This window comes from Drosophila willistoni, chromosome 3R (assembly GCF_018902025.1).
Source record: "Drosophila willistoni isolate 14030-0811.24 chromosome 3R, UCI_dwil_1.1, whole genome shotgun sequence".
In the NCBI taxonomy this organism is placed as follows: Eukaryota; Metazoa; Arthropoda; class Insecta; order Diptera; family Drosophilidae; genus Drosophila; species Drosophila willistoni.
In genome coordinates, this window is record NC_061086.1 from 1,143,139 (window position 1) to 1,381,303 (window position 238,165).

The 238,165-nt window shown below is 37.8% G+C and overlaps 18 protein-coding genes and 2 long non-coding RNA genes across 35 annotated transcripts; 11 read left to right on the top strand and 9 right to left on the bottom strand.

The window, feature by feature from the left end:
• Nucleotides 1-17,319: 17,319 nt before the first annotated feature.
• Nucleotides 17,320-37,470, bottom strand: LOC6651169 (ankyrin-3). Of its 2 annotated transcripts, none has more exons than XM_002072540.4 (15): nucleotides 37,423-37,470; nucleotides 36,804-36,985; nucleotides 34,492-34,599; nucleotides 33,672-34,427; nucleotides 32,703-32,985; nucleotides 32,486-32,560; nucleotides 31,306-31,409; nucleotides 30,298-31,242; nucleotides 20,737-21,067; nucleotides 20,564-20,657; nucleotides 20,283-20,507; nucleotides 19,691-20,151; nucleotides 18,264-19,634; nucleotides 18,062-18,208; nucleotides 17,320-17,825 (listed from the first exon to the last, which is right to left on the bottom strand). In XM_002072540.4, exons 2-15 carry the CDS (start codon nucleotides 36,966-36,968, stop codon nucleotides 17,605-17,607), a joined length of 5,286 nt encoding a protein of 1,761 aa, XP_002072576.1. In that variant the 5' UTR covers nucleotides 36,969-36,985; nucleotides 37,423-37,470; the 3' UTR covers nucleotides 17,320-17,604. The 2 variants fall into 2 exon arrangements, with proteins under 2 accessions (XP_002072576.1, XP_023036260.1); XM_023180492.2 differs by lacking the exon at nucleotides 37,423-37,470 and adding an exon at nucleotides 37,082-37,130.
• A 1,120-nt stretch (nucleotides 37,471-38,590) lies between these two features.
• Nucleotides 38,591-39,798, top strand: LOC6651170 (probable H/ACA ribonucleoprotein complex subunit 1). Its single transcript, XM_002072541.4, has 4 exons — nucleotides 38,591-39,197; nucleotides 39,258-39,302; nucleotides 39,363-39,401; nucleotides 39,460-39,798. The coding sequence occupies exons 1-4, from the start codon at nucleotides 38,702-38,704 to the stop codon at nucleotides 39,564-39,566; spliced, it is 687 nt and encodes a 228-aa protein (XP_002072577.1). The 5' UTR covers nucleotides 38,591-38,701; the 3' UTR covers nucleotides 39,567-39,798.
• Nucleotides 39,799-40,735: 937 nt separating this feature from the next.
• LOC6650791 (protein yellow) lies at nucleotides 40,736-42,555 on the top strand. The gene is made up of 3 exons (XM_002072542.3): nucleotides 40,736-41,071; nucleotides 41,311-41,977; nucleotides 42,031-42,555. Exons 1-3 carry the CDS (start codon nucleotides 40,830-40,832, stop codon nucleotides 42,526-42,528), a joined length of 1,407 nt encoding a protein of 468 aa, XP_002072578.1. The 5' UTR covers nucleotides 40,736-40,829; the 3' UTR covers nucleotides 42,529-42,555.
• Nucleotides 42,556-45,105: 2,550 nt separating this feature from the next.
• On the top strand, nucleotides 45,106-48,928 carry LOC6650792 (fibulin-2). Its single transcript, XM_015176879.3, is given in 15 exon segments — nucleotides 45,106-45,260; nucleotides 45,371-45,810; nucleotides 45,884-45,910; nucleotides 45,913-46,294; nucleotides 46,348-46,653; nucleotides 46,706-46,788; nucleotides 46,850-46,907; nucleotides 46,968-47,222; nucleotides 47,284-47,421; nucleotides 47,480-47,683; nucleotides 47,740-47,995; nucleotides 48,060-48,192; nucleotides 48,264-48,352; nucleotides 48,424-48,654; nucleotides 48,716-48,928. Coding segments are annotated over 15 exon segments (2,862 nt in total). The 5' UTR covers nucleotides 45,106-45,166; the 3' UTR covers nucleotides 48,882-48,928.
• Nucleotides 48,929-50,539: 1,611 nt separating this feature from the next.
• On the bottom strand, nucleotides 50,540-54,272 carry LOC6650793 (adapter molecule Crk). The gene is made up of 6 exons (XM_002072544.4): nucleotides 54,015-54,272; nucleotides 53,430-53,552; nucleotides 53,168-53,372; nucleotides 52,977-53,105; nucleotides 51,004-51,162; nucleotides 50,540-50,941 (listed from the first exon to the last, which is right to left on the bottom strand). Exons 1-6 carry the CDS (start codon nucleotides 54,044-54,046, stop codon nucleotides 50,681-50,683), a joined length of 909 nt encoding a protein of 302 aa, XP_002072580.2. The 5' UTR covers nucleotides 54,047-54,272; the 3' UTR covers nucleotides 50,540-50,680.
• A 2,424-nt stretch (nucleotides 54,273-56,696) lies between these two features.
• Nucleotides 56,697-65,055, bottom strand: LOC6650794 (ATP-binding cassette sub-family D member). Its single transcript, XM_023180074.2, has 10 exons — nucleotides 64,930-65,055; nucleotides 58,983-59,648; nucleotides 58,807-58,905; nucleotides 58,524-58,663; nucleotides 58,288-58,460; nucleotides 57,509-58,233; nucleotides 57,310-57,447; nucleotides 57,157-57,246; nucleotides 56,969-57,094; nucleotides 56,697-56,905 (listed from the first exon to the last, which is right to left on the bottom strand). Exons 2-10 carry the CDS (start codon nucleotides 59,582-59,584, stop codon nucleotides 56,806-56,808), a joined length of 2,193 nt encoding a protein of 730 aa, XP_023035842.1. The 5' UTR covers nucleotides 59,585-59,648; nucleotides 64,930-65,055; the 3' UTR covers nucleotides 56,697-56,805.
• A 726-nt stretch (nucleotides 65,056-65,781) lies between these two features.
• Nucleotides 65,782-69,520, top strand: LOC6650795 (tetratricopeptide repeat protein 39B). 3 transcript variants are annotated; one of them, XM_023180075.2, is made up of 8 exons: nucleotides 65,782-65,926; nucleotides 66,476-66,594; nucleotides 66,667-66,993; nucleotides 67,052-67,209; nucleotides 67,270-67,453; nucleotides 67,522-68,351; nucleotides 68,404-68,541; nucleotides 69,047-69,520. In XM_023180075.2, the coding sequence occupies exons 2-8, from the start codon at nucleotides 66,541-66,543 to the stop codon at nucleotides 69,141-69,143; spliced, it is 1,788 nt and encodes a 595-aa protein (XP_023035843.1). In that variant the 5' UTR covers nucleotides 65,782-65,926; nucleotides 66,476-66,540; the 3' UTR covers nucleotides 69,144-69,520. The 3 variants fall into 3 exon arrangements, with proteins under 3 accessions (XP_023035843.1, XP_046869483.1, XP_023035844.1); XM_047013527.1 differs by lacking the exons at nucleotides 65,782-65,926; nucleotides 68,404-68,541; nucleotides 69,047-69,520 and having other exon boundaries at nucleotides 67,522-67,699; nucleotides 68,251-68,341; XM_023180076.2 differs by lacking the exons at nucleotides 65,782-65,926; nucleotides 68,404-68,541; nucleotides 69,047-69,520 and having other exon boundaries at nucleotides 67,550-67,668.
• Nucleotides 69,521-70,421: 901 nt separating this feature from the next.
• On the bottom strand, nucleotides 70,422-81,595 carry LOC6650796. Its single transcript, XM_002072547.4, has 4 exons — nucleotides 81,219-81,595; nucleotides 75,540-76,165; nucleotides 75,205-75,437; nucleotides 70,422-75,136 (listed from the first exon to the last, which is right to left on the bottom strand). Exons 2-4 carry the CDS (start codon nucleotides 75,878-75,880, stop codon nucleotides 71,277-71,279), a joined length of 4,434 nt encoding a protein of 1,477 aa, XP_002072583.1. The 5' UTR covers nucleotides 75,881-76,165; nucleotides 81,219-81,595; the 3' UTR covers nucleotides 70,422-71,276.
• Nucleotides 81,596-82,329: 734 nt separating this feature from the next.
• Nucleotides 82,330-84,615, top strand: LOC6650797 (ADP-ribosylation factor-like protein 4C). Of its 2 annotated transcripts, XM_002072548.4 has the most exons (4): nucleotides 82,330-82,588; nucleotides 82,884-82,981; nucleotides 83,044-83,146; nucleotides 83,500-84,615. In XM_002072548.4, exons 1-4 carry the CDS (start codon nucleotides 82,412-82,414, stop codon nucleotides 84,049-84,051), a joined length of 930 nt encoding a protein of 309 aa, XP_002072584.1. In that variant the 5' UTR covers nucleotides 82,330-82,411; the 3' UTR covers nucleotides 84,052-84,615. The 2 variants fall into 2 exon arrangements, with proteins under 2 accessions (XP_002072584.1, XP_046869485.1); XM_047013529.1 differs by lacking the exons at nucleotides 82,330-82,588; nucleotides 82,884-82,981; nucleotides 83,044-83,146 and adding an exon at nucleotides 83,186-83,243.
• Nucleotides 84,616-85,344: 729 nt separating this feature from the next.
• LOC6650798 (neurofilament heavy polypeptide) lies at nucleotides 85,345-94,842 on the top strand. 7 transcript variants are annotated; one of them, XM_023180756.2, is made up of 14 exons: nucleotides 85,347-85,422; nucleotides 86,555-86,615; nucleotides 86,887-87,423; nucleotides 87,934-88,047; nucleotides 88,126-88,206; nucleotides 88,384-88,623; nucleotides 89,929-90,013; nucleotides 90,311-90,499; nucleotides 91,514-91,744; nucleotides 92,127-92,356; nucleotides 92,417-92,566; nucleotides 92,629-92,725; nucleotides 93,267-93,797; nucleotides 93,958-94,842. In XM_023180756.2, the coding sequence occupies exons 2-14, from the start codon at nucleotides 86,592-86,594 to the stop codon at nucleotides 94,704-94,706; spliced, it is 3,258 nt and encodes a 1,085-aa protein (XP_023036524.1). In that variant the 5' UTR covers nucleotides 85,347-85,422; nucleotides 86,555-86,591; the 3' UTR covers nucleotides 94,707-94,842. The 7 variants fall into 7 exon arrangements, with proteins under 7 accessions (XP_023036526.1, XP_023036525.1, XP_023036524.1 ...); XM_023180755.2 differs by having other exon boundaries at nucleotides 92,127-92,566; XM_023180757.2 differs by lacking the exon at nucleotides 91,514-91,744 and having other exon boundaries at nucleotides 85,346-85,422; nucleotides 92,220-92,566.
• A 1,100-nt stretch (nucleotides 94,843-95,942) lies between these two features.
• On the bottom strand, nucleotides 95,943-96,361 carry LOC124462115. The gene is made up of 2 exons (XR_006955388.1): nucleotides 96,280-96,361; nucleotides 95,943-96,214 (listed from the first exon to the last, which is right to left on the bottom strand). It is a non-coding gene; the product is annotated as an uncharacterized LOC124462115 (long non-coding RNA).
• A 170-nt stretch (nucleotides 96,362-96,531) lies between these two features.
• LOC26529488 (zwei Ig domain protein zig-8) lies at nucleotides 96,532-101,086 on the top strand. Its single transcript, XM_015176975.3, has 9 exons — nucleotides 96,532-96,813; nucleotides 97,182-97,352; nucleotides 97,418-97,533; nucleotides 99,898-100,108; nucleotides 100,177-100,230; nucleotides 100,319-100,421; nucleotides 100,483-100,670; nucleotides 100,728-100,938; nucleotides 101,011-101,086. The coding sequence occupies exons 2-8, from the start codon at nucleotides 97,220-97,222 to the stop codon at nucleotides 100,892-100,894; spliced, it is 972 nt and encodes a 323-aa protein (XP_015032461.1). The 5' UTR covers nucleotides 96,532-96,813; nucleotides 97,182-97,219; the 3' UTR covers nucleotides 100,895-100,938; nucleotides 101,011-101,086.
• Nucleotides 101,087-102,385: 1,299 nt separating this feature from the next.
• LOC6651330 lies at nucleotides 102,386-110,408 on the top strand. The gene is made up of 12 exons (XM_023180025.2): nucleotides 102,386-104,602; nucleotides 104,836-105,002; nucleotides 105,066-105,210; nucleotides 105,276-105,374; nucleotides 105,436-105,593; nucleotides 108,516-108,815; nucleotides 108,873-109,023; nucleotides 109,099-109,384; nucleotides 109,444-109,578; nucleotides 109,640-109,732; nucleotides 109,794-109,987; nucleotides 110,059-110,408. The coding sequence occupies exons 1-12, from the start codon at nucleotides 102,403-102,405 to the stop codon at nucleotides 110,271-110,273; spliced, it is 4,143 nt and encodes a 1,380-aa protein (XP_023035793.1). The 5' UTR covers nucleotides 102,386-102,402; the 3' UTR covers nucleotides 110,274-110,408.
• Nucleotides 110,409-110,446: 38 nt separating this feature from the next.
• LOC6651332 (nuclear factor 1 X-type) lies at nucleotides 110,447-121,466 on the bottom strand. Of its 2 annotated transcripts, XM_023180026.2 has the most exons (9): nucleotides 121,395-121,466; nucleotides 120,747-120,898; nucleotides 118,525-118,680; nucleotides 117,852-118,458; nucleotides 117,585-117,788; nucleotides 117,301-117,528; nucleotides 116,413-117,236; nucleotides 115,182-115,389; nucleotides 110,447-112,881 (listed from the first exon to the last, which is right to left on the bottom strand). In XM_023180026.2, exons 2-9 carry the CDS (start codon nucleotides 120,825-120,827, stop codon nucleotides 112,826-112,828), a joined length of 2,364 nt encoding a protein of 787 aa, XP_023035794.1. In that variant the 5' UTR covers nucleotides 120,828-120,898; nucleotides 121,395-121,466; the 3' UTR covers nucleotides 110,447-112,825. The 2 variants fall into 2 exon arrangements, with proteins under 2 accessions (XP_023035794.1, XP_023035795.1); XM_023180027.2 differs by lacking the exons at nucleotides 120,747-120,898; nucleotides 121,395-121,466 and adding an exon at nucleotides 120,449-120,467.
• Nucleotides 114,359-131,481, top strand: LOC6651333 (fatty acyl-CoA reductase wat). Of its 2 annotated transcripts, none has more exons than XM_047013551.1 (10): nucleotides 114,359-114,402; nucleotides 129,233-129,353; nucleotides 129,420-129,535; nucleotides 129,592-129,650; nucleotides 129,712-130,044; nucleotides 130,101-130,296; nucleotides 130,361-130,470; nucleotides 130,695-130,955; nucleotides 131,024-131,281; nucleotides 131,342-131,481. In XM_047013551.1, the coding sequence occupies exons 2-10, from the start codon at nucleotides 129,254-129,256 to the stop codon at nucleotides 131,415-131,417; spliced, it is 1,509 nt and encodes a 502-aa protein (XP_046869507.1). In that variant the 5' UTR covers nucleotides 114,359-114,402; nucleotides 129,233-129,253; the 3' UTR covers nucleotides 131,418-131,481. The 2 variants fall into 2 exon arrangements, with proteins under 2 accessions (XP_046869507.1, XP_023036336.1); XM_023180568.2 differs by having other exon boundaries at nucleotides 114,369-114,402; nucleotides 129,244-129,353.
• Nucleotides 131,482-135,100: 3,619 nt separating this feature from the next.
• LOC6651334 (synaptotagmin-7) lies at nucleotides 135,101-139,271 on the top strand. 2 transcript variants are annotated; one of them, XM_023180205.2, is made up of 8 exons: nucleotides 135,101-135,653; nucleotides 135,730-135,873; nucleotides 135,940-136,018; nucleotides 136,114-136,416; nucleotides 136,977-137,057; nucleotides 137,130-137,298; nucleotides 137,362-137,574; nucleotides 137,639-139,271. In XM_023180205.2, the coding sequence occupies exons 1-8, from the start codon at nucleotides 135,493-135,495 to the stop codon at nucleotides 137,737-137,739; spliced, it is 1,251 nt and encodes a 416-aa protein (XP_023035973.1). In that variant the 5' UTR covers nucleotides 135,101-135,492; the 3' UTR covers nucleotides 137,740-139,271. The 2 variants fall into 2 exon arrangements, with proteins under 2 accessions (XP_023035973.1, XP_002072590.2); XM_002072554.4 differs by having other exon boundaries at nucleotides 135,103-135,653; nucleotides 135,943-136,018.
• Nucleotides 139,272-166,123: 26,852 nt separating this feature from the next.
• Nucleotides 166,124-174,289, bottom strand: LOC6651335. 2 transcript variants are annotated; one of them, XM_047013555.1, is made up of 4 exons: nucleotides 174,234-174,289; nucleotides 174,023-174,134; nucleotides 171,632-173,641; nucleotides 166,124-166,530 (listed from the first exon to the last, which is right to left on the bottom strand). In XM_047013555.1, the coding sequence occupies exons 2-4, from the start codon at nucleotides 174,119-174,121 to the stop codon at nucleotides 166,156-166,158; spliced, it is 2,484 nt and encodes an 827-aa protein (XP_046869511.1). In that variant the 5' UTR covers nucleotides 174,122-174,134; nucleotides 174,234-174,289; the 3' UTR covers nucleotides 166,124-166,155. The 2 variants fall into 2 exon arrangements, with proteins under 2 accessions (XP_046869511.1, XP_046869510.1); XM_047013554.1 differs by having other exon boundaries at nucleotides 174,200-174,280.
• A 38,018-nt stretch (nucleotides 174,290-212,307) lies between these two features.
• On the bottom strand, nucleotides 212,308-213,178 carry LOC124462118 (serine/threonine-protein kinase ATM-like). 2 transcript variants are annotated; one of them, XM_047013557.1, is made up of 3 exons: nucleotides 213,104-213,178; nucleotides 212,881-213,050; nucleotides 212,308-212,824 (listed from the first exon to the last, which is right to left on the bottom strand). In XM_047013557.1, exons 2-3 carry the CDS (start codon nucleotides 212,917-212,919, stop codon nucleotides 212,474-212,476), a joined length of 390 nt encoding a protein of 129 aa, XP_046869513.1. In that variant the 5' UTR covers nucleotides 212,920-213,050; nucleotides 213,104-213,178; the 3' UTR covers nucleotides 212,308-212,473. The 2 variants fall into 2 exon arrangements, with proteins under 2 accessions (XP_046869513.1, XP_046869518.1); XM_047013562.1 differs by having other exon boundaries at nucleotides 212,881-213,178.
• A 14,982-nt stretch (nucleotides 213,179-228,160) lies between these two features.
• Nucleotides 228,161-229,369, top strand: LOC111519476. The gene is made up of 2 exons (XM_023180569.2): nucleotides 228,161-228,294; nucleotides 229,063-229,369. The coding sequence occupies exons 1-2, from the start codon at nucleotides 228,268-228,270 to the stop codon at nucleotides 229,363-229,365; spliced, it is 330 nt and encodes a 109-aa protein (XP_023036337.2). The 5' UTR covers nucleotides 228,161-228,267; the 3' UTR covers nucleotides 229,366-229,369.
• A 2,268-nt stretch (nucleotides 229,370-231,637) lies between these two features.
• On the bottom strand, nucleotides 231,638-233,150 carry LOC111519492. Its single transcript, XR_006953760.1, has 3 exons — nucleotides 232,587-233,150; nucleotides 232,249-232,455; nucleotides 231,638-231,851 (listed from the first exon to the last, which is right to left on the bottom strand). It is a non-coding gene; the product is annotated as an uncharacterized LOC111519492 (long non-coding RNA).
• Between the last annotated feature and the right edge of the window lie 5,015 nt (nucleotides 233,151-238,165).

The window sequence follows — 238,165 nt, forward strand, 5'->3', positions numbered from 1 at the left end:
TCTGCCCTTATGGATCGAGTAGCAAAATACGTTCATACGTATATTTTGTATGTTTCTAGTCCGATTTCAATCAAATTTGGTAGTTTGATAGAAATAGATAAGATTTATTAGTCTGCCAAATTTGATCGCGATGGTCAAAAAATTGCAAGAGCTAATCGGTTTTTTCTAAATTATGGAGGCGGAAGTGGGCGTGACAACATATTAAAATATATGTATTCTGCGCGCATACTAAGCCAATATACATACTAAATTTGGTGAGTTTAGCTTTGTTAGTTTTCGAGAAAATCAGTTTTGTTTAATTTTCGGGGGCGGAAATGGGCGTGGCAAAATTTTTAAATAGTCAATATCTGCGCGTCTATTAGGCTAACTTACATACCAAATTTAATGTCGGTAGCTTTCATAGTTTTTAAGAAAATCAGAGTTATGTAAATTCCGGGGGCGGAAGGGGGCGTGGCAAAAAGTTGGAACAATTATTTTCTGCGCGCTAACTAAACGAGTATATAAATCAAATTTGATGTTTCTATCTGCTATACTTTTTAAGAAAAACAGTTTTATGTAAATTCCGGGGGCGGAAGGGGGCGTGGCAAAAAGTTGGAACAATTATTTTCTGCGCGCTAACTAAACGAGTATATAAACCAAATTTGATGTTTCTATCTGCTATACTTTTTAAGAAAAACAGTTTTATGTAAATTCCGGGGGCGGAAGGGGGCGTGGCAAAAAGTTGGAACAATTATTTTTTGCGCGCTAACTAAACGAGTATATAAACCAAATTTGATGTTTCTATCTGCTATACTTTTTAAGAAAAACAGTTTTATGTAAATTCTGGGGGCGGAAGGGGGCGTGGCAAAAATTTGAAACAAACTCGATAAGCGTACATACTACACGAGACTACATACCAAATTTGGTGGCTCTAGCTCTTATAGTCTCCGAGATCTAGGTGTTCATACGGACGGACGGACGGACGGACGGACGGACGGACGGACAGACGGACATGGCTAGATCGACTCAGTTTTTGATCCTGATCAAGAATATATATACTTTGTGGGGTCGGAGATGCTTCCTTCTGCCTGTTACATACATTTTGGCGACTTTAATATACCATTTCACCCTATGGGTGTATGGTATAATGAAGTAAGTAAGTCGTCTCGCCGACTTAGGTATACCATACACCAGTAAAGCAAATATTTCAACTTTATTAAACAAATGCATTTGCACATGCTTCTTACAAGCATATCTTAGTATCTCGCTCACTCAATCATACGAGCACCCTAGCGCCCCCACCAGCCAACGGCCAACTCCGGCCTTATGGATAAACGTTTATATGCATAACTCGACTGTTTTTTGTCCGATTTTGATCAAATTTGGTATTTTGCTAGATATTAGTATTAAATTTAAGTTTGCCAAATTTGATTGCATAAGGTAAAAACATACGGGAGATAATCAAGTTTTTCAAATTAAGGGGCGGAAAAGGGCGTGGCAAAATTTGTATACATACAAAATGTGTGCATTTACTAAGCGAATATACATACCAAATATGGTGTCTCTAGCTGGAATAGTTTTTAAGATAAACGCTTTTATTAAATTGCGGGGGCGGAAAGGGGCGTGGCAAAAATTTGAAATAAACTTGATCACTCTACATACTACACGAGTCTACATACCAAATTTGGTGGCTCTAGCTCTTACAGTCTCCGAGATCTAGGTGTTCATACGGACAGACGGACGGACGGATAGACGGACGGACATGGCTAGATCGACTCGGTTGTTGATCCTGATCAAGAATATATATACTTTGTGGGGTCGGAGATGCTTCCTTCTGCCTGTTACATACATTTTGGCGACTTTAATATACCATTTCACCCTATGGGTGTATGGTATAATTAAGCGAAAGCCTCTTTTTAAACCCTAGAAGACGGTATTATAAAACTGGTCAGATGTTTGTAACGCTCAGAAGGAGACGTTTCCGAACCCATATATTCTTGATCAGCATGGGAAGCTGAGTAGATATAGCCATGTCCGTCTGTCCGTCGGTGCGTATGCATTTTACTCAGCCATCTTAAGAGCTATTTGGATAAAACTTGAGATTGTAGCTACTTATAACCCGGCTAAGAGAAAGTATGAAAATCAATAGGATCGGACCACTATATCACATAGCTCTAGAAGAAACATTTTCATAAAAATTGGAGTATCCCCATGAAATTTACCAATATGATATATAAAACCTCAGATCCCAAGATTTTAATCGATCGGATAAATAGAACACAAGTTACATTCAATATAAATTGGTTCAACCGCTGCCGGCAGCGCTGCTTGCATCAAATCAACAGAGCACATGCATACACACACAGACACAAGGCTACATAACCTGTATATGTATGCGTGCCGTGTTTTGCTTAGGGAATGATGGAAGAAGAAAAAATTGTAGTAAAAAGAGATATAATGTTTTGTTTGTGCATTGATGAGGGAAACAAATTTCAAAATGTAAAAAAAATATTGCCAAAGACTGCAAGAGTATAAAAACTTCGGCATTGCCGAAGTTAGCTTCTTTGATATCTTTGGATTAAGAGTGGGCCTAATGATATGTTTAAATAATTTTGAAAATATAACGAAATAGTCCCTTTGACTTCGACTATTTCAATTTCATAGGATTAAAATATTTATATTAAATTCCTTTTTTATGCCATTAATGGGTTACATCTACAATGTTTAAACTTTGAAAGAAAAGTTTGTTATTGAATTTTTTCTCGTAATGTATTTACGTAAATACTGTAACTATTTTAAAATCAATCCGTCTTTTAATCTTAAACTGTGTTTTGAAAATCGATGAGATTTCTCGGAAACGCGTGAACCGATTGACCTGAAGCTTTTACACAGGCTCCTGAACTAGATTTTTTAAAAACGTAATTTTCTAGAAAAATATAACTTTGTTTTATTCAATTTAAGGCCGAAATAGGCCTTCTTCCATGGATGGCTCAAGCAATAAGCGATACATTGTAGTTTCACGACTTAACTTATATCCATTATATGTACATACTTGATAATAATTATGGTTCACTTTAGTAAAGAATCAAAAAATTGCAACATCCAATTGTTTATCTTTATTGTGATCTAATTAATAATTATTATTCCTCTTAATAGCTTTATTTTTATTCATTTTTATGGCCTTGCAAAACGGTAAAAGTATATTTATACTTGTCTGGATCAACGCAAACTTCTTCTAGACCGTAAGAGCTGAAATGTGATCTTGCGGTTTGCATATACTGCACGAGTTGTATATCTGGGAGGAAGTTACGAATTGTGACTTTTCCAACAGCTCGCTATTTTCTAATTTTTCATCATAAAAATTATGACTTTCTAAGCTATTGTCCTAAAAATAATAGTTCTTAGTTTTGTATACCTATTAATGACATTGCCAAATTGTAACAAGATCGGGTTACTATATCAAATAGCTCCCATAGAAACGAAAGCAGTGACTTTTATCAGTAACTTCGTTAATTTTAACGCAATTGTCATAAAAATTCATAAAATTTGTCAGTTTAATATACCTATTAATGACTGTGCCAAAATTTTATCAAAATCGTATGACTATATTATAGACCTGTAATATACATACATACACGATGAAATGCGCCGCATTGCTCCAGCCCAAGTAAGTAAGCTGTTTTTTAGATGAAGCATTGTTTCACTTTGACGCCAGTAGGTAAGCGGAGAGTAACAGATAAATTTGCAAGGGTATACAAACTTGGGCAGGCCAGCTAGATAATTTTTTTATCTAAAAAACAATTTTGTGTGCTTGAATGTTATTAATTACCTCAAACATTTGAAAATAAAAATTTAAGGATTCATTTGATTTACGCTATTAATAAATATATACCTTTTTTATACCCTTACAGAGGGTATTAAATAATTGGTCTGATGTTTGTAACGCACAGAAGGACCCGATTCCGACCCCACAAAGTATATATATTCTTGATCAGCATGAGAAGCTAAGTCGACCCACAAAAAGGAGTAAAAAAACAATGTTTCTTTGAGTTTATGGATTCCTAATTTTTTAAGAAGAGGAAAAATCATCAAAAATATTATCGATATTTTCGTTTTGAGTTTTTGAAAAAATGCAAAAAGCTTCAACCACAGTTCCAGTAATTTAGACATCTTATAGTATTCTAAGCGATAAGCCAGGATAAATGAAGTAAGTAAGTCGTCTCGCCTACTTACCATACACCAGTAAAACAAATATTTCAAATTTAAAACAACAAATGCTTTTACGTTTTTAAAAAATTCTGTTCACATGCTTTTTCAAGCATATCTTATTGATAGTATCTCGCTCGATTGAGCTTGAGTAAGCATACGAGCACCCTAGCGCCCCCACCAGCCAACGGCCAACTCCGGCCTTATGGAAAAACGTTTATACGCATAACTTGGCTATTTTTAGTCCAATTTTGATCAAATTTAGTATTTTGCTAAATGTTAGTAACAAATTTAAGTATACCGAAATTGATTGCACAAGGTAGAAAATTACGGAAGATAATCGGTTTTTTTTCAATTTACGGGGGCGAAACGGAACGTGGCCAAATCTTTACACATACAGAATGTGCGCATTTACTAAGCAAATAGACGTACCAAATTTGGTGTCTCTAGTTAGTATAGTGTTTGAGAAAATCGATTTTATTTAATTTGCGGGGGCGGAAAAAATTTGAAACAAAGAAACAAATTTGATCAAGAATATATATACTTTATGGGGTCAGAAAAGCTTCCTCCTGCCTATTACATACATTTTGGCGACTTTAATATATACGGTTCATAAAGAACGTTTCTTGCTCCAATCAACCGTGATTTTGTTATATCCTTGCAAAAAGGGAATATTAATTTTGGTCAGAAGTGTGCAACGCATAGAAGGAGGCATCTCCGACCATATAAAGTATATATATTCTTGATCAGCACGACGAGACGAGTTCAAATAGCCATGTCCGTCCGTCTGTCCGTCCGTCTGGATCAACGCAAACTCCTCCTAGACCGTAAAAGCTACAGAGCTGAAATTTTGCATGTAGTCTTGTATATACTGCAGGCGTTGTATATCTCGGATTCAGCCGGATCGGACCACTATATCATATAGTGGCCCATACAAACCGCAAAGTCACGAACAGTGACTTTTCTTAATAACTTCGTTATTTTCTGAGCTGTTGTCATGAAATTTGGTGAGTTTAATTTTGGTGAGTTAATTACACATATAAACGACTGTGCCAAATTTGATCAAGATCGAGTGACTATTTCATATAGCTCCCATAGGAACGATCTTTCGAAAACAGTGACTTTTGTCAATAACTTCGTTACTTTTGACGCGATTGCTTTCAAATTAAACATTTGTTAGTTTAATATATTTGTTAATGACCGTGCCAAGGAACGAGTTACCAAAAAAGTTGCAAGGGTATTCAAACTTTGACGCGGTCGAAGTTAGCCCCGGCCCTCTGGTTTATTGTTAGTTGTATTGTTCTTCAGCGATGACCAAAAATTTGTAAAAAAGTTTCACAGAGTTATCCAAATACATTAATTTTTAGAAGTTAATGTTGAGTTTTGCGAACGAAATAAGTAAATGGGACAGATTGCTTTGCTGTCATTTGTGGTTAGATACGCACATGAAATTAGTACTTTGAATAACAAATTTTTATACCCTTGCAAAAAGGGTATATTAATTTTGGTCAAAAGTGTGCAACGCATAGAAGGAAGCATCTCCGACCATATAAAGTATATATATTCTTGATCAGCACGACGAGACGAGTTCAAATAGCCATGTCCGTCCGTCCGTCCGTCCGTCCGTCCGTCTGTCCGTCCGTCTGGATCAACGCAAACTCCTCCTAGACCGTAAGAGCTACAGAGCTGAAATTTTGCATGTAGGCTTGTATATACTGCAGGCGTTGTATATCTCGGATTCAGCCGGATCGGACCACTATATCATATAGCTCCCATACAAATGACAAAGTCACGAACAGTGACTTTTCTTAATAACTTTGTTATTTTCTGAGCTATTGTCATGAAATTTAATATTGGTGAGTGAATTATAAATATAAACGACTGTGGCAAATTTTATTAAGATCGGGTGACTATATCATATAGCTCCCATAGGAACGATCTTTCGAAAACAGTGACTTTTGTCAATAACTTCGTTACTTTTGTCGCGATTGCTTTCAAATTAAACATTTGTTAGTTTAATATATCTGTTAATGACTGTGCCGAATTTGATAAAGATCGGTTCACTATATCATATAGCTCCCATAGGAACGATCGGTGGAAAACAGTGACTTTGATCAATATCTTAGTTTTTTCCTATGCTAAGATTGTAGGCCGTTCTTTCGGAAACATTAGCCCTTTTAGCTTGAACGTTTTTCCGCTTTGATGGCTATAGGTAAGGAAAGAGTTACCAAAAAAGTTGCAAGGGTATACAAACTTTGACGCGGTCGAAGTTAGCCCCGGCCCTCTGGTTTTTAAATCTTTTAAAATTAACAAAAAAAAAGTGATTTTCAGGTTTTATTATATTTGTTGCTATTCGTAACTGTTTTTATACCATACACCCATAGGGTGAAATGGTATATTAAAGTCGCCAAAATGTATGTAACAGGCAGAAGGAAGCATCTCCGACCCCACAAAGTATATATATTCTTGATCAGGATCAAAAACTGAGTCGATATAGCCATGTCCGTCTGTCCGTCCGTCCGTCCGTCCGTCCGTCCGTCCGTCCGTCCGTCCGTCCGTCCGTCCGTCCGTATGAACACCTAGATCTCGGAGACTATAAGAGCTAGAGCCACCAAATTTGGTATGCAGTCTCATGTAGTATGTACGCTTATCGAGTTTGTTTCAAATTTTTGCCACGCCCCCTTCCGCCCCCAGAATTTACATAAAACTGTTTTTCTTAAAAAGTATGGCAGATAGAGACATCAAATTTGGGTTATATACTTGTTTAGTTAGCGCGCAGAAAATAATTGTTCCAACTTTTTGCCACGCCCCCTTCCGCCCCCGGAATTCACATAACTCTGATTTTCTTAAAAACTATGAAAGCTACCGACATTAAATTTGGTATGTAAGCTAGCTTAATAGACGCGCAGATATTGACTATTTAAAAATTTTGCCACGCCCATTTCCGCCTCCGAAAATTAAACAAAACTGATTTTCTCGAAAACTAACAAAGCTAAAGTCACCAAATTTAGTATGTATATTGGCTTAGTATGCGCGCAGAATACATATATTTTAATATGTTGCCACACCCACTTCCGCCTCCATAATTTAGAAAAAACCGATTGGCTCTTGCAATTTTTTGACCATTGCGATCAAATTTGGCAGACTAATAAATCTTATCTATTTCTATCAAACTACCAAATTTGATTGAAATCGGACAAGAAACATACAAAATATAAGTATAAACGTATTTTGCTACGCGATCCATAAGGGCAGAATTGGTCGTTGGCTAGTGGCGGCGCTAGAGTGCTCGTGTGTTTGTAGAGCGAGATAGCACATGGTATGAGGCATGTTAAATCAATTTAATAGACATACATTTGGTTTTCGAAATTTTAAATATTTGTTTCACCTGGTGTATACCCAAGTCGGCGAGACGACTTACTTACTTCATTTTTAATGAAAAAACGCCAAGTTTTGCACTCTTATCCGATGAAGAGCGTGGAAGATTTATGGCACTGTGTGATATGGAGATCTCAATTAGCAAAATTGCAGAACATGTTGGCGAAAATAAAAACAGTGAAAAATTACTTAAAGACCGGGAAAATTATGAAAGAAATGCCCCTTCTGATTGAGTGACAACTGAATATGAAATCTAGCGATCAAATAAAATATTAGCGCATCCCAAATAGGAAGTAATTTTTTTCTATCGATATCCAAGAGATGCGTGCATAAATCCTGCCGTGATCATATAATGCTTTATATAGAAAAAAATTATGAAACCGGAGCTACTGCCTGGGCATAAAGCTGTTCGTTCACAGTTTGCCAACAAATACAAAGTTTGAACTGTGTCGAAAAATATTGTTTTTAGTAACCAAAAATGTTGAATTTAGATAAACCCCAGGGGTAGCGCTATTAAATTCGCGATTTGCGCGCCCCAAAACAAATCCATGTGTCCAGAAATTTGTATATGATTATATGGACGGAGTTCCCGTTTATTGAAAGGACTCTAAAGTGTTTTATAACGCATAAAATAAATGCACAAAACTATGTTGAGTTGTCCGAGATCGTTTTTGTACAATTTGGACAGGGTACATACATTTTCTAGCGTGATCATAATAACAATCATAAATCATAAATCAAAACTCACAAAAGCTTATTGTTTGGGAATTAAACACATTAAATAGTTTAAGTCAATATTCATGTACTTGAACCACTGTATATTTTCTACAAATTTTCTGGTCCTTCGAGACGGATAGGGATCGGATCGGGATTAAAGATAACGGATTTCTGAATTTAATAGTTCGATCAGCCTAATTACAGTGTAATTAAAATAGTTGTGAAACCATCACTGTCAAACGATGAATCGCATTTCTAATCAACGTGCGTTTGCTATTACGCAACTCACACGTGCGTGCAACAACGCATATCAGTCAGTTGATTCAGGGGAATCAGTCGACGCATTGTACCATCGCTTACTAAGACTCAAAAACACGTTCGATCATTTGATGGATCTTAGCGAGGATTATTGCCGATTTCAAGGGGTAGAAAACTACGTCGACCCTAGTGAGGAGCTTAAAGAGTGCGAAGAGAACTACTACAAGGCATATGATGTACTCTCAGAAGCTACCAGCGTGCTACGGAAACCAGACAATTCAACTGATGAGCTTACTTCTCAATCACTTCATACACTTAACGAAAGTGGCATCAAATCGGAATTACAGTGTGAAAGAATCAGGATTCCAACGTTTTCGGGAAACTATGAGGATTGGCCGCAGTTCAGTGATTTATTTAAAGGCTCAATAAATCGAAAACAAAATCTCAGTAAGTGCCAAAAATTCCATTACCTAAAATCATACTTGGAAGGTGATGCATTGAGACTTGTGAAACACATAACGGTTACCAATGATAACTATGACAAACCATGGGAGAAGTTAGAGCAAAGGTACAACAAGAAACCGCTAATCGTTCGTTCTTTTATCACGAAATTCTTAAATTTGCCGCCTACTACTGAACTTGCTGTAAACAATTTGCGAAGCCTCGTGGATGGTGCTGATGAAGTTGTACAGGGGCTAAACGCTCTTGGTTGTGATTCTCGTGATTCATGGCTTATACATATTTTGCTGATAAAGTTAGCAAACACACGTCAAGTCTGGGCGGAACATAGCAACTCAAATCGTGACAAGGTGACCATTGATGATTTTTTGGAATTTCTTACAAGTCGCTGCGACGCGTTGGAGACGTGTCAGCCTACCATTTCACCCAGTGTTCAAAATCGACGGCAAACGATCGTGCATCATACCACTGTGCAAAGAACAGTTACTCCATATTGTTCATACTGCAATGAGTCTCATTTTATTTCAAATTGCATGAAATTTAAAGAACTTGATTTAAATTCCCGTCGCATGTTTTCATATAAAACCAGATTATGTTACAACTGCCTTAGTAAAGATCATCAAGTCAAGAAATGTACATAAGTCAACCTTTAATTGTCGCCTATGTAAATTGAGGCACCACACATTGATACATGTAGAGCAATCAGACGCCTCTAATGTACAAGGAGAGTCAACACAGCGGGCAAATCGTAACCCAGAGTCACATAACTCTGGATTGGCGCATTCCGGTCCGGCTGTTGCTCATCAATTCAACTATATTCGCGGACCAATTTAAACTGTATTGAAGTCACTACGCTAATCATGAGTGTACTAACGTCATCGATACCACCGCAAGCGATCAATACGAGCTCATCCCACTGGAGACAGATTCGTCAGTTGAAGCTGGCTGATCCCTCATTTCACATTTACCTAATGCTATCGACGTGATCCTGGGTTCGGATCAACTATGGAATCTCTACTTAGGAGAGATCAAAACTTTTGGTAAAAACAATCCTATTGCTTTTAATACAAACTTCGGTTGGGTCATTGCAGGTTCATATAGCGCTGCAGGTGACACCGTAATGCCAGTATTTTCCTACCATGCTCATGAAGACCTCGACACACTGGTTCGGACTTTTTTGGAGATAGACAACGTTCAAGAATCAAAAGCCACAATTGAAGCCACCGATCCAGTAGAGCAACACTTTCGAAGTAAACATACCCGCACACAAGATGGAACGTACATCGTCAACTACCCATTTAAAGATGAAGACCCACCCATTTAACCCATTTTATTTGTCGGATCTGGAAAGGATGAGAAGGGTTTCTCGCTAAATGACCGGCTTCAAATAGGACCATTTGTACAACGAGATTTATTGGGAGTATGTCTACGTTTTCGACAGCATCGCTATGTATTTTGCGCTGATATAGAGAAGATGTTTCGCAGGATTTTAGTGTCATCCAAGCACACTAATTATCAAAGAATTATATGGCGCAAGGAAGAAGACGAACCATTTCAACATTATCGTTTGTTAACAGTTACTTATGGATTAGGCCCATCGCCATTTCTAGCTGTACGAGTTTTAAAGCAACTCGCCGATGATTATCAAGAGAAGTACCCTTTAGCATCAATCGCGTTAGCAAGAGACGCATATGTTGATGATATTCCCACTGGATGCAATTCAGTGAACGAGTTGATCGCACTTAAAGATGACCTTATTTCGTTACTGAACGAAGCGAATTTCAAACTTCACAAATGGAGTTCAAATTGTGACGCACTTCTACAAACAATCCCAAAAGAAATCTGTGAACATCACCCTTCGAACGAAACATTGACAATTGTAAAAATTCTAGGTCTACACTGGAACCCCTGCAAAGATGATTTATCAGCCAATTTCAGTAACCAAAGGGAGGCGCAAGTTCCAAGCAAACGGGCTTTGTTATCTGACATTGCGAAGCTTTATGATCCACTTGGCATTTATGGACCCATTACAGTGAAGCTCAAAATCCTATTTCAAGAAAGTTGGATAACTTCGTTGCCGTGGGATGAACCTTTACCAGAGAAACTATGTGCGCGCTGGCACGTAGTACGAGACGAGCTTTGCCTACTTCAGACCTGTCGGATTTCTCGATACATTGCACTACCAAATACGGATATGGAATTGCATGGGTTTGCAGATGCTTCGGCACAAGCTTATGGAGCTGTGGTGTGCAGTCGAGTGAAATTCGGAGACAGTTACCAGGTTACACTCATTGCCTCTAGAACACTAGTAGCACCACTGAAACCAATATCGATCCCACGACTAGAACTAAATGCTGCGCATCTGCTGAGTAAATTGATGACAATCATAAAACAATCGCTAACAATTTCTATTTCTAGCAGTTCTTGTTGGACAGATTCGGAGATAGTTCTGCATTGGCTATCTGCCTCATTGCGCACCTGGAACACATTTGTTTGCAATAGAACAGCTGAATTCAGAACAAAATCCTGCTGATTGCATCTCTAGAGGAATGCTACCATCAAAACTTGTGGCGCATCAGTTGTGGTGGATAGGACCGAGTTGGCTGTCCAATCCCACATCAACATGGTCAGCAGTCAACCCACAATGTTGGCAATCAACGGACATCAACGTTACACTGGAGAAACGGGCAATCCCACAAGTCACACTACATTCGTTAGAGGAGGACGATTGGTTTCAAAAGCTTGCTAGCAAAATTTTGGATTGGAGTCGAATTTTAAGAATTATCTGCTATTGCTATCGATTTGTTAATCATTTACGTTACATTTCATTTGTATTCATTATTTACTTTTTTTGACAAGGAATATGAAGCTCTTAGCAACGGATGTCAACTTTCGCTTAAATCAAAGCTTATTCGATTAACCCCATTCTTGGATGAAGATGGAGTTATGCGAGTTGGAGGACGCATCGATCATTCATCATTGAGCTACAACGCTAAACATCCCATCTTAATACCAAAATCTACGCCTATAGCTGTTTTACTTGTTCGACATTATCACAAGAAATGTCTTCATGCTGGAATAGATGGTACCTTCAACAGTGTTCGACAACAGTATTGGATTATTGGAGCACGCAACATAGTTCGTAAAGTGGTTTTTCGGTGCAAGATTTGTTTCATGCAAAGACGAGCTACCAGTTCGCAGATTATGGCTAATCTACCGGTACCTAGGGTCCAACCCCTAAGATGTTTTCTTCATACAGGAGTAGATTATGCTGGGCCTATCGCTATCAAGATTTCTACAGGCCGCACACCAAAATTTGGAAAGGCATGGTTTGCAATATTTGTTTGCCTATCTACAAAGGCAATTCATCTTGAGTTGGTGAGTGATCTTACGTCGTCTGCATTCATCGCCGCTTTGGAGCGTTTCTGGGCACATAGAGGACCAATCACAGATATGTATTCTGACAACGGCACCACGTTTCAAGGTGCACAAAAGGAACTCAAAGAGATACGAGAGTTACTACTATTACAAAACCAACCACAGGAGTTAGCGAATTTTGTCGCACAACACGGCATAAACTGGCATTTCATACCTCCATTTTCACCGCATTTTGGTGGACTTTGGGAGTCTTGCGTAAGATCAATCAAGTTACACCTTCGACGAGTCGTTGGTGCTCATGTACTAACCTTTGAAGAATATTCCACAGTTCTAGCCCAAATAGAGGGCATACTCAATTCTAGACCATTGTGTTCAGCTGGTGACACAAGTTTGGATCCCCTCACGCCTTCACACTTTCTGACGGGCGAATCGTATACATCTATACCACAACCTAATCTGCTAGATGTTAACCTCAATCGGTTGCAACGATATAAACAGTTGCAAGCTATGGTCCAAGGATTTTGGAAAAGATGGCACAACGAATATTTATCTACCCTGCAACCCAGGAATAAATGACAACGCGAAAACCTAAATCTGCAACCCGGGACGCTAGTAGTCATTAAAGAGCCGCATTTGCCACCCTCCAAATGGTTGCTGGGCCGCATAACCGAAGTTCATCCTGGACAAGATGAGAAAGTTAGAGTCGTCAGCGTTCAGACAGCGCGAGGAATAATCAAGCGCCCAATTGTAAAGGTGGCCGTTCTACCGTTATTCTGAACGATCGTTCAGGGCGGGCGGTATGTTTGGGAATTAAACGACATTAAATAGTTTAAGTCAATATTCATGTACTTGAACCTTGTATATTTTCTATTGTTCTTTACGCTTACATTTGTTTGTGAACGCAGCGTTGGTACATCCGTTATTCTTAACGACAAACAAAAGAATAACAAACCGCCGCTTAGCATCAAATGCATGCGAACGAAAAACACTTACATTTTGACATTGGTACAGACCAGTCGCGTTCATTGTTAACTACATTTAATTACACTATAACCGAATAAAAATTAATACAGTCCACTCATTTCGAAACACTTATTTAAAAGTCTCTCAAATTCCTATTTAAGACTGGTCAACAAGCAGACTAGACTCAAATTCGATAAAAAATATTTTAGGCATCTTGATTTAACAACTTTATACCCACGGAAAGCAATTTAAAAATATAAAGGGCTTATAAGAAGCCATTTTTCAAAAATCGGACAAATTCAACATCCAAATGCTCCAAAACACGCTTAATTAAATGGCAGCTCGTATGCAATTGGTAAGAAACAGAGGAGAGGGCTATTCAATCGTTTAAAGTTGTATCAGTTGGTTTTTATTTTTCATTTTAAAATTAGTACACAAATTAACAATTTGTCCCAGTTACTTATTTCGTTTGAAAATATTTTGTTTGTTTTTTTTCTAATGTTGACCGAAGCTTTTTTCCATTTTAATGGGAAATATATTTATAAATTTAAGAAGTTTAAAGATAAATTTATTTGAACAAAGAAAACTCCCTTTTTTGGTGGGCAATTATTTAAAACGTTTTTGGTAAAAACTTAAATATTACAGATAGAAGTATAAACTCTTTGAAGAAGTTGTAGATCTACCTACATACATACTTACCTATTAATGACTGTGCCAAATTCAAGAGTCCAAATCCGAATTCAAATCAAGATGACTATATCATGGGAACGATCGGTCGAAAACAATGACTTTTATCAGTAACTTCGTGACTTTTCACACGATTTCCCTAAAGCTTAATATTTTTCAATTAATTGAAGCTGTCACAGTCTGTGCCAAATTTCATCAAGATCGAACGACTATATTATATAGCTACATACGTAATCATATAAACAGACCATAAAATAGCAGGCCATGTGCGCCGCATTGCTCCAGCCTCAGATTGAAGGCCTTCTTTTCGCGAACTTTTGACTTTTTAGATAAAACGTTTTAGCACATTGATGGCTCTAGGCAGGGAAGAGTAAACAAAAAAAAATGAAAGGGTATACAAACTTCAGCGCGGTCAAAGTTAGCCCCGTCCCTCTGGTTTAAAAAGGATGAAAGTATTGGTTTTGGTTTTGTGTGCAGTTACATACACAGTTTAAGTCATTACATGAATATTTGAGCTAAAACTACAATCCAAAATAATAAAGAGATATCTATTTTTATTCACGAATTTACGTAGAGAAAGTCTACCGTTTGAAAACTCTAAAGGTGGTAAATTTTGTATATATTCATGATACATAGAAACTCTTTAACTTTCTTTCTACCCAAAATATCAAATTAATACACTTTTAGTTAATATTTGACACAAAATGTAATGACATTAAGTGAACCTACGATTTGACGACGCACAGTGTGGCCGTTGATCATTTTACATTGCAAAAATCATAGCTTTCAAACCGATAAAGCGATTTGAAAAATTAAACCAGAGGGCCGGGGCTAACTTCGACCGCGTCAAAGTTTGTATACCCTTGCAACTTTTTTGGTAACTCCTTACCTATAGCCATCAAAGTGGAAGAACGTTTTATCTAAAAAGTCTAATGTTTGCGAAAGAACGGCCTACAATCTTAGGATAGGAAATAACGAAGATATTGATCAAAGTCACTGTTTTCCACCGATAGTTCCTATGGGAGCTTTATGATATAGTTACCCGATCTTTATCAAATTCGGCACAGTAATTAACAGATACATATATTAAAGTAAAAATGTTTAGTTTGAAAGCAATCGCGTTAAAAATAACGAAGTTATTGACAAAAGTCACTGTTTTCGAGCGATTGTTCTTATGGGAGTTATATTATATAGTCACCCGATCTTAATCAAATTTGGCATAGTCATTTATATGTGTAATAAGCTCACCAATATTAAATTGACGACAATAGCTCAGAAAATAACGAAGTTTTTGAGAAAAGTCACTGTTCGTGACTTTGCCGTTTGTATGGGAGCTATATGATATGGTGGTCCGCGAATACGAGATATACAGACTGTGCAGTATATACAAGCCTACAGCCCTGTAGCTCTAGGAGGAGTTTGCGCTGATCCAGACGGACGGAAACGGCTATTTCAACTCGTCTCGTCGCCCTGATCAAGAATATATGTACTTTATGAGGTCGGAGATGCTTCCTTCTATGCGTTGCACACTGACCAAAATTAAAATACCCTTTTTGTAAGGGTATAAAAAGCATTTGAAGAAAATTCCTCAATCTTTAAATGTGCAAAGAGGTATATCAAAAATTTCAAGTTTTTTTTAATTTTTAGCGCATAACATCTATAATTACCCGTTATTACCAATTTTCATCAATACGATATCGTTCACCACTGCTAAAAAAGACACTGAAATTTGGGGTAAATATACTACTACTCGAGATTTCAGTGTTGAAAAGTGAAAAATTCGGCTAAAGCTAGATTTCAGTGTTGGCAAATGCAATTTTTTTATTTGGCGCGTTGTTTGACCGCCCTGGCAGCCGAATATTGTATTCTGAACTATATTTGTTCTCTAAAATCAAGAAATAATGTAAACTCAACAATATTTTCGTTTGTTGATAATAGTGCGAACAAAACTTTCAAAAAGCCCGCGTTTCGAGTATTTGAAATTTGGCATCTGGCAATACTATCTCAAAATTTGTCAGCTTCTTTTCGCCGAAAATAGCTACTTTTAGCAATAATCCCGCTAGGAACTTAATTTTTCTTTTCTTTATTACACAAAAACTACTTAATTAATCGCAAAGGCGCACCTGAGGTCGTGATCGTGGAATTTTTCTCTTTCGTTTGATATAAAATTTATGTACTTTAAGAGCGTTTTGGGCCCGAGTAACTTAAGTAAATATTTACCGCGCCGCCACCAGCCAACGGCCATTTCCGGCCTTGTGGATGTATAACTTGGCTATTGTTAATCCGATTTGGATCCAATTCGGTGTTTTGCTAAATATTAATATCAAATTTATGTGTGCCAAATTTAATTGCACAGGGTTAAAAATTACGGAAGATAATCGATTTTTTTTTTCAAATGACGGCGTCGAAAAGGGGCGTGGCAAAAATATAATCTATGTATAAAATTTGGTGACTGTAGCTTTCATAGTGTCCGAAACCTGCGTGTTCATACGAACGGACATGGCTAGATCGACAAGGCTGTTGATCCTGATCAAGACTATGAATATTTTATGTGGTCGGAATAGCTTCCTTCTGCCTGTTACGTACATCTCACCCAATGGGTGTATGGTATAAAAACGTTGCGTAAACATCAAATTACTGATTCGGTAATCTGTTCAACATTTTTTTTTTACAATGTAATGCGAGTTTAATGTTAAAATTGTTTCCTTACCTTAGTTTCTCCGTGATCTATGTGTGTACATATATTATTGTACATTTGAATATATCGAGTTTGTGTGCTCCTAGTTTGTGGAATTACAGTTTCCTCTGAATGTTCAAATTTTTTTAGCTTTCGGGTGCGGGTGAAATTTTTAGCCCATGGGCTGGGTTGGGTTGGATGTAACATTTCGGTCCATGCCCACCTCTAGTACAGATCTACTATGAGAGCGACTACGAAATTGAGAGCAACAGAAAAGGAAATGCTCCGTAGCAGTACCACAAAAATTTATTTTGTTTGCTCCGCTCTCATCACGCTTTTAATGCTTGGGCTATTGCTACAACTACAAATAGCGTATCGAAAATTTTTTGCTCTTGCTATTGCTCTGTGCTCCGATGATGTATGCTTCGGAGCAGAGCAGAAGAGCAACCGTTTTTCGTTTGTGCTCTCTGCTATGCTACGTAGCCCTTCCAAATCAGAGCAGTAGCGGGAGCAAAAAAAAAAAAAAATCCCATGTAGCATAGCATTTTCAATCCCTGGTTTGAATGCTTTGCTTTTTAAAAGGCTTGTGTTTTTTAAATAATCGAAGTCATTTGAAGTATAGTTCAACAATTTATTCGGTTAGCTTGATACACATGTTTTGTTTAAATATTTCGACAGAAATATTCATCAAAGACCCACAAAAGGTTGTATGGTTAATTTTAAACATGTTTGATTTGATACAATTTATACATATAAACATAGACATACATTTTATTGGTTTTGATAAATAATGAATTGCTTGGTATAGACAAACAATGAACGATTACGATTAGGAGTATATTGATAAATAAATAAATAAATATACGATGTCGACGCCTATGCATGACAATACTTCGAAGAATCTACTCAGCTATATTCCTTGACGGGTTGATCTTGTTGCTGTCTATTGCTTCTGTCACACCTGCTGCTGCAGAAGATTCATTGGCGGCGAACACTTTAGAGTGTTCAGAGACATCGGCTGGGACTGACGAAGAATTACGATTATGTATATCTGCCAGTGACTTCATCAACACGTCTTCGACGGCAGTTTGATCTGGTACCACGTTCTGAATGTCTGATAGTGCTGTTTTTGTGTTTGTGATAAAAGTAGCAAATATTATGCGAATGTCTTAATCTTTAGCTTGCATTGCTTGAAGGTTTAATCGATATTCTACTTTCAGTAAGATTACTGGCTTTCCACTAGTTGCTAAAAAACTTTGCAAAAAGTCAGTTTACATTGAAAGCTAGGTCAGAGGTCAAGCATATTTCATAAGAAAAACTCGCAAACCACAAAGCGTACTACTTTTGCAAACAACTTACCCCTTTGCTCAATGGTGTTCTGAGCTTCTTCCAGCAACTGTAAAGTGTGCTCCTTTGCTGTATCGTATACAGTCTCCAAGGTGTCCTCCAATTTTTTGTCTTCTAGAGCTTCTATTGGAGTCGGCGGCGGTGTTGCACAAGAAATACCTTTTTGATAAGGTGTAAGAGCATGGGAAATTTCTTTTCGGATTAATAGGCTTACCTTCGTTGGGCTCAACGTTCGGAACAGCAATTACCAAGGAATCTACAGCCTCCAATTTACCCTGTTGACCGTTTTCAAGATTTTCAACATTTTCGGATATTGATGTGTGATTGGGCTTCTCGTGTGAATCAAGTCTAGCAGTGGCCACATCCAATTCCAAAATGTCGGTTACGGGCTCCAGGTTTACGATGCACTTCCCAACAATGTCCCCACGACCAATTTTATACAGGGCTTGAGCCATGGCATTGCCAGTGGCACGGGAAGAGCCTTCTTGAGCTATCCAGAGCTGTAGCACAACAAGGCCCGGTTGCGTGTCACTAGCATATTCGGCTTTAACCAGGTCAATGTCAGTCTCGGGTACACCCAATTCTTTAGCCAGCTCCGGCCAATCGTTGCCTATTAGACTAGCAATGTCTGATAGTCGAATATCGGCGCGCTGTATGTCATCATTGTGAATAATATCGGAGTGAGAGCCGTTTGCTGAAAATTTTGTTAGATCAGCCGAAAGAACCCGGTTGTCTTTAGCGGCTGCGGAAGCTTTGATCTCTGCATTTATTAGATCCTTGTAATGGAGTCCATGGTTTATTTTATTCACAATTTTAAAAGTTTCAGTATTGTTGTAAATACCGTTTCCATGCTGATGATCACCCGCTTGAAGGTCGTCGTCGGCTAGCGAAACATTTAATGCACAGACCGCTTGTGGAGAATCACCAGGACCGGATTTAAAGCAAACGTGGCCATGTGGTTGATCTTGATCCTTGATATGGACAATGAAGGATAGCCGATTCTCGCGAAAAGCTTTGAATTTTATGCTCAACTGCTCGCCCGATTTCAAAACTGGAACCAAGTTGCCAGCAAAGTCTAGGTGAATATTTTGATCCTGAAGAACTTCAATGTCTCGGCTCTTGGCTACCTCCTTGAAATATTCCTGGTGTTCGAGAGTTTTGTCCTCCTTATCGTCTGTCATACAGAACACGGAGAGCTTTGCCTCGGTAGCTGATATGCGTTTTGCAAATATTACAAACTTTACCATAAAAGGCACCTGTGCCATGTAGGTATACAGCTCGGTTGCCATTCTGCCAGCGTCTGCGATATTACGGCAGTCCATTAGCCAAAAGCGAGCCGAGACTGTTGTTGTAAATGTAACGCTATCTTTAACAAATGCCAACGGTGTGGATCCAGTAACATCTTCCCAAGCAGCGCGTGTCTGTCCACCAGTAATGGAGCACAACAACCTCAGCGTTGGAGCATGCACGTTTGCATTTCCGTTGCCTGACCCTCCACTACCATATGGTGCATTTACCATGCCCTCATTGCATGCTTTAGGTGCTGGAATACTCAACGTAATCGCCTTATGAAACTTCCTTCGACCTTTTGTTAAAAGTAAAAATCAGCACTCAATTCACTATGACATTAAACATACATACGCGGCTCAACAGTGACCACCGGAGATACAGCGACACCCTGGCCAAGCAGCTTGGAGCAATCTATCAAATCAACTGGTTGTGCCTGAAGACCGACACGAATTTTTTTTGTCAAAGCATGAGGAGGAAATATGGCCTGCACTTGAGGCACTGCTGTCGACGAAACAGTGCCGCCATCTGTTCCGATCGCATGAACTTCCTGTCGTATTCGAGATACGACAGCAAAGAAATGAGGCACATTTTGTGTCACAATACGAATGATGCGGTTTGTATGTAGGTCTTCCAGCGGATTTACTTCCGTGTCGTTGCCAGCAGTTGCCTCGTTTAAGGCTTCCAGCATGTACTCTTCGTTTTCGTATAAGCTGTGCTCACGCCAGCTTTCACCATTGTCGGAGCGGAGTATAATGATTTCGCGTTCTTTTTCTCGCAGTGATCCAAAGTGGGGCACTTCCAAGACAATTGGGCTTAAAAATGCATTTAAAATAATTGTGAATATTTTGTGGATGTGGCATCGATGTACTAGTGCTCTTATTGTAGTATCTATTCTGGATCCCAGACTGTACTTAAGTCAGTTCACTCTTTTCTTTTTGCTTACCTTAAAAACTTTCCCTCAACAGGTGACATTTCCAGAATCCGACTTACCAGCGCCTCACCTTCCATTAGTGGGGGAGGATTCACTATCCTTTGTGGCTTAACGTAACGACAAGTGATTCGAGTAGGCTCCGTACAGGCCTTTGGCGGCACGTTAATGCGGACGCCACTGTGACGACATCCGCGCATGGATCCACCACGAGCGTCCACCAGAAACGATACAAGAAATCTAGAGAAATGGATGAGTCAAATCAGTTCGAACTTTTAATTTTAAAGCGGACATACCCCAGATGAACGGGTGGTCTAACTATGACAACATTATCACTCTTTCGTTCCACTGAAGATGTGTTCAAAGTAGTATTGACAGATTTTACGATTTCTAGAATTTCCGATTGTATTATATATATAAGGCATACATATGCAGCAATTTGTGATAGCATTTCATAATGGTGACTTACCCTTTTCATTGCAGCCTCCCAAAGTTCCATCCGCCTGTTCAATACCAGTACTTGTTGTATCGAAATTTTGGTTATCATGGTCATTGCTTGCCTTAAGATCATCGGTTGCCATGTATTTGTATTGATTGTGATCTAAAAGGTCGTCCCCTCCTTCATCTTCCGAGTCGGAGAGTAATGTCTCATGCATAAATTCGGGAGCCACAACCTTGTACTTTTCCTCCACCACACCAGTCGTTGTATTAACCACCGACATTTGAGTTACAACTTTAAGAGTCTCTACAGCAGTTACATATCCCAAATTGTGAGCAATATTTAGAGCGGTTTTACCATTCTAAAAAAATAATTAATATAAAAGTTAACCGAATTGGCTACTAAATATATTAAAAAAATCCGATTGTAAATGATGAAACAACTACCTACATGAACACACAGAAACTACGCCCAAAAATTGAATTTTATTGTGGAGTGCTAACGAATCGCACATACAAACACCATGCACGATCCCATATACACACAAATATATATATACGTAAATACACACATATGTATGTATGAATATACAGAAAGAAAAAAAAAACAATTTCATTATCCATAAGAATAGCATAAGAAAAAAGAGAAACAATCAAGAGAGCACAAGGTGAGTAATAATTTGGTTCCTTTAGTTTTTTAACCACATACGCGCATACTCTCTGACTATGGCCAAATCACTCTATTCCAATTTTGAATTGTGCTCAATACACTGGATTGTAGATTTTGTTTGGCTACCCTATCAATATGTGTGTATAATAAGTGACAGAATGTTTAAAAATAGAATCTGTCGACCAATGTGAAACTGGGGATTTCTCTTTGGAGATTCGTGCGGATATCAATGTTTATGCTCGGTAAATTCGTGGTCGATTGGTTTAGAAATCATCGAACATTTTGCACACATACTCCCTGACTTTCAACATTTTAAAAACTCTTTAGACATTGGGTTGAACTAGTCATGCCATAAAAGGATTTTGAAACATTTGTAGCTAACAAGTTAAAGTCTTTTGAAGTCTACCTGAATATGTGCATAGAATTAGAATATGTCGATTCTAAATTTGGTTGATTGATTTTTGACAACAAATATCATTCTTTTTTTTTTTTAGCTGTGATACGACAAAGATTAATAAGATTTAAACTTTGTCAAATTTCGGTCGGGTCTTCAAACAAATTCGCGAGTGTTTAAACTACTAACACACATATTTGTTGGGCATCATGGGCAAGTCAACTGTCAAAACGTTTGCAGAACGTACAGAAGCCCAATCTCTAATAGGGTTATACACAAATAGATCCACAAACAAAAGAATTTTTAAACCAGGTTGCAAATTCATCTGAAGTGATCGAAATTCATATTCATACATAGCGGTTGTCTTAAGCGGTTGAAATAACATCCTTCCAGCTGGAGATGTCTAAATTGACTGAGCCGTTGATTCTTATCCATGAGAAATATACATAGATACTTTAAGGTTCGGAAAAACTTTTTTCTGTCTGGCGGTTTGGCGACTTGAATTTACCATTTCACCGTTTGGGAGCATCCTATTAATAGCTACGTGTAAAACAGATAGTACAATCTAAAATTAGGTACGAGTATTAGGTGCCTCTGAAGTCTATTGACATCGCACAGTGGATTGACAGCGTGGTGAATGGAGGGGTCATGTCTCAGAGATTTAAAGGAAAGGAGAAATCATTTAAGCACCATTTATGTGTACATATTGAAGCACCGATAGCGAGGATAACTTAACCAGAGCAATTTACAACATCATAAAACTAAGTGGGGAAAAACATTTGACAGTTCTAGAAATTCACGTTTTCAAACGATTTCAATCCAATAAACGAAAAAATACATTCGATGTGAAATATATGTTTAAAATTGTGTAAAAATTAAATTAATTTGCAAGGACTAAAATCAAAGAAGTTTAAAAACAACAAAATAAATGAGACTTGTGTTATTTTTGTCACGAAAACTAATTCATACCTAAATAATTGTAAAGATCGGCATCCCTGTAATCTGATATAGTGGGTGAAATAAAAATATTTCAAAAACGATCAAAATTTCAAGCTGAATTAAGAACAGCAAGTTCGAAAACTATGCTGAACATATGTTTGAAAACGACTCAGAAACGAAGTAAGTTCTTTTTATACTCTTGTAGAGGGTATTATAGAGTTCGTCATATATCTGTAGCTCAGTAAAGGAGGAGTTGCCGACTCCACACACTACAGAAATTCTTGATCAATGTAAGAAGTCGTGTCGATATAGACATGTCTGTCTGTCCGTATAAATTTAACGCTCTCAATTTGAAATTTTCTACACGATATTGACAATTTGTTGGCTAGAAACAAGCTAACCAACGAGCAAAAAGCTTACTATGTCTCACAATCAGTAGAAATGTAGAACTCTTTTTAAAGTAGTCATGATGAGAAATTTTTCATATGTATAAGAAATCTTATAAAATAAATAAACTAATTGAGTAAGGTTAACATCTTAGGTACTTCTATATAAAACGATTCTAAAGGAACTCAACTTGAATTCAAAAATTCAGGATTTTCAAACAAACCACTTCGTAGACTCGTGTAGGCTATCTGGTTTGTTGAAAATAATTACATAGAAATGTCTATAAATTCAGCGATACAAAGACTTGGCGACCGATATTGTTCGAGAATTGAAAACCATTAAAACCACTTTGCTCTCAATCTTCTGGAAAACAGTCAACATCTAAACCGATGTCGCACTTTAAACAAAATGGCCTGAAAGTTATTCACCTGTGAACTTGGTGTACATACTGTAAAACTTGATTGCCAATTTAAATATATACAGCTGTGTTCACGAAAATAGCAGTGCGCCTAAGCTTTGACTTTAAAGTTGATAAATCATATTAAAAAGACCATAAATGCAGCAATCTTTTATAAATTCATAATCTATATTTATATATAATAATATTAGTACTATTTTGGACTGAACAAAGAGTCCCCCATTTTCAGAAACGAGCAAGATTCTGAAGGAAGGTCATTTTGATCTGTTCATTAACAATTGACAATTAAATATTGACAATTATTGGCAATAGCCGGTTGGCACCTGCGCCGCACCGTCCATACATTTTTAATAGGTTACCAATCCGGCGACTGAGCTGGCCCTGGCATTACATTGATTCCTTCGAAATGAAAACAACCTTTTCCAGCTTGCTCCTATGTTCTTGGTCGTTGTACTGGTGATATGTCCACTTTATGGTATATGATATAGGAGAGCTTAACCTTCTTAATGATGTCCACGTATATATTTCGGTTCATATTCCCATGAATCTTATGTATTGGACCATGTCGTTTTTATGAGAAAGAAGCAGAAATCATGCCACATTGCTTATCCGTTTTAACGTGTCTTCTGGGTGGTATTCCGTATATTCTGGGCGACGTACATAAATACTGTTTACAACCTGTACCACTAAACAAGACTACTTTGTGGACGTCTGGCCCAAGAATATTACGCTGCTTTGCAATGGGAAGATTCATATGAAGTTTTGTCAAAATACAACCGTGATTTTACATGCTTCGAAGTCAAGAATGGGACTTTCCTTTGACTTCGCGATATTAGCTCTTGTTCTAGGAGTCTACGCCGACAAGTAACATCCCTTACCGATATGTTTAGATCATGTTTGACTAAATTAGAAGATGCAAACTGATTGAATATGCTGTATATAACAATGTGCCAGTCATCTGAAGCCGTTTGTGCATGTTTTACGCCACGTTTTTCGGTTTTTTTGGTAGTCTAGGGCAGCCGAGAACATCTTTGCAGAACATCCAACTAAAATGTTGAATTTTTTTTTTAAGTTTTACCTTGATTTTAAAGGTTTTGGATCCATTCCGTCTTCTCAGAATAGCAAGGCGTTCTTTTTTCGACTACCATGAAATACCATCCGGTTTTCCTATGCCTATATACCATTTTACAAAACCAAAGTCAAAAAACTGAATGTATAAAAAGGAATATGTGAAAAATTGTTGAATCTTTGTTAGCATCTACTGCATTGCTATTTTCGTGAACACAGCTGTATGTACATCTGTCGGATAGCTAACTCAACAAACTTTTAAAAGCTTAAAAAGAATCTCTTAAGCTATTCTTGTACCTTGTAAAACAACTCACAATTACGCTCCCCTATCTTTAAAACCTTTGTTTTAAGATATTTTATTTTTTGCATTGTAACTTTCGATTTGATATTGTAATAAGTCAGAATAGCTTGCAAATCACTTTTGGACCTTTTTTAAGTATCTTTGTACAGATATTCCGATTACTAGAAGAAGAATTTTATTTTAGTTCAATCAGTTTTTAATGATGATAATATAGTAATCTCATTCGTTTGGTTGCATTAAATCAATAAATTTGTACACCAAGATTTTTATACGATACACCCATAGGGTGAAATGGTATATTAAAGTCGCCAAAATGTATGTAACAGGCAGAAAAAAAGCTTTTCCAACCCCATAAAGTATATATGTACATATATTCTTGATCAGGATCGACAACCGAGTACGTCCGTCTGTATGAACACGCAGATCTCGGAGACTACAAGAGCTAGAGCCACCAAATTTGGTATGTAGACTCGTGTGCTATGATAGAGACATCAAATTTGATTTATATACTCGTTTAGTTAGCGCGCAGAAAATAATTGTTCCAACTTTTTGGATTTTGCCACGCCCATTTCCGCTGATTTTCTCGAAAACTAACAAAGCTAAAGTCACCAGATTTAGTATGTATACCGGCTTAGTATGCGCGCAGAATATATATTTTAATACGTTGCCACGCCCACTTCCGCATCCATAATTTATTTTACTACTAGATTCAGAGGAGCAGGCCACTAGGCCGTTAGTTAGTGGCGGCGTATAAGTGCTCGTGTGTTTGTAGAGTGAACGAGATAGCATATGGTATGAGCATGTTAAAACAATTTAATAGACATACATTTGGTTTTCGAAATTTTAAATATTTGTTTCACCTGGTGTATGGAATACCCTAGTCGGCGAGACGACTTACTTACTTCATTTTATTTTAATAAATTTTTTATTAAAAAAGATGGGTGCAGGAGGTGGAGAGGTCTTACGATTACAATTAATAAAATTATAAAATTGTTTAGGGTCAGAAGAAAACTGAAGCATATACATTTTTCAACTTGGATAACTCTCGAGAGAACCAGGGAGGTTTGTTAAGCCGCTACTGCCTACCAAGAGGTACAGAAATATCAAAGAGTGAATTCAGAGTATCATAAAAGAAGCGAAAGTTGAGTTCATATCATTACAATTGTACAGATAAGTCCAATCGGTAGTAATAATGTTTTCATTTAGGCATGCAAAGTCATGATAGTGAAGGCAGATCAATCTTTAAATTTAATATAGGACGAAATTTGTCTTCGGGAAGAACAAACGGTTCGATCCTGGAAACATCACAAGAATCCAATACAAAAATAAAATCTAACGATTTTCCATTAGAATTTAAGACAGGATTCACTTGGGATAAAGATAAGCCTAGAAGGCCATCAATAAAGTCATGTGACATAGAGGGTAGCAACATGGTAGATTCATCTGTTAGTGACCATGCTAAAGCAGCTAAATTAAAATCACCTAAAACTATGAGCATGTCTTCACTACAAACTAAAGAGGAGGCAAGCTAAATTGCCTCTAAATGATTTAAATAGACCACAATGTCTGACGATGGTGGAATATAGGAACAAATAATAAAAGCATTCAAAGATTTAAAATTTACTTTAACACCGACAAACTCAATCTCATGGGTATTAGAAAACTGAATTATTTCAGATGATAAAGCAGGATCAACAGCTGTCAGAACGCCACCGCCTACGCGAGAAATCTGGTCACGTCTGAATATAGAAAAGTTTGTGGAAAAAACCTATTCATCAGCATTATCAGGAAGTTTAGATTTTAGTCCTCTAACGTTCTGGTTATCCAGGTTAAGGGACAAAACTAGTTTTTTGTCACACCAGCAGATGCTGATGTGGCAGGATATAGTTTTAGTTGTTGTTGTTGGGAGGCGAATCGGTTGCCGATTCGAAAAACTTCTCGACATAACATGTCGAAGATATTGGCAGAAACACTAATTTTAAGGACGAAATGTTCCGAGAATAAAAAAATTTTAACTTTTCCACCGCAATATTCGAGGCATTAACTTTCTTCCGAATAAAGGCTATTACATCATCATATGTGACAACAGGGTCTAGTCTAGAAACAAATATATGTTTCTTTGGTGGTATGCCAACGAGAGGCCGCGGTCCCGAAGCATCAGTCAACTTGTTTTAGAACTCTCGGCAACTTCCACTGGAATGGGTAATTGCCCGGACACATCGAACACTACAATTGGCATCGTTTTTAAGAGATCATTCTCAGGTGATACCGGCCCTTACCAATCGCATTCACCACCGGGCTCTTAAGCGATATAAATTGCTGTACATTGGGATTGGACGGTGCATCAGATCGGTCGGGGACGATAAGTGACGCTGGCAGATATTCAGATAAAGAAACACCCTAAGGACTGGTCCTTTTACGTTTTAGAGACTCATTCGAAAGCGATGAGTTTCTAAACTGAGTCTCCACCCCAGTAAACTCCGCTAAGAGTTTGTTAATACCTGCCCTCAAAGTGTCAAAACTATCTCTAGTCCTCCTCATGAATGGGCGCATCCCATTCTCGACCTCCTGGCAAGCATCACATCCATATTTTAAGAAACAACCTTTAGCAATAGACTCCTTATTTCTGCCTGTGTAAGCTGCATAACAATATTAAGCTGTAAGCTGACAATAATATTTTTACACGTTCAAAATTCCTTTCCTGCAACTTAATTCATCAATTCACATACAAAACTTTATTTCTCTTTTTACTACAAGTTTTTCTTCTTCTTCCCTCATTGCCGAAGCAAACCACGGCACGCATACTCATAGAGCTTACGTTGTGTTGCGTCTGTGTGTATGGTCTGCTGCTTTGTTCAATGACGTAGTAGGAAGCAAACAGCGCTGCCGGCACCGATTTATAATGACTGTAACTTGTGTTCTATTTATGCGATCAGATTAAAATTTTGGGATCTGATGGTTTATTTCCAATACTATCACATTAATAAATTTCATAGCGATAATCCAACTGCTTCACCAACTTTTCGTATACAACTATATGATATAGTGGTCCGATCCTAAAGATTTTCATTCATTAGCATCTCTGACCATATAAAGTATATATATTCTTGATCAGCACGACGAGACGGGTTCGAATATCCATGTCCGTCCGTCTGTCTGGATCAGCGCAAACTCCTCCTAGACCGTTGGAGCTACAGAGCTGAAATTTTGCATGAGGCTTGTATATACTGCAGGGGTTGATTCAGCCGGATCGGACCACTATATCATATACAGTGCTTAACACAATGATAAGACACGTTAAAAATTTGTTTTGTTTTTCTTGCTAAACAGTTATCCAGAAATATGTATGATATTTGCTCGCTTGCAAGTGTATCACAATTATAAGACACATTACAATAAGTGAAGTGAAAGAGATAGGATAGACTTTTTTGTGGTGTTTATTATTGATTTACCTCTAGAATTTTTATTTAAAACAAAATGTGGCGATCTACACTGCTTTGTCCTGAAGAAAAGGGCTCTATTTTAGCATTTTCCAGCAGGTTGGACTGTTGCCCGAATTTCCCGTGAAATTGGCCGTAGTCGAACCGCAATCGCCAATTTTTTAAAAAATCCGGAAAGGGTAAAAGGCGGAGTACAGGTCGAATTCCAATTCTTGGTGACCGTGGAAAACGGCACATTATTAATAAAGCAAGCAACTCGACAATATCATGTGCCCAACTTGCTTCGATTTCCGGCAAGAAAGTGTCGGCTATGACTGTTTGGTCACTTTAAATAAATCAAAAAATATTGTACGAAGTGTGCTTAAGAAGATACCCCATTTGACTTCACGACACCAAGCCGCCAGAATCGATTTCGCGCTTAGAAACTTAGAGACAAACTGGGACTCGGTAAGAAACATGTTTTATCAAAGCTTGCTTGTGAAGTACCGTTCTTTTTTGTATAAAAGGTTATTTTTTCTAATGAGAAAAAATTTAATCTGGAAGGACCGGATGGATATCGTCAATATTGGCGAGATTTACGAAAAGAGCCATTATATTTTTGAAAGCGGAACTTTGGAGGCGGATCGGTAATGGTGTGGGGAGCTTTTACCAAGTTTGGAACTCTAAACTTGCAGTTTACAAGCTCAAGGATGAATAGTTCCGACTACATCCAAGTACTAGAGAGTAGCCTCCTGCCATTTTTAACAGAAAATAGGGAAAACCCCTATATTTTTATGCAGGATAACGCAAGAATCCACACAAGCCGGCAAACAAAGGCGTTTTTGCAAGACTTTTCGGTCGATTTAATGGACTGGCCAGCATGCTCTCCGGATCTAAATCTAATTGAGAACGTTTGGGGTATTTTGGCAAGACGTGTTTATAAAGAAAACCAGGTTTACGGCAACATAACCGACCTTAAGGAAGCAATTATCAGAAAATGGGGTCTTCTAGAGGATCAGTTATTAAAAACTCATTCAGATTCGATGAAAAAACGTATTTTTGAAGTCGGAAGAGCGCAGGGAAATGCAATTAATTATTAATTTAAAAAATATTAAGGAAATTCCTACTTGTTTTTTATTTTTAAGCTTAAATTGAAATATGTCTTATAATTTTGATATGGTAGATAACCCTATTTTTTTTGTTTTCTTAAAAAAAAATATATATATATGAAAAATATTATTGAAAAATGGCATTAATCTTCTTCGCAATTTAATTTTAAATATATTTCTAAAAAAAATTTTGGAAAACTAAAGTGTTATGATAAGCACTGTAGCTCCCATACAAATGGCAAAGACACGAACAGTGACTTGTCTCAATAACTTCGTTATTTTATGTTGTCGTGAAATTTAATATTGGTGAGTTTATTACACCTATAAACGACTATGCCATTTGATCACGGTCGGGTGACTATATCACACTCCCATAGGAACGAACGGTGGAAAACTGTGACTTTGATCAATATCTTCGTTATTTCCTATGCTAAGGTGGTAGGCCGTTTTTTGTAAACATTACCGTTTTTAGATAAAACGTTTTTCCATTATGATGGATATGGGTAAGGAAAGAGTTGCCAAAAAAGTTGCAAGGGTATACAAACTTTGACTCGGCCGAAGTTAGCCCCGGCCCTCTTGTTTTATAGTATAATACTATGTAATATTAAATATCTTTTGAAAAATAGAAAACTCTGTTTCATTCCTATCGGCTTATCGCTTATTAATAAATTACGTACGTTTGACGTTTGCATATGTGTATGTGTGAGACGAAATCGGATTCACTAATAGATCGTCTTCAATTGGGTTTAGTACAATTCAATTCAATATGTCAATGTTAATTTGGGCTTGAGTTGTGATACTTCTTAGAATACACATATGCTTTAATAGTTGCAGGTCTTGACTTCCAAGCAAAGAAGTGCAAGTATGAAGTCTATGTGAAAACTTACATTTGCTACGGCATCGGGATTCGCTTTGTTGCGCAGAAGCAGGTTGATTACCATTGTGTGTCCTTGTTGGGCGGCTTGATGCAGTGGTGTATATCCAATGTTTGTTGTCATTTCTATATTGGCATCGTTTTCTAGTAGAAATTTAATCAGATTGATTTGCCCATAATGAGCGGCAATATGAAGGGGGGTGTAGCCAGACTTTGTTCGCTCTAAAATACATGCTCCGTGATTAAGCAGAACTTGGGCCACGGCAACATGCCCTTCTTGAGAAGCCAAGTGAAGAGGTGTCAGCCCGTTTTTACCGGGTACACTGGTGGAACCGTGTTCCAACAGAAGTTGAACCATATCAAGATGCCCTTCCTGAGCCGCAAGATGCAACGGAGTAAAGCCCGATTTACTCTGAAGGTTGGCATCGGCGCAGTGCTGCAACAAATGCTGAGCTATTTCCAAGTTATTCTTTTTAGCCGCAATGTGTAGAGCGCTGTGTCCATTGCGGGCGCATATTTGGGGTGAAGCTCCTTTATCAAGCAGCAGTGTAGCCACAGTCTGATGATCGTAGTGTGCGGCAATGTGAAGAGCCGTCACTTCGTTTTTACCTTGACAATCTATAGGAGCACCCTTTTCCAGCAGTAGCTTGACTACTTCCGGTTTGCCATATTTACAGGCGAGATGTAACGGTGTGAATCCTTTTTTTGTAACCGCATCCAACTGAGCACCATTCTCCAGCAACACTTGGCATACTTCCTCTTGCCCCTCCTTAGCAGCAATATGCAAAGCAGTATAGTTATCCTTCGTACTGGCCTCCACCTTTGCTCCATGTTGTATCATTAGCATAATTATATCTATGTTGCCAAGTCGAGAGGCTACATGAAGAGGAGTCTGTCCCTCCCGTGCAATAGCGTCCACCTGTGCCCCATTGCGCAATAAAATTCGAATGATATCGGTCTGTACAAACAATACAAACAGTCAATTAATGATTTGCATTGATAGATAGCAGTATTCACCTACCTGATTAGCACGCGCCGCTAAGTGGAGCGGAGTTTCTCCTCGAACTGTGGGCACATCAGGGCTAGCACTATATTGTAACAAAAATATTACAATGTTCATGCATCCTGAAAGCAAGCAGTTAGAATGTGGTACTTGACTAAGTAAGTATTTGTGTATTGTTTATCAGTATGCACATATGTATATAGAAATCAAGTAAGTCGTCGCGCCGACTTAGGTATACCATACACCAGTAAAAGAAATGTTTGAAATTTTTAATAACAAATGCATTTAGGTTTTCTTTTTCAATTCTCTTCACGTGCTTTTTACCAGCATATCTTAGTTTCTCGCTGAATCAAGCACCCTAGCGCCTCCACCAGCACCAGCCAACGGCCAACTCCGGTCTTATGGAAAAACGTTTATATGCATAACTTGCATATTTTTGTCCGATTTTGATCATTTGGTATTTTGCTGGATATTAGTATCTAATTTAAGTGTGCCAAATTTGATTGCACAAGGTAGACAATTACGGGAGATAATCGAGTTGTTTCAAAATGAAAAGGGGGTGAGGTGAAAAGGGGCAAAATCTTTACACATACAAAATGTGCGCATTTACTAAGCAAATATAAAGTTGATGCTGATCAAGAATATATGTATATACTTTATGTGATCGGAAGCTTTCTTCTGCCTGTTACATACTTTAATATACCATTTCACCCTAGCTGCGTATGATATAAAAATGGGGAAAGCTACTGTATTGACCGTATTTGATTTTTCTATCTGAAGCGTAATAAAATTTCTTTTTTATCCTTTTTACTCTTTTTTCAAATGTGAAAAATGTTAATGTGTAAGAATGCGTCTAACCTATTGAACAGCGGTGTAGTGTATGAAGTGTCATCCAATTGCTTTTAATATCGGAAATGTGTCCTTCTCTGCATTACAAACAGCAGACCAATTTTTTGGTATTCCTTGCAAGGGTATAAATAATTTATATTTTGTGCAAAAGGTCGATATTTGTATGGGTATATTTTTATGTCTCGTTATTAGAAGTTCTATTAAAAGTCAGATTAACCAAAAATTGTATGTTTGACATACATACATAAGATTGTTGGTGGCTTTAATCGCACCCAAAAAAATCACACAACGGATATTTCTTGGCCACTTATACAGGGTGAAGGGTATACAAATGTGTTGACTTACTTACCCATAAAACTAGCCACGTGTAATGGCGTAAGACCCGATTCTGTTGTCGCTCCAATGTTCGCTCCGTGTTTGATTACTAAAAATAATATACATAAACATCATAAGTACAATTAGATTTTAGTCCCCCAAGAAATGTATACTTCTTGACAATTATGTCAGTATTTCAAATTGCTGCTACATACATATATTACATGTTTAAATGAAAGTAAAAAACTTACACAATTCGGCCACTTTGATTCGATTCTTTTTGCATGCAATATGAAGAGGGGTAAATCCATTTAAGGCACGCGAGTTTGGATTTGCTCCGTAGTCGAGAAGCAATTTAGCCACACGAACGTGTCCGCAGTGTGCAGCCACATGCAGTGCTGTTAAATAGTCTACTGTCACCTCATCGACAGGAGCCTTATGGTCGAGTAGCAGCCGAGCAGCTTCATCATGCTCGCCCTGAGCAGACATATGGAGCGCTGACAGTCCATTTTTCGTCTTTGACAAAATGGGAGCCTTTGAAAAAGAAATATATTAATATAAAGACCAGAGGGCCGGGGCTAACTTCGACCGTCAAAGTTTGTATACATTTTTTTTGGAAACTCTTTCCTTACCTATAGCCATTAAAGTGGAAAATTTTATCTAAAAAGGCAAATTTTTGCGAAAGAACGGCCTACAATATTAGCATAGCGAATAACGAAGTTATGGATCAAAGTCACTGTTTTCGACCGTCTGTTCCTATCGGAGCTATAGTTGTTTATAGGTATAATATACTCACAAATATTAAATTTAATGACAATAGTTTATTAAATAACGAAGTTATTGAGAAAAGCCACTGTTCGTGACTTTGCGTTTGTATGGGAACTATATGATATAGTGGTCCGAACCGGCTGAATCCGAGATATACAACCTGTGCAGTATATACAAGCCTACATGCAAAGTTCTGTAGCTCTTACGGTCTAGGAGGAGTTTGCGTTGATCCAGACGGACGGACTTTCGGACATGGCTATATGAACTCGTCTTGTCGTGCTAATAAAAATTAATATACCCTTTTTGCAAGGGTATAATGAATGTTCAATTAAAAAGATAGTTTAGTTCATGAAATTATCATGATCATCAGATATAATGTATGCATTATATGGGTTCGCACCCATATGAATTTTGTGAATCGTGAAAATCGTGACATTCCTAATTAATAGTACCTGGTGCCGTAATAGCAGCTCAATAACAGCAACGTGACCGGATCGGGCAGCACAATGCAGAGGCGTTAGCCCATCTCGCGTAGCTGCGTCAATGCGTGCGTTACGTGCCAACAGGAGACTGCAGACCTCCGTCTTACCCCACTTGCAGGCCACATGAAGGGGCGATATATTATGTTTGGCGGTATAATTAGCATCGGCCCCTCGATCGAGCAACAAAGTGGCAATATCCGCATTTCCATAATGCGATGCAATATGAAGGGGTGTGAAGCCCGACTTAGAGACGATATCAGCATTTTGATCATGCTGTAATAGCAGCGTAGCGGCAGTTACATCGTTCTTCTTAGCGGCAATGTGTAGGGCAGGTAGCCTTACTTTTCCACGTACATCACTCTCCAGTAACACCGCCACCACTTTGTCGTGCCCTTGCTGCATGGCTACGGCTAGCGGCGTAAAACCATCTTCTGTGGCCAGTGAGGGATTCGCACCTTTGGCCAGTAGCAAGCGACAACAACCATCGTGGTTCTCTTGTGCCGCCATATATAGCGGAGTGAATCCATTTAGCGACTGAACATTTACATTTGCACTGTGATGAATGAGTTGCTTAATAACCTGTTGCTGGCCAGCCAGCGAAGCTATGTGCAGCGCTGTGTTGCCCTTTTTGGTGGCGTTGTCCACCTTGATGCCTCGTTTCAATAGCTCTGCACAGATTTCCACATATCCATCTTTCGCCGCCAGATGTAAGGCGTTGAGTCCATTCTGAAAAGACAAAAGCTATTTTAGTTCAAGTCAAACTTTTAAGTCTATTCCATTGTTTACTTACTGCATTGCAGGTATTAATGTCTGAAATTTGGCCACTCTCGATAAACTCAAGAACCTTGCGAAGGTCGCCACTGCGAGCAGCGCGCAAAAACGATATTGTCGCGTCGATCTGTGAAGAAATAATTACATATGTTAGTTTTTTAAGGCAAAGCCCTTTACACTAATTCAGATGGCGCCCAAGGGTATGCACATAAAAAAGGTGGAATTTTGCAGTTGAAAGCTTTGCCGTTCTTTTTTCGCTTCATGTAGTTTGAATTGCCAACTACTTTTAGCGCTGAAGATGTGGGATGGCCATTACAACTCTGGATTGTTTAGCAAAGTCTGCTGATAATAGAACTTGGTAGTTCTTGAAATAGCTATACAGAAAACCTACTCATCTTTTGTGCTGGCTGTGCGTTTTACTTTTTTAAATTAAACAAGAAGCTCAAAAGACGAGCTTATTTCGGCCGTGCCAGAGTTTTACTACCTACAGCTTATAAAGTTAGGAAGAACGGTTTATAAACCTAATTTAACCTATCAATCAATTTGAACACAATGCTAGACATCCGAAGGAAGACTTTGCAATCCAATAAGGTTATAAATCTATACAATAAGAAAGGTGTTATTGATTTTACATTCTCTGAAATTGTCTGGCACCGATCATCCCAAAAATGGAGGCACAGTAAATCATGGAGACCCAACTTAAAAAAACATCTTTCAACTTCTATAATTGTATGTCGAACAGAATTAAGAGAATTAAATCAAATTCTCTTAGTTTTATATTCTTGATATTTTGTTGGGACGCTCATCGCTTGTTGCAAAAACAAAACCAATATTTTATAAAATAACTTTGTATTACTGCGTTTTGAAAGTTTATTATTGAAATCTTCGATTTATTTTAAATTGAAGGGTTTTATCGACTGTCTGTGTGTGTACATCTGTTGAATATTTAGTTTTTTTCAGATAATTGTACAAGAAGCAAAAAAGGTTTTCAGGATTGAGGATTTCAGGATAAAATAACTTTGTATTACTGCGTTTTGAAAGTTTATTATTGAAATCTTCGATTTATTTTAAATTGAAGGGTTTTATCGACTGTCTGTGTGTGTACATCTGTTGAATATTTAGTTTTTTTCAGATAATTGTACAAGAAGCAAAAAAGGTTTTCAGGATTGTTTGAATATGCGCTATATCATATAGATACCCGATTTGGAAATCGATTGAATGTAAAAAGTATATTGAGGTAAAACAATTATTTTATAAACTAAGCTGCTGTTGTTGTCGTAGACGTATCTTGGCTAACAAATATTCCCAATCTGCCTGTTGTAATACCCCGTCTTTAGTTTGCAGACAGGGTTTTAGGCAGCAATAAAAGGCGTTTTACTTTGACATACACATATCACATTCCTATTCTTCTATTTTTGTATTTTCTCACGGTTTTGGTGGACGTCAAAAATATACAAATTTTTGGCCTTTAAAAGGTAAATGAACAGAAACAGTCCAAATGTTTCCAACCGAATTCAAAATCAAATATCAAAGAAGCTAACTTCGGCTGTGCCGAAGTTTATGTACCCTTGCAGTCCTTGGCCATAATATTTTTACATGTTCCAAACACTTTTTCTGTATCATCAATTCATCCATGCACAGACAAAACCTTCCAAATATTATTTCCATTTCTTGTTCTTCTTCTTCCCCATGATGCATGCCGCGATTGGCACGCATACACATGTGTGTATGCGTGTGCTCAGTTGCTCTGTGGGTTTCAAGCAATAACGTAGTAGAGCCGATGTATATTGACTGTAACTTGTGTTATATTTATCCGATCTGATTGAAATTTCGGGATCTGATGTCTTATATCCAAAACTATTATATTAGTAAATTTCTCTTAAGATGGCGGCGTGAAGTTGATTAGCACAGATGGACGGACATGGCTATATCGACTCAGCTTCTCAAGCTGATCAAGAGTATATATACTTTATGGGGTCGGAAACGTCTCCTTCTGTGCGTTACAAACATCTGACCAATTTTTATTATAAAATTGGTCAGAGTCAAGGGTATAAAAAGACAATTTTTTAACCAAATGATATCATAACTACGCCTATGACACACACTCTCGTTCTGTTGATCAGCGGCGACATCAGCAAATGACAATATCATAGAACATATTTATGTGTGCATGTTGAATTGTTTATTTGTGTGTGTGTGTGTGTGTAACACAGACAGAGTGATCTCATACCATAGGATGGTAGAATTGCTCTAGATTTCTGTCCAATTAAATTCGTTTCGGAATGTGACACACACACACACACAAACAAAAACAGAAATGTGCCCTTTTACCTGTTTTTCATGCTTGGGATTCCCGTTTCCATTTTCATTCGTTTTATCCATGCTTATGATCATTCCGCTGCTATTCCTTGTTTGGTTTTTATTTTGGACTGGATGCACTGCTTTGGGATGTTGTGCTGGCGTCTCGCTTCCGGTTTGTATCTCTCCTAGTGTCATGCTTGGTCTCCCAATTTCTGAAAGTGTATCACAAAAACAACTTGTAAGCCAAACAAAACTCATACATATGTACATATATTTCATATAGCCGCAAAGCACACACTTGCACGCACTTGCGCTATTGTATTGCATGTCTGAATTTCACTTAGGCAATGCCAATGTAAGCTATGTATTTATGGCCGTCTCTGGATTTCGAATCAACTTTGCATTTTAGATGCACATAATTTCTAATAAAGGACTAACTCTTTTATGTCACTGTTCTATGACTATGACGTCATTCCACTTTACACTTGTATGTGCATTCATACATACATACACGTCAACACGCTAACACGCTAAGAATAACAAAAGTATGTTTTAGTATTAACGTGTTCGTTTTACTAGCAAACAATTTACTTTTATTCTATTTATTTCTTATTTACAATTTAATTAGAATTTATTTATGTACACTTACGGCGGAGAAAGTTGTTGTACCTCGCGATGTCGACGATAACTGGTTTATCGATAACATCTCCGCCCAAACGATGTGTAAGCAGCTCTTAGCAACACTGATGTCATTTCAGCTTTTTTCCAGCCAGATCTGGCTGTTTTGAAAATTAAATTGCGGGAAAAATTTGAAAACAGCGGGCGGCGGGAATTCTTTTTTAGCAAATTGAAATATATATTTTTTAAATTTTACTTTTTCTCAATTTGGTGAGTTGTTTCTATCGCATTTGACGATGGTTTTGAGAAAGAAATCAAAGCATTGAACATAAAATCCTTAGAAGAAAAAAATCTAAGAGAATGCTGCACGGGTTTTGTAGTTGAGCTGGTCAAACAGTTGAAGCAAAGGTAAATATTTAATTATTTTTATTTAATTGTTATAAATACAATTTTGTCAATTTTAGATTGCCGGACAACTTTAATATATTAAAACAGTTTGATGCTTTTTCTGTTGAAAACATCTTGAAAATCAAAAACAAAAGCATCACTCCGATCCTGGAGTATTTTAATACTCCCAATATTGACCAAATTGAACGTAAGTACTATGAAGTTAGGCAAGTACAATGGGAAAATGTCGACGACACGGTTAAGTTCTGGAATGAATGAAATAAAATACCGGGATTCTGGCGGAAACTGCAGATTTCATGAAGTGGCTTTAGTTGCTCTTCAAATATTGTCACTGCCTTGGTCGAATGCCGAAGTGGAAAGGGTTTTTAGCCAAGTGAATTTGGTTAAATCCAAAATCCGAAATAGGATGACCGTTGATACGTTAAAAAGCTTTTTTTCGACTTTTTTTCCCGGAGATTCAGCTTTTTTTAGCTGTTTTCTTGAGTCGATTTAGCTGTTTTGGCCTAACAAAAAATGACATCACTGCTTAGCAATACAATGTAAAGTAAAATTTACACTGCAGACCGTGGTAAAAAATAAATAATGAAAAATTAAAGAGAAGCCGTGACATCAAATACATAATTAACAAAAATTTAAACAAACATAAATTTAATTTCTCGACCCTGTTAATGAAAGAAAATGTTCTGTGTTTTTAAAGAATATACCGTTTCTACGTACGGACCAGATTTCTGCTCCGGGAATACCCTGTACTAAGCCAATGGGTAACCTTGCAACTCTAACAAAGCGGGGAATCAGACCTGGAACTGGTTCCAAAGAACGAATTTCATAGAGGCAATCGCGCACGTGTTTGTGTCTGTTGATTTTAATTTGAATCTAACACGTTTTAAACCTTTTAAATTTCAATGGCATTCGGAAGACCCCGTGGTGGCGGAGGCGGTGGCGGCGGCAGAGGATTTCGTGGCGGTGGTGGTAGGGGCAGCGGCGGTGGAGGAGGCTTTGGAGGTGGCGGCGGAGGAAGAGGTTTTCGTAGTGGCGGTGGACGAGGAGGATTCGATCAAGGCCCGCCGGAGCGGGTCATTCCGATCGGCAACTTTGTTTACACATGCCAGAATGATCTTGTTTGCAAGGTGGACATCGACGATGTACCATACTTCAATGCACCTATATTCTTGGAGAACAAAGAGCAGGTTGGCAAAATCGACGAAATCTTTGGCACTGTTCGGGACTATTCAGTCTCTATAAAGCTGTCAGAAAATGTTTATGCAAACAGTTTTAAGCCCCAACAAAAGCTCTTCATTGATCCGGGCAAGCTGCTGCCGATTTCAAGATTTTTGCCAAAACCTCCGCAGCCCAAGGGCGCCAAGAAAAAGGGTGGCGTAAATAACCGTGGTGGCACAGGTAACTATTAAGTAACTTTCCCTCCTGGGTTAGCAATTAAACATATTTTTCTCTCTTTAGGTGGTGGTCGCGGAGGCGGAGGTGGCTTTAACAGAGGAGGATCGGGTAAAAAATTATTGCATTGAGCTCTGAACATAAAACTTTTTCACAAAACATCTTTTTTAGGCGGCGGTCGTGGAGGCGGCTTCAACCGAGGTGGTTCGGGTAAGAGGTTTCTGCCTTGCATTTGAAATCCGTTTATAAATACATAAACATTTTTTAGGTGGACGTGGTGGCGGCGGAAACTTCCGAGGGGGCGGCGGTCGTGGAGGCGGCAACTTCAACAAAGGTCGTGGCGGAAACGGGGGTGGCGGTCGCGGACGTTGGTAGTTTGATAATAATCTTAGCAGCGTTAATTATTATCCATAGAAATATAAGACAGTATGTACGTTTGTTTGTAAATTAGTGGAGCTCAATTCCAATGAAATATGAATAATTTTAGTTTGCAGTTAACAAAGAGTCGACGTATGTAGATATAACGCAGATGACATTTTGAAATCCTATCCTACGTTTGTAATACAATTTTTGTAAAATAAACCATTAACATCTAAAAACAGAAAAATTATAGCAACCCTTATTAAAACTCCCGGATGCTCTGAAACTATAACACTAAACTATAACTACATATAATATATGTATTAATAATAAAGACAAACAAAAGTGTTGGTTCTCTTTCAGTTTCTGGGTCCTGGTCGAGTGTTCCGTACAAATTACTTTTTTTGCTATTGATTGAATTGATTAAAAAACAAATTCTTCAATTAGGGAAAACGTTGTTTTAGTCACCAATTGCATTAATGTAAAGCCTGCATATTAGTTCGAAATACAAATTTTTTTAACATTGCTTTCGTTAAGGTGCATCCATTATGCAATTAAAGAAGTCCAGTCTAGTACTATCAGCTCTGCATAATGTCAAAGAGAATACGTCGCAAGACTAAAATAATAATCTAATGCGTCCGTCTGGAAGAGAGTCACCATGTGCAACTCATGTAGAAAATGCCCATTCTGTGACATTTCACCCATGTAGAAAATTTAAATTTAACGGACGTAACTATTATATCCACATTCATTTGAACTCTGTTTTATTTGGTTCATGGTATAAATAAGTCGAGAACTTACTTATTTAATTTAAAATAATTTCACAGTGGTACCAATTGTTTAAAAAGTTTTAAGTGATATTTTCTTTTGATAATTCCGATATAGCACTCTATTTGTATTAGTGCTATATCTGAATTATCATAAAAAACATTTTTATGGTTCGGCTAGGAAACATTGTTTCATAAGGTTAAAACATGTTTAAAAAAATCTCACGAATTTGGCTTACAAATGATTATCAAAATTTAAGTTTGGTAACAATATGCGCAAAAACCAAATTATGAATAAAGCTATTGATCTGAACCGTATTTGATTTCGGCACCTTTCATAAAAACTACATTCGATCGTTTTTGGTTTGCAACGATCAACTAGTTTGCAGCTAGCATTCAGTGCGATTTTGTTGTTCAAACTGGGAGGTGGTGTTCATCGATTGGTCGATTTCATTTATCCGCAGACAGTAAACGGGTTCGACGGTTCACTTGAACAATTAATCCAATAATAATGAATCTATTATCTAATACCATTACGACTCTTTGTATCATTGGCCTTGGAATAAGTTTGGTTTGCCTAAGCGATGGCACATTGGTTGAGAAAAACTTAGAGGAAATTTTCCCACATCGTCTAGGATTGACATCCGGCCTCCATCCATCCATCCAGCCTCTTTTCACGGTTGTAAATGAATGGAAATACTTAGATTTTGAGTATCCAACCTTCGTCAAAAGGCAACGTGCAATATCGAATGGGTATATATCGAAAACGTTATAAAATTAAATGCTTTCCTCGTCCAACAAGTTGATATCGGACAAGACTTCAACTTGGCCGTTTGTGTCTCACATGTGTATGTATACAAATATATGTATGTGTGTATATACACACATATGTATGTGTACATTCATGGTGGTAAATGGTACTGGCCTTGTCTTGCTAAAGGCGTGCGTGCTGCTCACATTATAGTTTCATTTCATTCCCATTCAATTTGCAGCGAATTCGTACCGAAAAATAACCTGCCCTTAGGCATTGATGTGCATCGAAATCGACTCTTTATAACGACACCGCGTTGGCGTGATGGTGTTCCTGCCAGTCTGAGCACTGTGCCGTATCCGGCAATAGAGACGTCTCCAAATTTACATCCATACCCTAACTGGGAGGCGCATGGAGATCCCTTTAACCCAGACTGTTCGAAGCTAATCTCCGTCTACCGGACTGCAATAGATTCGTGTCAACGCCTCTGGCTCATCGACTCCGGCATTGTAAATGCCACAATCAGTCTTCGACAAATATGTCCCCCGAAAATAGTTGCCTTTGATTTGACTACTGACCAAATGATTGTTAGCTACACTCTACCTCAATCCCAGATCAAAGAGGAATCCTTGTACTCTAACATCGTGGTAGATGTGCGCGATAGCTGCGACGACACACATGCTTTTGTCACCGATGTTTGGCGGTTTGGCATTGTTGTCTTCAGCTTAAAGAACAACAGAAGTTGGCGTGTAACCAATTTTAACTTTTCACCTAACCCAGTTGCAGCCGACTTTAAAGTCTATGGGCTGAACTTTCAATGGCTAGACGGAGTTTTTGGGATGAGTTTGTCATTCGATCCGATAAGTAGACAACGTGTGCTGTACTTCCACCCTATGGCCAGCTTTAAGGTGGGTGGAGTTCGATATTTTATATATATTTATTACATATATTAGATTTGTAGGAATTCATGGTGTCCACCGATCTTTTGTTGAACGAGTCCTTATGGGTGAATGGCACTCAGGATGTGGCCCAATATTTTTTTCCTATCGGCGATCGTGGTTTCAATGGGCAATCCTCAACATCTGGAATTGCGCGTAATGGCGTAATGTTTTACACACAAGTTCATCGGGACAACATCGGTTGCTGGGACACTGCCAAGCCCTACATACGCTCCAACCTGGGATTACTCCTTGATGCCCAAAACTCTTCAACTGTAATTCAGTTCCCCAATGACTTAAAGGTCGACAACGAGGAAGATCAGGGTGTTTGGATCATGAGCAATCGCCTTCCTATTTACTTATACAGTCAGCTTGATTATGGCGATATTAATTTCCGAATTCTGAGAACTGGAGTCGCCTCACAGGGTGGCCTTCCAGCCATATGCGATCCAAACAACAAGCTCATAAGCAGATCATCAAAAACAGCGATTGTATCGATAGAAGAGGGTCAATGCTATTAGAAAATAAACAAATAAATGTATTCATAAGGCTGAATCTTTAATATTCGGTTCGGGTTCGGATTTATGAATAGGCGTTTACGAAATCTTTACGATCCCAGACAAGATAATTTGTCTACAATTATAGTCATTGATCGAGGCACAGATAAGTCACTTAGCCAGTATTGTTGTGTAGAGTACACAAGCAGGGATTTTATAAATTCAGATGCATTCATACAAGTGATCAAGCAGCTGTTGCTTTTAAAATCTGTAGACAGCCTGAATCCAGGGCTATAATGGCTATGGAACTTACCCTATACTCTCTTTTATAATGAACTTAATTTTAATTACGGAGGCGAGGCTAGAATTAACCTGCGCACACAATGCTAATCTACAAAAAAGCAAGCCATGGCGGATTTTGCAGATCTCTGCAAAGTCTTGCGTTACTCTCTCCCTGCCTATAGGTTTATTGCCGAAAAACGGATTCAAATCTTAACGCAGTTGATATCACGAAGGAAATTGTCGTCCGATTTTGATTAAATTTGTCAATTTGGTATGTCAGGACCCAGGTGGAATAGTCTCTACGGACGGACGGGGTTGAATAGATCGACGCCAATGTTAATGCTTATCAAGAAATATATATTTTTTACGGGGTCGGGGTTATATACATTTTAGATATTTAAACGAACCATTTCATTCTATATGTGCAACTAGAGCAGATACATACATACATATTTACATATCTTGAAACTTTATTTGCTTTATACCCTTGTAGAGGGTATTATAAAATTGCTCACACGTTTGCCAAGTACAGAAGCAGACGTTTTCCCAGCCGATCTAGCCATGTCCGTCTGTGCTTATAAACTTCACGCCCTCAAGTAAAGCTATTGGAATAATACTTGGTATCTATTGAGTTCAAGTGTGACAACTAGTCTGATCGGTCCACTTCCCTAGAGGCCGGCGATCGAAAGGCGCACTTCATTGAGAAATTTCTTAGTGGAAATATAGAAAAATCTTAATGTAAAAATATCAAAGAAGCTAACTTCGGCTGTGCCGATGTTTATATACCCTTGCAGTCCTTGGCCATAATATTTTTACATGTTTCAAACTCTTTTTCTGTATCATCAATTCATCAATGCACAGACAAAACCTTCCATACATCATTTCCATTTCTCTTTCTTCTTCTTCCCCATGCTGCATGCTGCGATTGGCACGCATACACATACAGTTTACGTAGCGTTGCGCCTGTGTGTGTATACGTGTGCTCAACTGCTCTGTGGGTTTCAAGCAATGACCTAGTAGAGCCGATTTACATACATATGTATGTATATTGACTGTAAATTGTGTTATGTTTATCGGATCTGATTGAAATTTCGGGATCTGATGTTTTATATCCAAAACTATCATATTAGTAAATTTCATGGGGATACTCCAATTTTTATGAAAATGTTTCTTCTAGAGCTATATGATATAGTAGTCCGATCTTGATAATTTTTATACTTGATCTGCTCCAGATAATAAAAAGCGCAGAAAATTTCAGCCCGATAGCTCTTAAGATGGCGGCGTGAAGTTGATTTGCACAGACGGACGGACAGACGGACATGGCTATATCGACTCAGCTTCTCATGCTGATCAAGAATATATATACTAATATACAAGGGTATAAAAAAATAGTTTCGAAAACAAAGCTTATTTATGAAAATTTATTGAATGAATTAAACAATGACAAGCACTTCAATGAACTTCGGCGTAGTCAAAGATTGCTTCTCTCTCGATTTTTTTTTAAATTTTTATAAATTATAAACTTTTATAAATTAAGATACATATGTACATACAGTGTTTCCATACAATGTAAGTATGTCACACAAGTTTTTAAGTTACACTAAAAATCAATTTATCCACATCTGAACGTTTGGATCACATGTATGTACACACATCTCGTTCGGGATGTTCCTGTCCGTTTCATAATAAATATACATATGTTTCTTGTGCATACAAATGTATGTCAAACACTTTATGTACTTTTTTGATAAAAGATTATGTGTAATTATTAAGACAGCGACGTAGTTTATCTTGCTTGTTTGCTTACATGCTTGCTAAGAGCTCATAGCATTTATCTTTTTTTTTTTTTTAAATCTTAGGATCCGACTTCAGCCTTGAACCCCATTTACCTTTCGCTTCGCTTACCTTCAGAGGTTTGCGCGTGACGCTCTTATAATCACAAATGTTTATGTAATGTTTGTGATAACATATGCATACATACATATATACACGGGTTACAGATACATACATATCCGAATTTCAATCCATTGGATCGTCGAAAACATAACCGATTTTCCGTAGGGTGTACAGACAAGCCCAAGTCCTAACTCTTCATTGTTTTTGTTCCACAATTTTATCTTTCTGCTTTGCTTAGCAGTCTATGGCCATACATATGTATATACATACATACTCATGTACATACATATGTATGTAAATAAATTTCTACGTATGTATGTATTTGTATGTACATAGTATGTACGAGATATCTGTATCTTTTGACAGTGTCTGCGGATGATTGTAGAAAGGCTGATCACTAAAGAATCATTCATAGTTCTTTCGCTTCACGCTTTTGTAGTGGGCTAAATATTGCGCTCCAGGTTTTACTTCCGTTCGCCGCAAAATGCGATCGTCAACGCAGTGTACCGTAATTCATTTAATATTATTGATCGTCGTTGTCGTCGTCGTTCACAATCCCGGTGAAACCCTGGCAGATGGTGAGTATTAATTAAGACTACAATTGAGAAATAGAATTTTAACTTTCTCAAAAGTAATTAAGAAAGGCAGAGAAATAAATCATTCCAGCGACAAAAATTTTCATTTTTAGAAGAGAGAATTTCCGACTATATACGGAGATGCTGTATTAGTGGTCTTCGACAAGCGCGTACGGCCAATTCCTGTGAAAATGTCTCCGAGGTCAATAGCATTCCAGCTCTTTGGCTTGGATTGTGCCACTCAACTTTTGAGGTATGCTGCTCCCGCGAGGTTGATCACTTGAGCTGTGAATTGGGTCGCTTGGCTGCAATAGAAGGCGCACGTTGTAATAAATTTCCGCCAGCTAATTCAAGCTCAACGACCGGAGCATATGCTGACTGCTGTCGTGCCTGCCAAGTTGGACTGGCTGTCAAGGCTAGTCAACAAAATTGCAGAGACCCGTTATTCTCCTTCCTTTCGGCTATTGAGTCATATCGCCTCTGTTGCGACGACGCTGAGAGCTACTTTCCCAATTACTCCGGGTCCAAGCACAGGCATCAAGATGAGAACATTGTTATTGATGATGACTCTAATAACCCCGACAATGACGACGAAGTGGAAGAGGATCTGGAAATAGAGAAGAAAGCCCCAGGAGGGAGAACTCCCGATACTGAAAGTGGAGAAACAGCAGATGGAACAATAGTTCTCACTGGCGATAATAATGATATTTGTGGTGAAATTCCGAATCTCTGTGCACAAATCTGTGAAAATACGGTTGAAGCCTACGAGTGCAAGTGCCATCCAGGATTTCAACTGGATGAAAACAACGTTACATGTTCGGCTATATCTGAGAAGAAAAATCTTTGTCCCAACGGATATCGCCTGGATGGAATGCAGGGCAAATGCGTTGATATAGACGAGTGTAAGGAGCAGTTGCATGAGTGCAAAACAACACAATATTGTCACAACACAATTGGCGGATATCACTGCCTCAATGTGAAGACGAACGAATGCTCCTCCGGTTACCACTTCGACGAAAAGTCTGAAGAATGTAAAGGTGGGAAATTGTTTTTTTTACCTTAGCGTTTTATTGGTTTATCCCCTTCGTAGATGACAACGAGTGCGAGCAATCGCCGTCGCCATGTGATGCTGATCAGGAATGCACCAACTATCCTGGCGGGTATAAATGCATCAAAAGTTTACTACCCTCTCCGAACACTTTAGACAGCAGCCAGTGTGGAAGTGGCTTTTACTTAAAGGACGACGGGAGCTGTGTTGATATTGACGAATGTGCCCAAAACACGACCAATAACTGTCATATACATTTGCATAAGGAATGCAGAAATACGTTGGGCAGCTTCTTCTGCCATTGCCAGGCTGGCTACAGTCTGGATGTCACCCAAGATCGATGTGTCGGTATGTCTAATCCAATATTCATTGATAGCACTCAATAGTTCGCACCTTGCAGATATTAACGAGTGCTCCATTAACAATCACAACTGTCTGCCAACTCAGAGATGCGATAACACGATCGGATCATACATTTGCACGGTACGAATTGCGTTTAATTAAACGGGTGTTAGTTTTCCTACATGTATCAATTACTTTATAGCGGCTCCAAAGCTGTGGTACGGGCTATACGTTGAATGCTGAAACTGGAATCTGCGACGGTATAATAGTGTTCCTTTAGTTTCTTAACCACTTAAAATTATAATTTTTCTTTCATGCAGATGACGATGAGTGCGCCTTGGGAACCCACAACTGTCCAATCAGCTACGACTGTTACAATACCAAGGGCTCATTTCGATGTCATAGAAAAACAACAACCAGCACTACAACCACGACGACAACCACATCCACCACAATCCGGCCGCCGCTTGTTGAGAAATCACCCAATCTGCGCTACCCATATGGAGGGTTGACCTCCCGCAAGCGACTACCATGTGCAACAGGGTTTAACCGAAACCACCTTGGGGCTTGTGTTGGTAAATATGAAATGGGATCGTTGAATTTTCGATACTACTCTAGCGTGTTGGATTTTCTCAGATATCAATGAGTGCTATGAAGGAGAACCATGTGGCAGCCACGAGCGTTGCATAAATACCAATGGCCACTACAGATGCGAGAGCCTACTGCAGTGCTCCGGGGGCTACAAATCGACTCCCGACGGAACATCCTGTATTGGTGAGTGACATTCGAATATCAGACTAATGCAATTTTAACAATTCTCATTGAAAAATAGACATTGACGAGTGCGAGACGGGAGAGCACAATTGTGGCGACACGCAAAAATGCCTTAATCGCAATGGAGGCTATATCTGCGCTTGTCATACGGGTCATCAGATGTCCCGTCTATCCACCGGTCTCGATACCTGTGTCGACATCAACGAATGTACCTCCGCCCAGCGTGTATGTCCTTCCAATGCAAACTGCTTCAACACTATAGGTGATTTACAATTGAAGACCTGACAAGAAAGCCTAAATAATATTTACAACTCATAGGTTCTTATTACTGCGAATGTAAATCTGGATTCGAGAAGAAGACTGACAATAGTCAGGCTTCTGGGGACTCTACAGCTCAATGCTTCGATGTTGATGAGTGCGAAGCTATTTCTGGCCTTTGCCAACAGAAGTGTGTCAACTTTTGGGGTGGCTATCGGTGCTCGTGCCACATGGGATATCAACTGGGACAAGACAATCGCACGTGCAACGACATAGACGAATGCGAAGTTCACAAGGACTACAAGCTATGCATGGGGTACATCAAAAATCTAAAGGATCGAATTAGTCAATGCTAATCTTTTCACTCGGTGCTATTGCAGCTCTTGTGTCAACACTGCTGGATCTTATCAGTGCTCGTGTCCACGTGGATACACCTTGGCGGCAGACGAAAAAACTTGCCGCGACATTGATGAATGTGAGGGCAGTACCGAAAATCATGTGTGCACCGGTCGGGTAAGTCTTTTAGGTACATATGTATATACACCTAGTACTATGTATGTAAACGGCCTTTTTTATGCTTCAAGCATGATATATGTACAAATATACGAGGGAGCTTTAAATGCACGACCATCAACTGCCCCTATGGATATATGAACGATCCCGAACAGAAGAAGTAAGATTAGCGTAAACTAGTCAACTTTAAACCCAGCAATTCCCCATTTTCTTGCTAATTCATATCCACAGCAGGTGCAGACAAAAGGCCACATACTGTGAAGGAGAAGACTGCTACACAAAGCCTTCTGCGTATACCTATAATTTCATTACATTTGTATCCAAATTAATGGTTCCTCCAGACGGGCGCACTATATTCACTTTGCGTGGGCCAATATGGTACAACAACATTGAATTTGACCTAAAGATTGTGCGAATTCAAGCCGCCCCCAACATTGAAAGGGCAACCGAAAGTCATTTTGAGTAAGTGTCAACTGTTGATTGTCTTCCTCTCAATGCACTTTTTACCCTTGTGTACTTGCAGTACGTTGAAGAGCAATAACCAAGTGAATCTCTTGTTGAAAAGGGCTTTGGACGGTCCCCAGGATATTGAGCTTGAGTTGAGCATGACGGTTTTCACAACGAACGCAATGCCCCGAGGAAAAAGCGTTGCCAAATTGTTTCTCTTTGTATCGCAATACCCTTTCTAAAGGCACTACCTGTGTCTTTAAATAATATTAGAGTCAAGGAACATAAATTCTTTATTGGTTCTTTTCGGAAAGATTGGGCACAAAATGTTTTGTTGAATTTTGTATTCTTAATTTAAAATACGTGATGGATGAATACCTTAAAAGCCTATTCAAGAAAAAATTCAATTTTTGTGTAAATTAATTTTATCACCGAGGAGTGTTTTTTCACATAGGATAAGGCAAAAGGCGGTTATGTTTCAAGATTTCCACCGAGACAAAATAAAACTTTACACGCTTCTTCTTCTTACAATTAGTGCTTTATTTTAGCGAAATCTCTGAATTTTTCACCATCAAATAAATGAGAAGATGTTAGTATATTAAAGAGTTCTACTACATCTCCGCCTGGAGATCCCACATAAGCCTGGTATGGCCAGGTAAGGCAACTCCCGGTTCCATGCGTTTTCTGAATGTGGTGCACATTAATTTTTCGAGGTATTGACCAATCTGGGACGATAGTTTGTGGCTACTCGCATTGTGCCCGATCTTTGCTAAGACAGGTTGTCGAATGGGTGGCCTTCATTGCGGCTTGGCTATCCATAAATATGCTCACATAGAACTTATTCGCAGAGATCGTTTATCAGAGTGGCTTTGAGCCAATGCCATTGCTTGTGATGACGCGGCCCTTCTTTAGCCGGCACCCCATGTTGCTTTCAGTGGACGGTGGATCCTCGATCCTGAGGTTGCTCTGCGCTGGCCTTATGGGACCCTTCTGTGCTCTCATTTATATTGGAACAACCGCTAAAAATTAAAAATATATATAGGCAGCCGCTATCGACATTTCTAAATCTTTTTCCCGAAATAAGCCAACTTAGTCCAAAACTAGGTTAACATTGGGTTATTCTTTTTCCGTAATACATATATACCAGAATTTGTGTGTGCAACGTTTGCTTGTTCATTTCGAGCAACGACATAGAATATAACTCCTTTACTGATTTAGCGCATAGCACAAAACGATATTGTGGTCTGAATCGCATGATTTGTACACAAGTAATAAAAATCTTAAGTACCAAATCTTATTACAAACGGGTTTCAATTTAAAGGTGTGAAGAGCATACGAATGGAAGAGAGCACCGTCGATATGGCTATATCGCCTCAGCTCTACATGCTTAGGAAGAATATATATACTTCATGAGGTCGAAAAGTCGGCTCTACTATGTAAGGAGGTTGTAATCAACGCAGAGAACCCCAAAAGGGTAATACAAGCCAAAGTTAGTAGACTAACTATGCAAGGCATCTAATGTAAGAAAAAGCATTATTAAACTGACAAATATAATAATTCACTGTTTTTGATCGATCGTTCCTATGAAATCTGAACCGACTATACAATATCCGTTATATATAAATCCTACAGTATGCAAAGATTGATCTTTGCTTGTCGTCTTAAATGCCCAGGACTTTGCGTTGATATAGGCGGACGAACATATAAATTAGATTTCTTTTTGCTATTGTTCAGACATCCTATTGTTAGATTGCAAGTTTAAGCCAAAAATCAAGCTGTCAATTTGAATTTTTGGTAAAAAGAGTATGAGTTGAATAGAAATTTCACCTTTTCCATGTTATTTACGGTATGTATTCACTTTAACACACCAGCAAATCGAAGTAAACCAATTTTTGTTAGCTATAATTTTAGTCGAATATATTGGATAGATTAATCAATATGTTTAATATATTAACAATTGGTATGCACCACCTACTAGCAAGTTTTTGATACATTTGAACTTAATGTTAAATACAAATTACCCAGAGAAATGACATGCGTATTATTGTTCCACCCAATCGTTGCTGGAGGCCGTATTTATCCGAATGTCCGAACTGTTATTGCCTAAATCACAATCATCGACAAACTCAACATGGGTAAATGGAAAGTGGCCTTTGCGTCCTTTCAGCTCGCCCTCCCATTGTCCATTGATGTTAGTTTTAGTGACTTTAATAATGTCACCTATTTCCAGCTTCAAAGCAGTCTTGTCGTAGGCATTTGGGACTCTTGACTGTTTCACCCGAGCGTAAGCCGGCAATTTACGCTAATAAAGGAATGGGAAAATTACAAATTTTACCCAAAAACAGGATTATCTGAATTACTTACATTTAAATCTGTTCTTTTCAAAGTACTGGTAGTCGAGCTGGAAGGTACCATGGGCTGTTCGGAGCTGCCGCTAGACAATAAATTACAGCGCGTAATAGTAGAGCTGCTTCCTCCTAGAACTCCATTATCAAAGCCATCTTCTTCAATGGTGTCTTCATACTGTCATGAAAAAAAAGATTTTATTTAATATTATAGCAATTATATTAGACTTCTATTAATAATCATTACCAATTAAAACATAATGCATATTCACTTTACTCATTCTCTGCCAATTTTTCGCTAAATTAATAAGATACCGCAACGAACCCTAGGCAGATATATCTTTTCTTTTAGATTGTAAAACCGACTACTCTGACATTATTTGAACATTTTGTCCTGTTTGATTACTGTGCGATTACAAAAGCAATAGATTATATCAGTTATACAGTGGCGAGCACATGCGGATACATGTTTCGATACTGTGACTTTGAGTGGCTCTAAACCGCAGGAAAATGCAATAATCGAATTAAAATTTTTAACAAAAACGTCCAAAATCGGAAAGGAATGTCTCAAAAATGAAAGTTTTCTGAAAAGAAAATATCGCACTTTCTTATTCTGGATCGAAAATTTTTAAAGCAATGAGGAGGTTAATTTAATGTCACACCAATTATGTAGTTGCGTTGGATTTACAAGACCCAATCCCCTCTCAATATTAAGGAAATCCAAGAAGTTAGTATACACTTGCAAGTTTTTGAAAGGGAAAAAACCTTTTGTCTAAAAAGTCGAATTTCCGTAAAAGAACAGCCTACAATCTTAGGCTTTCACTTTAACATTGTATGTTCAAGTGAAGCCTATATAATAATAGTTGTCCGATCTTGATAAAATTTGGCATAGGCATTAACAGCTTTATTAAACTGGAAAACGATAAATTTTTTGTCAAAAGTATAAAGTTATTGATGAAAGTCACTGTTTTCGACAAATTGTTTTTAAGGAAGCTATATATTATAGTCGCCCGATCAAATTTGCCAGTCAATTCTAGGTATATAAATAACAAAGGAGCTAACTTATGCTATGCCGAAGTTTATATACCCTTGCAGTCCTTGGCAATAATATTTTTACATTTTGAAATTTCTTTCCCTGCAACTTAATTCATCAATACACAAACAAAACATTATTTCTCGTTTTACTACAATTTTTTCTTCTTCTTTCATCATTCCCCAAGCAAACCTATTCTATTTATCCGATAAGATTCAAAATTGGGATCTGAGGTTTTATATTCAATACTATTATATTGGTAAGTTTCATGGGGATACTCCAATTTCTGCAAAAATGTTTATTCTGGAACTATATGAGATAGTAGTTTCAGCTATCGGGCTGAAATTTTTTTTCTGTGCTTTTTATTATCTGGAGCAAATCAAGTATGAAAACCATCAGGATCGGACCACTATATCATTTAGCTGTAGAAGAAACATTTTCAAAAAAATTGAAGTATCGCTATGAAAATTACATATGTGATAATATTGGATATAAAGATCCTTAAATTTGAATGTGATCGGATAAATATAACACAAGTTACAGTCAATATAATAATCGGCTCTGCTCCCAGCTCTGCAGGCAGCGCTGCTTGCTGTCTACAACGTCTTTCGTCATCAACAGAGTACATGCATACACACAGACGCAACGCTACATAAACTGTATGTGTATGTGTATGCGTGCGTTGCTTTGGGAATGAGGGAAGAAGAAGAACAAATTGTAGTATAAAGAGTAAAATTGTTTTGTTTGTATATTGATGAATTGAGTTGCAGAAAACAAATTTTGAACATGTAAAATTATTATTGCCAAGGACTGCAAGGGTATATAAACTTCGGCATAGCCGATGTTAGCTTCTTTGATATTTGGTGCAGTATATACATTAAATTGCATAATATTCAGCTCAGACAATGAAAACGATTCTTGTAATGTACGCAGGCATTTAAAAATTCGTTTAAGCATACCCTTTGTACATAGGGCACCGGTATTTGTCCAACTTGGCCTGAAGAATTACGGGCTGTCCACCACTGATCTTCGTCTTTTCGGATGACAGTAAGAACCTCGCCCCTTTGAAAGGGCAAGTCGTCCTGGTCCTGCAAATAGAAACATTAATAGAAATTGTTTTACTTACAAATGGAAACCATTAGGTGCTTACGCTTCCAACGAAATCAAATTTTCCTATCACTTTTTCCACCTTCTTCTGCGCAGGCCGTCTTAGCGGAGTGGTATCCAAATAATGCAGTGTATAAAACGTCAATAGTCGCGGTAGATTCTCAAAAGATTGATCCCCAATACGATAAACAATTTGGTCCTGCTGCTGCACTTTGTTAATGATATAATTGCTGACCTTGGTGTCTTCCCTGAATATAAAGATACATTAGATGTGCTGGGGATTTTTAAATAACCAGTATACTCACCTAACACACAGAACATAGTCTCCAACTATTGAGTTGCTATCACGGACCAAGAAAACACCACGCTCGCGTTCGTTCATTAACACTTCAGTGGCATCTTGTCGGGACATGGAACCAAAGTACCAGCTAAAATTTAGATTAGACTATTGTTAATATGATCAATATATATATATATCCCTATACATCTACCACAGACGAAATCAAGTGCCGAAAAACACTGAAGCTATCTAAAACTAGCTCTAAATTCTTCACATTTATGTTATAAACGCACGACAGGCGTTGGCCAATCTACTGGATACTCCGTGGGATAGGTAGAAGATACTAACGGGCTACGTTTTAAGGTAAATATTTAGATTTTGCTTTATGATATAAGCTTGTTGACACATGAAACTGTTGCAAAGGGAATTGTGCATACATGAGGTAAATTTTAAATTGGCATATGTACATGCCAGTATCTGTAGGTATGCATGTGCGTACATACATATGCATGTACATATGTATGTATATATCTACATACATATGTACTCAAGACGTTCTTTTGTGTAGGTGTCCAGCTAGCCGGAACGTACCGCCGTTAAGTTGACTCACCTGCTCCTGTCGGACACATCAAAGGTATCCATTTTAAAGTTGGAAGTTGTTTTGAAATGAAGTCCAAATCCAAGCCCAGGTCAGGTCAGCATGACACAAATGCAAGCGGTTGCTCTGAAGCATCAACCCAACTCCTTGCAAAACGGATTTAGTTATAAACGATTCCTTAAATATTTTGTTTTCCGGTCATTCTGCTGCACGCCAATTAAAAATTATTAAATTTTCTTTTCTCTTTTTGTTTACGGATACAAGAATTGTAAAAACAATCGATACTATATCGATAACGTTGCAATCGAGTACTTTCGCTAATTGCCGATTGTTTTGTGTTGTTTCTTATTTTGATCAATTTGTTCAAACACATTCCTTTAAATATTGCGCTACAAAGGACAGTTGCAGCCCACAGCCAGCGCCTATAATGTAAATCAATTTGATATCGAAATTCGAAAATCATGGAGAACAAAGCAAAAAAAAGAGGGAACAAATCACGCCAGCACTAGCGAGAAATCCAGCTTTATTACAAATTGGCGAATTCTTGAACACTTAAATTCTTCTATGCCTGGTTGGAAAAGTCTACTTTTTGAACGTCAAAAGGTCGACTTTATGAATTCAAATTTACCCTTTTTCACCCCCATAGATCCGCTACTGCACTCAATATCCAAACTTTGGATATTGAAGACGGCGAAAATAATTTGGAACAGCATAAATAACTAGAAGAAAAGTAATTTGATTCAATGTACATGTGGGAAAAATGAAAACCTTTAAATATATGTACATATATGATTGTGTCAAACGGGCGATTAAATAATCAGAATCTGTGTTTTGTATTTCGATGTAGATAACTTTTAGTTTGATAAAGCTCAAAGGAAAACGGGAGATTTGGCAGCTCAACTATGCTCTAAGGGAAAGACCACAGTGAGTTAGCTGATTATTGTACACAACATCGTAATTTCAACCTTCTACTACCTTCACCAGTGTAACAATTATTAGTTAAAACAAAATGAAGTAAGAAAGTCTCGCTGACTTCGATGTAACAAGGACCAAGTGAATCAAATGTTTTATATTTGTAAGACCAAAGGGTGTATATAATAATACAAGTCTACATACCGGATGGGCGTACAGACTGACATGGCTAGATCGATTCGATCTGCGTGTGACAGTTGTGACAAGAAACCAAATAGAAATTTTTTTATGTGCACCGAAACACATTAAAAACGCATTTAAACATTCCTTCAGGATTTGCTAAAATCTGCGTTTACAGTGTTCGTTTTTAGGTCTTTAATATATACATATAGCGTGAATTACTTAATTTTTTTGTACAAACAAAAAACAATGGCGGATTGAAGAGACCATGTATTTCAGACCTAGAATTATTCCAACTCTAGCGGCCGATACAGCTCAAGATATTTTAACCACCTAAAGCAATTTAACCAAACACTTCTGGACAACAGTCATTACGTTAGACTACTTTTGGAGTAAATAATAAAATTTATAATAAAGGAAATAATCATAAAATATATCTTTTCCTCTATATAAAAAGTAGTATAGAGCAAAACCTCAAATAAATAGTTTTTGACTCTGGCTTTTCATATTTAATGCACAGAAATTAGTTTTGTATCATTTTATAAGAAATTTTTTTAAATATTGCGATCATAAATAATTATTTTTATCGTTTGGGAATATTGTCATACGCATTAAACACACTGTTATCCCACTCTTCTTTTTGCCTTGAAGATAACAAGTTTTAACACCTAAAACATTAAAAAATATCAAAGAAGCTAACTTCGGCTATGCCGAAGTTTATATACATACGCTTGCAGTCCTTGGCAATAATATTTGTACTTTTTGAAATTTCGTTCCCTGCAACTCAATTCATCAATACACAAACAAAACATTATTACTCTGTTTACTACAATCTTTTCTTCTTCTTCCATCATTCGTTAAGCAAAGCACGGCACGCATACACATACAGTTTATGTAGCGTTGCGTCTGTGTGTGTATCCTTGTGCTCTGTTGATTTGATGATGACGTAGTAGGCAGCGCTTGAACCGATTTATATCGACTGTAACTCGTGTTCTATTTATCCGATCAGCTTCAAATGGGATCTGATGTTTTATACCCAATACTATCACATTAGTGAATTTCATGGGGATACTCCAATTTTTATGGAAATGTTTCTTCTATATGATATAGTGGCCCGATCCTGATAATTTTCATACTGCTCCAGATAATAAAAAGCACACAAGCCCGATAGCTCTTAAGATGATATAGTGGCCCGATCCTGATAATTTTCATACTGCTCCAGATAATAAAAAGCACACAAGCCCGATAGCTCTTAAGATGGCTGAGTAAAACGCATACGCACGGACGGACAGACGGTCAGACGGGCATGGCTATATCGACCCAGCTTCTCATGCTGATCAAGAATATATATACTTTGTGGGGTCGGAAACGTCTCCTTCTGTGCGTTACAAACATCTGACCAATTTAATAATACCATCTGCAAGGGTATAAAAATGTAAAAACTTTCACAACTTTTAAGGCAAATTTTCGAGTAAATAAATTGTTTTTAATTAGGAGCTCTTAGATGAGCTAAAACAGTCCTTTGAATAAATGCTTAAAAAAAAACTTGTTTCTCGCAGTATTCTGTGATTTCAATATCCAGATAACAAAAAATAAATAAACTTATTTATATACACGTATATTTTTAGATTAAACTCTTCTCTCAACTTCGGTCCTCAATCGTTAAAAAACTTGTCTAACATATACACAGCTATAATACTCGAAACGGCTGTTATTGAAGGAACTGTTCTTTTTGTTGCTCATTGGCATCCATTTTCCTAAATCTCCAGCTTCCCATACCGTCGAATTCCAGTATGTGCGTATGATATTTCCTATTAAACAGGATTTTTTAAAATCTTGTACAGTTATTTTCCGGAACATATATATATTCTTACCATAAAGTGGGTCGATGAGTTATTGTCAAAAGCGTGATGCCCATACTTTTGGCTGATTCATAGATCGAACTCTCCACATCTATAGACACGGCGCTGGTGCATTCATCAAGAAGGGCATATTTCGGCCTACAAGAAAAGAGTTTTTTAGTATAAAGAGTTGTCAAGAATATTACTCAGGCGGGGCCTACTTATGGTAAAACAGTCGTGCTACGGCCATCCTTTGTTTTTCACCTCCTGAAAGTATATCCTTCCAATCGCGAACAACATCAAAGCTGTCTCTATATGTAGTAATTAAAAAGAATATGTTAACCAAATATTAAACTTTAGACTTCCCGGCTTACCGTTGAGCAATATGTTCCAGGCTAACCATTTTTAAGATGTCTCTCAATTGATTCTCATCGATGTCCTTTCGCTTCATGTCTTCTCTCGTATCTGGGTAGATAATTTGGTCGCACAGGCTTCCTATGGACATATATGGTCTATAATGTACAAAAAATTAGCATAAGGTCCGAATTCGCATTGGGGAAATTTTAAATTCACCGTTGTGGTATGTAGAACATGCAAGGTTTGTCCTCCACTGGACGCGGTATATGCAGCTCGCCCGCATATATCGGCCAAAGTCCACTTAAAATGCGAAACAGGCTGGATTTGCCGCACCCATTTGGACCTGTTATTAACAGGTGAACCCCGGGCTCAATACAGAGCGTTAAGCTTGGCACAACGATATCACAGTTGGGAGTCACGACTGGTACTGCTTTCAGACTGATTGACATATATCCAGGATCGTCGGTGTAAATGATGCGGCCCTTGGCTATAGGCTTGCCATCTCGGAACTCTATAATGCCATTCATGTCGTCGTTCTCGGCTACAGTGACCTTACTATATATGCCTTGGGCGGTCTCCTCGAAAACGTCCATCATTCCGGCAACCCGGTATGTGTACCCAGCCAACGCTACAACCTCCTTATAAGAGGACATTAAACGCTCTATGGCGTCGGCTGCCGAAATGAGCAGATTCCTTGCAGTTGTCAAGTACTGAGTACGCTCGCTCACGTTAGACTCATTCGTTCCGGATATCGCACTAGGAGTCTCAGCACCAGCAGCTCCAGTTAATATGGGCAATGAAACCATGATCATACCCGTACCGGACCACACATACTTCATGAAAAACTGCTCTAGCATGACAAACCACAGTTTTTGGCTAAATATGTTATTCATTTGGTTAACCAGGCGGTTATAGGCCTGTCTCAACTGTTGCATCTCCACCTGTGGATATAAATTCATGTTAGGGAGTTTAACATCTGCATCGTAATAACTTACCTTATGTCCGCCATAGAAAGCAATCTCTTCCGCATTTGTGATTATACGTGAATGAATATGTCTAAGGTAACCATATCGATTGGCTTCCTCAGACACCAATTGGCCAAATTTAGGTGACACAATCCTTAAAATATGTGCAGTTAGAGCAATGACGCTAACGGATAGAGCAGGACCTATGGAAAATTAAAGAAATTATGTCGTGTAAGCAGGACAATTGTTATAACTTTCCAACTTGCCTGTTAGAATATTTGCTTTCATTTTTCTAGATGACCGCATTAATGCTAGACCTATCAACATTAGATCAAAACAGGGTTTAGTCAAACTGCTGTACAAATGAGCCACGGAGCTGGCGAATACCGATATGTCTTCAGTGAGCCTATATATAATTAATATATGTATATGCAATTAATATTATAATTTATTATAATTATATAATTATAATTATTTATTATATATTTATTATATTATAATGAATATATTATGATACTAAATTTTAGATTTGGCGTTTAAAAAATGTACCTGTGATCCGCATTTTCAATGCGTCCATCCAAATTGGAGACCCTGTAGTAGTTTTGGTTCTTGAAATAAAGCCGATATGAATGACGCACTAAACGAGTTCTGCAAATATTGAGTAAACCCGAGTGTTAAATTAAATGATATAAACTTGAGAGACTATAAATAAAATAGAACCTTACCGGAAGGCTAGGGCCAGTTTGCTCTCTAGAAAGCGTATCATGGAATTCACAAACGTCGCTGGTATTGCGATTCCGAACCATTTTAGTAGGACAAGAGCAAACTGCTTCACATCTTTTCGCACAATGAACTTCACAATTGCACCTTCCAAGGCAGCCACGTAAATGCTAAGAAAGGTTCGAGATATCAGGCAAAATGTGTGCACAGTAAGCAATCCTGTTTCATAGCAAATGGCCTGCGGTATCATAATTTTTCCCAGCATTGTCAGCTGTTTCATGAACTCCTTATTAAGTCCTGGCTCAACCATTTGTTTGTTGGTTTTTTTCTTTTTCAGCTGTTGCTCGACCAACAGCTTCTCGGCCTCCGCCAGTTTCAAATCTTCGTCGGATCCATCGGTCTCCGATGGCGTTAACACGCCCTTGTTGATCTTGGATTTTCCCTTCTGACTTTGGGACGGAGTGTTTGATATATATGGAATGCTGACTTTTATAGTTAATGCTAATATCGCACTAGTCACTAAGGCATAGCTGAAGGCGTGCTTGGAGAGCCCATTCTGCTCGCATTTCTCCGCAATGCGGTCGACGTATTTTGAAAAGACAGTCATTTTAACATAAGTCTTGGTTCGATTTCAGACAAAAATCGGTGATCAATTTCGGATACTGCTGATGCTAGAAAACCAAATGCACAGATAATTGTTATTACTCATTAAGAAATCATCACATTTACTAAATAACGATCCAATTTCAATTTGTTTTTATTTCAATATTTTCTAGAAAACTTATAAGATAAACGAGCTGAGCAATGCAAACCACTCGTTGTGGACTCTGCACTTCATTTGTCTATATGCAAAACACTATTCTCCGAATGTATTGAATAAATAAAAATTTTAAATAAATAATGGTAATATATTTGCCCTCCAATTTGTTGCATTGGTTTATTCATCAGAATTTGTTTGGTACTTTTTTTCAATAATGATGAACAATACCTACATATGTATGTATGTATAGCTGATCGATTTTTATTTGGTTTTCTGTGTAACTTTCACCACTGATCAATTAATCACTTCCGGACTATAATATTTAATTATGATGTTAGAACCAAGCGACGAACTCTTTTAAATGTTAAGGTACTTCGCTTCGTGGTCACGTTACGAGTATATATTTGTAGATATATATGTACATATATCACAAAGAGGTCATTTTAAAAATGAACAATTTAAAATTCAAGGATTGCCGTTACAGTTCAATGCTTCATTCGTGTTCGTCGCGGTTTGAGGCAGAACTAATCTACGTCCAATCCAAGTTGCTTGTTTAAAAACTAACGCACTCGACTAAAAATCGAAAACACGTTCGCTAGTTAACGCGCAGCCAAAATTTTTGATAACGTCCGCTCTGAAAATTCACAATCGCAATAATCTCGGCCATTGTAAGCGATACGTCGAAAATTTAACTCTTAAGTGGGGTGCATTTCTTCGTTTTTTACCATATCAACATCGATTTGTTGAAGTTTTTTATCTGTAGTGAGGGCAAGGGTTCAGTTCCTTAGTTAATCCAAATACATTCAAAAGTGCGAAATTTTCTGAAATCCACACACTTTCACGCCCTAAAAATATTGAGTAATCAGCCCACGCGATAAGAGTTTCGCTAATCTACAAGGTAATGTGATTACGGATAGGGTTGGATTAGATTTTAAGTTCATATTTTTTTATATGGTCTTAATAATAACTAATTTTCTAATTATAATACAATAAGGTTTCTCCAAAAATTTAAGTTATGCACTAAACGTCTACGTTTGTATGTACATACGGCCCTAAAAGCGCTTCTAGATATAATTCAAAATGATCATATTTCCCGAAGACGAACCGAATTGGCTTTAATCTGTAAATAACAGGTGTATGCGTACATGTATATGTGCATATATGTACACATACATACATACATACATATGTGAGTGTGCCGGCTTCATTGCCATTGGTGGCAGTTAAATGGTAACAAAGGTTGCTGAATAATACCCTCCACCAGAGCAAAGTTCATTAATATTGTGTGATGTCAACTTTCCACTCGAACTTCCATATACATTATATTTGTTTACGTATGTATGTATGTACATACATACAATGAACATAGTATAGAGTGAATCAAGTGAGTATTCGGGGTATCAGTCCAGACGACACACGATTTATTAATTTGTATGTACAATGTTCATATGTATATATATGTATGTATGTTTAATATTAAAGTTCGTATGGATTATAATTAATTGCTTATTTGGTATAGATATTTCTACGTCTGTGTTGACAGTAACTGTTATAATCCTATATTACGCTCTGCTAGATATGATTGATTTATGATTCTCTTCTGATTACGCATACGGATATGTAATAGGACCTTCGCCAATTGAAAACAGTACAGTAGAATCCGGTTACAACGACGCTCAAGGGACCGACGATTTTCGTCGTTATATCCTGAAGACTTACTAACCGGAGGCCTTTTCATATAAGTTTGTATTGGGACCAACCAATCACTCATCGAACTTTAGTCGCTATAACCGGACTGACGTTATAAGCGGAGTCGTTATAACCGGATTCTACTGTATCTACGTACATACACGTACACGTGTAGAATAAACTTGGTGCAATCACCTGTTGAGGCGTAAATTGTCTTATATCTGGTGGAAGAATATTACTTTTTTTGAAAAATAAAGGGAGATACACAGTAAAGAAAAAAAGTCAACATACTCCTTCAAGTTTGCTATACTTCGGCTTTTTTTATTATCAAAAAAAATATCAAAGAAGCTAACTTCGGATATGCCGAAGTTTATATACCCTTGCAGTCCTTGGCAATAATACTGTTACATTATGAAATTTCTTTCCCTGCAACTCAATTCATCAATACATAAACAAAACATTATTTTTCTTTTTACTACAATCTTTTCTTCTTCTTCCATCATTCCCTAAGCAAAGCAAGGCACGCATACACATACAGTTCATGTAGCGTTGCGTCTGTGTGTGTATGCATGTGCTCTGTTGATTTGATGATGACGTAGTAGGCAGCAAGCAGCGCTGCCGGCAGCGTTTTGAACCGATTTATATTGACTGTAACTTGTGTTCTATTTATCCGATCGAATTGAATCTGATGTTTTATATCAAATTCTATCACATTAGTAAATTTCAAAGGGATACTCCAATTTTTATAAATTTTCCTGATAAGTTTTATACTTGATCTGCTCCAGAAATTTCAGCCCGATAGCTTTTAAGATGGCTGAGTAAAACCCATAAGCACGGACGGACAGACGGACATGGCTATATCGACTCAGCTTCTCATGCCGATCAAGAATATATATACTTTATGGGGTCGGAAACGTCTCCTTCTGTGCGTTACAAACATCTGACCAATTTTATAATACCCTCTGCAAGGGTATAATAAACTTGTAAGTATGTATCAAAGGACAGAACGTTAACTCTATGTGAAATGAAGTAAGTAAGTCGTCTCGCCGACTTGGGTATACCATACACCAGGTGAAACAAATATTTAAAATTTTGAAAACCAAATGTTTTAACATGCCCTCATACCATATGCTATCTCGCTCACTCTACAAACTCACGAGCACTCTAGCGCCGCCACTAGCCAACGGCCAATTCTGCCCTTATGGATCAAGTAGCAAAATACGTTCATACGTATATTTTGTATGTTTCTAGTCCGATTTCAATCAAATTTGGTAGTTTGATAGAAATAGATAAGATTTATTAGTCTGCCAAATTTGATCGCGATGGTCAAAAAATTGCAAGAGCCAATCGGTTTTTTCTAAATTATGGAGGCGGAAGTGGGCGTGGCAACATATTAAAATATATGTATTCTGCGCGCATACTAAGCCAATATACATACTAAATTTGGTGACTTTAGCTTTGTTAGTTTTCGAGAAAATCTGTTTTGTTTAATTTTCGGGGGCGGAAATGGGCGTGGCAAAATTTTTAAATAGTCAATATCTGCGTGTTTATTAAGCTAGCTTACATACCAAATTTAATGTCGGTCACTTTCATACTTTTTAAGAAAAACATTTTTATGTAAATTCCGGGGGCGGAAGGGGGCGTGGCAAAAATTTGAAACAAACTCGATAAGCGTACATACTACACGAGACTGCATACCAAATTTGGTGGCTCTAGCTCTTATAGTCTCAGTGATCTAGGTGTTCATATGGACGGACGGACAGACGGACATGGCTAGATCGACTCGGTTTTTGATCCAATCAAGAATATATATACTTTGTGGGGTCGGAGATGCTTCCTTCTGCCTGTTACATACATTTTGGCGACTTATTCCATTTCACCCTATGGGTGTATGGTATAAAAACAATTTCAAAAAATTTTAAACAATTAAAGTTATTGACAAAAACCAGAAAAAATTGTGGGAAAGAAGTGTATACCAAAATCTCTCCTCCTTGTAACTTGAAAAACAATGATATATAATCTTTCGACAAGTTGCTCGTTGTAGCTCTTCCTTAGTGCGCTGAGTTTTAAAGAATGAATTTAAACTCTAAAAAAATCGGATAACTTTATGTCTATTTTAGTGTATCCTTACAAGAGTCCTTCACAAAACAAAACAAAAATTCAGAAAAGGACGAAATATGTCCCTGCGGAATCCATGTGTTTTTGTATGTAAAATGCTCTTTAATACTTTAATAAATTAATAAAGAGTATTTGCGCATTCTGAACCCATTTAAAGTAAGGTGATGGGTTTTTCTTGGAATGTTAGTTCTCTATTCCTTAAGAAACATATTGCGATGTGGTTCGTCCTTTTCTGCCTACTTCCTACTTTCCTTGACTGTAAAAATTATTAATATGCATAATAAGCAAGCAACGTTTTATAATTAAAAAGATAGTAGCGAGAAGCAAATATTCAAAGGAAACAGTTTTTTGGCTTTCTAATTAAAAATGGATCGTTTTTTTGCCTCATGTTGTAGCACTACAAATTTTAAGAAAGTGTTAAAAACATCTACACATATTGCTGCAGACCTCCCCAAGTGTCCCACATGCGTGTGCGTAACTGATTAGAAAATTCAGTACAAAACAAACGACTCTTGGGAAAGAATTTTTAATAGATTAACAATGGCGGAAGTCGATAGATTATCGTTTGCAATGAGACTTTGAAACTTATGTAACAACTATGAGAAATGTTGAGTGCTCTGTTATAATTTCAGGTTTAATTTTGTGTTCAGTTTCGTACATACATATATACACACTTACATATATTAATTCAACCATTTCTTAAATGGTTTTTCAAATATAAAGTAAACTATAGTCATTTTCATAATTGTGTTTGTATGTACATATATGGATTTGTATCAATTTGGTAGAAATCTACATGGATCTTGGCTATTATTTGAACACTGTCACGAATCTAGACTTTTAGGTAAAGGTATTACTGCTAAAAATGTTTTATCTGAATTCATGTCATCCGAGAATTACCCACATGCCCACACGTCCATACATATGTACATATCTACTAAATATCTACTAAGTATATTTTTGTTTTGAAATTTCAATTGAAACAATAGCAGTTGCCCCACGATTACAAAATCTATACACGCACACATTCACATGCACATACCCACTCACACCAGCAATCAGACTGCACATTTATGTATTAGTTTTGTTGTTGAAAGCGAAAGCTTAGAGCGCCAAAGGTAGAATTATTAAAAAAAGCTTTGATATGCACACCCACAAATACATACGTAGTATTTAAATATTTTGTTTATAGCAACATTAACAAAGGCATATCCCCTTACAAACAAAGGCACATAACTCTCAAGAAGGCTGGATTTCATCCCGGAAATTGTAGAAGTTTGAATATACTTGAGCTGGAGCCCTTGATTTCGCGATAATTTCTGCGAGCCCCAAATTGTTGGGTACATACAAATACATACGCAATACACTGACAACAAAGAACTTACACCGTCACAGGAAATTAGCGCAGAAACCAATTTTCATCTTTAATAACATAATCAAGATTAATCCTACTTTAGAAATACTTCACACACAACTAATTGTTATTAATTTGAAATTGAAATAAAAAAAAAATTATAAATAAAAAAGGCGACCGAACAACACAAGAGCTTAAAGCTTAATGTACTCACGTATTTCCACTACACAACACTACACAACAAATCACCACTTACATACATATGCGTGTATCGAAAACTAAACATTAAACTAGATTGAGGATTGAAGGACTCACAATTTTAAGAGTAAAAAATAAATTAATTACCCTTGATAAAATCGATAAATATCCGTATAAATACATAAGTATAATATATAAAATATTCTGGATTTCCCGATTAAAATACGTATAATATATAAAATATTCTGGATTTCCCGATTAAAATTGTCTTATTGAAAGTGTCGCTTATAAACAAAGTGAATTTGTGAATGAAATTCTGTAGTGTCGTGTAAATATAACCATTACTACTTATGCACCCACATATACACAGCGTATATATCAGCATATAGGCGGGGAATAATGAGTGTTGTAAGTTTAGACTCCGATTTAAGTATACCCTGCACTTAAATCTAAGTTATGTTCTTCCTATTATAAATTCGCGGAAACATATGGGGGACCAAAAGAAACCACATAACTTTGTATGTAATAAGATTATATTTAAGGACTATATGTACATGTGTATAGCATTATAGTCCTCATACAAATAAATAGGTTTCAAGTTAAGTGGCGACACATGACTTTAAAAAACCCATTCACCCTTTACAGGGTAAAAAAGCTTTATTTGTGATACACGTTGTGGCCATATGTTGTAACGAAAACATTCTCTGACAAACACACAAAACGTTTTCCGGAAAACTCGTATACTTTATTTTGAAATTGTACGATTGATTTCTTATTAACAGATGCCTAAACTATACTGATTGGGGGCAGGTGCGGATATTATCCCTAAGGTACACAATATTCTGGCATGTGTATGTGCAAACTGTTATTTCAGTAGAAATGCAGACTAATCGGACTAATCAATTTAAATATAATTTCGCATCCGCTAAAAACATTTGTGATTGGGACAAGATTTTTATGTTATGTTGACTAGTACGGATATATTGTATTATTATTTGGATCACTTGTTTCCAAACTGCTGCACAAGTTAGAAAGTTAGGATCACTTGTTTCCAAACTGCTGCAAAGTTAGAAGCCCAAACAAGTGACTCTTAAGCTTTTAATGTGAGTTAATAATGCAAAATAAAATGTTGTGTTTTTATTCAAGAGAAATCAATGCAAAACAACGCATTCTACCGCATTTACAACCAGTTGCAAATTAAAGTTAACAATTATTTAGATTATTATTTTTTTTTATTATTATTTTTTGTGCTACTCTGTTGATCATATATCAAGTTATACACTCGTATATATATATAAATATTTATGTATATATATTGGATTGAGCCTTGACCTTGGCCTTAACCTTTTTTTTTATTAATTGCCGGTTTTAACTTAAAGCTTGTTTAAAAGCTATAAAAATTAAAAACGTGAACACAATTTTCAAGTAATTAAATTACACAAACATGGCTGGAATTGAAGCGAGTTTGGATGTAACGGACAACTCAGATTCAGATGAGGTATGTGCAACCATTTGATTGAGCTATTCAGTTTCCTGTCATGATGAAGGACCGATGTTTTTTTTTTTGTAGTTTTATGATGCGTTTTCTGATATAGAAGATCAAGACTTTTCCTGCGATAATGATATGGACTTGAAGACCTCTCTTCAGGATGCCGGGCGAGCCATTGACTATTTCTTCAACAATCAATTTGAGGATGCACGGAATCTGCTGCATCCATTTGCTCATAAAAGTCTTTATCATTCCATGGGTAATGCAGTGTTTGCATTCCTAGAAGCTGTTCTTACCTTTGAGGACATTGAACGGGCTTCAACAGAGTTGAAAAAATGTCTGGAATTGTGTCAAATGCTTCGCAAACGCAGCACCCTAACTGAATCGATTGGCAACACATTCAAAAGGGTGCGCATAATAATGTAAATTCATTGCAAAGTCCTTTGAATGTTTAAGTGCTTCGCAGAAAAACTTCAATCAATTCACTGACCTGGAATGCCATGCGGAGCTGTGTATGGCGGAGGCACTTTTGATGAACGCCCTTCTAACATTCATTGAGGATGAGAATCTGAGTAGCTTGATACGGGGAAGCCTAAAAGTGCGGCAGTGCTACAATAGCTTTAGGTATGTTTTTATACAGTTTTTGGCAACTGCATTTGTGTGGATTGCATTCTTGTTTTCCAGGGTCTGTGAGCAGATAATGAAGCATCGCATTTGGGAATCTCAGAATGATTCAGAATCGACAAATCTGCAAATGCATTTCAATAGCGGAGTACACATGGGCATTGGAACATTCAATCTGATGATATCATTGCTACCCGGACGCATAGTAAAAATATTGCAATTTATAGGATTCACAGCAAATAAGGTGGGCTTTTGATCGTCTCTTTTGTGATCGGTTCTACTCCGTCGTTTACTTATTAATTGCCATTTTAGACTGCTGGGTTAAATATGCTTCTTACAGGACACCGGGAGAATGGATTACGACAAGTTCTCTGCTCACTCACTCTTTTGGGATATCACCTGATGGTGGTATCTATGATCAGCGATCGAAACCGCAATGTCCAACTGTGCGAGGATATACTGGCTACGCAGTTAGCTAAATATCCAAAAGGTTTGTGGTTCCTTTTCTTTAAAGGTCGTCTAGAGCTGATCAAGGGCAATTTAGTGGAATCCGAATTATGGTACCAAAAGTCACTGCACTCTCAGCAAATTTGGCCTCAATTCCATCTTTTAAGCTTTTGGGAACTGCTTTGGTTAAACAGCTTGTTGGGAAAATGGTCGGAGGCCGAACTTTATGCCACATATTTGCTGCAAAAGAGTAAGTGGTCCCGAACGATATATGCATATCAGTTAGCCGCTGTTAAGATAACAGCAGTCAAGGCCAAAAGAAAATCGATCTACGACTCCCATCCAGACGCGTCAGTTGACGCTCTGATGCTTGAGGTACCTACATTTAAGCAGCGTATAGCTGGCAAGTCCCTACCCATGGAAAAATTCATGATTAAACGGGCCGAGCGCTATGGCTGCCAGAATGGCAATCTTGTCCTGCCACTGATTGAACTTATGTACCTATGGAACTTGTTCAAATTTTTTAGTCGAAAGTGTAACATAGCTGATAATATTTTACGTATGATTGACATGGAACTTACTAGCCTCTCGCAGTCCCAATCCGATTCTCATTATAGTGCGGATAATCGTGCGTTATGTTTGCTGTTGCGTGGATCTTGCTATCGTCAAATGTCAATGCCGTCTTTGGCCCTTCAGTAAGTTACAACTACTTATTATGAAGACATTTTTATATTTCGCATATTAAAGGGATCTTGAGGAGTGTATAGCCATTGGTCAAAGCGGACCAGGACTTAAGGAGGACTCATTCCTGATTCCGTATGCCTGCTTCGAAGCTGCTCTTTGCCACGAAAAAAATAAAGCTGTGGCTATGCTTCAAAATGTAAAGTAAGTACCAGTTTTCAGTTTGTTTGTGTTTCTTCCTCAGTACTTTTTACAGCTTCTTACTTAGTTTCCATATTAAGAAAAGGCGGTCAGTTTGAGAAATTTATTCTGGATCGCTTTAGCAAAGTTGTTGTTCGACGAGTTTTATAATTTATAATCAATGTTGTCCTCGTTTTTTTAATCGACCTTTACGAATTTTTAAGTTTTATTGATGACCTTTCCAAACTTTGTACATTGAGGGTAATATTTGGGTGAAACCCCATAACTGGTTTGGAAACTCGGTTTGCTCGGGGGAGAGCTTCACATTTCTGGAAAATTTTATTCGCGTATGGATGGTCCCCAACGATACGTGTATATATATCCGTTACTATAGAAGAAGAAAATTTGTCTCATAGAAATAACATATTTAAATTATTGAGCTCAAAGTATTCATTTGATTGTTGGTACTGCATGTGTTAGTTTAGTTAAATATAATAAGTTTTTCCATCTAATTTACATTTACTTTTAGGAAAAAATTCTCGGGTTTTGCACTGGAGTCTCGGTTACATTTCAGAATACACGCTGCGCTTATGGACATAAGCGAACAAGATTGTGGTAGCCCGTAACATTTTTGGCATGGTAAACAATTTGCTCCTTCTAAAAGCAGAAAGGAAAGCTGACATCAAGTTAATATTTTGTCATTTTATTACTGTGGTAATTGTTGATATACATGTAATCTCATATATATATACATAGTTATATGTATATATATATATATATTCTCATATATATACATATATATGTGTACATATTACGACAAAAGGGAATTAAGCATACAAATACAATCTTATTCAATAAAGGTGTGTTTTTTGTTTTTGTAGTGTTAAGTGCGCATCAATACTATTAATTGAAATATTTCTTCATAGATTTTATAATTAGATTGTTTTCTTAAAAGCATATGTTTATGTTATGTTTATTTTAATAAATTTAATTTAACATTAAAAAATGCAGAAGCCTTATCTAATCAGTACTATGTATTCATCTTTCATCCATTAATTTATGTTTGAAATCATTTTGTATTTTTTTTCTTTTAATGCTATTTTTATTTATGTGGAGCATTTCTGTCGATCCGCTAAGTAAATTGCTCCATTCGAGATGCAAATTTATAGAACATATTACATATATTTGTAACTATGCATAAAGGGCAGACAAATTTGTATATCCGATCCCAAATCTTCTTTTAGTAATGAGTTCATTTCTTGATAGAGCACCTGTGGAACTGCTGATCTCTTTTCTTTTAAAATCTATCCGTTTTTTAAGTAATACCTATTGTACAATGTTTGTTTTGCTTTTTATTATTTTTATGATATAAATATATATTTATTCCTTAATTGGACTAAATCATTAACGGGGCAAATGGTTGAGTCTGCGCGAAAAATTTTTGATGAAAGCGGGTAAATGATGGGATAAATTTTACAACACAGAGAATCGCGATCTGCTATTCCCCTTGATTGCAAGTCCAACCCTAATTTATCCTCTATATACAGTCGAAAATATAAAATAGGGTACCCTATCGAGAGCTAAATAAATGCGAACCAATTTGACAAATTTACATTTATATCTTAAGAAAAATACGAAAATAAAAAAGATAAAAGGCATTTCGGTCTACTCTGTTCCCCAGTTCCAGAGTAGAATGACAGACAATGAGGGAGTCTGAGAAAGCAGAATATGTGGCAGTAATTGTTGAGCAAAATTATTTACACGAATATAATGCATTGGATGAAATTTTGAAAACTTCGACATTGCCGTAGTTTAGATACTCTTACAAATTTTTGATTTGGTACTGAGAACATTGACAACATTGATTTAAATATTTTCTAGCGCAATTTAAAAAAAGTAAAATCTATTTTTTGTTTGGTTTATGAATCAGTGGCAATAAAATATAAAGACAAGCACGTTTGATTGCTTAGCTCTAATTTCCCTACAGATAGTATCTAGTACATTTGTGTATGTATGCGGACCAACTTTGTAATTGTTATTAATATAAAGAGAAGGACAAACTAATAGAAGTCATGTGCTTTATTCCTCTCCAGACCAAAATCAACATTATTTCATTGCAAGAGAACTGTAAATTTAGTTAAACTCTCAATAATCTGAAGATGGGTGAATGGCTAAGTTAATATCAAATGGAAGTGTGTCGGTATTATATGAAATAAATAATTTGAATATGCTATAAATGCACACACATACTGTAGCGTATGTATGCATGTATGTACGTATGATGTGTATGTATATACAATATATGCATACGTTCTAACGAATTCAAGCTTGAATTCGAGTATGCCAGATTACTTTTTCGTATTATTAATTTTGTGTATTCGTTATTACATATATCACAAGTTTGAAGAGAGTAGAAAGTGGCGAATTAACTACTATTGGCATAAATCGGCATCGGATATAGAAATTCGATTTATATCGGGGACGCGTGGTATAACAAATTTTAGTTGCAGTAGATATTTTTATGATTAATGAACCACATTTCAATGGATCTGCTTTACTTGTGAGCTTCATTCGGTACCGGTAGTAGATGCCGAATACCGAAGGCATTAGAAGGACCTGTTCAAAACTTTTTAGTTTCTTCTACCGAAGCTGAAATTTATTTTGGGAGAGATCCCTGAGTTCCCGCGATTCGATTCGATCTCAACTAGCTGTATTAAAATGATCTACTTGAAAATCCCTTTGACTCACACATATTTTTCTTAACAATCGATGCCGTTTATAGTCGCATTGCGACTCTGATGACGCACAGACGACAAGGAGGCAGCCGCACCCGGAATGGTTGGGGTACTGTTGGGGTCCTCTAGTGCACGGAAGCGCAGGAAACCTTGTTCGGTCACCAGCATGCTATCCGAGGCACTGTTGGATGAGACCGATGCCGCCGCAGATGTTGACGAGGATGCAGCAGTATTATTTTGTACATGCAGGTGATGGTGTGTCGAATGAGGATGCGATTGTGATTGTGGATGGGGGCTATGGCCAATTACCGATGCTATCAAAGCATTGCCGTTGCCTTCGTTAGGGATACAGGGACCGTTCTCATTGCTTATCAAATTTGTGCACTCTACATTGCTTCCTGATATCATATCGTCATCTTCGTCGTCATCATCATGATCAGTTCTGGGCTCCTCCTCATCTTCATTTTCAGCATCATGGGTGTATGGTTGTTGCTGATGCTGTTGTTGTTTATGATTGAGTGAAGGTGGCACGCAATTGACCGTTTCTCTGGAGAATAGTGCTAAATCATTGGATCGAACGTTACGGCCTCCAGCACTTCTCTGATAATAGTGAGCTCTATCTCTGTCTGAGATCCCCAAGGTTTGAACTCCATTGCCTACTAACCGCTGTCCTCCAGCAGAGGCTGATATAGGCACTGGTATGGCGCGTCCAGGACCTCCCCCAGCACCAGATCCATTGGCAATGCTATTCAGAGTGCCACTTTTGCGGACTCCGTTGAAGTAGCCACGCTCGCACGTATTGTAACTGGCATATCGTCCTCCTCCGCCACCTCCATTGGAGGAGGAACATGAGTTGGTCGAGTTGGAGCTGCGCCGTTCTGGATTTTCAAATCCAGCTCGCTCTAGTGTACGCGTGTGACTGTTGTTATTGTTGTGCTTCCTGTCACGGCTCTTTGTCAGCTTATGTCTTATGTCTCCAGGCCAGCATTCATCATTAGAAAGGGGGCCTTGATTAAGGGTCTTTTCCTTAAATGTTGGTCGCTCGAAATTGTTGAATTCATAACTTGAATTTTCCTGATGCATGGGCTCAGAGTAGCAGCTATCACTCTGCAATAGAAGCATTTGCTGTTGGGACGTTCCCGATGAACCAGATGCAGATCCTGAACCTGAACCAGAGGCTGAGGCGCCACTGCTTAAAGCGGTAGAGCTGCTGGCCGTATGAAGGTTCTTGTTTAATTTCTGCATAGTTCCAGCACCAGGTCCTGTACCCATTCCAGTTGAGCTAGTACGCAAATCAAAATTGGGATTCTCGTAATGATCGGTGGTGGCGTCTGTCATATAATCGGTGCTCATGTATGCACCCTGCTCGTGTAATCGCATATGATGGGGATGTGGGTATCTTTGTGATTGGGTGGACTGTGAAGAGTAATCAGCTATGTTGTGGTTCACAGCACTTCTAATTGATCCTGATCCCGTATCGTATGGCCGTTGGTACATTGGTTCTTGCAGCTGAAATTCGCTCGGAGTTCCCGCCGTTACTGCTGTAGTCGTTTGACCAAGAGGATTAAGGGCATAGCTATCGTCATATATTAGCTTCCCAGTGCGCATGGTGTAGGTGTGAAGATTTGTGTTGGTGTTACAAATAGCAGGATAGTCTGTCTCGAACTGTTCCTGACTGGAGCTCGAGGTGCAAGGCAAAAAGAAATTATGATGGCCTCCACCTGCCCCAGGTTTTTCTCTAGGTATTCCATTGCCAGAACCTGGCGCGCCACTACCGCCACTTGATTGCCCGTAAGAGCCCATGCCCAAGCGTAGATCGCTACTGGCAGCAGGTCCAACTCCTCCCACATGACCTGAGGCATTGTGGCCAACACTGGTCTTCAGCCCAGTAACCCACGAAATCAGCGTAATGATGGCAATCTCAATTAACCGAAGCGAGAACTGATAGCCCCACTGCAACCAATCGATTTCGACTATAGTGGCCTGGCTAATCAGTGGACGTGCTGATGAAATGCATATTGCCCCGAAGATTTGGAGGGCAGCCATTAAAACAAAGAGCAGTGCCGTGGCAATGGTGATGTGAATGGCATATGACAAATTTTGATATCCATGTATATAGTTTTGCGATTTGCTGCGCAAAATCCTTTTTAAGATGCGGTACAGGTACAGATAGAGAAGCCCCAAAATCAAGCAAATAAATATGTAGATGATCTGACAGATAAGTGTAAGCACTCGTGGCGGAGGTGGTGGTCCCGACACACTCGCTGTCTGCCCGGATTGCTGACTGGGTTGACTTGGCTGACTTGGGCTTTGCTGCTGGCGGCGAAAGTATTGATGCTGGTGTTGCTGCTGGTAGTATAAATGATGATTCTGTAGTGTATACGACTCGACATAATGCAGAGTAATGCAGAGCACGATATGAACACCGCAACCTACGATCACAGTTAGGGGGCGTATCAAAGCGGAATAACGGTTGTTCTTGTGGTTCAGAGACTTCAGGAACAGGTAAAGCATTAGCACGGCAAATGCCACCGTCAAGAACGTGGCTGGCAGATTCAGTAGCAATTCGGCAGCAAAGATGTGGAAAGTGCCGTGAATGTTATAGGCATCGAAGCACAGATAGGAAATGCGCATTATGCATATGACAATGAGGATGAGATGTATGCAAACGAAGTAGGATTGGGCAAACAGATGAGTCAACTTATTGTAAGTGAGCAATTTGTAGAGGGAATAGACCGATAAAATTGTAAAGAGTACCACCGACAAATATATATGCACGTTCCATGCCCAGGTCCATGTGGTGTGAGCTGAAGCTGCGGCAGCTACAGAAGCACCTGATCCCGTGCCGGAAGTTGTTGTCTCTGCCGAACCAGTGGCTGGAACACCCATGCTGGATGTGGGCCTGGCTTGGTTGTGATTAGTGGTTGCATAAGAATACGATGTGGCCGCCACATCCCCTATAGCGGCAGCCGCCGCCGGCGTTGTCACTGAGGACGTAGACTGGTGGTAGTGACTGATATTCTGTCCACCATAGGCAGCGACGGCGTGGTTTAAATCGTCTTGTCCACCAGGCGTGTGTTTGCTTTGATTTATATTGGGACTGGCGGCACTCGATGGTGCTCCTACATCATCGCTCTCTCGCTCTGTTGGAGACGGCCTTCGTTCTGAGCCAGTCGCCGCAGCAGATGTTCCATTCTCGATTAGAACGATGGGGGATGATGGTGGATGGTGATAGTTAGTAAGCGGACGTTGAGTAACCTGCTTTAATAATACTGCTGGGATGTCGCCCTTGCCATTTGAGCCCAGGATGCGGCGTATGTTAGGTAACACTTCCTGTCGTTTCTTCGTATCCTTGCCAGGATCCTTGCCGGAAAGGTGGGTTCGCTGTTGCTCGCTGCTGCTGTTAGCATAGTCATCATTTCCATATGGAGATGATGGGCGGGCAGGTGTATTAAGCGCCTTCTTGCGCTCAAGATCGGAAGCCGAAGCTGCACCCTGAGTGCTGGTGGAGACAATGGGATTCTTGGTATCCCCTCCCACACCATTCACATAACTTACATTTGCCATGACACTTGGATCATTGGCCCCTGCCCCTGCGAGATCTGGCGGTCGATAGGGAATCCTCTCATGACCCGGCATCAGGCTAGGTGGTGGGATTGGCCGTCGGTTAATATAGGTCCCAGTGTTGGCCATGAGGCCGCCTCCGGCGCCCCCCTCGTTATTTGTACCACGCAACGTTGGCTTGTCGGCAAATGGGTTTTGATACTCTGGAGGCAACGGCGGAGTAAAAAATGATCTCGATGGCGGAGAGTATGAAGGAATATCTCCTGGATACATGGGTATTGTCGGCGCCTGACCATTTGTCTTCTTTAGTAAATTTGGAACTGTAAATATGATAATATGAAGAAGAAACTCATAAATTAACATCACAGGGACGGAATTGATAACCTACTTGACGGCATTGGTGTGGAATTGTACTGCATTGGGTGACGGTGACGATCCCTGTCATGCGAGTGATGTCGGTTCGGATTTGGGTATGTAGGATTATTATTACTCTTTAAAATGTCGGCATTGGGCGCCGACGTTGGCAAGGCATGATCTCTTTCCAGGTCTAACTCGTAGTTTCTGTGGCGGCCACCGCTGGCGCTACCGCCGTTGCTCTGTTGCTGATGTGACGACTGGTATCTAAAAAATTTGCAACAAAAAGACAAAAAACCCTCATTAAAATACCAATATATGGAATATATGTATGTTATATTTTCAGCCGTAATCAAATCAATATCTCACCTTTGTGTGGTCAGAAGAGGTGTTGCTACTGTTGTTAGGGCTAACGCATAGCTGCTGTCGGGTATGCTACGTTTGGTCGTGGATGTCGTTCCATAGGCAACCTTTATTAAAACAGCACCCACTCTCATGTCCAGCTTATCCATCGTGCCAATGGAAATGGCATTGCTTCGACTACTCGTAGCGTTAGTGTCCGAATTCCCCTTGGCTGTTGCAGCCACGTCATGGAGCTTTGTTGCCACTACATCGGTTTCCTCGACCAAAAGCGAGTGCGAGAAACGTATTAATTGAGACGCAATGATTAGCAGAAACGCCCAGTGGATATGTCGCGGACGTCTACGCATAATTAGAGCCAAAGAGCTAGGGTTATGCCGTAGAAGAGGCTATTGCAAGTTTTGTTCCCTTTCTCCCGCAACTGTGGCTGGAGAAGGCACAAATTCGAGCGATTGTAGAGTTTCGTAATTGTAACAAAAACTAGCGTTCGATCTAAAAGGATTTAATACTTGTAGGCGATTACGTCTCCGCAGCGTTAAAGTGGATGATGTTTCATTTGGAATTAAATTGATGGCCTTTTGTGCACTTTTAATTATGAAGAAAAACGCTCCTTGGGTTAAAGTTCAAGGAATCAGCTGTGGAGAAATATTCATATTATTTTAATACCGTGTTGATTACAGTTTAATACATATTTATATAAAGACAATAATACAATGAAGAAGGTAAGTCGTCTCGCCGATTTCAGTGTACCATGCACCAAGTGAACAAATATTTTAAATTTCTAAGATCAAAATGTATGTTTAGTAAATTCTTTAACATGCCTCAACATAGAATATGCAATCTCGCTCATTCTTACACACTCACCGGGCACTCCATCCTAACAAACCGCCTAGTAAAATACGTTTATATGTATATTTGGTATGTTTCTAGTCCGAATTTCTAAAAATTTTCTAAGTTGGTAGAAATAAATAAGATGAATTAGCCTGCTGAATTTGATTACTATAGACAAAATGCGGGAGGCAAATGGTTTTTTTTTCGCGCTTATACTAGACATGTCTACATACCAAATTTGGTGACTTTAACTGTGTTGGTTTTTGAGAAAATCAGTTTTATGTATTATACCATTTCACCCTATGCGTACATGATATAAAAATATTAACAGTATTAAAAATATATTATTGTATTCAGTATCAAGCTCTGCGATGTATACGACCTGAAGACGAATACCGAAGAAGAGCCGAAATAAATCGGAGAAATAAAATGATTGAGAGAACCATTTTGTTTTTATTTAGCAATGAAATCTTGATCTATCGACGGCATATCCAACTACATATATTGGTGGCACGGTTGTTTGGAGGTTAATCGTATCAATCCTTCTTTTCGGAGTTAACTCATATTAATGATTCTAAAGTTGCTCACCCAGTAGAGATAGATAAAGCCCAATTGAAATAAAAGCTTTTTATACCCTTGCAAAAAGGGTATATTAATTTTGGTCAGAAGTGTGCAACGCATAGAAGGAAGCATCTCCGACCATATAAGGTATATACATTCTTGATCAGCACGACGAGACGAGTGCACATAGTCATGTCCGTCCGTCAGTCTGGATCGACGCGATCTCCTCCTAGAGCTAAAGAGCTGAAATTTTGCATGTAGGCTTGTATATACTGCACAGTTTGTATATTTCGGATTCATCCGGATCGGATCACTATATCATATAGCTCCCATACAAACGTCAAAGTCACGAACAGTGATTTTTCTCAATTTATATTTGTCAGTTTAGCATACCTAATGACTGTGCCAAATTTGATTAAGATCGGGCGACTATATCATATAGCTCCCATAGGAACAATCGGTGGTGAACAGTGACTTTGATCAATATCTTAGTTATTTCTTAAGCCGTTCTTTCGCAAACATTAGACCTTTTACACAAAAAACTTGCAAGGGTATACAAACTTTGACGCGGTCAAAGTTAGCCTCGGCCCTCTGGTTTAAACATATAATTGTTGAAACTGGACTTAGTTTCGTTTCCGTTTAAATTTTCATCCAACTATGATAATTGGTTGGAGAAATAAGGGTCAGGAATAAAGCAATTGGATAGATTTTTAGCCAGCCACAAGCTTGGCATCTCCACCAGAAGTCGCGGATTTCGCCTATGTAACACTGCAGAGTATAACAGAAGAGAATAACTTACATAGGGCTCTCATCAGCCGAAGTGCTTAGAGCCTTAAGAAGTAGAGATATACATACATACGGTTTGATCGCATTTATTGTGGAATTAAATATTAACCCACAACTAATATTACTTAATTTGGATTCAGAATGGAAGCAAGAATATCTGTGGCCCAATCCTTTCATTATAGAACGCCGGGGGTCCAAGGGATTACCTAAACTACGACTTCCTGCAATGGAGCTCAATTTACTTCATTAAATAAAACGCAAAGCTTTCTACTTATGTGCTGCCACTACTTAAAGCCTTTAGGAAAAGAATCGCTTTCGACTTCCTGAAACTTATAAACTCCAAAATTAGATGTCAAGAGTTTAAACATGTTAGTTGGTTAGAAATGCTATTCACATAGTAATATGTAACCATTGGCGCGGGTTAACTTTATTTCGCTAAAATTATCCTCCAAATTCGGATTGTTTGAAGAAATCAAAGGTATTTAAAAAACAGTAAGCATAGCAAATACATATGCATATACAAATTTGTTCTAATAATAAGAATCAAAATTGAGTCTAACATTTTTGAAAAATACGTTAGTCGTTTTCAAATACCTTAAATACATAAAATTAGGGCCGGGACTAACTTTGACCACGTCGAACTTTTTACACCCTTGCAGGTGTATTTGTTACTCGTCCTACTCTACCTATAGCCGTCAACGGAATAAGTGTGTTGTCTAAAAAGTCTAAAGTTTCCGCAATTCGGCACATGTAACATGCCCTTTCATCATTAGTTTATATGGCAGCTATATAATATAGTATTCTGATTTTGATCAAATTTGGCACAGTCATTTGGACGGGAGCTACATGATATGGTGGTCCGATCCGGCTGGATCCGAAATATACAATATATACAAGCCTACATGGAATTTTGGCACTGTAGAATTTATATCTTTTATATGGTCGGAGATGCTTCCTTCCTTGCTTCCCTTTTGCAAGGGTCTAAAAATACCGCAACCTAAACTTGAGGATTCTCAGCGCGGGCTATGATTTCATTTCAGAGAAATAATTTCTTCGTAAAAATTTGAAAATGAAGAACGATTGTGACTTTTTTTTTGATTCATACAAATTGACCCGCCCTAATAACCATACACACATATCCTATTCAACGGAAACATACATAGTCTAAAACGAATACAAGTGAGCTAAACTCCTTGGTAGCTGGCATATCTAATTTAGGCTGAACCACGACGACGACAACAATATCCGAAATAAAACAACAGCAAGACATCTAAGCTCGATATTCAATAAACTTTGCCAGTCACATTTTCAATTTTTTTCTTATATAGTACAATTTAAATTGATAAGTTTTTTATACTCTTTAAAAAAAGTGAACACATAATTTTGGCCAAAAATGTGCAATATATACTTTATCAGCTCGACGTCCCTAGAGAATCTCATCTATTACATAACCATAAAGCGGAAAAATAAACTTGATAAACCCATTACAATAAAGTGTGCACTTACATATGTATGTATGTACATACACGAAAATAGCAGTGCAGTAGATGCTAACAAAGATTCAAAAATTTTTCACATATTCCTTTTTATACATTTAGTTTTTTGACTTTGGTTTTGTAAAATGGTATATAAGCATAGGAAAACCGAAAAAAATCGTTAATTTTACTAATTTTTTGGTTGTTTTTCACATTTTTGTGCTGTTCACAAAAATAGCAGTGTCTCGTTTAGTTGCGAAAAAAAAACAAATTAAAAGTTTACAAATCTGTCAGTAGTAAGTGTAATTAATTAGATAATTATGGTGTACTATTATTGGCGCCAACTAACGCTACAAATTTCATGATAGTCGGAAAAGGAACGCCTGGCTATGCTGAGAAGACGGAATGGGTCCAAAACTGATTTACAAAAATCAAGGTAAAATTAAAAAAAAATTCAACATTTTAGTTGGATGTTCTGCAAAGATGTTGTCTGTTGCCCTAGACTACCAAAAAAAAAACGTGCACAAATGGCTTCAGATGACTCGCACATTGTTATACTTATGCAGCAGCTAAACATATCGGTAAGTGGTGTCACTTGTCGGCGTAGACTCCTAGACTTCGCTAATATCGCGAAGTCAAAGGAAGGTCCCACTCTTGACTTCGAAGCATGTAAAATCACGGTTGTATTTTGACAAAACTTCATATGAATCTTCCCATTGCAAAGCAGCGTAATTTTCTTGGGCCAGACGTCCACAAAGTAGTCTTGTTTAGTGGTACAGGTTCTAAACAGTATTTATGTACGTCGCCCAGAATATACGGAATACCACCCAAAAGACACGTTAAAACGGATAAGCAATGTGGCATGATTTCTGCTTCTTTCTCTTGGTCGAATTCATAAGATTCATGGGAATATGAATCGAAATATATACTTGGACATCATTAAGAAGGTTAAGCTCTCCTATATCCTATACCATAAAATGGACATACCATCAGTACAACGACCAAGAACATAGTAGCAAGCTCGAAAAGGTTGTTTTTCATTTCGAAAGAATCAATGTAATGCCAGGGCCAGCTCAGTCGCCGGATTGGTAACCTATTAAAAATGTATGGGCAAACATTCAGAGAAGCGTCACAAAGAAAAACCGTCCAATAAAGCTTAACATTGGGAAGTTATCCAAGAAACATGGCAACAGATCCCAGTTCAGCATTGCTGGAGTCGGTTTGGCGCAGGTGCCAACCGGCTATTGCCAATAATTGGTTCAGGACTAAGTATTAAGTCATAAGAACCAAAGGTGACCTGAATTTAAAGTTTCAAAAAATTTGGAATCGACAGATTTTAATTTTTTGTTGTCACTGTTATTTTAATGAACAGCTCAAAATGCCCTTTTTACAGTATCTTGCTCGTTTCTGAAAATGGGGGGCACTTTGTTCAGTCCAAAATGGCAGTAATTTAAATATATATAAATTTTGGTGCATTTATGGTCTTTTGAATATGATTTAACAATTTTGAAGTCAAAGCTTAGGAGCACTGCTATTTTCGTGAACACAGCTGTATGTATGTCTGCATGTTTAGCTAGGCTCCAAGAAGCAAGGCACTATAAGGACGATTGGTCAACCGGCATATGCACGAATACAAAACTTTAATTTTTTTTTTAATTTTCTTGAAAACGGCTTAAAAAAGAATAAACAAAAAATTAAAATAAAATCAAAATAAATCCACAGTTGTGGATATATTATTTTCCTAAAACAAGCAAATACACAAGTATTTTTTAAATAAATATGCGCACGTACATATACATATGTATGCATGTATGTGCATGTGTATATGTATGTATGTGCATACACACACATGTATGAATTCACTTGAAGAAAACAAATATCGATCGATACCTTCGAAAAATGCACACACACTCACACAATGCACACTCAGAAAAACAATTGTGTCTACGTGATGTACATATGTATGTACGTACATCTACATTGAATGTATGCATACATATGTATGTGTATGCATATTATGTACATAAATACATACCACTGAGCTTAATATCAGTTGGTGGACGTTTTTCATATCGAATTGCTATTCCACTCAAAGCCTTTTTTAATGGGTTGAAGCTATATTAAAAGCTGGGCGATTTTAGTGCAATTGTCAAGTTTGGATCCATGATTGTACATCAAACGAGTTATTTGTACTGTATGTACACTATTTAACACACACACACACATGTACACAAAGGTTCGTAGGCAGAGCCAGAGGCAGAGCACCTGGGCGTAGCGTATATGCTCTCATATCATATATTAATTCGCTTTCACTATGTTACTGTCCATAATGCTAATGTCAAATGCCTTATTCACTTATTCCACTGCATTAGTTTTTATTAAAATTTCATTTAAAATATACAAATCAAAAATGTTGATATTTTATGTATGTATACTCGATTTTTTTTCACAGCTACAACATGACTCGTCAGCACTCGACGTAATGCTTTACGTTATTGTATACTATCGATAGCCTTACGTTGTTTTGCACTGGCGCAGTCGATAGGACTCTGGCACTTTTTATTTATACAAACTAATATAATTTCTGATATATACATATGTATTTATATATTTCTATATTTGCAAATATTAATGTCCTAATTACATTTTGGAAATTTAATTTAAGTAAGAATTAAAATTTTTAACTTCTCAGCGCGCTTATCGATTGCACATAAGCATGTTGACGCTAGAACCAACTGAAATCTTAAAAATCATAAAAAAGAAATTATGTGTATGTACTATGATACACTTTCAACATTAAATAAATTTAATTAAATATTTGTACACATTATAAAGCTAAAACACTAGCCGATTAATACATGTTCTGAAATTTAAAAATATTAAATGTGCAATAGTCTTGTAAATACCGAATTATGTATGTATTTTTAAAGGATTTTTGTTGTCTTGCCAAGTGGAATCTGTAAGTCATCAGTTATTTTTTCAAAAAATATAAAAATAGTTAAATGTAAAAAAAAAAAAAAGAATATGAATAATTATTTTTGGATATAAAGCTAAAAATTTGAATTTCAGTGTGTACAGTCATACAGAGGAATTTGTAAAATGTTCGTGTGTAGATAAGAAGAATGTCATAAAAATATCGATGAAATTGTTCATTGACAATGGCCACATCTAGTTCGCGGAATGGGTAGTTTTGATCAATAGAAAAAAAAAACAATAAAATTTAGTACAATGGGGGCAACGATGGTCAAAAATGGCAATTTGTTGGATGCTCTTCCGTCGCAGGTCGGCACGTTGCACGTCGTGATGCTGGGATTAGACTCCGCTGGAAAAACCACGGCCCTCTACAGACTTAAGTTTGACCAGTATCTGAACACAGTGCCCACGATTGGATTCAATTGTGAAAAGGTAGAAAAAAGGGGACGGAAATGGGATCAGCAACAACTAGATCGAAGAAAATGTTGTAAAAAGTCAAATGGATATTAAAAAAATCGAATGTATAATTCTTTAGATTTCAAATATATAGTAATATGTAATATATGCTGAGTCAATATAGAAATGTCGAGCACGACATATGTAGATATATACTAGACCTTATTTTGGGTCACAATATTATTGTAACATGGTCTTTCAATCAGTCTTTTCAGATTGTCTAAGCTCATTTTACTTTGGATTTTCTCATAAACGTTTTATTTCTTCATAGGTACAAGGAACTCTCGGAAAAGCAAAGGGTGTACATTTCCTAGTCTGGGATGTCGGAGGACAAGAGAAATTAAGGCCATTGTGGCGAAGTTATACAAGGTAAAATTGTCAGGTCAAATACAACTGTTTCTAAACTTGTACTTTTCTTTCAACCTTTCCAGATGCACTGACGGCATATTATTTGTTGTAGACTCTGTAGATACGGAGCGTATGGAGGAAGCAAAAATGGAACTAATGCGCACAGCGAAATGTCCAGATAACCAGGTGCGTGCACCTGGAAATTCTGATTAATGTCTCTCATTTATACAAAAATTTGCACAGATGTGTCTATTGATGTGTGAATGTAGAATATGTATGGATGGTAGTTATAATTGTATATCAAATATGGCCGTTGCATTGGTTGTTAATAAGTCACAAAGGCCTATTTTCAAAAGAAACTATTGAAAACTCGCTAGTTTAGAACTAAAAGTGTCTTAGCATTAAAATTGTCACAATTGCAAATGATATTATGTTTTTGAAGGTATACAGGATAGAATGTTTTGTGCTGTTAACTAAATAGTCTCTCGGTCTTATCCTACTTTCAGGCTAATTTCTAAAATGAATTATTCTCTTTACAGGGAGTGCCAGTGCTTATTTTGGCGAATAAACAAGATCTTCCAAATGCTTGTGGCCCAAAAGATCTTGAAAAGCTCTTGGGACTGCATGAGCTGCATATTTCACACATGCAAAGTCTTCCTCTCGTGAGCTCGGGCTCATCATCGACAGGGAACTTAATGGGCTATAATGCACCAAACCAAAGTTATATGGAGAATGAAAAGGATCCCAGCCAAAATTCATCACACATGTCACCAGCTCCCGACGAGGGAAGAACCGTATCATCACATTCATTACATTCCTGCCATGACGTCGATGGCAAAGACAAACCTCTACATAGTACACAGACATCGACATCGTCATCGGTGCCGCCGCTGACAACGACAAATAGCGGCTCCCATTTTACAGTGAAGGCTCATAGTATAATAGAATCGAAGTCTGTGCAGCTAAAGGGATGGTATATACAACCAGCGTGCGCTATAACTGGAGAAGGATTGCAGGAGGGATTAGATGCATTATATGACATGATTTTAAGGCGACGAAAATTGAATAAAACTCATAAGAAAAAGCGGTAGTAAAAATATCAGATAGTGCCTGTCTAAAAGCGTGTACCAATTAAGGATAATTTAGCACAGTTTAATAAACGCATGCACAAATATCGTATGTTCATACACTTAAATACATGTATGTACATACATGTCAATGTTTAAAATGAGAGTGTCTCTGAACTGGGGAACTATTTGCGCGAGTGTCTATTCCTGGCTAATTAGTTTGGATTAATTTATCCTAATCAAATATCAAAATTATGAACATACGCATAAATTTATCGAAATGTGGATATGTCGTGCAGTAAGTTACAACATATCTAATATGTAAACAGTTCATTTACTGATTTTTGGCAACATTTTCTTATAATCAGATAATAATTTAAATTCATTCATGAATGAGGGAATGCTAAAACGGATAGGCAGACGTCTGCTAGCCGTTGATAATAACAGTCTCTACTGTTATTTAGATGTCATTACATAAATTGTTTCTGTACGGTAAAAGGGGATTCGTTTTTGTCAAGTATTTTAAGATACTGTCTTGCCTAGTTGATCGAATTTGACACTCGCAATAAAATGATTTGTTGAATAAAATGATTATTATTATTTTTTTAATTTAATTATTCTAGTGAACAGGCAACAAGTAGATAAAATTATTTCCGATATTAAATTGGTTACATGTATGTATATATTTATTAGTATTAAAAGTTACATATAAGATCTTATTCAAAATTTTATAAATATATTCTAAAACTTAATTTAGTATATTATAATACAAATTAATTGGCAACTTATTTTTTGCGTTTGAAATTGTTCACAATAAGATGTTATTCTTTTAAACTTTACTCTTTAAAAAGGAAATGTTAGCATTCATTTATTAATGCTATATTGCAAAGGACCTTTAAGCGTGGGTCTACTTCGCAATGAATGTATCCTCAGTCCCCTATATAATTTCTTGGTCAGTAGTCGCTTTTTTTCAGCACTGTATGGGAATCACGTCATCGCCATCTCTTGCAACAAAAAGAAATTGGAAACAAAACAGAAACGGAACCACTCTAATTTATATGGTTGGGGTTTTGTGCGAGTATGTACATATATGCGAGTTTTAAATAAAAGTATATGTATCGAAAAAGCTTTTTCGAACGAGAGCGTAGACCTAGACCACGACCATATAGTGTATGTGTAGTAAATAGAGAAAATGTAGACTATGGCGGCAGTGTGGAAGCTATCTTTGATGTGCACTCATATTCTTGAGATCGAACGGCATATATATGTTCTTCTTCATTCGAGGTCATTTTAGTCCGGATAGCATTTTAATTTTATTGTCTTACAATAGATCGGTTGTACTAGATACGTTGTACGAGCTTCAAATTTAAAATCGCACAAATACTTTGCAAATTGGTAAGTGTGTAAAATTAATTGATAATTTTATTGTGGCCGTGTCTTATATAAATTATTTATATATTTACTGCAAATGTGAATATATCGAAAGTGGAATACCAATATTAAGGCGGCGAACTCATATATGTATACTTTTATCATATTCGTGTGTATTGATTTTTCTTATAAAATCATAAATAAATAAAAAACCTCATATACGAATCTGTGTAATTAAAAAAATTTCAACCCGGTTAGTTATGTAATGACGCTGATCGAGTCTGAGAAAGAGTATTGAATTCAAATTATACATATGAATGAATGTATGCAAAAGTGGATATGCGTATCTCGGTGTTTATGTACATACATACAATTGTACGTACATATGCATGATGTCAAAAACGAATTGAATTTTCGCACCTGTTGATCGTGTTTATTATTAACACAAACAAGCCTACATACATACACATATAAATAAATTGGTTTAATACTCTTATATTCTGTAAAAACATCTAGATCAAGACCCTCTGTAATGGATACAAAAAAAAAGACAAAAAGTAGAATTGGAATATCTTTTGATGCCCTTGCAAGAATTTATTAATCCTAATTGATTCGAATGACAATGGAATCCAATTATTTTTTTGTGGCAAATATTAAAATTTTTTGCGTACAATATCTAAACAATTATTGACTAAATAGAGAATCGATAAGTCAGTCAACATTTTTTTCCATTTGCTGAAGGCTACGCATGTTAAGGTCTTTAAACAGCCCAATAAAATATATATTTACATTCAAGTATGGAGTTTATTTATCAAAAGGTATTGAAAGAAGCTTCTCAGAAAATTCTTGGACAGGACCAGTTCATATAGCCATGTCTGTCCGTCCGACATGATTAACGCACGCTCCTCCTAGACCATTCAGCTTCAATATACTGCAGGTAATTCAATTCGGACTATTGTATCATATAGCTCCCAAAGCGATCGATAATATTTATTGATCTCAAAATGGTTAGAGCATTTTATGGGGTACAGTGATCTAGGTGAAGTCAACTTTACATTAGTTAAATCTATTGGAGCGATTTAGTGACTTTGGCGTTGTCTGTCTATAATTTACTAACTATGTACGTAACTATAATTACATTTTCTTCTATTATCAGAACATTTCTAAAAACCGGAGTTGGAACACATAAGAAAATGGATTCGAATTCCGAAGTCGTGGTGAGTAAAAACTGCATAAGATTTCGGCAAGATATATACATATGTATCTATAAACATTCACATACGATTTGTAAATTCACTAGACCAGGTTTTTAATATATTAAAATTGAATTGTAAATATTTGATATATGTATATATCAATGTAATTTGTTAATCATTTGAGACATTGCAGAATAATTGTATTTTCCTATTTAAAAAAACCGAATAGGATCTAATGTTCCAACACTATATTATATACCATAATTTAATTTAATTCTTTCCCAACGAAAAGACAACGGTTCCTGAAGTTGAGCCAGCACAGTCGGCCAACACTATGGAAGAGAACAAGGAAAGCCAAGCACCAAAGACAGTTGAGACTGTGACCATTACGACAAAGGAAAATGTCGAAAAGGACGAAGATGATGCTGAAACAAAAACCACAACGACTACAACGGTTAAACTTGCCAAAAAAGAAAACGGCGAAGAGACAACAACGACTACAACGACCACGACAGTGTCGGTGGAAGCTCCAAGTCCGGACGATGCAGTTACCGTTACTGCCGAATCTCAGGAAGTAGAAGTCGAACCAAAAACAGAAACAAAAGTAGAAACTGTTACGGAAACATCTACGACGAAAGCCCCTGAACCCGAAGATTCAGATGCTCAAGTTGAAAAAGAATCCAACACTGTTGCGGAGGCTAGCGTTGAGCCCAAAGATGAGGACAATGTTAGTGTAAAGGAGGACACGCAAGTTGAAAGTGAAGAAATCGAAGAAGTGGAAGAAACGGAATCAGAGGCAGAAGAAGACGATGCTGAAGATGAAGAAGAAGTATTTTGTATCGTTCAAAGTATAAATATTTATCCTAAATATATCCGAATATTGCGAATTTGCAAGCTGCTTAATTGCCCCCCATGCTTATGCAGCAGTAGGAGGATGATCTAATAACAGGAACAAAAAAAAACATAAATGCTTCGAATCTTATTAGCTTCTGCGACACGATGATGAGAAACAGAGATTATTATGTCTGGTGACATTTTTGTTCTTTTTGGTATCCATTTTCAAATTATGCTATTTCAGAGGATTACTTTTAATTTTTATTTACATATATGTATGTATGTATTTCCATACGTACATATGTATGTATGTAGTGCTGTTGGCTCGGCTTGGCTCTTTACTAATTCTTCGAACATAAGTATATTCATCTTTAGAACTATAACCATACTATATACATATACTACATACATACTTACCTAAAACAAATTTTTAAAACGCATACTTTTTTTATCGAGTTGTATGTAAATATTATATATTTTTCTTATATGTATTTTTATCACTTAGGAAGCTGAAGAAAAGTCGAATATTTTAATCGATCAACCATCAAAGGAACCGGTTGAGGTCAAACCGGAGAACCAGGAATCCGTATCTGTGACTTTGAAAGCTCCTAGCACAAAGGTAAAGGGGATTTTTCGGTTATGTTTAATTATTCTGAACTATGTATTAATGAACCTTCGTTTTATTGAATTTGCTTAGACCACTGATGCTGAGGCAAAGATACCTGATTCAGTTGACCAAGCAGATGCACCAACGGATATCAAGAGTTTGACTATTAAAGTAAGTGAGTATGTAAATGTCAGACAAGTACATTTTACAGGCATCTCCATTTTGCCTGTGATTTGTGACTTATTGCTTTACCTGGGCAATATCACCTAACAGTTTGACGGCGGCTTGGATTAAATTTTTTCTTCTTTCTATTACATATTCTCCTTTTCTTCGGTACTGCATAAACAGAGAGATTTCAACGATCAAATCCAAGATATCATTTCTGATATTGATGTTAATATAAAGGCTCAAGAAAAAATTAGTAAACTGAAGGAGCAGGAGCTGCAGCTTATTCAAAAGCAGCAAGAATTGGCGAATCAAATTAGGCAACAACAGATTTTGGCTCAACAGTTAATTGCTCAAAACGAATTAAAGCAACAGCAGTTAAATGCCCAGCAGCAATCGGTGTCCCAGGCATACGAAGTCAAAGTACGTACAAAAAATGTAACCTTTTATTTCAGTCACGGACTTACAGATTGTATACATTACACCCATATTAATGAATACTTTCGAATGGAAACTATGAGTTTAAAAAAGTCTAGCATTCCAAAAGCAATATCCTAGAATATTAACAAGGGAAATGTTTAAGACTGGGTAATACTAATCATATTCTTTTGCCTAGTTGACGATTTCTTGTCTTAAACTTGATCACTCTCAGATGTATTTAGAAAAATAATGTTAAAAAGTCGTTGCCCCGAAAGGGGTTTATCCTGCTCAGGATATGAACCACCTCTAAATAATATAAATAATTCGTGGACCCAGAGAATTATCCATCTGTCTCTTGCATGTTTGTTAATCCGAATTTTAGTAGGGTACTTTTAGCAGACATTGTTTTGATTCTGAAAGTGTTATAGTGATTCAGTTTATCTAAATGCAGAAAGGTACATATTACCATTTACTTGTTCCCCTAGTATGGATATTGATATTGTTGACTTGCATTCATAGTCATAAATCCAAAAGAAATTTTGAGTAAATCATGAGCATTCATTCTGTACAGCAGATATTTAATGTACATATATCGCACTCTGATACTTTGTACATACACATTCCTATATACTTGCAAAATGTTTGCTAAGATAACGACTAATGTGCTTTGATTAGTCCACATTCTCTTTCTCTTTAATGGCATCTATAATTAGCAATAGAGAGAGCTCCGAATGCGATACATAAATACATGTACATAGACATATATATGTATATATATGTACACATAAATATGTATAGTGGGGAGATCTATATACAGACACACACACATACAAATATTTTGGGGCTAATGTGTGTATCTTCGTTAGAAGAAAATTTTATTGCTTGGCCGTCTTCTAGTATCGGCCATAATGCATTACGTTTACACGTACAAATCCTCGGACTTTTAGTAAATACGTAAAAGCAATTGTATATTGGATATTTCTGACGATTTTTAATATTGAGAGCCCCAAGAATGAATTGTATAGTGGAAAGGAAGCGCGGCTTTCGGCCAAGCGATCTTTGCGATCCGAGTAAACGAAACATATTACTACATCTGAGTACACAAATGTGGCAAAGAAGAAAAGTATGTAAATTGAGAACGCAAAATCGAAAGAATACAAAATTCGTATGCCATGAGATTTCGTCAATATTATTAGTCGCGTACTGATCCTCAGCTTTGTAAACAGCTTTGACTTGTTAATACCACAAACAAATCGTCCTTATTGAAGCTTAGTTAGATTGTTTTCCAATGTAATTAAATCCAAATAGGAATCCACAAATGTATCGAAGGCAGTTGATTTGCGCAAAATATTCACACCAGCCACCGATGCACCTGAAATATTGCCGAAGAACCGTAAGTATCTCGTCCTGAATATGAATAAATAAAAGGTGATACGTAAAGACGTATTAATCTGCAATATATCCAGACTACCCAATAAACCAACACGTATAATTCATTCGTTCATTCATTCTATCATTCATTTTGCCCTTGTAAAATTTCATTCCAAAAGATTGAAGTGCGGCTGCATTAACCACGACTAAAACGATAACAACTGTGGACCAATTACGTATCGCCTTTTAAATAGCAATATTTATTCACAATCTTTAATTAAAACTTATGGAACTGACTTTCAATTTGTTCACTTGATAGGAAAGCTATATGCCTCATCGGCATTTTATTCCCCGTCACTGCATCCTACTGTGGAAGATCAGGTCGAACTGGCCCGCCGAATATCGCATTCGTTGAGCGATATAAGTAACCAAAAGTCAAAGGGCCAATCTATGTTTGTCAATCGAAAAAAACGCTCAGTCAAATGGGTTCACGAAGGTTGTGCTCAAGGTAACAGTTGTGGTCAATTGATGCATGCTAATGGTCATTGTGTGTTCAAGCGCAGTTACGGGTTGAGTCGGTATAATTTAATCGTGATTTGGTAGTGCAATTTGTTTTGGAGACAGTACCACCCCGCTACAGGTGACCATTTTCGATACTAGTGTGTGTGCAAGGTGTATTCAGTTGTATATCGGCTCACATTTTTTACAATGTTTACTGTGCAACTTTCAGTGGCTATTATTAAATGGGGATTATCTAATCTAGAAGCAGTCTACTATACACATTTTGATCAGTTGTTAAAAAAATTAAACTTAAAAGAAAGACCAAGTTTATGTCATCAGGTCATACGGTGAGGAATAGGAACTGTACTTTGTAATATGGTATTTGTGTATATGATTACCAGAAATGTCCAAATGACATAAACCTGTTCAACAAATTACATTAAAATTGCCGTGCGTTCCAGTAAAAGTTTTTAGCTCTTACTTTTTCTTGAATATGGAAGACTAACGAAGAAAAAGGTTTTTGAACAGTTTTTCAATTGGAGTAGACTAAAATGCGCCGTTAAATGAAATGTTAGAACCCAAAGAGGATTCAGAAATTTAGTAATGTAAACAATTTACAGTAAAAGTAAAAGCGAATCTTTTTAAAAAAGATAACAAGGAAACGCATAGGCTCATATATGTATATGTATATAAGGCGCGATCACTAATTCTATGATCTGAGAGTCAGATTCACACTGAATTTTGGGACTTTAGAATATCGCTCATTAATGAAAAAATCGTTCGGTCGATCTATGTATGTTTATGGAAAATAAACAAATTAATCGTCGTTTATAACCCTAATCTGAAATTTTTACAATAACGTCAATATTAATTTCACTCATACCATACAAGTATATGCTCATTCGCTTTTTCGATTGTCTTAACTACTAACACTAACTAAGTAGTATTATTGCAACTGTTGTGTGACAAACACATAACACTAGAAAAGTTTTCTAATATATGTGTTCGTGTATATGTCTAGAGGATGATAACGCCTTTGAGACTCACAGTTTGTATAAAGAAAACTCAGAGGCAAGTATGACACCGGAACTAACCAAGCTGGAAAAAATGCCGTTAAAGCTAATAATGAATCCAAGAGGCCAAATGCGCGACTACAACTCACTCAAAGAATCGATCAATATTGAAGCCGGCCTCTTATCGCCCGACAATTGCGCTGAGCTTATCACTGCTCTTCAACTGCACAAGGGACGAGGTAAAATAATAAATATTTTGGAAGCTAACCTCGGGCTGCCGTGGTTACTATGTCTTTTCCTAGAACAAGTTAAAATCTTAAGCACATTCAACAGTCGGTGTAACTGTACATTGGTCCGATCATAAGAATATTCCGAATAAGTTTGTTTTGAATTCATATTTGTCTAAATTAAAGTTAGTGGAAGCTCTTTGTTAAGCAAACTAATATATTTTGCAAATAATCTAACTCTTTTCTTTCGCAATCGATTCGATCATCGCCCTAAAATTCGCTTTTTGCCTTCGCCGACACCGCCGCCATCGCCATCGCCACCGCCATCGCCTTGCCTCCATCGCCTGTCTCAACTGAACGCCACTCAACAAATAAAATCAAACGCATTAATAAGGAGCTGAATTGTTTGCCAAGCGACGCAAAAAGGCCGAAAATTGGGTAGTCGATGAGACCAATGCCGGCACTCACAGTCCATCTGGTATTCCAGATTACCAGCAGTATCAGCCGAGGCCGATCTCTTCACCGAACATTGTGCCCGCCTATTCAGATGCTGGCAAGCATCGGGTGCAATTGAATATTCACCAAGATCAGCTGATTGAAAAGTATTCAAAGCCGGGATTGCAGGTAGTTAAATCACCCTGGGAGGCAGCTCTTCAGACTGGCTCTGCAAGCTCTGCTTTTCAGGAGGAAACTAGATACCGTAGTCAGACGCCCATTGTGTCGGCGGCATCCCCATCCAACTACGATCGGGAGGACTTCTCCTACTCGGGGTCAAACCGCCCGTTTCTGCCTCCACCATCGGCACCCGTTCAGCAGGAAGTGCCCTATAATAAGGTTTGAAATTGAAATTGAGTTTTCTACGACTTCGAAAATACTGTTCCTGTCTTTTGTTTCAGCCATCGGTACCAACTCCGGTAAACCCTCAAAGGGAGCTTGCTTACAAGCCGAGCGTGGCCCAGGGATGGGGTGGACGTAATGTTGAGCTGCCAAGAGGTAACATTAACTGTAAAACTAACAATTAATAACCATCGGATGGGCAGCAGCGTACAGTCAAATGCCTAATGTTTATACCGATTTTTTATGCAATTGTCCAAGGGTATCTTGAGTCTAGGGGTATCTTGAGTCTAGGCAAGGTTTGTATACCTTGAAAGTTTTTCTCTTAATCTTTATTATCAAAAGATTCGAATTTTTGTCAAAGAACGGACATAATCTGAAGCTGAATCAAAGCTATAGCATCCTACTTACACAATGACTTCAGAAGACGTCGTCCGAATATTCACCTTTAACGGTCTAGGAGTTTGAGTTGATCCAGACAGACGTACAGACAGACGGTCGGGACATGTATCTATGAATTCTTCTTGTCGTACTGTTCAAGAATATATATACTGTATAGTGCCTTTTTGCAAAGGAATGACATCATAAAGTCGGTTATATTTGTACCTGGAAACATGGCATGACGAAGGTTCCCATCCAATGGATTATAATTTAGATTAATCGAATGGGTTATGTGGTTTACAAACCACGCATGTTTTAGAATATAGCGAATACTTTGAGCCTGTGTCATCTGGGGAGGAAGATAGCAATGTCGTTAGGGGGGATATGCGGAGGAGCTCTGATTGTGCTCGAATGGATCGTTGGTATAATCCATCTCCCGATTTTACAATGGACGTGCAGAACCGATTGCATCAGCTGGAACAGTTCCAACAATACTTTCTGGAGCAGCAAAAGCGTGAGCTTGAGATTCTCAAACTGCGGGACAATATGCGTCTTTGGCGCTCACAAGCTCATAGGAAACCAAAGGGTTTGGATACCACTATAAAAGCTACACCGAAAGTCATAAACCAAGAGATCCGAGCGGAGGTCGTGGACAAAGAGCAGCAAGTAAACGTAAGGGAATTGATATCGTCGTTTGAGCAACAATCTCTAAGAGAATATGAAGAATCCCTGCAATATGTAAACCGGCATTCACACCCCCTTCAAGCAGATAGAATCGTTGAGAACCACGCGAATATGGACGCAGATGTTGAGGTTGAAGAACTGTTGGCAAATTCGAAAACAAATGAAGGCAAGACTTAAACATCAAGCCCCCGTATTCCATCTGTTATGAGTGTCTTGTTTTATTTTGATTATTTTCTATGTAGATGCTATCTCGAAGCCATGTGTATTATATTGATTGTCACATTGCTAATATTTAATGCCCAATTATGTCTTCTGTTTACCCACAGGTCTATATGTACCCAAGGAGATCTCGTTGGCAAGCTATGTTCCTCCTCCAAATCAGTACCAAGCACCGGGTCAATCGCACTATCAACCAGCCCATCCAGGAGTGGGACATACTAGCAACGATGGAGTCAGTGGGTGCAGCAGCTACGGATCACGATTTGCACCTGCCAACGAAGGCTCCGCCTCATTCGGTGCTGGGTGCAGCGGTGCGTTCCCATTATCCAGGCCAACTTCCGGATTTAACACATCGTCTATGACCCCAGCAGGTGTTCCTAGACAGCAGTTTAACGCACCGTCCAGCTATCAAAAAATACCACAAGGATCGTCACAGTCTGCAGCACCGGTTAACTTCAATCCATCGCCGCTTTCATTTGACAAATTATCTAAATTCGAGCAGCCCGATCAGTACCAGGGTAACTCTTACGGATCGCCGTCTCCGCATCCACAACAACAACGTTATCTGAATGCTCGCTACGGGTCCAATGTGCGCAATACTTCGCCCTCTCCCTTCGGATTGGGTGCTTCCTCTCCCGTGGATCCTGTGTTGTCTTCGCCCATTTCAACACCCAACTTAGGTCAACAACAGTCCTTGAACAAATACGCACCTTATCGGCCAGCACCAGCTCAGAACCAAAGCTTCAACAATTGCGCTCGCGGCTGGGGCTCGGGTTTGGGTTCCGCCAGGCAGGGTGCTCCTGTTCCAAGAGGCACAATAGCATCAGCTGGTAACTTACCGTACTCAGACTTTTAAATTATAATTGGAGTTGAAGTTAATCGACACAACGGTTTACGACATGTGTAGAATACTCGTATCATATATATATTGCGTTTGTTTATTTGCGTCTTTGAAACAATAATGATATTAAAAAAAATTGAAAACATCAAAACAAGTATTATTTTAATATAGGTGCTGTCAAAAAAATATAAAGGATTGGAAAATAATAGTTTATTTGCGTGCATTCTAAAATTTAGAAACAGTTAACAATTAATTATAAAATAGGGAAGCTAAAACCTAAACGCAACTAAAGCAAAGTGAAGTGACAGAAAGATAAGGGGACATTAGCGTTGGCATTAGGAGTTGCACCAATCACAAAATGCTTCCAGATCTGACTGCAAGTACGGCTGGAAAAAAGGATCAATCATTTGTAGAATCGAAAACCTTACTAAAGTCAGTATAAAGGCTTGTTGCCTTTGCCTCAGTTTGAAAGGCATGGTGCACAACGGCAGTCAGTTCTGAAAGGTTGGTAAGGGACGAATGGCTTTTGATGAAGCCATGCTGACAAGGAGATATAGTCTATGTACATATATATTGAATGAAAGAAGTAGTAATTTTTTTAAAAAGTTAGGTTTTGCAGAAAGTTTGGTGATACCAAGGGTGTTAAAAATGTCCGATTTGTTGCCGTTTTTAGAAAGCTAAATAATATAAGACTCTTTCCAAATAGCAGGAAAACTACACATATTGCTAGATATATAGAATTACCGAGATATGTGCTTTGATGGGTAAATCGAACACAGTCATTAAGTTCAAAAGTGGAGGGCAATAGATTCGACCGTCGTTTTGATAGAATTTAAACATACAATGCACGATTTAGCTATAATAAATATTCCGTATTTAAAAGGCAAAACTAATTTAACCAATCTAACATAATTAACCAATAACTTATATACTGTTATACTGCACAGGTTGCATATCTCGGATTCAGCCGGATCGGACCACTATATCATACAGCTCCTATACAAACGGCAAGGTCGTGAACAGCGACTTATCTGAATAACTTTGTTATTTTTTGACTGTGCCAAATTTGATCAAGATCGGGTGACTATATCATATAGCTTCCATAGGAACGCTCGGTCCAAAACCGTGACATTTATGAATAACTTCGTAATTTGCTATACTAAGATTGTAGTCTTTCGCAAGGATTAGACTTTTTAGATAAGACGTTTTTCCACTTTAAAGGCTATAGTTAGAGAAAGAGTAACAAAAAACTTCGAGGGTATACAAACATTGACGCGGTCGAAGTTGGCCCCGGCGGTCTGGTTTTATTTATAACCCATCCATTTATTCATTTTAAGGTTTTCTCTAGTAGTTTAATCATTGTTTATATGTAATACGCCTGTGCCCTTAGGGCGAATTGGCCAGGGTTTTAAACACTATCTTTGTCCCAAGCCTGGTGTCATATGGGCCACTTTTTTTATACTGAGCGTTGGACGTCAACTGGATCAATGATGTAGCCAGTCGATGATCGATTTTTGCGCGGTCTGACAAAAAAGAGGCTACATGTTTATGCATGTACATATGTACATATTTACATACACACACATACCAAGAAATTAAAAGAATACCTCTGTCCAGTGTTAAAACATCTGTACATTCTTGCAAGAGTTCAATTGGACAAGACTTTTGGAATTTCTGGCAATTCATTAATTTCGGAATGCATAGTTCTGTATAATTCCAAATATTGCATGCATACACACGAAAAATACTGTTGGAAAGAGCTTTTTAAACAAAGCTCCTCTTCTCAGTGACCAACCACCAAGCAAACCAAGCAAAATGGAGTTGCGCACTAAACATCAATGCCATTGTGATAGAAATTGCAATTGAGAAAGTTTTCCTAAGCAGGAATTTCAACTGGGCAGTATAAATCAGATAATTGCATAAACCAATATTGCATTTGAGTTGGATTATTTATATTTCGATAATTCCACCACACCAACATTTAATGTCTAACATAACTTGTCGACAAATCGGGATATCTCAAGCAAATTCCCACTCGGCTGAGCAGACAAGCATACAAACAATCCTGTGTACATAATTCTGTAACCGTGTATAAGTGAGCCAAGTCTTAAGCACTGAGCAAGTAAGTCTATTGAATTGAATTGAAGTTTTCCAAGCTAGAGGTCTGCGAAAAACACGTCCTGCATATAGCATTTAGCATCTTAGTGTCCCCGTTCTTCTTCATGGAGAGCCAATATGATTTCTCCACCTACTGTGCCCCTGCCTACCATTGCAGTGAAAAGTTATGTGTGTACATACATATGTATGTATGTACATTCATATGAACATGTAGTAGAAGTTCTCTTACAGGACCTATCACAAGTGAAACAACAAATTCTTACAAATGTGTGTATGTACATATGTATATACATAACAGGCAATAAGATTATAAATGGAAATGGTGCCTCACATATTAATTTATACGAAACAATTGAATTTCATATATTTTAGGAATGTCAAGGCTCTAAAAAGAATACACCGATATCATTATGGTCGCGTCTTTTGTAAGACCAATGTGCGCAGCGAGTTCTTTTAACAAGGTCAAACCAATCATATTTTTGATCTTAAATTTTAATATTTGTCTTCATCATATCAGTGCATCTTCATTCTTAAATATCAATGGTAGGTGCATTTTCAAATGTTTTATGTGAACACTGTGTATAAATATCTTTGTTTTATCCAAATAGATTTGGCAAACGTGGAGCGACCCTATTTTGACGACATAAGTCCCAGAAATGTTTCGGCTTTCGTGGATGAGACAGCAATTTTACGTTGCCGTGTTAGAAATAAGGGCAATCGAACTGTACGTACCGCCTTTAAAACCAAATACAGGCATTTTTATACCATGCACTTATAAAGGGTGAAATGGTGTATTAAAGTCGCCAAAATGTATGCATCAGGCATAAAGAAGCTTTTCCGACTTCCTTAAAGTAAATATATTCTTGATCAGCATCAACAGCCATTCGAGGCATCTCCGTCAGTTATTATGTCCGTTTAAACACCCAGATCTCAAAAACTATGAAAGATTTGGGTATGTAGACTCATTAGGTATGTACGGAGGGCAAAATATTGACACGCCCTCGGACGCGCTGAAGTACCCTTGTCAGTTTTTTTTTTTTTTGTTACTATCCATACCTAGAGTCGTCGAACTGGAAAAACGTTTTTTCTTAAAAGTCGAATGTTCACAAAAGAACGGCCTAAAATCATAGTCGAGAGTAATGCGGAATGTAGCAAGCTATTTCAAACGTATATTTATATGACAGCTATAGTCGTATAGATGTAGATAAAATTTTGGTAAAATCAATCATCTATTGATCTGATGCATATTAATTTTTATGACCATCGCGTTAAAAGTAACGAAGTTATTGACAAAAGTCACTGTTCTCGTAGGGTTTAAAACTAGCTCCGGATCTGTGTTTTTTTGAAAATAAATACATGCGTTCATGTAACTGTGAATCATATACATATGTATGTATGAATATGTCTCACTTCAAGGTGTTTTCGTCGGGAGCAATAAGTTTCAAAACGATGGAAGCTGTTGCTTGGAAAAGACTTTTTTATTCCTACTTATTTCATTATGGTCAGAATAATGTCGTTACCTCACAAATTAATGATACTTAGTATGTTGTCAATATTTATATTTAGATGCAATGTTTAATTGTTTTGCTTTTTAAGTAACCAACTTTGTTATTTTTCGAACAGATTAAAAAAAAAAATTGTTGATTATATCTTGAAATTTCAATATGAACGTTCTGTCTGAAAACAATTATACAAGTTTACAAAATTTATTTATTTGAAAAATTTATTTATTTCTTGTGCAAGGCTCTCATATTCATTTCTAGTATAATTTGAGGTCGCTGATTCCGAAAATTTAGGTAATTACCTTACCTTATATACAAGATATACCAAAAAACTAATACTTAGGTTTTCATTTTTGTTTGATCCTTCACATAAAAAAATCTTTGATCCAGAATCAGATTTTCTCAAAATTGTTTTCATTGCAAACTACAGATACCATATTAGCATTTTAAAATTATTTCTTTAAGAAAGTTTTCTGACGCTGTTTGACCAAAAAGTAGCAATCGAATATGAATTTTTATACCCTTGCAAAAAGGCTATATTAATTTTGGTCAGGAGTGTGCAACGCATAGAAGGAAGCATTTCCGACCATATAAAGTATATATATTCTTGATCAGCATGACGAGACAAGTTCATATAGCCATGTCCGTCCGTCGTTAAAAATTGATCCCCTTGATTTCGCTTTAATTCAAAATTTTCCAGATGAAAAAAATCGCGGTGGAAAAATGAATTAATTAATATTGGTGAGTTTATTACAGATATAAACAAATCTGCCAAATTTGATCAAGATCGTGTGAATATATCTTATTGCTCCCATAGGAACGATCGGTCGAAAACGGTGACTTTTGTCAATAACTTTTTTACTTTTAACGCGATTGCTTTTAAATTAAACATTTGTTAGTTTAATATATCTATTAATGACTGTGCCAAATTTGATAAAGATCGGGTGACTATATCTTATAGCTCCCATAGGAACGATCGGTGGAAAACAGTGACTTTGATCAATATCTTCGTTATTTCCTATGCTAAGATTGTAGGCCGTTCTTTCGCAAATAACGAAGTTATTGATAAAAGTCACTGTTCGTGACTTTGCCGTTTGTATGGGAGCTATATGATATAGTGGTCCGATCCGGCTGAATCCGAAATATACAACCTGTGCAGTATATACAAGCAAACATGCAAAATTTCAGCTCTGTAGCTCTTACGGTCTAGGAGGAGTTTGCGCTGATCCAGACGGACGGACGGACAGACGGACGGACGGATGGACGGACGGACGGACATGGCTATTTGAACTCGTCTCGTCGTATTGATCAAGAATATATATACTCTATATGGTCGGAGATGCTTCCTTCTATGCGTTGCCCACTTCTGACCAAAATTAATATACCCTTTTTGCAAGGGTATAATAAAATAGCCATCATACGGAACTTCCATACGGAGTAGTTGGATGGAGATGGTTCATATACCTACCTTTTTTACCACTTTTTATCAGCATTATTCCACTGGCAAAAATAAATACCATAAATTTACAAACAAATCTTCTCGATAGAGTTGGACGAAATTGATATATTATTGCATCCCTTTGTAGGTGTCCTGGATGCGAAAACGTGACCTTCATATTTTGACCACCAACATCTATACTTACACGGGCGATCAACGTTTTTCGGTCATACATCCGCCTAGCACCGAGGATTGGGACTTAAAAATTGACTATGCGCAGCAACGGGACAGCGGGGTCTATGAGTGTCAAGTAAATACTGAGCCAAAAATAAACTTGGCAATTATGCTGGAAATTACAGGTACAGATATGAGAACTTCCCCGATCCATATTTATGAAAGCTTACCAATCTGAATATTCTTTCTACAGCTGAAAGCGACAATAGAGATGGAGGTTCGGAGCGCCGTTACTATGACGCAAAAGGTTAGCTCAAATATCAGACTTAATTTATGACATTGTTTAATTATCTTATAATTTTATAAACAAAAAAAAAAAAATATCTGTACCTTAGCGGCCCGAGCCAAGATACTAGGATCGACAGAAATACATGTAAAGCGTGACAGTACCATCGCTTTGGCCTGCTCGGTGAACACTCATGCTTCCTCTGTACAGTGGTAAGTGGAAACTAAAATACAATTTTCACATCGTTATCCATTTAAACACAAAAATTTGTAGGTATCATGGCTCTTCCATTGTTGACTTTGACTCTCTTCGAGGTGGCATCAGTCTGGAGACGGAAAAAACTGATATTGGCACTACCAGCCGGCTAATGCTAACGCGAGCTTCCTTGCGGGACTCTGGAAACTACACTTGTGTGCCCAATGGCGCTATTCCTGCATCCGTTCGGGTTCATGTATTAACAGGTTAGTTGTGCTTATTAATTGGGTGCGAAAATCCAAATTGGACTTGCTCAATTTCAGGAGAACAGCCTGCGGCTATGCAGACGAGTGCAGCAACTGCCCCCGGTCTGGACTTAAGAAGACTCACCGCCGTGATGATAATTATAATTACGTGCTTGATCATATCAGAAGAAACGTTGTTGAATATTTCAAACTTAGCCCAATACATACATCGAATGCAGAGATGACTAACTTAGATAAACTAGCAATAGAGTGAATAAATATTTTTAAGGTAAGTCTTTGGGGTTTATGACTTCGAACATTGTTGATGGGTTCTCATCATTTTGTCTTCTTCCAATTACAGCAGCCATATTCCAATGGAACGATTGTAAGAGAACGTGTTTACAAAAATATTCAATATAATTCCTATAGTCATATGTAATAAAATTATTAATAAACGTACTATATGTAACCAGTTTTGGATACCAAATAGGCGGATAACAGGAGATTACTTTTCCTCACTAGACTAGCTGGACTCAAACTGGGAAAGAAAGTCCCTTCTTCAACTTTCTAAGTTGTGTACTGAATTGAGATGGAAAATGAAAATACGCGAGCATGAGTAGACTGGAAACGTTTAATTTGTAAAGAGCTTTACAAGCTAGAGACACACATAATTGACGATCGTCTGGGATGGTTCTGCGTGTAGTGGTATACATACATTTAAGGCTACTGGGTAGATGTGAGTGTGAACATATACGTAAACACATATGTGGGTGTAGATTGTTTCTGTGTGTGTTTCTGAGAGTGTGCTCACTCTCAGAGTATTTATATATATGCACATATGTATATATTCCGATGGATATGGATACGCACATGTATGAATATGTATGTATGTATGTATATAAATACATACTACAATATTTTCTCGAGAAAATATCAGAATTTTTTGTTCTTGTGTTCTCGAGAGTGTATTCCAATTTTTTATACATGTTCTCAAATATTCGATGTTATTCTAGCGAGTTGGTTTTATTGATCGGTTTAAATCGTTGGGGTTGGCCATTCTATTGGAAATTATTAAACGGAAAATTCATCACAAACGGAAAATTATTGAAAAGACGAGACAGTGTTATCGACGTTTATAATGGATGTTATCTACTTATGACAAAATATTTTTCAAAGACTGAGAACAGAAACACACACGGACTACTATATGTGAATGTCGAATGCTGATGTGAATACTCAAAATTTTATAAATAACCGCGGGTGTATATACATTGCCCACAAGAATACCAACATACTTATATTTGTACCTATGCCTAAGAGCATCTAAAGCTACAGCTTTTGGTGGTCTCTAGAGAAATTACATTGCAAGTGGGTTTAAAATTGATCCCCTTGATTTCGCTTTAATTCAAAATTTTCAAAATGAAAAAAATCGCGGTGGAAAAATGAATTAAGTCAACTGTGAGTATCAAAAGTGTTGGTGAGACGATATGGCAACAACAAGTGCGAATAACTAGGAGCAGGCAGATGTACATACATACATATAGTACATACAATCATACCACGCACAATTGTGTATGGATATAATGGGTCGGGGTCCAGAAGTCCACCACACCCATATTTGTAGTACTCACCTTGTCTGGTACATACTAATTAATCAACTCTCACGTTAATGGCATTGAATTTGAATTTGACTGTGTATGCTGTGTGTGCTTATGGAAATTGATATAAATTTATGGTTATATTTCAGTTTCAGATGGCATCCCACATAGAAAAGCCAAGTATGGAGTTGAAAAGGGATGCGAAAGAGAGTGTAAAAATCAAAATCCCGTCCTCGAAATCAACTGAGAGTACGGGATCGGGATTGGCATCGGGATTAAGATTGGGAACGGAACAACAGCCACAGCTTTCAACTCTTCGCCGTCCTGTCGCAGTGGTCAAGAAAAGATCGGGTCCATTAGAAGATGTACTCGATCAGCTTGATCGGTCAACTGATGCTGCCAAACCGAACCCAGCTGAAGTGACTCAACCGATTTTAGTAAATCGAATCAAGACTCCTGCTCCAATAACGGCATCAATACACCGACGCCGCTGCAGTGCTAAGGACAAAGATAAAAAACGGGAACGCTGGTTGCTTACTCGAAAAACATGGCGATATATGACCGATGCAGGACGAAAGCTCATTCCAGATAGTCTGCAAAATGCTGGGGTAGATAGTATTCCCATCATTGAGGCACAGTTTCAGCGTGCGTGTGCCTCCGAGCCCCGATTCATATTATGGCGACGAAAGTCCTCATTTCCGGGAGCCTATAAGAGTCCCAAGCGGCGATTAAAGCTTCTATCCCGACACACTCGGGCAAGTGGAAGCGGTGTAGGAATCGGTGGCTTTGGTGGTCATCCAAACCAATTATCAGATCAATACGCCAACGCCGATCAGACTATTGAATTATTGCAGTCGTATTTAAAAATCCGTGACGCCTTTAAGACCACCACATTGCTGGGATCTAAAACGGTTCGTCCAGATCAGACTTCTTCGCCCAGCGCACAGCGTCCGATTTTGATAAATTCAAGCAAGTCGAACACGGGTGTTGGATCAACTCCAGCTATATCTGCTGATTCAGGCTCAACTGCAGAAGCGGAAATCTTGTCGCGTCTTAAATTGCTCTCTCAAAACTCTATGCTGGGATTGGATGTGGGAAAGATATCAAACGATATACTTGAGGATAAAGTACTTCTTAAAAAAATTTACAATTCGCTAAAGAAGCAACAACTGCATAGGATGTTACATTCCACTGAGCCCCCGTCATCGACATCATCTGGATCCTCATCAAAATATGGCATAAGCCGGGCTATCTCACTGTCGAGTCTAAGTAGTTTGGGTTGCTACGAAAGTAACACTAATAGAAATAGACCTACCTCCTCCAAAGATGAAACTAAAACCAAAACCGTCTTTAATATGGATAAATATTTAAGGACGAGCCAAAACTTGAAATCAATGGAATCCTTTGATCTCAAGAAGCGGCTTCGCAAGCCCCCTGAAACACTTGATATAATTTCTAATAAAAACTTAGGTATTGGGCTTTCACCACCATTGCCGATTCCACTAAGTCCGCAATCAACAGCACCGACTGCCCAGCCGAGGACAAAGGACAAACGCGAAAGAAGTGTAAACACGTGCGGAACGCAAACATCGTTCATCCAGCTCTGTGAATTAAGGTATCTTGCTGAACAATATGAACTAATGTTAGAACACTGTAACAGCAATTCCGCGTCGGCTGCATCTGAGGAAGAGCCAGAGAAGCAATCTAACGCCTTTTCCAGTCGACGAAAGAGTTCCATTGATAATGAAGACATATCACAGTCGGTTAGCAATACAATAAAGCGGTACCTGAGAATGGCTAGGAAAAAAAGTGTGCATGACACCGACGCGAATAGGTTCAAATCGATTAACTATGACAGAAATTTACGCAACATTAAGGCAAAGGGTGAAATAAACCCTCCGGGAATGGATTGCGGAACAGATAAGGCCGTACAGACATTGGATGCATGGCCAGTCATCGCATTGGAGTACATTCGGGGCAATGAGAACTCAAAGGCTCTTCACAACGCTCATATCGAATGGCAGAGGGCCCTAGATGAGCGCATCAGAAAAAAACTGGAGTGGGAAAGGAGTCATAAGGAAAAAGAAAACGACACGACCGCCGATAGAAAGGATGCCTTCTTGTCTAATTCTAGCTCCAATCTTAATTCTCGATCGACATGCACGTCGGCTCCCAATTCGCCCACAAACTACTCAAGGGCCATAAAAACATCCACTGCCAGTGGCTTGCTTACCTCCAGTTCTCAATTTCTTTCCAATATTTGGCACGGTCACGGTAATCCGAACAGCAATACCGATACTTCTCACGTACAAGTGCCCAATGCGCAAAATGGCAATGTGAATAAATCAAGCTTGAGTAAGTACACATATATCACACAATGCCATATGCTTGGTTCGATCCTTGATCGCATCTCCTTCGAACGTACGAGTGTGTATGTATGTACAAATAAAATAAAGATATCCCCATAAACGAAATTAACAATCGCATTCGACTGCATCCGCTCATAGGTTAACGCCTTCTAATTGCCTAAGCTCAACTCTATCCCCGATATGGCCTAGCAATAGTATTTACGCATACCTTACTTTCAGATGCCCAACATGAGACAAGCAACATGCAGAAATCCAAGTCCCTGTCAAACGTTGGTCAATTCGTTACAAAGAAAATTTGGCGAAGCCGGTCAAAGAGCCAAAATAGACCAAATAGCTACCAACACCATGAATTTGCTACCACACCTTCTCAGAAGTGGTCGCCGTCGGTAAGAGGAAAAATGGAAGTGGAAAAACGTATTTATAAATAGATGACTTATTTGCATTTACAGGAAAACTATATCTGGGTTTCCGAGCACGGCGACAAATTTCAGATAAGTGATACGTCTTTGGAAAAGCTTTCAGAAACAGAAGCTGAATTAATCAAAAATATTGCAGTAGAAAAAATTAAAGAACTGAATATTGGCGGTAACATAGGTAACTTGTAATCGGATATTGTCGAAATAGCACCCTATTTTATTAATTTATTTACCTGCATTCAGATTTTGATAGAAAATCTAATAAGCGACGTATTATTTCTAAGAAAAAAGCGCTAACAACTAGCTTTTTTGACATCGGGCGAAAGGATAAAGAGGAACATAGTAAGATATTTAAAATATACATACATGCCCAATTGTTTAGATAACTTTAAATCGATATTAGATAGTCGAGAATCGTTGTTTGGTACCTCGTTGGAATCATGTCTCTCGAGAGACAACAAACCAAGAGGGGAAGGATTAACGCGTTCGAAGCACTCCCTGCTTCAATCGGTATTCCGAGGTGGCGGAAATGGATCTGCCAGTGCGAAACTCAGCGATAACGTAAGTAAATATAAACCATTTAATGAATATTTTGAAAAAAATACATAAAAGAGCAGTGCTATTTTTATACCCTTGCAAAAAGGGTATATTAATTTTGGTCAGAAGTATGCAACGCATAGATGGAAGCATCTCCGACCACATAAAGTGTATATATTCTTGATCAGCACGACGAGACGAGTATATATAGCCATGTCCGTCCGTCCGTCCGTCTGGATCAACACAAACTCCTCCTAGACCTTTAGAGCTACAGATTTTGAAATTTTGCATGTAGGCTTGTATATACTGCAGGGGTTGTATATCTCGGATTCAGCCGGATCGAACCACTATATCATATAGCTCCCATACAAATGGCAAAGTCACGAACAGTGACTTTTTTCAATAACTTCGTTATTTTCTGAGCTATTGTCGTGATATTGGTGAGTCAATTACACATAGAAATGACTATGCCAAATTTGATCAAGATCGGCTAACTATATCATATAAATCCCATAGGAAAGGTCGGTGGAAAACAGTGACTTAATATCTTCGGTATTTCCTATGCTAAGATTGAAGGCCGTTCTCTCTCAAACATTAGCCTTTTTAGATAAAACGTTTTTCCACTTTGATGGCTATTGGTAAGGAAAGAGTTACCAAAAAAGTTGCAAGGGTATACAAACTTTGACGCGGTCGACTTTAGGCCCTCTAGTTTCGGATTACCCCTAGGTTGTTTGAAACGTCGTAACCTAAAAATAAAAAACGAACATTTTGGAAAAGTGCAGATTCCACAGCCTTTTAGGTGAATACTGCAAAAAATGCGTTCTCAGATCTGAAATTTATGTAAAGAAAAAATATCGTATGTTTGAAATTTGGATAATACGATGGATGGTCTAGGGATTCTCAAGGCATAATTCCCATTTTTAAGGAAAAATATCAAAGAAAGGCTACAAAGGCTATGCCGAAGTTTATATACCCTTGCAGTATACTTGGCAATAATATTTTTCCTTTTTGAAATTTCTTTCCCTGCTACTCAATTCATCAATACACAAACAAAATATTATTTCTCTTTTTACCACAAGTTTTTCTTCTTCCATCATTTTCTAAGCAAAGCACGGCACGCATACACATACAGTTCATGTAGCGTTGCGTCTGTGTGTGTATGCGTGTGCTCTGTTGATTTGATGATGGCAGTATAGTAGGCAGCAAGCAGCGCTGCCGGCAGCGTTTGAACCGATTTATATTGACTGTAACTTGTGTTCTATTTATCGGATCAGATTCAAATTTGGGATCTGAGATTTTATATCTATTACTATCATATTGGTAAATTTCATGGGGATACTCCAATTTTTGCAAAAATGTTTCTTCTAGAGCTATATGATATAGTGGTCCGATCCTAAAGATTTTCAAACTTTATCTTACCCCCAAAAAAATTTCATAGCGATAGCTCTTAAGATGGCTGAGTAAAACGCACACGCACAGACGGACGGACAGACGGACATGGCTATATCAACTCAGCTTCTCATGCTGATTAAGAATATATATACTTTATGGGGTCGAAAACGTCTCCTTTTGTGCGTTACAAACATCTGACCAATTTTATAATACCCTCTGCAAGGGTATAAAAACATTGTTTAATCACTTTCGTTTTTTACCAGTGACAGTACAATTTATTAAATCCTAACACTGCCAAATGTAAGGTAATGACTTTATATCTAAACACTCCTCAACTGGTCACAGGTTGTTGATCAAATTCACTGTTTTCCACCCATATATTAAACTAACAAATGTTTAATTTGAAAGCCATCGCGTCAAAAATTTCGAAGTTATTGACAAATGTCACTGTTTTTGACCGATCGTTCATATGGGAGCTATATAATATAGTCACCCGATCCTTATAAAATTTGGCACAGTTGTATTATATATGCGTAATAAACTTATTAATACTAAATTTCACGACGATGGCTTAGAAAATAACGAGTTATTGAAAAAAGTCACTGTTTGCGCTGATCCAGATAATATACGCATTTTACAAGGGTATAAAACCGCTTGTCCGTCCTATCTTACAGTATACGAGATCTTGCATTTAGTAACCTTAATGTGAGTCGCACCAGACTAGACTTGAATCCGTTCAACTGAACTTACTAAAGCTTCGATCGCAATGACAATTTGTCTTCGTGTTCTAAACTTCTTTATTTATCAACCTTCGTTCTTTACTTAATCGTAGAATTTAAATTGAGAAATAGATTCGCCTGAGTTATTGACTCAGGGTAATCTCGGTCGGTACCATGTTGTCGAAGTAGACATCCCTTTAACACTAATTATGGTTTTTATGAACCTTTATAAAGTATATAATTTTCATCAGCCGAATCGATATAGATATGTCCTTCTGTCCGTCCATCTGTCCGTGCGATGTTTGTATGTTTAAAGATTTTGACACGCCCCCCGTTAGCTGGTGGCGGCGCTAGGGTGCTCATATGCATGTAAGAGTGAGCGAGATACTGGGACATGCTTGTAAAAACAATTGATCAGAATTTTTATAAAAACATGAAGGCATTTGTTATCATACATTTAAAATATAAGTCGCCGAAACGACTTACTCAGTTAATTTTGACTTAGCCCACAGATGGCTGTAGTTTATATATAAAGATCTGTTTGCCTGTTTTCACCATGTGTATTTGTCCACAGGATTCGTTCGGCTACATCCCTCAGTCGGGTGGGAGGTGGTCAGCTGTCTCCTTGGGCTCGATCGGCTTCAAATCTTTGCAGAAAGTTCTCCGAACTATGATTCAAACGGTGTAGTTAGCATCCAAGCCCGTTTTAATATCGCTTCGCGATCACCTTTTTGAAAATAACAATAACCATACCATTTACAAATAAACTTTGATACCGTTACCAATAATCAACATAAATACTAATACTTCTCTATCTTTTTGGACATACTTCTAGGTACGATCATGTGAAAGCTTGCCCACAAAGTCCTTGGAATTCGGTTGTAATGACGACTTCACGAACCTAAAGAAACCGACATCCACGGCATCCATGCAAATGTCCCAGAGTCAGTTCGATATGAGGCATAGTGAATTGAATTATGAAAAAACACTTTACGGTGAATCCGGCAGACCATCATCGTACACCAGTCTCAATGTACCTGCTTTCATATTACATTGTATAGAATATTTAGAGGAACATGGACTGCAGAAGGTCGGCATCTTCCGAGTCAGCACTTCCAAGAAACGTGTGAAACAAGTATGTTTTTGTGAATAGCAATTTCACCCCTGAAACTTATAACTTTTCATTGGTTAGTTGCGGGAGGAATTCGACAGAAGCTGCCAGATGAGAATCCCTGAAAATACATGCCCACATGATGTCGCTACTCTGCTGAAGGAGTTCCTACGAGATCTTCCGGAGCCGCTTCTTTGTAACCACCTATACATAACATTTTTGGAAACTCAAAGTATGTATTTCTATGAGTCCACAAATTTGGTTTTACTTAGTACTTATATATTTTATATACTTATATTTCTCTCAGGGATACGAAACCGTCGCTTACAGCTGGAGGGTATTTCGCATTTAATTAAACTATTACCAATTCCGCATAGGGATACTCTTTTCGTTTTGCTGCGATTCCTGGCTAATGTTGCCGCCCATAGCGATGATGTGCAGGACCAAGAGGGCTGCATCGAGATGACTGGCAACAAAATGGACAGTAGTAACCTCTCGACAGTCTTTGCGCCCAATATTTTGCGTGGCGCAACTCCAAATAATGCCGAATCAAAAGAGCAAGAGAATATGAGTGACGCTATTAATGTAATAAGGTAAGAGACCTAGATTATATTTGGTAGAATAAACTATTAATGTTTTTTTCTTAATTTAGAACCATGATTGATCACTATGAAGAAATCTTTAAAGTTCCAAGTGATATTCTCGACTTGGTGTACTCACATATGTTGGACACATGTCCGGAAAAGTTATACGATTTAATAACTAGAAAAACGCACGATACAGAATGGTATTATATTGAGAGTGATTTATTAGTTATCTTTTAATATTTCGTTTTTATATATTTTTAGGGAACTCCATCATGTAGAGGAATCGGTTATGCAATGCAGTGATCAGGCTAGTTCCTCGGATGAAATAGTTGAATCTCCAAAGGACCCAAAGCGGTAAGGTTAATAAAAGAATTATCCAGTTTCGCTTCAGATGTATGATTGTTTGTATGTCTAGGTATGGATCGACATGCTCTAGTAATAATATTGTGAGTGAAAACATAATAACTAACAAGGCGTCATCCCATGAAGAAACTCTGAAAAAACCCAATAGCAGGCGGCAGTCAACTCCAATGTTATTGGAAAGTTCCAATGTCTTTACGGCAAGCCTGCAAATCTCTAAGCCGGAACAATCACTAATTGCAACAAAGGGTAAATTTTGTGCGATCAGATTATGTAGTTTTTTATTAAGGTTACCAATATTTTGCATCGATTACGTTTAGGCCGAAATATACAGACTCTCACGCCATCGGAGCCTAAGTTGCCGCCAAGCATCTCAAATATCGGAGGGGCGACCTTAAGTGCTAAGACGGCGGAGTTCGAAAGAAACTCAATTAGCATGTCCAATGGATCGCCAACCCAGACCCAGCCTGTACCCATAAGAAAGAAACCTCTTTATAAACGACAGCAATTGATATCCAGCTCGAGGCGAAATTGAGTTGAATGCCAGTAAACTCGTAGTTTATGTTAAGTATCTAAAATATTAAGTATTAGCATATACATATGTATATTTACCTTATTTCTGACTTGATCCATTGTATCGTTGTTGCTCATTGTTTATTTAAATATGTAATTCGTCTTAGTATATAATTATAATATGTAATATATATATATATATTTATTTATTTATAATATATAGGCGTTAATAATAAGCACTTGTAACACTGAGCAACAAATTTCAGGTCATCGTTTTCTTTCCGAATGGCTCTAGTGCTAAAGAACAATGGCATTCTTTTCTGGGTGTAAAGTTGAGAAGTCAATTCTTAGGCAAGCTCAATTTTAATTTGCTCCGATTTGTGATAATTCTAATAAGTTTTATCATTTTGCCATTTATGCTTACCATTGTATAATGAATCAAATAAAACTGACTTTTTTTTTAAGACAGAATTTGATGTGCAGAGAGATTGAGGTCTTCTCCATTTCTTCTTGTTGGGCGCTGGTGCCATTCGGGAAAGAAAAATGTGTTACTCAGTATAGAGTTTGATACTAAATTACACTTTTAGCATTAGCATAAGATTATATTCACAGCCAATTCGTAAACGTACTATAAATATTATTACATTTTTTCTTTTTTGCACATGCCCGTTGTCCGTTATCTTCTTCTCTTATGACTATTATTGTACTAATACATGGTTAAAATATTACACGATTTTAAGAGTTCTTTCTTTCTCATTCGTGTGTACATAGGATGGAAATTCTTGCAACCTTTGCTGATATCAATGAGCTCTGGACTGAAAATCTTTCTGACTGATTTAACATTTCCTCTAGATAGGTTTTCCTCAAATATTGCATAATGACCCGAATCTATGATAGAAAGAATCTTATGAATCATTATACACAAGTCATTTAGTATTGTTGAAAGACAAATTTAGTGTGAAGAGTGACGAACAGATTCGCTGGAGTGTTACGAACATTTCAGAAAATTGTTGGCAAAGGTGTACAAAATTGTGTTTCGGTCCTGCTTTTATTGATATCAGCATATAGAAAATTCGCCAAAATTTAAATTTATATTGTAGTATGCATATATGTTGTATATATATATGCTTATACATACGATGTACACGCTCTGTATAATTAACCGGCTAACACTATTTAGTCCAATAAGTCTATTTTAATACTAATTCTATGAATTGTATATAAGATCTGCATGTGCATACACATGTACAAATGCATTGGATATATGTATGTAAATGATAATATTTTGAAAACAAGCGAACATATTTTTTGCTTTCAGTGTTAAAAAATACAGATTTGACTTTTGAATAAGAATACATTTATGTATATTGAAATCTATTCTTTAGGTATTTCATAAATCATACATACATACATATATTTATAGCCGCAAATCGACCAAACTTTTGGCTATGCTGAGCATGTACATATGTAGGCACATTCTAATCTCGCATTGGGTATTACTATTTAGATTAGGAAAACCATAACCGACAGTAGTGTCTTTAATAACATTGACAAAAGAGTTATTTTTAGTTATTTTCTCATAAAAAATACGAATGAAATCAAATTCCGAAATAGTGTTAAGAAAAGTGGGTGGTGCATACATGCACAATTTCATCTGTTTAATTTAATGTTCAGAGATCCAATTCGAAATTTTACTCTTTTTTTGTTAGATAACCAACGATTGAATTCGTTGTTCAAGGTTTTACTATCCATAAATACCATATACTTATTTGATGTGAATTCAATTCAGCTCCATTACGGCTATTTTTTAAATTAATCTACTATTGTCCGTGTAGTTTTTTTTTTTTATCAAATATTAAGTCTTCACAGTTATTCAACTTTTTATAGTAACAGATAACCTTACTTCGTTTTCAAATCTTTGCAGTTCGCAACTAATTCAATTCTCAATAAAGTCAATAGCATTTCAGTCGGACCGAGACTGAGTGCGTATAAAAAGCCTTGCTATGGAAAATATTGAGAATTGCACAGCAACCAATAACCAGAATCGACCTAATAGTTTATACAAACAAACCTTTTTAACCAAACCCTTAATGAAAGAGAGTTGCGTGCATAAATTTGAAGAAATAAAGATATTTGACCAAAGTTCAGCGAGAACATATCTTCATTACTTTCAAATTTGTGTAGGCACTCAGATTCTCATATGTCAATCAAGGATTCGATTCATTCTGATTTTTAGTGACGGTAAAAAAGAGTTCTGCATAAGAACCCCAGTCTATGAGAGTTTAATATTTTTTACTACAGGTGCAGATACCAATACACCAGAATAGGATTCATGACTGGTATGTGTTCAGTGGCGGACGTTTTAAACATAACTTGTTCAGTTCAGGAAAGGACTAAATCATGTCGAATTCAAATTTCGCTAAGAAATCCGCCACAGACCTGTTCGTTCATATTGGGTGAGGGAAGTATGTCTAATTACTTATATTCAAATCTTATATATTTAGTGAATAGTTTGGCATGCCCAAGCCTTAAGAGTGTAAGTATAAGTCCGCTTCACGATGTCTTGACGTAGGATCATGAGACATAGTCACGATTTGGATTAGCAGAATACTCATCGATGTAACGACTTGCTGGAAGTAAATGTGTACATTTAAAATTTAAATTAGTCCAATGAAATGTAACAAATATTCGTTTTACTAGACTGATAATTCATACATAACGCATAGCGTGTTCAATTTTTATACCCTACACCCATAGGGTGAAATGGTATATTAAAGTCGCCAAAATGTATGTAACACTCAGAAGGAAGCTTTTCCGACCGCATAAAGTATACACATACATATATTCTTGATCAGCATCAACAGTGAAGTCGATCTAGCCATGTCCGTCTGTCCGTCCGTTAAAAAAAACTATTCTAGCTAGAGACATCATATTTACTTAGTAAATGCGCACATTTTGTATGTATAAAGATTTTGCCACCCCCCTTTCCGCCACCGTAATTTTGTAAAACTCGTATGTGCTCGTATGCTTGAGTGAGCGAAATACTAAGATATGCTTGTAAAAAGCATGTGAAAATGCACTTGTTTCATAAATTTTAAATATGTGCTTTACTGGTGTATGGTATACCTAAGTCGGCGAGTCGACTTACTTACTTCATTTTTATACCATACACCCATATTGTGAAATGGTATATTAATGTCGCCAAAATGTATGTAATAGGCAGAAGGAAGCATTTCCGACCCCACAAAGTATATATATTCTTGATCAGGATCAACAACCGAGTCGATCTAGCCATGTCCGTCTGTCCGTCCGTCCGTCCGTCTGTATGAACACGCAGATCTCGGACTCTATAAGAGCTAGAGCCACCAAATTTGGTATGTAGACTCGTTTGGTATGTAAATATATAGAGTTAATTGGAATTTGGGCCACGCCCCCAGAATTTACATAAAACTGTTTTTCTTCAAAAGTATAGCAGATAGAGACATCAAATTTGGTTTATATACTCGTTTGTTAGCGCGCAGAAAATAATTGTTCCAACTTTTTGCCACGCCCACATCCGCCCCCGGAATTTACAAAAAACAAATTTTCTTCAAAACTATGACAGCTACCGACATTAAATTTGGTATGTAAGCTAGCTTAATAGACGCGCAGACATTGACTATTTAAAAATTTTTCCACGCCCATTTCCGCCCCCGCAAATTAAACAAGTCACCAAATTTAGTATGTATACCGGCTTATTATGCGCGCAGAATATGTATATTTTAATATGTTGCCACGCCCACTTCCGCCTCTATAATTTAGAAAAAACCGATTGGCTCTTGCAATTTTTTGACCATCGCGATCAAATTTGGCAGACTAATAAATCTTATCTATTTCTATCAAACTACCAAATTTGATTGAAATCGGACTAGAAACATGCAAAATATACGTATGAATGTATTTTGCTACTTGATCCATAAGGGCAGAATTGGCCGTATGAGGCATGTTAAAACAATTTAATCGACATACATTTGGTTTTCGAAATTTTAAATATTTGTTTCACCTGGTGTATGGTATACCCAAGTCGGCGAGACGACTTACTTCATTTTTCATTTCATTGTCAGTAATATAAACATAAGAATACCCAATAATTACCACTGATTTTTAACTATGTAAGTGTTTTCCCTACAAAACCAATCATTACTGATGTAAACATACGACATTGTGAACAGACTGACATATGTACATACTAAAGTATTCCATGAGTCGTCCCTATATATTATAAAAGTCGGAAAAGCTTTTTTTTGCCTGATACAAAGATTTTGACGACTGTAACATTTCACCCTCACCCTATGGGTGCATGGTATAAAAATAATTACGATTATGTGGTAACAGTGTCGAATAATGCTTTACAAACATCCCACTACATTGCATTAGATTAAATACCTTCGTATAATAGGACAGATGTAAAACTTAAAGAATAGTTTATCGAGAAGAACTACTATGGCCATGTTTAATTCACGGTGTTCTCGATTAAAATTCACAAACGTCTGCTATTTCAAGTATGGTAAGTTGAATTAATTTTTTCGATGGGCCTTTTTGGCGAAATTTTCTACGAAGAAGTTTGGTAAAAAAAATCTTAAAGGTTCTAAAATCTTGAGGCCAATAAATAAGAGATGATCGGGTTAAGCACCGAGACTAGTTTACCGTCTATTTTTTGCCCGACAGCAAAACGGAGTTAATGATGATGAATACATCCTAGTAGTTGTAGTAATCGAATTTGCTCATACATAAATACATCACTGAGTATCTGGCATTTAATCTTGGCTGTTCACTGTTTTGTTCTGTACTCGTTTCTATTCGTTTAATATTCAGGCTTGATGTCTAATGTCTAATTTTACGCTTGTGAAAAAATATGTATTATCATTATTAATTCACAGTTTTTACTTACAATCCTCCATAAGTATAACCTGCGTATTTTCTATATTTGTACTAGATACAGAGTGTGGAATTATGTTGAGCTCGTCTTCGTTCCATCGGGTCCGCGTTCCAGGTCGATGAGCAGAGGTTACAGCCATAGTTGGGGCAGAATATAGGCTTAAGTTTGTTGGGCTTATAACGCCAGACATGGTGGAGATGGATCCAGCGTATCCAAGCAGCTTTAAGTACGAAAGTGAAAATAGTTTTAAATACAATTCTGGTCACCGGGTTCAAAAACCATTTTTAACTCGAAATACACACAAAAATGTATAAAAATTAAACAAATTAGCGATTGAATACAAGACGACTTAAGCGGACAATACAACCGGGTAGACATTGATAACAAGTGGTAATCTCTGTGATATTATTGTGATAGTTTGGATAATACGGTGATGAAAGGGGGTGTGACCATCCTACAACTACCCGAGTCTGGTTCACAAATATATTCTCAAACCAGAGGGCCGGGGTTAACTTCTACCGCGTCAAAGTTTGAATATCCTTGCAACTTATTTGGTAACTCTTTCCTTACCCATGGCCATCAAAGTGAAAGCCCGTCTTATCTAAAAAGGCTAATGTTTGCGAAAGGAAATAACGAACATATAGATCAAAGTCACTGTTTTCCCCCGATCGTTCCTTTGGGAGCTATATGATATAGTCACCCGCTTTTTATCAAATTCGGCACAGTCATTTTCAAATATATTAAACTAACAAATGTTTTATTTGAAAGCAATCGCGTTAAAAGTAACGATGTTATTGACCTATTCTATGGGAGCTATATGATATAGTCACCCGATCTTGATCAATGAATTTGGCACAGTTTTTTATATGCGCAATAAACTCTCTAGTATTAAATTTAACTATAATAGCTTAGAAAATAACGACCTTATTGAGAAAAGTCAATGTTCGTGACTTTGCTGTTTGTATGGGAGCTATATGATATAGTGGCCCGATCCGGCTGAATCCGATATATACAACCTGTGCAGTATATTCAAGCCTACATGCAGAATTTCAACTCTGTAGTTCTTCTTACGGTCTAGAAGTTTGGGATGATCCAGACTGACGGACGGACAGACGGACGGACATAGCTATTTGAACTCGTCTCGTCATGCTGATCAAAAATATATATGTATACTTTATATGGTCGGAGATGCTTCCTTCCAAAATCAATATACACTTTTTGCAAGGGTATAAAAATTACTTACCGACGTTGGCTGGGAATGAAAATGATTGAAAAACTCCCGACCGTTTGATGTAGGATACATTGGTGCAGCAATTCGAGTTATAGAACTGGCGCTGGCTGAGCTTGGTGATATTTTACATCTGCCGGTTTCAATGCAAACTTGGGGACTTGTTGCTTCCTGGGACTGAGTTTGCGTCGGTGAAACTGCTGCTACGACCAGAGGAGTGCAACTGGCGTTATGGGCTCCAGTGTCCGTGTTTAGTGGACTATTTGTGCTTTCAATAGCATTCGCATTATTCTCGTCGTCGTCCAAGGCACTTTTTGGTAAACACTGGTTTGCCACGGAAGAGTCGGATGATGGCGGCGGTGACTGAACCATTGCTAGATCACTGCTAGATCGGATAATGGCAACAGGCCGGGCCATAGGTGGAAGCATGGGTGGCAACATTTGATAATGTGGCGATGCAGATGCCAGTTTAGAATTGCGCAACTGTTGATGGATTTGAAAATGAGACGGGTGCCCATGCGAGTGTGCAGAATGGCCATGTGAGTGCGGATGTGAGTGCTGAAACGAATGGTTTTCCGCAGAGCTCGCTGCCGCAATTGTTGCGGAGTGGCCAGAATCTTGGCAAACGTAAGTGACAAAGTCAGATATATCATGAGATTCCGCCTCCGTTGTGTACTTCTCGGTGTGGTGGTGATGCTGCTGACCTTGGTCGTCTTCGTTTGTTCCTCCAGCCGTCGTTGGTGACGGACGTGGGTTGCTGCAGTGTTGCGGGTAATACAATGTGTTAACAGGGCTAGCCGATGTCGCTAGCAATGCCGAGCAGTTGTGGTGGATTATTCCTGAATATTGAACGGAAAATGATGTCATTCACATACATAAGATACTGGCTCTTCAAGCCCTTACCCTCAGTTGTGCGAATCTGTGATAAAGGCCTGCTATTCAACGAAGTATAGCGGTGCAGCGAAATGACCGAATCCGATGTAGGAGTCGACTCCCCGGTTGAATTGCTGCCGGCACAATTCTCGGTGTTCGAAGTGCTTGGCCGAGATGTAACGTTTACAGTGGGCGGCGAGCTGCTGTGGTCAACTTTGCAGACTTCACCCGACCCATTCCTTTGATCCACAAAGTCAACTATTTTTAAAGTAGGCAATAAGAATTAATTGGTAGAAATGTTAGCATTCGCTTACTGCTGTAAACACCAGAAATGGGATTGGCAACAACAGTTCCAGCCACAACGCCGGCACCAGCCTGGCCTATGCTCTGAATACCGCCGGAAATTGGTGAATCGGAAGTCAGGTGATATGTATTGCAGTCGTACGCAGCTCCCATGTTTTCCCTCTTGATTATGTTCGAGTGCAAACTATTTGTGCTTGCCTCATCTAGAATTGAATCTGTGATATTTCGAAAATGTGTCAGTTCATTAGCACAGGATAAGACTGTCGCAACGGACCCACCTTTAGACAGCGACCAAAGTTCTTGTGATGAAAATACCCCCGTGGCTAGGATAATATCGTTGCACACTACACCATTGTAGGGATTGTGTCGCAGGACTTCGTTTTTCATTTCAATGCTATCGCTATCGTCTTTTCTCTCCACTGACTGGTGATTTCCGCTGCGATGTGTAAATAAGGTCAACTGTGGAGATCTGGTGACAATTGCTGAAGGATGCTGATTAATCGTTGCGTTGTGTGTGTTTATGAAGTTGGCCAAGTACAGGTCTAGTTCTCTCACAGAGACATTTATGTGATATGGATTTACGCAAAGCAATGGATGTAGGCATTCTGGGTTCTTCTCCAAGCGTTCTCCATCGGTGCTTTCCAGCGGAATGGCCTTGAACAATATGACCATAACCAAGTCAAGCCGCCACACCTTGTCCGCTTGGCGAAGGCAATCGATACGACGCATTTTGCCCTTTTGGTCCGGATTCGAAAGAACGCAAATCGACTTACGTTTCCCGATTATTGACTGAACAAAATCCTCCCGACTCTCTTGCGTAATATCCTTTCGTAGTTTTCCCAGCAGACGTGAAGCCCATTTTTGTTTTACCTCTGTCTTCTCATTCTGAAATGCAAGTGTATAACAAATTTTAAATAATGCGCTTGATCAGTGTTCAGGTTGTTAAAGTACCTGTAATTCGTCCTTGCAGTGTCTTTCTTCTTCCAGCGACATGCGCTTTTCATGTTTTTTATAATATTTCCGCTTGGCTGCTTGCAAATTGAACCAGGAATAAGAAAATGACTTGACGTACGGCAGCAGCGCCTCAATGAAGGGGTGAAATTCATCCTGCATTAAAAAGAAATGGCCATCTAATGTATTTTGTTTTATAGGTAATTTCTCAATCAGCAAATAAAAGCATTCACAATAGCCTGGCAGTTTCATACATATCTGAACAATATTATCAAAAATGAAATTACAATGTAATTTATTTTTCCAAAGATTTGTTAAACTTGTGTATTAGCAAAGCCGTTCTGGATGCGGTTCGCCAAGTGAAGGCTTGGACAAAAAAGATCATATTAGATTAGACATATTCCAGAGGTTTTGCGACGACTTTGCTTATTCACCGAGCTTCAACATCTTTTAGATTGATTGTCGATAGAAACCCTTTAAAAAATTTTGCTTCTTTATTATTATTTATTATTAGGATTAAGTGCATGAATTTGCCAAAGCCAAGGTGCTATGCGAATCCTTTCATTTGCGTCATTGTTCCATGAAAGATACACTAAAACGATTTAAAGTAATATTGGTAGATATAATATGAACAGCAAACACTATATTATCATCAAGCATTCAGAAAGGAAAAAACGAAATGTACATGTACAAGTAGGAGCAGGATGATGTGATGCAGACAAATCAAGTGTACATATGTGTGTAGAAAATATTAAAAGTTCGCTAAGTAGACAAAAAAAACATACAGATATGATAGCATGTAATTTGTTCCATTCTTATATTTTGATTTAAAAAAAAGTATTAGTTTTAGCACAGATGAAGCACAACCGTCCAATTGAAGTAAATATACATATGTATATAAACACATACATATACTTATGTGTATATACTTATATACTTAGTTTTAGTTGTGAGGATTAAATATTGAATCACTTGCGTAAGTTTATAGTTGTACATACATAAATCGTAAAATGATATACATCTGTCTTTATGATGGACAAACCTAACTCTGGGAAATATAAAATTATTATTTTGAAGACTAAAAAAACATTTTTTAACTTCTTTGTCCATAACTTGAGTAATGACTTATATCAGACTAAATTGAAAAACTTTTTTAAATTAAAAGAAATGAAAACAATTAGTTTGCCCTGTTTCTTCGTTTATCTTTTGTTTTTGTTTTTTGTACAAACTGGGCGAACTTTTTATAAAATTTCTTTTATGTATTTTTAAAGGATAAGGAGCAGGAACACACAAACACACAAGAAAATGTGAAAATTTAACACAATTAAAATATTTATTAATATCATAAATATAATTTAAATAATATTTTGTCATTGTGTTTGGCCTTCATATTGGAAATAAAACATACAAGATAGAAAGCGTTGATTGTAATGAAGTTGGCTAACGAAACCTGATACCCGTCATACTTTAGTATATCCATCCTACTGACATACAAACATACATACGCACGTACATACATAGATACAAACATACATAAATCATATGTAGTATTACACTAAGAGAACGGGAATGATACCCAAATAAATTTCGATGGGACTTACAGTTCTTAGGAAAGGTGCATAGTAATAAATTAAGTATTTTGGTTCTCAACTTAATCACAAACTTAAAACACAACATCGAAACTTTTGTTGCTGGACCGGAAATTTGTTTTGGTATCATTCCCAATAAGAGACACTTTTTGCAATGGGCGTGGAAGTGAAGATGGAACTGGAACAGGAGTGGATAACAGTAAGATGCAGTCTTGGAATTTGATGATGGTGTGAGGAAATTTTGTAAAAATTATGGTATACATACATATATTCAACATAGAGACATCAAGATTTAAATTTGAAAACCAAATATTATTATTAAAATTTTTAATTACATTTAAAATATGTTTAATTTTTGATGGACTATGGTATGCACGTTTGTTTCCTAAACATCCGGAGCAATTTCAATCATACCTAACGATAAAATTAGTGAAGTTTTTATTAGAACTGGTAAGATTAGTTTGCTGAGGGAGGTGGTTAATTACAAATCAGCTGGAACTGGAAATTCAATACGCGTATTCCTCATTTGCATATGGTAATACGCTGAGAGTACAACCCCATTTAAGTAAATACCTAAGCATGTACAGATTCAAAAATTGTATATAGTAACAGGTTTAATTCTCAATTCTTTACCTGTCCCGTCGATGATGTTTGTAAATAAGAAGATACGTCCGTCTCGATCATACAGCTTCTTAAAGTATCTGGTATGAACATACCTTGGGCAGTCTATTTATCATTGAATTGTTTATTGTCTGGATTCGAACTCCAGCGACAAGTATTAGAACCTGAAATACACATGTACACCGATTCATTTTTAAATGCATAATATAATTAGAAAAGGATCTTCTTTCACATTTGCTAAACTTAATAAACGCGAGCGAGATGGGTGGTTAAAGAGGAGGTGAGAGTTAGATTGTGCTTGACATTCGATATAGTTAGAAGTCGTATTCAGCAACCTTTGGAATTCAATGCAGACTAAAAATATAAGAAAATCCCCAATGAATGAATAAACCGACGTTGTCGTTGTTGTCTACTCTCTAGTCTCCATCTTGTTTGTTTGTTGTGACGTTGCTCGGAGTCTCGTCCTCGTCCCAGCCATTTAAAAGCGTAATTGAGATTTTAGATTTTGCAGACATTACACAATTTGATGAATATTTTTACGCTACTATGACGGCTACGGGTCGAAGAGTATTACACAATCTTTAAGCGGATGCGGATAGGTATTTACATATACTTATATATATCTATCTATATCTACACATACATATATACTGCACATACATATTTTTTGAACCTCCCAACACGCAACCGAGTGATGACAGAATGGTAGGTGCGTTGTGCAAAGCGAGTACCTTTAGACTAAATTTAAAATTGGCAATCCCACTTCTACCATCCCCATTTCTGCTTAGAAAACAAACGAAATCGTTCTAAAAATGGATTCTCCAATGCGGCGTCCGACTAGACAACCAGAGACAACGAGAAAATTGAGAGAAACAAATGCATGTTGTGTGTGCTCATTAATATTCGCAGTGCGCATGTGCCCAATGGATGGCCACAACCGAAGAAAGAAATGCGCTTTGAATTGCAACAAAGAAGTGGCCATGACATCACAAAAATCTATAGAAATCAAAAACTTTTCTTGACTCAAAGAAATGACAATTTATGCCACTGTAATCCTTTCTCCCCTGATTAATAGTGCAGATACGCTGATGAATTTCCTGTTTGTGTGTACAATTGACCACATTTTGTTTGAATTTCCCGCCAACGTTGTTTGGCTGGGTGCTGTTATGTCGGCGATGTTCTCTAATTCACCAAGTAGATGCAGCATTATCTACATAGGCTTAACTACACGAGATTTTAAGGTAGCGATGACACCTATGAAATTAAAGTCATGGCGGGACACTTCATCACCATCACCATTTAGTCATCGCGGGTCTTTGCTATAAGTCGAACATTGTTCCACAACTTCACAAAAACATATACTGCATCTGTGAGTTTAATAAACCCGGTTTACTGGCATCAGACTCTGTAAGGAAATGTAGAAATATAACCCACAGCTACTTTTCCACTGTGGTAGTTCAACCATATATATTCATAAAATTATACTCTTTTAATCAGTTCCAATAAAGTTAGACTTAAAGATTTCCATTGACGTCGTACCCTAATCTCAGCTCATTCCGATGAAAGTGAATTCAATTGCATTATGCATTGACCGGTAACGACCTGGACTTGTATTGAGTATCCGGTTTGTGAAGTGAAAGTGTACAGCCAATTCGTGAGACTAAAGAAAAAAGAAAAACAGCAAGCTTTTAATAGTGCTTTTTTGCAATGTATTTAAAAAATCAGAATGGCAAAACATTTTGCAGTGAGTGGCACTGCCAGATAGTAATTTACCGTAATTTTAAACACCACATTTGACGTTGTTTTCATTCAGATATTCTGAATATTAGAATAGTCTGCATCTTCATTTCAGTATTGGAGCTTTCTATGAAAATTGCAAACAAAAACAAAATTCCATTCCAACTTTGGCTAACCGAATATAACAAATCACATATTTTTGTGTATGAAATCAATAAATTTCAATTAACCGAGCTTCTTAAGTTTTAAAATATACGCGAAAGGGTTCTAACAATCGCGTGAAACATGATATTAATTTTAAATAAGAAGCAAAGAAAAAACAGACTTTAACTGAAAATAAGGCAACAGTTTTTATGTTGACGAAAATTTCCAATGCATTATGGCAAAAAGCTAGCACAAAAATATTGAGTTCTTTAATTATAGGTATGACTTAAAGGGAATTTCGATTTTCTTTGTTATCATTATTCTATGCGTCCCTCTTAAACCTTTAAGTTTTGATCGTATGTATACTTTTAGGCTGTCTTTCAATTTCCAGGAAAATATTTTAAGCTCTTAATTCAACTAGGCAAAATGGACAAATTAATTGGTTTTTATGTTTGGCCCAACAGATATTTTATTTTAACAAAACTGCATATCTAGTCAGATGATTGTCAAGCAAGGATTTTGACATTTGTGACCTCATTAAATTTATTTATCCTGGATCCTTGAAACTTATTATACAAGCATTTTATTACCTAATTAAAATAGAGGCTGTCAATTGGTTAGTTCGCACAATATTTTATAGTATAACAAATCGAATCGAAGTTTGCTGAGAAATATCTCATAGAGTAGACAAATAAAAACATCCTATTAAAGAAACCTTTTAAAATTCAAAAATAGTTTAGAAACGGAACATAAAGTATTCAAAAAAATTGTTTTTTTTTTAATTTGCTGCCCCTATGATTCTAGCATGACTTTTTTACTTCTTTGAATATTTATAATTTAATTTAAGCGTAAGCAATTCGCTTTGTCTATGAGTATATCCCTATACATACGGCTTAAACAAAAACTGCTTCCACTCAATCTTGGGACTCGAACCAAAATTCCCGATGTTCAGTGGCCAATTGACTTCGGCACTCAGACAACTTATTTGCCAAAGACTGTGCTTGGCGTAAATCACATTTGCAGTTTTTTCCGTTTTTGCAAAAGCGTTTACCTTTCTATTCTATGCACCCATAGCTATGGATAAATTAAAATCATAAAAATGTATGTGACAGACAGAAGGAAGTCTTTGCGACATATGTATATATATATATATTATATATTATTATACAGCAAACCAGAAGGCCGGGGCTAACTTCGACCGCGTCAAAGTTTGTATACCCTTGCAACTTTTTTGGTAACTCTTTCCTTACCTATAGCCATCAATGTGGAAAAACGTTTTTACTAAGGCTAAAGTTTGCGAATGAATGGCCTACAATCTTAGCATAGGAAATAAATAACATATCGACCAGGGTCACTGTTTTCCACCGATCGTTCCTATGGGAGCTATATGATATAGTCACCCGATCTTGACCAAATCTGGCACAGTTGTTTATAGTAAACTCTCTAGTATTAAATTTTAGGTCGACCATAGCTCAGAAAATAACGAAGTTATTGAGAAAAGTCAATGTTCGTGAATTTGGCGTTTGTATGGGAGCAAACTGATGTTATATATACGGATTTCAGTAAGGCTTTCGATTCGGTAAACCATGCCTTACTATTACATAAGCTGAATTTAGTTGGCTTCCGGATGCTCTGCTTGCACAGTGGATCCGCTTATATGGAGCCGCGGCCAAAAATACTTCTAGTGGTGGTAGGATGTTAAAATTTTCACAAAGGCTTACAAAAAATATTTAAATTTAGTGGCAAAAAGATGAAGGTGATTTATTGGAGCGCACGCCAGCTAAGCCCCATATCCCACCCATAACCAAATAAATAAATTAATCAAAAAAGATAAAAATTTAGTTCTGTGAAATTGAAGCAAAACTTATAATTCTTTTTAAAAATATTTATAACGAATCCTCTAATAAGCTATATACAGAGCCAAATAACTTTGAGTTATCTTTTTTTGGAACATTTCTCTGACCGGTTATAAATGGGTCGGATCCTTTTACGGTGAATGTATTATATCTGTGTTTGTAATAACGCGTGACATTTTCCGGCTGTGATTAAGTCTACATTTTTTTAATTCTTTATTATTTGATTCTGCAGCTTCCTCCGAAAGCTCTCCAATAGAAACAATTGCGTGTTCTATTATTGCAGATCCATGAATAAGAACTTTATGCACCGTAGCTGGCATATAGTACCACGGATACTCTTTGATGAGATCCTTGGCAGTATCGAGGGCATATGCGTTAAATTTGTCGGCATTAATTTTATACCCCGATGATTGAGCTTGAAGTATGGTGGCACACCGATAGATGAGATTCTCATTTATTCCTGTTATTTCGGAAGCCAACCTTGGATTGGAAAAAAATGTTCTTGCCGTATTTCCGTCGTTTGATGAGCCTCTACCTCCATCTCTGGGCTTGTCTACAATTAAACCAAGTTTTTCACGAAAATCCTTTTGAATTTTGATTTTTCTTTCCATGACTTTTTGTTTTTGTTCATTTCCTCTAGCTTGCCACATTTTAATGACGGACTTATAGGATATATGCAAAAAAGTATTCAAAAAAACGTATTTTTGCATGAAGAGGCGAAAGACCAAATTCAAAATATTTCTTTTACTTTTTTTAAGCAAACGGCCAAGTTATTCATCTGTGTTGGATTGGCACCACATATATATAGGAATACTTTTGCTTATATTCGCTATGATGTGTACTTCAATCAAATCCCCACTTTCCAATTAATATAAAATTATCAACCGAACCCTCACAGGCTGTTTTGACAACATCAGCTTGAAGTTCCAGTATGCTCGATGCTGTGTTGTCCAAAAGATTTTGCAACTCGACTTCGGCGTAAGATTCGTCCACAGAAATATTATCTGGATATCTCTTTTTTTTCGCAATGACTATACTTTGATAGCTTGGAAAAAAATCAATGGATATTTTGTTATTAACGAAGTCCCTTATCACCAAATATTGGTTTTTTGACATGCCGGTCTCCATTAAAAGCGAAATAACTTCGATAGGATCTGCTGGCAATAAATTTTGCGTTTGATTATCATTGCGCAAAGCAGAAACAGCAGATTCATCGATCTCGTTCAGCTGAGCTATACGTCGTCGTTTTGTTCTCGATGAAGATTCGGAAAAACCGAGTTTAGGACGGCCACGTTGAGCACTTTCCGATGTTGGCTTAGATGAATTTACTAAAATTGACACATTTTCATTCAACCAAGCGCATTTATATTGGAGAACGGATGATTTTTTGCGGTTGTAATATGTCCAAAACGCTTCAAGCTTCTTGCATATGAAACCAATTGATTTCATTAATTGGCTTAAGTCAGCTTCGTAGCCCTCCTTCTCAATTTCAAGTTGCACAGAACTGATTAATTGTTGTTGTTTTTCGGTTTTAGTACCTATTTTTGTGCACCATAAATGAAATACATGCAGGCGTGTAATCACACAGTGTTTCGTATCGCCTTCCAAAATAAAAAATTAAGAACATACATATATTAAAAAAAAATTGGAATTATTTAAAACCAACATAAATTAAATGACCATTGAAAATTGTAGACAAACACGATAGATGTAACAAAACACAGCAACACAATAACAAGACGACACAGAGGCTTCGCTGGGCAAATTTAACCTTGAAAAACAAGACGATGATTAGTATATTAAAGATTGCAAGCACATCGGCGAATTTCGGCAAGTAACTTAAACACTTTTATTATCTTAAAACACAGATAAATAATGTGAAATAGAAGACATTTTGGGGTAAATTGTGGAACACAACTAAAAGTTTAAGTAAACATAAAAAACATTCACAAAAACGGTACAAACATATAGGTTTCTTTAAACAATAATTATACTGGAGTTAAAAAAAATAATTCAGATTTATTATTTTTTAGTAAAAAGTAAATACCTTTAACTTGAAACTCCATTTTAAATAATTAATTTAGGAGCACTCAATCGTTTACCACACAAATTGCAAGTTCACGTTGCTACAGATTAATGCCGTTAAGCGTGCAGCTGTGCGTAAAATATGAACACGTGTTCAAGCTTTTGGTTCTATTTTTAGAAAGAACCGTTAGAATTTCAGCAAAAACCAGTTTGCACTAGTTGAGAATGGACATTTATGAGATAAATAGTGTGCATTTTTTTTCAATATTTTGTGATGATGTTTTCGAATTTTGGCCTATGGGCGGAACCACTGTGGCTTGCTTGGATTTCACAATATCTAAGCAATAGGAGGCAGAGGGTTCTTTTTAGGTCCTCTCTTTCTAAGATCATTTGTGTTGAATCGGGAGTCCCACAGGGCAGTCACCTTGGCCCATTATTATTTACCATTTTTATTAATGATTCTTTTAAATTCCAGAGTTCTTATGTATGCCGATGATGTAAAAATCGCTAATCGCATCGTAGACTCTCTCTCATGTCATACCTTGCAAGCTGACCTGAATGCTTTTCAGGGGTGGTGTAGGACTAACTTGTTATCTCTAAACTGTTCTAAGTGCAAAGTTATGTCTTTTTATAGAGGTTCTCCCCAATTAACGAGTTACTTTTTAAATAATTTCCCGTTAGAAAAAATTAGTAATACTTCCTTGGTTGTAAAAGATTTAGGGATCTTAATCGACCACAAACTTAGTTTTAATCAGCATATATCGACTACTGTTAGTAGGGCTAAGAGTGTTCTTGGCTTTATAAAGCGCTGGTCGAAGGAGTTCAGGGATCCATATATTACCAAAATACTTTTTACTTCTTTAGTCCGCCCCATATTAGAATATGGACCTTGTGTTTGGTCTCCTCAATATGAGTTTTATCAAAACAAATTCGAATCTGTACAAAAACAGTTTTTACTCTTTGCCCTTCGTGATTTGCGCTGGGATCCAACTGTACAACTTCCATCTTATTCTAGTCGACTTCAGTTAATTAACCTTCCTTCTTTAACTAATCGTAAAACAATGCTTGGTGTAACTTTTCTTTACAAACTTTTGAATGGTGAGATTCACTCTTCCGAGCTGTTGAGCCAAATTAACATTTCTGTTCCATCTATAAGGACCCGCAATTTCACACCGCTTATACTTCCCACTTGCACAACTAACTTTTCTCTGCATGAACCTTTTCGTATACTATGTAGTGACTACAACAGACTTTGGCACGGTATCGGTTCTTGCACAATTAACTTTTCTCTGCATGAACCTTTTCGTATACTATGTAGTGACTACAACAGACTTTGGCACGGTATCGGTTCCGAAACATCGCTTCCGGGTATAAAAACTGCGATCTTGTCCTTCCTCGCGCGTAATTAGTTGTAATCATCTTTATTTTAACCTATCCTGTTTTCTTTTTATATGTAACCTATTATCTCATTACATTTAATATTTTCTATTTCTTTAGTTTAATTTATGTTTATATATGTAATACGCCTATGCCCTTAGGTCGGAAAGGGTAGAGGTTGTAACATTAACTTTACTTAGGGTCATTCGTAACAGGCCCGGGCCTGGTGTCATATGGGACACTTGTTCGTACTGAGCGTTGTACGACTACGTCTATATAAAAATAAAAAACCAGAGGGCCGGGGCTAACTTCGACCGCGTCAAAGTTTGTATACCCTTGCAACTTTTATGGTAACTCTTTCCTTACCTATAGCCATCAAAGTGGAAAAATGTTTAAGCTAAAAAGGCTAATGTTTGCGAAAGAACGGCCAACAATCTTAGCATAGGAAAAAACTAATTGTAAGATATTGATCAAAGTCACTGTTTTCCACCGATCGTTCCTATGGGAGCTATATGATATAGTAACCCGATCTTTATCAAATTCGGCACAGTCATACACATATATATTAAACTAACAAATATTTAATTTAAGAGCAATCGCGTTAAAAGTAACGAAGTTATTGACAAAAGTCACTGTTTTCGACCGATCGTTCCTATGGGAGCTATATGATATAGTCACCCGATCTTGATCAAATTTGGCGTACTCGTTTATATGCGTTATATGTGTTAATTAACTCACCAATATTAAATTTCACGAGAATAGCTCAGAAAATAACGAAGTTATTAAGCAAAGTCACTGTTCGTGACTTTGTCATTTGTATGGGAGCTATATGATATAGTGATCCGATCCGGCTGAATCCGAGATATACAACGCCTGCAGTATATACAAGCCTACATGCAAAATTTCAACTCTGCAGCTCTAACGGTCTAGGAGGAGTTTGCGTTGATCCAGACGGACGGACAGACGGACGGACGGACGGACATGGCTATATGAACTCGTCTCGTCATGCTGATCAAGAATATATATACTTTATATGGTCGGAGATGCTTCCTTCTATGCGTTGCACACTTCTGACCAAAATTAATATACCCTTTTTGCAAGGGTATAATAAGTGGTCCGAACCGGCTGAATCCAAAATATACAACCCCAGTATAGAAAAAATATTTTATTAAGCTACTTAGGAGCCCAAGAAATCTGAACTAAAGTCAAAGGAAAAAGAAAAATTCTAGAGTATTTTTTTGTTCCTATGGGGGAACATACATATGCTAAAAATATTTTGTTCCTTGCGAGTTACAAGGAGGACAAAATGAGATCCTTCTAAGATTTATAAATATAAATATAGTTTCAAAATAATCTTAGTTTTTTTCCAGTCGAACAAAAATGACAAGTGCGAAACCAGATGATTCACTATCTGATATTCAAAAATTTTTTTATGGAGCAAATGTTTTCATTACCGGAGCTACTGGATTTTTAGGAAAGAGTGAGTGATGACTCTGTAGAGGTTATTATTTTAATTGACCGCTTTGTGACACTTATAATTTTTTAGTTTTACTTTACAAATTGTTTACATCCTGTCCTGCAATCAATGCGATTTATATACTCATAAGGAACAAAAAAGGAAAGACAATGGATGCGCGTTTGGAAGAAATATTTAAAGATCCGGTAAATATTGTCGGAATTTTCAGAAACTATACAGTTTTTATACTGGTGTTCAACAGGTTTTTAATAAAACGAACCCAAAAATCCGTTATCTCATCAAAGGGATTTCCGGCGACTGGTAAAACTTATGTAATGGAAATTATTAAAATAAGATTCAAAGTGGTTTTTTTTTATAATAGTTCAAAACCTGGATTGGGCTTGAGTTCTGGGGACAGAAAGATATTAACCGACTGCGTAAACATTGTTTTTCATATGGCGGCGACGGTACGCTTCGATGAGAAGCTCAGAACCGCTCTGCGGATCAATGTGGGTGGGGCATACGAGACAATAAAGCTTTGCAGGATCATGACGAATCTAAGGAGTGTGGTACATGTGTCAACAGCTTACACGCAATGCCCGCTAAAAAATATTGATGAAAAATTTTACCCCATGCCAAATGGAACGGAGGTAAAAAGACTTTTATTGATGGCCGAGTGCATTCCCGATAACCTTTTTGAACATGTAACACCAGTGTACGGTTTTCCGATATAGGCTTGAAATCAGTAATAAAGAACTTGATGCATTGCAGATTGTTGGGAAAGTGGCCGAACACTTACACTTTTACGAAGGCTGTTGCGGAAGACGTTGTAAGAACTTTTGGTGCAAGCCTGCCAGTTGGCGTCTTTCGACCAGGTATAGTGATTTCGACGTACCAGGAACCAGTCGGTGGATGGATCGATAACTTTTATGGACCAACGGGGGCGATAGCAGGAGCTGCCACAGGAGTAATTTGACACCTTCTCAAAAACGATTGGGAATTCACAAACATAATTTGCTCGATTTTTCCAGATAATCAGAACCCTACGCTGTGATCCACATGCCGTGGCCAATATGGTGCCTGTTGATATGTGTGTTAATAGCCTAATAGCTTCTTCTTGGGATATATTTGAAAGACAAAGGTTAGTACTGATATTAAAACTAAAGATTAAGATAAAATTTCTTTAGTATTAGTTGTTTATATATATTGTATATATATATTTTTTAGTTATTTCACTTTATGTAATTTTGTGGAATTTTTTAGTGTTTAAGGTTGGTAAATTAACCAATGTATCCAATGTACACATATAAAATAGATGAATTACCTGACTTTAGGAAACAAAATTTTCCATTTTCATGTTTACAGGTCTGCAGGATCTGAACAAGACACTCTAAACATACCGGTATATAACTTCTGTGCTGCCCTAGAGAACCAACTTACCTGGGGCGATTTCACATCGAAGACGACTAAGTATGGGCTAATGTATCCAACAATGAAAGCAATTTGGTATCTCTGTTACTCTAATACGCCGAATAGGATGGTGCATGGCTTGTCTATATTCATCCTGCATTATTTACCAGCTCTGATGTTTGATACGGTCTGCCTTTGTTTTGGACGAAAACCTAAGTAAGTTAATTGAATCGTGCAATATGTGCAAATGTTCATCGGACCCGGTTTCCGCTTTTCATTTTCAGATTGATGAAAACTTACAAAAAGATTCACCGCTTTATGACAGTAATTTCATATTTTTCACTACGTGAATGGAACTTTCAAGTTCACAACGTTCAAAACCTTTGGTCCCGCATGACAAAAACGGATAAAAATATTTTTTTCTTTGACATGAGACAACTAGACTGGGATCTATTTTTGCAGCAATACCTACTCGGAATACGACAATATCTATTGAACGATCCCTTGGAAACCATACCAAAGGCACTGGTTCGATGGAATCGGTAAGTAACCCGTAAACAAAGTCTATGCTAACGAAGTGTAACTTTTCGATATTATTGCAGATTGTATTGCTTACATTGTGGACTGAAATTGGCAATTATTTGCATTATTCTTTATTTAGGGTGGCGCCTAATTTAATAATGAAATAACTAACTAACTAACATGTTCACTGTTAAAAATGTCCAACGTAAAAAATAAGAAAACTAAGATTTAAGATTTAATATTGTGTATAAAGAAATTTTTAGAGAAATATCCCAGCCGGGAATCGTCTCCGCGTTCTGTTTTTGAATCAATGAAATAAACGACTTTGGTAATTTTTGAGTGCCGATCTAACACTGTCGTGCTTTACCTTTAGTTTTGTAAGCACTGATGAAAATCTCCCTGCTTTTCCGGCAGTTTTGTAAGCACAGAAAAGAAAATATAACTGCTCCCGTGAAAATTGTAAGTCATGTGTGACAATGTCTAATGTATTTATAAGTGTCCTACAGGTGGTTAGCTCGATTTTAGTTGGCCATAATCTGGGTAGTCAGTGGATAGACGTGACAATGACAATGACAACGTTAATACAATGTGGGCCCAAATCATATTGAAGTAAATTATTATACCATACACCCATAGGGTTAAATGGTATATTAAGTCGCCAAAATGTATGTAACAGGCAGAAGTAAGCTTTTCCGACCTCATAATGTGTATATATTCTTGATCAGCTTCTACAGCCGAGTCGATCTAGTCTTGTCGGTCTGTCCGTCCGTACGAACACCTAGATTTTGCATCCTATAAGACCTAGAGCAGTGGTCGGCACGGCCCATCCCGGACTAGGGCCTATCTCTGCCGCAGCGCTGCCGTCTCACATAGACTGTAAATGCTCATGTAGGTTCGGCAACGGCACTTAAGAAAGAATTCGACTCGTGCTTGTCAGAAAAAAGTTATTTGTCATCAAATTCCTTTAAAGCTGATTATAATGCATTAAATAATAATTTTACATTACCCCTTATGACGTAATTATAATGCATTTAAAATTTTTTCAAAACATTTTAATCTAATTATTTTAGCTAAACAGTTATTTTAGTGTAAAGCAAGAAAACGTTTCGAACTTCGTGTTTGTTGTCATACACACAAATGCAAAGTCTTATTTTTGATTGTATGTATGCTTGCCTACCCCAGACCTAGAACCACCAAACTTGGTATGTAGTCACGTGTGGTTTAAAACAAACTCGATAAATGTACTCGATAAATTTAGAATACGTAAATGCATTTGTTATTATAAATTTGAAATACTTGTTTTACTTGTGTATGGTATACCTAAGTCGGCGAGAAGACTTACTTACTTCATTTATTTTTTATGCAATTAGTTCCTAAGCTGATTACTTTTTAATTAGTATTAGTAGTAATTAGATTAGTAAGTGATCTAAATTACTTACTTTTTAACAGTATTGATTAGATCACTTATTAGCATAACAGTAATTAATTACTATGTAGCTTACTTTTTTAGAAACTAAAGGGACTGTGTGCGTGATTACATTTTTGTCTAATGTAATCTTTGTTTAAAGCCCATATAAAATTAGGATACGCTGTAATCAAGAAATGTATGGGACAGGAATCAATACTGATTACTGTCTAAAGGTTCCAGATCGCTGTTTTCCCAAGGCACTTTTTTATACCCTTGCAAGAAGGGGTATATTAGTTTTGGACAGAAGAGTGCAACCCATGGAAGGAATTCATATAGCCATGACCGTTTACATGTAGGCTTGTATATACTGCACAGACTGTATGTCGCAAATTCAGCCGGATCGGACCACTATAGCTACATAAAGCTCCCAAATAAACGGCAAAGTCACGAACAGTGACTTTTCTGAATAACTTCGTTATTTTCTGAGCTATTGTCGTAAAATTTAGTACCGGGTGACTATATCTTATAGCTCCCATAGGAACGATCGGTGGGATTTCGTTAGATTTAGCGAGCATAAAAATGTAAGGACATCTTTCGAAATATGAAAAGATTTTGTTTTCGAGGTTTGAAGTATCACATGTTTGAATTAACCAGAGTCGATGGTATTTTGATATTGATTTGATTGGATTTAATAGGATCCACTATAGAAAAAAGTCTAAAAAAAAGTGAATTAGTTGACCGATCCGCCTTAATCCGAATAATTGTATGTATTTATTTAAAATTTTGTTTACATGCTGCTTATCTCGTTCACTGTTTCAGGAACACTCTGTCGCCTCCACCGGCAAATGGCTATCTCTAAACTTGATCACTTATACGATCCATCCATTATCCTGGAGCTAGGTGTTCAAACGGATAGACAGACGGACAAAAGGCTAGATCAACTCGGCTGTTGATGCTGTTCAAGAATATATATGTATATTCATTGGAGTTGGAAAAGCATACATTAATGTGCCATTCCATGCTCTGGGTGCATGGTGTAAAATTTAACTCGTAAAACTTTTTACTTGTAAGCAGAAGTCTGATAAAAGAAGCTTCCGTAGTATTGACGCAACATAAATACATACATAGGGAGACATATATGTATATAATTATATAAGTATATACATAACTACATATATAGACTTGGGGTATGCGTATGAGTCCCGTTAAAGCTTTGCAGTAAACTGGTGCTTTCTAATGAAACTTTAAGTTCGAAATGAAAAAGTTACTTTCGATGTATGTATCCGTGATTAAAGGCATCATTTTATTGATATTTTAGGAAAAGTGGCATTTAACTATGGGTTTCGAAAATGCGATGAAAGTATTGAAATATTAGGAGTTGGTATTTAGATTAAATCTCTGTTCCCGCCTGCTCCCAATTGATTTAAAGAATGGTATACGAAAACACTACGTATCAGGACATGCGCACTAGGTCTATCTGCGTCTACAACTTTAACGAGCTTTCATGTAAAATATACGATGGGAACTCTTATAATAAAAATATCTATTCAATGTGTTTTCTTTTGGCATAAGTAGCTGACTTTCAACTTTTGCTTAGACATTTCAAACTTGGATTGAAAAATAAAATTGTTCGTTCTTAATTAAAACCATGTAAACCACGAAACAACGTATCAACTGATTGATATTAGTGTTGAAAATTTTATTGTTTTTCTGTATCTGTGTGTTTGGGACACAAAATATTCAATGTATTTAGTCAATATACTAATAGTACATATTCATATCCATGAATACAAATATACATACACACAAATTTCATGCTTTCGATAACATACTCACCTACTAATACACGGAATCGCATTCGGATTCGAGTTTTTGAATTTCGCCCATGGTATGAGGCTGCTCCGCCCTACATTTGCTTATACACACATAAGTAACATAAGAAGAAAAGTGTGTTTTAGAAAAACAAATAAAACAAGCACTTGAAGACGACATTATATCAGTACTAATATATGTATTATACATATATACATATAGCAGAAAACAACTGAGTAAAAACAATGAAAAAACCGAACACTTCGAAGCATATGGAGAAAATATAATTAATATGACCAATACTAAGTAATGTGCAAACGAAGTTATGTATGAATTGAGACACATACTCCGCTAATCACACCCACACATACGCACACACACACACAAACAAGCACAAATGCTACGCATATATCCATGTGGTGCGGCTACGTAAATTCCAATAACACAATGATCGATAGAAATAGCCGCGAGGACACTTTAAATAACTACATTTAATACGATTTAATATATGTCGTGTCCTAAAGTGGCTTCGAATCAATTCTGAATATATGTCAATACTTTTTCGTATATATGTATGTACATATGCTCGTACATATGTATGTACATGCAAACGTACATGAACATTGGCGCTTGCATAACCAAATTGTCGTAAAGGATTTATGTGCACAAAGGTGGAGTCCTGCCGAATAAATTTTAAAATGAAAAGTTACTTGTGCAACGTTTAAAAATTAACAATTTCATAACCGCAGTTTCCACACCTTCTTGATTATTCTCAACTTACTGGTTGTTACCGTATGCCATAGGAACAATTTAGGTCTTTGTGCATGGAATTTAAGGAGCCGCGTCTGCCTGAAAATATGTACCTGTCACTACATGAATGAATGGAATAGGACCTTTTTTGGTTGATAGTGACTAGCTTCTTAAGATATATTTAAATTGTGACAATAGAAATTGCGAGGAAGTACAAATGTTTTCTATTTCAATTATGGATTATTGGTTTTGGTTTCAGATATGGCGAGCTTAATATTGATAGCTTGTCTTGCTATTTTGGGTCTAATCATTGCAATAGCATTGTTCTTAGCCGGTGGCTACTTATGGTGGCGACACAAAAGGTCTCAGCTGCAGTTTATTGAGCCCAATGAAGACGAAGAATCCAGCAGTTACAGTTTAAGGTGAGTCTTGGCTTTTTGTACTTGATGATGACGAGAAAATCGGATGATTTGATGAAAATTCCTTCTCATTGTTCAGAGCTGCCCAAGACATTACCGAGTCAGGAAATCCGCCAAGTAAACCGCCACCAGTCCCAGTGGCACAAGCTATAACCACTCCACTACAAAACAATATTAATCGAAAACTTAATGGATTCTTAAGTCTTAGGACTCCGCTTATTGGGTACGTACTATTGGACATACAAATGAGTTTTATATGCAGTTCAATTTCAATTTTGGTTATTAAAAGCAGATCGGCTGCTCAGTCAAAAACACCAAATACTTCCACAAGCGGAAATGCAAGTGATGGGGGGGCTAAGGATGCAGCGGTATGTAGATATACTCTGATAAATATATTTCCTCTATATTGTGGTCTTTTTTGGATGACCTTATGTACATTTATAATTTTTGAATGTAATTTTAGAATAAAAGCATCTCAATGACGGATATGTACCTAGATGGCGCCGACTCCAATGAAAATGTGGGGCAAATTCATTTTTCCCTAGAATACGATTTCCAAAACACGACTTTAATTTTGAAAGTTCTCCAAGGTAAAGAGCTACCAGCAAAGGACTTAAGCGGCACCTCTGATCCTTATGTCCGTGTGACACTATTGCCAGACAAAAAGCACCGATTGGAAACTAAAATTAAAAGACGTACTTTGAATCCTCGATGGAATGAGACATTCTACTTTGAAGGCTTTCCAATTCAAAAACTTCAGTCACGTGTAAGTATTTAGTGTTTAATTTTCATTCACTGGATTAAAAAATGATTCCTTGCTTTTCAAAATATGTATTATAAACAAAAATTATATATGTGTATTATTAAGAATACAAATTCGACAACAGTATCAACATCCAAGTAACCCTACCCATAGCCATATTTTGATTTGATTTCCATTTGAAATATGTATTGTAATATCCTTTCTGATAGGATCGGCCCATGAAATAGGCTTTAGAATTTCCTCGATTTGTAGGCTAATTTGGCACTTATAGAGTATTATGAATATCCTTCATTCCGCGAAGCTTCCGAGAAAAAATGACTTCGGTTGGGTTAATTACTCGCATGCTAAACAGAAAGATTTCGAATCTCCTTTGTTGCTTTAATGGTTAATCAGGCTCTAATCCCATTCAGAAAGAGAAATTACTTAGGGGTGAAAGTTCAATATTAAAATATACATATACACAGAATCGGAATGCTTTTAGATATTGTTATGAAAATTCGAAAAATTTCTTAAACGTATGTATATGCAATTAAATATATGAAAATATATTTTGATCATGAAAGGTCTTGCACCTGCACGTCTTTGATTATGATCGTTTCTCGAGAGATGATTCCATTGGAGAGGTTTTCTTGCCATTGTGCCAGGTATGTGCATAGATTTCAAAAATATTTTTTCTCCAATAGATATGAAAAATATATACTTTTCGCATTTGATAGGTCGACTTCGCTGGAAAACAATCATTCTGGAAGGCATTAAAACCTCCAGCAAAAGACAAATGCGGCGAACTTCTCTCTTCACTGTGCTACCACCCCTCGAACTCCGTGCTTACATTGACATTGATTAAGGCGAGGAACCTAAAAGCAAAGGATATTAATGGAAAGTCAGGTAAAGTGTTGATCGCATATAATGCATGCGAAAATGTTATACGAGTACTACCATATACTTTAGATCCTTATGTGAAGGTCTGGCTACAATTTGGGGACAAGCGTGTGGAAAAAAGAAAAACTCCTATATTTACCTGCACGCTAAATCCCGTTTTTAACGAGTCGTTTAGTTTCAACGTTCCATGGGAGAAGATTCGTGAATGCTCTTTAGATGTAATGGTAATGGATTTCGACAACATCGGGAGAAACGAGCTAATAGGCAGAATACTGTTGGCGGGTAAGTAGTGATCAACGGATAGGAAAAACATTGTATTCAACTCACAGTATCTTTTCAACGGCAGGTAAAAACGGTTCAGGTGCTTCTGAAACAAAGCACTGGCAAGATATGATCTCAAAGCCCCGACAAACAGTAGTACAATGGCACCGTTTGAAACCTGAATAAGCTTAGGGGTTTAGTAATGTCGATCTGACCATATGTAAATGTGCATGTATTAATATGAGGATTTATACAAAAAACATATTATCTTATTAATGAAAAGAGCAACTGCAAAACAATTTAGCAGTATTCTGCAGCACTCACACACTAACACACCAGCACACGCACACGCACACACACACACACACCCACCTGCACACATAAGATAAATGTACACATATACAATTGGAATATTTAATATTTAACGCAAACGACAGATTAGGTTCAGGCATACATACGCTAGGAATACATCGCATGTGAAGTATAAACAAATACTTTTATTGCTCACGTTTGAGCGCCAGTTTTATATGTATATGTATATGCTTACATGCTGAAATTGAAGAGATGCGGTCTTGATCATGGATATTGAATTCGATATCGAAGAGGAGAGGAATATAGAATCAAGTTTCGGTTCTAGTACCTTTGTATTTTATTCAATTTTCTAGTTTAGCTAACAGCTTGATTCGGTTTCGCTACGGCAAAAAGTGGTGCACACCGGTAAACGGTTAGGTGCAAACTGAAACTCATAAATATTGTTTCTCGCCGCAATGGATTGGAGGTGGGGCCCGCTTAACCGTTCATACCCGAACCGAAATTTGTTTTGGTACAATTCTCTTTACCAAAGTTTTATGGATTGTCTTTAAATTTCTAGTGTTAATTTAGAAACCAGAACACTCTCAGCACAAATCAGAGCAGATCCATAGTCATACAAGATCAGATACTTTTATATTGAATAACAGTTCGCTTAGAGGACAGCAGCTGAAGCAAATAGTGAAATTAAAAAAGAGGGACATTACAGTAATTCGTCGTATATTAATTAACTAGGTGAATTATTTAAATTTGAATAGGTTTGTGTAGCAATGCTGAAAATACCATCAGATACCTTTGTTTGATACTATGAAAGAACGGCTAAGGAGGTACCCCACACACCAACACACACTAAGTAAATGTATATAATACAATTAAATTGTTACAAATTATTAGATTTACAATCTAACTCGTAAAACGACATTGTTACCAGTTACTTAATGCGAATTGTTGTTTCTTTTACAATAAAAGAAAATTAAAGTGCGAAAAGGTCATATTAATCTTAAACTTAATCTTAAAACGATAAACTATTTAGTATGATAGGTCGTAGGATATAAAATATATTTGATTAGAGAGAGCGTTAGTAAACCAACAAAAACCAAATTTATAAACCAAATAATATTGAACATTTTTAATAGTAGCTATAAAGAAATTAGCCAACCATTGCCGGAACAAGCGTCTACTGGGAAGAAGTGCAAACATAAAATATGATGTATGAGATGAGATTGACATTAAGAGTTAAACAATAATTGATAAATTGAAACTGAGTTTAAAAAACGAAAAATCGAAAATTCAACCCACCTTGAAATTACATATTTGTTATATACCTGTTATAATATTATTAATTATTACAAATAATTTACGATAAAAATTACATAGCTGCAAATAAAGCATTTTAAACCTAGAATGTACTCGATCGATTCCATGCAATCTTCGTGCTATGCTCAATTCTATTGTATTCATTTTGATTTTGAGTGCGAGAATATTGTAAGTATATTAACGTCAGCAACGAATGGCGAGTCTCGATTTACGTTGATAATTTCATATAATTCCAGTGAGTATTTTAAAAATGTTTTTGCCAATTTTTATTATTTTTTTTATACATACATATTATTAATTTATGCATGTGAACCCGATTTTGGTGTGCAAGCTACTGGAGTCATCTGTTTGTGTCTAGAATGATTTTGGCTACATAACCGCCGGATGCAGAAGTTAGCTTGATGAGATATTCAATTGTGTCAGCGAAGAATACGTCTCTAATTGTAGGAGTTGCGACCAGATCCTACTTTTGCATAAGCTGCATCAGTTTGTTTAAGGCATGATCAGAGCGGCGCACATGGCACTTATAACAGTCAATCCGTTTTTTGTGAAGGCCACCAACATCAGATAGGCACAGAAACTTCTACTGCCAACCTCATTCTTATAAACAGGACAGGACCACTTCACAATAACCAATTTTCCGATTTTAGTTGCTAAAACTTCAAATAAGAAATCATATTGTTCATGTTTTTTTTTTTTTTTTTTGTTTTCGGAAAAAACCATATACTGTCTTATCATTGCGTTATACATATTATTCTATATTTAACCAGTTTCAAACTAATACAGCAAAGTCTCGTATAAGCGTACACTCTTGGGACCAACAAAATTGATTGTCAATGGAAGGGGCTCGCTTATTGAATGTGTTCCCAAAAAGAGGTTTAACTGTAATATAAGAGAACACATTGAGCCATAAATTTTGCGGTTTGACTTTGGTTTTATTCGATGCAGTCTTTTCATAGATTGATCGGTTTGCACTGGTTCGAAACGAGCGCTCAGGATTCACGATACTTGATTCTGTATAACCGCATATTTCCCTTCAGCTCGATTGAACGGATCGAAACTTTTGCTTCGGCAAATGAGTGATCAAGAATTTCGGTTAGGTCCGAGGGAGTGTCGTTTATTTGTTCACAGTCACACTACCCTCAAATCTTGTGCCAGTTCGGGTTCAAGAAGCTAGTACCACCGCATTTGATTGTAACCAATTGAGTTGGTGAGCAGACTAAACATGTTGTAACAGAGCTGACGAGCGGAATGTTCAGAGTTTTTGAGGTTTGATTGATCCTGCTCAATCACACGCATTGCAGTTCTCTGATACATGTCTCACTATTCATAGAGATTTATTTGCAATGATATGTAATTTTTATGTAACAAGTATAATAATTTGGTTATTAGTTTGACTTTGACAAATTTGATCAAGATCAGGTGACTATATCTTATAGCTACCATAGGAACGAACGAAGAGTAAGGGTATACAAACTTTGACGCGGTCGAAGCCCCGTCCCTCTGGTTTATTATATATTTGTTTAGTATGCACGCATTTTATGATTATTTAAAATTTTTCCCATGTCCACTTCTGCTTTCATAATTTAGAAAAAACAGATTGGCTTTCGCAATTTTTCGACTACTGAGCACACTAATTAGTCTTACTAATTTGAAGATTAAAATCAAATTGATTAAAATCGGACAAGAAACATGGAGAATGTACATATGAACGTGTTTTCCTAGGCGGTCCATCAGGCCGGAATTGGACGTAGGCTAGTGGCGGCGCTAGAGTGTGCGTGTGTTGGTAAGAGTGAGCAAGATAACAAATGCTATGAAGCATCGAAAAAGAATTGAAATTTAAAATATATTTCCACCTGGTGCATAGTATACCGAAGTCAGCGAGACGAGTTATTTTATTTTTATGGATTTTTTTTGTGGTGTCAAATCATAATGTGACAGAGCGCGTTGTGAGCGTCAGTTTTGTACAATTTTTACCATGGATAACTTTAAACCAAAAGAACGCGCTAAAATTGTGAAATTGTATTTCCAAAATAGCTCTTTAATTACAACAATTGTAAAAAAAAGTGGTTCTGTGTGTGATTCATCTCGATGGTTCGCTTCAAGATTTTAAAGAAAAAACAGGCTTTATGTACAGCATATAGCAGGATTAGCAAATCCTAAGGAACCCAAATGATAGGTTTTTAAGGCATCCAGTTGAAAGATTGTGGATTACTAAAAAGTTTATTCAAGATGCTTGGCTCAATGGCTGCAGCCACAGTAAATCGTTGGCGAGACATCACTGGCATCAAGAAGCAATCGGCAGGGATGACCTACAAATCAGACCGTGACAATCCAGTTCGTGTTTTTGCAAAGCCTGAGCAGCCTGGGATCTTTGACTCTCAGAAACTAAAATTTCGCTAATTTATGGCAAAAACCAAGTTTTTTAAAAGTATACTAAAAAGCGAAAAAAGCCAATGTCCTTCGATGAGTTAGCCAACTTGAAACTTGGTATCTAAGATATTTTTAACCTGCGTGAGCTAAGTTATCAAAATCGTTCAGATCGGGACACAAAAAAAATTTTTTAGTGAGATAGTGAAACATTCATCGAAAAACAAATAAATTTATTTAAGAATCTTTTCTAGGACATATGTAAACTTTTGTTTTTTAAATTCATTAATTACATTTTAAAAGATGCATTTGTCGGATAGTGTTGATTAAGTGTAGTGGTTAGTTGTAATTGATTGACAGACAGGTCTGTCAGTCGTAGCCGTAGTATTTACCTTTTCAGCGGCTACATGTTTGCAGGATGATTTAGGGACAAATGTTGAGAACTGTCGTCAGGTGAGCTTCTATATAAGGAGTGGCATTGGTCTAGAAAGAACTGACGACAGAGATAAAGATAAATTCAAAAAAGCCAATAAAAAATTAAAGGCAAAGTGCGACGACCTGCAGTTCATGGTGGAATTGAGTAAATTCTTAAATTCAAAATCTTCTTGTGCGTTGCATTAGGGGCAGGGAATGTACCATCAATGCACCTCTTGGTACCCCTGGAAGCTCTAGCTAAGTTTCAAAATGAACTTTTTGGAAGTCTCAAATAGCTGCTTGAGTTTGCCTATCTAGCGTGTGGACCCCAACGAATTCGCTAAATACATGAAACGTTGGCTGAAGAGCAGGGTAGTTTGGTGACTCGATGCAATGAGCTCTTGTTTGCTAGCTTAAACCGTAAGCACTTTTTTCTTTTGACCACTGCTTTTTACGCCGAAAAATGTCGTGAAATTAAAAAGCGTAAGATGTTGGAACAATTGATTGGGTCTTTTATGGCATATTGGCTGTAGAGCCGGAAAGTGCTATGTTTCTCTTTCTTCGTTTTGTTTGCCGCCAGAATTTCGCGTCTGCTTGCTGTCTCTTTCTTCGTTTTGCTTGCCGCCAAAATTTCGCGTCTGCTTGCTGTCTCTTTCTTCGTTTTGCTTATTTCGTGTGGCGCCAGGGCATCGCGTCTTCTTGCGAAATTGGAATTCGTTTTTTCGTCTGAGTGTATTCGCTCTCTCGTTTTTTCTGCTGTTGAAAACTTTCGCTGTCTCACTCTTTCCACTGCCAGCTTTCCAATCATATATTTCCAAAGTCCGCGATCGGTTGAGCCCCCAAATGTAAGATGGAGTCCTCAATTGAGTCCCCAAATGTATTATATTATAGTTTATTAGTATTATAAATCGTGGACGGGTGAATAATGATTACAATATGCAACTTAAATCTCGGGTTCTGTGTACTGCTGATTTATCGGCTTCTTACTGCTGACTGCTGATACATCCGACTGCTGATACCTCTGACTGCTGAACACCGACTGCTGACTGCTGAACCTCGACTGTTGACTTCTCACGACACCTCACGACTGCTGCTGCGTTGCCAATCTGCATAAGGGAGTTGCCACCACGCTGCAACTACCTTATCCCATCTCAGATTCGGCCTTCCTGATTAGTCATCAGCCTCTGATGACCATGCATCCTCGTTCTCTGCTTCAAAACTCCACAATTTCATGTTGTCATTGCTAGTGGTCGTATATTTTGGTCCCTCGGTGTCTGTTGCTGCTTTTCGAACATCATAGCGTCCTGCACGTTTCAGCTTCACTATCTCGTACGGTCCTAAAAACTCACTTGCCAACTTTTTGTCTGCTACAAATTGGGTTCTACGAATGGCCACCAGATCTCCAACATTGTATCCGACCTCGTTCTTTCGGTTTTTATCAAACTGTTCTTTATATGGACAGAAGAATTAATCGCTTTTTGAACTCTTGGTGCGAACTTATACCATCTTTCAGGCTCCTCCTTGTTCTCGTTTAATTGCCGGTAGTCAATGCCCACTCGATTATTGCCATCCTTCTTTTTTACGACAACTGTACGACTGGCGAAGTTAGATGATGAACGTCGTATTGTGTCATCCTTCAGCCATTCGTCGATCTGCTGCTGGACCACATCTGCTTCGGTGATGGCTATTCGGCTTGGTGCGTGCCTAAATGGCTTGATGTTGTCGTCAGGCACGATCTTCAACGTGGTCAGCTGTCTTCTTTCTTTTGCCAAAATCCTCAATCATCGATTGCACAACATGAGTATACTGTGAAGACACATCAGGGTCAGTGTTTGTTTCGACTACATTGTAAATACTTATCTGATTTTCGTTGGCAGCTTCTTTCTCAAATAGCTGTGCGAACGTATATCCCACGGGAGTTAATGTCATTTGGAACTTTGATATGAAATCGTATCCCAACAGTAATTCAATTCCTATTGTGCAGTCATCCACTACCAGAAACGTGTGTGTGAGGCAAATACCATCGATCTGCACCTCTGCCTTTAACTGACCTACAGGGCGTTTGGTGTTCTGTCCTAGTCCTCTCAGACGAGACGTACTTGCTAGCAGCTGGACTCCCCGCATTCGGCTGAACACAGACTTTCTAAGTAGAGACACGTCAGATTTGAGTCGGTTTTCTTCATACACAATGTTTACAGAGGAAGTAGGACAATTTTTGGACGTGTCCAGTTTGGTTGCAGCGGAAACACTTGACTTCCTCCTTATAGTCCTTGCGCAGATGCGCCATTGATCCGCATTTGAAGCAATGTTGCTTCCTTTCATTCCTATTGAAGTTTGATTTCGGCGTAAACTGCTGCGGAGCTCGTTTTGCTGCTTCTGGCTTATCCTTGGTACTGGCGATTTTTTCGTAAATGTCATATTTGTCTTTCAGCTCCTTCAGTGACTTGCAGCCGTACAACGTGTATTTGTAGTCACTCTTTAGGTTCAATCCATTAACGATGTGCTTGATAACTGACTCCATATCAATAATCCCACGGGCAGCGATCCGTTTCATTTGTAAAATGTACTCATGAAATCTTTCATCATCGGACTTCGTACGTAGAGATAAATGGTTGTGAATTTCGGCACTGCACGGCTGATCTCAATCAAATTCCTCCACTACTTGCTGGCGAAGTTGTTCATATTCGTAGACAGCCGTAGACTCGAGAAATAGAGCGGCGGTACCAGTCATTTTCGCTCGTGCTTGAACGTACTTCTGTTTATTGTTCAATCCATGTGCATCGGCGTTGAGTTCGAAGTTTTGAAACCACTGTTGTACAGACATTCGTTTCCCGCAGAATTCTGGGATGATTTTGGAAAAGTTCTCCACCACCAACTTGGTGTCATTCTTTTTGTCCATTTCGTCGGCATGCACTTTCAGAGAAAATAGTTGGACCAGCTGTTGAAGAGTCGCGGTGTTCTCAACTAGCATTGCTGCATTTATTCCGGCTTGGTTTTCATCATTTCCATGGTTGTTCTCAATTGCCTCTAATTCATTAATGATTTTACCTGGGTGCGACATCGGGGCTAATTGGTCCTCTTGGTCCGACATAATAATGCAATTTCGTAACACTCTTATTGGACGCTTGCACTCTCTTATTGGAATCTTGCTCGCGACTTCTCTTCGTTTTTTGCTTGCTGTATTCGTCTCGTTTTTTCCGATTACTGCCTTCGTCTCTTTTTTCGTTTCGTTTGCCGCCAGAATTTCGCGTCTGCTTGCTGTCTCTTTTTTCGTTTTGTTTGCCGCTAGAATTTCGCGTCTGCTTGCTGTCTCCTTCTTCGCTTCGTTTGCCGCTAGAATTTCGCGTCTGCTTGCTGTCTTTTTCTTCGTTTTGTTTGCCGCTAGAATTTCGCGTCTGCTTGCCGTCTCTTTCTTCGTTTTGTTTGCCGCCAGAATTTCGCGTCTGCTTGCTGTCTCTTTCTTCGTTTTGCTTATTTCGTGTGGCGCCAGGGCATCGCGTCTTCTTGCGAAATTGGAATTCGTTTTTTCGTATGAGTGTATTCGCTCTCTCGTTTTTTCTGCTGTTGAAAACTTTCGCTGTCTCACTCTTTCCACTGCCAGCTTTCCAATCATATATTTCCAAAGTCCGCGATCGGTTGAACCCCCAAATGTAAGATGGAGTCCTCAATTGAGTCCCCAAATGTATTATAATATAGTTTATTAGTATTATAAATCGTGGACGGGTGAATAATGATTACAATAATGATTACATCATAGCGTCCCGCACGTTTCAGCTTCACTATCTCGTACGGTCCTAAAAACTCACTTGCCAACTTTTTGCCTGCTACAAATTGGGTTCTACGAATGGCCACCAGATCTCCAACATTGTATCCGACCTCGTTCTTTCGGTTTTTATCAAACTGTTCTTTATATGGACAGAAGAATTAATCGCTTTTTGAACTCTTGGTGCGAACTTATACCATCTCTCAGGCTCCTCCTTGTTCTCGATTAATTGCCGGTAGTCAATGCCCACTCGATTATTGCCATCCTTCTTTTTTACGACAACTGTACGACTGGCGAAGTTAGATGATGAACGTCGTATTGTGTCATCCTTCAGCCATTCGTCGATCTGCTGCTGGACCACATCTGCTTCGGTGATGGCTATTCGGCTTGGTGCGTGCCTAAATGGCTTGATGTTGTCGTCAGGCACGATCTTCAACGTGGTCAGCTGTCTTCTTTCTTTTGCCAAAATCCTCAATCATCGATTGCACAACATGAGTATACTGTGAAGACACATCAGGGTCAGTGTTTGTTTCGACTACATTGTAAATACTTATCTGATTTTCGTTGGCAGCTTCTTTCTCAAATAGCTGTGCGAACGTATATCCCACGGGAGTTAATGTCATTTGGAACTTTGATATGAAATCGTATCCCAACAGTAATTCAATTCCTATTGTGCAGTCATCCACTACCAGAAACGTGTGTGTGAGGCAAATACCATCGATCTGCACCTCTGCCTTTAACTGACCTACAGGGCGTTTGGTGTTCTGTCCTAGTCCTCTCAGACGAGACGTACTTGCTAGCAGCTGGACTCCCCGCATTCGGCTGAACACAGACTTTCTAAGTAGAGACACGTCAGATTTGAGTCGGTTTTCTTCATACACAATGTTTACAGAGGAAGTAGGACAATTTTTGGACGTGTCCAGTTTGGTTGCAGCGGAAACACTTGACTTCCTCCTTATAGTCCTTGCGCAGATGCGCCATTGATCCGCATTTGAAGCAATGTTGCTTCCTTTCATTCCTATTGAAGTTTGATTTCGGCGTAAACTGCTGCGGAGCTCGTTTTGCTGCTTCTGGCTTATCCTTGGTACTGGCGATTTTTTCGTAAATGTCATATTTGTCTTTCAGCTCCTTCAGTGACTTGCAGCCGTACAACGTGTATTTGTAGTCACTCTTTAGGTTCAATCCATTAACGATGTGCTTGATAACTGACTCCATATCAATAATCCCACGGGCAGCGATCCGTTTCATTTGTAAAATGTACTCATGAAATCTTTCATCATCGGACTTCGTACGTAGAGATAAATGGTTGTGAATTTCGGCACTGCACGGCTGATCTCAATCAAATTCCTCCACTACTTGCTGGCGAAGTTGTTCATATTCGTAGACAGCCGTAGACTCGAGAAATAGAGCGGCGGTACCAGTCATTTTCGCTCGTGCTTGAACGTACTTCTGTTTATTGTTCAATCCATGTGCATCGGCGTTGAGTTCGAAGTTTTGAAACCACTGTTGTACAGACATTCGTTTCCCGCAGAATTCTGGGATGATTTTGGAAAAGTTCTCCACCACCAACTTGGTGTCATTCTTTTTGTCCATTTCGTCGGCATGCACTTTCAGAGAAAATAGTTGGACCAGCTGTTGAAGAGTCGCGGTGTTCTCAACTAGCATTGCTGCATTTATTCCGGCTTGGTTTTCATCATTTCCATGGTTGTTCTCAATTGCCTCTAATTCATTAATGATTTTACCTGGGTGCGACATCGGGGCTAATTGGTCCTCTTGGTCCGACATAATAATGCAATTTCGTAACACTCTTATTGGACGCTTGCACTCTCTTATTGGAATCTTGCTCGCGACTTCTCTTCGTTTTTTGCTTGCTGTATTCGTCTCGTTTTTTCCGATTACTGCCTTCGTCTCTTTTTTCGTTTCGTTTGCCGCCAGAATTTCGCATCTGCTTGCTGTCTCCTTCTTCGCTTCGTTTGCCGCTAGAATTTCGCGTCTGCTTGCTGTCTTTTTCTTCGTTTTGTTTGCCGCTAGAATTTCGCGTCTGCTTGTCGTCTCTTACTTCGTTTTGTTTGCCGCTAGAATTTCGCGTCTGCTTGCTGTCTCTTTCTTCGTTTTGCTTGCCGCCAAAATTTCGCGTCTGCTTGCTGTCTCTTTCTTCGTTTTGCTTATTTCGTGTGGCGCCAGGGCATCGCGTCTTCTTGCGAAATTTGAATTCGTTTTTTCGTCTGAGTGTATTCGCTCTCTCGTTTTTTCTGCTGTTGAAAACTTTCGCTGTCTCACTCTTTCCTTTGATTTACAGTGAAGAAAACTGTTCCATATCCAACGCAAAACTAAATTGCTGATGAAACATGCATACATGCATATTGCCTTCTGATCTATCATGTCCGCTAACTCATTTTGAAATCTTTTCTTTACAGGGAGCTAGTACGATTTCGACGAAACAAAGTGCACCATATGAAATTGAATGTAGGTTGAGCTTTTTATACCCTTGCAGAGGGTATTATAAAATTGGTCAGATGTTTGTAACGCACAGAAGGAGACGTTTCCGACCCCATAAAGTATATATATTCTTGATCAGCATGAGAAGCTAAGTCGATATAGCCATGTCCGTCTGTCCGTCTGACCGTCTGTCCGTCCTCAGATCCCAAAATTTGAATCTGATCCGATAAATAGAACACAAGTTACAGTCAATATAAATCGGTTCAAACGCTGCCGGCAGCGCTGCTTGCTGCCTACTACTGCCATCATCAAATCAACAGAGCACACGCATACACACACAGACGCAACGCTACATGAACTGTATGTGTATGCGTGCCGTGCTTTGCTTAGAAAATGATGGAAGAAGAAAAACTTGTGGTAAAAAGAGAAATAATATTTTGTTTGTGTATTGATGAATTGAGTTGCAGGGAAAGAAATTTCAAAAAGGAAAAATATTATTGCCAAGTATACTGCAAGGGTATATAAACTTCGGCATAGCCGAAGTTAGCTTCTTTGATATTTCTGTACTAATTTCACACCTTTTTCATTTCCTACCTTTTTCGTATCTTTTCCATTTACATAATTATATACATATTTCGCAGCTTTTACATTTAGAAAATTATCTACATTTTTCGCATATTTATTCCCTTGCAAAAAGAGTATATTAATTTTGGTCAGAAGTGTGCAACGCATAGAAGGAAGCATTTCCGACCATATAAAGTATGTATATTCTTGATCAGCACGACGAGACGAGTTCAAATCGCCATGTCCGTCCGTCCGTCTGGATCAACGCAAACTCCTCCTAGACCGTTAAAGCTACAGAAAATTTTGCATGTAGGCTTGTATATACTGCAGGCGTTGTATATCTCGGATTCAGCCGGATCGGATCACTATATCATAGAGCTCCCATACAAATGGCAAAGTCACAAACAGTGACTTTTCTTAATAACTTCGTTATTTTCTGAGCTATTGTCATGAAATTCTATATTGGTGAGTGAATTACACATATAAACGACTGTGCCAAATTTGATCAAGATCGGGTGACTATATCATAAAGCTCCCATCGGAACGATCTTTCGAAAACAGTGACTTTTGTTAATAACTTCGTTACTTTTGAAGCGATTGCTTTCAAATTAAATATTTGTTAGTTTAATATATCTGTTAGTGATTGTGCCGAATTTGATAAAGATCGGGTTACTATATCATATAGCTCCCATAGGATCGATCGGTGGAAAACAGTGACTTTGATCAATATCTTACAATTAGTTTTTTCCTATGCTAAGATTGTTGGCCGTTCTTTCGCAAGCATTCACGTTTTTATCTTGAACGTTTTTCCATTTTGATGGCTATAGGTAAGGAAAGAGTTACCATAAAAGTTGCAAGGGTATACAAACTTTGACGCGGTCGAAGTTAGCCCCGGCCCTCTGGTTTCTATACAGATGATTCTCCACATATTCCGAAACTTTTCCATTTTTATAATTCTCTACAGTTTTCGCAGCTTTTCCATTTATATAGTTCTCTACATTTTTCTTATCTTTTTCATTTTGATAACTTTCTACATTTTTCACATCATTTTATACCCTTGCAGAGGGTATTATAAAATTGGTCAGATGTTTGTAACGCACAGAAGGAGACGTTTCCGACCCCATAAAGTATATATATTCTTGATCAGCATGAGGAGCTGAGTTGATATAGCCATGTCCGTCTGTCCGTCCGTCTGTGCGTATGCGTTTTACTCAGCCGTCTTAAGAGCTATCGGTCTGAAATTTTGTTTCGGGGTTTTTTATTACCCGGGAAAAATAAAGTATGAAATTCATAAGGATCGGACCACTATATCATATAGCTCTAGAAGAACTAGAAGAAACATTTTCATAAAAATCGGAGTATATATTGGATATAAAACCCCAGATCCCAAAATTTGAATGTGATCGGATAAATATAACACAAGTTACAGTCAACATAATAATCGGCTCTGCTCCCAGCTCTGCCGGCAGCGCTGCTTGCTGTCTACTACGTCTTTCGTCATCAATAGAGTACATGCATACACACACAGACGAACCGCTACATAAACTGTATGTGTATGTGTATGCGTGCGTTGCTGTGCTTTGGGAATGAGGGAAGAAGAAGAACAAATTGTAGTATAAAGAGTAAAATTGTTTTGTTTGTATATTGATGAATTGAGTTGCAGAAAACAAATTTTGAACATGTAAAATTATTATTACCAAGGACTGCAAGGGTATATAAACTTCGGCATAGCCGATGTTAGCTTCTTTGATATTTTTCATTCAGATAATTCTCTACATTTTCCGAAACTTTTTCATTTTGATAATTCTTTACATTTTTCGCATTTTTTTCGTTTTGCATTCAATTACATTTTTATCCCTTTTTACAATACTAGTTTCTTCCTTTTGCAATTTCGAATGTTCATTAACATCTATGACCTTTTTTAAATCCTTATTACCTATAATTTTTTCCAATTCATCAATTTCGATAAGTTTTAAATTGCTTTGTTTAAGAAAATCTCTGCCTAGAACCATTGGGTGCCTTGTAGTTTCATCAGTTACAATCAAAGTTTCTAATACAATATTTTTACTTTTATTTTTAATAACAGAATATATTTTTCCAATTGTATTTAATCTGCTTCCATTAATTCCAAAGTAATTTTGGTTTAGGTTTTCTATTTGAATTTCTACGTTTCGTGGTAACGTCGATTTTTTTACGAATGAGATTTTACTTCCTGAATCTATAAGGCACTCTATGGGAATAAAAATTTCCTTATTACTATTTGCTTTTGTGAATCTTACATTAAAATATCTTACATATTCATTGCTTTTCTTTCCTTTTTTATATTGGGCACATTTCTTTGCTTGATGTCCTTGTTCTCCGCAAGGGTAGCATGCTCCATTAGCACGTGTCGGATTAAGACAGTACTTCGCCAAGTGCCCTTTACTATGGCAATTGTAGCATCTAATAATCCTCTGTTCCGGGATCATTTCGTTGTTAGCTTTACTCTTTCTCTGCTTGATCTCCAATGTGACACCGTTGAACGCCTCCAACATTTCATCAGGTAGCTTGAAGCGCTGAAGTTTCGCTTGGTTCTTTAATTGAATATCCGGAATTCCATCGATTAAATACTGGACCAACTCGTTGTCGCCCATGCGCAAATTGTTTGCCAATGACAATTTGGTGTGGTAATACTCGGCAAAATTCTCAGATTTTTGCCATTTACGTTGCTCAAATTTTCGACGAGTTTCTAAAATATTTTCCTTTTCTCCGAACCATTTTGAGTTGCATCAATATTTCGTCAATTGGTCCCATTAAAAGAGAGCCACGTGACATAAGCCACTGGCTAGCTTTTCCTTTAAGTCGTACGCATATTAGTGTGCGTAAGTTATGATCGTCTATCTCAAAAGTTTTGATGGTATTTAGAATTGTCAACCATTCGTCAAATTTAGTTTGCCCATCATTTTCAGGTAATATCTCTTTTAAGACGTTGAACTTATATTATTTGGCGCCCAACCGTGAGGCCTCATTACAACATTTAGATGAAGTCAATGAAACTCGCAAATATTAAATTTTCAAAGAAAATTTCTAAATAAATATTTCTATCCTTTCACTTTTATGACGCCTTTAGATTCGCTGGTGAGTTCGGAACACAGAAAGCAAAATACAAGTATTAGCTTCTGTCCATCAACTTAGCAAACTATTTGAGTCAACTTTAGAACTAAATATTGAGACGAGAAATTTGCTGGAATTTAAGCAGAAATTAAAACTAATGTCCAAGTGCTTAACCGCTTTTTAAACGTTGATTTTTATTTATGTTCTTACATGTATTTATGAATACATCTATGGTTTACGCTCGCTCAGTCGCATAGGAATTTTAATCAATACTCTCCGGAAATGCGATTTAACCACGATCGAGTTGGTGTTTGCTTAAATCTATAAATTGAGAATTTGCCCATTGCAAGCGCATAGGATTCATCGAGAGAACCATCAAAGGAAGTTTTCGATGACCACGATTTCAATGAGTGAGGATATTTTCAATTCTAATTCTATTCTAAACTATCTATCCTATTTCTATTCTAATATCACTAATTTTATTTAAATGGTCTGTTTACGCTAATAGGCAGTTTTTATGCTTTACTCTGGAAGAGTGTAGAATTCATTTTTTTTATATGATTTATTTTGGTTACTTTTTGTTGCGATTGGTTACTGAATTGGATTCGATTCATTTGTCTTTTATTCATTGTCTTTCTAATTACTATCGATTTTTAATATATTCTATTAGATTCTTATAAATACAATACTTACTAAATATAATATCAGTTAGTTAAAATTATTTCCATCGGTAGTAGGGTCAAATAACACTTATAGTAAGATAGGGTTAAACTGTATGAAATTAAATTTGATTTACAATGAGTGACGAAGATACTGGCAACATAACTATCAGGGAAACTCCCATCGATACTGCTCCTTCTACGAGTGCAGGTATGAGGACAAGGTCCCAAACACAGTTGCTACAAGAACAAGCAGCTAGAAGTAACTCTTTTGTTTCGAAAAGGTCGAACGTAGAAACTGGGGTTACTTCAATGAGGGAAAACATAATTGATCATGACCAATTTAGAACGTTGCAAAACGAATTAATGACTGCTTTAACTGCGCAAATGACTCGTCTTATTGAGACAAATGTGACGGCCTGCATGCAAAGGCTTAATCCAGTAGCACCAAGGCGAACATCCCCGTTAGATCAGATAGATCAGCTGGATCTAAATAACTTTAATGTGTCTGGTGAGGATCCGCGAAGAGGAGATTATGGTCAGAGATCATCTGCCAGCAGAAGTGTAGAGTCAGACTTGTTACAAAGGCCAGATAAAGTTTCTCATATTATGAATGGGTGGAAACTTAAATTTACTGGTAAAGGACTATCAATAGATCATTTTATTTATCGAGTAGAAGCCTTGACTCACCAAACGCTTCATTATTTGAAGGAAAAGCAAATGAATTCTATTGGCGGTATCATAAATCAGTAGGACAAATTAGATGGAGCACCTTGTGTTCGGCATTTAAAAAGCAGTTTAAAGATTTGCGAGATGATGGGGACATCGAAGAGGACATGAGGCGTAGAAAACAGGATGTCAATGAAACTTTTGATCAATTTTATGACGCTATAATCACTTTGGACGATAAGATGGATCACCCCATGAGCAACAACCGACTTGTGAGAATTTTAAAAAATAATTTGCGACCGGAAATACGACACGAAATTTTAAATATTGAGATCACCTCAGTCTCTGAACTGCGGGAGGTATGTAGAAAACGAGAGTCCTTTTTAGCTGATGTGAAACGTAGTCATGGTTATTATAAAAAAACTCCATTTAAAAAGGAAGTATCAGAGCTATTGCCGTCAGAGCAGGATCTGGAAGAATCAGATATTGAAGTCGAAGACGAAATAGAAATAGATGCATTATCCTTAAGTTGTTGGAATTGTAGAAGGGAAGGGCATCGGTACCAGGATTGTCTGGAAGAAAGGAGAATCTTCTGCTATGGCTGCGGCCTGGATAATACATATAAACCTAACTGTGCCAAATGTGCAAAAAACGGGTACAAGAGCGCGCAGAACGTGGGACACAGACCAAAAGTGATGCGTGCTCCCAAACCGAATACCCAATCGAACAAGTAACCTACAGTACCGCGAGTTGTCCAACCACAAATAACTTAGTCTCTGAAACCCTCCTGAAAAATATATCCAGCTCACAATCGCATAGCAAAAAACGACAAAAATCCTTCTGGGCGGAAATTAAAAATGTTCAAAGAAGTATGGATAGTATTTGTGCTTAGATCAGGGCAGTTATGATCCGCGTCCATTTATTACGGTGGGCATATTAGATCGCGCAGTTAGTGGATTGTTAGACTCGGGGGCTGGAGTATCTTGTATTGGTGGTGAGTTGGCCAAACAAACAATATCTGGCGGAATGTCATACAAGAAACTCAAAGTGAATGTGACCACCCCTGATGGCAGTCCTCAGAATGTTGTTGGCAAAATGCAGACAAATATTTCATATACTGGGCAAACAAAGGAATTTCAAATATATTTAGTACCTACTCTTAGATTAGATTTATATTTAGGCATCGATTTCTGGAGGGCATTCGAATTGTTACCATCTCTTAACATAGCAGAATTAGATCTAACAATTATTGAACATAAGTTAAGTCACCAGCAGATAGGGCAACTAAAAAAGGTTATTAATCAATTCCCATCTTTTGCTCAAGAAGGTTTAGGGAGAACTAATCTAATTTCGCATTCCATAGACGTGGGCACCGCAAAGCCAGTCAAGCAACGGCATTTCCCAGTATCGCCAGCTGTAGAGAAATTAATGTATGCTGAAGTGGATCGCATGATCGAATTAGGCATTATAGAAGAATCGGATAGCGCCTGGTCTTCACCAGTGGTGCTGGTACAAAAACCAGGAAAGGTTCGACTATGCTTGGATAGCCGAAAAGTAAACGAGTTCACCATAAAGGATGCGTATCCTCTTCCTCACATTGGCGGGATCTTGAGTAGACTTTCGAAGGCAGAATTTATAACAAGTTTAGATCTAAAAGATGCGTTCTGGCAAATCCCTTTAGAGTTAAGTTCTCGGGAAAAAACGGCTTTAGCAGTGCCTGGCAGGCCTCTTTATCAATTCAAAGTTATGCCGTTTGGGCTCTGTAACGCTCCTCAAACAATGTCTAGATTGATGCATAAAGTAGTGCCAGCTAAATTAAGGAACGAAGTCTTTGTTTATCTTGATGATATCTTAATCGTTTCCGACACCTTTGAATGTCATTTAGACGTTTTACGAGAATTGGCTTTATGCATAACGAGAGCTGGTTTGACCATAAATATCGGTAAAAGCAAATTTTGCATAAAGCAGGTTAAATATCTTGGGCATATAGTTGGTGAAGGTGGTATTAGAACAGATCCCGATAAGGTGGCTGCCATTGCAGATTTCCCAGTTCCTAAATCAATTAAAGCTTTGAGAAGTTTCTTGGGTCTGTGTGGCTGGTACCGGAAATTCATTGAAAATTTCGCTTCTTTAACAGCACCATTGACAGATTGACAGATCTTCTGAGAAACAAAAGAAAATTTGTTTTCGATACGGCCGCTGAACAGGCGTTCCAAAATATAAAATATAAATTGAGCAAAGCTCCAGTTTTAATTAGCGCGGATTTCAAGAAACCTTTCTATATACATTGCGACGCCAGTAAAACGGGGGTCGGAGGTGTCCTAGTACAATTGTCAGATGAAGGGGACGAGTGTCCAATATCCTTCGTATCAAAAAAACTGAATAAAGCTCAGAAAAATTATTCTGTCACCGAGCAAGAATGTTCGGCTGCACTGGTGTGCCTTAAAAATTTTAGGGCTTATGTGGAGGGCCATGAAATTACCATCATCACCGATCATGCCTCATTAAAATGGCTAATGACTCAGACAGACCTTAGTTCTCGTCTAGCAAGATGGGCCTTAAAATTACAGGGCTATACTTTCAAGATCGAGCATAGGAAAGGGAAGCTCAATGTGGTACCAGACGTGCTGTCTCGTGCACATAGTGAGGAGATAGCAGCAATCAATTCAGAAGATGGATTATATGTGGATTTGGACTCAGAGCACTTTAAGTCAAAAAGCTATTTAGAATTATGTGATCGAATTAAAGGCATGGAATAGTCACTTCCAGATCTTAAAGTCATAGACGGACACGTGTATAGACTTGCTGAACACTTCAATGGGGACCAGTTACATGATAGCCAGGTTTGGAAATTATGGTTGCCCAGTGAGTTAGTACCAGAAATCCTGAAGAAAGCACACGATAGTCCATTAGCCTCACATGGCGGAATTCACAAAACCATTGAAAGAATTAGACGTCATTACTTTTGGCCAGGTTTAGTGGGCGACGTAAAATCATTTATATGTAGGTGAATGTGAAATTTACGAATGAGATTTTACTTCCTGAATCTATAAGGCACTCTATGGGAATAAAAATTTCCTTATTACTATTTGCTTTTGTGAATCTTACATTAAAATATCTTACATATTCATTGCTTTTCTTTCCTTTTTTATATTGGGCACATTTCTTTGCTTGATGTCCTTGTTCTCCGCAAGGGTAGCATGCTCCATTAGCACGTGTCGGATTAAGACAGTACTTCGCCAAGTGCCCTTTACTATGGCAATTGTAGCATCTAATAATCCTCTGTTCCGGGATCATTTCGTTGTTAGCTTTACTCTTTCTCTGCTTGATCTCCAATGTGACACCGTTGAACGCCTCCAACATTTCATCAGGTAGCTTGAAGCGCTGAAGTTTCGCTTGGTTCTTTAATTGAATATCCGGAATTCCATCGATTAAATACTGGACCAACTCGTTGTCGCCCATGCGCAAATTGTTTGCCAATGACAATTTGGTGTGGTAATACTCGGCAAAATTCTCAGATTTTTGCCATTTACGTTGCTCAAATTTTCGACGAGTTTCTAAAATATTTTCCTTTTCTCCGAACCATTTTGAGTTGCATCAATATTTCGTCAATTGGTCCCATTAAAAGAGAGCCACGTGACATAAGCCACTGGCTAGCTTTTCCTTTAAGTCGTACGCATATTAGTGTGCGTAAGTTATGATCGTCTATCTCAAAAGTTTTGATGGTATTTAGAATTGTCAACCATTCGTCAAATTTAGTTTGCCCATCATTTTCAGGTAATATCTCTTTTAAGACGTTGAACTTATATTATTTGGCGCCCAACCGTGAGGCCTCATTACAACATTTAGATGAAGTCAATGAAACTCGCAAATATTAAATTTTCAAAGAATAAGAAATGTCTATTTCTATCCTTTCACTTTTATGACGCCTTTAGATTCGCTGGTGAGTTCGGAACACAGAAAGCAAAATACAAGTATTAGCTTCTGTCCATCAACTTAGCAAACTATTTGAGTCAACTTTAGAACTAAATATTGAGACGAGAAATTTGCTGGAATTTAAGCAGAAATTAAAACTAATGTCCAAGTGCTTAACCGCTTTTTAAACGTTGATTTTTATTTATGTTCTTACATGTATTTATGAATACATCTATGGTTTACGCTCGCTCAGTCGCATAGGAATTTTAATCAATACTCTCCGGAAATGCGATTTAACCACGATCGAGTTGGTGTTTGCTTAAATCTATAAATTGAGAATTTGCCCATTGCAAGCGCATAGGATTCATCGAGAGAACCATCAAAGGAAGTTTTCGATGACCACGATTTCAATGAGTGAGGATATTTTCAATTCTAATTCTATTCTAAACTATCTATCCTATTTCTATTCTAATATCACTAATTTTATTTAAATGGTCTGTTTACGCTAATAGGCAGTTTTTATGCTTTACTCTGGAAGAGTGTAGAATTCATTTTTTTTATATGATTTATTTTGGTTACTTTTTGTTGCGATTGGTTACTGAATTGGATTCGATTCATTTGTCTTTTATTCATTGTCTTTCTAATTACTATCGATTTTTAATATATTCTATTAGATTCTTATAAATACAATACTTACTAAATATAATATCAGTTAGTTAAAATTATTTCCATCGGTAGTAGGGTCAAATAACACTTATAGTAAGATAGGGTTAAACTGTATGAAATTAAATTTGATTTACAATGAGTGACGAAGATACTGGCAACATAACTATCAGGGAAACTCCCATCGATACTGCTCCTTCTACGAGTGCAGGTATGAGGACAAGGTCCCAAACACAGTTGCTACAAGAACAAGCAGCTAGAAGTAACTCCTTTGTTTCGAAAAGGTCGAACGTAGAAACTGGGGTTACTTCAATGAGGGAAAACATAATTGATCATGACCAATTTAGAACGTTGCAAAACGAATTAATGACTGCTTTAACTGCGCAAATGACTCGTCTTATTGAGACAAATGTGACGGCCTGCATGCAAAGGCTTAATCCAGTAGCACCAAGGCGAACATCCCCGTTAGATCAGATAGATCAGCTGGATCTAAATAACTTTAATGTGTCTGGTGAGGATCCGCGAAGAGGAGATTATGGTCAGAGATCATCTGCCAGCAGAAGTGTAGAGTCAGACTTGTTACAAAGGCCAGATAAAGTTTCTCATATTATGAATGGGTGGAAACTTAAATTTACTGGTAAAGGACTATCAATAGATCATTTTATTTATCGAGTAGAAGCCTTGACTCACCAAACGCTTCATTATTTGAAGGAAAAGCAAATGAATTCTATTGGCGGTATCATAAATCAGTAGGACAAATTAGATGGAGCACCTTGTGTTCGGCATTTAAAAAGCAGTTTAAAGATTTGCGAGATGATGGGGACATCGAAGAGGACATGAGGCGTAGAAAACAGGATGTCAATGAAACTTTTGATCAATTTTATGACGCTATAATCACTTTGGACGATAAGATGGATCACCCCATGAGCAACAACCGACTTGTGAGAATTTTAAAAAATAATTTGCGACCGGAAATACGACACGAAATTTTAAATATTGAGATCACCTCAGTCTCTGAACTGCGGGAGGTATGTAGAAAACGAGAGTCCTTTTTAGCTGATGTGAAACGTAGTCATGGTTATTATAAAAAAAAATTATTTAAAAAGGAAGTATCAGAGCTATTGCCGTCAGAGCAGGATCTGGAAGAATCAGATATTGAAGTCGAAGACGAAATAGAAATAGATGCATTATCCTTAAGTTGTTGGAATTGTAGAAGGGAAGGGCATCGGTACCAGGATTGTCTGGAAGAAAGGAGAATCTTCTGCTATGGCTGCGGCCTGGATAATACATATAAACCTAACTGTGCCAAATGTGCAAAAAACGGGTACAAGAGCGCGCAGAACGTGGGACACAGACCAAAAGTGATGCGTGCTCCCAAACCGAATACCCAATCGAACAAGTAACCTACAGTACCGCGAGTTGTCCAACCACAAATAACTTAGTCTCTGAAACCCTCCTGAAAAATATATCCAGCTCACAATCGCATAGCAAAAAACGACAAAAATCCTTCTGGGCGGAAATTAAAAATGTTCAAAGAAGTATGGATAGTATTTGTGCTTAGATCAGGGCAGTTATGATCCGCGTCCATTTATTACGGTGGGCATATTAGATCGCGCAGTTAGTGGATTGTTAGACTCGGGGGCTGGAGTATCTTGTATTGGTGGTGAGTTGGCCAAACAAACAATATCCGGCGGAATGTCATACAAGAAACTCAAAGTGAATGTGACCACCCCTGATGGCAGTCCTCAGAATGTTGTTGGCAAAATGCAGACAAATATTTCATATACTGGGCAAACAAAGGAATTTCAAATATATTTAGTACCTACTCTTAGATTAGATTTATATTTAGGCATCGATTTCTGGAGGGCATTCGAATTGTTACCATCTCTTAACATAGCAGAATTAGATCTAACAATTATTGAACATAAGTTAAGTCACCAGCAGATAGGGCAACTAAAAAAGGTTATTAATCAATTCCCATCTTTTGCTCAAGAAGGTTTAGGGAGAACTAATCTAATTTCGCATTCCATAGACGTGGGCACCGCAAAGCCAGTCAAGCAACGGCATTTCCCAGTATCGCCAGCTGTAGAGAAATTAATGTATGCTGAAGTGGATCGCATGATCGAATTAGGCATTATAGAAGAATCGGATAGCGCCTGGTCTTCACCAGTGGTGCTGGTACAAAAACCAGGAAAGGTTCGACTATGCTTGGATAGCCGAAAAGTAAACGAGTTCACCATAAAGGATGCGTATCCTCTTCCTCACATTGGCGGGATCTTGAGTAGACTTTCGAAGGCAGAATTTATAACAAGTTTAGATCTAAAAGATGCGTTCTGGCAAATCCCTTTAGAGTTAAGTTCTCGGGAAAAAACGGCTTTAGCAGTGCCTGGCAGGCCTCTTTATCAATTCAAAGTTATGCCGTTTGGGCTCTGTAACGCTCCTCAAACAATGTCTAGATTGATGCATAAAGTAGTGCCAGCTAAATTAAGGAACGAAGTCTTTGTTTATCTTGATGATATCTTAATCGTTTCCGACACCTTTGAATGTCATTTAGACGTTTTACGAGAATTGGCTTTATGCATAACGAGAGCTGGTTTGACCATAAATATCGGTAAAAGCAAATTTTGCATAAAGCAGGTTAAATATCTTGGGCATATAGTTGGTGAAGGTGGTATTAGAACAGATCCCGATAAGGTGGCTGCCATTGCAGATTTCCCAGTTCCTAAATCAATTAAAGCTTTGAGAAGTTTCTTGGGTCTGTGTGGCTGGTACCGGAAATTCATTGAAAATTTCGCTTCTTTAACAGCACCATTGACAGATTGACAGATCTTCTGAGAAACAAAAGAAAATTTGTTTTCGATACGGCCGCTGAACAGGCGTTCCAAAATATAAAATATAAATTGAGCAAAGCTCCAGTTTTAATTAGCGCGGATTTCAAGAAACCTTTCTATATACATTGCGACGCCAGTAAAACGGGGGTCGGAGGTGTCCTAGTACAATTGTCAGATGAAGGGGACGAGTGTCCAATATCCTTCGTATCAAAAAAACTGAATAAAGCTCAGAAAAATTATTCTGTCACCGAGCAAGAATGTTCGGCTGCACTGGTGTGCCTTAAAAATTTTAGGGCTTATGTGGAGGGCCATGAAATTACCATCATCACCGATCATGCCTCATTAAAATGGCTAATGACTCAGACAGACCTTAGTTCTCGTCTAGCAAGATGGGCCTTAAAATTACAGGGCTATACTTTCAAGATCGAGCATAGGAAAGGGAAGCTCAATGTGGTACCAGACGTGCTGTCTCGTGCACATAGTGAGGAGATAGCAGCAATCAATTCAGAAGATGGATTATATGTGGATTTGGACTCAGAGCACTTTAAGTCAAAAAGCTATTTAGAATTATGTGATCGAATTAAAGGCATGGAATAGTCACTTCCAGATCTTAAAGTCATAGACGGACACGTGTATAGACTTGCTGAACACTTCAATGGGGACCAGTTACATGATAGCCAGGTTTGGAAATTATGGTTGCCCAGTGAGTTAGTACCAGAAATCCTGAAGAAAGCACACGATAGTCCATTAGCCTCACATGGCGGAATTCACAAAACCATTGAAAGAATTAGACGTCATTACTTTTGGCCAGGTTTAGTGGGCGACGTAAAATCATTTATATGTAGGTGAATGTGAAATTTGCAAAACAACAAAAGCTCCAAATTTTATAATGCGTCCACTGATGGGAAAGACGCCGGAATCACAAAGGTTCTTTCAAAAATTGTACGTAGATTTTCTAGGTCCGTATCCGCGATCACGGCGGGGGCCTATTGGTATTTTTATCGTTCTCGATCAACTCACGAAGTTTGTGTTTTTAAAAGCTGTAAAAAAATTGACGGCAGATGTAACAATTCAATATTTGGAATCTGAACTGTTTCATGCATATGGAGATCCAGAAACTATTGTCTTAGATAATGGATCGCAGTTTCGCTCTGAAGCCTTTAAGAAATTATTGAATCGCTATAACGTGACACATACATTGACGGCTGTTCATGCTCCTCAGGCAAATGCTTCAGAAAGAGTTAACCGCTCGATAATAGCAGCCATTAAAGCCTATGTCAGGGACGACCAGAAAGATTGGGATGAATATCTGAGCCAGATAAATTGTGCCCTAAGGTCGGCGCAGCATTCGGTCATTGGAACTAGTCCTTATTATTTAGTATTCAATCAACATATGATTACATCAGGGAAAACGTACTCATTGATAAGGAAATTAGAGCTTCTCAGTGATCGATCCTTACGTCTTAATCAACCAGATTCATTAGATTTAGCTCGGAGTAAGGCATGTGCAATTATGCAAAAACAGCAAGAAAAGAACGGAAAGGCTTACAATTTGAGAGCCCGGGAGATAAATTATAGAGTGGGTCAAGAAGTGTTTAGAAGAAATTTTAAACAAAGCAATTTTGCCCACGGCTATTGTTCAAAATTAGGTGCCAGATTTATAAAGGCAAGAATACGTAAAAAGATTGGGACCTCCAACTATGAATTGGAGGACTTACAAGGGCATTTGATCGGTAATTATCATGCAAAAGATATTCGACCCTAATGGGGGAAAAGAAAAACTGCAACAAGCGGGGTCAGCTTTGGTTTGCTTTGCACCCGTAGTCTGATCTTTCCAGGGGGGATTTGTAAAGGCGCTTGTTGCTAGAGATTGGCAACATTTAAACAATGCAATGTTGCAATGTTAGCGGGTATCGTATGTTATGATCGTATGTTATGATCGTATGTGGCCAACCACGTATCTTCGGGTCTTCTAAATAATTGATACATAATTGATTCAAAAGAATTACATATATTTTATTTGAAAAAAAATTTTCCTTCAAAGTACTTAAAAAGGTTAAAAATATACATTTGGGCCAAGTCCCCAAGAGGGCGGACCATATTTTATTTGTCAAGGCGATACCCGATTCCCGAAAGCGCTAAACGGACAATCACCCCAAAAAGACGCATAACAACATACAAATATACGAAAAATAACTATCAGCTGATAGAGCGAAATAACTAAGTATCTGCATCTAAAAATTTTATCTAAAGAAGAACAAAAATAAGAAAGCCCAAGTACAGAAAAACACAGAAAAAGAAAAGAACTTTGAAGGGCGACCACTGAGCCCTCGACCGAATGCATACATAGGATGTCGATTTTTTTTAGTTAAGCTAGGATTAGGTATAGAAAAAAAAACTATACATTAATTTTTTTGTTAATGTTTTTCGTGTCGAATGGTTAAATATAATAATTAAATATAAGTAAAATTAATTAAATTTTGGAACTATGAAAAGGTAAAGGCAAATGGCAAAGTCAGCAGAAAGGAAAAAAAACCATACAAAAAAAAAAGAAAAAGAAAAAAAACAACAACTAAAATCACTTATTTATATACATGGTTAGGATCAATATAAAATTACAGGGTATGCATATTCGGTGTTAGAATATTTTTTTATCTTTCTTTACTTTCCTTAACAACAGCAATACGGAGAAAGCGCTTTCGACGTTGGAGAAGGAAGCTGTAAGTAATATGCACACATTATTTGTTTGGATACATGTCATAACGCCCAGTGTCATAAGGCCGATGGGCGCTAAGACACACATTTTTGCGACATAAAGCCCATGGGACTTATGACACTGGGCGTTATGACATGTACCCTATTTGTTTATGTACAAAAATATTCTTCACCCCTTGCACCAGCCCTTTTTCAATACAATCAATAAAATAATATTCCCAACATAAAGCAAAACAAAGAAAAAAATATCAAAGAAGCTAACTTCGGCTATGCCGAAGTTTATATACCCTTGCAGTATACTTGGCAATAATATTTTTCCTTTTTGAAATTTCTTTCCCTGCAACTCAATTCATCAATACACAAACAAAATATTATTTCTCTTTTTACCACAAGTTTTTCTTCTTCCATCATTTTCTAAGCAAAGCACGGCACGCATACACATACAGTTCATGTAGCGTTGCGTCTGTGTGTGTATGCGCGTGCTCTGTTGATTTGATGATGGCAGTAGTAGGCAGCAAGCAGCGCTGCCGGCAGCGTTTGAACCGATTTATATTGACTGTAACTTGTGTTCTATTTATCGGATCAGATTCAAATTTTGGGATCTGAGATTTTATATCTATTACTATCATATTGGTAAATTTCATGGGGATACTCCAATTTTTGCAAAAATGTTTCTTGTAGAGCTATATGATATAGTGGTCCGATCCCAAAGATTTTCATACTTTATCTCACCCGGGTAAAAAAAAGCTCCCAAAAAAAATTTCATCCCGATAGCTCTTAAGATGGCTGAGTAAAACGCGTACGCACCGACGGACAGACGGACATGGCTATATCGACTTAGCTTCTCATGCTGATCAAGAATATATATACTTTATGGGGTCGGAAACGTCTCCTTCTGTGCGTTACAAACATCTGACCAATTTTATAATACCCTCTGCAAGGGTATAAAAAACCAGAGGGCAGGGGCTAACTTCGACCGCGTCAAAGTTTGTATACCCTTGCAACTTTTATGGTAGCTCTTTCCTTAACTATACCCATCAAAGTGGAAAAACGTTCACTACAGACATCGTCTGCGGAATTGGAGTTTGCATTGGTTGAGAAGGGGTCGGAACCGATATAGATGTGGAGACCGGCAAACACAAGGACAAATCAGAAGTCTGTTCTCCTGCCTTCTTACGCTTTCGAGACTCAGTCAGTAGCGATAAACTACTAAACTGAGACTCGACAGCTTTAAACTCTTGCGAGAGTTTAAGAAAACTGTCGGACAGACTCATCAGGTTATCCTTTGTTTGCCGCATGAAAAGTTCCATTTCATCTTCCACAATACGGCAAGACTCACATCCCCATTTGAGACCCTTTTTTTGATCTAAAAGATCCTTTACCCTGCATGTAAAGCCGGCGCACTTTTAGAGATTATTACCAGGTAATACTGGTAAAACCTCACCGCAGGATTCACTAACGGGCTCTTGGACGAAATCTAGTGGTGTAAATTGGGGGTAGGTGGCATGGGAGACTATTTTTTTGATTTTTGCAACGCTACCCGGACAGATGCCCCGCTGTGCACCGTCGGATCATGAGATACACCACATGGGTTGGTCCTTCTCCAGCGTTATATGCATACTTTTGCTATTTTCAGTACTTGATATGCCGGTTGAAATTCATAACTATGAATAGTGTGTCAAAATTGATTGCGATAGTCTTCCATTCTTAACCTGCGTAAATACTTAACAGGTCTCCATACCAACTGTGCTGGCTTTTGCTCTGTTAGTCTCCGAGTTGTAGGTGTTTACAAGGACAGACGGATATGGCTTAATTGACTCAACTGTTGATGCTGATCAAGCATATATATACTTTATGAAGTCGGAATAGCTTCCTTCTGTCTGTTACATACATATTGGCGACTTTAATATACCATTGCACCCTATGATTGCATGGTATAAAATTCATTATTATTGTAGTATTCTTATGATAGCGCTCAAGTTGTACGATTTGTACGGTTTACGATTAAGGCATATGAAAACTATCCATATCCGCTGTAGAGTAGGTCGTTTGCACGTTCAATGCAAGACGCTTATAACGTCCGGCCGGATATAGCGACTAAAGTTCGAAGACTTGTTTGGTCCCCATACAAACCTTTATGAAAGAGCCTCCGGTTAGTACGTCCCCGCTTATAACTAACTAACTAAAGTTGCTTATAGCGACGATATTTTTAACAGTTCAACCGGTTTTAACGACGTTACGAGAAAAAAATATATTCAAATAATCAAAAATTAAAAAAATTTATCCATCAAACGGCTTTATTAAAATGGGTGTATGTATATGCCAGTGATCTTTTGTGCCTAGGAGCTGCACAGTGGGTTTTCCGCTCTCACTACTACATATTATTCTAAGCTGTCGCATTAGCAACACAGCAATACTGCTGAAAAAAAGAGAGCCGAAGTACAATGGCGACGTCAAACGATCTTCATGGAGTGCAATTTATGAAGTTTTTGTTTTAATTCAAAATATAACTTTGTTATTTAGAGTTGTAGGTGTTTACAAACATTACAAACATCGCAACCATAAAAAAACAAAAAAAAATTTTTTTTTTCCTGCTTCCGGATACGTTTACCGGATATAACGACGAAAGTCGTCGGTCCCTTGAGCGTCGGTGTAACTGGATCCTACTGTATTTTACATAAGATCAACTGAATCCTGATTGACCCTTAATCTTTACCCTAGATATAGCAGTTCGGGAATGTTATTGGTTGGTGTTTTCTTACTCATCATAATTCGTGGTATTGACCTACAGCTGATGCAATAAAAAGATTAATAGGCAATGCCCATTCGATAAATGGTATACATATATTTGAAAGAACTTATATATTTTTGCATTATCAGTTTATGTTTGCTTAAAATCAATACAATTCTCATTCGCCTTCGAGGTTGCTTCGTAACAATAAAATTGCCTAATACTTCCCAGTGGATAGCTCCATTTATTGGAGGAGTCGGCAAGTGTGCTCTGGCTCAAAGTTGCTTGTCGGGCGTGCTGATGACGGAGAGAATTAACTTGCGTTTTAAGAAACACTGGAAAGGTGACACTTTGCTGTATATGTAGTCCTGGTTGTGCGGCTTTTATAGACAGGGACTTTGAAACTAATTTTTCATTCATAAATTTAGATGCAGCTTTCTTCGATATTTTCCGTTCTCGCTCCTTTTGGCCCAGGCCTTTGCGTCGAGCCATATTCTTCAATTGTCCACTCTCGTCTGCTGCCTCCTATAAAGATAAAGATATGGGAATGTGAAACTTGTTACAGTCGTCGATTTTTTAGTAGTTAATTTTCAATATTAAAATTATTACTTTTTTTATTACAACTTCTTCTTCTTCTTCCCTCATTGCCTAGGCAAACCACGTTACGCATACACTTAGAGTTAACGTAGCGTTGCGTCTGTGTGTGTGGTCTGCTGCTCTGTTCATTTCGACCAAAGACGTAGAAGGTAGCAAGCAACGATGATTTATATTGACTGTAACTTGTGTTCTATTTCTCCTAACAGATTGAACTTTTGGAATCTCAGGTTTTATATCCAGTAATAGCATATCATATTTGCATACTTTATTTCACCCGGGTTATAAGTAGTTCAATTACCAAGTTTCTTCTCAATAGCTGTTAAGATGGCTGAGTAAAACGCCGACGGACATGGCTATATCGACTCAGCTTCTCATGCTGATAAAAAATATATATACTTTATGGGGTCTGAAACGCCTCATTCTGTGCGTTACAAACATCTGACCAACTTTATAATACCCTCTGCAAGGATATAAATATACAAATTGAAAGGGTTCAAAAACTATCGCTTTAATTCGCGTAGAAACTCGATTTCAGATTTTTGATTTTTTCTAACTGACTAGTGCTACCCTCCCCACGTAAGTTTGTTTTTATATCGATCTTAAAAACCCATTGCAAAATGAAGTTTAAGAATAAATCTTTAAAATAATATAATTTCTTTCTTCCATTGTCACCTAGCCACTTTAAATTCGATTTAACTCCAAAGAACTCTAACTCCATTTCTGGAGTTTATGTAGTTTTCGAAGATGGCTAAAGTGTTATATTTTTATATTGGTGGCACCATCCAGCTGAATACGAGATATACAATCCCTGCAGTATTTAGGTTTGTATATGTTAGTTTTTTGACTGTGCCAAATTTCCCCAAAGTCGGATAACTTAACATACATATATACATACATGGCATAAGTATTTTGACAAAAGTTGTTGCTCTCTTTAGAGATTTGTGTTGAAGAAATTGAGTAGTTAACAGTTCTTACTTTATAAGAACTGCATACAACAGTTAATAGTAAAGCAGAAAATATCAGTAACTTATACAATGTTTCTCGCCAAACTGTTTTTTTATCAAATAAACAACTTTAAAAAACACTAATCCGTCAAAAACCTGCCGCGAAGTGGTAGACCTCGCAAGACAACTGAGACGGCGGATCGTTATATTCTGCGTAAATTTAATGAAAACCCTTTAGAGATGCCCAAAACAGTTGCCCGGGAGCGCGCTGATACGGCCGATATTATAATTAGCGAAAGGTCAATTCGTAGGCGCCTCAAGGAAGCAGAGTTTGGAACGTATGTTGCCAGAGATATTCCCCAGATTACTGCCAGAAACAAACTGAAACTGAATTTGCCAAAAAATATATTGCCAAGCGTCAAGTTTTATGAAAACTCCTTTAGCTTCCATTGCTCCAAAAAAAAGTTTATGTGAGAATGCCAAAAATCACACATCAATAAAGAAGACCGATTTGTGAAAAGTTAGCCATTGGGGTGGGTCAGTTATGTTTTGGGGATGCATTGCTTATAACGGCGTACGAGATTTGGTTCCCGTCGATGGAACCATGACGAAAGATAAATATTTGACCGTCATTAAAGATCATGCTTTGCTTTCAGGGGATAAACTTATCGGAGAGTCCTTTGTGTCCTTTGTGTTCCAGCAGGACAATGCGCCATGCCATAAGACAAAAATGAAAATAAGTTGTTTTAATGAAAATTAAGTAAGTGTGCTGGATTGGCCACCGCAAAGTCCTGATGTGAACATCATTGAAAACCTTTTCTCTGAATATTTTGTTTGTCAAAATACTTATGCCGTCGACTGTAAATAGCAACGTATGTATGTATATAGCTGTTAAGAAATGCGCCGCAGTGCTCCAGTCTAAGATTGTGGGCTCTTCTTTTCCGAAAATTAGACATTTTAGATAAAATAGATAGATATGTGGATTAGAGTAACAAAACAACAGGCAAGGGTGTGCAAAATTCAGAGTTGAAATTTTGCATGAACCAAACGATTTATCTAAAAAGTCTAATTTTTGCGAAAGAACTGGTAACAATCTTATTGTTAGACAGGAGCATTATATAGCTATATATGAATATAAATTAAAAGTGAAATAAAATTAAAAATTAAAATTAAAAGTCACTGTTTTCGACTGATTGTTCCAATAAGACTCACAGTCATTCGATCTTGATCAAATTTAATACAGTTAATAATAGGTATATAAAACTGAAAAGTATTAGTTCTAATGTCAATAGCCTGGAAAAAAACGAAGTTATCGAGAACTATCTAATATAATGATCCGATCCGGCTGAATCCAAGATCCGGACATGGTTATGTGAACTTGTTATGTCAAGCTGATCAATAATATGTATATATTTTACATAGTTTAAGATGTTTCCTTCTATGCGTTGCACACTTCTGACCAAAATTAATATAACTTTGGCAAGGGTTACATAAGTTTTAGATTAATTAGGGGTGTCACAGAAATCTCTAGAGATTTTAAGGCAGTTTGTTTTTAAAATCTACCAAATGAAGTGTCGGTGTCACAAAAATTCACTGTTACTGCTAGACATATCAGCCGTCACAATAAACGATAGTTACTATATCGATTGCGGATGAGTCAAGTAGGGCCGTATATGGTAAGAAAAATATCAAAGAAGCTAACTTCGGCTATGCCGAAGTTTATATACCCCTACAGTCCTTGTCAACAATATTTTTACTTTTTGAAATTTCTTTCCCTGCAACTCAATTCATCAATACACAAACAAAACTTAATTTATCTTTTTACTACAATCTTTTCTTCTTCTTCCATCATTCCCTAAGCAAAGCACGTCACGCATACACATACAGTTTATGTAGCGTTGCGTCTGTGTGTGTATGCGTGTGCTCTTTTGATTTGATGATGACCGATCCTGATAATTTTCATACTTTATCCTACCCGGGTAATTAAAAGACCCCAACAAAAATTTCATCCCGATAGCTCTTAAGATGGCTGAGTAAAACGCATACGCACCGTCGCGACGGTCGGACGGACGGACGAACAGACGGACGGACAGACGGACATGGCTATATCGACTCAGCTTCTCATGCTGATCAAGAATATATATACTTTATTGGGTCGCAAACGTCCCTTATGTGCGTTACAAACATCTGACCAATTTTATAATACCCTCTGCAAGGGTATAAAAAACGATGTTTTCCTCCATAAAAAACAAATTAAGCATTAAAAAAATTTAAATATCATTGCAAATTACATTACTTACATTTTCCCATCTGTTTTTGTTTTGGTTTGGTTTCAAAGTCAAAAACTGTGATTTTTTTCAATTTTCAGCAGGTTGGCAGGTTCACTTATGGTTATTTTGGGCAAAAGCGCCCTCTGCTAAATCTTTTCAATGGAGTTTTCGTAAAATAATAAATTAAATATAACCAGAGGGCCGGGGCTAACTTCGATCGAGTCAAAATTTATATACCCTTGCAACTTTTTTGGTTATTCTTTCCTTACCTATCAATCAAAGTGAAAAAACGTTTTGTCTAAAAAGGCGAAAGAACGGCCTGAAGAAAATAACGAATTATTGATCAAAGTCACTGTTTTCCACCCATCGTTCCTATGGAAGCTATACGATATAGTCACCCGACCTTGATTAAATTCGGCACAGTCGTTTATAGGTATAATAAGCTCACCAATATTAAATTTCAGGAAAATAACTCAGAAAAAAACGAAGTTATTGAGAAAAGTCACTGTTCGTGACATTGCCGTTTGTATGGGAGTTATACGATATAGTAAACCGATCCGGCTGAATCCCAAATATGCAACCACTGCAGTATATACAAGCCTACGTCTAGGAGGAGCTTGCGTTGATCCAGACGGACGGACGGACGGACGGACGGACGGACATGGCTAGATGAACTCGTCAATGCTAATCAAGAATATATATACTTTATATTAAGGATGGCCACGCAGTGGCTCTTCTGGCTCCCGTGGCTCTTTACCGGCAGAGGCTGGGCAGAGAAAAAGGTCACTTTTGCGAGTCGACGCACACAAAAATTTGTGTGCTCGAGTTTTATGACGGGAAATAAAACGACCTTTTTTGGGTCGAGCGAGCGATCGTCGTCGAACTTTTAGGCAGAGGGACGGACAAGTCCCGAATTTTACGGGGAGGGGGAAAAAGATCGCGATCTCGAGCTCGCAACTTGTAGGCAGAGAGACGGACAAGTTCCGAATTTTGCGGGGTGGGGGAAAAAGGAACGCGATTCAAAAACAACCCTTATTTTTACTTGTCCCTCACTCCTTCTGCCAACAAGTTGCGAGCTCGAGATCTCGACCCTTTTTCCCCTCCCCGCAAAATTCGGTACTTGTCCGTCCCTCTGCCTAAAAGTTGCGAGCTCGAGATCTCGACCCTTTTTCCCCTCCCCGCAAAATTCGGTACTTGTCCGTCCCTCTGCCTAAAAGTTCGACGACGATCGCTCGCTCGACCCAAAAAAGGTCGTTTATGACCCGTCATAAAACTCGAGACACACAAATTTTTGTGTGCGTCGAGACCAAAAAATGACCTTTTTCTCTGCCCAGCCTCTGCCGGTAAAGAGCCACGGGAGCCAAAAGAGCCACTACGTGCCCATCCTTGCTTTATATAGTCGAAGATGCTTCCTACTATAAAAACAAGAATTTTTAGCGATCGCTTAATGGCAGATCTATGCAAAAATAATCAAAGTTTATTTCAAAAATGTTTTATTTTATATCAAAGTCGCAACAACTGCAATATTGTCCAAATGTTGGAGAAAAAGCTGGGAGATTTTAAAACTACATTTGCTTTTGGTTTGGTTTTAGGTTGTTATCGATTTCTGTGACACCCTTGAATAGCTCTGTTATATCCAAAGCAGGTATTCTTACTCATTAAGAATCTATTACAGGGGCCAAACATGAATTACATTCTGTCTACATATGTATGTACATATACATATTAAGCACTTGTAACAAATGTTATCCTTTTTCCGATGATACAGAATACCTTAAGAAATGAAAACGTTGCTGCTATATAGGCATTACGTACCTCTTTTCCTTTAGATTCATCCTGGCCCATTTCGTTTTGGGTGCTCATAAGACTTCCCGTCATCTTATCATTGTAAAATTGGGTGCTGGAACGGCTGTTATTGTCATATGAGCAAATATTTGTTGTAAGGTCAAATTGATCTTCTGCATCTGTTGTAAGGCCGTCCACATCTACATCTACATCCACATCCGCATCTGCATCGGAGTTGGCCGATGACTGCAAGTGAGCAGGAGATATGGAATGACTGGAACGAATGAGACAAGTCGGCAATTGTTCTTTTAAATTTGCCACTTGTGCCTCATCTTCGGTGGTCTCGATGTCTACCATTTCGTCATCTTCATCATCATCATCGTTTACTGCCTTGGTTTCAGCATCACTACTCCTGTCGGTGTCGAATGAGTTTGCATTATCCTGACCCATCTCTGTTGATATCGACCTATCAGAATTTTTTCTAACGTGCGTTGATACAGATTCCAGAGATGGAAAGTCCAATTGCTCACTTTCTGTGCCGCTTGGCAATGTGTCAAGTATTTGTGTAAAAGCAGTCTCTGTTCCAGTTGCAGCCACTGTTCCTAATGGCAACGGTAAATGATGCGATGCAGTTGTAATGCTATTGTGAGTCAAAACCCCTGTTGTTCTTGTCGCCTGTCCAGGGGTAATGTACACATTGGTGTTGGAGCTGGAGTCACAAGAGCGCGTGTACAATGACGTAGAAACAATTGCCGCCGAAGCAACAACTGGCTTGAAGGCCGAGCAACTCAATATGGATGGGATGTTGTAGTCCGACAGCGATAGCTCACTGCTCTTCGTGGAGTCCGGAAATTTGCGTCCCTTACTGTACATACCCAAATGGGGTTCGCTCTTTATGTTGACGACCGGTGATGACTGGTTCTGATGCTGCGTGGTCGTTGCCGTCGGCGTCGGCGTGCGTGGTCCATTCGCTTCCGACCGGACCCAAGACATGGGACAGCCATCGAAGCCGAGAGCTGATGCTTCGCCGCAGGTTTTTTTAGAGTGCTTCTGATGCTGCTGCTGCTGTTGCCACATGTAATCGACAACAAAATTACGGGAAAGCGGCATTATGGATAGATCGTGTTCGTTGCGTAATGATTGTAAGGGCGACAAAACAGATGAGCGGTGCAAATTAAATGGGACTCCTACGGTGGCAGCAGCCACAGCCGTCACTCCCACTACAGTGGCTGCAGCGGCTACTGTACTGTAATTGTATTGTTGATCTAAGGACACGGAACGATCTTCGCAAATCGATTTAAGCTTGCCATCGGATTCACAATTCACTGGAGAGCTACACGAGCTCTCTGTCCCCATTGTCACCATTCCCGACGTTGAGGACGTTGGCGAGGAAGTGTTGTGGGTCGTATTCCTGCTGCTGCTGCTTACGAGTCGTTTTCTTGTTCCGCCGTTAAACATGGCCTTAACATCTTCCCAGGCGTGAATGATTTTCTCGTCCTGGGCGTTCCCATTCAATGTCATATGCCGTCGCCAAGAATTAAAATTGGCAGCGTCGGGCTGCACGTACCTATCGTTGGTGGTAATACGATGCGAATGAAATATGAACTTGTTGGGCGAGAAAAACATGCCGCAGTAACTGCACTTGATGCATTTGGCCCGGGAGGAATTATAGCGGGACGGCAGGAACGAACCACGACATCCCCAAGCACACTTGTGCTGTACACTAAAGGCAAAGTCGTCCGGCAATCGGGGCGGTGAGTTGTCCCCCAAGAAACTCTTACAAAGCCTTTCCGCCTCTCTCCGGGTGATCATGCCACAGCGCCGTGAGCTAACTGGCATTGCACCGGCTCTCCGTAGGATCTCTAACTGAACAGGGGTGCACTGGACGCAGGTGATGCCGAGGGCAACCCGCCGATTGTGTATTTCATTGTAGCTGAACTGCTTCAGTAGCGTATTAGATATTTGTGCTAAGCAGAGGCGCTCCTGCCCTTCAATATACAAGGAGACAATTGGTATGCCATAGAGCAGCACGGAGCTCACCTGAAAAGAAATGCATTTTAGGTAAACGAGCGCCAACAGCAGTGCAAAACTTGTCAGGAGGTAAATTTTTATTTGGAAGTCTAAAGTGCTATTGTACTCTGTCAATTTGCTGGCAACTTTTTATGAAACTATGAACAAGTCCGGGCACGTATCCTAAGATACCCCTGGGGAAGCATTTATCTGGCACGGATTTGTTTTATTTTCGCACCCCCCGTAATGTGCATTTTGCTTATTTGTCTTGATTATTTTCCACACGATTTGAAAAAGTTTATGCATTTAAGTTGTCGTTTGTATTTGGTAAGCCCAATGGTTAATTTTGCCTTGACATTTGCCTAAAATCGCTTATTTATTTTTCTAACTCAATCTTTTGAAACAACGTACGTGATTGGACCTCTGAGACGCTTGATTCTGATTGTTTTCCAAGCCATGGGGCGGCGTTGAAGGTGCAGCCGATGTTTGAATGGTCTCGGGAAACGCCATTAAATCACCAGTTCTAAAAGAAATAAAAAGAGAACGGCACTTACTAATCGATACGTATATATAGGTTAAAACATTCACCACCAAGCATTGGAAGATGAGTAAATATTCGTACATAAGTCAAAGCACCAAAACTAAAACATGCTTATAAATGCTTCTTTGATAGAAAACACAAAGAGTTATGGTACATACATATCATGCTGTGGAGAATTTACGACAAGGGTACAAATCACAAACAACCACACTGAATGGTTCCGATTGCTTTAACAAAATAAAAATACACATTAGTTTTCGCATCTGTGTAAATCAACGCCCCCGTTCTATGTATGTACATAGAATATTATTATGTAGTTACAAATTTATTCAATATAAATTGGTATAAGACTCAGCCTCGCTTTATGTTGTTGCTGTCGTTCAATTCCGTAACTGGACTGAACGGACCCGGTCCCCTTATGTGAAAAGCCCTCATTCAATTATACAATGCGTGTGAATGGCATAATTGAAAAGGAGACTGTCCCTAGAGACAATTCGTTAAAGATAATAAGGTTAGCAAAAAAGTTATAAAGTACAGATTGTTGAGCTTAATGCCTTTGTTATTACATGGTTCTGGCGGTGAAAGAAGCGAAACAAATGATTACCAAACTTCTTAGACAGCGAAGGGAGGCGGCGAAGGACGAATGGTTACACAGACATAGAGATGCAGGGTTGAACGAATTACAAACCAGTGAGGTAAATAATGACAAAATTATGTTGGTATTTAGAAAAAACAGCAGATTGTTAACAATCTGGCAGATGTACTTAACTAGTCAGACAAAATAGAAATACAGCGGGGATGATTGCCTGAGGTTAAGGCCACGGGAACGCCTAGAAGAATTTTTATCGGGGTGGTTTTCTGGCCACCAAAAAGCTAAAAGTTGCATAACTGTAATAACATAAGCTCTGTAGCATATACAAATCGATTGAAAGGTGAAAATCTGAGTATTTTGCCATATCAATGCGACGAGAACGTTTCACTTAATTAGTAATTATTTATTGTGGGTGAGTGTACATGTACATACATACATGTTTCTATGTACATATATGTATATATATGAAGTATTATGTGTATGTGTGTGTGTGTGTATGTACATAAAGGGGACTCACTTATAGCGTTTTTAGATGTTGTTCAAAGTTGGCAGAATCATGGGATTTGTCGTATTCAATGAAAGGACTTTAAAAATGATTCCTTAATTGCCGTTAGCAATGATTGGGATTTATATTATACTCGTACTCCGCATTGCACTACATAATCTTAAAAGAGGATTGTTAGTTTAATTAGATCAACTAGATGTAATATCTCGTCTGATTATTGACATCATTAGTTACGTTAAATTTACCTCATAATTGATACCCGGGTCTAAAGATGTGAAGCAAAAATAAACATTTTCTTTAACTAAATATCAAAGAATCTAACTTTGACTGTGCCGAAGTTTTTATACCCTTGGAGTCCTTATCCATAATATTTTTACATGTTCCAAACTCTTTTTCAGACAATAACCAAATATCATTTCCATTTATTTTTATTTTTCTTCCCCTTGCTGCATGCTGCGATTGGCACGCATACACATACAGTTTACGTAGCGTTGCGTCTGTGTGTGAATGCGTGTGCTCAGCTGGTCTGTGGGTTTTAAGCAATGACGTAGTAGAGCCGATTTATATTAACTGTAACTTGTGCTATATTTATCCTATCTAATTGAAATTTCGAGATCAGATGTTTTATATCCAAAACTATCATATTAGTAAATTTCATGGAGAGCATTCTAGAGCCACCTCTGGACGGTGGGCTACAACGCTCACTACTTGTTCAAATAGTGGAAAATCTGTCTCAGCATAATTATGCCCTTGCAATAAGGTTATATTAATTTCTTACATATGTGTGCAACGCATAGAAAGTATATATATTCTTAATCAGCATGAAGAGACGAGTTGATATAGCCATGAACTCCGTCCGTCTGGATAAACCCAATCTCCTCCTAGACCGTTAAAGCTGCAGACGTGTTGTATATCTCGGATTCAGCCGGATCGAATGACTATATCATATAGCTCCCATACCAACGGAAAAGTCACGAACAGTGTTTTTATACCATACACCCATAGGGTGAAATGGTATATTAAAGTCTCCAAAATGTATGTTACAGGCAGAAGGAAGCATCTCCGACCCCACAAAGTATATTTAGTCTTGATCAGGATCAACAACCGAGTCGATCTAGCCATGTCCGTCTGTCCGTCCGTCCGTCTGTATGAACACGCAGATCTCGGAGACTATAGGAGCTAGAGCCACCAGATTTGGTATGTAGACTCGTGTGGTACGTAAATATATAGAGTTAATTGGAATTTGGGCCACGCCCCCTTAAGCCCCCAGAATTAACATAAAACTGTTTTTCTTAAAAAGTATAGCAGATAGAGACATCAAATTTGGTTTATATATATATTTGGTTTCGTTTAGTTAGCGCGCAGAAAAAAATTGTTCCAACTGTATATGTAAGCTACCTTAATACACGCGCAGATATTGACTATTTAAAAATTTTGCCACGCCCATTTCCGCCCTTGCAAATTAAACAAAATGGATTTCTCGAAAACTAAGAAAGCTAAAGTCACCAAATTTGGTATGTATACTGGCTTAGTATGCGCGCAGAATATATGTATTTTAATACGTTGCCACGCCCACTTCCGCCTCCAAACTACCAAATTTGATTGAAATCGGACTAGAACATGCAAAATATACGTATGAATGTATTTTGCTACGCGATCCAACAGGGCAGAATTGGCCGTTGGCTAGTGGAGGCGCTAGAGTGCTCGTGTGTTTGTAGAGTGAGCGAGATAGCATATGGTTATGAGGCATTCGAAATTTTAAATATTTGTTTCACCTGGTGTATGGTATACCCAAGTCGGCGAGACGACTTACTTACTTCATTTCTTAACAACTTTGTTATTTTCTGAGCTATTGTCATAAAAGTGTGTGCACCAAATTTGATCGAAATCGGATAACTGAATTATAAATATAAACTAACGATAAAATAGCATGCCTACAGGCTGAGCTTGAAGGCTGTTTTTTCGCGAATATTTGACTTTTTATTTAAAAACTTATTTCTCGTTGACTGCTATAGGAAAGTCTTGACTTGACTCGTAAGGTTAATCTTGATTAACCTTCTGAAGACCGTGCGTTTTTAATCGTTTGTTATAAATATAATAAACAATGAAGACTAATACTATTTTGAAAATTTAATTCAGCTGGCAATAATGATTTAAAATGAATGATTTAAAATGATTTAAAAAATGTTCAGTATTAACGACTTTATAAAGTATCGATATGTGCCTGTCGACATGTGACGATTTGTCCCATCTAGTTGTCGTATGAAATGGTAAATTAAAGTCACAGAAATGTATGTAACAGGCGAAAGAAAACTTTTCCGACCCCAAAAATTATTTATATTCTTGATCAGAATCAGCAGCCAATTCTATCTACCCATGCCAACGGCAAAGTCACAAACAGTGACTTTTCTCAATAACTTCGTTATTTTTAAGCTATTGTCGTGAAATTTAATATGGTGAGTTTATTACACATATAAACGACTATGCCAAATTTGATCAAGATCGGGTGACTATATCATATAGCTCCCATGGGAACGATCAGTCGAAAACAGTGACTTTCATTATTAACTTCGTTATTTCATATGCTAAGATTATAGGCCGTTCTTTCGCAAACATAGTAGGGAAAGAGTAATAAAAAAGTTTGCAAGGGTATACAAACTTTGACGCGGTCGAAGGTAGCCCCGGCCCTCTGGTCATACTTGATTTCACTCAGATAATAAGCAAAAAATTTCATCCCGATAGCTTTTAAGATGGCTGAGTAAAACGCATACGCACCGACGGGCTGACGGACATGGCTATATCGACTCTGCTTCTCATGCTGATCAAAAATATATGTACCTCATGGGGTCGGAAACGTCTCCTTCTGTGCGTTACAAACATCTGACCAATTTTATAATACCTCCTACAAGGGTATAATGACACTTCTACAATATTATTGTTTTACACATCCTGTTTACCATTGCTGGGTTGAAAAAATTTGGTGTCTTTAGTTTTGTTAGTTTTAATTTGCGTTGGCGGAAGTAAGCGTGTCAAAATTTTTAGACATGTAAAATTGGCGCGCCAGTATACATACCAAATTTGATGTTTCTAGCTAACTAAAAGTTTTTAAGAAAACTAGTTTTGTTTAAATTATTGGGCCGTAAGGGCCTATACTATAGTTACATACTACTCGAGTCTATATACCGAAATTTCTCTTAAAAAAGAAGACTAATAGCAATAGCAAATAAATTTGTTTTTTTTATCTTTTTTCATGTTTAATAATATATTTTATGTTCAATAAATGTCTTAAACCATAAATCCATAAAGTACATAAATATCTGTATATTACAAAATATTTGGGATTATGTAATTTTTAACCTTGAGAATAAATTTTTGTTCGCCAAGAAAACATTAATTCAATTTTTAATTTTGATCGATGTTCGCTAAAATAGGTTCCGGAATGTATTATCTTATGGTGTGTAATTCGTTTATTTCAATTAATTAACACAATTTTAAAATCGTTAGTTTTAAAAGCTAGAAGCTAGGATGGGGCAAAATTACGTACTAGTAAAAATTTAAATGTGGCGTTTTAAAATCAAAACTATATTTGAATTAAAGTCCGATATATAAACTGTTTATTGATAAAAATAGAACATATTCCAGAATCAGACGGATCAGACTAATATATTATGCAGTTGCCACACAATCGATGAAATTAACACTCATAATGAAAGTCTAAACCAATCAACATTGTTGGTGGTACAAAAAGTTTATTTATAAGAAAACATTTTAAATCTTAAACTATATTTTGATCTCGTTCACATTTCATCTAAATGTGTTTTTGATCAATAGTTGCACAATGAATTATTTAAGTGACCATATGACAGGATACGAGCCCCCGATGAGGATATATGAACGATTAAAAAAAAAAGTGCCCCACTCTTCCCTACATACATATGTATGTAAATTCTACATCAGGATTAACATTAATGATAGGCCGTCCCTAGGTGTGAACACCTATGCATACATTTCTCCGAGACAGTAAGAGCTAAAGTTAAATGGAGACGATTGCACGCGCCAGTTCGCCACGATTTGAAAAAAACCGATTGTTTTTGACAATTTTTTAAGTATTACAACCAAGTGGTTTATTAACCATATACTTATTATTTCCCTCACTCTTACACGCGAAAAAGCCAGCGCCGCCTCAGTCCAACGGCCAAGTCCACCCTTATATAGGTACACCAGGTAAAAAACCTTTTGATTAAATTTGTTATGATTATAAATATTAATAGCACCAACGTGTACGCAAAATTTAAATGAAGTAAGTAAGTCGACTCGCCGAATTGGGTATACCATGCACCAGGTGGAACAAATATTTCAAATTTCGAAAACCAAATGTATGTATGTCTATTAAATTGTTTTTACCTCATCATGCTATCTCGCTCTAGCACTCTAGCGCCGCCGCTAGCCAACGACCAATGCCCTTATGGACCGTGTAGTAAAATACGTGCATACGCATATTTTACATGTTTCTAGTCCAATTTCAATAAAAAATGGTAGGTTGATAGAAATAGGTAAGATTAATTGGTCGAATTTAATCGATTTTTTCTAAATTATGGGGGCGGAAGTGGGCGTGGCAAAATAAATTCTGCGCGCATACTAAACAAATCTACATATTAAATTTGGGGACTTTAGCTTTGATAGTTTTCGAGGAAATCAGTTTTATTTAACTTTCGGGAACGGAAGTGGGTGTGTTTGAACAAACTAATTTTTAAAGAAACATAATCTGCGAGCGTACTAATATACACCAACTTTTGTATCTTTAGCTAGTATAGTCTTTGAGAAAAGTGGTTTTATCTAATTTTCGGGAGCAAAAGTAGGAGTGGCACAAATATGAAATAAACTCGATCACTGTACATACATACTACACGAGTCTACATATTGATTTTGGTGGATCTAGATTTTCGGACGGCTAGATCGATTCGACTGTTGATCCAGAATATTTATACATACCCTATGGGTGCATGACATACAAATCAATAATATGTGCACAATTTCAGAATGTGACTGATCGTCCAACAAAGTAAATTTTATATCCTTAATTTGCATTAAGATAAAACATTTCGTTTTAAGAAATTACAAGTTAATTATTTGGCCAAACAATTGTATAACCATAATGGAACTGCGACTGGCGACTACTTTGGCTGTCTACTTCGGTGCAATTCGTAGCTTACTCCGAGATCCATGTCGTGCAGCTTAATTCCATTTCACATATGAATGAATGCATTACATATATATGTATGTTCGAATACATATATGACTGGTTAATTGATGAGACAAAGTGGTGGTAGAGGCGAAGGCGATGGCGTAGGCGGAGGTGCCAACAGCCACTGGCTCTACTGTTATACCAATGCAATTACCTTAAATTAATTTGAGTGCTTTGTTGATATAGGGCGGCTGGCCGTGCACTGTAGATTGTACACAGGCGCTCCTGTTGCTCGCCCGGATCTCATATTTCGGTTAACAAAAAACCAAGCATAAACACACTGATGCACGATGGGCTATTGAAATTGAAAACGAAAACGATTAGGGTGTCGCAGAAGGGTGGTTGAAATTTGAAAGCATATGCCCTTTGACGAATACGAATACAGATACAGATACAGAACAGATACAAATACAGAAGGATATAGAGATAGATACAAACACACACACACACTCTCTCACAAATACAGGAACATAGACAGAGGCAGATAAAGACTAAAATGCCCACTGATGAGTTGGCAATAATTCGGTTGAGTGGTTGCTGTCAACAGGCAAATAATAGGTGTTCTATTTGGGGGCGGGCGGATTTTATTACACTGGTTGGGCTGGTGCTCGTGTTTGTGTTGGTGCTGATGCCGTTGAATGGTCTTTTGTTTACACGTACAACACCATGCATATTTAATTGGGTTAAATTGCTTGGCGATTAACGTTTGGAAATGAAATGCGCGGATAATTAAGTTTACTTTGTCTAATTACAACAGTTCTTATATGTATGTATGTATAATGCTTGCACAGTTCAGAATCCATAGAAACAAAGATTCGATTTCAATGTAGCATTTAGATAATGTAGTTTAAGGACTTTCGATTCGACGTTTTTTAAACATTTGCAATATATATAAACCTAGGGTTGCAAGGGATCTCTGGCTGATTGGTTGCCAACACTAAACCAATTAAAATCATAAATACTAATTTAATATCAATAGTGTGAAGAATTTTGGTCATAAATAATATTCGGTTGTACTAAAGGACGCCCAATTTATGTCCTCAGAAAGGCGACAAATTGTTCATCAGAACAAAGGATTCTCAACGAAGCTAGGGGCGAACTGTTGGGAATCGTTGTTCATTCAATACTAGGGGTAAGAAATTATTTTCCCTTAGGTGTCAATACGTCCAGTGTGTATGTATATCAATTTAAGTCACTTCAGCTTTTTGAACCTTGTAAAATCCGTCATAAAATGATACATTTAACATTCATCAAAATCAGCATCAGCATGAATCCAGCGTTTGAAATGATAAAACAACAATTTGGGTGATACAGATGGAGAAGAAAATAGCAAAGAAAATCACCACTTTTGTATCCGTAAATTCAAACAACACACTCATTCAGTTAACTTCACTTTTTTGAAATTACGGAATTTCTTTATTTTAAAATTTCGAATGTTTGTTTGTTGCTTGACTAATATGCAACTGAGTACATACTTATTGATTATTTAGAATGGTTTAAAAAGCTTGACGCCGTTGCTTCATTTTTAGATTGTACTTGGTTTTATTGGAAAATATCAGTTCGCAATACAATCGAATCTCGCGCCACGAAACATTAAGGAAAACTGAATATGAAAACCATTTTCAGCTGACATTGACACCGACACTCTATAAGCCGCCGCTGCCATTCGCAATCCGAAATCTAATGCCGATACAGTCCAGAAAAGTCCAATAGAAGGACGAGCTGCGTGGACATTACCCAATGAAAATCGTTTGCTACATACTATGGAGAATGAAAATTTTTCCTACCCGTCTTCAGAGCATAGACTCACCAATTGAATTCGCGGTGAAGGGCGTTTCCGGTAAATTGCGCCTGCGCCTCCGACACTCGAGGTAAGCTAACCTCCGCCCACTACCTCCTCGACGATTCCCATTTATACTTACTGTCCCCCCGCCCTATATAGCATGTACTTTGTATTCAGAATTCAACGAACTGTGAATATTGCTTTTAATTTAATTAACTTTTCCAACAAAATTGTGGTATGAAAATTAAATTAAGCTCTTGTTTTGAACGACAGGGACAGGAGTGTGTCTCCATGTGTGCGTTGTGATTTTAATTATTTTCACTTGCTATATGAAACATAACCAGTTAGTTCCTGATATACAAATTCTTAGTCAGGGGAAAATTGTAGCCAATAGCAGTTTCAGGAAAGAAGTATTAGGATCAATTACTGTTTTAAAGCTTTATATTTAAAACTTCCACAACTTATTGTTTTTCTCGAGGTACAGTGGATATTTTAAAATTGACGAAGTGTGTATAAAGTACCTATAGCTATGTTTAAGAGCATTTTGGATAATAATTGGTAGGGAGTTTAAAAAGTGATTGAGACAGAAGGGAGTATTTCCATGGTATATTATTCATGAACATTAATAGTCTATCTGTCAGAGCGGTGGCTCCTGATAAGGTTCGGTATATCAAATTAAATTTGACGCAGTAACATTAATATTAATACTATTCAGACCAAAATGGTAGGTTGATATTTACAATATGTTTTGCTTTTTAGTGCTGTAAAAAAAATTATATATCTGAAGTTGCTCATATTAATAACTAAGATTAAACTACAGAAGGGCCGTCACTCACACGACTTCAATTAGACATGTTTTTAGACATCATTGTCAAACTTCGCGATTTCCCATTTTTATAAGTTATATCCGGTAGAGGTTCTTTTTATTTTTTATGGTTACGATGTTTGTAATAGATTTCCAAATAACACAAGTTTTAATCAAAACAAAAACTTCATAAATTGCACTTGATGAAGATTCGTTCGACGTCGGCATTGTACTTCGGCTATCTTTTTTTCAGCAGTATTGCTGCGTTGCTAAGGCGACAGTTAAAAATGAAGTAAGTAAGTCGACTCGCCGACTTAGATATACCATACACCAGTAAAACAAATATTTCAAATTCATTCAAAAAATGCATTTTCACATGCTTTTTACAAGCATATCTTACATTAGTAGTTCGTTCACTCAAGCATACGAGCACCCTAGCGCCCCAACCAGCCAACGGCCAACTTCGGCCTTATGGAAAAACGTTTATATGCATAACTTGACTGTTTTATGTCCGTTTTTGTTCAAATTTGGTATTTTGCTGGATATTAGTATCAAATTTAAGTATGCCAAATTTGCATAATCGAGTTTTTTCAAATTATTGTGGCGAAAAGGGTGTGGCAAAATTTTTACAAATACAAAATGTGCAAGTATACATACCAAATATGGTGTCTCTAGCTAGAATAGTTCTTGAGATAAACGTTTTTTTTTTAATTGCTGGGGCGGAAAGGGGCGTGGCAAAAATTTGAAATAAACTTGATCACTTTACATACCACACGAGTCTATATACCAAATTTGGTGGCTGTAGCTTTCATAGTCTCTGAGATCTAGGTGTTCATACGGACAGAGGAACGGACGGACAGAGGGACAGACGGACAAGGCTAGATCGACTCGGCTGTATATGTTGATCAAGAATATATATACTTTATAGGGTCGGAAAAGCTTTCTTCTGCCTGTTACATACATTTTGGTGACTTTAATATACCATTTCACCCTATGGGTGCATGGTATAGAAAGCATGAGAACTGATTTTTTTAATAATTCGTAAATGCATTTTTTATTACAAATTTGAAATATTTGTTTTACTGGTGTATGGTATGCCTAAGTCGGCGGAACGACTCATTTTTTTGATCACTTTTGATAACTTTTTATACCATGGTATATTAAAGTCGCCAAAATGTATGTTACAGGCAGAAGAAAGCATTTCCGACCACATAAAGTATAAAATTCTTGATCAGGATCAACAACAGTATGAATACGTAGATCTCGGAAACTATAAGAGCTAGAGTCACCAAATTTGGTACTTACAATTAGACTCCTGTAGTGTTCAAGTTTATTTCAAATTTTTTGCCACGCCCCCGCACATTATTGGTGCTAGAAGCACCAAATTTGGAATGTATAGTAGCTTGGTATACGCGCAGATTTTGCTTTTTTCAAAATTTTCCACGGCTACTCCCTTTTGCCACATTATTTTTGTAAAATATGACGATATTCACACAGAAAACACGGAATTCTTTTTTGGAGCTATTTCCATAAGGGATTTCATACTTCGCTTTAAAAAATACAGGAATACAGATAAGTATTGTCATAAAATCAAATCGCACGAGTATTGTAACAACATTGAAAATGTAAACATATAAATACAATTTTTTTAACTTCTCTTGATCTCTGGGACCCTTGATTTTTGGCACAATATAAACTAATCCTCTTGTTCCGTGTCGAACCGAACTTAAACCAGAGGGCCGGGGCTAACTTCGACCGCGTCAAAGTTTGTATTCCCTTGCAACTTTTTTGGTAACTCTTTCCTTACCTATAGCCATCAAAGTGGAAAAATGTTGAATCTAAAAAGGCTAATGTTTGCGAAAGAACGGCCAACAATCTAAGCATAGGAAAAAACTAAGATATTGATCAAGTCACTGTTTTCCACCGATCGTTCCTATGGGAGCTATATGATATAGCTACCCGATCCTTATCAAATTTGGCACAGTCATTAACAGATATATTAACAAATGTTTAATTTAAAAGCAATCGCGTCAAAAGTAACGAAGTTATTGACAAAAGTCACTGTTTTCGAAAGATCGTTCCTATGGGAGCTATATGATATAGTCAAAATTTCTTGATCAAATTTGGCATAGTCGTTTATATGTCTAATTAATTTAACAATATTAAATTTCATGATAATAGCTCAGAAAATAACGAAGATATTAAGAAAAGTCACTGTTCGTTACTTTGCCATTTGTTTGGGAGCTATATGATATAGTTATTCGATCCTGAATCCGAGATATACAACGCCTGCAGTATATACAAGCCTACATGCAAAATTTCAGCTATGTAGCTCCAACGGTCTAGGAGGAGTTTGCGTTGATCCAGACGGACGGACGGACATGGGGATTTGAACTCGTCTCGTCGTGCTGATCAAGAATATATATACTTTATATATCGGAGATGCTTCCTTCTATGCGTTGCACACTTTTGACCAAAATTAATATACCCTTTTTGCAAGGGTGAGTGAATTACACATATAAACGACTGTGCCAAATTTGATCAAGATCGGGTGACTATATCATATAGCTCCCATAGGAACGATCTTTCGAAAACAGTGACTTTTGTCAATAACTTCGTTACTTTTGACGCGATTGCTTTCAAATTAAACATTTGTTAGTTTAATATATCTGTTAATGACTGTGCCGAATTTGATAAAGATCGGGTAACTATATCATATAGCTCCCATAGGAACGATCAGTGCAAAACAGTGACTCAGATCAATATCTTCGTTATTTCCTATACTAAGATTGTAGGCCGTTCTTTCGCAATATTAGCCTTTTTAGCTTGAACGTTTTTCTACTTTAAGGGCTATAGGTAAGGAAAGAGTTACCATAAAAGTTGCAAGGGTATACAAACTTTGACGCGGTCGAAGTTAGCCCCGGCCCTCTGGTTTTTTTTTTTTTTAACGTTTAATATATATTTGTTGAATCTACTCTTAAATTAGAGCCTAACAACAAGTTTGAGATATTTTCTTAATCTAGTACTTAAGATAAATCCTGGGGATATTGCAGGCGGCCCTAATCACTTGTTATTGGGTTGGTCTGTCATTTCTTTTAAGACGAGTTCTATTATTAGTTCGCGTAAGGGCATTGGCAAGAACATTTGGGTGTGCATCCAGTTTCGCAGAATACTTTAGTTGTTGAGTACCTATTTCAGATTTTACGCTAGGTATATTTAGATCATTTTGAATGTTGTCGTTTCGTATATACCACGGGGCCCCCGTGATTGATCCTAAAATCTTCGACTGCGCTCTTTGTATAAAATCGACATTGCTGGTACTTGCATTTCCCCATAGTACGGCTCCGTAAGTCCAGATGGGTTTCAGTACGGAGTTGTATAGGAGGACTTTATACTCCAGACGTAGAGGGGACCGAGCATTGATGATCCAATGTAGGCTACTTGCTTTCAGTTTGACTTTTTTGCTTCGATGTGCTTGCGCCAAGTTAGTCTTCTGTCTAGGTGGATGCCAAGGTAAGTGACATCCACGGCTTGAGGAACTGGTACGTTGTTTAGCATTAGAGCTGGGCAGTTTCTTCTGTTAAGCGTAAATGTAACATGTTTGCATTTCTGCTCGTTGACCCGGATACGCCAGGTTACTAGCCATTCCTCTACCACCTCGAGGTGTTCCTCTAATTTTACAGAGGCTTGTATTGGGCATTTGGATCTGCTCAGGATTGACGTGTCATCGGCAAAATAGGACGTTGTAAGTCCTAAACTCGTTGGTAAGTCTGCAGTGTACAGCAGGTAGAGCAATGGGCCGAGTACACTGCCTTGCGGTACACCAGCTTTGATTTCAAAATTAGCCGAGGCGGAGCCATTACATCTTACAGCGAATTTCCTATTGTAAAGGTAAGAGTTTGTGGGTGTACTGTTGCAGTTTTTGTCGGATTTTGAACATCAGACCCTCCAGCCAAACTCTATCGAAAGCCTGGGCAACGTCGAGAAAGACAGCCGCACAGTATTCTTTTAGTTCGAATGCTGTTCTGTTGTTATGCGATTCACTTGTTCAATTGTACCATGTTTTTCGCGGAAGCCGAACTGGTGCGAAGATATTATGTTCTCCGATGCCAGAAATGAGTTTAGTCGGATTTGCAGGACCTTTTCAAAAAGCTTCGAAAGACATGGCGGCAAACTAATTGGCCTATAGGATGATAATGGACTTTTTCCATGTTGTTGGGAAGTAGCCAATTTTTATTATAGCGTTGAACAGTTTGCAGATATATTGTATGGCGATGATAGGGAGTTCTAGGATCATTTTCGGTGTGATTAGGTCATGGCCAGGGGCTTTTTTCGGCTTTATGTGGTTTGTTGTGGTGAGCGAGTAATCTGCCATTCTCTTCTTAGACGTCGTTTTTCCGTTACTAATTGTTCTATCCGCCGGTTCGGAGGCCTGTCAACAGGTTTAGTGTAAGAAGAGGCATGTGGAGTAGATACTCTTGCTGCAGCTCCCATCATCGACTCAAGTGCAGAGACGCACACATCAATGTCCTCTGCAGCATCCAGTTTCGGCGAACAGTCAATGTGGGCACTCATGTACATTTTAAATTTAAGCCAATTTGTTTTGTTAAGCCCAGTGCGTATGTTTGGCGTTATAGTCCCTTGCTGCAATGAAGCGATCTCCGAGTGTATTAAAGAAATCGGTAAATTCCTTTTCAGAGATTGAGAAGCGTGGTGGGCAGTACAGGGCAACCAATGTAGGCGTTGAAGGTGATTTTTGGTCCAGCTGGGGGTTTGCGACCGTTTAGGTGTGATTTAAGATCCTTGAAGACAGGACATCCTCTGTAGTTGGCCGTGTGGTTCCCTCCACAGTTGCTGCATAGTCTTAGTGCGACGTTGTTTCTGTCCTTGGTGCAAATTCCATCTTCATGATGTTCGCCGCAGCCAACACACACTGACCTAAGATTGCAATTGTTAGAGGTGTGGTTGTATTCCTGGCAGTTTTTACACTACGGTGGTTGGCGTCTCTTACGGTGATTCTTCTGTGCAATAGAAGCTGTAGGTTGTAAATCGGGTGCACTTCATTTGGCTTCGACTGCTTTGCATCTGGTTGGAGCTTGATTTTGAAAAGCGGCTGTGCGACTTTGTTCCTGTTGATGATGTTGACAACGGACTTGACCGCAAACCCTTTTTCGACCAACGCGTCTGCTATTTCTTGAGTAGGGACCGATGGCTCAATCCCCTTTAACACAACCTGGAGCCCTTTACTGCTTTTTAGTTGGTAGGTATAGAAGTTGATGTTAGCATTACGGAGGTACTTTTCGATGATGCGAAAATTGTCCTCAGTTTGGGTTTGACATTTAATTTCTTTAATATTACCCCTATTGAGTGGGGTTACAACAAAGTTATTTGCCCCTACTGTTTCCAGCTTCGAAATCAGGGCGCTGCAGTTGGCTCCACGGATGTATAAAGGGGGTGGTCTAGCCGATTTAACTTTATCTACAGCGCCGGCTTGATCGTCTTGCTGATCGGCAAGAATTTTAAAACGATTCCCGCTAAGGGGTGCTACTCGTTCATTTGGTTTGGTTATTTTCGGCGTATTGCCACTTTTTTTCTTTTGCGGGCTTAGCTTCCGCTTAGTTATTTTAATATATCTGTCCATTCCAGTTTGGACAGAAGTCGTTGGGTTTACGATTGTGGCTGACTCTGGGCGACTTGTCGTTGACGGCTTGAGGCAGGTCAATACTTCGGCAGACGTTGCAGTAGTTGCTGTCAACGAGCTGACGGTGCTGGTTGCTGTCAACGAGCTGACGGTGCTGGTTGGTGCAATCGGTGACCCAGTTATCGATATTGATGGAGAAGCACACTGCTCTCTCCACGGTAAGTTGCTGTTTATTGCTGAGTGGCTGGCACTTTCGGTGTTATTGCTTACGTTAGCATTCAGTGGGGTCGGCGACACCACCGAAAAGTACGCGTTGTTGCGTTGGACCGAGAGTCGACGTTGTTGTTGTACAATTAGTTCTTGTAGCTCTTGCTAGTGGGGATTGAGAGAGCTTGGGCCCGAATTGGTGGACATGGCTTTTGTAAAAATTACGAACTTTGTTGTTGCAACTTAGTATTTATTGCTATTAGAGCAATCTAATAGCAATATGATTGTAAATAGGCGTCTCTGAGGCCCTACACAAATTTTTGCAAACGCGTTCTTTTTATACCCTTGCAAAAGGGGTATATTAATTTTGGTCAAAAGTGTGCAACGACGAGACGAGTTCAAATAGCCATGTCCGTCCGTCCGTCCGTATATACTGCAGGCGTTGTATATCTCGGATTCAGCCGGATCGGATCACTATATCATATAGCTCCCATACAATTGACAAAGTCACGAACAGTGACTTTTCTTAATAACTTCGTTATTTTCTGAGCTACTGTCGTGAAATTTAATATTGGTAAGTTAATTACACATACAAACTATACAGACTATGCCAAATTTGATCAAGATCGGGTGACTATATCATATAGCTCCCAGAGGAACGATCTTTCGAAAATATAAAAGATATATATTAATATATCTGTTAATGACTGTGCCAAATTTGATAAAGATCGGGTAACTTTATCATATAGCTCCCATAGGAACGATCGGAGGAAAACAGTGACTTTGATCAATATCTTCGTTCTTTCCTATGCTAAGATTGTAGGCCGTTCTTTCGCAAATATTAGCCTTTTTAGATAAAACGTTTTTCTATTTTAATGACTATAGGTAAGGAAAGAGTTACCAAAAAAGTTGCAAGGGTATTCAAACTTTGACGCGGTCGAAGTTAGCCCCCGGCCCTCTGGTTTTTTTACACTCAATTTTTGCGGAGTGGATTAAAAAACACGTCTGTACACGGCGGCAGTGGAATGGATCATTATAATAATTTATAATATAATTATAATAATTAAATTTTTTTTGTTTTAAAGAAACCATAAGTAACAATATGCCAAGATTGAATATTTTTTTAAAATTTAAATAATGAGTAAAAATTAAAAATTAAAAAATTAAATTAATAGAAGCTGAGTCGATATAGCTATGTCCGTCTGTCCGTCTGTCCGTCCGTGCGTATGCGTTTTAGTCAGCCATCTTAAGGGCTATCGGTTCCAAAATTTCAATCCGATCGGATAAATAGAACACAAGTTACAGTCAATATAAATCGGTTCAACCGCTGCCGGCAGCGCTGCTTGCTGCCTACTACTTCATCAAATCAACAGAGCACATGCATACACACACATGCATAGACGCAACGCTACATAAACTGTATGTGTATGCATGCCGTGCTTTGCTTAGGGAATGATGGAAGAAGAAAAACTTTTAGTAAAAAGAGAAATAATGTTTTGTTTGTGTATTGATGAATTGGGTTTCAGGGAAAGAAATTTCAAAATGTAAAGATATTATTACCAAGGACTACAAGGGTATATAAACTTCGGCATAGCCGAAGGTAGCTTCTTTAATATTTATTTCTGTTTTTGTTAAGGAAGATCTTGAATTTAAGTACAATTATTTAAACCGTACAATATTATAATCTCTCTCTTTAAAAATATACCTATATATTTCCAGGACCTCATTTCTTCGGAATGTCAAAAAAGCTATGTAAGTTTACAGCCGCCGGAAGTTGCGCTTACAAATGCTTTGGCCTGTTCGAAAACCAAAAATTGAAAATTAAAGCAGCAGCTGCCTAATTAGTTTAATAAATAAACAAATATAATGAAAAAATTTCAATTTAACTATTTTAAATTTTCTATGTCTATTAGTCCCACTAGTATTGTTCCTCTACTGACTAGGGACAATTGTCCCTCTAGTCGCCAGCAAGCAGAGCAATAAAAGTGCCAGTCTCGACGACTAGAGGGACAACAGGGACAGCACCGGAATCCCCGGCGACGCGTACTGAGGGGATATAAGAAATGCTTTTATAAAGTTATCCGTACAATATGTATGTATGTGTATGTTATTATTATTATAATAATAATTATTATTATTTTAAGTATAGGATATAGTTGCAAGCTATCGACCTAACTATGTTTTACAAGCACTGGCATCTAAGGCCTTCGATTACAATAAGTTAAAATCAAAAAAATTGTGGTCTGGTAGGTGAGCTAAGCTGTGGGAAAGATGTGAGTAACCCCTGATTTGGCGGCAAAATAATTAAATTTTCAATAAGTTCAAAGCATTGACTTGATTATCATATTGGTCATGTTGAGCTATTATTTGGTGCTTTCATACATAGACCTATTTCAAAAGATTTGCACTCATTTAGGCAACTGAACAACGGGGATCTGTTTTCGAATCCCAGGCTACTGTACGAATGTAGTTTTCGGCTAACATTAGAAGCAATAGTCTAAAACTGATGTGCGTACATGAAGCAAGTGGCACACTCATTTTATTAACATCTTGACAACTTATAAATGTTGTAACTAACCTAATTACTGCGGCTTAACAGCAGTCCCTTGAAATTGTATACAATTCCATTGGTAGTGATGCCGATTGTGATATCGGGTCGAAGCAATTTTAAGCCCTGCGCCTCAAGGTAACATTTACCTTAATACACCCCGCATTCATCCTATTCTGGTTCGCATTTCATTGCCTTCAGTGAGCTTGCATAGTTAATGCTCGGCACACGACCAAAATGAGATGTAATAACCAATTAAGGGTTCTTATTTACTACTAAGCTCATTAATGTTGTTACTTCCTGTGCCAAAAGTCTACAACGATTTTTCTGACATTCTATGTACAATGATCATATACATACATACATGTATAAAAATGTGCAAAATAAAATTTATTTTCAAAACCTCACAAGTTTATAGTCCACAATAATATACATAATATTATTTTGAATTTTCCTGGTACCTGTGGCCATCCAGCATGCTATGTTGCAGCTCCATTTTTAGTAATTTGCACAACTTCCGGTGAGCTGCGGCTATCCGGCATCCTTTCGGACATTTGTCCGTTTTCATTCATTTGCACTGTCTGCTGGGAGCTGCGGCTACCCGGTATACTTCATTGGCGCTTTCCTTTTTTTAGTTATTTGCACAACTTCTAGTAGAATAGAAAAGTGATTTTGCCTACATATATTCTTGATCAGCATCAACAGCCGAGACGATCTAGCCATGTCCGTCCGTTCGTCCGTCCGTCCGTATGAACACCCAGATCTGGGAGACTATAAGAGCTAGAGCCACTAAATTTGGTATGTAGACTCCTGTGGTATGTACAGTTATCGAGTTTATTTTAAATTTTAGCCACGCCCCTGCAAATAAAATAAAATCGATGTTCTCAAACACTATAATAACTAGATGCACCAAATTAGGTATACATTTGGTTAGTAAGATATGCTTGTAAAAAGCATGTGAACACAATTTTTTAAAAATACGTAGATGAATTTGTTTTAATTTAAATTTGAAATATTTGTTTTACTGGTGTATGGTATATTTAAGTCGGCGAGACGACTTACTTAATTTATTTATTTTAAAATGAATTTTGATAAATAGCACCAAAATTTGGAGCTGGAAAAACAAAAGACTCATTTTAAAAATGTCGTTCATCTTCGGACCCTAAGAAAAGGTTTTAGATCTATAAAAACTAATTGTAAGATAAACTGTGTAGAAACTTTCAATTTGGCACCTGGGTCAAGTTTGAAGCCAATTGAAAAACTAGATTTAGTATGTATTTTTGTGGTCTTACTAAAGTATACACTTGAACTACGAAAGATGGTGAATTAAATATTCCGTCGAATGAGATATTGTTAATTAAAATCGGATAAAAAATAGATAGACTTCGTTGCCTCAAAGTTTGTATACCCCTGCAAGTTTTTTTTTACTCTTTGAATACCTATGGGCGTCAAAGTGAAAAAACTTTTATCTTAAAAGTCGAATGTTTGCGAAGAAACGGCTTACAATCTTAGCATAGGAAATACCAAAGTTAGTGATCAAATTCGGCTCAGTCATTAACAGATATATAAAGCTGACAAAGTTTTAAGTTAAAAGTCACTGTTTTCGACCGATCGTTTCTACAGAAGGTACATATACAGTGGTGGTCAGCGGGTTAGCCCCTTTTTTTTTTTTGATTTTAAATTTGATTTTCTCGGCTCCCAAGAAATTTAATGAAGAAATTTTTTCAGTTATTTGTTGGTTATTGTATTTAGACAATAATGACACGTAATTATTGTCATGCCAGCTTTCGAGGTTTTTTTTACAGAAAATCGGCCCCCAAATGCTGGCCATTAGTTTAGCCCGGTCTTTCTTTGTATGATATAGTCACCCGATCTTGATCAAATTTAGCACAGTCATTAATAGCTATATTAAACTGCGATTCATAATTTTTCCTAAAAGTTGCTGCAAAAGAAACGAAGTTATTGACAAAAGTCACTGTTTTCGACATATCGTTCCTATGGGAGCTATATGATATAGTCACCTGAAGTCGATCAATTTTGGCAGACTGGTTTATAGGTGTAATAAACTCACCAATGTTAAATTTCGAGAATAGCTCAGAAAATTACGAAGTTATTGAGAAAAGTCTCTGTTCGTTACTTTGCCGTTTGTATGGGAGCTTTATGATGTAGTGGTCCGATGCGTATATCCCTTGCAGTATATACAAGCCTACATGCAAAATTTATTTTCCAACGGGCTAGGAGGAGTTTGTAGTGATCCAGACGGTCCGCAGATGGACTTGGCTATTTGAACTCGTCTCTTCGGCCTGATCAAGAATATATTTGTTTTATATTTTTTAAACCATATGGTTTAAGATGCTTCTTTCTATGCGTTGCACACTTCTGACCAAAATTAATATACCTTTTTTGCAAAAGCATAAAAATTGTACAAACTATATTGCGCGGGATTGATATTTTGATTTTAAGTTTTGGTTGTGTAATATAATAATCTTGCGTTCATCAATTGTGATAATTTCTCTCTCCTTCTGCCTATTACATACATTTTGGCGACTTTATTATACCATTTCACGCTATGGGTGCATTCTAACGGCGGTTTTAATTTCACACGATTGAGTTATTCTTGTCGCCAACACCGGGACAAGAACTTTCTGATCAGAGAGGAAAAAAAGTTTTTCTTACTGTAATTTATTTTTAATTCAAAAACAAAGCAAGGCAATTACTTTCTATTATTATTTTTTGTTTTATAATATTTTATCTTCAAAGTATAAAATATATTGAACCCATTAATATTAAGACTTTATTATTAAGATTTTTTCCGCATTTGTAATTGAATTCTTAAAGTTAAGTTTTAAAGTTTTTATAAGGGATTCCCTTAGAATTATGGTAGTACTTCAAAATTTGTGATAGTTCCTTTAATAGTGATAGTAATTTGCAAAATAATAATAACAAACGAAAATCGATGCGCACTTAAAATGTATTTCGAACCGTTCCCACTGGTCCACTCATGGTAGGTGAACTTGCTAAAAAAAAAAAAAGCTATTCAAATTGGTTCGTTACTCGGCTAATATAAGATACTCATGTTGCTATTACCTGATTCTACTCCTACGCAGACTCAAAGACATCAACCTAAATATTGATAGAAGCATTGCCAAGCACCAATCCAGCAGTATCTAGGACCAAAGGTTAACTTTCAACAAACACTTCAACCATCTGTACACTAAAGCTAAAGTCACAGCCAAGAACCTAAGCCTGTCCAGGCTAGAAACCCTTCATAATGCACTGTTCCTCAAACTGCTTGACAACAGTATGCTGATTACCTTTGATAATATTTGGTTATTGTCCATTTAAAACAGATAAAAATAAAAAAATATCAAAGAAGCTGACTTCGCCATAGCCGTATACCCCTGCAGTCCTTGGCTATAATATTTTTACATGTCAAAATTATTTTTCTGCAACTCAATTCTTTTATGCACAAACAAAACATTCAAATTATTACACTTTTGACTACAATTTTTTCTTCTTCTTCCATCATTCCCTAAGCAAAGCATGTCACGCATACACATACAGTTTGGAGTATGCATGTGCTCTGTTGTTTTGATGATGACGTAGTAGGCAACAAGCAGTGCTGCCGACAGCTCTTGAGCCGATTTGTATTGACTGTAACTTGTGTTCTATTTATCCAATCAAATTCAAATTTTGGGATCTGAGTTTTTATATCCAATACTATCATATTGGTGTATTTCATGGGGATTCTCCAATTTCTGCACCTATGTTTCTTCCAGATCTATAGTGGTCCGATCCGGCTGAATCCGAGATATACAACTTGTGCACTATATACAAGCCCAAAATTAGGTGATGTAAAATTATTATTTAATGCATTATAACCAGCTTTAAAGGAAAATGAAAGTAGATAACGCATTGCACAAATCAAATCCAAGTTTTCAATAAAGAAAAAATCAATTTATTCATTGTCAACAAACATTTTTTTAAGTGTACTTTTGACATGTGGACTTTTTTTTGAGAATAATTTTTTTCTGACAAGGCAGAAGGAAGCATTTCTTGATCAGGGTCAACAGCTGAGTTGATATAGCAATGTCCGTCAGTCTGTCTGTCCGTATGAACACGTAGACCTCGGGGACTATAAGAGCTAGAGTCATCAAATTTGGTACTAGTACCTACGGTGTGCAAGTTTATTCCAAATTTTTGCCACGCCCATTTTCGCTTTCATAATCTAGAAAAAACTGAATGCCTGTCTCAATTTTTTGACTATTGAACTCAATTTCAGCGCTCCAATAAATATCTACCAACATACCAAATTTTATTAAAATTATTTTAGAGTCTTTTTCTGAAGTAAACTAATCTCACACATCCTTTGATTTTAGGCACCAAACATGAAATCATCAAAATAATTTTTTTTTAAGCGAATGTGTTTATTTTAACATACTTCGAATTACAAAACGCTGAAGTTTGAAAACTATTAAACGGTCTACTATTAAATCGTCATTGTATTGTATTTACTCTTTAACCTGATAAAATCACGAGTTTATGGTATTTAGGTACCACAAAATGTAAACATGAAGCAAGTTCGATATATCACAATCGAAATATTTCTATCGATCTATCGGTCGGTTACAATTTTCATTGACCGAGCTCCCAGCTCTATTAAAGACGACGGTTTCGCCCCGGATAACACTTTAATCCTCTTCATATTTCTTCGCTGGTCCAGTTGAAAGCCAAATCTTCCCGTTTAAAATTACAATTTTTAAATTAAGTTTACAAGCGCATGATAGAGTACGCACCAGGCTTCCATCCTGCCGGCGTCCTAACTTTGCGAGCATTAAACGCTGTCCATCATTTACAATTTCAGTCTGCAACCTTTGTCCTTTCACATCATCCAGGGAGTTGGAAACATCCATATTGGTATAATTATACCCTTGCAGAGGGTATTATAAAATTGGTCGGATGTTTGTAGCGCACGGAAGCAGACGTTTCCGACCCCATAAAGTATATATATTCTTGATCAGCATGAGAAGCTGAGTCGATATAGCCATCTACTCATCCATCTTAAGAGCTATCGGGATGATATTTGAGCTACTTATAACCCGGGTAAGATAAAGTATGAAAATTGTCAGGATCTGACCACTATATCATAAAGTTATAGAAGAAAAACAGTTTTACAAATTCGAGTATCCTTATAAAATTTACTAATATGATAAACAAAAAATAAGATCCCGAAATTTTAATCAGATGGGATAAATAGAACACAAATTACAGTCAATATAAATCGGCTCTGCTGCACACGCATACACACACAGACGCAACGCTACATAAACTGTATGTGTGACAGGGAAGAAGAACAGGAAACGGAAATGATATTTGAAAGGTCTTGTCTGTGCATTGCTGAATTGAGTTATAAAAAAGCAGTAAAGCAAATATTTTAAATTATTAAACAAATGCATATTCACATGCTTTTTACATGCATATCTCAGTATCTCGCTCAATCAAGCATACACGCACCATAGCGCCCCCACCAGCCAACGGCCAACTTCGGCCTCATGGAAAAACATTTATGCATAATTTAGCTATTTTTTGTGCCAAATTTGATTTAACAAGGTGAAAAATTACGGGAGATAATCGAGTTTTTTCAAATTACGGGGGCGGAAAGCGGCGTGGCAAAATCTTTACACATACAAAATGTGCGCATTTACTAAGCAAATATACATACCAAATAGTGTATCTCTAGCTAGAATAGTTCTTGAGATAAACCTTTCAATTGCGGGGGCGCGCCCGGGCGGAAAGGGGCGTGGCAAAAATTTTATATAAACTTGATCACTTTACATGCTACACGAGTCTTCATACTAAATTTGTTGGTTCTAGCTTATACAGTCTCCTAGATCTAGTTGTTCTTACGGACAGACGGATGGACGGACGGACTGTAGATGCAGATTAAGAATATATATACTTTATGGGGTCGGAAAAGCTTTGAAAGTTAACCCTATGGGTGTATGGTATAAAAATAAAATGTGTAACCTGGTAAGCGCTTTGACACACGTTTATGCGGCACGTTGACAATTTATTTTTCATTCTTTGTATATTCATTTTAAGAAGACAAAATGTAAATGTTAAAATGTACACTAATTGGAATATTCCATAATTGTTTCTACTTAAATTATCAATAGCTTAATGTGTCAAAGGACTTTAATTATACCCTTGCAAAAAGGGTATATTAATTTTGGTCAAAAGTGTGCAACGCATAGAAGGAAGCATTTCCGACCATATAAAGTATATATATTCTTGATCAGCACGGCGAGACGAGTTCAAATAGCCACGTCCGTCCGTCTGGATCAACGCAAACTCCTCCTAGTCCGTAAGAGCTACAGAGCTGAAATTTTGCTTGTAGGCTTGTATATACTGCAGGCGTTGTGTATTTCGGACTTAGCCGGATCGGATCACTATATCATATAGCTCCCATTCAAGTGACAAAGTCACGAACAGTGACTTTTCTTAATAACTACGTTGAGCTACTGTCGTGAAATTTCATATTGATGAGTTAATTACACATATAACGACTATGCCAAATTTGATAAGAATCAGGTAACTATATCATATAGCTCCCATAGGAACGATCGGTGGAAAACAGTGACTTTGATCAATATCTTCGTTATTTCCTATGCTAAGATGTAGGCCGTTCTTTCGGAAACATAGCATTTTTGGCTTAAACGTTTTTTCACTTTGATTAATATAGGTAAGGAAAGAGTTACTAAAAATGTTGCAAGGGTATACAAACTTTTACGCGGTCGAAGTTAGCCCCAGCCCTCTGGTTTTTTTATACCCTTGCAGAGGATGTTTGTAATTGGTGAGATGTTTGTAACGCACAGAACCCCATAAAGTATAAATATTCTTGATCAGCATGAGAAGCTGAGTTAATATAGATATGTCCGTCTGTGCGTTTTACTCAGCCGTCTTAAGAGCTATCGGGCTGAAATTTTCGGGGCTTTTTATTACCCGGGAAAAATAAAGTATGAAAACCATCAGGATCGGACCACTATATCATTTAGCTGTAGAAGAAACATTTTCAAAAAAATTGAAGTATCGCTATGAAAATTACATATGTGATATTATTGGATATAAAACCCCAGATCCCAAAATTTGAATGTGATCGGATAAATATAACACGAGTTATAGTCAATATAATAATCGGCTCTGCTCCCAGCTCTGCCGGCAGCGCTGCTTGCTGTCTACTACGTCTTTCGTCATCAACAGACAGCGATGCCAAGTCTACGTATTTGTACGTAGATCTACGTATTTCGAAGGAGATCTACGTACGAAGAGACTAAAACTACGTACTTTTAAAAAATATTGAAAACAAATTTTAAAACCCAAAATTTTTGGGTAATATCAATATATTATGAATTAAATAAAAAAGATGATATTTATAATGGGTTAGCAGCACTAAATTCCGTTTCCGTTTCGAAAAAACGGAAATTCAACCCAAATTATTCCCATCTTGACGGGGTTAACCCAAAATTTGCTTGTTTTGCCACATAGCAGTGCTAATGTTGAGCGTTTATTTTCAGAAATTAATTTAATTAAGACAAATAATAGAAACAAATTAGACACGGAGACTTTAAAAGGATTGCTTCACACCAAAACTGGATTATAGGAAAACTTAGAGCCTTCTGACAAACACATAAAATATTTTAATCAAAACATGTATAAATTTTTGTAAAACATGTCATGTACATAAATTAATATGTAGAATTTAAACAATGTAATTTGCTTTCTAAAACGACAAATGAAATTAACAACAACGAAGTACAATACAGTTAATTTAAAAATTTAATGGTTTATTAATTTTTTTTTATTGTTTTTAAGCTTTAAAAAATAGTACGTAGATGTACGTATTTCAGCAAAATTGTGCTACGTAAAAATACGTAGATTTTAGAGCCTGGCTACGTATTTCTCAAATTTTGACTTTGCATCGCTGTCAACAGAGTACATCATACACACACAGACGCAACGCTACATAAACTGTATGTGTATACGTGCGTTGCTCTGCTTTGGGAATGCGGGAAGAAGAAGAACAAATTGTAAAATAGAGAGTAAAATTGTTTTGTTTGTATATTGATGAATAGAGTTGCAGAAAACAAATTTTGAAAATGGAAAATTATTATTACCAAGGAATGCAAGGGTATATAAACTTCGGCATAGCCGATGTAAGCTTCTTTGATATTTTTATTTGTTGCTGAAACATAGCACTTTCCGGCTCTACAGCCAATATGCCATAAAAGACCCAATCAATTGTTCCAACATCTTACGCTTTTTAATTTCACGACATTTTTCGGCGTAAAAAGCAGTGGTCAAAAGAAAAAAGTGCTTACGGTTTAAGCTAGCAAACAAGAGCTCATTGCATCGAGTCACCAAACTACCCTGCTCTTCAGCCAACGTTTCATGTATTTAGCGAATTCGTTGGGGTCCACACGCTAGATAGGCAAACTCAAGCAGCTATTTGAGACTTCCAAAAAGTTCATTTTGAAACTTAGCTAGAGCTTCCAGGGGTACCAAGAGGTGCATTGATGGTACATTCCCTGCCCCTAATGCAACGCACAAGAAGATTTTGAATTTAAGAATTTACTCAATTCCACCATGAACTGCAGGTCGTCGCACTTTGCCTTTAATTTTTTATTGGCTTTTTTGAATTTATCTTTATCTCTGTCGTCAGTTCTTTCTAGACCAATGCCACTCCTTATATAGAAGCTCACCTGACGACAGTTCTCAACATTTGTCCCTAAATCATCCTGCAAACTCAACATGTAGCCGCTGAAAAGGTAAATACTACGGCTACGACTGACAGACCTGTCTGTCAATCAATTACAACTAACCACTACACTTAATCAACACTATCCGACAAATGCATCTTTTAAAATGTAATTAATGAATTTAAAAAACAAAAGTTTACATATGTCCTAGAAAAGATTCCTTAATAAATTTATTTGCTTTTCGTTGAATGTTTCACTATCTCACTAAAAAATTTTTTTTGTGTCCCGATCTGAACGATTTCGATAACTTAGCTCACGCAGGTTAAAAATATCTTAGATACCAAGTTTCAAGTTGGCTAACTCATCGAAGGACATTGGCTTTTTTCGCTTTTTAGTATACTTTTAAAAAACTTGGTTTTTGCCATAAATTAGCGAAATTTTAGTTTCTGAGAGTCAAAGATCCCAGGCTGCTCAGGCTTTGCAAAAACACGAACTGGATTGTCACGGTCTGATTTGTAGGTCATCCCTGCCGATTGCTTCTTGATGCCAGTGATGTCTCGCCAACGATTTACTGTGGCTGCAGCCATTGAGCCAAGCATCTTGAATAAACTTTTTAGTAATCCACAATCTTTCAACTGGATGCCTTAAAAACCTATCATTTGGGTTCCTTAGGATTTGCTAATCCTGCTATATGCTGTACATAAAGCCTGTTTTTTCTTTAAAATCTTGAAGCGAACCATCGAGATGAATCACACACAGAACCACTTTTTTTTACAATTGTTGTAATTAAAGAGCTATTTTGGAAATACAATTTCACAATTTTAGCGCGTTCTTTTGGTTTAAAGTTATCCATGGTAAAAATTGTACAAAACTGACGCTCACAACGCGCTCTGTCACATTATGATTTGACACCACAAAAAAAATCAATAAAAATAAAATAACTCGTCTCGCTGACTTCGGTATACTATGCACCAGGTGGAAATATATTTTAAATTTCAATTCTTTTTCGATGCTTCATAGCATTTGTTATCTTGCTCACTCTTACCAACACACGCACACTCTAGCGCCGCCACTAGCCTACGTCCAATTCCGGCCTGATGGACCGCCTAGGAAAACACGTTCATATGTACATTCTCCATGTTTCTTGTCCGATTTTAATCAAATTTGATGGGATGGTTCAAATTAGTAAGACTAATTAGTGTGCTCAGTAGTCGAAAAATTGCGAAAGCCAATCTGTTTTTTCTAAATTATGAAAGCAGAGGTGGACATGGGAAAAATTTTAAATAATCATAAAATGCGTGCATACTAAACAAATATATAATAAACCAGAGGGACGGGGCTTCGACCGCGTCAAAGTTTGTATAACCTTACTCTTCGTTCGTTCCTATGGTAGCTATAAGATATAGTCACCTGATCTTGATCAAATTTGTCAAAGTCAAACTAATAACCAAATTATTATACTTGTTACATAAAAATTACATATCATTGCAAATAAATCTCTATGAATAGTGAGACATGTATCAGAGAACTGCAATGCGTGTGATTGAGCAGGATCAATCAAACCTCAATAACTCTGATCATTCCGCTCGTCAGCTCTGTTACAACATGTTTAGTCCGCTCACCAACTCAATTGGTTACAATCAAATGCGGTGGTACTAGCTTCTTGAACCCGAACTGGCACAAGATTTGAGGGTAGTGTGACTGTGAACAAATGAACGTCACTCCCTCGGACCTAACCGAAATTCTTGATCACTCATTTGCCGAAGCAAAAGTTTCGATCCGTTCAATCGAGCTGAAGGGAAATATGCGGTTATACAGAATCAAGTATCGTGAATCGTGAGCCAGTGAATCGTTTCGAACCAGTGCAAACCGATCAATCTATGAAAAGACTGCATCGAATAAAACCAAAGTCAAACCGCAAAATTTATGGCTCAATGTGTTCTCTTATATTACAGTTAAACCTCTTTTTGGCAACACATTCAATAAGCGAGCCCCTTCCATTGACAATCAATTTTGTTGGTCCCAAGAGTGTACGCTTATACGAGACTTTGCTGTATTAGTTTGAAACTGGTTAAATATAGAATAATATGTATAACGCAATGATAAGACAGTATATGATTTTTTCCGAAAACAAAAAAAAAAAAAAAAAAAACATGAACAATATGATTTCTTATTTGAAGTTTTAGCAACTAAAATCGGAAAATTGGTTATTGTGAAGTGGTCCTGTCCTGTTTATAAGAATGAGGTTGGCAGTAGAAGTTTCGGTGCCTATCTGATGTTGGTGGCCTTCACAAAAAACGGATTGACTGTTATAAGTGCCATGTGCGCCGCTCTGATCATGCCTTAAACAAACTGATGCAGCTTATGCAAAAGTGGGATCTGGTCGCAACTCCTACAATTAGAGACGTATTCTTCGCTGACACAATTGAATATCTCATCATGCTAACTTCTGCATCCGGCGGTTATGTAGCCAAAATCATTCTAGACACAAACAGATGACGCCAGTAGCTTGCACACCAAAATCGGGTTCACATGCATAAATTAATAATATGTATGTATAAAAAAAATAATAAAAATTGGCAAAAACATTTTTAAAATACTCACTGGAATTATATGAAATTATCAACGTAAATCGAGACTCGCCATTCGTTGCTGACGTTAATATACTTACAATATTCTCGCACTCAAAATCAAAATGAATACAATAGAATTGAGCATAGCACGAAGATTGCATGGAATCGATTGAGTACATTCTAGGTTTAAAATGCTTTATTTGCAGCTATGTAATTTTTATCGTAAATTATTTGTAATAATTAATAATATTATAACAGGTATATAACAAATATGTAATTTCAAGGTGGGTTGAATTTTCGATTTTTCGTTTTTTAAACTCAGTTTCAATTTATCAATTATTGTTTACCTCTTAATGTCAATCTCATCTCATACATCATATTTTATGTTTGCACTTCTTCCCAGTAAACGCTTGTTCCGGCAATGGTTGGCTAATTTCTTTATAGCTACTGTTCAATGAAAGACGTTAGTGTTTCTTGGAGTTATTAAATGTTTATTTATTTATATATATATCTAGGCACTAGCACATAAACCAGTGACTAAAGGTTGTCGCAACCAACACATAAATTGGGTGGACCTCGGAGTGAGATTACAAAGGTAGAGATGGGGGCCAAAGACACAGCGATGCACACCCGATGTAGCTACAATTGGTATCTGATCTTACTAAGAATAATGCATTTCTTTTATAGTACAAAATAGCGAGCTCACCAGTGCATAGTGTTAGGTCAGCAAAGTACGTTTTTATTGATTAACTAGGTCTTTATTGTTTACTGCTGACCATATCAGATCTACTTATGACTGATGAGCCATCGATATCTATAATCGGGTTACATACTTAACATTGACATACATTTCCATTCGTTCTATATTATAATTGGCTTAATGTTAGTTTATTTTATATAATCTAAACACCAACATACTCCCGGCCGTTGAACACCTGTTCAACGTTATCCAACGTTGACCGCAAAATTGCTGGGGGCTGGGCTTACTGCAGCAGGAGTCGGTATGGGATTGACGATCCTCACGGTTGTCTGCTCTGGACCATTGTGTCTTGGGGGTTGTGAGCATCTTTTTATTCCATATACCATCACAAGAACCAATGGTATTGTTAGCGCTACGTAGGAGACTATAACATGGTGAGCCGGCTGGCTGGGGTCTTCTGGCAATTTCCAGTTTTGCTTAGTTTCCATTTTTTCTTGAATGTTGCTTAGTTCGTCGTAGCTTAGCTGCATCTTTGTGAATTGTGTTGTTGTTGGCGCTACTTTTGTTGGGCCAATGGTGAAGTTGCCAAATCGGACATATGACAATTTCATTGTGTCTGTCGTAGTTATACGGTGACCTGTTATTCGTATAGCAGAACTCCTAGCTGTACACGTCGGGTCTAGAGTTAACAATCCAGTCTTCTTAATAGAGACACCTTGTATATTATCGTCACAGGTCACTGCGAGTTCAATTGGTCTAGTGGTGGCAAAAATCCACTGATTTTTGTGATACATGTCGTACCACACGAATGATCTGTTTGTGTGTTGTATTTGGCAAGTTGATGATTTTGTGTTTTTGAATAGCTGGAACTCACAGTTGCTATTAGCCGAAAACGTCGTTTGTTTATCAAAACAAATATATTGCTCGTTGTTGAGCTGATGGCATTGTTCCAAATCGGCTCTTGAGAGCCCAATGTATTGATTCTGTTCCTTGTTGACAGCAATGATGGGAATTTTAATGTTCGTGATTACAATCCCATGAGTTCCAATTGCTGGAATGGGTACCAGGTTATACAGTTGCACTGCCTGCGTTGCCACTAATGGAAATGTGACCTTAAATATCACATGATTGTTTGCGATTGTGCCTTGTGCCTTCATTAAGCCATATAATTGCAAGACGTCGTTATCTGGAACTGGCAAATCCAAACCAAACGGAAGATGTGTCTTCAGTTGGTTCAGATGTTCCCGAAGCTGGCCTGGTGATAGTAGTAACGGGCTTATTTTGCTATGATGGGCATCTGTAAATACTCGGGAAATTTCGGTTTGAATTCGTTGCAAATTCCCTGCAATAACTGTCATCTGAGTAGTTAGCGTGATATACCATTGCAATGCCTTTACCGCATTGTCCTGGACCTTGGTCATGTCGTTCATTTGTTGTTCCATTAGTTTCGTCTGATTTTCAATTGTGGCTTCATCTCGCCTAATGATATTTATCGTTGAATCAATTACAGATGTCTGATTTTGCAGCAAGTTCAATAAGTAATCTTCATTTGATTTAACCTTTCGTATGGTGCCTGACATCTCGGTTGCATACTTTGAGTCCAGCACACCAAATAAGCCGTTCGCAATGTTCCCAATTATATCTAAAGGCGATCGTCGTTGGCGTTCTATGTGAAGGAGATCATTTCCTGTCCGTAGCTCTGAGTTGACATGCTCGAAGTGCCTCTGCATTGCGGTGCATGCCTCTGGAACCTTCATTAACACGCATATTTCTCCAACCTTTACTACTCCGTCTGAAAATGTCTTCAGGTCGGCCCAATATGGTTCGAGATCGTAGAATGCCACAATAGTCCAGTCAGACGTTGCCATCCTTCCTGTGCCAATACTTTCATAGTATATGCCTGGTTTGGGGTTGAATCGAGTTATATTAGTTCTTTGAGCAAATGCTATAGGCAATAATAACAGCATTAGGCAGATCGTCATTGCCAACGGTGGCAGACCGATCGATAAGCGTCTTTTTGTTTTTGGTTCTGCGTTGTCCTCGATACCAGGGTCTTTTTGGGAATTCGATTCTGTGTCATCTGACTCGATTTTACGTTTTGTCGCCGTCTCTCTAAGCAAGGGGGCCAATTTATGGATAGCCCGCTTGTAGGTGCCTCTGGCTGTTTTAACGTCTACCACGCGGACGTATCCATCCAGGCCTGGATATAATTTAACAATTCGTCCAATTGGCCACTGCAAAATTATTATCCTCCTTTAGAATTACCATCATGCCTTCTTTGACATTGTTATATGGTTTTTTCCACTTGGATGTACCCTGCAGTTCTTGTAGGTACTCTTGAGACCATTGTGTCCAGAATGTATGCTTAAGTCGGTGCACTAATTCCCATTGCTCTGGAATTGATCGCTGTGTTATTGGCTCTGCATCTGGTTGGGCTACTAATGGTTCTCCGATCAATAGGTGGCCTGGGGTTAGAGCTGTTAAGTCGTTGGGATCGTCTGAGTTTGGCGTTAACGGACGAGAGTTCAGCACTGCTTCAACATTGACAATGATGGTAGACAGTTGTTCGAACGTTAAGTTTGCTGTCGATACGTTTTTCAACAGTAAATGCTTAGCGGACTTTACCGCAGCTTCCCATAATCCTCCAAAATGTGGAGACCGTGGTGGTATGAACTTAAATTGCACTCCTTTTTGATTGCAAGATTCCTTGATACTACCTGCTGCCGTTTCTGAGTGTATTGTATCGGTCAGTTCCTTAAGTTGGTTGTTTGCTCCAACAAAGTTTGTTGCATTATCGCAGTATAATGTCTGGCATCTTCCTCTGCGCCCAACTCCAAGTGTACTGCCTTGGTTGCAAAGCATACAAATACTGCAATGTAGGCTTTGTCGGGACGTTTTCCTCGAACCTTATGGTGGATCCAGAATGGTCCACAATAGTCTACTCCGGCATTGAGAAAGGGTCTATTCTGAGATACCCGATGCTCAGGTAAGTCGCCCATGACTTGTTTAAAGAACTGCGGCCGGTACTTGGCATACTACGCAGCCCTGGATCACATTCCGGACCATCGGTTTCACCTTAATGATGTGGTACTGTTGCCGAGCTATTCCGCGTAGTGCCTCATGTCCACAATGAAGATTCTCTTCATGAAGTTTCCGTAGCATCATTTTTACCACCGGATCATTATACGGCAAGAGATATGGATTCCTTGTTTCCGTTGATACTGGTGCTTGTTGTAGCCTAGTTGCTACTCGTATGATTGAATCTTCATCCAGTATTAGTGGCAACGTTGCCACCGTGCTTTTGCGATCTAGCGGTTGATCAGGTCGTTTCTTTAAGTGCCGTAATTCATATGCAAATCCTGTTTCTTGAATTTGCTTAATGATCACTCTCCGTGCTTGGTCCAAATCTTCCAACTCTAACTGAGCCGTTGGTTTCCTGTTCTGCTTGTGACAAAACCGTAGCACATACGCCACTATTCGCTGTAGCCGGTAAAACGAATTTCTGTGATTTACCGTATATATCCATTCACTCTTGTTGTTTGCCGTGGCAGTCACCATGCTGAATACCTTGGTTTTCTTCTCAGCGGTATCCATCGTGTGCTCTGTAGGCTTAAATGGTGCTGGCCAGCCACGTTGTGGTCCATGCAGAAATAGTGGTCCATACAACCATAATGTATGTGTGCTAAGCTGAGCTGCTGATATGCCTCGAGACAGAACATCAGCTGCGTTGAGCGCTGATGACACATGCCGCCTTTGCCTTGGATGTGATACTGCGTGTATTTTTGTCAACCGATTAGCCACAAACGTGTGGAAATGTGATGCCCGTGAATTAATCCACGAGAGTACTACTGTTGAATCTGACCAGAGGAATGATTCCACACTTTCTGATCCGAATTGGAGATCCTGTCGAACTCTATCCGTGAGTTCAGCTCCAAGTACAGCTGCACATAGTTCCAGCCGGGGCAGTGTCTGTTTTTCCAGGGGAGCCACTCTCGACTTGGCGCACAACAATCTGACCGAAATTTGGCCATTTTTATAGGTTGATCGGACATAAACTGCCGCACCATACGCCTTTTCTGATGCATCAACAAATGTATGCAATTCCTTTGTAGTGGGGACCTTGCCATCAAAAATATGCCTTGGAATTTTCATGTGGTTTAGTGCCTGTACATCCTCTCGGTAAGCTTCCCATTGCTTCTCCAAATACGGCGGTAGGTCACCATCCATCTCAATTCGTTCGGTAGCAACATGTTGAAGAAACATTTTCGCTCTTACCACTACCGGTGCGAACAGTCCTAGAGGATCAAAGATTTGACCGACTTCGGATAGCACCACTCGTCTGGTTATTCCTTTTGTATGTCTTTGAGCCTTTCCACATAATTGGTCTTCTTTGGGTGCCCATATGATTCCCAATGTTTTGACACTTGTTTGTTCCAGTGTGTCACCGAGATTGATGTCAGCAATCGTATCTTCCTTTGGAATTTCCTTTAGAAGTTGACTGCTATTTGAACACCATTTTCGTAAGTTGAAACCCTTAGGTTTCAAGATTTCTAGAAGCTCTTGTCTTATTTGCAGGGCTTCTGGTAAACTGTCTGCTCCTGTGAGACAATCATCAACATAAAAGTCATTTTTTAATGCTGATGCTCCAGACGACAATTTTTCAATGTTTTTCAGTGCCAAATATTCCAGACACTTCGTCGCTAAATATGGGGCTGACGTGGTTCCATAAGTTACCGTTTTTAAACGATAAAACTTTAGTTCTTGACTTGGATCCTCTCTCCACACAATCATCTGATTGAATTGATCGGCAGGGTTTATCCAAACTTGGCGATACATTTTTTCAATATCTGCCGTGAACACATATTTGTGTGTCCTGAACCGCAGAAGAATTGAGAAGAGTTGACTCTGTACAACTGGTCCAGGATATAAAATGTCGTTCAGTGATTTTCCTGATGACGTTTTGCATAATGCATCAAATACCACTCTTAGCTTGGTGGTGGTACTTTCTGGTTTTAGTACACAATGATGCGGTATAAAGTAATGGTTCTTGGGAATTTGTTCTACCATTACTTGCTTCATATGTTCATATTCTGACATAAATTTTACATACTCCTTTTTTATGTCAGGGTTCATTCGCCTCTCTAACGATATGAATCTTCTTATGGCTACTTCCCGAGATTCTCCAAGAGATGACGCCTCTTCAGCAAATGGAAGCTTTACAATTAGTCGATTGTCCGCCGCCGTGTGTAGGTTATCGAGGAAGAATTTTTCACAATACTCTTCCTCCGGACTCCTGTACCTTTTTATTGGCTCTAGTGTGTCTAGCTGCCAGAATCTTTCCAGTGATTCCTCTGGATTCGTCATGCCTACCATACATGTGATTGAAGCTGACGTTGACATGTTAATTCTGCCAGCAACAATCCATCCAAACTCTGAGTTTTGTAATGTTGGACGGTTTCGATTGCCCCGTCTCCTTTCTGGTAGCAGCATAGCATAGTGATCATCAGCTCCCAACAGCATATCAATTTTTCCGGGTTTATCAAATGTTGGGTCCGCTAATTGAATGTTGTCTGGTAATGTGACTTTCTGCGTTATTTGTTCTGTGGGTTGGTCACCTATTATGTGTGGCAATACAAATGCCTCAACTAGCATTGCGAACTTGTTGTATCTTGACCTTACAACCAAGCTTACTCGTGCCTTGCTTATCTGTGGTTGACCACCCACTCCATTTATATGCACATGAGTCTCGCTAATTTTTAACGATAACTTCTTTACCAGCCTCTCTGAGACGAGATTTACTTGAGAGCCGCTATCCAGGAGTGCTCGAAATTCTCCTTTCCTTTCATTGATCCCTTTTACCACTACCTTGGCCGTTGCCAACAGGGTGTATTTTCTGCCAATTCCATACGCAGAAGCTGCAGAAGCAGATGTAGCAATTTGGTTGCCTGTTTCTAAATGCAACATTGTGTTATGTTTTTTATCGCATTTAAAGCATCCCCTCCAAGAGCAATATTTTGCCATATGGTCCGGCTTGAAGCAATTGACACACAATTTGTGTTTCTGCACCCAATTAAGCCGCTCTGCTGCGGATTTGATTTTGAACTTTTCACATTGGAAGAGTTTGTGCTTTGCTCTTTCGCAGAAAGCACACAGGGTACTGTTTGTCCCAGATGCTGTTGCGCATGTCTTCCTTGGACTTGGTTTTTCAATGCTGCGATTTTCGTTTCTTGGTTTCCCAATCGCCTCTAATGTTAGGAAGCGCTGTTCCAAGAAGGATAGGAAGTCCTTTACTTCCTGCAGATCCCTTGTGTTGGAAAGAGATTGCTCATATAGTGCGTGGTTGAATCTATCCAATTTTCTTGTCATATGAAACATTATGACAGCATCTGACGATTCCATATTGACGCCTACATTTTTTAAGGCTTGCAATGATTCAAAAAAGTTATCATGCAAATTCTTTATAGAAGCTGCGTCATTTCCCACATTTGGGTGATCAAACAGCTTTGCCAGTATGGCTGTTACTAGAACTCGTTTGTTATTAAAACGTTCCTGCAACACTGACCAAGCAGTGTTGTAATTGGCTTTTGTTAATTCCAGGTGCCGTATCAATCTCTCTGCTTCAGAAAGGTTTGATTTTAAGTACCACATTTTCTCTATCGTGGATACATTTGACTCATGAACCACCTTTTTATAGATGTCATGAAATTGTTACCATTTCAGATAATCCCCATCAAATTTTGGAATGGGAATTTTGGGTAGTTGCAATGATTGTATCGATTGCAATACAGGTGGTGATTGTATCACTACATTTTCTGCTGGTGCCACACAGAATTTCAGCATTGTATTTTCTGCGGCCACAAACGTAGCTATATTATATCCGGCTTCGGCTGGATCTTCAGCTAGCCGATGAATCTCATAATGGATTTCTTCAATTTGCATCCATAATTTGTCGACTACCGATTTGTAAGTCATTTTATCTTCAGGCACAATTTGTCCTTATGTCCTTGACAATGACTCCAGCAGAGCACTTTGCTTACGAACCAGTGGTTTGATCATGACTCGCTCTTCCTCTCGTTGGCGAGCTTGTCTCTCTAGCTTTATTTTTGCCAAATGGTCCTTCCAATCTTCCACTATATTAGATACAACCGTCTTCATTTTGCTGAAATAGTCCGTTACAAAGTAGTCATCTTCAGTTGGCACGTTATTTAATTTGTCCATCAACTCCTGATGACTTTTCTCGAAGTTCTCCCACATGTATTCCAGGAGCTCAAGTTTCTCCTCGAAATAAGATGGCTTCGTTTTCCTGGCGAAAGAATCTTTTTTGGTATTCCGAATAAAGGCCTGGATTGCCTCTCCTCGTTCTGTCTGCTGTTTATAAAACTCCTCCATGTTCTTTTATATTCTTATGTAATTGCTTATCTGTACTAGTACTTGACCCGATGGGAGTTTATTTATTTTGTCAAAGACAGGGAACGCTCCGACTCGTTCCTAAAATTGGTCAAGTGTAGCACAAATAAGAATAAGAAATAAATCGAAGTTGCCTTTTGATTAGTGTTTTAACAATAGTTTTATTTTTATTTATTTTTTATTTTTATTTCCAATATACCTATTCTTTTACACTGATAACTGCCACGACAGTGAAACCAATTTTTTGAGTTTCTTTTCTTTGTTTAAAAAATTGCTGATCAATGCCAAAATCTATACTCGTGCGTACTACCTGGGTTACTGACCGAGTTAACTAGGTCAGATATTGCTGACGCCAGGGAATGCAACAGAGTTGAGTTGATCAAACTTTATTTTTTATATAAAAATAACTTTTTATGATTTGGTCGCCTCGTTGACACAAATCGTTGTTAAATGTTTTTTATAAAGTGATCGCCTAGTTGATCAACTTTTATTCAATGGGTATGCACTGCTACCCCGTTGCGGAAAACCAACTCCTAGTTTTCCAATAAATCTTTTTTATTCGCCAAGGTGGCTACGCAATGATTGCCAAGTTAATCAATTGCGATGTTTTTAGTCGGGACCCCAGATTGATGTGAGATGTTCATCAATTTGTGCCCTCGCTTAGGATTGTCGTGTCCAAAGCGTGCAAAGAAAGTAGTCGCCTAGTTGACCAGTTTCCTTTTTGTTGAGAGATTGGTCGCCTGAGTTGACCAAATGTTCTCGCTTGATGACGGTTTCACCAAGTCTGTTATTCTTTTAACTTGGAGCCGCCAATGTCGGGGTCACCAAAATGTTCAATGAAAGACGTTAGTGTTTCTTGAAGTTATTAAATGTTTATTTATTTATATATATATCTAGGCACTAGCACATAAACCAGTGACTAAAGGTTGTCGCAACCAACACATAAATTGGGTGGACCTCGGAGTGAGATTACAAAGGTAGAGATGGGGGCCAAAGACACAGCGATGCACACCCGATGTAGCTACAATTGGTATCTGATCTTACTAAGAATAATGCATTTCTTTTATAGTACAAAATAGCGAGCTCACCAGTGCATAGTGTTAGGTCAGCAAAGTACGTTTTTATTGATTAACTAGGTCTTTATTGTTTACTGCTGACCATATCAGATCTACTTATGACTGATGAGCCATCGATATCTATAATCGGGTTACATACTTAACATTGACATACATTTCCATTCGTTCTATATTATAATTGGCTTAATGTTAGCTTATTTTATATAATCTAAACACCAACAGCTACTATTAAAAATGTTCAATATTATTTGGTTTATAAATTTGGTTTTGGTTGGTTTACTAACGCTCTCTCTAATCAAATATATTTTATGTCCTACGACCTATCATACTAAATAGTTTATCGTTTTAAGATTAAGTTTAAGATTAATATGACCTTTTCGCACTTTAATTTTCTTTTATTGTAAAAGAAACAACAATTCGCATTAAGTAACTGGTAACAATGTCGTTTTACGAGTTAGATTGTAGATGCAGCTGTTGATGTTCTCAATCCGCATATTTGGCTATTTTCGCATAGGCAGGCTTACGAAGCTCATTCTCAAAAGCAGCAAACTCTTGCCATATAAAAATTTGTGGAAATTTTTCCTGCAACGTATCCTTATGTTCGACAAAATCGTTAAGCAGTTTGAGAGAAGCATTTAATTTCAAATGAAGCACGGATGATAGACTTCCTGCATTAGAGTCCATGAAAAATTTGCCCCGCATGCGCAACGCTGGAACACGCTGTAAGTAATACTTGAACTCCTTGTTTGCCTCCATATTATTTAGAATGGCCTTGGCTATTCTGTGATTACCAGTCCTTATGTTAACATCAGCATCTTCTAACAACATGGTTGTCTGAAAAGGCATTGACTAAGTTACTCAAAATAGAAACTAATATAATTTAGCCTTACCTTGGACAATTCATTTATTCCAGTTAGATCGCGTAGCATGGCTATATACTTGCTGGCTAGATTTAACTTCCCAGCACTTTAACATTCAGCAATTCCTTTCAGCAGATACATATATATGGGACTCTCCTTGTAAGACCGTTGCATCTACGACTAGCTCGCGTTCCGGCCATCTTAAAAAAGGCAATTTGATGTGAGATAGTTTACTCTTTGCAAGCGAAATTACCATATTTCAGATCCAGTTCCGTTTGCCTTTTGTTAAACAGTTGCTCCGAATTGGAAGTGGATAATTGAGTTGCAAACTGATTCTGTTTGCAGGATAAATATTGAATTAAAATTAAAAGAAGTGATATTCCCAAAAGTAAATCGCGTTCGAACCTGACAAAAATCTTCTACCTGTGTCGGTGTGCGTAATCAGGTCATGTATTTGTACACAATTTGTAGGCACTCCCTACTGATGTCCTGCAAAATGTCCAGTACGCTTTGATAGGCACTTCAAATCGATCACCGACTATTTTCCTCCTCACGATTTTTAATGCTCTTAAGGGCCAAGCAGTGATATTTCTTAAACTCTTGCTCCAAATTAACAGACGCCCGTCCAATGTCACATAGACTATTGTGATGATCGACCAATTCGTCCACTGACCTAGCCGCCAGAATATCTCATAGTCTCGCTCTGTCCCTTGATTATGATGCTGTCGTAAGTGGGCCCACGACTACACGCCATTGCTTTTCATAATGTCTACACAGAGCTGTTTATGTTTATATAAAATATCAAAGAAGCTAACTTCGGCTATGCCGAAGTTTATATACCCTTGCAGTATACTTGGCAATAATATTTTTCCTTTTTGAAATTTCTTTCCCTGCAACTCAATTCATCAATACACAAACAAAATATTATTTCTCTTTTTACCACAAGTTTTTCTTCTTCCATCATTTTCTAAGCAAAGCACGGCACGCATACACATACAGTTCATGTAGCGTTGCGTCTGTGTGTGTATGCGTGTGCTCTGTTGATTTGATGATGGCAGTAGTAGGCAGCAAGCAGCGCTGCCGGCAGCGTTTGAACCGATTTATATTGACTGTAACTTGTGTTCTATTTATCGGATCAGATTCAAATTTTGGGATCTGAGATTTTATATCTATTACTATCATATTGGTAAATTTCATGGGGATACTCCAATTTTTGCAAAAATGTTTCTTCTAGAGCTATATGATATAGTGGTCCGATCCCAAAGATTTTCATACTTTATCTCACCCGGGTAAAAAAAAGCTCCCAAAAAAAATTTCATCCCGATAGCTCTTAAGATGGCTGAGTAAAACGCGTACGCACCGACGGACAGACGGACAGACGGACATGGCTATATCGACTTAGCTTCTCATGCTGATCAAGAATATATATACTTTATGGGGTCGGAAACGTCTCCTTCTGTGCGTTACAAACATCTGACCAATTTTATAATACCCTCTGCAAGGGTATAAAAATGAAGTAAGTAAGTCGTCTCGCCGACTTGGGTATACCATACACCAGGTGAAACAAATATTTCAAATTTCGAAAACCAAATGTATGTCTATTAAATTTGTTTAACATGCCTCATAACCATATGCTATCTCGCTCACTCTACTGTAACGATCCTTTTCGTCCTTCGGGATATTTACAATTATCTCTTGGGCTAGGTTCGGCACAACAAAATTTATTTTGTGCCCCGGTGAAATTAGAACAGGTTTGTTTATTGATTTGTCTTGGTGGTATGTTTATTTACGATTGTTTATGGGCTTGGTTGGATATGACAAGTTTCCTTTAGAGGAGTCCCGACCTCTTTCCTGGTATTTCGGTAACAGGATATATCCTTGTACCTTCCAATATGCTGGGAATTGTCCTGGAGCAGTTTGACCTTACTCGATTCTTGCATAAACACGGTGTCTTAGTCCTATTCCAAGGACTTGCTGGTTACAGGATAATTTGAGAGGTTACTCGTAAGGCCGTCTCAAATTATTCTGACTTTTCTTGATCCTTTCACTTGTTTGTTTCACTAGTCTGAGCTTTTAAGGTTACTCGTAAGGCCTTAAAAACTCCCTTGATTGATCATGACTTGTAGACTTGAGTCAATTAGTTCCACGTCTAAACTAAGACTGCCGGCTCTGTCGAGCGTGGTCCCTTAAATATATCCCGAGATGCCCATAGGGCGCTGGCTGCGGCGTCGTGCTGTTGGCAGCGGCGTTGGGATCGTGTCAGAAGTGGGTCGCCTCTTCCGGCGAATTCTGCTTACCGGCAATATTCAAAGAATGGCTAGGCTAAAAAGTGCGGCGTTGGGATCGTGTCAGAAGTGGGTCGCCTCTTCCGGCGAATTCTGCTTACCGGCAATATTCAAAGAATGGCTAGGCTAAAAAATGCTATGGGTCGCGATGCACGCGTGCTGTGTGCACTCGTTTAATTTCCCCTGCAATGCACTTTCATACGTATATCGTATCTATCAGATAGAGGGCTTCACCATCGTTCATCCCTCCCCCTTCGGTTCGTATATTCCCCTATGCAATCCACAAACCATTATCGTTTCATATAATGCATGCATGCCCCCCACGCATCTTCCCGCTTGTACGAAATTGCCAGCGGTCGCATGTGGTTCGATCGAAATCATGGGATCGAGCCATGTTGGACTTGGTTGCCCATCGCATGTGTGTGTATATCGGTTTCTTGCATTATGCTTCCCACGCATCTTCCCGCTTGTACGAAATCACCGGCGGTTGCGTGTGGTTCGACTGGCCACGTTTGATCGTATGCTACTTATACTGAATCGGTTCGATCCATCAGCAGCGGGTTCGGTCGTATATCGTACGTTTGGTTTGGCTGTATCTTGTATCTGGTGCATCCTTTGCACCGCTTGATTGTGTTGTTGCTGGCTTGTTGTGTGGGATATTATAGTTAATTATAATGTTCCTCACACTCCCCCCCTTCTTCGGGAGTGATTTGCCCTCCCCTGTTCCTTGTACCTTGTGTTTGTTTTCTGTATGTGTATTTCTTTCTCGCTGCCATGTCATCAGAGTCGTCCTTACTCATTGTTCATCTAGTTTCTTGCCATCTGTTTGTTCACATATTTGTTGTTTCATCTGGCTGATATGTGCTTGCCTGGTTTTTCCTGTTTCTTTGTGCCGTAATTTACATATAACTGGAGACTAATTGGCCTTTATATAGGCAGCTCCCACGGCCTCAGGGATATATTGGTGCATTACCGCTATACAGCTGGCCAGTTTCCATCGGCCCTCTGCTTTCACCCACGCATCCACTTGTTGCTATCCGTGGTGAAAGTCCCGTAAATCCTTGGCGCATATGTCCACTTTCTCTGTGGCTGCGCGCTCATTTATTCCTTGTCCTTGTCTTTCTTGCTTGTACACCTTGGCTTGCATCACTTTTTCATGTTGGCGTCGCCTTCCCATTGGCCGCCACCCGTATCCCGTTTACTTTTCGCTGCTTTCCCTTTTCTGGCGGCGCTGCCGTCGCCCGTCGCTCCCCTCAATCCGCTTGTCATACCCATACTTCGCTCGTTCTACTCGTTTCTGTTTTGTTTGCGATTTTCCCCTTGATCAGCCAATTTGTTGAAGAAACCTCTTGGCAGGAAGTATTTCTTGAAGCCCTCAACGAACTCCTTCCACGATCGCCACTGCTTATTGTTTGCGACGTAACACTTGTGTGCTTTGTCTTTCAGTAGTTCTGGCATTGCTCTTGGGATCATGTCCAGCTCGATGTCATACATGTCTGCTAACCACTCGATTTGTTCTATAAACTCTAGCAGTCTGGAATTGCCATCGAATCTGACAGTCCACTCCCTCTTTGTGTCGGTGCTGTCTAATGCTCCTTCGCTTCCCCATCTTGGTGGTGCAAATGGAGGAATCGCTAGCGTAGCGATATTTATTTTTTTGAACTCTTCGGTTTCCTTGTTCTCACCATTCTCGCCTGACTGTGCTGCGCTTATTTCTGGTTTTTGTTTGGCCATTTTTGTGAACTTGAGTTCTAATCTTCTTATCTCCTCTCTCCACTCTGGATCAGACTCTTTGTTGTCTATCCATTCGCCGAATTGTTTTCTCATCTCCTCTACCGTGCCGTTCATGTTGACTCCGATCCATTGGCCTGTTTGTAGCAGATCCTCCTTCTTCATGTGGTACATCCATCCTTTCTTCATGTGGTACCTCCATCCTTTCCCCATTTTGATGTTTTCTTTTCAATTTTTAAACTTTTGTCTTGTTTAAAATTTCATCAGTATAGCACGTTGGGCGCCAGTTGTAACGATCCTTTTCGTCCTTCGGGATATTTACAATTATCTCTTGGGCTAGGTTCGGCACAACAAAATTTATTTTGTGCCCCGGTGAAATTAGAACAGGTTTGTTTATTGATTTGTCTTGGTGGTATGTTTATTTACGATTGTTTATGGGCTTGGTTGGATATGACAAGTTTCCTTTAGAGGAGTCCCGACCTCTTTCCTGGTATTTCGGTAACAGGATATATCCTTGTACCTTCCAATATGCTGGGAATTGTCCTGGAGCAGTTTGACCTTACTCGATTCTTGCATAAACACGGTGTCTTAGTCCTATTCCAAGGACTTGCTGGTTACAGGATAATTTGAGAGGTTACTCGTAAGGCCGTCTCAAATTATTCTGACTTTTCTTGATCCTTTCACTTGTTTGTTTCACTAGTCTGAGCTTTTAAGGTTACTCGTAAGGCCTTAAAAACTCCCTTGATTGATCATGACTTGTAGACTTGAGTCAATTAGTTCCACGTCTAAACTAAGACTGCCGGCTCTGTCGAGCGTGGTCCCTTAAATATATCCCGAGATGCCCATAGGGCGCTGGCTGCGGCGTCGTGCTGTTGGCAGCGGCGTTGGGATCGTGTCAGAAGTGGGTCGCCTCTTCCGGCGAATTCTGCTTACCGGCAATATTCAAAGAATGGCTAGGCTAAAAAGTGCGGCGTTGGGATCGTGTCAGAAGTGGGTCGCCTCTTCCGGCGAATTCTGCTTACCGGCAATATTCAAAGAATGGCTAGGCTAAAAAATGCTATGGGTCGCGATGCACGCGTGCTGTGTGCACTCGTTTAATTTCCCCTGCAATGCACTTTCATACGTATATCGTATCTATCAGATAGAGGGCTTCACCATCGTTCATCCCTCCCCCTTCGGTTCGTATATTCCCCTATGCAATCCACAAACCATTATCGTTTCATATAATGCATGCATGCCCCCACGCATCTTCCCGCTTGTACGAAATTGCCAGCGGTCGCATGTGGTTCGATCGAAATCATGGGATCGAGCCATGTTGGACTTGGTTGCCCATCGCATGTGTGTGTATATCGGTTTCTTGCATTATGCTTCCCACGCATCTTCCCGCTTGTACGAAATCACCGGCGGTTGCGTGTGGTTCGACTGGCCACGTTTGATCGTATGCTACTTATACTGAATCGGTTCGATCCATCAGCAGCGGGTTCGGTCGTATATCGTACGTTTGGTTTGGCTGTATCTTGTATCTGGTGCATCCTTTGCACCGCTTGATTGTGTTGTTGCTGGCTTGTTGTGTGGGATATTATAGTTAATTATAATGTTCCTCACACTACAAACACACGAGCACTCTAGCGCCTCCACTAGCCAACGGCCAATTCTGCCCTTATGGATCGCGTAGCAAAATACGTTCATACGCATATTTTGCATGTTTCTAGTCCGATTTCAATTGGTGGTTTGATAGAAATAGATAAGATTTATTAGTCTGCCAAATTTGATCGCGATGGTCAAAAAGTTGCAAGAGCCAATCGGTTTTTATACCCTTGCAAAAAGGGTATATTAATTTTGGTCAAAAGTGTGCAACGCATAGAAGGAAGCATCTCTGACCATATAAAGTATATATATTCTTGATCAGCACGACGAGACGAGTTCAAATAGCCATGTCCGTCCGTCCGTCCGTCCGTCCGTCTGGATCAACGCAAACTCCTCCTAGACCGTTGAAGCTACAGAGCTGAATTTTGCATGTAGGCTTGTATATACTGCAGGCGTTGTATATCTCGGATTCAGCCGGATCGGATCACTATATCATATAGCTCCCATACAAATGACAAAGTCACGAACGGTGACTTTTCTTAATAACTTCATTATTTTTTGAGCTATTGTCGTGAAATTTAATATTGTGAGTTAATTTCACATATAAACGACTACGCCAAATTTGATCAAGATCGGGTGACTATATCATATAGATCCCGTAGGAACGATCTTTCGAAAACAGTAACTTTTGTCAATAACTTCGTTACTTTTGACGCGATTGCTTTCAAATTAAACATTTGTCAGTTTAATATATCTGGTAATGACTGTGCCAAATTTGATAAGGATCGGGTAACTATATCATATAGCTCCCATAGGAACAATCGGTGGAAAACAGTGACTTTGATCAATATCTTCGTTATTTCCTATGTAGGCCGTTCTTTCGCAAACATTAGCCTTTTTAGCTTAAACGTTTTTCCACTTTGATGGCTATAGGTAAGGAAAGAGTTACCAAAAAAATTGCAAGGGTATACAAACTTTGACGCGGTCGAAGTTAGCCCCGGCCCTCTGGTTTCTAAATCATGGAGGTGGAAGTGGCAACATATTAAAATATATATATTCTGCTCGCATACTAAGCCAGTATACATACTAATTTTGGTGACTTTAGCTTTGTTAGTTTTCGAGAAAATCACTTTTGTTTAATTTGCGGGGGCGGAAATGGGCGTGCCAAAATTTTTAAATAGTCAATATCTGCGCGTCTATTAAGCTAGCTTACATACCAATTTTAGTGTCGGTAGCTGTCATAGTTTTGAGGAAAATCTGTTTTTTGTAAATTCAGGGGGCGGAAGGGGGCGTGGCAAAAAGTTGGAACAATTATTTTCTGCGCGCTAACTAAACGAGTATATAAACCAAATTTAATGTCTCTATCTGCTATACTTTTTAAGAAAAACAGTTTTATGTAAATTCTGGGGGCGTAAGGGGGCGTGACAAAAATTTCAAATAAACTCGATAGCTGTACATACCACACGAGTGTACATACCAAATTTGGTGGCTCTAGCTCCTATAGTCTCCGAGATCTGCGTGCTCATACAGACGGACGAACGGACGGACGGGCGGACGGACGGACGGACGGGCGGACAGACGGACATGGCTAGATCGACTCGGTTGTTGATCCTGATCAAGAATATATATATTTTATGGGGTCGGAGAAGCTTCCTTCTGCCTGTTACATACATTTTGGCGACTTTAATATACCATTTCACCCTATGGGTGTATGGTATAAAAAGATCGAAAGATAATGAAAGAAATTTTATTAACAATTGATTATAATCTATTACCAATTGTTTGTAGTTTTAACGCATTCACAGATATCCGCTTTTCTTGTAATACTACATGATTGGATTGGTGACTAGCAAAACTCTGGAAACAATGGTCTAGCATCTGGCATAAACAGTCCAAGTGTTTTACATTGTGGTTTAGCAACAACTTCACGAATGGCTGCAAACAGATTTCTGCAAAGGAGTATGATTCGGCAGCCAAGTTATCAAATCCTTGCCAACCGCATTCTTTAAAAACTCGGGACATGAATGCACAAATCCAAGATTCATACGACAAATATTTAGTGGTCTTTAGGGCAGTTAACCAATCAACGGTAGAAATTGGTTTATTTAAAAAGTTGACATCCTTTGATTTACCAACAAAGATCTGAAGACTACTATAGAAATCTGAAAATGATACAACACAGTCGATAGATTTCATAATCAACAATTGAGGGCTATGAAGTTAGTTAACTTGCTTTTTAATTTTATCCCTGCAAATGTTTACAACATTTTTAGCCACAGTGATAAGCGCTTCTTGGGTTTTGGGATCAAATTAAATTATATATTTTTCTAACCACTCACAGATGATGGTCAGAAAATGTTCCATTGGCAATTTATCCGACTGAAAGCGGTTAGAGTGTTTGTTTCCAGCGTTAATTAAACATTCTTACCTCCTGCAGTGCATCAAATTCGGTTTGAAAAGAATAGGAAACCTGCCTTAAATGCATGGGTCCAATCTCAGACATTTAAGAGCATCCAGACTTGAGTTTTTATTGTGGCAGTCTCTTGCTAATCGCAAAAGGCGTTTTATTAAATCGAAAAGACGACTTTCATTAGACTGCAGATTATCCTTGTGCTCAGAAATCTGAAATAAGTATTAGCTTTAATAGAAGATCGAGTGTTTGTAGGGTAAGCTTTATGCACTTACATACTCACTGAGATCAAAAACGTTCCACACTGGTATTTGTTAGGAATGATTGAATATATTCGGTTACATTGTCCTTATCAGTCTTTGGAAGACTTTCATTGAATTGCTCTCGTAGAGATTTCAGAAACTCACATTCTGTTGACACCTCCAGCAGTGACTGCGTATTGATCTGTGTTTTCTATGATTCTAGTACATTTTGCAAAATGATCACGGCCTTGTCATTCATACTATGAAATTAACCAATAGTTTGCAAATTTCATTCATGTGTGAGGTTAACCTTTCCGTTTGAAACCTTGGCTTTTCTAGCAACATTTTCGAAATGTCCAGCGTGGCTATATGACATTGAGCTGCATTTGTAGCTGAATCTGTATGCATGTACGCATGTCCTGTTAAGTTATAAATTATTAGAAGCCTAACCTTTCCTAACCTTTCATATAAATTATACTCACTATGTTTAAGAAAACGGACAAGAAAGTACCAAATGTTTCGCACAAAATACGAGCTTTGCATATGATGACTATTATCCTTGGTAGTTTGTTGGTCTAGCATTCGCGCCGAGTCGTAGATGGCATTTGCAATGACACAATAATGAAATAGGGAATGTAAGGCTTGACTGGTGAAGACTGCAGTGTAACAATTCGTTTTCAATATGCCAAAGAGATCAATTAATACAAGGGAATGTTTGGTCTGAATCGTGGCCATAACTTGGACACGTAGATCTTCAATGTTATTAGTGAGACTATTACTCTGATTACGTCTGAAAGAAAGTAAAAAAGGAAATAAATTACATCTATATATCATTCAAAAGTTTTAATCACTTACAATGTGCCAATCTACGCTTTTAAATAATGAGTCTGTTGTCAGGTTGTACCATTCCCGACTGTTGATCCAGGGTACCGATTCGCCGAATAATTTGACCATTTCCTCATGCTTCAAATGGCAAACTGATTAGATTATAAAATGTTAAAGCAGTACATTAAATATCTTTAGCATTGAGGCTAAGCTCATTCAGATTGTTAACTAGATTCCGATAGTGTTGTTGATAAGCAGGAGTTTGAAATTCGTCACACTCACTGAATTCTGGCATTACATATGCAGCGATCAGGGGATGAGCTTCCTAAGAGGGATAATTATTAAGTACAAAGATCCTTTGATAATAGCAAATTACTTTTACCTCCTCTTTCATTATTTTTCTATATCTCTCTATATCTCCTGATGATATCATCAGGCTTGGCATATAAAATTGTATACGCCATGATGCTCTTGGCATTTGCTTTGCGAAAATCCGTTTTCTGTTCGTAACACAGAAAATATGGGAATCTTGAAAGAAATGTTTATATTAATTCCAATCAATTATATTATTCAAGTAACTTACTTGGATACAGGCCATCCATTTGAGCACCACTTATGAAGCATCATATTGGCATAGTCCGTTATGGCAAGGCACAAGAGAATTTAAGGCACCGAATTCACATAGTTTGCACCCAATTTTCATTGAAAGGCACTTGAAATGTGGTAAAATCGCATATATTCAGCTTTGGGTACATTGAATGGAACGAATGGATGACAGATTTGACGAATATGTTTCTTGTATCATCGCGAAAAACATCATCATTATAAAATTCACAGAGTTTCGGTAAAATTTCTTGTATATGCAGGTACAAACGATGATGATAGTTAACAGACATAGGGACAGCACATGGGACGACGAAGACGACACAAACAACAAAACACCATGGCCACTTTTATGGTGGCTTGGAAAGGAACCAAGAATTGGATCCTTTCCCTGGCGCGTGCCCATTTCCACCTTTTTGGGAGGAGGCTGGCTCAATAGGGTTTCCACCTCGGCCACGTCCACTCCTCTTTTTGGCAACTTTGAGAGGAGCCCCAACAGGTCGTCTTGTTGGTCTATTTTTAGTGCCCTTGATGCCTTTCTTAATGGCGCAACGAGTCCATAGCCAACGCATCGTGCCCTATGCGTGACTACGTCCACAGTTCTCCTCCCGCGAAAGTGGCCGCATACGTCGCATGTGGCTGTGTATCGGCCCAGTAACGAAAGCACCACACATGTCAAAAGGTGCTTGAATAAAATGCTGAGATATATCAACCTCAGTAAGGACCTCTGAATAATGTTCATGTATTTCTATATTTAACAAATTCTATTGTCTTAAAACCTACCAAGGGGGGCAAAAACAACTCGTCAATGCTTATAAAAAAAGCATGCTTCATGAATTCGCCAAGAGAATTGAAATTTTTTAGGATTCTGTCCTCCATATTGTCCTTGAATTTTCTTCCATACTTTCCCCGATTCTCTTCAATACTGCAATTTGAGCAGGAGCAACATTGTACTTAAGGCTTTCCATTTTTGTTCTTTCAATGATTTTTTGATTTTGTGATTTTTCTTCTATTTGACAGTGACAAAACTTAAAAAAACCCGACTTTTATCTCCCTTTTATTTGACAGTCCAATTTACTCCCATTTCAATTGGAAGTTCAATTTCAATTTCTCCCATCTCAATTGGAAGTTCAATTTCAATTCAATTCAATTGAGAAGAAGAAGAAGAATACAGACCAATCCTTTGGTCTGTATATTGTAAGAAAACAATTGGTTTATTAAATTTAAATCTATTTATATATTTTTTGTTTATTAATATATTATATTATTATGCGTACATGCATACAGATTCAGCTACAAATGCAGCTCAAAGTCATATAGCCACGCTGATGTTGTTGCTGCTGCTGCTGATGTTTATGCTGCTGCCACTGGCGGAGCAAGCATAGGTGTTCTTGCTGCTGCTGGTGCTGCCGAAAATGAAGCAATTGCCATGTTTTGCTTCTCAAAGGCTTCTCTTTGTCTGTCGCATTGCTTCTCAAAAGCTTGCATTTGCATTTGAAACAATTGCAATTGAGCATCATTTTGATGCATCATATTGTCAATCTTAACAAAACCAAGAGACCAAGAAAAAGAGCTAATAAGATAATGGTTCTTTTGAGAAAAAACACAATCGAAAGGAGAATTAAATAAAAAACCAGAGGGCCGGGGCTAACTTTGACCGCGTCAAAGTTTGTATACCCTTGCAACTTTTTTGTGTAAAAGGTCTAATGTTTGCGAAAGAACGGCTTAGGAAATAACAAACATATTGATCAAAGTCACTGTACACCACCGATTGTTCCTATGGGAGCTATATGATACAGTTACCCGATCTTAATCAAATTTGGCACAGTCATTAATAGTTATGCTAAACTAAGATATATAAATTTTAATGACAATTGCTTCAAAAGTAACGAAGTTATTGACAAAAGTCACTGTTTTCGACCGATCGTTCCTGTGGGAGCTATGCACTAACATGCACACACACACGCACAAAAATGGCACGTGTTCGCCGAACTAACATTTTTATTTGCAAATATTAATAATAATAGAAATATCGAAAAAAAATGTTCAATTAATTAAGTTAATAAATTACTTCTTTTTAATATTATTATTAAAAATATGAATAATAATAGAAGTAATTTATTAACTTAATTAATTGAAAATTTTTTTCATTATTTCTATTATTATTAATATTTATATACATATAATAAATATATAATAATTATTCATATTACTTACCATCTTATTCACGGACAAACGGACAAAAGGAAAAGAAAAGGAGAGAAATGGTGACTTTTAAATATAATAAAAGCCAACTGTTTAAGCCCCTGTCTCGTTTGTTTAATAGTTAGTGCTTTGGGTCTTATTACATTTAAATATTGTTCGCCCGCGAATCGGACAAACTGACCAATCATTTCTAACATATTACTGTTACATTCTTTAATTGATATGTCCTGATTGATTCCGTTTTCTTCATAGAAGCTACTTAATCGCCCAAGTAGCTTCTTTATGTTGCTCACTTCCAATTCATACTTCTCTTGAATCTCCGATGGCAACGTATTCTTCAAAAACACCCCTTCTACTGCAGCCATGTAGGTGGGAGTTCTGTAGGTGGTGCCATAGATGGCATGCAGCATTCATGTGATGGTGTGTTCTAATAGCAAGATTGGCAAAATGCTGGTAGTCCCAAAACAATTGGGACTTTGCGGTTGTAATCCCGCCGTAACTTCATATTGACGTTGCATCCATCGCAAACGCAGGCAATTAAATTGTCCAACTTCCCTGTAATAGGCTGGTTGCCTTTTCTTCCCATCTATGGATTGGAGCAAAAGGACAGACGTCCTCAATGCTGCCCCATCCGACCTAGCCCGCTTTGATGACGATGGTTCATCGTCATTGCCACCATCATTGCAATCCTATAAAATTGTAAGAAATACTACATAAAATATGGGTACCTTTTTTAGCCAGGTCAAAATTTTAAGGCTATTGACAAAATTCATTTAACAAAAATAAAAAATTAGAGATACTCCCACGAAAAGGATTCTCAAAGGATAACCTCTCAAGAATAGTGTATAAAAATTTTGGATCGATCCGAGTAAAACTTCCGAAGTTATGGGCAGTTGAACGCAGGTCGCCCGACAGTTTTATAAGGTGCGCGCAATAAGTAAGTGAGACAAAGACTTATCCCAGTTATTTATTTCGTTTAAAAATATTTCGTTTCATTTTTTTTCTAAATTTGCCCAAAGCTTTTTTCCATTTTAATGTGCTGAAATATATTTATAAATTTAAGAAGTTTAATAATAAATATATTTCATTTTAATACTTTTATCGGTTTAGTTGGTATAGATAGCAATGTAGTGTCCCACTTACTTATTTCGCGCACCTTATTTGATTTTTGGGTTTCAAAGTCGGTGAACACGATCCTGCAAAATCTACAGGACGAATCGTTTTGAAATTTTGCACAGTACCTACTTCTTCACTAAATTCTTGAGGTAACGCTGACGTTTTTTTTTTTTTAATTTATTATTTTTACAACAACAAATAACTCGGTTTTTTGGGCAAAAATCGGGGTTTTTGATTTTCAACTGAATTTTAAATTCGGAAACAAAATTAACAAATAAAAACTCGAAAGCGTTACTTGGGGAATTTTGTCCTTTAACTAATGCAATTTGATTTTTTCATTTCCAATGATTCTGTGACGAGTTACAATGTTCACCGCAAACCACTTATTTTTCGAGGTCCCGCTTCAATATTTTTGGATGAAAATTTTTACACATATTGTTTTATCACACGCGCAAACAAAAACTGAATTGAGATTAGTTGCATCGACAATAGAAATTTTTAAGTCACTGATTTTTGCACGAATAAAGTAAAACCCCCACCAACCTAAACACATTACATTTCACCAACATTAAATAAAAAGCTAATGTCTAAAATTTTTTATAATAATAATTTTTTTTCACTTACTTACATATGGGAAGAAAAGTTCTTCCTTCCAAGCAGAGAGAATGAAAATCCCATTGCTAACCACTGCCCCTTTATTAAAATTTTTTTTTTTCATCATTTTAAAAGTAAAACAACACAATTTATCAAAAATGTGAACAAATATTATTATAAATGTATCTTAATTTTTGGCATCTATAGTGATTGTTTGCGTTTCTTCAGTAGAACCTTTTGCACATCTTGTTGCGTGGGCACAGGTGTCAATGTGGGTGCCAGTAAACGCTGTCTGCTAGTCCCCACGTAGACCAACTAAATGAATGAAAGAAATTCATCTTTCCAAACGATGGTAAAACAGATCCATCCCGTTGTCCCATCCTTCATATAAGAAACGCAGATTTTTTAAAATTACCGCCACTTTCCGTGTAACATTCATCATTTTCCAACATTAATCTCGATGCACTGAAAACAAACAAGAAACTGAATAACAAAGAAGAATACAAAATAACTTGACGAGCAATCAACAATGACTTTGAATTGACATTTTGAATTGAAACGGTTTAAGCGAAAAACTTCTTCAACACTGCTGAGTAAAACGCTAGCGTTTACTCACGCGATTTAAAAACGCGTGAGTAAACCGCTCGAACATTTGAGTAAACGCGCGAACATGTTCGAGTTCGTGAGTAAAGTTGGAGTTCGCCTCATCGGTTGGAGTTCGCCTCATCGGTTGGAGTTCGGCTCATCGGTTTGGCTCATCGGTTGGAGTTGGGCTCATCTGTTGCGGTTCGGCTCATCGGTTTGGCTCATCGGTTGGAGTTGGGCTCATCTGTTGCGGTTCGGCTCATCTGTTGCGGTTCGCCTCATCTGTTCGAAGTTCGATGCTTTTTTTCGCTCGGTTCGGTTCGGTGTGGTTCGGAAAGGGTATTCGGTTCGGTGTGGTTCGGAAAGGGTATTCGGTTCGGTGTGGTTCGGAAAGGGTATTCGGTTCGGTGTGGTTCGGAAAGGGTATTCGTAGGGTATTCACTTTTTGTGGTGCAAGGACTGTTGCATTTTTGTTTTGTAAATTTCCAATTTACATGGAGTTACAAGAACATGAGGGAGAGAGTAGTTGTGAGTAGAAGGACAACTAATGTTTAAGGATTACAATTCATTACGATTTCTATATTTTTTCACAGACATATGGCGATTGTGAGCATTGAAGGGTAGTGTCTCTGGCGGTTCCACATGCAAGTCAACACCCCAACTCAAGGGTGGCAAACATGGATCAAAACTGAAAGATTCCGGCAAGGATACTATTGATCCGCCACCCAAAAACTATCCCCCTGCCGAGGTGAATTAGGTTGGTGGGCAGCAACGATGATGCTAAAGATGGCAAGGAGACTCGGCGTTCATGATTATTCAGATAAATTCATAGGATTGCGAGCCGTTGAACCAATTACAGATGGTGATCGTAACTATAAAAAACAATTCCAGGCCATTCTCCAGCCACTCTCGCGTTGTACCACGAATGTTCCAAAATACATTATCCTTGCTGTCACGTCAGATGATCCAACAGTTTCTCGACGAACTGGTGTGGTGAGAATCTTTTGGCACATACGCATTACAGGCATTTAATAACATTATAATACATATAGCCGAGCAGACCAGATTGACCAGCAATAAGACCATTACCCAAAAGCCCTATCAGGTCAGTGAAGATACTTATTTTGCTTCATTTTGGACTTATTAATCTTTGTATGTATATTTTTCTAGGTGGCCACCAATCCCTTCAAGGACTGGAGTATTTTAAGGGCCATCTACAAGGAGACACCGGCCAATGCTGCACCCAAACGGCTTAAGAAACGTTAGTAATTAGTCAGCCGAGAATCCTCAAACCTCTTATCCCTGTTTATACTTTTAAGATTGTGATGAGAATGACTTATTTTTTTAACTAGTTAATTTGCCAGCATTATTTAACTCCAAAAAGAAAAACCAAAAACAAACAAACGTTTCAAAAACGAAATTTTTGCATTTAGATTAGTTTTGTATACATATAAAATATCAGCTTAAAATAATTTATCCTAATTAGCTATCTAATTTTGTGAGTTAACTTGTTTTAAATAGTACCAACAAACAGAAACCCACACTAAAAATAATTTTACAAAAAAAAAGAGAAATTTAGAAAAAATATATATATATTTACATTATCAAAGAAAAGTTTTGATTTTTTATTTGTTTCTTGAAGTGATCAAACGCACATGGCATGATATTACATATACATACATAGATGTATAAATATATATTATTTCGGTTTTGTTAGCCAAAATTAAACGTTAAGGAATTTATTTAAAGGTTCCTCTACAGTTTTCTTTCTTTCACCGAATTTATTTTTTTGTGTCTAATATTGTTCTTAAAAACATTAAAGTATTCTTTTTTTTCACTCGAATATTCAACTCACTAATATACCAACAAATTGAGTCTCAGTAATTTGGCTTGTAAACCAGACCAGACAGGGTTTTATCTTATCTCATTGATATAATTAAATCTACTTATCCTAATAGGATAATCAAAGGCCAAACATGATTTTTACTAATTTTTAAAAAACATGGTTTTCTTTTTTGCTTCTTTCTAGTGGCTGGCTGCATTGCGTCAAATGCAATTATCAGACCGTTTTGCCATCAGTAACGGCAATAAAATGGCACAACATTTGGCTGGTTGTGGTCTAAGCACTTGCTATTCTGCGGGCGAGGAACAACAAGTAGATCAAGAGCATCCCCGTGTAGGACAAAGCCTTTCCGAGGATGGACAACCGCTTGAAGGTGCAGTTATTGGTGGAGTGGGTCTAGTAGAGCCGCCAAATGATTCTGTGCCAGATCTATCGCCGCAATTTATTTTACTTTTTATTACATTTGCATTTACAATTAAGTGGCAATAAATAAAGCCTGTGAAGATATTGGTATATATGTATATGTGTATATATGTATGTATATAATGCGCGCGAGTTTCATTTTATATTTTATACATTTGTATACTATAACTTAGTCAGGTTATTTAATTTATTGTGTATCATTTCGATCGATGGTCACTCAAACGGCCAAAGCACTCGATGAGGTGGCACTTGATACGCCACTTTTGAATAGTTGAACAAAGAATTTGAGCCCAGTTGTGCCCCCTGGCACCATGTCGACAACCATGAAGTGTAAGGCAATTATTTGTGCCATCGCAAAGAGAACGGTGAAGAGAGTGCTTTTGGCCACCAGAGGGTCAACAGAAGGCAAGAGGATCACCAAAGCCGGCTAGGAAACAGAAGCTCAATATAAAGAATAGACTTCCAAGCCAAGCCACGAAGCCAACTATTCACTGCAATCGATACAGCAAAAAAGGGATCTAATGATGATCTCAGATTAACAGCAATCGTACCAATTTGGGACAGCAAGAGTCCTGTGTATCCTTTAACCAACTGTTTGCTTCGGGCTCTGAATTCCGGGAAAATATATTACCCAAACTGGACACCTTTATTTGTAGTATCTTTACATTGAAATTGTTTTTCAATCATCCAAGGTGCACTTCAACTTACGCCCTCATGTTGCGGAATGAGTACAATCCATTGTACTTCGTGTTATAAAAAATTGGCGACGTCTCTAGCATCCTTATAAAAATTGTTGGTTTTCAGCGGTGCATTTGCAAAGCGTTCTAATTTTTTTTTTTCTACAATGATATAAAGATGCATTTATGCAATTACAATTTTATTTTCATTTCACTGTGTTTGTCGTCACTTACCAATGCTTTATTAATAGCATTCCAAATAATAACTACGTTATATGAATTCCATTTTCTTTTCAAATAAACAATTTTATTCACTTCATTTCTCCAATTTTGCGACATTTTGTTATTTTCTCGCAATTCTTTTAAGGTTTTTTTAAATAATTTGTTGCAATTTTGCTTAAAGTATTTATAGAACGAGCAAATTTCGTTGGAAATGGTTGTATTTGTCCACAAGATATACACAACGAATAAGAATATGTACATATATGTTTTGCATTAGCCGTGTTTATTTATCTGAGACTTAACACTATTTGAGTAACCAAGGAATAGGCTTATAATCAGGGTAGTTGGATCAAATTATTGCAACATTTGAACTTATATTTAAGCATATTTACCTAAATTTGACTGTATGTTGTAAGTATGAATGTACACACAGTTGGAAACAACCGAAATTCATCGCCATTCCTACGCAATTATGTATGTATACTCGCACACAAAGGATTCGCCTTCCGTCGGTCGAAGAGGCAAAACAAAAAAGGGCGCAGCAAGTGCAGAAAATCCCAAGCCCAAGCTGAATTGGATACACTCAAAAATATGCATATCAATAGGGTTGCCGGGGCTCTCAATACTGTTATCGCAATACCCAGGAATAAAGATAATAGTTGTTCCCCAACTTTTGAGGATTCGGCTGGCGAAAGCAAAGGTTTAAGCAAACGAAACAGCGACAATGTGGATTTGGCACATTTGTCCCACATCCAAGCCACGCAATCGAGATTTATCTGAGGAATTCTTATCACATGTCAATTTAGTTCCAGTTGATGGGCCTGAACCTGAAACAAGCCTGAGCACAAAGCCAAGCTGGATCAGCTGTTATTTTTCACAATGAATGCGGTGTTCGTTCGGCTCGAAAATTAATGACACAAAATGAAATGTGGAAAGTGATGCTGTCAACAACACTTGTTGGATTAAAGAAAGACCGAGCGGAGCGGGCACAATGAGACCAAAAATCGCGCGCAGTTTACCGCAGAAAACAAAACAAACTTAACTTATGACTCCCTCATTCTCGTTTCTTTTTCTGCTTCCAGTATCACAAGAATTAGCATGGATCGAAGTTTTTACGTTCTTGAATAAATAAAATGAATGTGTATAAGAAAGATGCACACAAAATCGTAATTTAGCTGGCGTTTGTCTGAGCAATATTGTACTTATAACTTGTAGTATTTAAAAAAAATAAATTAATTATCGTCGACAAAAGCCCAATAAATATTGTGGAACGTAAGCACTGAAACTGATCAAAATAATTTACAAAAGTAATATTTCCATTCAATCAAATTCAATAAAAAATCTATGAGATCGCTCCTTCTTTGCGTTGCAAAGATCTTATTAATTCTATAATACCCATTTCTAGGGTATTTAAAAGATTTTGAAATCTCCGAGTCGGCTTGAAAGCGTATCTTCTGACTTCATCGCACATGGATTGTGTAGTCTGTGTATGCAGAAACATATCTCAATTATGAATTTATATTTGTGTTGTGCAATCAACTGGATTCGACATAAAACGGACTGTCCACACAAATTTGTGTTTTGCCAAGCAAAAACTGTCGACTAGTGGATATATGAGGTTAGTTGTCATCCGTGCCGCATCCAGATCCAGATCTAAAACAAAAAAGAGTTTCAAGTACTCAATACATCTAGTTGCATCTCTTCTGGCGATCACCTGTTTACGCTATGATTGCTTCTTTATGCGTCTTAATCAAAGAGTATAGGGTATAGCAAAGTCGAAATGAAAGAATTTATGGTAAGGGTTATTAATTCAAACCTTTGGATCGATGGTCTGCAGCGTCGACACTTTCGTTGTTTTTATGAAAAGGCAATAAACGTGTTAGTTCTACTTGATTTGATCGGTGGGATACCTACCTACATAATAAAATAACGTTTTTTTTGTGAATCGATGAATAAAAAGGAAAAAATGAATTAAATTTTCGATTTATGGAATTTCCAGAAAAGATCACTGAAGTTCGCTTACATGTACAAAAACAATGTTAGTACTTACGTAGAAATGCTTTCGGTGACAACTGGTCTGGCAGGCTAGAAACAACTCTAAATCTAAGCCGAAGTCGAATGCTTTATAATTTTTTTTTTTCTTTTTCTCTCGTCCTCGGAACGTTGCCATGCTTAAACGCTAAATGGGGCGGTCGTTTGCAATATAAATCTGCCAGTACGTCTGCCATGTGATGGTGTGCTGATGATGAAGGGGGACCTGTATAAGGGAGGGGGAATGCCAGTCACATTAAAATCGAACAAGCTGTAGCACTAGCTCAAGCACAGGCACTGGCACTGGCAGTGGCGCAATGTCTGGCTAAGGCTAGGGTTCAGAATTCACAAATTTACTTTGAGCTCCCCTTTTCCTTTTCCGGTCGACTGGCTAATTGCCCACTGAAGTGGCAGCACCGAGCTACAGCCGGGGAAGGAGCCCGCTGCAGAAGGATGATGATGCTAAGATGCCGATGACGACCATCCACCACAGCCGCGAGTCCTGTAATTGTCGTCATTGCCATCGCCATCGCTCTTGCCACAGCCCTGTAGTCTGGGCGCATCGTATTGTTGTTTAAATGATTGCTATTGCTGGCTGTGTCCTTCATTATAACGTCGAAGGAATATAATGAAACAAAGTCGAAGCATTGTTCATTTCAGTCAAATTCAAACCAAAGCCCAATTTGCGCACCCGCACCAACTGGCTAGCACTGTGGACTCAGTGGGCACGTGGATGTTAGATCTGAGTCTTGGTTGAAGAATCGGCGTAGTCCGTGTGAGGGAAAGCTGTGAAATTATAATGAAAGCGAGTATTACATTATAAAAGTATCGAGACTGACTTTGGTAGGTGCCCTCTGCTTACGCTTTTCTTGGTCCGATTTTTACAAGAAAAAAAAAGAGATGAACAATTTTCCCGTAATTTTCCGAACATTTATGTGTTGCGCACCTCTTAAATTTATATTTTATTGACCGTCATCTCCATCGAATCAAATATGTTATAAAATCCACTCCTCCTATATCATGCATCTTTAAATTTGATACTCTGAACCAAAAAGTGTCGAAGGGTATGAAGAGAGATAATTTGGATTAGCAACTAAGAAAAAAAATAATTTTTTTTTTGTCAATTTAATTTTTTAGCACAGTAACTTGCAGGCATCATTATCCAACAGGTACACAATTTCTGCAATACCATCATTTTTATGTTTTATATGTACATATGTATGCCTGTGATTTTCAATTAGCTGGAATCCGTAAGACAATGAATTTAAATGAGCCACGAATTCTCGTATTAAATTGTGTCATAGGCAAGGCTTTTTATAGAATAAATTCCAGGCAATCATTGCGTATCTAGAGATGGGATTGAATGGCGTCTGCTAATTTAACTTTATCAAGGAAGTTACGCCTACTTTTCATATTGCATTTGAAGTGACACAAATGTGTGTGTGGCTTACCAACAAACACGCACGCGTGCACAGACACCACCAAACCTTCAAGAACCCTGAGTCCGAGTACAGACAGAAAAACCGACTGACAGACAGAGAAACCGACAGACATGCACTGAAACAGAAACAGGAACGAATAGGGTGAGGCAGGATCAGCGCCGATTTAGATGATGATGACGATGATGGTAGGCTAGACGGGTCGGAACAAAGGATATAAAAAACGAAAGGCATGAGCAAGGGTCTGGCCTGGGCCCCGGCTGGGCTCTCTGATTTCGATTCTGTTGTGGCGTGGGTATCCCTTTGATTGTTTTTTGGGATTTTCATTATTTCATTTCAATGATTTTGAATTCATGAAAATTGCCGAGACATTTGTTATACAATAATTTAATTTTCTGCCCATCCTATAGCACGCCCAAAGTTTAGATTAAACAACCAACACACACATAATTATTATTGGGCCGGGTGTCGAAGCTTTGATACCCAGAAATAAAATGGCGAAGATATTATCAAGTTATGTTATTATACATAGTTCTAATATATGCCGAGCTATTACATATGTACATACATATGCTGACAGGGAGAATAAAATGCAAAGTTGTCTCTGCCAAATGGGACACACTTTTAAATGTTTCAGCAAACAAAAGATAATACATCCATTTCTACCACTAGATCGATTCGTCTATCAAAACTGTACTTTCCACGGTTTTCAGGTACTCATAAAAATGAAAACGCGTCTCTTATCAGATTCTTATCAATAAATGATCGAGGGTCGCTTGCAGATGCATTGACTTCAGCTTGTCAACGGATCCCATCTACAGAATGTGATTGATTGCCACAATCAGCAGAGGAGAACACTTGCTAGTCTGATGAGACTGATGGTGGTAAGAAACGACCTGCATTATTAACTACATAACGTTTTATATTTGTGTTACTGAAAATGCGATTCCAAGTGTAAATTGTATGTATGTATACATAGCTGATATGACAGCACACAACAGACAGGAAAAACAGAGCCAAGAATCAATGGGGTGTAATAGTACATTAAAGTTGCCAAAATGAACAAATCGCAGAAAGGTTCGGGAACCATTACAAATTGAGCCACCAAATTAATTCAGCGGATTCGTATGAAGGCGGATTAAATTTGTGACAAGCCTCCGAGTGGGCTATTATGTAATAGTTTCTATTGCCATTAGCAAATGATCGAAAAACGAAATATTTTAGTCCGAAAAAGGAGGAAGGAGGAGTCTTCATTATATCATACAGATACAAAAATAACTATGGGTTTGTGATTTAAAGGTTTAATAATTCTGTTTATTTTACCCAAATCTGTAAATCTAAGCCTACTCTTATCAAATCCACCACTTTATATCTTCAGGACAAATCGATGCAAGCTGTTTTTGGTTTTAAATTTTACATTACGGGAAACCCAAAATGTAAGTACATAGGGTTATGTATTACCACAAGAAAGGTAATATAAAATTAGTCAAGATATAGAAGCTTTTACTACTTGTTTAATGGCGGACCGCAAAGAGCAATATACGTAATAAATGATTCTTTAGGAAATGCTAATGTGAATGTACATACTTGTTATAGTATATACATATATAGGTACATATATTAGGCTTGCCCTTTCGCTTGATGGGTATAGTTTCTTTCTTTTTCCTCGGATGGCTGTTTTATTAAGGGAAATTAGGCTACCTCTGGACTCAATTAAGTGGACACATTAAAGCGAGAGAATTCATGTAATCCTTTATCTTGACGAACACCTATGTGGGTGTGTGTGGGTGTGTATACTTACCTCTATGTGTGTGTGGACTTAGCTTTGCTGACCACCTACTAATCCCCCTTTTACACGTGCCTGTCTGTGTTCGATGGGGCCAAGGCCAAGTGAACTGCGAATACTCAGGCGTCCATATAATTAATGACGTTTGTGTTTATATGCTCGAAAAGTATGTAAATGACATTGGGCTGCTGTCGGGTGCCGGGTTGCTACAAAATTGCTATGTTAATCAGTCAAATGACAAATTTCAAAAATAAATACGATTATGGCAGTTCACATAGCAACGATTTCAGAATATTGTTGAACATTGTGCTCATAACAGGGATTGGAATGGATAATGTATCTTCCGTTTGTGCCACAATTGTCAGCGAAGTTAGGTACCACATGAGTTAATAGAAAGTCCTTTTCCTAAGTGTCATCGTTCTTAAAAGTTTTCAGTAAGTTTTGCATTGCTCCGGCGATTACAATTCATGTTGAGCTAAGAAGAAGCGCAACTAAAGTGCTGCCATTAACCACCTTTCTGAATTTAAAGCTTCCTTCGCAAAATTCATTTTAAGCGACGATATTTTGTATTAATACTCCACAACAAATCCCGAAAAAGGTACGTGATCAATTTGGTGACTCTATCGAAAACTAGATTTTGCAGATCTATTATCTGGTTTTATTTTCTTGAGATCAGTTCCAAGTAGAAGCAAAATTATAAACATCCAAAAGTTTTTTTTGTTAATCTAGACCACCGAAAAAGGGAAACATAATTCTATCATTGTGTACTTCTGAGAGACTGTTTAATCATCTATTTCATCTTATTCTACCGAAGACTTCGATCTATTTTTCAGCAACTTTCTCCGTTTACTTCATAATAGAATTAATAGAGGGCTTTTACCCGTGGGTGCCCTCAAAAGCCTATAAAGAAAGTTCTTCAAAAAGTGGTTGACAATCAAGCAAAGAAATTCAGTAAGGTACAAAAACAGGCCAAGCTTTTGCTCGAGACTACCGCGTACCTCTTATATGATAGTTATGATTAATAACTTGATATCAAAGTAGAATGAAAATAATGTTTGTTTTTAAATTTTCACTTTTTGTACAAAGTATGCCAGAATTTAAAGAAAAGTTAAAACATCGCATCTCAAATTCGCCGCATGACGCTGGCGCCACCAAGTCCCTCTGAAGGGAACTAACGAACGATATTCTAAATATCATAAATAACCACCAATGATAATGGCGACAATGATCTAAATACAGTCATTTAAAAATTTGGACCATACAGCTGTGGGTGTAACAGCCAATTTTGTGGATCATTTCGGGGCATTTTCGATGCTTTTTATACCATATCATATCATATCATAGGATGAACTGATATATTCAAGTCGTCGAAATGAATGTAACAGGGAGAATGAAGCTTTCTGACCCCATAAAGTATACATATGTATATGTTCTTGATCAGGATCAACAGAAAAATCGATCTAGCCATGCCCGTCTGTCCGTATAAACACCTAGATCTCGAAAACTATAAGAGTTAGATCCAGAAATTTGGTAGGAGACTCATGTAGTACCTACGATAATTTAGTTTATTTCAAATTTTTCCCACGTTCACTTCCCCGCCGCGTCATAAAAAAAAAACGATTATCTCTAATATCCAGCAACGTAACGATTATAATCAAAGCCGGACTAAAAATAGCTATGTTATCAGTATAAACGTTTTTAAAGTTTGTAAGCTATAATAGTTGGATGTTGGCCGGTGACAGGGTTCGTTTGTGCTCTTACTTGGTATATGGTATATGGAACTCGGCAAGACGATTTACGACATTTCACTTTGCTTGGCACATATAGAAAAACGAATTTCAAAAAGCCACCAAAAATAGAAAATGGAGTTTACATGTATGTAAAGGCTGCGCCTTTGACGGGACTCCCGACTTGGAGGTTTTCTACAGTCTGCCGTACATAAGGTCGGTGCTCTAAGGGGTTTACCGCGTTTCATTTAAAATCAATAGAAATTCATATTATTATCTGTAGGAGTAAATCCTTTCGCCCACACCTTAGTCACTGCCAGCATCTCCACAACGGTTTCAGCAGTTGGGCACATATCGTCTGCTCTAGCACTTGGTAATTGGCAGCCAGGCGACCATCGATCGATAACAATAAAATTGTTAAAAGCGCAAAATGCCGCAAAGTGTGTAATTTGTAGAGTTCCAGGCAACGGCAGCCAGGGAGCATTCATTCAAATTCATCAACATCAACGGCGTGTTTAAGCAGTTTGTCAGCGCCACGTGGCAATGCAGCCGCTGTTAGCCCTTCCTTCGAGTTCGCTGGCACCAGCAGGCGGTGGCTGATTCTAGTGATTGGTATAGGAGTGGGTTGGATTGAGAAGAGAATTGAGCGAGCTGGCCGTGTGCCGAGCGCCAGGGCAACCCCCTCAGACTCATGCTCACACACTGCTGGATACAAGGTGCAGTAAATAGAGATTTCAACGCCCTGACAAGTCGGCTGGCCACTTTACCGCTTGGCGTTGTCAACGCAACCCCACGACAATGACTCAATCCGGTCTCAATCTCAGTTGGTATCCAGCCAATGCAATGAAATGTCTAAGCGCTGCTGGTCCTGCTGCTTCCATTGATTCATCCTTGGGGAATAATTGCCATTTATCTTGCCATCACTCTATCGATTCCCACTAAAAACCCTTTCACCTCGGTCGATCATTATCAACGAGCACTGTG

Excerpts from the sequence above, each read along its gene's own strand:
- LOC6651169 (XM_023180492.2), bottom strand. Across the intron at positions 20,152-20,282 it reads GTTGAGGGAAAGTTTTTAAG|CCCAATTGTCTTGGAAGTGC; the intron begins GTAAGCAAAAAG and ends TGCATTTTTAAG. Across the intron at positions 19,635-19,690 it reads GGTGGTCACTGTTGAGCCGC|GTCGAAGGAAGTTTCATAAG; the intron begins GTATGTATGTTT and ends TTTTAACAAAAG.
- LOC6651170 (XM_002072541.4), top strand. The coding sequence starts at position 38,702 with ATGGCATTCGGAAGACCCCGTGGTGGCGGAGGCGGTGGCGGCGGCAGA. Across the intron at positions 39,198-39,257 it reads AAATAACCGTGGTGGCACAG|GTGGTGGTCGCGGAGGCGGA; the intron begins GTAACTATTAAG and ends TTCTCTCTTTAG. Across the intron at positions 39,303-39,362 it reads CTTTAACAGAGGAGGATCGG|GCGGCGGTCGTGGAGGCGGC; the intron begins GTAAAAAATTAT and ends CATCTTTTTTAG.
- LOC6650791 (XM_002072542.3), top strand. The coding sequence starts at position 40,830 with ATGAATCTATTATCTAATACCATTACGACTCTTTGTATCATTGGCCTT. Across the intron at positions 41,072-41,310 it reads CAACGTGCAATATCGAATGG|CGAATTCGTACCGAAAAATA; the intron begins GTATATATCGAA and ends TTCAATTTGCAG. Across the intron at positions 41,978-42,030 it reads ACCCTATGGCCAGCTTTAAG|GAATTCATGGTGTCCACCGA; the intron begins GTGGGTGGAGTT and ends TTAGATTTGTAG.
- LOC6650793 (XM_002072544.4), bottom strand. The coding sequence starts at position 54,046 with ATGGATACCTTTGATGTGTCCGACAGGAGCAG. Across the intron at positions 53,553-54,014 it reads GATGTGTCCGACAGGAGCAG|CTGGTACTTTGGTTCCATGT; the intron begins GTGAGTCAACTT and ends TCTAAATTTTAG. Across the intron at positions 53,373-53,429 it reads GACTATGTTCTGTGTGTTAG|GGAAGACACCAAGGTCAGCA; the intron begins GTGAGTATACTG and ends CTTTATATTCAG.
- LOC6650794 (XM_023180074.2), bottom strand. The coding sequence starts at position 59,584 with ATGACTGTCTTTTCAAAATACGTCGACCGCATTGCGGAGAAATGCGAG. Across the intron at positions 58,906-58,982 it reads AAACTGGCCCTAGCCTTCCG|AACTCGTTTAGTGCGTCATT; the intron begins GTAAGGTTCTAT and ends CAATATTTGCAG. Across the intron at positions 57,448-57,508 it reads ATGTTCTACATACCACAACG|ACCATATATGTCCATAGGAA; the intron begins GTGAATTTAAAA and ends TGTACATTATAG.
- LOC6650795 (XM_023180075.2), top strand. The coding sequence starts at position 66,541 with ATGGCTGGAATTGAAGCGAGTTTGGATGTAACGGACAACTCAGATTCA. Across the intron at positions 66,994-67,051 it reads TTGGCAACACATTCAAAAGG|AAAAACTTCAATCAATTCAC; the intron begins GTGCGCATAATA and ends AGTGCTTCGCAG. Across the intron at positions 67,210-67,269 it reads CAGTGCTACAATAGCTTTAG|GGTCTGTGAGCAGATAATGA; the intron begins GTATGTTTTTAT and ends CTTGTTTTCCAG.
- LOC6650796 (XM_002072547.4), bottom strand. The coding sequence starts at position 75,880 with ATGCGTAGACGTCCGCGACATATCCACTGGGCGTTTCTGCTAATCATT. Across the intron at positions 75,438-75,539 it reads CCTCTTCTGACCACACAAAG|ATACCAGTCGTCACATCAGC; the intron begins GTGAGATATTGA and ends CAAATTTTTTAG. Across the intron at positions 75,137-75,204 it reads TTCCACACCAATGCCGTCAA|TTCCAAATTTACTAAAGAAG; the intron begins GTAGGTTATCAA and ends TCATATTTACAG.
- LOC6650797 (XM_002072548.4), top strand. The coding sequence starts at position 82,412 with ATGGGGGCAACGATGGTCAAAAATGGCAATTTGTTGGATGCTCTTCCG. Across the intron at positions 82,982-83,043 it reads TTGTGGCGAAGTTATACAAG|ATGCACTGACGGCATATTAT; the intron begins GTAAAATTGTCA and ends CAACCTTTCCAG. Across the intron at positions 83,147-83,499 it reads CGAAATGTCCAGATAACCAG|GGAGTGCCAGTGCTTATTTT; the intron begins GTGCGTGCACCT and ends TTCTCTTTACAG.
- LOC6650798 (XM_023180755.2), top strand. The coding sequence starts at position 86,592 with ATGGATTCGAATTCCGAAGTCGTG. Across the intron at positions 88,048-88,125 it reads TGAAAGCTCCTAGCACAAAG|ACCACTGATGCTGAGGCAAA; the intron begins GTAAAGGGGATT and ends GAATTTGCTTAG. Across the intron at positions 93,798-93,957 it reads AAATTCGAAAACAAATGAAG|GTCTATATGTACCCAAGGAG; the intron begins GCAAGACTTAAA and ends GTTTACCCACAG.
- LOC26529488 (XM_015176975.3), top strand. The coding sequence starts at position 97,220 with ATGGTCGCGTCTTTTGTAAGACCAATGTGCGCAGCGAGTTCTTTTAAC. Across the intron at positions 100,109-100,176 it reads AATTATGCTGGAAATTACAG|CTGAAAGCGACAATAGAGAT; the intron begins GTACAGATATGA and ends TTCTTTCTACAG. Across the intron at positions 100,422-100,482 it reads CATGCTTCCTCTGTACAGTG|GTATCATGGCTCTTCCATTG; the intron begins GTAAGTGGAAAC and ends AAAAATTTGTAG.
- LOC6651330 (XM_023180025.2), top strand. The coding sequence starts at position 102,403 with ATGGCATCCCACATAGAAAAGCCAAGTATGGAGTTGAAAAGGGATGCG. Across the intron at positions 105,375-105,435 it reads AAAGGATAAAGAGGAACATA|ATAGTCGAGAATCGTTGTTT; the intron begins GTAAGATATTTA and ends AATCGATATTAG. Across the intron at positions 109,579-109,639 it reads AAAACGCACGATACAGAATG|GGAACTCCATCATGTAGAGG; the intron begins GTATTATATTGA and ends ATATATTTTTAG.
- LOC6651332 (XM_023180026.2), bottom strand. The coding sequence starts at position 120,827 with ATGTTCATACCAGATACTTTAAGAAGCTGTATGATCGAGACGGACGTA. Across the intron at positions 117,529-117,584 it reads CATTTCTGGTGTTTACAGCA|TTGACTTTGTGGATCAAAGG; the intron begins GTAAGCGAATGC and ends CTTTAAAAATAG. Across the intron at positions 112,882-115,181 it reads GGTTATACTTATGGAGGATT|CAAGTCGTTACATCGATGAG; the intron begins GTAAGTAAAAAC and ends ATTTACTTCCAG.
- LOC6651333 (XM_047013551.1), top strand. The coding sequence starts at position 129,254 with ATGACAAGTGCGAAACCAGATGATTCACTATCTGATATTCAAAAATTT. Across the intron at positions 129,354-129,419 it reads TACTGGATTTTTAGGAAAGA|TTTTACTTTACAAATTGTTT; the intron begins GTGAGTGATGAC and ends ATAATTTTTTAG. Across the intron at positions 130,297-130,360 it reads TAGCAGGAGCTGCCACAGGA|ATAATCAGAACCCTACGCTG; the intron begins GTAATTTGACAC and ends CGATTTTTCCAG.
- LOC6651334 (XM_023180205.2), top strand. The coding sequence starts at position 135,493 with ATGGCGAGCTTAATATTGATAGCTTGTCTTGCTATTTTGGGTCTAATC. Across the intron at positions 135,654-135,729 it reads TCCAGCAGTTACAGTTTAAG|AGCTGCCCAAGACATTACCG; the intron begins GTGAGTCTTGGC and ends CTCATTGTTCAG. Across the intron at positions 135,874-135,939 it reads CTTAGGACTCCGCTTATTGG|CAGATCGGCTGCTCAGTCAA; the intron begins GTACGTACTATT and ends GGTTATTAAAAG.
- LOC6651335 (XM_047013555.1), bottom strand. The coding sequence starts at position 174,121 with ATGGCGTTTCCCGAGACCATTCAAACATCGGCTGCACCTTCAACGCCG. Across the intron at positions 173,642-174,022 it reads CGTCTCAGAGGTCCAATCAC|GTGAGCTCCGTGCTGCTCTA; the intron begins GTACGTTGTTTC and ends ATTTCTTTTCAG. Across the intron at positions 166,531-171,631 it reads ATGAATCTAAAGGAAAAGAG|GAGGCAGCAGACGAGAGTGG; the intron begins GTACGTAATGCC and ends TTATCTTTATAG.
- LOC124462118 (XM_047013557.1), bottom strand. The coding sequence starts at position 212,919 with ATGCTACGCGATCTAACTGGAATAAATGAATTGTCCAAG. Across the intron at positions 212,825-212,880 it reads GAATAAATGAATTGTCCAAG|ACAACCATGTTGTTAGAAGA; the intron begins GTAAGGCTAAAT and ends ATGCCTTTTCAG.
- LOC111519476 (XM_023180569.2), top strand. The coding sequence starts at position 228,268 with ATGCTGCACCCAAACGGCTTAAGAAAC. Across the intron at positions 228,295-229,062 it reads ACCCAAACGGCTTAAGAAAC|TGGCTGGCTGCATTGCGTCA; the intron begins GTTAGTAATTAG and ends GCTTCTTTCTAG.